The sequence below is a fragment of the Xiphias gladius genome, chromosome 9, assembly GCF_016859285.1.
Source record: "Xiphias gladius isolate SHS-SW01 ecotype Sanya breed wild chromosome 9, ASM1685928v1, whole genome shotgun sequence".
Taxonomy (NCBI): Eukaryota; Metazoa; Chordata; class Actinopteri; order Istiophoriformes; family Xiphiidae; genus Xiphias; species Xiphias gladius.
The window spans coordinates 15,950,204-16,238,561 of NC_053408.1; the positions used below are offsets into that span (position 1 = coordinate 15,950,204).

The 288,358-nt window shown below is 40.6% G+C and overlaps 3 protein-coding genes and 1 non-coding gene across 4 annotated transcripts; 3 read left to right on the forward strand and 1 right to left on the reverse strand.

Annotated features, from left to right (window-relative positions):
- The first annotated feature begins 944 nt into the window (after positions 1 to 944).
- trnai-uau lies at positions 945 to 1,038 on the forward strand. Its single transcript has 2 exons — positions 945 to 982; positions 1,003 to 1,038. It is a non-coding gene; the product is annotated as a tRNA-Ile (tRNA).
- A 33,247-nt stretch (positions 1,039 to 34,285) lies between these two features.
- Positions 34,286 to 36,489, reverse strand: foxj1b (forkhead box J1b). Its single transcript, XM_040135821.1, has 2 exons — positions 35,902 to 36,489; positions 34,286 to 35,192 (listed from the first exon to the last, which is right to left on the reverse strand). Exons 1-2 carry the CDS (start codon positions 36,487 to 36,489, stop codon positions 34,290 to 34,292), a joined length of 1,491 nt encoding a protein of 496 aa, XP_039991755.1. The 3' UTR covers positions 34,286 to 34,289.
- Positions 36,490 to 41,383: 4,894 nt separating this feature from the next.
- ubald1a (UBA-like domain containing 1a) lies at positions 41,384 to 61,366 on the forward strand. Its single transcript, XM_040134359.1, is given in 5 exon segments — positions 41,384 to 41,786; positions 42,458 to 42,517; positions 58,594 to 58,709; positions 58,711 to 58,838; positions 58,841 to 61,366. Coding segments are annotated over 5 exon segments (477 nt in total). The 5' UTR covers positions 41,384 to 41,678; the 3' UTR covers positions 58,906 to 61,366.
- A 26,647-nt stretch (positions 61,367 to 88,013) lies between these two features.
- snx29 (sorting nexin 29) lies at positions 88,014 to 223,362 on the forward strand. The gene is made up of 21 exons (XM_040135301.1): positions 88,014 to 88,425; positions 91,540 to 91,604; positions 92,818 to 92,870; positions 93,659 to 93,783; positions 96,293 to 96,473; positions 96,637 to 96,707; positions 97,946 to 98,206; positions 99,277 to 99,679; positions 100,632 to 100,744; positions 101,697 to 101,793; positions 102,003 to 102,085; positions 108,080 to 108,143; positions 108,851 to 108,979; positions 120,772 to 120,857; positions 158,946 to 159,052; positions 173,736 to 173,852; positions 175,976 to 176,031; positions 176,454 to 176,535; positions 198,730 to 198,870; positions 214,245 to 214,384; positions 222,415 to 223,362. The coding sequence occupies exons 1-21, from the start codon at positions 88,419 to 88,421 to the stop codon at positions 222,539 to 222,541; spliced, it is 2,508 nt and encodes an 835-aa protein (XP_039991235.1). The 5' UTR covers positions 88,014 to 88,418; the 3' UTR covers positions 222,542 to 223,362.
- Positions 223,363 to 288,358: the final 64,996 nt, after the last annotated feature.

Genomic DNA, 288,358 nt, shown 5'->3' on the forward strand with positions numbered 1-288,358 from the left:
AAAGGGTCAGCTACTTAGTGGTTGGCCTTCTGTATTAGTTTCTTGTTCTTCTGTCTTCTTCCATTCCTTGTTGAAAACAATGATGATGTTATTCTGACAGACAGTGTCAGCGACCCTGGTAGTTCTGCCCTGGCCACTGACCGCTGTCATCCGCTACTTCATCCTCTCGGGGGTTAAGAGAATAAATGTTGATGTTGTCTCAATGAAAACGTGTCTTCACTTACTAAAAGCAGGAGGAACAACAGGTTCCAGTTAAGAATTGCGAATAATAACTGTATTCTGTCATTTTCTTCGTGCCTAATTAAAAAATATACCAAAGAGTGACATAGTGTACGCTCTTGGGTAGTTACCCAGGAATATGATGCATTATGTGACCATCCTGCGCTGGTGAGGGGACAGATGATACAACCCCAGGAAATAGTATGTGCCCCTAGGAAATGGGTAAAACAAAACACCAAAAACCTTTTTACAGTTGAAAGCTGGTGACTGGTGATCTCTAGAGGTAGACTACACTAGGGAGTATCCAGAACTGGCACCAGATACTGACCACCACAACTACTTCAATCCTATAACCTCCGTTAGACCAGGTCTGCAGCAGGTTTAAGTTAAACCACAGATACGGTGATCTCTAGTGGCATTAAAGTAATTTCTACAGGACACAGCAGCAGAGTATAGATCGGTGACTTTTAGTTGCCTGATTAGGCCGCTTCTCGGGACTGTGTGGAACTGGATATGGATTCTTGTTTCTATTGTTTTGTTCATTCTGTTAAGGAGGGACAACTTTCAAATCGATTACTCTTTTCTGATTTAGACCTCAGCAACCTCCCAGGATCGCTCCACCCAAATTCAACCTGAGACCAGAGCTGATTGGCCAAAGCAATTAACCTCATTTTCCAGGAATATTTCAATCTCTTCTTCGTTGTTTCAGAGGGGGATTCTGACGGGCTCTAGTGGCGCAATCGGTCAGCGCGCGGTACTTATAAGCCAGTAACCTGCAGAGCGATGCCGAGGTTGTGAGTTCGAGCCTCACCTAGAGCAGATGAATTTTACCATGGTGGTTGAGGAGAAAAAAAGAAATTCTGTGGAAAAACACTCCTAGACTGTGACTGACTCATCACAAGACACAACTCCTCTGAAAGACCTAAGTCCTCTAACAACAACAGAGACTACATGCCTTGGCTTTCCCTCAGCAGCTGCCTTGATTAAAGGAAAGGCGTGTATGTGTGTGCCTTTCAAAAAAGAGAATCTACTGTTGATAGTCACCTTCAAACTATAACAAGATAAATTTTAAACTCTCTATAATCACGTTACGCTGGCACAGTTCACTAACTGCTAAAAGCACTGGTCAGAACTACACACTGTTTGATACTGTTTGTGCACGGATATGCATGATCTATATTTTAAGAGAGAGGCAAGTGGCCGGATTTGTTGACTTTTCCTTTTCTTATAACGTAAGCAAAAAATGGTGGCAAAAATTTTCTGTTTTTGCCAGATAGATTTAGTGAATAAATTACTCATGTTTTGGAGAGAGAAAAAAACTAAAGTTAGCAGCATAAATGTTAAATTTATTTCCTGTAAATTGTCATACCAAATGTATTTATGTGTAAACAAAATGGTAATGTAATATTGTTGGTGTACTCGTTAATACCAGTGATATTTCAGCTCTTCGGTTAATATGTCAACTTCTTGAAGGTTTGGCATGGAAATCTCTCCTAGACCAAGAGACCTTTGTCATGGCAGACATTTTGACTCGTCATAGCAGGAAAAGTTTCAGGATCCTGGCATTGTGCACGCTGGCGCACTGTCATGACTCACTTACTTACATTGTTAATGTTATTAGTTCCACTAGTGCTGTTTCTGCTAGGACAAGTCAAAATGTCTGCTGTGAAAAATTCGTACTGTTTAAGTTAAAGGCAGCTACAAGGTTTTGGTTGCGAGTGCAAACTTACCAAGGCAGAACTGCTGTAGCAGTGGTTGCGAGGCTCTCTGGATAGTGGTACCAGCTAAGTGCCACGATTGAACATACTAATTGTGCCTTACCAAAGCTTACCTCGTACACGTCACAGACTCTAAAATAATAAGGTCTTTCAGGACCTTTTAAAGTGTGCCCACGGGTTCTTGAAGAAGAGGTTCTCATAAACTCTTCCGTTTCTTCCATAACCCTTGACCAGGGTTCTCCAAACAGTCTATTAGTTTTTTTGGTCCTTGTGAATAACCATAAGGTGCTTTCTTGCTCCCCCTAGAATCCCTGACAATCATAGCTGGAGCCAGTCCTACTGTTTATCGATTGTATTACCTGAATAAGACAAGAGCTATGTTGTTTTTTGGTAAATACCCACTAGATGGCAACCCAGGATCTATAACTTGCAGGTTGAACCTGCAACAAGAGCACAACAAGACTGCTGCTCAGGGTATAAAGCTCGAATTACAACAAGATTGTGTTGTTGTTCTTTGGGATTTGAAAGTCGTTAATTCCGGTTTATTAGCGTGCAGAACTCTTATTGAGAGGAATCAGTGGCACACTGATGCTCCCTGTCTGTTGTACTACTGGGTTTGTTCGTTCGGTTGCCCCCCTCGCCTTCTCTTTGAGTGTACACACACACACACACACGTATACACACACACAATGACATCTGTGCGCACACACATGCAGGCACACACACGTGGCCGCTCTGGCATTCATTAAGTCTTGTCTGTAATTGAGTCTAAATAAGTGTGTACTTATGTTAGAGAGGAGCTCTGAGAGGCTGAACAGCACAGACAACACTGATCCGCATACAAAGTACAACAGCAAGACTTACTTGCACTTAATGCTTTATTGAGTTTATTTTGGTTTTGTAATAATCTATTCGATATTCCCCAAAGCTCATACTCCACTTTGACCTCTGTCTCTGATTTTAAAAAAAAAGCAATAAGTTAAAATACGTGTATAAAAATGGTCACTTAATTTATATGAGATTTGTATAGCCTATATAGCTTGAAAGGTTCATTCCACGTTCAGCTTCGACAAGTGGTCTCATATTACAATTTGCTGGTACATCCAAGGAAAAAAGAAATGATGCAATGTTTCCTTTTCTTCCCCAACACACATACACACACAGAAATAGAGAGAGCTATGGCTCATCGGTGTTGTTGATTGTCAAACCGTGTGACATTTTGGGTGCCTGGGTGCCGAATCAAAAACAGATGCAATCTAACATGTTAAATGAATAGTTTGACATTTTTTGAAACACTTATATTCACTTTCTTGTTGAGAGCTGAATGAGACGATTGAAACCACTTCTCATGTCTGTGGTTCACACTAAATACGATGGTACCACCAGCAGCAGGTTTGCTTATCTTAGCACAAGAACATTTTGATTTTTTGTTTGTGTGCAAATTAAAAAAAGGCAATATAATATATGAATTAGTGAGCTCTAGAGATGCTTTTAGATGGATGTTGTTACCTTGGGCAGAGGCAGGCTAGCTGTTTCCCCCAGTTTCTAGTCTTTGTGCTTAGCTAAGCTAATTCGCTGCTAGCTGTAGCTTAATATTTAGCAGACAGACATTAGTTGATATGACAAACTTGTTAGCATGCAGTTTCCTATGTACACATCTAGTAACTATTAGCTTAGCAAAATAGCAATATGAGCATTTATTTGGAGTGTTTCGTGACCTGGCAAATGTAACTTCAATATTAACTATCCTTTTGGCTCTGTTTTTGGTCTTGACCAGCTAAAGGAAATATCTTGCTCTTTAGCTGCTAGATGCTCCACTATGTTCACCAAATACTTGCTAACTTTGTCTGTCTTTAGTTTTGTTTTGTGCAGGTGGTGTACAGCTGCTTGCTGCTGCTGGAAATGATTCTGTGAGAGCTGGGAGACTCAATCACAATTGTTCTGGTTAGCTGGCCAGAAATCCGAAACAATGAGCTGAAAGGCACTAAAAGCCTCTGTAGAATTGTGCGTTGATGACCTTTGAGTAACCCCTTTCACATTGTCACATTGTTTTCAAATTGTCATTTGATAATTTTTTAAAAATATAAAAATATTAATTATAGCAGATTTGTCATAGATAACACATATAACACCGAGTGAGCCAATATTCTCTGTCCCTTGCCTCTGTTTTGTCAGTAATGTCCCTGCCAACATACAGATTCTTAAAAATCATCTCAGGACTTGTCTTATTCCTTCGTTTACTAGCTGCTTGGCGTAATAGAGGCAGCACCCAAAGCCATTAGACCCCTCCCTCCACTCACTGCCACCCCCATCCCCTGCATATTCCTCATAGGAAATTATCTCTCCCCTCTCCTCCACCTTCCACCCCCTCCGCACACTTCTCCCTTCTCCAACCAACTCCATCCCGTCACGTCCTCTTCCTCCTGTCCATTTCATGCCTCCCTATTTCCATCACTCATCCATCATTTGGTTTCCCCCCCCCCCCCGAACACACACACGCAAACTGCACCCCAAACTCTCCATCACGGCTACTATAGAGATGGTAATGTGACATGAAGAGGATGGTATCTATGAGCCATTGATCACGATCAAATGAGACACACTTACATACCCCTTAGATACTACCAGGTCCTCCCCCTCCTCCTCTTTCTTCTCCTCAGCTTATCTCATCTTTTAATGGATGGTTGTTTTTTGGGGGGAAAACTAAACTCGGCGGCATTGACAGGCATTTACAGTGAGCAGATGAGAGAGAGAGAAAAAAAACCACAAAAGGTGGGAAGAAATATCCAATACATACATAGATAGATAAATAGACAGACAGATAGATAGATAGATACATAGATAGATAGATAGATAGATAGACAAACAGATAGATAGATAGATACATAGATAGCTAGATAGATGCAGCTACTGTTGTGTCTGCCTAGAAAGGCGACCCTGAAATGGGACCCTGACAGCTGGCCAACAGGTGGCCATTGACAGACCCTCTCTCTTCATTGTGCCTGGTGCAACCAAGACACACACACACACACAAATGCACACAAACTCCTCAGACTCAGCACCCAGGCCGTCAGGTGAAGGAGGCCAACCGGGGAGGGGGGGGGTATTTGTGTTTATGTGCACGTGTGTGTGAGAGTGAGGGGGGAGGGGGAGGTCAGGCCTAGCACACACCTGTCTGATGATCCCACTTATGGCAGAGTTGATGGAGAGTAATGTTATAGCCCCCTCCCCTCAAAACCACATGGTCCTATACACCACCTGGACTGACACTGGAAAATGTCCTCCTGCCTGTATGTGTGTGTTTTCACTGAAGCGTTTAAGTCTAATGACATCATTTTTATAATGTCATTATTCTAGCTGGAAATAGAGATAAATCATAGCACCAAATTCGTTGTTAACAGCTTAACTTCATACTCCTCTACTCATTTTGAATATTGCTGCTATTTCTCCTCTTTTCAAATTCAGTTTCAGATTTTATTATCTCAAGTCCATGCTTGCATGTAAAAATACAATACAATAATGACAAAACAATGGCACTTGGCAGGAATGAAGTGACTATAAATTTTGGCTTATCCAGCTGTGACAGAGAGCTGATGTCATGATGTTATGTCCGGGCTAGTCTGTGTTCCACTAATTTATTTAACTCAGTGCAATCTCTCATTCAGTATTTCTTCCATTGGTCTTTCTGAAAAAATGAAACATATTTCTGGGGTTTAGTGTCCATATTCTAAAACAAATGAAATAGATGGTTTAAATAGTAGTTTGACAAGTACTTTCTGTTATTACTCACCATTCTTATATTCTATAAATTTGATACACGTCTCCAGACAGCTATCTTTACAAAGGTTGCTGACCCTATGATCTCTATCCAGGCTTTAATATCTTCCACTGACCTTGGGGATTCTGGTGTTGCGAACCCTTAAGTTACACATAGCCTGTTTGTCTTCAGCCTTGAAGTCTTTTCTCTTGTAAAACTGAAACATATTGTTTGAAAACATTTCAGATAAAGGATAAATCTCATCTTTCTGTCTGCTTATTCACAAAGATATAAACTAACACCTACAAGTTAATCTAGTTGTATATATGTATTAATAAGGTTGAATAAAGTTCTGCTCTATGCTTAAGATTCACAGATTAGTTATTGTAAATGGGGTGGAAATTACTAGATAATATAGTATAATAGAGTATAAATAGTGTATATTTTATTTTTGCATGTTTTTTGAGTTTGGATATTATTTTTCTAACCATTTTTCCCCTTCAGAAAAGTAGCAGGTCATCTGCATTTGCTTCCATCCTAAATCCATGTGCTTCCAATTGGACACCATGAAAGGAACTTTTGAATATATCTTCCTCACAACACAAGTGGGTTTTAACTCCGAAGAAGACACCATTTTGGGGAAACCATACATCTTGACTGATGATGCTTCGACTGGATCTGCGGGTTTTGTTTGACATACAGTTAAGTAGGTATTATAGAGATTGTCATATGCAATCCCAACATCACATTTCAGTGAACTCTGGAGATTGTGCGTCATAATGGAGAGGATAGCTGGATCTTAAATTGTACTGTAATATGACTTACTTCCTGAGCTGCCCCCCACCCCTGTCATCTCCAGAGGACAATCCTCCTCTTCCTTACCTTGTGTCCTCCAGCCGGCCTGAAGACCTGCTCTTATCCTCCAGTCATTGGCTCCCAGTCACTAACTACACACACACACACACACACACACACACACACACACACACACACACACACACACACACACACACACAGGTGCACCTACATGTGCACACCTCATTAGTGATCACTCTAACAATACTCTTTCCCTGAATGCCCTCTCAGAATCTCTCTGATGGTTAGTAATTCTCTCTTTCTCTCTCTCACTCTGTGTATGTAAGTGCACGCAACCTGCCCCTCCACTCCCTCTGTGTGGGTTACGTCTCTTTGGATTAATTTACGTGGAACTGTTATCTGATATTCACACAGCACACATGGGACCCAGAGAGGAAGAGAGATGAAGAGAAGAGAATGTCAAAAAAAACAAACCAAAAAAAAGTAAATGAAAAAACAAGGTGAAGAGAGAAAACATAAGATGAAAGAAGTCTGAGGTTCACACTTCAACCTGCCTGAGAGCAGGTGCACCAAGTGTGTTAAAGTTAACGGTGCACTGACAAGTAACATGGAGTGTGCAATGGGTGTACCTCAGGGATTGGTGTTAGGACCCCTAGTATTTAGTTTATATAAATTATCTTCCACAGCAGTATAGTGAGATACAATTACAAATGTATGCTGATGACAAAATCATGTCTTAATTTGAATATTGTCTTAGGTTGAATATTGGCTGTGCATTGATTTCTTCCAAAACCAATGCACAGCCCTCTAATTTTCATTTTCTTGAAGAGTGAAAAGTTTAAAGATTTTGGTATAATAATGGATCCAAATCTTAATTTAAAAAACATATCAAAAAATGTTGAAAAACAATTAGATAAAACTTGGAATTCTGGATGGAAAACCAATTCAATAATATCTTTGTCAGATACTGGAGAAACATAATCTTCTGAGCTCTGAGAATTTTAGATTTTATCTAAATTTGTGTTTTGCGTATACAATTTTACTGACCTAGCCCCTTCTCCATTATGTGACTTTGTTTACTTTGTTTGGAGGATACTATAATATCTTCAAGAATATCCTCCATGAGAGATTGTAATGTACCATTTCATCACACTGCATTTGGGCAGTCAGCCTTCTCCCTAAAAGCCACAATCAGTGGAAAGCCCTACCAGATGACATAAAGCGGTGCAGTTCTATCAGTAGCTTCAAAGCCATATTAAAAAGTCTGGTAAAAGCTATTCAACTCTGCAACAAAAGACTCTGCACTTTATTGGTTTTGTTTTGTATACAAATATTGTTGCTATTAATCATTTTAACATAAAATTGCTGCTGACATTGTGTTTTTGCTGTGTCTTGTTTTTCTATTTTTTTTTATTGTTGTTCTATCACAGTGTATATGTTTTAATTGTGACCTGCCATGGGGCTGCAAATGAAAATTTGTTTTAAGCTAACTGTGGAATAATACATATGTCATATGTCATCCCTCACTGGCTTCCCACCATGTGAACATTGCCAAGGCACAACTGTCGGGCATTGGGCCCAGGGTCGGTGCACTGAAAGGCAAGACTTTTTTTTCCACTATGAATTCAAAAAACCTTCCATACAATCTGCTTCCTCCTAAAATAAGGCACAATCGATTTGTTTCAAGAATTTTTAGAATAAAATGTCACATTTCCCAATACTCAAGGAGCAATCTGACTTATTCTCACTTCTTTAAAAACAAAAGAACCTTCTATTTCTTTAAAATTCTTCTTAAAAACAAGTCAGGTTTTAATAATTTTACTAGCGCTAGTTGATTTTTTCACCAAGACATTTTGAACTCAACAACCTAAAAAATGACTTAAAAGATGTATATTTTTGCAGAGACAGACTAAAGTCAGATAGTTCTAAGTAGTCACTAGATAACACTTTTAAACTCAAAAAAAGTCCGATTACATTTTTAATCAGAATATAAGATGATCCAACCATACATATAGTTTTTACAGTGTGAAGTGAAAGTGAATGATTACAGTCTATCCCATTTCCAATATTATACACAGTCATTACAGTCGTCAGTGGAATGTGGCTCTCCCACATTGCACCTCTCTTATTGTTCCTACTGAGAAGGTCTGGTTTCCCCTCTTCATTTCATTCTGTTCCAAGTTAGCGATGGGTCAATAGGGATGCATATCTGTGAGGAAGGGGCCATTGTGTCCGGTGTAAGACAAGCAGGACTAATCATTGTAAAAGGCATGTTTGGGCCTGTCTGAACTATGGAGTGGCTGCTGGCTGTTACCAGTTAGTCAAGATGGTGTGATATGCCATTATGACTCACTATAGGTGTATGAGAAGGATATGCATGCACAATAAAGGTGAAATCACAATTACTGTGCAGTTGGTTTCCTTTGAAACTAGATTTTGCTTCTGCATTTTTGGTTTGTTTAGGTTAAGTCTGTTCAAAATGTAAGTGCCATGGTAATTTACAGTTTTGTTCACGTGTCATCCCAAGTGACAGTGAGAGGTCACATAACATCCCCTTCCCGGGGTGCACCGGTAGCTCACCTTGTCAAGCTCGTACCATTAAATCCTCACCACAGCGGCCTGGGTTAAAATCCAGCCCAGGCCCTTTCCTACATGTCATCCCATATCTCTCCCCTGTCTCTCTCTCTCCACTATGACTATCCAAAAAAAAACAGAAATGGTAAATGGAAAAAAAAAAACCCCAATCTACTTCTCGTATTGTTTGTCATGGTTTCATTTTTCTGGACAGCTCAAGTTACTACTTACTTTGCTGATTAAGATTTTACATACAAAATACATGATCGGTTTAGAAAATGTTTTGCATTGTTACAGATTAAATTACTCAACTGTATTTAAAATACAGTAATTAAAATGAGCTCCACCTCACCCAACTACAACAATAAATGCAACTTGCAAATTAATGCACAAGTTATAATAATCTAATTATAATATTATACATACAGGGGCATTATGAGTACTTTTTCATTTTGATACCTAAAGTACTTCATGTAAGGGCAGCCATCTTACAGCTGTCCAGACTGCATGCTTGGCTATATTGGCATACAACATAAACAATCGTAGAGAGAGCTGGTGGTGACAGATAGCGTGACGAACGGCTAACTCCAAACTGACTGCTTGCTTGCAACAACAAACACACTCACATTCCTTGATGTCTCTTCTTGGTTACCACCTGAATTTGTTTGGGGGTTAGTTCTCAACATGACCTAATGAAACTCCAGGAGATAATGTTCAAATAAAACTCAATCAGGCCGGTATAAATGCAGCATGAGATACCTTGCACTCTTCAACACATTAACTAACGAAAATATGCAAACACACGCATTCACATAAGTCCTTCCTCCCCAAACTAAATAATATTAACTTCAAGATCTATAAACCTTTACGTCTCACAGCAGGACATGGTGTTCCACTTCCCTGAGCATGGCTGAGGGGAATTTGTGTTGGTCAATCATCAGCGTTTTCTGCACCAAGACAAATGTGAAATAGTTATCCAGTTCTAAGACTTCCAAAAATCAGATACTGTATGGATGCCTCTATTAGATGTATAACAAATTTATGCAAAGAGAGAGCAGTCATCCTGTCTGATCAAAATGCAAATCAACCTCAATTGTTGCAATTCCGGTTCCTCCAAATGTCTTAATATCCCATCCCTCTCTTTCCTAATCTTCCTCCATTATTCCTCCAGAGCAACCAATCAGAGCCTCCCCTGTCTGAGATACAATTTAACAACCAAGATGAGCCCTAGCTAAACACTATCATCAACATCCATACAAGGTACAATTTTCTCCCTGACTTTCTATATCTGAAACTTGCGTGAAAATTCTCATGTGGATGGGCTATAGTATTGATTGGTCTCCTGCCTTTGTGAAAAGTCACTTCACGGGGAGTTTAAAATTGATCGTGAACTTTGGCAATCACCTAATCATCCTCTGATAACTGAGAGGAATCCGTCTCAAGTGACTAACAGTCTATGGAAGAACTTGGTATGAGAGGAGAAGTCTTGTGTTTGCTCTGTGAAACCAGTGGAAAATTCCACAAGTGACCCCGCGTCTCCAACAGATCACCACCTCTGCAACAGCTTCTGTCAAAACGTTTAAAAGGATTAAGGTTAAATCAACAGCAAACTCTTTCCTCTTATTGCCTATCACTAGACATTTGTAAACCCCCCTTTAGTTTGCTGTTTTATCATGTGTCTTTATAGGAGTTCTATTTGTGTGAGGTAGAGAGAACACACACACACACTCTGCTACACACACAACCTGTACTTGTCAGCTGTAATCTTAAACTCTCCAATCTGTTTACTGTGGGTCACCTGTGTCAGTAGTGGATGGATGCAGCTCTTCCTCCAGATCAGCACCTCACTCTTTGTTTCCTCATCTCTCTGTGCAATGGAGCGATAAAGGTGCAGATTTTGTAGCACAGAAAATGCCAATAAGTGTGGCTGTATCATGTATCACAGCTTTTGTGTGACGGTTGGGTGTGTATTTGTTCTAATGCGAATTACTGGTGAATATCCTCCGTTGCTTCTAGGCTCTGCGCTGCCATCATCTTTCATTTCTGACAGGCTTTGTGGCATCGCAGGGGCAAGCTTGGACTTGCGCAGCCAGCCCTCCCAAGGTCTGAGGCATGCACACAAACACACACACACACACACACACACACACACACACACACACACACACACACACACACACACACAACCTCTCCTCCAATCAAATGGAGACCTTGTGAATGCCCCACAGCTAAATTGCTGATTTTGGAGAGAAGGCAGCTCTTCAGATGAGGCCAATCATGTGTGGCTTCTGCTAAAGAGGCTACGGTCGCCTCCTAACCCGTCTGACCTCCAGCCATCGTCAAGGAGAGGGGGCAAAATGTTGTGGCAGCGTTTCAGTTGGGGTTTGATTTTTTATTTTTTTTTACTAATTTGGCAATCACCAGCACAAGACAGAATCACCTCTAGAATCTATGGGAATGACTGATCATTACAGTTAAAATAGTCCATCTCATTTCACTTGAAATTGTAAGTTGAACTGAAATTTGAATTCTTTTCACTACTTGTGTGAGGAAATTCAAATGATGTATAATATTTATGCATTCTATTATGAATAGTTGTCTATTAGTCACAAGGAGATAAAATATTTTTGGATATATTTTTGGAAACAGCGTCTAAGTTTCAGTTCTATGTAGAATAGTTTCGAAGTTGGATGAGAAATAAAATACTAACAGGATATACTGATTTGTAGCACTCAGCCTTTTATTACCATGTCTGGTCTTGAAACAATCTGGTCATAATCAACCATTTTCTTTGTTCTTCCTCTCAATTTAAACACCGAACAATTTGTCTAAACAGTTTTCCTGTCCATTCAAACTGCAGCTTTATCCTACTGGGTACATAAAACCAAACCACTCCTTTTTCACCCCTGACAAAACCTAGTACATAAATCCAACAGCTCTACCATCCTGCCTCCTTCCCCTGGTAGTATACCCTGCAGACACAAGAAGCATGATGTCGGCTGTTTACAGGGGGCCTAGCTGGTCCTGCCAGGCTCTTTATAGTGCGGGTGGGTTGCAGCAGTGAATGGGCCCCTGCCAGTAGCTAGCGGTGATCAGGGCTATACATGGGAGAGTGTCTCAGCAGGCAGCTATTGTCATGGTAAACGGGGGTTTGAATGGAAGAGGATGGGCAGGACACACACATACAACAGAGGAAAACATGAGGAGGGGAGGGAGGGAGAGGAGACAAACACTTGACCACCTCAGAGATGGCACACATGTAAGTTAGCAAAGAGGCCTTGAGCATCTACTTTCATGAGACTTCAATTCAGTCATTTTATACACTATACCATCACCCTATTCTTACCACTGCATAGCTAAAGTTGACTCCTTTTCTGACACTGATACAAACCTCTATGAAGCCAAGGTACAACCATTCATTATTCTTCCAAGGTATAAGGGTCAACAAAAATGGCCCTGACTAAGCTAGTCACTACTAGCTTAATGACTAATAGCAACTAAGGTTAGCATCCGCTGCAATGTTGACTTTGTTGATAAGCAGACGGGGAACTGGGTACAGGTTCCTATTGGGTAACATTACCTTGTAACGCAGGTGGAACAACCTCCACTTAGAAAACAGGGCTATCCGTGTTACATATTCAAATTCAGAATTTTGAGATTAATTTGGAGAGAAATGTGGCTGCTGAAGTACAACAGGTTGACAATGCTGTACTTCAGTAACGCATCCAGTGGATATTCAGTCTGTGATGGAGACGTGATGAAAAAAAACTCATAATGCGACACAGCTGCATCCAGGGGACATGACAGAAGGTGTTTTTTGCTACTGAAGCTGCAGAACTTTATTCCTCGTGCTGCATTATGTCACATGATAGCCTTGTATTTATTTGGTGTAAAAGTAAAAACACTGTTGCATGTTGCACCTTTTTGGATGGAAGCATAAGGGGAGCATTTGTCAGCTGCCGGCTTGGAGCAGGGAGGGCAGGGAAAGGGTTAAAAGGCTCTGGCTGCCTGATAATCCTTCGCCGTTAAAAGCCCTCCAGAAAGACGTGACGTGTATGAGGTAATCAGTAAAAGATTCAAGTGTGCCAGTGAGTGTGTACACACACATGGACACACACACAGAAGCACAAACACCACTGAACGAATAAAAAGGGAGGGAAAAGACGGGCCAGAGGAGGGAAGAAAAAGAGAATAAACACTCCTCCTCTCACTCTTTTTCTTTTCTCTTTTTCATTCAGCCCCTTTCTCCTCCTCTTTGTTCCCTCACTCCCTGCTGTGTCAATACAATGTGACAGAAATGTATTTATTGAGAGTGTTCCCTCTCAATAAAGCAAACACACAAACAGTCAGATCTGAGGATAGCTGATATGACCTTTTTCCTTTCTTCTCAGTCTTGTATTCCTCTGTCTTCTTCTCCTCTCCTTTTCCGCTTGTGTTGTTTGCTGTAGGTCGTCTATACAGGCACTGAGACCACCTTCTGAGATTCAGCTCTCTCTGTGTCTCACTATGGCCACGACCATACTGACAAAATTACCAACTTTTTCTATCCACACACTATGCTGGCACTTTCCATCATTGATAACGTGTCATTTTGAAAAAAATGCTTCTAAAAAGTTGTAGGGTAGACAAAGGAAACAGAGCTTTGAAAGAATGCCTTTGTTTAAATGACAACTTTTGACAACTTAAACATAGCAGCAACTCTACTTCCAGCTCTCTCTTTGTTCAATCAGGCCAATACAACAGATAACGTAATCTTAATTCTTATACTGTCAAAGGAGGGCACACCGAGGAGGTTTATCCTGAATGTAACGAGGCAGATTATCTTTCCATGTGTGTCCCCCTTTCCCTCTATGTCTCTGGTTCTGCAGCAACAGAAGGATGTCGATGTTACAGCCCACATATATTCATTCGGAAAGTGTCATCACCATAATTCTTCCCCTCCCTGGCTCGGATGGACCAATCAGTCTCTGGCTAACGATCTTCAGTTGCCCTCTGTGTCATAGCATCAAGCATTCAAAATTTGACATTTAGATGTTTAATTGACTGTCACTGATAATGGGATTGTGTTCATTCAACCTGGGTGCTACGAGGGGTGGTTCAAAGCCTATGAAACTGACAGAGAGAGGGAGGGAGTGGAGGGTAGAGCGACAGCACTGACCCCTTTTCCTACTACAGTACAGGCTCCATAATTAGTATTTAAGTGGAAAATTTAGATGGTAAGTGAAAATGTTTAGCTAACACCTGTTATATAGTCCAACAGTACTCACATGCCATATGTACTTTGAGAAAGCTAATAGTCGCTGTTATGATTCCTCCTGTCCATACTGGTGAGATTGTGAATAAATAAATCCCTAACACAACAATACAGTAAGAAAATGGAGGGCAAAATCCACAGTCCTTGTTCCGTGCAATAATGCATTCTGAAACTGAGCTAAAGCTAACGTACAACAGCAGAAGTTTTAATTTTCCATGTTGTTAGTGAAACGTTTTCTTTTAAATTGGTTTAATCCATCAACGTTGTGACGTGAGTGCAGCAGGCTTAAGGTGGATGCTAGGTTAGTTGGCAGCAACATACGTAGCAGAAGTAAGCTATTATCAATTTAATTTTAATTAATCATAACCTTTAATCAACACTGTCTGTCTTGTGCTTTCAGACGGAGTGCAAAGCCAGTTTTGAAAGTGGCAAGGTTACACACAAAGTCGGTGGAAAGTAGAAGAAGCAAGTAGGCATGTACAGGAGCACAGCCGCTATGCGCCGCGCGCGCGAATGGCAAACATAAACAGACACAGTCCTCGCACACAATATGTTGCTAGCTAACTACAGCTAACGTCTGTACAGTTATTGACTGTTTGAGGAAAATTGGTTTTCCATAACCAGACCTGTATCTCCACAGCGCTGTGTCAGTGCTGGAGAATGATCCGGCTCCACCCATTATCATTCTGCTATAGGGGAAAAGAAACCTTCTGGCTTGTTTGTATTTTCCTTTAAACCAATCTCAATCGTGATAAGCCCAAGATGCAGCAACGGTGCCCCTGCAAATTAGTGTTGGGGGTGGGCATGTTTTGGTGGAACATTTGCACGTGGGGAGGTGATCACTGTCATTAAAATGGCTAATTCCCCGCAAAGAAAACGCCACAAAATACAGTAAAAAATGTATGACGACTGTGTGATTGCATGATCTAAATCTTCCATCAAAACGTGCCCTTTTGAAGCGTGTAGGTCGCTGTCTCGGATGTTATTGTTTCCCATAGTGAACGGGATTTTGAGGAAGGTAACAGGTTGGAAGCGGAAGGAGAGGAGAATGCTGCGTGATACACGCGGCCAAGTGCAGGCTTATACCTGCCTGGAAGGCAGAAAATCGGGATTACCTTCAGGCTGAACACGTTTTTACTTTTACATGTTAGCATTTCACTGTAACATTTCTGTTCAGTGTTAAAGTTTCTGTATTACTGTATGTCTTTCCATAAACACAAAAGGCAAAAGCATGTGCTGGCCACACACGTATTACACACACACACACAGCTCTGTGCCCACTGCAGTTTGCGGGTCGTTGGCCTCTTCCCTGCAGCCTCCCAGAGGGACATAGATTTTAACTGGCAATGCTGGGGGGGCTGCGCCGAGGCTGGTTTTTAATAGCTCATGATTACTCTGGAGAGGGGAGCCCATAATTACAACCACAAATGATTTCACGCCCCTCACCCCCATGATGTGCTCTGAACCTAATCACAGGGAAGCACAGAAGGGTTGTAGCGGAGGAACTGGAGCTTCAACAAAGGAGGTCTCCCCTTTGTTTGCTGACAGGAAATTGAGAAAATGAAATGTGCTGTGTTTCACCAAGTAAGTGTACTGTACCACTGAATAGAAAGTCTGAGGAGTTTTTCCTTGTCGACTATAGCTCTAACATGCTGATCGTACAAGCACCTTTTCCAGTCGTGAGTAGTGAAAAAAGATATAAACTCATGAAAACATTACATAATTTATATCTAATGTATATGGGATGTTTAAAGTAAAAAACAGTCTTTTACTGCAGTAACTACTTGCTATTTTTTATGCCAATTTAAATATAGGAAGTCCCATTCAAAGAAGCTGTAAATAAACACAATTTAGAGAACACAAGAAAGATTGGTAAGTTTTATTCACATCTGTTTACTTTTATGAGATACGTTTGATGAGATGCATTCCTGTTCCCAAAGCCAGACTAAAGGCCTGCCCTTTCCCAGACATATCACATCACTGTGTCCCTTTCACTTGATGCTTGATGCTCTATCTCTCTTTTACTCAGATGGTTTTTGTCATCAGTTTCTCTCATATAGCCTGCTGACATCCTTTCATCTCTTCCTGAAAAGCTTGAGAAGGTTTATTTGTCATTGCCTCATTTGTGTTTGCCTCTTTTACCCATTAAATGTAGACTAAGGGCTTCCACACAAACCACAGTGAGACAAGCAAAGTGGTGCAACACGGCCAATTGCTGCATTGTAGAAGTTGCAGTGACTTGGTGGACTTCCATGGCAATTGAATGTCATTTTTCTAAGAAAATCGGTAATATCTTGACCTTGGTGTCCTCAAACATGGCAGCAGTCTTGCACACACAGACATACACCTTCACATGCTTTGATCCTACTTAACAATGTGACGGAGTTAGCATTCTGCCCACACATCTCTTTTGCCCAGCCCATGCCAGCCAGCTAGCCAGCCAGACACACAAACACACAATGGCCAGACTACATGTCCTTAATGGAGGTGCTGACAAACAGAGGAATGCTGGGGAGAGGATGGTGCAAACCCTACGTCTGCCCACATCAGCCGGCCCTCAATAGAGATTGGCCAGGAACGCGTAAACTGGCCCTGCAGGAGTAAAACAGTAAAATGGGTTTTCTCTTCTTCTTCTCTTTCATTGTGTGACTGACGTCTGAAAGAGAAAATGCTGGAACGTGAACAAGTGTCTGACACTTACCCAAAGCTTTAACATTTACTTACATTACAGTTACATTGTATAGGCAGTAACCATGCAACTGCAGCTGCAGTTACTTTTCTTGATCAATAGAAGAAAGCAAACAATAGTATGAGCAAGAGAAATGGTTCCCAACCTTTTTTGTCTAATGCACCCCACATCCCTGTCAGATGAACTCAAGAACCTCTTCATCAACGCCACCCATCATGTCCAAATGGATGTTATTTATTGTTTCAATAATTTAGAGCTTTTTCACCAGTTCCAATACTTTTAGCTTTCCATTTCAACTCTTTATCCAGTGGTTTCAGCTTTTTAAATAATTATTTAATAATTTTCCCAGTACTTCGCTTACTTATCATTTTTGAGTTTACTTACGATTTTTCCATTTCATTTGTCCAACTAATTCAACCATTTATTAGCGTTATAGCTGTCAACCACCTATTTTTTTTTAAGCTCGTTTACCCTTTATTCAATACTTCTAACTACTTGTTTCAATTGTTCGTCCATTTGTTTAAGGTGTTTTAACAGCCTGTCCACTACTTTTTAGCTTCCTTCTAATTTTTTTTAAGCTTACTTACCATTTTTCCATTACTTTTGGCCAACTATTTCAGGTGTTTATCCATTATCATTATAGCCATTTCAACCATTTACCTACTAGTTTTATCTTCACAATTTATCCATTACCTTTAGGTATTTCGATTATTTATACACTACTTTTCACTTTTTTCACCATTTAACAAATTGTTTTAGCTATCTATTTTGACGGCTGATCCATAACCTTTAGCCAACAGTTCTAGATCTCACTTAACTCTTACTAACTAGTTTTCACATACTCTCAATCACAATATGTAGTGTGCTGAAGATCCTAAAATACTCCCATAAAATTTGTTCAACAAATGCTTTAGAGATCCGCTGAAATTAAATTAATTTAAAGCGATTCTCCAGGAAGCAACTGTAATCACTGTGATACTATATAAGATATATCAGGTTTTCAAGTACTGGATCTCTATCTAATTTTAGAGCAGTATTAATTGTTTCCTCCAGTAAAATACAAGAAACATCAATTGCACATTTTCCTCATTAATATTTCCCCTAATAATGTTCTAAGTGTTGGAGGTGCCCCAGCTGTCTCCTTCACTAGAAGAGTAAACAAGCTGAGAGCTCTCTGCAGCCCCAGACACAGATCGCTGTGGCCTGTTAGTCTCCCCAGCACTAATTGACCATCGGCCAAAGGACAAACCTCAGCCCTTCTGCTGCTTCCCTCCCCCGCTCCCTCTCGTCCTTTCAGTGTGCATGCCTCCCCTCACTGTCCTCATCACTTGCATATCCATGTCTTTCATCTGCTTTCTTTAAACGTGTCAGTCACTCTGTCTCGATCTTCCCTTCCCTTCATTTCGCTTGCTTTCTTTCATTTCATCCTCTCCTCTCTTCTTTTGCTATACCCCTGTGTCTGCCAGAGCTGTCTGCAGCCTTGCATAATTAGCTGGACAAGCTGCAGTGAGTCTGGTCCAGGTCTGGCTTGGGCTCAACCCAGCTCATTACAGAGAATATGTCTGTCTGTCCTGCCTCCTCCTCCTTCTCCTCCTCTGCCTCTCTTTACCGTCAGGGTCTATACAGGGTGAGTTTGTGGATTCAGATGAAGAGACAGAACCATGTGTCTCTGGGATTAAAGACAGAGACAGAAAGACACTGGCTAACTGGCTATGTTCACTCTGAGCTGATGGTGTCCCTTTTCAGGTTCTGGTCCTGTGTGTGACAGTCTCGTTTTTTGTACTCAGAGAAAAGCACAAATTTTCAATTCTGATTTGACTCACATGGGAAAATATGTGATCCATGGATTGGGAACCTGTAAGCCTCTATGTATGCATGTTACATTAGAAATATGTGGAGAAAACATGGCAGTTGGGCAGCACAGTGGTGCACTGGTTAGCACTGTCGCCTGACAGCAAGAAGGCTCGTCCCCGTGCCTGCGTGGGTTTCCTCCGGCTTCGTCCCAAAGTCCAGAGACATGCAGGTTAGGTTAACTGGTGACTCTACATTGAAACAAGATGGAGAATACTAGCTAGCAAGACAAATGTGACCACAAAAATGGAGCCGATGTCCTCTACTGCACACTAGACTGTGTGGACAATTAACAGTGATTGTCCAATCATAGCTTAGCCAAAAACCAAAAACACAAAAGTGCAAGGAATAGATTAAACATTATGTAACCCGAAAACATTAGCGTATCTGGCTAATTAGCTTAGCAATGCTAATGCATTACTTCTTAAGGTTATTATTAGCTATTATTTTCTGTGGGATTACAGGTTATGTCAGACGGACATTCACTGTGCAATATTTAGAGCTGGTTTATAGTCTCTCAGAACTAGTTATTTGGAAATCACATATGTTTATTGTTGATCCGAACAGTCAACAGATCATTGGTTTCAGAAAGTTACAGAAATGGTCGACACAGACGCGTCCCTAACTGATGTTTAGACAGAGTATAAATCCTGCTTTACATACTTCCCGGGAGCTGGCTCTGCTGCTACTTTATCAGAATTCAGTGCAACGTTAGCAGCACAGTCCTGATTTTGTGACTTGACACTTCAGCGAAAGGTCAATTTCAATGCTTGAATTTTAATCAAACCTAAAAATAAGAAATCTAAATCCCAGCCAATAATAGCCAATTAAAAGCTACTCCACTGGGCTCACTAGCCTGAGCCAGCGCCTCTTTGTTCACTCAGGCCAATACAACAGATAACGTAATCTTAATTCTTATACTGTCAAAGGAGGGCACACCGAGGAGGTTTATCCTGAATGTAACGAGGCAGATTATCTTCCCATGTGTGTGTCCCTTGTCAGTATCAGGCAGCTTATACAGCCCCATGTCAAAAACCTGTTAAATTGAACAAGTGTATTTTTGGAACAAAATGTGGTTGCTTTAATGCATTTGCCCATGCTAGCGAAGTGGCAGTTTACAGTGAAATGTCTCGGCAGCTACTAGATTGCTATGAAATTTGGTGCACACACTCATATTCATCACAGGGTGACTTGTAAAAACTTTAGTGATTCTCCAAACTTTCATCTAGCACCATCATCAGGTACATGACCAAACTGATTTATTACCACATACCTGCGTAACTAATAATGTCCCCATTAGCTTCAGCTGTACTTCGTGTTTATTGCTATTTAGCTGATGTTAAACATTATACCTGTTTAACATCAACATTTTGTCATTGATAGAATGTTAGCCTGCTGATGTTAGCATTTAACTGAAAGTTCCAGTGTGCCTAAGGCTGATGAAGCAGATAATCTGTGTTCAGACAGAACGCAAAGTGAATTATAGATGCAGCACAGTTGCATACAAAGTCTATGGAAAGTAGGGCTGTCAGATTTTTTTTAAAATTCAAACTTTGGATGCAAACATGGGAAAAAAATTAAATATCCGACCTGTAATGACCTGTGCGAATTCAAAATTTACGGTCTATGAGCGAATCAGGCCATTTGAAGTAGTTAGCCTTGTGGTCCAGCAGGGGGCGTTCTGGATACCACTGTATTCTCATATTTCCTGATCGCTAATGAGATAATTGATCATTTTTGAGATCGTGGTGCAGTCCATGCATTTGTCATGCTAACTCATTCTCAATATGGACAAAACTTTGATGAATAATGCAATTCACTGCTGCATGTTCAAGAGCAGAAGAACTGACCCAAGGGTGCACTACAATTGCAGGTCACACCAAGGTTACATTTTTCTTAGGCCACTAATTGGCCATGAAGGGCACACCACTGCACCATTAGGGAAAACATGTTTACTCTCACCTTGTTTTTTGTCTCACGTTATTCTGTCATTACTGATGATAAATGTATGACTGATTATCTTAAATCGGATTATCTTAAATCTGTAATATACATGGTTAAATCCATACGTGTGGAATTATTTGAAAGTATTTGCATGATCTGTGTTGTTTTTACTCTTTTGTATCCTATTGACGGTCATTATAGTTCATCATATTTTTTGTTTAACTTAGCTTACTTGACCCAAAGTAACTTGAAGTTCACATCATCGTGTCCTAAGATGCAGTGTTTTTTCATAGTGTCATCTCCCCACATTACACCACCACCTATACCCCAAATTTCCTTACTCATTCTGGCTCATTTTGCTTCCAGCATCGGTCTCTCCAGTATCGTCCCCTCTCTCAATTACCTCTTGTCTCACTGATTTTTCCCGCTTTTATTTTCTCCAACTCATTTACAACTCTTGCCTCTGATCTTCCTCCTCTCTGTCATGTCCGTGCTGTTCTTTCTTCACCTCTCGCTACATGTCCTCCTCCCTCTCGGTCTCTCTATCTCTTTCTCCCTCTTCTTTCGCTTTTTTCCCCTTCACCTTTTCCCAGCGGAGGCCTTGGATCGCTTTGTTCTCCAGTGGCTAATTTGACTGTTCTACTTGCCAACCTATTAGCGGGAGCTCTGTGAGTTTGTGTGTGTGTGTGTGTATGTGTGTGTGTGCATGCCTGCTGCACTTCTCCCCTGCCAGCTGCTGTTATACAACACAGGTTCTTGCCTTTGCACCCCCCCCCCCCCACACACACACACACACACAAAAACACACACATAAAATCACATCCTTAATGTGGGCCATCATGTTTTTTTTAATCACTGTTTATTTCATGCATTTCACTGGTTACATGGATGTGTCTGGGCTTTGGCTCTATCAGCATTTATGCGAAGTGTGATGAAACTTTAACCGATGATACTTCATTTTACTGTATTTTATGCGGTGTATGTTATCTCAGTGTTTGTAAAGATGATCATTAGATGAGGTTTTAAATTGTATATATGTCTCCTCCTCCAGTGGCTCTCTTCATGACAGACAGGCGGACAGGCGTGAAGTTAAAGCAAAGCAGTGATTGGTTCCAGCGAGTAGAGTCTAATCAGCCATCAAGCGCGAAATCCTTAAGTGGTTCTGGAAAGAAGGGACACACACACACACATACACACAAATGAAATGCACATCTATCTACCCACACAAATCACATGCAAATGCAGAGTTAAATACTGAATTCCACACACAAATGCATATGTATAACCCAACAGACACACTGATAGCTATCATCATGTTCTAATGGGACTGCTTTGAACTCAGAGCAGCAGAGCACATGATGTGCTAACAGACTGATGTGCTAAGCACATATCCGCATAGAGTCGCACACATGCACAAATACACACGCCTCATATGAGCCTGATATCTTACCTGTCAGAGGCAGGTGTGGTCCCGGAGGACCCAATCAGTTTTAATTAACCCCTTGTGGTGGAAGGTGGATGGGGGACTGGTGTGGGAGGGAGACAGGAGAGCAAGAGTTGAGGGAGAGAAAACCAAGTGAAGAGAAATTTGTGCTTGTCATTGCAGTAGAGACGGGAATTAACAGAGAAAAAAAGCCAAAACATCCACATTTCCCAGAAAAATGTCATTGGTAAGATGTCGGTTATTTTACGGGTCCAGTATTTTCCATCCAATTCCTGGAAACTGCTTTCTTAATTTCCTAAAAATTAACTGGTATGTAATTACTAGGATATTTCCAAGAAAGGCCCACGCAATATGGTACCAAATATAAGGAAATCAAGTGTAGTTGCTACAGTTATTAAGTTCCTGCTCCATATATTTGAGCCCTTAAGAAAAAAATCAGGAAATGATGTAAAATGGAAGTAAAAAACAGGTCATCAACAGACATCAGTATCCATCAGAGTTTAAGAATGTGAAGACTAACATTCAAATTCTGGGCCACATTTATGTGTAAAAATTATCCCATTTGCCATCTTTGTACACATCCAGAATAACAAATTGATGCTCATGAATCTTAAATCTGTTGTACTTTTGATTCATAAGACGCGCTTTAAAAATTTTTTTTATGTCATACATACCTGTGTGTTCGAATCTCAAACAAGAATAATGTGAGATATAGGACTGTATAGCGCCATTTTAAAATATAGCGCATTTGACTGCATATCTCATGTAAAATATAAAGTAACTCAGGTTTGGTCATTAATTTCTCAAGCCTTTGACTGATGATATCTGACAATGACGATGTTTATTATGGGAGCGTTCAGCTCACTCGGGCTCAGGGGACACAGAGCTTACAACCAACATAACCACAGAGAGATTCACTCAGTCTAAGAACGTGAAAGTTTTCCTTCCGAGTTCAGGTTTTACCAATAGGGCGACGTCATCAGTGAAATGAGGCAGAGAGGGCAACTACCCAAAATGACTAAGAGCTTATAAGGAAATCAACATGAAAAATTGTTTATGTGCACAAAAACAATTGTTTTTGTGCAGTATTATTGATCAGCGTGGCTGATCAATAATACTCATTAAATCCTGTATTGACACAGTTTTTCAGGAATGAAGCTGTTCTTGGTTACACTGCAGTCATCTCTAATACAGGTTGTGGCATTAATGTAGCACACCTGGCAGATATCCAGTGTCCGGTCTATTTTGAGGAAAGAGTAGGATCTTTATACGTGCGAATGTTACGAATGTAGTAACCTGTGCTCTTGAGTCGCACAACAGCAAACGACATGACAGCATTCGTTTTTTTATGCTTACGTTGTGCTTTTAAGTTTAGCCCCAGCTGTCGGTTGATCGTTTTGAACACGCACAGTTCATTTTCTATCCACCTGCAGAGCTAACTTTGTGTGTAGCCTTGTTTAGCATTATCACTGCGGCTAGCTGCTGTTTCTCACTGGAATATGTATCATGTTAGCTGCCAGAGTTGACAGAAGTCTATCAAAGGTGGCGTGTGGTTGAAAAAAAAAAAAGTATGGAATGTGAGGATGTTTATTGCATACAAATTCACCTGTAAACAGATTTCATGTTTTTCCAGCAGCAGCTTTATTTCTAAACAGTGAAAAATGTCCATATATAAGATAGCATGGTATTGTGGAAATGGGTTTACTAATCCAAAGATGTGCTCTCAGCCTAGATTGTTTGTAAACAGGAAACCCGTCTATACCGACTAGTCATGTTGAAAATATATATTTTTTTGGGCTACAATAAAGGAAAAAACCTGAATAACTGAATGGAGAGACATAACAAATGCAAATGCTTCCACCCATGGCACAAGGGGTCACTAAACGGTTAAATGAGTATTACAGTGGTTAATCTTTACATTAATCTTAACCCAAGTAAACACCTATGGGAGAGCTTGGAGCGGCGTGTTAGTGCTCTCCGCCTCCATCATCAAAACTGTTCCGTCACCATCTGCATCTTGACCCTGATGAATGAAGAGAAGACAAAGGCATGGGGAGTCTGACACTGACACAATGACAGCCAGGGTTTGCGTTGCGTCTTCTGCACACACCTTTCACAGACACGCTTCCTCACCAACAAACTGACCCCGCATCCATTATTGAATGGTCGGCGGTTAGTGCAACTAAGGCCTGGTAGATGGGGTGTTGCTCTGCAGTCATCCTTATGTAATCGGAGGTGATTTCCGGAGAAGGCCGGGATGACGTCATGGTCAGTAAACATACGTCAGTGCATCACTGTTAAAGAAACTGTTTACAGTGAAGGCCATGATCCTCACATGTGGTTGACATACTTGAAGATGAATATATGGCCTTTGTGTTTATTAGAATGCTAAATGCAAACAGACGAGTTGTGATATGTGATACAACCGTATGTAATTGTATGTTTCTGTAAAGAAATCTGTTTATTCCTTCAGTTCACAAATAAAGGAAGGAGACAGGGCTGGGGTCATTCTAAGCAGGAGCTGGATTTTCGAAATGCACTTATATGCGTGTACTCTGCATGTGTCTTTGTGTGTGTTTTGTCCAAGAACTCCTGCAGAAAGTGTGTGTGTGCTGTGTACAGCTCCCCCGGTGAGCCAAATGCTCCACTGCTTCACTAAGCCAATCGCAGCTAATCAAATAAGAGCCCTCAGCAGTGCACAGACATAGGGAGAAGAATGGATGAGTGGAGTGTGAGTGTGTGTGTTTGTGTGTGTGTGTGTGTGTGTGTGTGTGTGTGTGTGTGTGTGTGTGTGTGTGTGTGTGTGTGTGTGTGTGTGTGTGTGTCTGGAGGAGGGGATGGTAGAGGCAGTCTAGTGGCATCAAGAGGTCCCTGATAGTAGGGGGGGGTGGAAGGACACACACCTGCACCACCTTGTGCTGCTGTCAAAGTATGGATGGTTGCACATGTTCATGTATCACACACACTTCAATAGACATAACAGCTGATACATAAATGAAGCACACACATCTGCCATCTTTTGGCTGTTTGATTTTGAGTTTCCCCCCTTTTCAGTACATCTCCTTGACTTTCTCATTCTTTCTGTACCACATGAGGGGCCTTGTGGGAAAAAAATCAAATGCTGATGATGGAATAGTAAAAGATGTTTTACTGAAATGCCAAGGTCCAACTAATGGCTGACTGCAGATGGCATTTTGATTTATTCTAACATTGTGGTTAAAATAAGATATATACCGACATATTTGTGTTTTTGGAGGAAAATACACAGACAAAAGTTATGAATGCAATGTTGAAATAATTAGCTAAAGTTAATGGCTAAACCAGAGAAATAGCTACAATCGGTGGATAAATGGGTGAAATAGTTGGATAGAAATAATTAGCTAAAAGTAACAACAAAATAGCTTCTGCCACTCCAAGCAGGAATGCAAACTTGACCAAACCGACCGAAATATTGTTAGTTCAATTGCATGAAAAATCTGTAAAGATAATGACTTTTATGTAATGTTAACATCCACTTTAAAAACAATAGAAATGACCACATTTGGAACCTGACAGGTGGTGTCAGTGAAGTTTATCTCATAGGGATGTAGGGGCACATTCAACCAAAACAGTTGGGATACACTGATCTACATGACCGACAAGTTCTGGAGCAACTTGTCCATCTCAGAAAAAGACAGCACTAACAAAACATTTCAGCTGCCTCAGGACGAAATAGCGGCGCATCGTAACTTCAACCTGGTGAGATGAATTTTGGAGCTATGATGTTCTCCTACCAGGAGTTTTCTGGCTGAGAACCAGGCAGAGCAGCGGGCCAGATTGAGAGGGTTCGTCCAGACTTGTTTTCTGCTCTGCTCGTTGGCACCAAGATTGACGCTGTGTGAATGGCAGAGCTCCAGCGCTGTCCTGGCTCGCTTTCTGCACTCTTGTCCACGCTCACCCTCCTGACACGCTGCCCTCTGGCTAGCCCTCTGTGTGTGTGGGCATGAGTGTGCGAGGGTGTAGGGATTCATGCAGTTGTATCTGTGAGCCTGACTAATGTGTGACTGCCTTTAGTCTGTGTGCATAATTGTCTCAGTGCTATGCCTGTGTATGTGTTTTGTGTGAGTGTGTTTGTGTGTGTGTGTGTGTGTGTGTGTGTGTGTGTGTGTGTGTGTGTGTGTGTGTGCGTGCGTGTGCGTGTATAGCAGGTGTGTGCCCTCCTCCTGTCTGCCTGTGGGACAATCAAGCCTCTCCCTGCGACCACAGAGACCGAAGGCACGGGGCAAGAATGTCTTTCAGTGACCGAGTGGTGGATGCCAAGATGCACACATACACTCACACGTAAGCCAAAAGAACACACATAGTGTATATGCTGATACACACAGGTAGCTTTATTATTCATGCAATCAAATTTATACAGTTTTATTATGAATATTGTGTCCAAGTTCTTTATTTGAAAAGCTTAATTTTTCTACACAAATGTTATGGAGAGTACATACTCTTACGGCGCGGCCACACCAGCCTTTAAAACACCAAAATGAATTCATTTCACTGGAGCCATCGTGATCAGGGGAGTTAATACATTTCTCTTTGCTGCTTTCTGTTGTGACCGGGTCTTTAGAGCTGCTTAAAAGAACTTAAAGCATCTTTCTTTTACTAAGCATTTTATACAACCTGTGTGACAATGTGTTCTACTGGTGTTGCCACATAGCCAGATGTCAGCGATGAAGTTGGTGAGTAAATTAAATTAAACTGAATTAAATTAATAATAATAAATAGGTAAAAATGGTAGCCAAGGTAAAAAAAAAAATCCCACCTCCATTGTAGATGATCGTCTTACCAAAGGTCTGTCAGTAGCAGAGACCTGCAGGGTTATAGTTTACAGAGATGATACTGATGTGCCCTTACGTTTTGTGTACATGAGACTTTGAAAAAAGGAAGAGCTGGTTGAGTTGACAGATTGCAGTACAAGACAGTATAAAGCTACAGCAGTATATCAAGTGATGATATTATTCAATTAGATTTGATATGACACATGCAGTACAATGTGAAGCGATATGATATGCTGTCATATGATACAACCCCAACAGGATAACATACAATAATATGTTATTAATAAATCTGATGAAATAATAAAGTTGAATGTGATGTGATCTGATGCAACTGAAACACCCAGGTGCAATACAATAGTATATGCGCTGTGCTGAAAACACGATACCATATAATAAAGTAGTATACGTGCATATATCAAATGCTGAGAGCCAATGGGAAACAATAGGACATGTGAAACCCATCGTCAGCCCGGTGGAGATCTAGTTCACAACAACAACGCAAGACAGCAGTAGACAGGAGTGGCCACTGTTCACAGTCAAGTGATCCCTATGACTGTCTGACTGAATAATGCCATCGGAGAAGATGTGCAGTGTACTCTGCAGTGGACAGCATCCTCTGATGAGAAGGTTCTCCCCAGAGTTAACCTCACTCAGCAGCAAACACTGTCACTGAGAGGCAGGCATTGAAGGTCCACTCTGTGGAGTACAAGTTCAGGCAACATCCCTAGAGAGAGTCGTTGCAGAAACAGGCAGAGAGAAACGGCAGGAAAAAGAATGAGCGACACAATGAATGTGACTGATAAGCCCGCGCACTCCTATAAGGGTGAATACAGCATCTTTGGCCTCCACGAACCTCTATATGTAATTGTTATTGCCATCTGTGTGTGTGTGTGTGTGCAGTTGTGTTTGCACTCATTTGCACCCCTGCATTTGTCTGCACTACATGCCCTGAATAAATAAAATTAGCACATCAAAACTGAAACAAAACCTAGAGGGTTTCTGTGTGGGTTCATGGCGCATTGGCAAATTGGATATCCAGTCTTCATTAGTCATCAGCACATTCAGAGGAATAAAGGCTCCTCTGGACAAAAACTCCACCAATAAGGCTTTTGATGAGGAATAATGCCAAGAAACATTCAGTTTTTATAGTAATGATCCTGTTCTTGTTGAATGTAAACATCACCATGTGCACACTTTGACCACTTTTGCAAGTAGGTAGAACCCTAATCTCTGTAAATGAAAGAAAACCGCCTCACCATACTTCACTGCAGTCCTTTTATTCTATTTTACCATTCCGTAGTTCTTTTCAAAATGGAACAGGCGATCTAAATGGAAACCCAATTAGCATTTCATGCATAAACAACAGTCTTTTAGAAAGACTATTTAGGTGTATTTCCTGCCTAAGCCTTCTTCTCCCGTCAGACCAGTCTGGAGAGACATTAATGGATGGTCTGCCTACTCAGTATCATCCCAGTCTTTTTCCCTTATCAATACGTTATGAGGGCTTGGAAACAAGAGATGGATGATGATTTTCCCACCATTTCAGAGAGATGAAGGTGACTCCTACTGAAGGTCCGTTCCTGATATACAGTAGGTGTGTGATTATTTGCTTCCATGCACCAATGAGGAAATTTTCTCTCATCAGTGTGATCTAACACTTAACCTATACATGTAATCACACACACTCAGGGGTTCCCCAGGGGCTATAAAACAAGCTTAGGGCGTTTAGCTGGTGCGACTTTTTACTTTGTGCCACAATGAAGGATCTAATTAGTGAGGGCCCCCCTATCATGTCTCTTCTATCTGCTTTGCCCCATAAAGAATAGCTCTGTGGCTATCCTCAATAAATGGGGAGTTGAACCCTGTGTCTATGTCATGCTGGGAGGGGTGCTTCTTTAGCAAAGCTGGTTGACCCTTTTTATGCCTGACTCTAATCAGGAGCAGTCCAGAGGGTACCATGATGGCAATAAAAGACTGAATACACCCTCTGCTTGTCTCTGTTTTGGCTTTTGCCCTCCTCTGTGTAACCTTCCCAAGCTAACACACACATACAGAAACACAGCGGCTGACGCAGAGCCTCCCAGAGGGGCACCATGGAGGAGGTTATAAAGCATTATTAGCCGGGTTAGCCTACAGTGACAGCCCAGCTTGTTCCTCCTTCTCTGAGCAGGTCCGCGTGCTGGGCAGTCCCAGCCTCTCATCCACCACGCTGAATAGAACCACGGGGCTCTGGCTCCACAGAGATAGTGTTATCTGGGCCGCCACGGGGCCCCAATCACAGTCATGTACACACACCCTCAGAGGGCAGCGCACACATCAGCGTGAGTGTAGACAAAGAAACCTGTGGACCAACACAAACATTATGGGCATATAATGAAACCACACACAAGCAAATGTGCACATTGTCACAGACAAACAGAGACAAATGTGAAAGTTCACACATTACACACAGAGACACACACACACACTCGAGTGTAACAGATGCCTCTTTAACCTTCAACTTGACAGTGATAATGACACTGATGTTTCTTCTTCAACTGCTGCATTTCCTCTGCTAACAGAGGTGACCTCTAGGCCTATAACTGTTATGAAATGGCCTGTAGTTGTCACAGGATCAGCCTCTCTATCAACTGGAGTGATTTTCTCCATGCAGGGTGGTCGGAGGGCGCACACCTCAGCCTCGAATCTGGCTTCAGTCCCTGCTGTTTTAAGGAATCTGAGTTATTCCACCCATTCCTGGAGATCTCCACACATGACCTGTCGGCGCTGGGGGCCACAAGCCAGAGGGACGGGGATAAGCCGCATTTCTCCCCTTTTCCCCCAACAATTTCAATTAAAAAGAGATTTGAAGTGGAAAAGCACATTTTCATACAGGGCATGCAATGAAAATCCTGGAAAAGGTTGAGATGAGATGTGGTGGTAAGTTTTGAGGGCATTTTCTAACAGCCAGAAGACCTGTCCTTTTTTTAGAGATTGCACTGATAGATGCGAGGTCAAGATGGTGAGTGTACCAGCCAGGTGGATTTATGGTCTTAAACTCTTCACATTCTGTACATAGACAATATTAATCCTATATCACACACGCATATTGATTTTAAAAGATGTATATATATATATATATATATATATATATATATATATATATATATATATATATATTGCATGAGTCTTACTGTAATTAGCTCTGCACCAATAAATGTTTTCTGACAGTGAAGTCTGTATTTATTTTCCATGACAGTAAGTGGGAATTGACAAAAGTGTTGATTAGGGAGTTGTTTACCGTAGCCTTCTTGTCTGATCTGATATTTATTTATTTATTCCCTTTCTTTTATCCCTAAACCTTTTTTTGCTTTTATACCTATTTTTTTCATGTATCTCTAGGTTATTTATAGCCACGCTAGCCATGTGGCCCTGGGGATGGCATGGTTGGTCTTTCAGTCAGGCCATGACTTTGGTCTAGACTGAAATATTTTGACGATTGGTGGATGGACTGACATGAAATTTTGTACAGACGCTTCTGGTCCCCAGAGGAAAAATCTCTGGGGACAATCCAACTAACTTTGGATCCCCTGAATTTTCATCTAGTGCCACCAGCAGGTCAAAGTTTTCACTTATCCAGTGAATTATCTATATCTACTGAAACGGCCATTCATGGTCCCCAGGGGATGAATCTAGACGACTTTGGTGATCCCCCTTGTTTTTTTTTCTCAAGCACCACCATGAGGTTCACATTTTTGGTATGGAGTTAAATGTCTTAACAACTAATGGACGGATCGTGATGAAATTTGGATCAAACATTCATGGTCCCCAGGGGAGGAATCCTGGTGACTTGGTGATGAACTGTAATAACTTTGCTGAAACTGTGACTTTTCATCTACAATCATGATCAGGTCAATATTTCAAATTGTTCAGTACTTCAGTTTATGACCCAAAACCTCTAAAACTAATGACATTTCCATCAGCCTCAGCTGTACTTTGTGTTTAGGGCTACTTAGCAATAGTTAGCATGTTAACAAACCAACCTAAGATGGTGAACATTTTAAACATTATACCTGCTAAATATCAGCAAGTTATACTGTCATTGTGAGTATGTTAGCATTTAGCTCAAAGCCGTGCTTTGCCAAAGTAAAGCCTCTCAGAGCTGCTAAAATGGCTGTAGACTTTTAAGCCAGTTTTATACTTCATACTGAACTGCTTGTGAGATGGTCGGATGGCTTTGGAAACCTCCTCCCTCCCACTCCTTTCTGACATCAGATTAGAAGAGTCTGTGTTCGAACTTTCTGAAACCGACGAGCTGACATTCAGGCCCACATTGTGCTGTGATTGGCCAGCTGAGCATAGGTGAGAGAGGAGCTAGGCATTGTACTTCTCTCTCTAGCTCTCTTTTTTTCATTTGTTACAAAACTATTTGTGGCACTGTTAATCTGAAAAAGTTAGCACATCACTATGAATGACTCCCTGGAGAAACTGTCAGGAAATGTGCGATGTTATTCCCATATTTAAATGATCCTATGTCTTCCACTGTCTCTATGACAGCCAGCTTTTCTCTCCGCCTTTAAGGTATAAACACTTTTGATTTCCAACATGGTCTAACAGCACGTCTTATGAACTAGTTCTGAGAAACTATATCATGGCCCTTAGTCTTGTTACTTTTGTATTCTCATACTAACTGTTGCATGTAGCAAATATTTTGATTTTTTGCACAGAAATGTTTAGCGCTAATCGGCAACTGTTAGCATGCCAATATACTAAACTTAGATGCTGATCGTGGTAAACATCATACCCGCTCAACACCGGTATGTTAGCAGTGTCATTGTGAGTATGTTAGTATGCTGATGTTAGCGTTTTGCTCAAAGTATCGCTGTGTTTAAGTACAACCTGACAGGGATGTGAGCATGGCTATGGACTCTTAGTCTCGTGCACTTTTTTGTATTTGTTTGTTAAGCTCTTTGTAGCAAAAGTGAGAAATGCTCCTTGAATTAATACCATTATCTTGATTTTTAAAAAAAATCTCATTTCCAACCTTTTTCTCCTCAAATGTTACCCACTTCACTTGGTCCAAAAACAACTCAGACCTGAGACACTCAAGGGTTTAGTACAGTTGTGAGTATTAGTATTAGTGGTATGAGTGTCTGAATAATTTTCATGGCGTCGAATACGAGCTTCTCTGACAATTATTGCTAAAGGTAGAATTTGCTATTGCCTAAGATACTGTATTACTTTGTATTGTGCAAGTGTATGTGCCATTAATGTCCCCCCCTGTATGTTTTAAATGCCAAGCAAGTTTAGACCTGTCTGTGCTGATTAATGATAAACCCTGATAGACCTTTTATCTCTTGACTGCACACAGAGCTCTAACCCAAACAATAATCCTGCACTATACATGTGCATTCCATCATGTGTATATGTTGTAATCTTTGATATTTCACAATGACAAGTGACGGATACGTGTTTTTGTTACTGTTCTTTCTTTAATTGACACCATTTATTGCATCAAGGCATGATTGCATTTTTAAACAGCTTAAAAAAGTACAAATGAAAATAACACAGTAAGATTAAAGAGTCCTTATCAAACTTGATCAATATGATACAATAAGAAAATCTGGCCTTAAGGAGTTGAATTTATGTAGGCTATCTGCTTTTAATTTGTCACCTCAAACCAGCAGTTATTATTCTCATACATAATTCGAAATTCAGATTTGTGAAAACAAACCATAAAAGTAAAAAAAGACATGCACCACAGTCATCAATAGGGGACAAAAGAAAAATCCATCACCCAGTGACAGAAAACACAACTCTCTTCCTATTAATCAACACAGAAACACCAATGAACTGCATATTCTTTATCAACAAATTTGGCGAAATATAATCAACAAATGCCCACTTTCGTCTATATTTGGAAAGAAAAAACAGAATATTTAAGCAAACAAAACTTATTGCAGTGCTGAGATCATTGTTCAAAAAGAAACTGATATGGACAATTACAGGATATATGTATCATTTTCATTATGGTCAGTAAACTTTAGAAAACACCATTTTAATACCTTAGAAAATAAAACTAAACATCCTGGGAAGAAAAACAAAAAAACAACCGTTGACTTGCTTTCCCAAAACTGCTGCCTATCAAAGTGCATAATGTTCGATTTAATGTCTCAATTTCAGGTCAGCTCCTCTTTTTGCTTTGCAATACATAACTGTAGAGAAATGGGAAATGTTCCTGCCCATCTTAACGCTATATACTTTAGTGAATATATATTAAATCAACTATATAACAAAGTCATAAGTGACTGATTTCTAATCTCAGACTATGAATTTAAAGTTTTCTCGTGTCCATCCTGTCCTGATAGCTTTGTCTTTCATCATCACACAACATTGTAGACAGTTGAGATGAATGGCTGATTTCACTGCATGTTAGTAAAAATGTTAAATGCTAATGTAGCAAAATAGAATCCTGTATGTCTTCTAAGTCCCGCGGTGACATTGCTTGTTTGTGGAGAGTGCTTTGAAGGAGGGTTGTTGGGTTTTCTTCCCTGTTCATCTGTCACTGGGGACAAATAGCTGTAGCTTACAGTTCAGCGCTCATTTGAACACACTCTCTTATTACCACCCCTCCTCCTATTTGAGCTGCTGTAGTTCCAAAAGGATGTCATGTTTCATGCACACAGTTAAGCTTTTCTTTACTTCTCGTCCTCGTCAAGAAGCCATTTGCTGCCATTCATTCTACAGAGTGAGATAATCCTTGGTAGTCTGCACGAAACTTTAATTTGGTTTATCAAAGTTACTCTGTTGTATTGTCATTTCGTCGTGCCTGATATACCAGCTCTGCATCACGTTATGCACTGCTTCCTGCCAATCACTTGACATCCTCAAGAAGAATCGGGAGCCTGGGCCAGAAAATAGTGCCTAATCATGTCACCCAGCAAAATTTATAGTCAGATCAATGTCTTTTATTAAGGGCATCTTTGTTAGCTGGGTTGGCCCTTCAGGTTCAAGATAGGTTTGATATTATCACGATGGTATTTTAACAAAAAAAAAAAAAGTAAATGTTACAAAAAATAAATTACAGACGCAGTGTATTGCAGAATGATTGGAGGAAATGCAGAAGTAACCATGTTGTAGCTCTGTCACCACTGTGTTATCCTTTTAGGGGTTATATGGAGTTGGGCTAGCAATCAGAGATGTTTAGGAGTCAGTGAGGTTTGGGGTCAAAGGTCACAAATAGGCCTCCACCCGCTCCCATGGCTGCATCTCTGTGAAGAAGCCCTCGCACAGGCCGAAGCCCTGATCCAGAGAAAGAGGAATTGCCTGCGCCTCTTCTTTGATTTCCTCCCAGGGCTGTAGCAAGGCCTCCTCAGGCCGCTCGGGGAACAGCGTGGAGGGCTCGTCGAACTGCTGCAGGTGGTGGTGACTCTGGAGCAGCTGATCCTGGTCCAGCTCCTGCGGATGCTGCTGCGGCACATGGAGCTCTCCCATATTGACCGTGCACTCCATTGAAGCAGCGCTCAAGTCCATGTAACCAAAGGACTGATGGTGGCTCAGGTGCTGGCTTTGACCCATGAGGTCCCCTCCCCCACACCATCTCCCCAGCCCAGCCGAGTGCTGCCTCCCCTGCATGGAAACCTCCATCTCGCAGCCCAAGGAGCTCAGCGCCGTGTTGATGTCCAAATCCTCGAAGGTGCTACAGTTCCCGCTGAGAACGTCATCGAACACTGATGCCAGGTCAAAGTCCCCCCTCAGGATGTCTGCTTTGTGGGCTTCTGTCGCTAATAGAGGGGACTCAGTCACTCTCATCGCCTTGTTGCTGGTTTTAGAGGGCAGGTGTTTCCGTCTGCCACCCACCCCTTGGTAAGGGCAGCCATTTTGGGTGCTGTGATAACCCTGAACCAGTTTGCTCTGTTTATGCGTGCTGCCGCCGCCGCTGCTGCTGCTGCTACTGCTGCTGCTGCTGCTGTTGTAGTGGTTAGAAGACATCCTCCTGCGTTTAAAGATGCCATTGACAAACATGTCAGCATACTGGGGATCAATCTGCCAGAAGCCTCCTTTCCCTGGCTCGTCTTTTTGTCTGGGGACCTTCTTAAAACACTTGTTGAGGGACAAGTTGTGACGAATTGAGTTCTGTGACAAAGACAAAAAAAAAGGGATATTTTACATGTTGCAACTGGCTCTGAGCAAATTTGAGTTACTCATGCAAAAACTGAAAATGCCAGTTTGTCTTTTGTAAGGGAGACAGGAAGAGAGAATGAGAGTGTGGGTGTGTGTATGTGTGCGTGTGTGTGGGGAGGGGGAGGGGGGGGGTATTGTTGTTGTTTGTATAGGAAAGCAAATGTACCTAATGAGGCTTTCTAGTAACAGGCAGCTCTGTGCATTTCAAACATGATCAGCTGTGCTTAGCTGCCATCTCTCTCAGGAGCCCTCATTAACACACACACACACACAAGCACAAACACACATTAGAGTGCTTTCTCCACTCCATCATCATTCCCCTCAGGCAAAAAAAACCCGTATACATGAGAAGTCTCTCGGAGGATGGAAATTTCAGACTCTTGCATTAAGAAAAAAACACTTGCCATGGAAAATCATCAAAGGCAGAAATGAGACATTAATCTAGTCCTGGAGAGAGATTTGGAGGTTTCCAAATTCACACTACATCGGATGGTTTTTGTTTTCCCAAACCGATATAGAAAAGGCCTTGACTGATGCCCCGTGGTCTAAAGACTCGGTGTCTGATGGTGACACTGGAGTCAACTGCTCGCCCTTCCCTCCCTCGCCTCGCCATTTATCTGACTCATCAATAATAGAAGGAGCGTTATCCGGTCTCGGTTACCTGCCAGCTGGGCTCCGCGTGTCTGTAGTAGCAGAAATTCTCCGTTATCCAGTTATAGATGGTGGAGAGAGTCACTTTGGGCTGCTTGCTGGCCTGCATGGCCATGCAGATGAGAGAAGCGTAGGAATAGGGCGGTTTAACTTTGGGGTTGGTTTTGTAGTCGACCTCAACCGGCGGGTTGGCCTGAATGGGGATCTGCGGGTAGCCGGATGTGGGATGAGCGCAGCCGGCAAACCGCGGCGCCGCGGTGGAGTCGCTGCCGGAGGTAACGGGGCTCCCGAGGTACAGAGGCATCCCGGTGGCGGCGGTGTCCCCGGCCTGGGGGCTGGACGGAGAGTCGGTGCCTCCTCTGGGGAAGCCGAGCCGCCTGAGAAAGAGGTGCTGCTGGGAGGACGGGCAGCCCGGTCCCGCGCCGCTGGGTCGCTCCGGGTCCGCGCTGAGGATGGAGAAATTCTGGAGCCAGTGGAGGCTGGTGAGACTGTCGTCAAGGGGGGCAGAGTCGGACCCGGTGACCTGATCCTCCGGGTACACCGCCAGCCATTTCTCCTTAAACTTGTTAGCGATTTCGGGGCTTGTCAGGACCGGCATCCTGGCCTTGTGTGCGCGGTGAGGGCTGAAGACGACCAAGGGATCCTCAGATCAGCATTTAAAGTTTGGTTTTATCTTGGGGCCAGAGAAAAAAATCTAGAAAAACAAAAACGCCTTCAATTAAATGAATCTAAATCACCCCTCACCCACAGCTGTCAGATAGATCACCACGGATTGGAGCAGCCTATTGTTTGGTCAAAATATCCAAAACAAACACATATTCGACACATAAATTGCCAAATGAGGCGTAATGTCCCTACCTCCGGCGCAGCCTCTTTCTTTTCTGTTTTTGGAGGAGATGCTGCGTGTGCACCTGTTGCCGTCCGTCCCTGCCTCTCCTCTCCAAGGACTCAGCGGCGCATCCAGTCTCTGCGCAACAAGTGCGGCGGGGGGAGGGCGAGGAGCATCCAGCGGCGGCTCGTACGGAGGAAAAGCGAGAAAAAGGGGGCCACTCCGGACAGATCCGGGTCGACTCAGGCACGCTCGGCCGTCACTCGTGCAGGCGCTCGGCTCCGTCTGAGTGTCTGCGGGAGGTCAAGACGTGAGAATGTGAGGAGGTTGTAAAATAAGTCGCTCTTAAAGCCCGGGAGACTGCCCACCATCCCTTTAAACGCCTGGGGGGATTTCTGATTGGCTGGCTATCTCTGCTTCTCCAGGTTTCACTTTAAGTCCCTCTCTCTCTCCCCTCTCTCTCTCTTTCTCTTTTTCTCTCCCCAGTTCTATCTATCTATCTATCTGTAGAAGGGAGCCTGAATGAATGTCAGACGAGGGGACAAGAATGAGTGCACCACACGTACACTACAATAAGACCAGCCAGTTTCTCGACTCTCTGCCTTTCATCTGCGCCTGGGTCTGAAACGTAACCCCTGTGCCCCCCACCCCCCAGCTGCTGCTGAAAAAGACGCGCCACAGGTCCCGCTCCTTAGCGCACTTTCGCACCTGCAACGACAGCAGCCCACTCTAACTGCTAAGCCTGCACTCGCCACGACTTGACAGTGCGGGGTGTTACAGTTAACGTTTCCTAACGCGAAAAAGGCAAATGCTAATTGAATTGTGGATTTGATCAGTTTCGTTTTACCACGCTGTGCATGCCCCACTGGTCATCTGATGCTCTTTTTCTAGCTCCTAGATTGTCCAGATTGATCCTTCTGAAAATACTCCATCAGACGTCTCAGATGTTTCTCTGACCTTATCACAAGGTCAAGTGCGGGAGAAGTAACTAAATTAACATACTCAGGCGCCGACTGTGTCGTGGTCTACACAGGTTGACATATAACACGTTGTATGCATTATTCTGCGTCTGCAGAAATCCATGGCAGAGCCAATGTGTCTCGTGGGGAAACACTGCCATACAGTGGATTAATACGGCACTGCAGGTGCACCAAGGCGGGATGAACCGCCAGTCGGGGCACTCACCTGCTGGTATAACAGGCAGAACGGAGGCCCTGAAGCTGAGAAAGATGTCCTGCAACCAGAAGAAAGCCCTGCTTGTTTCCTGTAGGGGTGTATGTGAGCAGGCCATAGGATCCCTCAAGGCTGCATGTCAACTCTGAGCCAGTCTTCATTGTACTGGCCTTTTTTTTTTTCACCTGGCTGCTTTTCACACAATGGATGTACCATGCATGTCCCCCGATAGCGCTGTGGGTAATGTACTTTTATGTCATAAATCAGGCAGCTCTACCAAACTCATTAAACTGCAACCACTGCAATCAGCTCTTACTGTAATATTCTGTGTAGCCATGGAGTGTATACTGTATGTGAAGACATAGAGTATTGATGAATATGAAAGAGGAGGGCGTGGGCGTGTAAAGCGTGAAGATTTGTAGTTGAATTAAACTTTTCACAACGATAGAACCATTCATTAGATCTCTTTAATTAGACGCAACTCACGGGCAACACACATGTAGAGAATGTGTTGCATTAAATCTTGTGAAACGTGGTGAGTACAGACGGCACAAGGGTTCAGAAAATCAAACCTCTCCCTTTCATTCCAGATATGTTGCCACTATAATCTGGCTGAAATCACATGTCACAACTTCATGCTGTTTGAGCCCTTTCCCGAGTAACACCTTTTACAATAGGCCCTGGCCCCAGTGCCCCAATCCCCAAAAACAATTGTGTTTATTAAAACTCTTGCACCAAAAGTTTCTACGCATGCTATTGCCCCAGGCATGTGATTGGAAAGATGTGTATTTTAACTTGATAATTATATAATCTTTGCTTGGTATAGTGGTCACTGATGTCTATATGGGACACATAGCTGCCACTTCCTGAACAAATCCAACATCTGGTGTGAGTCAAACATGGCATACTGAAACACTCATGGCCACTGAATGACTTTGGGATGAAAGGAAAAAGCCTCTACTCGAGTAATTTTACAGGAGCTGTGGCTCACATGTGTTAATGATGATTCTTGCTGCAAAAGCCTGAGGATATTTCATACAGTGCGCAGTGCCAGCCATCTCTCTTCCTCTCCAAACAGATTTTATCGACACATCTGCTGAGGTTAAAGATTTGGAGTGCGGAGGCTGACAAGGGCTGGCATTCAGTGTAGGGCACCGGGAAGGATGAGAGGCGAAACCTATTCTGCAACACTTGAAGAACCGAGACATGTCAGGCCAGCTGTTGCATCCCGTCAAGGAGGCTTGATTTTTAAAATGTCTCCAGGTTTGTTCAGGTTCTTGACAAAGGGTTTGCTGGTGAGACGGGTAAATGTTTGAACAGCTGTTCTTATTGTTGCCAGGCTTCACGCTGTCCTTCAGCAGGAACTAAGCACACATACAGTATGGCTACAGTACATCTAATGGTTTTAAAGAGGGTGCTGGGGACTGATACACCGGTTATATATCTCTTTTAATAGCACCGTTAACATTCACAAGGGTTTTAATTCAGAGAGTCCCTAAATTCATGTCCTTTGGCTACAAAACTGCGAAGCTCACAAATACATTTTTGGGGAAAGGTGGAGGCCCAGCTGAAGAACATACAAAGATATTTAGACTTACTAGACAGTGGTCACTAAACTAATCTGTACAAAGGTTAGAGGTCCTGAATACTCCCTTGATGTATTGTAGGTTTAAAATGTTATTTTTACCTCTTTAGTTTGATCTGTGCTTTATCACACAGTGTTAAAAAATTAGCAAGTTAAATTTCGATCCACTACATGAAGGCAAGGAAAACGCTTCATGGTTTTAATTCCAATTACACCTCTAAGGGAATTGTTTTGACATTTTGGTACACCTGCACTGCTTGTCTACGACATTGGGATTTTCATTATGGACATTTCGTCACTTATTTGAGCATCACATTCATGTGACACTCAAAACTGTTTTCTTTTTATAACCACAATCTGTAGTTTGAGCTGGTTAACAATCGAAAAAATACAGCATGCTTTTCTGGAAGTGTAATCTAATTCTAATCAGTTTTTTAATGTTTCCCCCTTTGATTTGATGAAAAGGTCTTGTAGTGTCTTAAGCCATGGTAAGTGCCGACAAATTACACCAATGTGGCTGGAAGTAACATAAAACTAGAGTAGTAGGCAGAGCGTCAAATGTCACGCTTGACTATAAATATGCATTGTGAAACCTCCAAGTTTTAGAATAATGCATAAATATGATTTTATTACCATGGATGTCAATGACCTCAAATTCTTTCAACGTTAAAGTGAATGTTTTTTTTTTTTCAGGTTCTGCCTTTCACCAGCAGGCGTCTCTATTTCCAATCTTTCCTCCATCCTCCTCGAACATGCCATTGATAAAACAATGTTTACAGTTACCCACGGTCCCGAGCTATCTGAGGGCTCATTTTACACACTGCCCCTGCTCCACAACCGTAGCATTAGAAACCTAGATATATATCCTGTACTGACCATCCGCCCACTTGAGTGTTTGTAAAAGGAAAAGCAAGGGATTTATGGTTTTTGACTTTGACGGAAACAAGGTATTCTCACATCTAATAAACCAAGGGGAGTATTTCAAGAATAATAATCTCGTCGTAACTCTTGATTATTCATTGTCTCTCAGGTACCACCTTTGTTTAAGCAACCACAAATGGCTGCATCCTCTTTTTTTTTTTATCATATAGACTACCGAATGGCATTAAAACGAATAAATGGCCCTATTTTGTTTATTCATTCGTTATTATATGCCCGTTACTTTCAGTAGTTTATAGTTCAATCGTTAATATGCGTCCTAATGACCATCTGGATTAAGATGGGGGTTGACGGGCATAATAGCCCGCATTCTCTATTTTAAAACCTTGTGTCACGCGGTATCTAGCCTGCTGTAGTGTCCTTGAGCAAGCTCAAATTGAATTCGCCCTGCGACCCATCGACGAAAGCCTATGCTCAACCTGTTACCACAACAAAGGAGAAATGGGGATGAGAAAAAGGATTGCAGTACCGCCGCAGTCCGCACCGGTGTGTGCAGATAAACAGCAGCACTGATAGGACACACACACACACACACACACACACACACACACACACACACACACACACACACACACACACACACACACACAGTGATAGTTTTATGAGAAGAGGTACACAGACTAGACACGACGCTTCTAAATGTGCACCCATGGCTGTCGGCTGTCCCTAACTTAACTCCGAGCGATGTAATTGGCGATGGTGGATTTGTTTACCATATTTGGCAAGATAGTGACACAGCGCGCCTGGGAATTGGACGAGAGCGGCTGTCATTCACAAAAGTCTGCCTACTGGAGCTTTACAAACAAAGCGCGTTCTCGCGGGAGTTGTAGTCCAAAACAAACCCTTTCTGGGATTCCTTGAGTGGGGATTTAACTCCCTTGTGGCGATTTCAATGCCACACGTGTGCCGTCGTTTTAAAAACACTCGCTGCGATGAAGTATTTTCTATTAATGTATCCTTGAGTATCAAAATTAGCCCTCAACAGACGGCTAAAGACACGCCGATACGAGACTCTCCGCTCGCAGCATACAAATCCCACCGGCGATGCTCCGTCTTGATTGGCTGCGTCTTTCTGTCAATCACGTAATGTTCCTTCCACTACCGCTCCTACAGTAAATATTTGTGTTTGCTCAACCGGCTGTAATGGTGGACGACTGAGGCAGAGGGACGGAATACAACTAGAGTGAAGAAAGAGAGGAAAAACGGTCGAAAGTCTGCTTCAGAGCCAGCCGCCGCGAGTAGGACACGGGCTTCGTCGAAAATGGATGAACTCAAACATCAAGTCATGATTAACCAGTTCGTCCTGACGGCGGGTTGTGCGGCAGACCAGGCGAAGCAGCTTTTGCAAGCGGCACATTGGCAGTTCGAGGTACAAGAAAAAAGAAAATGATAAGGCTTCAGCGTTAGAGTCGGCAGGGTGTCCCCAGCCACACGGCTAATGTTTATGTCTGACCGACCGTTAGTTTTGACTGGGGCTTGCCTGTCCGCCTCTCGCCACTTTTTAAGATGTTGTAATTCAACGCAAAACAAAGCGTTAGTGTTAGCCGTCTGCCCGTTTTATGTGGCCAGGAGTCGGTCCACTTTCAAGCCAGAACTTTTGCTGTATTTAAAGTAGATATATCTGTGCTTTAGCCGGACTAAATTAGTAGGGGACACACAGTCATGCAGTAGGGCGAAGCGCACAGCTAGCATATCCAATTAGACTTTACTCTAGATTAAATACTATAATCCGACACATGACAGCGGTGAACAGGCGAGGCCAGCGAGTGCTATTACGCAATAAAGATGACCGCCGTGTTGTATCGACTAGCCTACAAAACAGTAGTTTGATACACTGTTTAGTCTGCGGTGAGCCGAATATAGATTTAGCTCGTACATTTCATGTGTGTCCGCCGCGAGCTCGTTGTCTTGTTTGGGTTTTGTTTATGTCGACGTTCGGACCAATTCTTTGCCTTTAGCCGTTATTCGATGCTCCTGTCTGACACGTACAAAAATGGCACAAAAAATACAATAAATCTCTGTCTCTGTTTTTTATCGTAGACTGCCCTCAGTGCCTTTTTTCAAGAAACAAATATTCCATATGGCCATCATCATCAAATGGTGAGTGCAAGGAGGAGGGGGTTATGATAACATACTTTTTACACTCTTCATTGTCCTATTTATTAAATGATATCAGAAGTAATTTTAAGATGGTATTTCTTTAAGGTATCTATGTTGTATTGGGTGGGATGGGGGGCGAAAAACAGCCCTTATAGGCCAAGAGGGATGATGTTGTACTAACAATAACAAAGCACATGTCGGCCATGTTGTGAGCTTCCAGAAATAAACACACAGGCAGGCATGCAGCTGCAGCAGCCACGCTGAAAGAGAGAGGGAAAGAGTGTGTGTTTGTGTGTGTTTATGGGTGGGAGAAAGGGAGTGGGAATGATAAATGTAGGTATATGAAATTCCTCATTTGTCATTGTATCAACTAAGGTGCATGAAAGAAGGAAGGGCTCCTCAGTTTATGGGCAAGAGAGGAAAAAAAAGTCTCTTCTCAGGAAGAGGACAGCTACCTCTCACAGATAGACCCTTGTGCTGTTGCAATTGCCTTGGGTAATTTGGATGTTTTGCCCCGATTGGGTTGTTACTGCCCCCGACATGACACACATTGGAGACTTTTAGGTGCAGACAAATCAGAGAGGAGTAAACTGGAAGGCGTTAGGGCGGTGGGAGACTCTCCTCACACACGCACACACACACACAGGGACTGGACATTATGAAACACTAGCAGTATTTGGGCTTTTAGCAGCAGCCCACTTTGGCAGCACACAAGCCTTTGTTTGCAGCTGCATGCATGGCAGCATCCAGCAACAGCTGCCCTCTGGAAGAGCCTGACATGGATGTGAGGGGATTTTGGATGAAATTGTTGATCATTTATTTTAGCTGTCTGTCAAAGCTCACTCTCTGTTTGTGTGTGTTTGGCTGACTGTTTGTGCAGCAAAGGCTGTCATCAAATTACTAAACATTTCAGCCCTGCATTTCTAGAGGAAAGGGAGAGAGATCGGGGGAAAAAGATGACTTGATTCTTATTGCTTTGTGCGTGAGTGTGTGTGCCTTTTATATACTCAGGGTTAGTGCAGTATTGCCAGTCAGCATAGAAATGGCTCATAGTTAGATGAATCACTTTTATCACAGCTGTATTATAAGAAAGAAAGCCAGACCTCCTGTATTTTCAGATCAATAAATAAGAGCATCTCGGTCCGCTATGTAGCTTATGAAATGTGTCTCTTTAATTTAGAGAGTAAGCTGTCTGCCAAAGAGGGCTGAGCTCAATTGCTGCAGACACTGGATAATGAAATTCAGAACACAGAGCACCTATGTGTGTTTATGGTGTTATTGTTATAGGCATGTTCTTGCATAATCACAAATTGACGTTCCCTTTTTTGCACATGCTGGCATGTGCGTGCGTCTCTGTTTTTGCTTGCGTACTTTACATGCTTGCATTTGTATTTTGTGCATGCACAGAGTGGGTGTTTGTATGTGAGTCACAGCAGTACTACAGTAGGGCAGCGTGTCCAACCGTCCTGCAGCTTATCTGGCCACAATGTTCATTGGTATACAAATCTAATCCACTTTGCTCTCGCTATCACTCTTAACTCTCTCTCTCTCTCTCTCTCTCTCTCGCTCTCTCTCGCTCTCTCTCTCTCTCTTTCTCTTTCTTTATGTCTCTCCTATGCTCGTTCTCTCTTAAGGTTAGAGTAAACACAAACAACATTAAATTACAATTCTGTTATACATAACATAGTGTCAGTTTTCTGTGTTACAACAGAAACTGAACTCATCCTTGAGATGCTATTTTGGCTAGAGGCCTCACCCCAACCCCAGTGGCCCCAGCAGATAGCCTGTAGACATGCAGTTCTTGGATGCCAGACAGCTTAGGATGCCATGTAGGCCAGTTAGTTTTTGGATGCTGCTCAATGAGTTGGTTTATGCTATGGTTTCTGAGGACCAAACACAATGTATGAGGCTGAATGTGGGGTACACAAATGACTTTCCCTACTAAGTTTGGCATAATGGGAGAGAAACCATCTTGGATACAGAAGTGCTGTTGTTTGATAAATACATTTTATCTCCAAACAAAGCTTGTCTGGCGAGGATTTGTAGTGGTTAGCATTCAACTTGTAAGATATGTCAAGTCTGATCTTGTTTACGTGTGCTTTTCTAATACATCATTTGTTTATACCCTGTATCAAATATCAGATAGTGAGGTTTGTAGGTCCGCTGACCAGTACAGTCTTGTATAATGCTCTAAATGCTGGTGGATTTAGCTACAGCTCTCATCATTATTATTTTCTTTTACTAACAATCCTTGAACTAGGGGAGTGCCTTCGCTTTTGTACACGATGTAAAAGAGCTACAATCTCTGCACAGGCACACATTTAAGACTGTTTGTTTTTGCTTTCATGCATTTATTTACACTGTATGTGTTTCAGTGAGAGCCATACAGCCACATGTGAATGTTGCCTTGAGAAGATTGTCTGTTTATCTCTGTGTTTTTGAATGAAGTCATCAAAGCTTACATCTGTGTTTCATGATGGACACCCGGGCCCTAAGCTCAGTCCAACCTCTGCTCTGTGTTTTGTGCAACCCCTCCCTGTCTACTCCCAGTTTTCTCCTCCACACACACCCTGCCCACACAAACACTGCAACCACACCACATTCCTACCGGATGCAACGATTGCAACGACCGAAAATGGACCCTTTCACAGCAGAAGGGGGCTGGTATAACTAAAAACACAGCACACTGTCTCTTTTTTTTAACTTTGTACACTGTCACTCCTCTTGCACCACCCCCCTTCGCTACTAGTGGTTGACTGATTAATCAGCCGACTGATTAATCGGGCTAATTATCTGGCATTTTGTGATAATTGTTATCGGTTTAATGAGATAGTAGTGGGTGGGACAGAATCTCAGCTCCATCACATTGTTGCCAATTTCTAGTCACTTGGTAGATGGTGCGAGTGAACAAAGTTGTTATTATTTTTTTAATGTGTTTGATCGTTTTGATTGGCTACACAACAAATATAAACAAACATACAGAAATATGCTTCAGAACAGTTTTAGGAAGGTGGTGAAAAAGTTAGTTTCGAGCCCTGTACTATAACTCTCGTGCACCCTGCTATAAACGTTGGCCTACATTTCCTCAGTGACTGTCGTCTTTTCTAGATGTTAAAACGTTGCTCCCAACCTAAATGACAGCAAATCGAATGTAAAACCATTACTGGCTAGTTCAAATATATACACAATGTTATGTTATAATGAATAGAATAAAGAAATTGAATGACATTGCTGCTGTACTCCGCTCTCCCTTAAATATCAGTCACATTGTGAAATATACACCACACCCTAATGTATTTTTCTATTTCACTGATTAATAAAGATTCCATCTAGAACAACATGTTACTGGCTAAGATAATATGTACATATTAGATTGTAGTGTGCATGGAATAATACATGACTTATTTTTTTAAATTATTATTTTTAAGAAAAACTAATATCTCATTACACAGTTGAAATGCAAGCTGTCAAAATGCTCTTCCATGTTTGCATTGTCACCTCAATGCAGAATAATAATAGACAGAAAATCACTAGTTATTTGTAAGCAAAACTACCTAAAATGGTTTCTTGTATACAAAAGAAAGATTTCCTTGGAACTACATACTTGCTTGTGTGCATGAGCAACTTTGGGAAATTTTTCCACTTATCATGGTTTTTGAGGGATCTAATCTGGACAGTATAACTACTACCTGTCTTCAAATGTCTTTGTGATTTTGGTAGGAAATACACTGACACTTCCCTGTATGCTTTCACCAATATCAGTGTTTCCAGGATCTATATCTCTCCATGTGGGGCAGATACAGCCAGAATAAAGTGAATGAATCCTCATGTGACCACAGAGGAGGAAGTAGCTCAGCTGGATGACTTCCACTGCTGGCTGGGAGCATGTGACCCCCATCATGTGACTAGGCTGGGAAACAAAATAACAGCCACAAAGCCTGGTTTACATTTGCAATTTCTGCCAGAGTTATGGCTAATAAAGAAATTGCAGCGAGGTCGTCATGTGCCAGCCATGCGGTAAAGTCAGGACTGTGGTGTATGCTGTATTTAGTAGGTCGGGGTAAAAAAAATAATCTCCTCAAGAAATATTTCACACTCTCCTTTCCCTATTGAATCATATCTTCACTCTTACTTTATGTCTGCCTCTTGTTCTCGCTCTGATATGAAAAAAAAAAAAGAAACACCCTACCTCTCTTGCAAAACCCAATTATTCTGTAAGGAATATTGTCCTGATTCTGGCCTTTTTCCTTTTTGTATTATTATTTAAATGAGCCCGTTAGCTAAATATAAGCTGTAAGTCACCTTCAACTATATCCATTTAAAGAACTTTTAGTGTTTCCTCCTCCGGCCGAGCTCAACCCAGCCTGGCCCACATTCTGCAACCCACAGAGTCATGATGAAACGGCTTCATGGTTTGAATGATCATTTTTTTTTATTGTGCTGTAAATGCCATTCGTCACTGGCATCACACATAAGGTGAATGAAACTGGGAATTTTATGAAGGGCAATGTTAAGCTCCGACTGCTTTGGTACAGTGACGTAGTAGAATAGTATTGGGCACTGCAGGGCAAGTGATAAAAGTGGGCGTGAGGTTGTTTTAAAGGCTGTTTCCTGGCAATATGAACACCCACCAGGAGAAAGGAGGAGGGTTTGGGGTGTGTGTGTTTCTGGTAACTACAAACATTTGGTTTTGGTGTCTGGGTGTGGCTAAAAAAAGGATTTTTAGAAATCCAAACTTTTCTCATTCATGTAAGATGTCATCTGACTGAGATTTGAAGTGTGTGGTGTGCCCATACAGAAGGGAGAAGGTATAATTACCTTCATAAATCGTGGCGTGACAACACAAATGACTTACTGCTCCAATTTCTCTCTCTGTCTTTACTTCAATCTTCTTCTATCTGTATCAAAACCATATGAGAGACTGAGAAAAGCTAACTAAAGTATATGAAAGACAATTGGATTGTTTCTTAGATGGCAGTAAGGCATTGATGCAAACAAGTGTGGAAGGGTGTTTGGCTAGCACGAATGGTGAAATAGACTAATAAGCAGGGCAATGCCAGGTATTTGACTAGAAGACACAATAACTGAGTTAAGACAGAGTGGCTTTGTGCCTCTGCCACAATACAGACAAGGTGCTCTCTGTCTTGCTGCCGACTTTACTTACAGAAGTCATTAAGTGCAGAATGAGGTGATATCCAGTTTATTTTCTCCCAGTGTTTGGGTATTTGAATCTGATTTCATGAGTATGTGTGTGCAGTTATAATACCCTGGGTGTGCATGCAGCAGTGTGTATCAGATTTCAGAGTTAATCATGTCTAGAATTGTTAATGTTGTTAATGGGTCAGCGTGTGTGTGTGTGTGTGTGTGTGTGTGTGTGTGTGTGTGTGTGTGTGTGTGTGTGTGTGTGTGTGTGTGTGTGTTTCTACCCGTGTGTCGTACAGCCATGCCAAGCAGTTCGCCGCATCTGAAGAGGCTTGGCCTGTGCTCTGCATGTTCCAGCGTGTTGCCCTGCATGTTTCCAGGAGCACAGCTTCCCAGAACCCTAACCACACACACAAAAAGCCATGAGTGCAAACACACACACACAGGAACTTTGGCTCAAGGGACTCAGAGAATGGGAATCCATGTGGGATGGCTGCAAGGACCAGATGTGTTTATGAGTGGTGGAGTTAGATTGGGTTTCACACTGATTCTTGGAGTCACTGAGTACACTCAAAGACACACAAAGGGTTAGGCCTATGGCTCAGGAAACACAAGCAGCACATGGGAACCTTGTCTGTTGCATAAAGACAGCGTTATCACATTATGTCTCCCTGGCCTGTTTTCTCAGGTTAGCTATCGCACTGCAACCCAGCTCACATTGGCTGACTTGAGACCTGGCCCGCCGGTACCTCGTCCTATTATCCCTTTGTCGTCACCCTCCATAGCCTCGTCCATCCCTTCCTGCTTTCCTGGCTCACATTCATGGCCCTTTACTCCTCACCAGTCCCCAACTGATCTTGTTCGCCCTCAAATCTGCTCCTCAGGGCAGTTCACTTGAGAGATCCCTGATCTGACACCTAACACAGGATATAACTTATTTGATTTGATTACAATATAAACTGACATTTTGGATTTGAGAAAGCCACATTTGCCTTTTGAGTTTTGAATTTAGAAATCTCCTACCAGCCAACGATTCGTCTTTTTTTCCATCCTAGCATTTCTTGACTTCGGTGCAAACGCTTCAGTCAGGATTCTGTATGCTTCTGTCTCAAATGAAGAACTGAGTTTGCCTTTTGTGACAGCAACACTGTGAAATTTTGATTTCAGATTTCAAATAAAATCCCTATCAGATAGTGTTCAGTGGTTCAGATTGAAACTGTAAATTGACACAGATTAGAAAACCTAACAAATGTGTTGCATGTGAGGTGAAGAAAAACTAAATATGATCTGAGTGTACGTGTATCCCTAAGAAAGATATCTTTTGGCAAGCTGAGTGTTTGCATCGTAATCGTGTTTTGTTCTCCCTCATGATGACCTTTGACCTAGTAGTTTCTGTTGCCAGCCTGTTACCAGTTGACAGGCCAAACCTCTTTTTCTAGATACGAGTGGGCCACTGAACACCTATTGTTAGCCTGATAGTCATTGTTGTGAGCAGTGCAGTGTGTGCAGTTGGTCAACAGACTACATGCTCCACTCAGTCCCAGTTCTCCTATCTTCTGTCCTAAGCTGCTTTCATTTTCTGTTTCTTTTCTTCTTCAGTCATAGCTTCTGTCTTTTTTGCTGTTCTTACTCATTCATTAATGTACAGTGTCAGAATATACAGGAAAAAAGAGCATAGCCTGGATAATGATCAACTGAGTCCCCCGTGAGCTCAAATTCAGCCATGGCCCTGTGTGTATACAATATTAACTCACACACAGACTTGGGCTCAGCTGCTAGAAGGTGGGTGAGGTCGAAGGAGTGAGGGGTCGGGTGTGGAGGGGAGGGGAGGATACGGTCAGCAGCACACCTGTCAGCCTCCTCCATTTTGTTTGGGAAAGAAACATCTAGTTCTGACATCCAGCCTTTACCATAAAAACCTGACTGTCACCTCCACGTTGGTGAGCTATCTGATGAGATAATAAAACATACACACAGAGAGCTACTTGTCTGGCTTCAGTATGATGTGACTGTGGTGACACTAACCAGTGCCAAACATACAGTACATGTGTAAAGGAATGGCAGATTTCCATGCACAGCTTGGAGAGGATGTTGGTAAACAGACAGGTGGAAGTTCTGTTTTGTTTTTTTTGTTTTTTTGGCTGGATCGCAACGGTGGGGCAACCATTACACCATTCGTCAGCTGGCTGACAGTTGGAGTTTCCCCATTGGCTGTTGCTGTTTTGAAATGAATTGGCGCATACAGTTTCTAATACGTCTTACGGGGGAAGTTTACAGGCAGTGTTGCCAACCTAGCAGCTTTTTCACTAGCTTAACTGACTTTTCAGACCCCTATTGGGACTTTTTTTCACAAAAGCACCTAGTGACAAAACTAGCAACTTTTTGCACAAACCTTATTTACTTTCCATAGAGAAGAGAGTCACCACTTTTGCCACGCGAGTGCGAGGTTGGGCTTTCCCTTCGCAGGCATCTGTGTAGCATTTGCACAAGTATTATTACGATGTATTCCAAATTGGCAAATCTTCTGTTGAAACAGTGAATTTGCAGGTTTTTTTAAAGGTTAAAAAAGGTGATTAAATTATTTGTCAAAGTTTAAGGTCTTAATAATGATTAACATCACTTAGTTATTATAGTTTTAATTTCACCACATAAGAACGGCTTTATTTATAGTTTATGTCCATTAATACAAAATAGTGCATTTCCACTGATACAGTCTAATGCAAAGGAGAAATATGGTGGCTTTATTTGTTTTCTAAAATTTTTTCTTTGTTTTTTGTTTTTCGTCTAATTCAATTTCAGGTAGCAATAAAAGCATCCAAATATTTAATTTTGCCCTGTCAAGCATACAAATACACATGTAACTATCAGTATATCCAGTTATTATTGTTATTAATTACTTAATATCGCTGTTGTGGTTAGCATAGCTTGCATGCTACACTTGTTAGCGGGTCATGGTTGCATTGGGATTCAACTGAAGAATTTCAGCTCGAAAACAAAAAAAGCAGTGCTAGGCTACATACACACCATAAGGGCACTCTCTTTTAAAATATTTAACAGGCAGGCACAATCATGTACAGTTAATGTAGCAATGGTCTATGCAGCCTGCCCTCTCTCTGTTATTCTCTTTCCTAATACTTCTCTTTCCATATTGTATCACTCCTGTTTTACCAAAAGCTCCCCCTTCCCCTGTAAGGCTTCCTTCCGATTTCACCTGTTTCTTTCACTGTTTTCTGCATTCACTCCCTTTCTTTTGTTAACTTTAATCTGCCTTTCTTTTCCATTTAGCCCTCATTTACACAGTCCTTACAGGGTGTCAGTCAGAATCAGCCCTGCATTTACATTAATGACTGTAAGGAAACAGTATTAGACTGCAGTCACATTTACAGTATGTCTTTTGTATGATTCATAAATGGGAGAGTTATATTTTGTGGCATCTTTTTGTGGTTCATCTACCTATACACTGCCAAACTACAAGTAAGTCAGGCCTTGAATGTCAGTAATTGGATATCGAATGGACTCACAAGTACCATGTTTACTGGACATAGTTTTGGTCAAAATATCCAATTCCAATTCCTATAACCTTGGCTAAACACGACAGACCTGTCTCTGCTTTTTGCCGGTAATTTAATATGTTGTGGAGACATAACTTATCATGTTCAGGCCAAGTTTGACATCAGTTTATCTTTATCTTGTTAATCTTTCAATCTACGAGTACTTCATAGCTATCGGAGTTCAGCATTCAGCCCATAAGATATTTTTTGGGGGGTTCACGTCAGCTTTTCAGATCCCATTGTCAGGTCCAAAAAGCTGTACTGCTGTGTTCTTCAAAATGGAAGAAGACCTGCATTGTCGGTGTTGCCAGGTTTGAATGGCATTGTTTTCACATGCCCAAACAAACCAAACGAAAAGAGTGAATGTTTCCAAATGCATTCAGACTGCTCTCAACATGCTTGATGTGAATGCACCCAAGACTAGTTCAGACCTGATCCTAGTGGAACCGAAGCATCCTCCCAGACATCCAGCACTTAACACCAGTAAGCAGAGATATAATTTATAGTTATTCTCGTCTTTATATCTTGAGACTCTTTATTTTTTCCCTCTATTTGTTTTGAGAAGAATGATTACAATTTTACCATTGCACAGCTTTACACCTCTGTTCAGCAGTTTCAGAGGAACAGTTAGATTAAGGTTAAAAGCCTTTTTTTTCCATTAATGTTGCTATAAGATGAGCAGTGAGACCCATCAGCATTGAATAAGAGGCTTCTAGAGTTGATGCCAGTTTAATTTCACAACAGTCAAAAAAGTGGCTGGATATTGTGAAAGCTTAATAAATAAAAAGTAGCAGTAATCGGCAAACATGTGATCCCCCCCTGTTTAAGTGCCTTTGTTCGTGTCTTTATTTCTTTGTATGAAAACATGAAACATAGCCAACATTAGCTGGAACTAGACATAGGTAATGTGCATGTTATTACTTGAATATGACATTTTCTGTCAATAAGGAAGACTATTTATATTTTTCAACTAAATTAATGGAAACAAGCAGATCACATTTCATTTACACCAAAATGTCCTTAAAATTCCTGTGGCAGCTGGATGGTAACATCCAGAAAGTCTGAAATGAGATTAGTGTGTGTGTGTGTGGATGTGGATGTGTGTGTGTGTGTGTGTGTGTGTGGGTGTGGGTGTGTGTGTGTGTGTGGGTGTGGGTGTGGGTGTGTGGGTGCGGTAGGAGTACTGAGGTAAACGTAACATGGAGGAGGTCAGTCAGGGTCAGGAGACTTACCTGGACCCTCTGCACAAAAATGCAAGAGGATAGAAAGCTTCTCTTTTCAGCCTGGCACATATACACACTTAATATTTCTAAGGAATTTGGTCGGTTAGTCTGGAAATAACTCCAGCTCATCTGTGTTTGTGGACAAACACACACACACACACACACACACACACACACACACACACACACACACACGTATGTACACAAACGGAGGAGTGTTTAAGGTTTGTGGAGCCTCACCGCTGGCTCGGGCCAGGCATGTTTAGAGTGGTCGCTGCCAGTCAGCCATGCGTTCCTCGTGCTGGACTCAGCAAACAGACTTGAAGAGAAGGCGGACAGGGCCGGGCTGCTGTGGCCACAGAGCCAGGCCTGACTCAGCCCCGTCCCGTCAACAGGAGATCTGTACTGCTTCCTCATAACAACTGTCCCCATGACAACCTCTCTCTGTTGGCTCTGTTTTGAACACAAACTGCCTCTTGCTGTCTTTTATTACCCATCTCTTCATCTGTAGATCTTGACAAAAATGGCTGCTGTAACACACTTTCTGTTTCATTTGCCTTTACATGCATTTACACACACAATCTGTCATATTGCAGGTTCTCACCTTGATACAACAAGTGCTGTTATCATCTGCTTGTGTTTCTAAACACTGTCTGACCGATATTACTTGAGTGGTTGTTTTTGTGCTGTTCTCACTGGGAATTGATTTTTTTTAAATTATTATTATCATTTTTAGTAACTTTTTTTGCTAAATGATCCTGCAGGCTTGTTGACTAATTAACAAAGTCCACGCATTTGTCTGGGTTTACTGAGCTAGCTCTTCTCAGATTACATTTTATAGTGTTTTGGAGAAGAGGCCAGAAGTAGACAATTTACTGTGTCACAGTAACCTCAATTTGAAAGCAAGTTTACCCCACTAGACCTCTCTCTCTATGTCCGTGAGCATTACTGCACTGATGCATAGTCATACTTGCCTAGTTGCTGTAAATTTAGCTAAAATTTGCACACAGATAGTCCATGACTGATTATCCATGATGGAGCCAGAATTATCATTTTTATAGGTTTTCATTTCTATTTCAGGCCAACAATTTGGGATTACAAGTCCCCCCTTTTTCAAATAAAAACCAACTTGAACCACAATCTCAAATATGTTTTTATATAATATATATATATATATATATATATATATATATATATATATATAATATATATATATTTTTTTTTTTTTTTATGTGGAAAAATCTCAAGAAAATTGGACACTTTATAAGACAGAAAAGAAATGGTAGAAATTTATCCATACAAAGAGCTTTTTTCTCATCTACTGGGCTTTCTCTAAATAACTGGCTAATTTAAATGTTTGATATGTCAACAGCCAACTCAGTTTTTGTGCATTATTCATATTTACAAAATCAGTTTGTGTTTTTATCTTAAAGTCTTGAGTCGTTCCAAGTAAGAAGAGCAGTAGAAAATAATTCAACTTTCTATGTCAATGACATGGAGCAAACAAAAATGTGTACATACTTTTGTGTCTTTTGACTAAGATCGAATAATTTTTCTGTCTTGAATAAACATCTTTCTTCTGAGCATGCTTTCTTCATATCAGTTCCATACCCACGCCACACATATCTTCCAGTGAGACTCACGTGGGTCTCATCTCATATTGCCTTCATGTATATGTGATGCAACCGCAAACCTTCTGAAGACACTCTTTACATCATTGTGCGGCTGTGTGTGCATGTGTACAAAGTTAGCGAAATGAGCTATTAACCCTTTTGTTGTGACTGCAGAAGGCCCACGTGCCCGTCAGTTGTCCAAGAGCCAGTCTCAGCAGCTCTTGGAGTATTTTTCTGTCCTTCCCTCAGTGCAGCAAGAGTTAATCTGCTACTCGGCTGCTTCATATACACAAAGGGGAAACACACAGTAACCTGTGTCCTCAGTGTGCTGCGCCAGAGCAGTGATTTAATCTGTGCGTAGGAAATCCTGGGAAGTTTTTACCTCAGGTCTCTGCTCTGACAACAGACAGGTCATGTGCTCCAATATTGTAGGCTTAAAAGACAACACTTTTAGAAAATACATAAATACATAATATATATAATGGCAGATGTAATATATATCCCATATTTGTGTATAATGTGTTTAGCAGTGGAAGACATGTCGTTTCTTTGTATATATGTGGGTGGGTGTTCCAGTGTAACAATAGTGATGCTGACAGTTCTGGGCTCTGCTGAAGCTGTTATCAGCGACAGTGTCGGATAAGCAGTCAGATCTGAACTCTGACCGCCTGGCAGAGAACACAGCTGCTGTGTCTTTGGACCAGAACCTCCTCCCTGTGGGTCAGTAGTGTCTGGGTCTCTTACTCTGTCCAAGGTACCCTGCACAGACAGACACACGCATGCAGACACATAAGCTGCTTTGACGCAAGCACTGCAATGCTGAACTTTTCTAGGAATTACCTGGAGGAGCTGTATGTGTTAACGCAAATGTCCAAATCAGTTGAACCTGACAGTAAATGGACTTTATCTTGCCAGATCCCAAGTATAAAATCCATTTAATGTCTGATTGAGCCGATGTTGAATAGAGCCGGTAATTGTCTGGAGAATCCACGGTGAGCGAGTCGGCGTGTTGATGACATTTCTATCATGCGTGCTATGTGCTGTAAACAAAAAACTGCGATTTCCACAGCGTACTTTTTGGCCTTGCCCCGTCTGTCCGATCGTCGGGGCCCCATTCACTGGTTGGGAACCATTCCGTGCCTGAGAAAAAAAAAAAACCAAAAGAAGTAGAAGTGTACTTTTTGAATCATTGCCTGCCTCCTACATGCTTTACCCAGGCACCACCTCTCACCTAGGCCAAAGGGAATATTTCCAGTAGGTGAGAACGTGTCTCGCACGGACAGTCTCCGGTTGTGTGCTACTTGTGTGACATGGCAACTCTGGAGCATTCTCCGGACATTGTCTGGAGTTCATATGTGAAAATGACTATAGAGGTGTGGTGTTATTTTATGAATGGAGGAGTGTGAGATGCACACATCGTCAGCCTCCCTTTCTTATTTTGCTTGCTTTGGTCTACTGTTAAATGTGAATCAAAAGCCACAAAATAAATCCGTACAAGTGAAATGTATAGTATTTTAGCTGACTGCAGGTGTGTGTTTATACATGCTGACCTGTGTATGTGTTTATGGATGAGTTAGTTAGATGCAAAGGTCTCAGCGGACAATCTGAAAGGTCACGTGTCAGCATTTTTTGGCTCATTTTCCATTCTTTGGCAGTAAACAAGAAGGCAGGAGGCCTCATCTATTGTTTTCAACCTCAGTATCATTCATACAGACTCTAACTGATCACAAGGTTTAAGAAATCCAACCAGTAACATCCACCACTGCCCGCAAAGAACAGGAAGGATCATAAAGGTCTCTTCAGCATTCCAGGGTGTCTCTTTACCACAGGAAACCGCCTCAGAGACATGAGCCAGTGTTTCCTGTCAGAGTGCACAGTGGACACGATCACCTTTCGTAACAGCGTGCCACTCTGAGAACCCCAGGCTTGGTCTGGCTCAGCTCAGCACGGCCTCAGACTGTGTATTTGCAGGATCAATCTGCAAGCCACAGCACTTTTAGGGGGCAAGGTAGTCAAATTACACCCCCAAGGGAGGAATTGTGTTGCTGTCACTCTGTTGTTTTTATGAAGGCTGCAGGTGCGCTAAGGCTGCGCCCCACAATCTGAGCATCGTGGGTGACGAAGCCAAGGGTAGATTAGATACCACAGGTCAGCCTGAGATCTGGTTGTCAGCAAATGGAATGTTGTTTTCCAGCATTTCTTCCTTTTCATCATGTTAACATTTTTGTGCAGTGTTCATGTGTGACTGCAGCTGCCGTTCCCAGTAGTTGATTCATGGAGCATATACCTCCCAATTACAGAAAATTCCTAAAATACAAAACCTAAAACTGTACAAAATGTTATTTGGAGAATCTTAATTCTTGGAGTTGCCAAGCTGTTTTCATCCACCGCTTATGCCTGGTGATTTAGGATTATTTTGCCATGTAGGTGCCTGCCCTGTTAGCCTCTCAGCCCAGGCTCATATTTGTAGATGGCAAGCCTCGTAGCGCCACTACTGCTTCCCTGTGGAATACAGTAGCTTGTTATTTTCCTGGTCACAAATGGACGAGGACATAGAAGAGGAAGTGGGGCCAGGAGCAGTGGGTGAGAAGCTGTGTTAGTAAGGACGATGATGATGAAGGCGTACTGTATTTGAAGAGACAAACATGTTGTTCACATGGCCTGTTAGCTGCAAGCTGGTAGGTTCAGTATTGTTTTTGGCACATAGGTGTGTTGTGTGTGTGCTCGGGATGGGCCACTAAAGGAACTCCAGGACGCAGAACAATAACAGTGCTGGCACAAAGGAGGGTCGCAGCAGGTCCGAGCATAGAAGAAGGCCAAGGAAACTTGGTGTGTGTTCGTCTTTGTTTTTGCTTGTTTGTGTGTGAACACAAAGCAAAATTAGCTGTTATTTTCAGTCTGACCAAGTTATCTAGTCTGCTAAATCAGATTGTACTTGAAACAGGAAGTGGATGTAAACAAAGGACTTAAATGTCATCATCGGGAGCCTCTGGGGAAGCAAAGAGTGCCTGGGATTCCCCTAAGTTTCCCTTCAGTTATACAAAACAGTTTGCCTCCTTTAAATGGATATGTGCATTTTTAAACACTGTTGAAAACTGCTTGTTGTGATGGATATTTCTGGAATAATGTTGTTTGGTGATGTGTGTTCATTATACATGAAGATTACTGGCCAGTGCACACAGCACAGCAGGATCAAGATTTTTCTAGCGCAGCTGCATTGGAGTCTGATGAACGTAGAACTGACTAACGCCAGATTTTGATGTCATTCAGCTGTTATCAAAGAGCACAAATGTGCATAGGCTCACCATTTTACAGTGACAGTCAATAAGCAGAGTGGAAGAAATCTGTTCTACATGAGGAGGGGATACCAAGTGATTTGTAGTTTCAGTATAACAGAATGTGGTGCAGTCACAAGACACGTTGCATTTTGCTCAGTCAACCTACAAGTTGACATAACGCACAGCTGAAAGCAGCGAGTTCACTTAATGTTGTCCGCTCATTTAACTATTGTTTTCTCTATAGATTTATCTGTTGATTATTGTCACAATTCACTGATTAGTGCTTTCATCTATAATGTTATAAAACAGTAAAAAAAAAAAAAAAAAAAAAAAAGCCCAAGGTGACGTCTTTATGTCGCTTGTTTTTTCTAAACATACAGCAACAACAGTCCAAAACCCAAAGATATTCAGTTTACAATGATATTAACAGAGAGAAGCAGTGAATCTCACACTGGAGAAACTGGAACCAGAGAATGTTTGGCATTTTTGCATTAAAATGACTTAAATGATTGTTAGTAATGAATAGTCTATAAAAAATTTTAATGAAAAATAATACGATATAATTCGCATATTATCTCTGAGCCTTAGTGAAATCTTTTATCTGATGAATAGAGCCAAACCCAAATATAATACATTTGCTGTCATAGAACACAAAGATTTGCCAGTATTTTCATTTCAGAATCTGGAACAGGGTTTTTTTTTTTTTTTTGTTGCATTTTTGCATTTTTGCCTTCAAAGTTACTTAAAAGATCCTTTATCAAAACTGTTGCTAATTAACTTTGTGTTAATTCACAAATCAATTAATTGACAATTCTTTTCAGCTCCTAAAATGTCAAAAAAAGTGAAAAATGTTTGTCAAATTTGTCTAGAGCCCATCTTCACATTGCCAGTTGACAGTCTAAAAACCAGATATATTCAGATTACGATGACAAAAAACAATCATGTTAATGATGGAATATAACAAACTGGATCCAGCAAATGTTTGGCATTTTTCTTTAACAATTGACTTAATTTATTGATTATAAAAAGTATTGCCAATTAAATCTCTATTGATTGACTAGTTTATCACTAAACTCATCTCAGTTGAGAAAATTCTAAGCATATAACAGAGTATACAAGGTGGATTTCTCCTTTACAGTCTGGACCTAATCATAAGAAATGTGAAACTAAGATGTAATATTTATGGCTTCCTAATATCTCACTGAGGCTGTCTTCCAGGGTTTCCTATTCTGGTTATGCATTAATCACTCTTTCCTTCCTCTTTCCCAGATGTGCACCCCAGCCAACACACCAGCGACGCCCCCCAACTTCCCGGACGCGTTGACCATGTTCTCGCGGCTGAAGGCGTCCGAGAGCTTCAACAGCAGCAGTGGTGGCAGCCCCATTCTCACCTCCCCCGCCCCCCCAGGTCGGCGGCTGGGGCGCACAGTCACCAACACCAAATACCTAATGTGCGCAACCTCCACAACTCTGGGGGACTCAGGCAGCCCCCACCAGCCCCTGCCCCCCCCTGCCACGGGAAACCGGGCGCACACAGGCGCCGAGCAGAAGGCTAGTGTAGCAATGGAGGCTGAGAGATGAAGGGCCGCACAGGACTGAAAAGCCCCCCTTCCACCTCGGGGAGGGAAGGAAATGGGCTATGAAAGCGGGGAGGGTGGGAAGGGTGGGAGGTTGATAATGGGTAAAAATGGGTTTTGGTCTTTTTGGACGGGTGGATATGGAAAGAGATGGAAACTACGCAAACCAAGAAAAACTCAACGTGGACAATTTAAGAAGAGGAGAAAACCAATGCAAATATCAATACAAAAATAGAAAAAAAAGATACGCACACACACACACACACACATAGTAATAAGAGAGCAACTGAAATCTTTGTTAGTTTTTTCCTAAGTAAATGCATAGATAAGAGAAATATTATTGAACTAAAAAAAAAAAACAAATTAAAAAAAAATTGTCACGCCCAAGGATTCTATGTGATGTTCAAGGACATTCAAGGCAGCAAACTTAATTGTCTGTTTTTTGTTTAGTTTTTTTTTCTTTCATCTTTTCAGCCAGTGTTTTTTGTCACTGGTGTTCTGTGTTTCTGCATCTGACTGTGCTGCATGAGGAGAGAGGAACTTGCAATGCAGTGTTTAAGATTGACTCAAAAATCATCACGCACGTGTGAGTGTGTACGCATGTGAGCGGGTGGTCAAGTTTGTAATCAAAAATGTATACACGCACACATATATCTGTATATTCACACACACACACACACACACACACACACACACACACACACACACACACACACACACACACACACTAGCATCTAGAGGAAACACCTCCATACTGTCATCCCCATCGTCAAAGGTGGGACTTTTCTTACCTCACCTGGTGGTCACCTGACTTCTTTCAGCCAATCAGGGATTCTTCTTAAACCAACCATTGCCGCCGCCGACACAGGACACGTTTTTAAAGGTTTTTTCTTAAAGGCAGCAGCCACTCTGGTTTATGCTAACTGATCCTTGCTGCAATGGCTTTTTCCTGACACAGTTTTAAACCTGGACTCAGACTACAACTGTCCACTGTATACCTTTTCTCTGGAGATTTGGGTTATTACAAGAAGAAATGAAAAATCATGGTTTAATGTAATATCTTTATAATGCTAATTGTTCTGTATTTGTTGAGAGGTTAAGGGAGGTGGCTTTGAATTTGGGTGGGACTTAAGGCTGATTTTTTTTTTTTTTTTTGGAAAGAGTGAATCAAACACAGCTTAAATCGCTACAGATTTGAAAAAAGAAAACAAAAAAACAAAACATGACTACTCCATCTTTGTAAACAGAATTGCCACTTTGCATGACGTGTTCATAACGTGTAACATCTTTTGTAGCAAACATACATGAGGTTGAGACATGGAAATGGGAGGGGGTGGAGTTAAAGATGAGGGTGGGGTGGTGGGTGTTATTCCCAAAGTTAAAAGAAATGCAATAGTGCAAAGTGTCTTTTTAGATATGAGAAAGAAAAGAAGAAAATGGGTGTGGGGCAGCTTGGGGGAGCCCACCACAGGCTATTTGGGGACACTACAGACTACTTTCAGATTTACAGTATATATATACCCTCAGATACTGTACTACAGAGGGTTTTTTTTACAACTTTTAGGTCTCTAGTTTCGACCAGTCCCTGGTCCATTGATACTGCTGAGGGACAGTTCAGGGATGACCCTGATATATGGCAATATTTAAAATGCAGGGTTTGCCCCTTTTTTAGTTTGTCCTGTTTGGATTATTTTTACATTCGATAAAAGAAGAGAGAATAAAAAGAGATATTTTGAATAGCTGAAGGTCTTTTTTTTTAAAAAGATGATTAGGAAAAAATTATGGCTATAATAATAAATAAATAACCAACTTCCTTTTTATTATTTAGACTAAACTAATGTTTGAGTTCATCCTTTTTCCATGCTTCATACTTTATTTGGTTAAATCAGAGCGTTTCCGGGTGGGCCTGTTCCTAAATGGTTTCTCATGTATGTTTCCCCCCTTGTATGACTGTATGAGACCATTCCCACAATATTTGTGGACTACCTGATAATTAACTTATCATTTTTGTGAACCTAAATAAATATTGTATGTCAACCTAATTGGCATGGTTTGCTGGAGTGTGTGACTATTGGCACCACAGTTTGAACAGATTGAATATGAGGGAAGGGGTCCACATAAATTGTCATATAGTTCCGTGTGTGTGTGTGTGTGTGTGAGAACTAGAGACACCAGAGCAGTGTGTTAAATAATGACACTAGGAAGAGCGATGCATCATAATCCAACGCTTGGCTACCTCTCAGCCAGGCAGATTTAATACTGTCACCCAGCCAGACTACAAAGTCATGTTCTACAAACCTCTCCGTCTTTTTCTGCATCTCTGTCTGTCTGTCTGTTTCTCGCTCTGTGTGTCTGAGAACTAAGCAGTCTGTCTGATGTTCTGCAGCTAAAGATGGAAGGGCCGGAGATGAAAGCCAAAATGGAGGAGAGGAGGGAGAAAAGCTTTTGAAAGAGGGAATTCAGCTCTGCGGCCATCGCTATCTTCGCTTCTCTGAATCCACGGCACTTCAGATATAAACACAAACACAACGGCCGCCCGCACGCACACAATCGTCATAGATAAACACCCACCACACACACACACACACACACACACACACACACACACCCACCCACCCACCCACATGCCGGTGGTGTGGTGGTGGTGGTGGTGGTGGTAAAGGAGGGTCACAGAGTTCTCTATGTCCTCAGCTCACCTCCTGACTGCTTCCTCCTCTGCAGGAAGTAAGAGAGATTCCCCTCTGCTGATTGCTGAATGTGCCAGTTAGCCAGTCTTTGAGCTGCTGTGAGTGTTTCCGAGAGCTCGGGTGAATGCTGACAACTTGGCATCAAGTAGTGCGGTGCATCTGAGCACGTGGGAACAGGAATAGCAATAAACACATTGGGTTTGTCCAAGAGCAGCACAGCAATACCCGGTATTTGAAGGCAGTAAATGGGGACTTCAGACCACCACTGCTTAATAGTAATGATGTGATAAGTTAATGATAGCATTGCATTACATATTCAGACAACACTGTGAGAGGCCACCAGTTATCCTTTGTAAAATAAATTACAGACACTCTCTTTTTAGTTTGGTGATATTTTTAGTTCCCAGAGTTTTCCAAGAAAACAGCCATCGTACTGCTGATGTAAAAAAAAAAAAAAAAAAAATCACAAATAACTTAATATTCTGACATCTACACTTCCCCCGGAAATGGCAACCGGAACAGCAAAAGCCTATATCATCTGTTTATCTGTCTATGGGGAAAAAGCAGCATTCACTCAAAAACATACTGTATATGCAAATGGGGTCTTGTTAGCATAGTGGAGGGATACAGCTCTGTTCAGTTTATCTATCCTTCACACAAAACCAGGACATCGTTTTATGGGTCACTGGATGGTGTGGACACAACACAGTGTCACAGATGGCACATCATCACCACACCTGTCTCGCTTCATGTGTAAACATGACCATATTGGTTAGCTACTGCAGAGCACTTAGAGATTTACCACTGGTAAATTTCCTTGACCTTAATTTTTATATCTTAACTTTAATTTTTGTCATTTTTGTTTTAAGCTACCAGGTTGGATCTCACCAGAAACTGGCTTTACAAGACAAAATGACATTACGAAAAAGAAAAAAAAACAAAAACAAAAACACTTAAAGGTACCCTGTGGAGTTTTTGACCACTAGTGGAGCACTGTCCACGTTCATGTGCACGGCCAAATCCACATCCTGCCACACTATTTCATGCTAGTTTGGTTATTGTCTGGTGGTAGTAATGTGCCAAGGAATGTAGCAACGTGCTAACAAATGCAATAAAGAAGAACACTGCTAACAAGCTAACATGGCTGAAAACAATGCAGAATTTAAACTGTTTTTAAAATCAGCTTTGCAAATGTTTAATGAAGATGTAAACTGCATTCAACATGTTTGTTAAACCACAGGGATGCACCTAATGGGTTTTGGTGAAAAACACACACTTTTTTTTTGTTTAAATGATAAATGGACTGCAATTATATAGCGCCTTCTAGACTTATCAAGCACAAAGTGCTTTACACTACATGGCACATTCGCACACACATCCATACATCAAATTCAAATGTCATGGCTTCAGTATCTCACCCGAAGGGCACTTTGACGTGTGGACTGGAGGAGCCAGGGATCGAACCACTGAGCTTCCGGTTAGTGGACGACCTGCTGTGCCTCCTGAGCCACAGCCACCCTGAGAAACAAAAAAATGCAAGAAACTCCAGAGAGCATATTTAACTTTTGAACATTAGAGTCCAATTTCAGTTTCACATTATTTTATTTTTTGTCTGGACACTATTTGTCTGTTACAATGGGCAAGAACATCAAGATCATTGGCTCTTTTATCGATAGCATATTTAATATACAGGCTACATGTAGTCTGTATTAACTAACCACTAGCTTGAAGCTCAATCAAATGCAAGTAGTATTTAAATGAGGTGAAACACTTTTCATTTTTTACAAACATATCTTCACATTTTAGGGCTCAAGTTAAGCACAAATAGAGCACGGCAGTACTTCAAAAGAGGCTTTGAAATTGCTTGTATGGCTCATCAGCTCAAGTGTGTTGGTGGTGAAGGCTAACAAAATAAACATGACTTTCTCTTTGATAAAATTATAAGGTACTCAAATCTTGCTATCCAGTTACAAAGGAGATATGCACAGAAAATCCTAGTATCATGTTTCAGCTTTTTAGAAAGACGGATGAAAGAGGAAGGGGTTGAGAAATGTTTAGCCAAGGCTAGGGGAAAAGAAGCAAGCTTCAAAAAGTGAACTGTGAACATTTTTGCACAGGAAGAACAGCGCCTCCCCTCCTATTTTGTTTGGAACAGTGTACAAGCCATAAGAGCCTGCCAGTCTAAACGGATGGTCCTGTATGTACCTACCAGTCATTTTCATTGATTAAAAGCTTGCAAGTAGGTATAACTGGCACGAGGCTATCACAAGGCATTATATTTGAAGGTGTTCAAGACCGGCTCTGTAAAAACGGAGTTGGGTAGGGGTACAGAACGGACACAGTGACATTGGTTGCGTATGTAACCTGGCACCTCACCTCCCCCCGTTCTCTTCTACAGGTGGAGGCTCCGGCTCCGCACTGGACAAGCTGCAGCTAGCAGCAGGAAGTGGGAGAAAGGTGACACACTCACACAGACACATACAACGTGTCTGGCAGAGAGACTGAGAATATGAGTCAGACTGAGAAAAAGTTAAGTAAGGAAGGAATCATTGGCAATACATAATGACAGAGTGTGTGGTTAAAAGTCAACCAATCAAATCTTTTGTGTCCCGGAAAAATCCTTTTATCCCAGATTCATCACCGGATTTTTGAAATATGATTTTGTCCCCTAAAAAGTAACACTAGAACAAATGAATATTGAGAGTAAAGAGAAAACAAAACCCAAGTCTTTTACTTGCCAGTTGATGCGCGTGCCCTGGGAGATGAGCGAAAATGAGAACGCCCCAAGATTCACTGAGAGAACGATGTATCATGTCCGGTCAGCACCACGCAAATTTCAGAGCTGGTAGAAATGACTCGGAAAATGAGCAGCTGTGTGTTTGAATGATGCTACATCAATCACTCACTCCCCTTGTCTCAAGCTGTAAGTGCCATGTTCTTGGATTCTCGTTTGTTCCCTGCGAAATAAATCGGAAAATGTCCTTGACTGAGGCATTTCGAGTGTAAAAAGTGACGTCTAAAGCGATATACCATGATACCAGCCATCTTTGTACATATTGGTTCGAGGGGATTCCCCTTCCAGTCATTTGTGTACCTCTGTCAGACTCCAGTGACGAACCTGTGAAAATAAAGCACTTTTCTCGTGTTTTATTTTGGCTCTGACCCTCTATAGTTACAGATACTCATTTAACCTGTGTATGTATGTATGTTATTGTATGTAATGTAATGGAAAGAAAACATTTCATAACCTTGTAGAAAGAGGCTGATGAATTAAATTGCTACTCGTAATATGAAACGTGGTGCTCATAGTAAAAAACCCAAAGAAAATCATCACCCAGCTTTGTAGTTTCCCTCAGCTCTACAGCGTTTTAACATGTTTTACGTCATAATTTGGATTTTACGGCTTGTAGCTTTACTGTTTTGGCTGAGTCTCAACACTCTTGTCAACCTCATTTGATTGAATATTGGACTTAGATTTGCCAGGTGGCCAGAACACAACTTCAAATAGATGCTGATGTCGACTCTATCTATCTGATGTGCAAGTGGGCGAGAGTTTGCTGCTAACAGATTTGCTATATCAACTTTCAGGTGGTGATTCGTCAACATTGGGTTTACAGCTTGTTGCTCGATCTGCCCTCAAGTGGCCAAAAAAAAAAAATGAATGCAACTTAAGAATCAATGGAACTGGAGACACAGCACTCTCTCTTTTTTTTCTTTTTTCTTTTTATCATACAAACCTCCGCATTTCCTGTGAAATCCAACCCAGTGACACACAGTGGGAAAGGAGCCGGTCAATCTGGATGGATGGATGCTCTTGTTTGTTTACAGTGATTATATCAAAATAATATGGCAATGATTCAGTGATTCACAGTGTCAATATTGCATCTTTAATATCTGTGGTTTCAGTGTTGGTGTTACCAGTTCTCTCTCTCTCGCTCTCTCTCTCTCTCTCTGTGTGTGTGTGTGTGTGTGTGTGTGTGTGTGTGTGCGTGCGTGTGCGTGTGTGTGTGTGCGCGTGTGTGTGTATGACCGCAGTGAACCTGTGACAATGGCTGTGTGCCATTTCGGCCACGCTGCGGCCGAGGTCCTGAGTTGGACACAAAGCCGGCTTTATCTCAGCTCTCACTGTTGTATCAGTGCTGCCTGGCTGGACACATAGCACCAGACTTAGCAGCCACACACACACACACACACACACCAGTACTAAAACAATACATTACACTTAGACTGGAAGCAGGGGAAGTTGAGTGTGTTTATGTGCCTATGTGAATGTGTGTGTGACTATAGAGAGACCACTGATCAGGGGGAAGTGACAGAGACAGACACATGCTTTTTCTGTTGCCGTGTCATGTGGTGTTGTTGGGATGAAGGTCATAGAACCATTGTCTTCTCAACATCACCCTCCTTCTCCATCTTTGCAACACACGCTCCTCCGTGCACATGATTGCTTCCTCTCTCTCATTCTCGCTTTCTGTCTGTCTCTTTTACTCCTTCACAGAGGGACGGGGAGACTGGAATGTGGGGAGAGAGATTTTCAAAAAGACGCGGAGGAGAAACGAGCCATAAAAACACGTTTACAGGTGAATTAGCATGTTGTTACACTGCAGGACATCACAGCCATAGACGTGGAGAGTGACTGTGGCTGTTAACCCTTTGTGCCGCAGTCCTGCTTTGTGGCAGCAGTCGCTCTCCCGTTCTGTATTTATGCGCTGTGTAGCCGCACAGTTAATCATCAGCTGTTCTACGGCTTGGTAAATTGACACAACATAATATCCTCACGCTCCTCCCTTGCGCTTTAATTTTTATCTCCCAATATGAGCTAAGCGCTGTCTACTTTACATCAAAAATGATTTTCTGTTACAGTCCTACTCTGCAGCTCAGCACCGTTGTCTCGACTGTGAGGCAGCTCTGTGGTGACAGCAGGGGTTCGATTAGATCAGATGAAACATTAATGATCCCTGTGGGGAATCAGGCCATTGCGGCGAGCAAGCAACAACAGTGTACATCAAAGGAAAAATAGGGTGCAAATAAGAACACGGCGAACGAGGTGTATATACACATGCAGCACTTACATGTACAAACATATGATGCACAATGTGTGAATTAGCAGCGGCAGAATGAGTGCTAAAAATACAGTATATTGATAATAACCATTACTTTAAAAGAATGCCAACATCCTGTATACAAAAGACAACTTGTGAGAAGAAAGTAATATTTTTTCACATCAGTGTTGCCTTTTTAATCCATTAAGTTACCATTAACTTAAGTCATCCTATTCCTTCCTGGCTGACCCAGTATCATACAGTACTCTGTATCAGCTTGTTTCAACTCTTTTTCCGAAGAGATTTTGCATTTATTCAAAGATGCACAGTCACCATTTCATGCATCTTAACCACTTGGCCAACACAAAGCTTGTTTCAACTCTTATGTTTGTATGTTTACACTGTGTGAAATATTCCAACACAAAAATAATGTTTGTGGTTGCACCATTCCAACCAAATGAAATTTTTTAGATCCCTCATGCATCATTTTATGCACAATTACCCCCAAATTCAGCCTGATATAATTGTTTCTTTGGAAACTTTGAGATAACACTAGAATTTTAAATAAAGTTTTATGTGTCTGAACAAAGTTTGAATTTGTTGTTACTGACCATAAAATTTAAAGGATAGGTTCACATTTTTTCAAGTCGACCTCAAAACAATACTCACATGCCAAAGATTATAAGGCTTTAACAGCTTGAGTCAGCAAAATCATATGGGTATCTTCCAGAGTTTTTAAAAAAGACAGAAACTATGTTTTGTGACCCATTTTCAAACATTTAGGCTACATCTTCAGTAGGAACAAATGGGCGTGGGGCTGAGAGATCTGCAGAGTTGTTACAATTCATCCTGAGGAGATTATGAATTTGTGTACCAAACACACTGGAAGAGTCTCCTCAGTCCTCAATCTCGTTTTCTTCACATTCACTGTACATCGCAAAATGAACATGTCAGTGACCCGCACATGTTAAAATTCTCTATGTGTCTTGTTTAACGATGTCTGCACGTCTCGTACATGTGTAGAGAAGTGGCTGCAGATGTGTTGACATGTCAATCCACCTGAGAAAAATGAGTCTGCACCCTGAGGGGAGGCACGCTGTGGTAACACACAAGGAAACTCTTTTGATTTGTCATTGTGATTTATCTCTGTTGTTCAAGGCATAACAATGATGTGCCTTGTGGTTTTAATCTCTGAGTTTTGCTGCTGAACGACGCTGTTTAGAGATTTTCAGGGACGCTCTATTACATAACCCTCTTGTTGCAACAGATGATTTACAGCGGCAATATGTGTGTGAACATAACTCGTGTGCAGATAGGCGTCTGTGGGGAATGTGATGTAGTGTCTCTGATGCAGAACTGGATCCATCTTTGCTCGCCTGTTGATGCAGCTGCAGACATCATTTTTCATATTAGACCTGCATGCTGGCAGCATGCCTGGCAGCCTCACTCCTGTCCTGCTTTCTCTGTCTTCTCCTCCCTCTTTTCTTCATCCTCTCCCCTCTTTTTATGTTTCTCTCCTCTCTCACTAGCTTGTCCCCTTACAAACTTCTCCTCCCTTTCCTTGCCTCTGATCTGCCTGAGTAGTACAGTGATCTTGTCTGTATGGCAAAAAAAAAAAAAAAAAAGGTGGGAGGTGTGGTGGTTGCGGAGAGCTGTTATGACATAATTTCAGCCAAAATGTCGGAGACTGTGACAAAAACCAACCGCTGTGAGCATGTCCTTGTGTGTGTACACATTCAAATCCTCCCCCTATTACTAAGTGTGAGAATCCAGCTGCAAACTGCTGCACAGGAAATGGTTCTAACAATGGTTTTGTTCAGACAAAAGAACAGGAACATCCACACACTACACTGTCATCCCACACTCATGATGACATTCATTCCTGGCACCCTTATCTGTACCTGATACTAATCTTGAGCCTAAAAACACAACCCTAAATTAATGTACTACTGCAACGCATATGATTTGTCCTTGTGAAGATAGTTATCGTGACACAGACAGTAAAACAACTGAGACAATGTTTTTAAAAAAGTACATATTGTACATTGAAAACAGAAAATAAATCTATAAAAAAAATAAGTAACACAACAAGGAAAAAACAAAGATTAGAAGTATGTTTTCAATTGTGGTTTAAAAGACATCCCTGACTAACATGAGTTTTACTTTGGTTCTCATAAGTGCAATAAATACCTGAAAACACTCACCCACACACACATAAACTAACACACATTAATCCGGGGATGACGCGACCCTCTGAGCAACTATATGTCATCATCAGTCAGACGTCTTCTGGGAGGAAGAGCGATCCAGTACAACATGCTACCTAATGGACCCACTGACCAGCAGAATGTGTTAAAATCATCTGTCTCTTCTACTATGCAGCATCAGTACACCTGGTAAACACAGACTGACCTGTATCACAGCACTGAGGTGTTACAGTATTGTCACAGTTAAAGATCAAATTGTTTGATAGGCCACCTCAGCCCACTGTTGTAGCTGGGAATTATAGAGGGCTGTTCCAGCGCGGTGTTTCAGTATGTCTCACATTATCAGTGTGGGGTCATTCACTAAATATAACAATTTCTTTCATTTTCATTTCACTCCCAGTTTTATTCTTTACATGGCAATATAACTGCTGCTGCTGGAAAACATTGACATGCTAGCTCAGAGGCTAACGCTTGCCAGTTAGCCTAGTAGGTGACTGTCATATTCTTATACTCTTTGTCAAAAAGTAGCATTTCTCAGCTCTGACCCATATTTTACACTAACGGGGTTGCTTGTAGTGATGAACCTACAAGGAATTAACATCTGAATCTGTAACTCCCCTCAGTTTTACAGAGCTTTATAGCTTTATATATAAGTTTCAGTTCACTGTATAGCTGTCCGGTCTGTGAAGTTATTGTTAAACTCTCACCACTCTCGTAATGTTGCTTTCAGTCACACAAGGCAGCTGTTCAGCAAAAAAGCTCTAAAAACCCACATTACACTACCCTCTCAGCACATAATGGTGGAGACACAGTTAACGACTAGCTGGTAAACACAGAGGAGCCTTTAGCACCTAAAGTGCCAGATATTTCCCTCAGAAGTTGGTGGAGACCAAAAAACAGAGCTAAAAGGACTTATGACTTATGTTCACCAGGTGGCCAAGACATGACTCCAAATGAATGCTCCGTAACAAAACGATGTTTGTATATGTAACTGTGTGCTAGCACGTTTTTCATATCAACTTAAAAAGTGTAAATATATATCAATGCTGCATTCACAGCTTTTTTCTGCTGCCCCCAAGTGGAAAAAAATAATCAGTTATTGATTAATTAATCATTTTTTTAGCCCCTTGGGGGCAGCACAAGTTTTAAACACCATATTGACATATATCATCTTATCAAGTTGATCTGTCAAACATGTTAGCAAACAGTTGCTATTTTACAAATCCAGCAGATACAGAGCAAAATAAGCATTGATTTGGAGTCGTGTTTCTAGCCACCCGATGAATGTAAGTCGAATATTAACTCTATTTTAGGTTGTTGTAGTAACACATGTTGAAATACAGTACAACATTTGTATAAAAACATAATATATAGCGATATGTTAAAAGTTATCAAAACATTGTGAAAATAACATTTTTTAACATTGAAAAGTGATTGAGAAAAAATGGCAAAAATATGTTTACAGGGGTTTTTCCATCTTAATATGTCCAGAAAACTTTACAAGCAGTTAAATATTAATTTCTAGCTAAATGTTTTACTTAAACATGCAGTAAAGTTGATGTTTTGAACATGTTAGCAAACAGTTGCTTTTATGTACATCCGCCAGATATGGGGTATCATTAGCATTTATTTGGAGTCATGTCTCTGGCCACCTGGTGAATGTAAGTCTAATATTCACTAATTTTTGCTCTGCTTTGGGCTCCACCAACTCCTGAGAAAAATATTTGGCTTTTAAGCAGCTAAATGCTACACTATTTTCACCAGCTAGTTGCTAACTTACTATTTGTTAACGTTTTCCACTGTTTAGTGCTGGGCAGCTAGCGCACAGTGGATTCATCAGAAGTTCAAATGTTCTGTATTTAACCACTTTGTGGGGTTTGTCAATATGAGCGACCACTTTCGTATTACAAGTAGTCATTTAATCCACTGTTAATATAAAAATATTGATTTGAGCAGCTTTAAATGATACAGTCAATTGTTTTTCATATATGTGCCCTCTCCATAAAATGAAAAAAATATTTAAAATATAATAAATTTTACCAAGTTAGTTTGTTTTCCTTCTTTATTCCAACAGTCCTAATTGTTGCCGAATTTTGTACTGCCCAATCACATAAACGTCAAGCTTTTTTGTGATTTAAATGGTGTGTTTTCATATTTTTATTAGCGATTTAACAAACAGAGAAAAAGAAGTAAAATATAAGTGTTTTATCTTGATAGTTACTTACAGCACATATGAAACGGATTTTGGGAGAGGGGACAATAGAAAAAGAAAGTAGTGAGGGACAGGAAAAAAATGTTCAAAGTTAATTTAAAAAACCAATTGGATATTGGGTGAGAAATGTGAGGCCAAGTCCTGCTTTGACCTCCACACTTATTTTGAATTGTTTTGGGTCAAGAGGATAACAATGGTCTTAAAATTTAAACATTTACACTGTTACAGTAACACTATTGTCCAACGATGCGTGAGAACTTTTTGTTGCTGAATAATGACGTTCATTAACCATCAATGACAGTGTATATCCTTCCCTGAGTGACTAATACCCTGACAGCTGGTATACACACAGCCTTTGCTGTTATTTGATCTGTATGCCTCTCACACACACACCGTCAAACAAGCAGCTGAGAAATTAGGTCTGTGAATATAGATTTGCGCGTGTGTGTGCTTCTGTGTGTGTGTGTGTGTGGGTGTAAGAAGTGGATATAGTGTGTGGAGTGAGGTGAATGAGTCTTTAAATTGGAAAGAATGAAAAGAAAGAAAGAAAAAAGGAAGAAAGAAATGACGCTTGTGTAAGCTCCTTACTATTTTGGTTGGTACACAAACTGACAGATGACAGAAAGAATAGATGGATGGAGGAAGGTCTACCACTGCAGGACTGGTGACGTCAGTCCTGTAAACTGAGGACATAATCCTCCTTAGGCCAGACCTGCTCCTCCAATGTACCATCCTGACATCTAGTGGTCAGCCACTAGAACAATGCACTCTATAATTTTGAGGTTTTGTTCCCTTTTTTAGCATTTAAAAAACTGAAAAATGTATAATCCTGATTTCTTATTTACTTCTCTGTATTACATCTGTGTTTTCTCAGGCTGAGCAAGTTGGCCCAGATAACCTCCACAGTGCCATAGAAACGCCAAGAAACCAGGTTGATGAGGACACCTCATCATACTGTAACTTGGTACAAAAAGACACAGAGGAAATTAAAACGAGGTCACAGATAAGGCTCATGAAACACACTCCTTATCTGTATGCACATGAAATTAAAGTCTGTTGGCCTTTATTTTCACTCTGATCAACATACTGTATACGTATGGAGTAATTTTGTGTGTGGAATATAGGTCAGACGTCATCTGCTCTGCTGATGTTATAAACTGGCTCCAGGCTTTATTGATGTTACGGTGGCTGGCTACTGTCACATGGCGCCAACTGCCACATTTCACAGTTGAACAAACCGGTACACCGTGTGCTACCAAACACCACAAGGTTTATGTTATTTTTAGAACGATAATCAACTGAGACGTAAGTGTTAAACAGCATAACACAGTGTCTTTTCAGGCTGTGACCTTTGAACTCAGCTTTATCAGCACAATTTGTATAAAAATCCTTTTCAAGGGCTTCTGGTGGCTAAAGTGAAATGCCCAGATGTTCATAACAGCTGAAGTTCATGTTACCAGATATATATGTTATTATTAACCGTGATCTGTCTGCTCGATGTGTAAATAAGTGCTTGTTTCTCTGCCCCCTAGTGACCAAAAACAAAATCAGTGAATGGTGCTTTAAGTATTTTTATATAACATGAAATATTCATGACTAACCAATCAGAGTTAAAGTAACACTTCAGAATTTAACACCCAAAAAACTCGGCTAATCTGCTTCGCTGAGACTGTGTGGGCTTGATCAGATTTGTTTGACAGTGGCCTGACAACATAAGCAAACAACCACACGACTGTCATTAAATTCTATCGCGGTAGTTGCTTAATCGTTATCGGTGCTCTATGGGGCCTGTAAGAAGCTGTCAGCACCTCTGTATGATCACAGTCTTCATGTTATGCCAGCCACCGTCCATTGTCGTGCAAATCCTCAGGCTGACAACATTTGCATGTTTTACAGTTTCATGGACACTAATTTGTTTGTGCACACCATATTATTTTAAAGGAAGTATCAGCAATATTCACTGACACTTCTGTTAAAGCTACTCCCGGTGTCAGGAGCCAAGACTGGCATGAGCATGAGAACATATACGTATTTCCACACTGGTTCGGATTTGTTTTTTTAGGATTATTTTGGGAGACGACTGATTTTTATGAGGTTTAAACTTGTTGAGAAGGACGTGAGCCTGGATTCAGATTACGGTTTTGAGCTTCTGGTTTACGTCACTTCAGCTTGAGGATTCAGCACTTGATTTAAACTGCTTCAAAAACCCAAGTCTCTGAACCAGGATGGAGAATCCTGACCGGGACATGGTGCTCCCTCAGTCCTCCAGTCGGACACAAAGTGTGACATTGAATACAGGCGTCAGCTCAGAGCCACAACAGGAGCCGCAGGATGTGTTTGAATCCAACCAAGAGACACCAGAGCCAGAGAGAGGTCCCCCACTGCTGGAGTTCATCAAATTACGTATACAGCAGCTTCACAACAGGCGTCTCCTTCTGCTGAACATACAGAACTTCAGGGAGAAGGCAGGGGATAATAGTGGTGGGGCCACAGAGGAGAGTGAGTGAGCTCCTTCATTTGATGATTAAAAAAAACAACACATCAGTCCAGTCAAATAAGCCTGTGACCTGCGACCCGTTGTCACAGGATGCATGTTCAGTATGTGAGCAATGAAGAGAAAAAAAAACCTCAGAAAAATAATTTGTGCGGCACAAGTATTTCTTCTTCTTCTCTATCCTGTTGATCATTGGTGACTGACAGGTGATCAATGTAGCATTGCTTTGCTCTTTTGTGTCAATATTGACCTTTATTTTGTTATAGGTATTGTATTTCAGTTTGCAAATTCATGTTTTTCAAAATAATTTCTTGTAGGAGATCTGTGAAAAATAACTTTTTTCCCTTTACCACCATTGAGTTTATGAAATAAATTAAAGCTTGATTTATTTTACTCTTCTCTTTATCTTTTTCTAGTCCATTCCTTTTATTTTTCAAGTCATAAAGCATTTTAGCCACTAGAGAAGTTAGCAAAGTTGTTAAAAAAAAGATATATTTTTTTCCTTTAGCAGCATTCAGTTGATAAAAACAAGCCTAGCTAACGAAGCTAGGAGTTTTATTATCTTGTGATCATGAAAATAAAATGAAACAAAAGTTGGAGGTAGATAAATAAATCCTAAGTACAAAGCTTTATATGTCTTTTATACACCATTCTTATTATTTAAATAGCAATATAATATGTATTTAGTTATATTTCTGGCTACCGCTGCAATAATTAAAAATGGTTAACAGGTAGAGTAGCGTTGTAATTTTGTGAACTTCCTCTCTCTTCCTGTGTGCGATGAAGTGAATGAGCTGCAGGACATCCAGAAGGAGCTGGAGGAGCTGAGGGTTAAAATGGAGGAGTTGGAGAAACAGGGAGAGAGCTCCAAGCTCACAGCAAATGGAGGTACATTTCCTCTCCAGGCTTTTAGATCATTTTTATTTCACCTAATATAGGAGTTAGAAATTCTCACTTTGCATGACTAGCAAATATACTTGAATACTACTACAACAACTGCTTACAACACTTGGTAACTTTATAGGTTGGTAGCCCTGTTACTTTTGATGGATACAAACAACAGCAAACAAGAAAAAATGTTTGAACTGCTCATTTTTTAATTTAGATCAACAGGATGCATGCCCCAATTTTTATAAAACTGAGCCCCCCTGTGGGGGGATCTACATGTTGCCACCTCCCAAGCTAACACAAGACGACACCACACTGGAGCAGAGAGTAAAAACTAGACCTGCAGCAGAAACACCAACAGGCCTGGTCATTCCGGGTCTGTTACACCAGCTCACTCACTCGCACAGTTCACACATCTATCAAGCATACCCTGCATTTAGATATATCCTACTTTCTATTGGGCCAGTAACAGTGTTCTCTGTCTCTCTCATGGGACAGTGAAAAGCTTGGGTAAGACGTCTGCTGTCACCTCGTGTCCATTCTGTGAAGAGGTCGTCTTCACAGAAACCTCCAGCAGAGTGGGCGAGACGATGTGGCTGCTCTGTTGCTTGTTTTCCATGTTGGGGTAAATCTTCTCTGACCTGATTCTAGAATATTTTACCCTGCTTATCTTAGCATAAAGACCGGAAACAGAGGGAAACAGCTAGCCTGGCTCTGTCCAAAGGTGACAAAATCTGCCAACCAGCACCCCTAAAGCTCACTAACTAACATGTTATATCTTTTTTAATCTGTACAAAATCGGTAAGTGTAAAAACAACTATTTGCCGTTTTAGGGGGATATCTGTTGGACTATTTCTTGGCCCTATGCAGTTTGTACACTCAAGTTTTTGTACAGATTAATAAATGGGAGATAATGTGGCATTTGAGGTATTAGTAGGCAATTTTGTTGCCTTTGCACAGAGCCAGGCTAGCTGTTTCCACCGGCTTCCAGTCCTTATGCTAAACTAAGGTAAACTGACTGTCTCCTGGCTGAAGCTTCATATTTAACTGACAGATATGAGAGCGATATCGATCTTCTCATCCAACTCTTACAGCCAAAGTAGTTAAAGACAAACTGTTGCAGAGAGCTCAGTGACATTGTTGCCAAGATTAACATCTGACCTTGAACATCACACGCCACATCTTTGTTCTCTTCCTAACAGGTGTGTCTCAGGCTGCTGTTTGATCCCTTTCTTCATGGACCGTTTGAGGAACGTCCACCACCAGTGCCCCCAGTGTCAGGCACACATACACACCTACAAGCCATTGTGACATGGAGGTTTCCATACTTTTTATTCCCCAGCACTACATTAAGGAAACTCTACAAGCATTTCTACATTATGCTTTTCACCTGGACAAGGACTTGGTAGTGGTTTCACTTTGTGAGTGTGTGTGTGTGTGTGTGTGTGTGTGTGTGACATCATGGCAAAATGTGGTCCTGGAGACACCTACTGTAGCAGGAACTACCACAGAGGTGGTTTTGAGCCCTTTGGTAGGTGTTTATATGTCTGTCTGTTTGTAGACAGACTTTGTCACCGCAATTCCGTGCAAGATGCAGTCATGTAACTGTATAGGTGTGTCGTCCAGATCAAAATGAAGGTCGAGTTTGAAGATGGGCGTGGTCAGACCCATCAGTATGGAGCACCCATGTAATAATGTAGCAATGACTACCGAGTAGGCCTGCTGATGGGTCGGGACGTCAATATGTTGACGGGCATTGTAGCTGGTGTGATTACATCCCAAAATGGTCTATAGTTTGGTCTCTAGTCTATGTCTAAAAAAAGCACTATTTAACTTAAGGATTTCTTCTCTTATAGCACCACTTCACTTTGTGACCTTTCCATTCAAAATAAAGCAGCACATTGTTAATTCTGTAAATTGTCTATTTATTACCAAAGCATTTATGAGTAATACAGTTAAGGTGGAACTGCAACTAATGATTGTTTTCTTTAGGGATTAAATTTCAGATTATTTCTGTGATTAATCAACAAATTGTATTGCCTATATATTGTCAAAACATTGCAATTTCCTAGACCCCAAGGTGGTGTATTCAAATTCCTTGTTTTAATCTACTAATTTTATAAAAACCTAAAGATATTCAGCTTTCTTCTCATATACGACAAAGTAAAGCAACAAGTCTTCATGTTTATAAAGGTAGAACTGGGCGATTTTTGCATAAAAATCAATTGAAACAATGAATCAATTATCATAATAGGTGCCAGTGGCCTGCTTCCAGGACAAGCAAGGCAGTCAGAGCTTGACCAGCTAAAGCTAAATATTGACATCACTTGGAACGATACAGAAGTGGAAACAGATCGGATCAGAAAAGCGCTCTGTCCCATAAAGGATCTGATATTGCCTGTTTGCATTCTTCTGGTAATTTTTTGCCGTCTTATGGCCACAGTAGGCTCATGCATCTGGAAGCTAGGCTGACCACCAGCCTTTGCTTCTATCATTTCTGTCATTTTTGTGGGTGTGGGTGTGGCCACAGCTAACAAAAGCTGAGGCTTGTCAGGCAGAGATGGGAAAAGCATTTTTTTTGGCATTTGTGCATGTGGATAATCCTGGGAACTTTGACGGGGGACTAGCTATAGCTAGCTACAGACAAGTTTGCTTGTCAAGCTGCCCTTGACACAGTTTCAAACCCTCTTAGATCAGTTATGATTGCACACCTTATACACATGTGCAGATACATGTGGAAACTGTACTTGTGCATTAGAAAAGGACTTCAACAGTCTTTTCCTCCCAAGCATTAAGAGCAGTACCGAAAAATCACAGGGGTAATTTGCTCGTTTCGTTTGCTCTGTAAACCTAATTTGCTCGTTTACAGAGAACCCGGTGCTCTGTGCAAGATCTGCAGTAATTTTGAGAAACTTGAGAATGCATATTGAGGCAGGAAAATACAAGATTGTGCATTGTCACTGGAGTGTGTCGTCAGTTAATGGTAAACATTTTGAAGAATATCATAGAAGTGGTTTTTTATATTTGTCTTCCAAACTGCACATTCGATATGTTTACGGTCAGTATAAAGGAATAATCCTAATGCCCCTTTAACCAGGTAGGAGTGCAGAAAGGTAAAGATGCTATTAGCCCTGTATGATATGTGTTAGTCTGGTCCATTTTTCCCCGTGGTTTACCAAACAGCTGAATCTTACATTGGGATAGTTGTTTGTGGGCGAGATTGTTTTAGCCCTAGCTCCGCATGTTAATTAACATTATTTGTCAGTCTCGTGAATACTATTTATTTCTGTCATTTCACTGTTTGTTTGTTTCATCTTTTGACCACTGCTGATGCAGTTTGTCTGTGTTTGGTCAACATTGGCCTAATCTTGCATGTGCTTCAACATTTAGAGGACTCTTAGATTAGAGGACTCATTGCCAGCGACCCGTACATGGCATATGCTGATGCACATTTATGGTGCGTGTAATGTCTCTTTGCTGCAGGCTTTTCTTATTATTGAGACAGTGACTAGTCCGTGACTCAGACAGTGATGTCTGCTTTGTGTTTTCTCTCTTCACATCAACATGGCTTCTTGTGTCGAGGCCAGAGCACCCTCTTAAACTTTTCTTACACTCGAGGACATGTTTCATTTGAGATGACAGAAGAAATTTCTCAACAACTCCGACAAAAACTTTTGGCTGCTAGGCAGGATACCATTAGCCGCAGCCTACACAGGACACATTTTTGATATATTTCTACTGTATGGATATAACACATTTTTCAAACTACTTTTTTCGAAGGGGTTCACAGTCAAAAATGACCACAGCTGGAGGCATTATATTTTTAGGTTGTCCATCCATCCGTCCGTCCCATATTTGTAAATGAAATATATCAGAAATGCTCAGCCCATTACATCTTGCACAAACGTCCACATGGACTCAAGGATGAACTGATTAGAATTTGGAGGTTGAAGGTTTCATTTTTGCCCATAACTGAAAAATCATACGCCAATTATTATGTTAATTGTATAACATGATGACGTGATGACATTTTATATCCAAACGGTCAAAGGTCAACTTCACTGGGACATCATAATGTTCTGCAAAAACACTTTTCTGCCCATTACTCAACACCATAACTCAGGATGAGAAGCCGGGAATTGTGATCATATTTCCTGCAACTTGAATGGTGGGTGGAGGCATATAACTGTGAGGCAGGAGTTGCTCAGTGACCGCAAGGCACCCATGCTAGTGGGCTATCTGGAGGCGGAGTTTTTTTTCCACTCCAGAATCCCCTGAAGCGGAGAAGGGAGGACCATGGTGGCCGTGTGTTGCTACAGAGGCATCTGCAACCACTGCCGAGCCATATGAGGCGCTGAAGGGAAAGAATGCAGTCTGGTGGGGCTTCTACAGCCGTCCAAAGCTCAAGCACAAGTCACCATAAGCACATCATGCATGTCTGTGGCAGTGTGGTGAAAAACCTGAGGAAAAGCTATAACACTAGGCCCCTGCTGAAGCCTCTGATGTTACTGCAGGATCCAGTGTTGGACACCCACATCGTTTGGTTTATGCAAGACCACATCTAGAACCTCTCTGCAGCATATGCAGGCGAGGAGCTCTCTATTGGTGGACACATGTCTTTAGGCAGAATATGCAGACTCATTTTTTGTTTTTATATGCATAATTTAGCTACATAAAAACTGTGAAATAACAAGCAGCATGGCAAACCATTGGACCCTTCGACAAGTGAAAATCAATCAATAAGTAATCATTTGATTTAGTCAAGTCAAAGTAAACCTGCATCTTAGACATATATATTAGACATGTCACAAGGAATAAACGTGACATACCTGAATTATCCCATCTGAAACCGCGATCTTCAAATATGATTCTTCTTAAATTAGAGCAATAAAGGCCGATAAGTGGTGACCTTGACACACACACATTTTAAATTTAATTTAAATATTTACAGAGGTTATATATAACTCTGCAAATCCTACAAGTGACGAGAGATAAATATGTAGAGAAATATTTGAATTTGGGTATAAATCTAAAGGTTAATGAAAAAATAAATGAATGCATGGGTAAATACTGACTTGGGTCAGAGCGTCAACATGTTGATGGGCATCGCAGCGGGTATGATCCCATCGCAAGGTGGTTTTACTTTTGACTCTCCAACTGATCTTGGAAATGTGCCTGGAGTCGACAGCAACTCTACTACAAACTGCACAAAGGTTAAAATAACTTTAGTCATACATACTTCTATCTGACCGCCTTGGTCTTGTGATGTCGCTCTTTGAACTCTCGTACTGTGAAAGTCGGCCTCAGTTTGTCTACCAGATTATCTGCATGGCACGGAATTAATTCAAGCTGTCAGTGATGCATATGCAAACATGGCCGTTTGAAACAGTTTTAACTTCATTAATGTTGAGCAGGCTAATGAGTCAGAGACCACTGCTGATGTAAGAATACACCGTAATGGTTTATCGTGAATCTAATGGCCTTTGCAACCAGTTTCCTTGGAAATAGGAAAATGTATTTGTGACCATCCATTATCTGAAAGGAAAATGGAAATGTATTGCTGAACATATGCAAACACAGGGATGTAATCCAACGAGTCTAACAAAGAACTGTTTTCATACACTGACAAACACAACACAATTCAAATGTAGTGGCTTCCTTCATTCTTCGGTTTCTATTCTCTCACCAGTTCTTTCAAAGCCATCGGAATTATTGTTCCTAATATGTGATATATAATATATATATAATAATATATAAGTTTGTATTTTTTTAATGTGAATAATTCTGCAATAATTAACTTCTGCAGAGGCATTCACGGTACACCAAATTTTATTGACACATCAAAGCATACAGTACTCACATACATCTTTTTGAGTATTTACAAAATAGAGAGCCCATGGATGTTACACATGTATAAAAATATGCATTACCTCTATATAAATATATACACAATGTGCAAAACATGGTATTACAAACAACAAGAGGCATGGCATGGGTGGTGGAGAAAGAGAAGATTTGGCTACAATGAAGATTGTAAATCAACTGATGAGGGTGGAGAACCTTGGTGCCTCATCTGTGCTTCCACTAATGTGCCCAAAACACATATATTGTAATGAAAAGTCTTGTACAAAGCTTTTCTGAAGTTCAGCTTCTCTACCCAAAAATGATGAAAAACAGCACAGGTGAATGAGGATGAGCAGGAGCAGGAGAGCTGAACTCAATAAGCGGAGGCTTCCACAAACCTCGTACATAAGAGGGTTATTCAAACAAACCCTCATTTAACCGCTCAGATATGAAGTGCTTTTCAACTTAAAAACGAATGTATTCCTCTGTATGCACTAAAGGCTCATACATTAATAAAGTCAAGGCAGGATTTGACATACAGTACAGTATATCAAGGGAGAGCCGCCGTTATTGCTTTTTAGCTGTCCCTGTCTGGCCAGTCAGTAACCACAATGGTCAACGGTAAGTGGTGTCACATCATCAAGTGTAAATCGTGCGTAGATTTACTGCAGCCAAGAGGTTTGTGTATGGCTGATATGCAAAGTAAAATGAAAAGAAAAAGGAAAAAAAAAAAAAAAAAAAAAAAACTCTGCAAACCAAAAACATACACCATTTTACACAAGCATGAAAAAAAGATTAAATGTCTTTTACTTATACTTTTCACCCTAAAAAATGAATAAAACATGATAACATGTTCCACTGCCTTTTTTGCAACAAAATATCAAATTTGATGCCTTAAAGCTAAAAGACTGAAGAAAAACAAAAGACACAATTAACTTGTCATCTCTTCTAGGAAACAAATAAATCAACTAGTGACTCTTAATGTTCATCCTATGTAGGATTTATAACTCGCAGCAATGTGGAAAAAACAGGAATACAAGTAGACCTGCAAGCGGGTACAGTGGGAACATACAACGAAGCCCAGAAGCAGGTCTGTGCAGTATTTGGCCCATATCTTTCAGGAGGTCAAACGTACTGGATTTGGGCTCATCCAAGTGTCGTGACCTGATCTGACGATAAACGTGTAACTGCAGCAGTAGGAGCATCATACTTGATTGACAAGACAGTGTTGGCATAAAGGGCTCTCAGTCATTTTGTTCAGGTCTCCACATTATTGCTGATGTGAACAGCAAATCAAAACAAAAAAGTAATAGGATGTGGCAATAGAAAAGGTTTTGGTGGTAGGAAACTGTAATTATTTCTTAAGCCGCTACCTCTTAAGGCCCCGTATTGTGTGCTTTAAGCCACCGTAGTACAGACCTGAATTTCTATGAAATCTTTTTTCTGATTTTTCTATGATTATTTCTTTGATTTTCTATAGCAGAGAGAGTGACTGAGAGTAATCTGATTTACCCAAGAGTGATTAACTGGCTCAAGTCCAGATTGACGTGGCTGAGTTGGGCCATGGAAACTGCAGTGGCCGCCACATAAAGGGCTGTCCCGTCCATGTTGACATCGGTCCCAATGGGCAGCATAAAGCCAGGGATTCTGCGATCGATCTTGTTTCTCTCCTCCCAGTACTGAAAAGTGAGCAACAGTGTGGCAGAGCTTGGAGATACAACATGGCCTTTCTTAGTGAATATATTACATAAAGAATTAATAAAAGTTGGTCATAATCTGAGAACAAAGCTCTCAAAAAGCATCTTACCTGGATGAAATGAGCAGTGCAGTCAGTGTTGAGTGTTTGGCAACTGATCACGATTGGAAATATATATCTGTTTTATTGCTGCTGCTACCGTCAATGGTGTAAGAAATCGTTAAAAACATATTGTCTAGACTTTGTCCCACCACTAAAAGATATGTCAGTCACTTTGGGATTGTGTTTTGATTTTTGGTGGGTAGTATTTTGCTCCGTTACCAGTGCTCTCTAAAAGGGAATAAGAGTCGGAAGATGTCTGCAGGCGAATTTACTGGCCATAACCCACTGTTATAACCCCCTGACAGTATTTCAAATGTTTGATCACTGTTATCAGGCACATTCATTTGTCCCCAAAATTGCCAGAGTGGCTAGAGTGGGCGACGTCAGAAGCGGAGTGGGAGAAGGTGTTAAAGTCTTCAGAAAACTTTCTGTTTAATTCGTCCTCACAGCCACAAATTCCACTCCTCACACATCCTTTTTTTGCCAGAACGCAGGCAAATTGGTCTTCTTTCACACGATGTAGCTATCTAAGCAAACAGACGAACACATTTCGCTCCACGATCCTCTGAGTGACAGGAGTACCATCCGACCATTGACTCCATTGTTAACTGACACCAGAAAATCAGGAGGAAAACAGAAATATATACTTTGTATCACTTCAGCAGAGTTTCTTCTGTCACACAATATAAAACTTTAGGCGATAGGAATTACAGTCTTTGAGTGATGAGCCAGAGTTTGAGAGGTGTCTCTCAGCCTACTCCCTGTTTGAAACAGCTGTGACTAAGGGGTTACCATCACTGTGGGAACCGTTAGCTGCAGCTGGGCACACAAACCGGATTCGGATCAGCTGATTAGACTGTACAAAAACATAAGCACACAGACGCAGAGATAAAAAGACACATGTGCAGAGATGCACAAAGACACACACTCACGCAAATTTACAGTACAAGCAACTTGGTAGCTCTATCACAACAGCCCAGAGCACGAGTCATCCGTTCTTCACTGCAGTTTAGCTCCAGCTATATATGAAACAATACAGTTTAGCTGCCATGGAAGTGACTAAGAAAGAAACTCTCAAACCCAGTCTTATTCAGCTGCTTTCATTCTTCCATTTCTGTCAGCTCTCAGGTCACAGACGTTAGGATTTCCACACATTAATTCACCCTTCATGCATTTTCTTTAATCTCAGGTCAAGTTTCATGCGCGTTGCAGCCACACATGCCGTTTGGCTTGGGACACACACAAGGCAATGCAGCGTAGTCTTTCTCTGTGTACCTCAACTCACTTACACAATATGACTCCCATTTAAACTTCTCTCACTACTTACACTACACTTTGCATTCTCCACCCTTTCCCCGTTTTTCCAACTCATAGTTCTACTTCAACTGCTTCTTCTTACACATTCAAGCCAGCAACGCAGTTTAGTTTCTGCTTTTCCAGAAGACAGCAATCCCACTGCATCTTCTTCAGAACTTGCATTTTCTAGTATACCTAAATTCATCCTGCCAGCAGAGGACTTTAACTACAAACCCTCTGGTCACAAGCATACATGCTGTTCATTCCTCAATGCAGCAGTGGTTGCAGTGCTGATTTTGGGACTTCTTAGTTTAGTTTAAGCACTTTTTTTTTTTTTTTTCGCCACATGTAGATCTGCTGATCTTTACTCAGTCCCTTTGATAGATATCAAACCCTACACAACTTTTGGGGTCCAGGAATTGGCTGATGAATTAGTTAGTTTTTATCTCCATGTAATGCCAAACTTATGTAACAGCACTATCAATCAGGCATCAAATAAGATATCTTTCAGTAAAAAATCCACAAGACCAAAACAAAAATGACAATCAGAACACTCTATACACAGCTACATAATTTCAGTTACTGTGTTTATATGCAAAACTAAAAGAAAAAAGGCAACCAAATGGCTTATAAAAGGCTTTTCCCCCCTGATTTTCCAGGTTTTCTTCAAGTATCTGGCTAACCTAAATGTCTCCTATTTGAACAGTTCATTTAATTTGTTGTAATTTGTGCATCATCCATATCTAAGAAAGTGAATATCTTACTAAATAATAGGATAATAGAAAACAATAAGAAGCCATTTATCTAAATATTTATCTGTTCATGCATTATGCATAGTTTTGTCATAGTATGTATGCAAGCTGTTTGTTGTGTACTCTTTAGTATGATCCCTCCTGGGCTGATTTTCGGTTGGTTGTTGTCTTGTCTTCTTCTCTCTCCTGTTTAACATGATTTGCACAAGCAAGAGTCACACAATAATTGGTGCGGGTTTGAAAATATATGAATGTGTCTTAATGGTGTTGAAAGTTGCATTTATCTTCTTCTATTTTTTCTTTTTTTTTTGCCACTTGGGGGCCAGAAACTCCACAACAAGCTGACAAACACTCAGCCCTGACATATCGCACTTCAAAAGTAATGTTAGCAGATGTGACTAAACCTTCCAGCAAACATGAGCAACACTAGTATTCATTTTGAGCTCGGTTTCTGGCCATCCAGTGAGTATAATTCTCCTTTTCTTCTTTGGTTTTTGTTCTACACTAACTGCTGAAGAAAATATATGTAAGATAATATAGAAGAAGGAATCAGTGGGGCGTCCAGGTACATTTTGTGGTCACGATGAATTACCATACAGTATAACCGCAACGTCCCCAGTTTGATTTCTTCGGGGACCTGTTGCATGTCACCTCTCTGTTTCCTGTCGGTATCTAAACTTGCAATCTATTAAATGAAGGTGAAAATTAAAAAAACAAATAAAGTGGGACAATGATACAGATTAAAAAGCCTACACCCCTAATGAGTCTAAAAGAAAAAAAAACAAAACTCTCCCAAAGGTAAGAAAGTCTGCATGTTATGCAGAAATTCTAGCTGTGTTTTAAGACGAAATCCTTTCAAAATGGCAAAATGACAAAACCAAGTAAACTTAAAAATGGCAATGAGCACACTATAGCAATGTAGATGTAAAGTATGTAGATAATGTAGCTGAACTGATAAAGTAGACAGCAGTATTTGCTGCTGATGTCTGTTCAAAACAACAAAACACTTTTAACTGTAACGCTGCAGCAATAAAATCCACATAAACACACTACACTGAAAACAAATGAGGAAATGTTGAAGGCTGTAAATAGACGTGTAAGGTTTAACTTTGGATTTGGTCTGGTTCAACATTCAGTGGTAGTTAAGCAGACAATGACAAACTCTACATTTTAATACTGAATATACTCTATACTCTATACTACTATATGTTTATCAAGTATCAGTTGAAGGTGAAAAGAAATGCCACAGCCATCAGTCAGTTTTCCCTCAAGCATATGTCAAAACATCAGGTATGTAGTCATCATCTAGGTTTTTACCTGAATCGTCTGCTTTATAATACTAGATAGACTTGACAGGATCTACACGTGTGAATCTAATGTGTGGGAAGACGAAAACAGACGGGCTCTCTCCACTCTCTCGCTGTACCACAAGGATATCTGAGGTTTCCGCTAAGTACCATTTAAAAAAACAGGAGCCTGGGTTTTATTTCTTATGTGCTACTTCAACATGGTTGGTTTCAATTCTTCTGAGACTATTTTAATTTACAAAACTTTACACAACAGGGATGCTGTTAAGAGAAGAAAATTTTGTCTTCATCTGCTTGTGTTCAGTTCAGTCCAAGCTGGACAAGCAGTAGTGGATGAAGAATCTTTTACTCAAGTAAAAGAAGTAAAATCTCTAGGTTAAAATACTACTCTGCAAATAAAAGTCCTGCATTCAAAATACTACCGCTTACAGTATGTACAACTGCAGAACTATTAGCACAAAAACGTACTTAAAGTATCAAAAATAAAAGTATTCATTGTGTAGCAGATTGACCCGTAAGTGTTACATGACATGACTGGATTATTATAACTGATTCAAGATTCATTTTGAATCATAACAACACATATTGACAAACACATTCATATTCACACTAACAGACAATGTGGTGTTTCCATTTCACCTAATCCCAGTAGTCACAGGTCAAACCGTGTCGGTCCCTTTTAGTCGGTGTCCCGTTCTGGACACGCTGAAAATCAACTCACAGTGTTTGGAACTTTCAACCCTAATTTGCCAACTTTCAGTATTTGGATTAGACAGACTCCTTACACTGTCACTACCCAGAACACCTGGACACATTTGTAAGCAAAAATGAATAAGAATATGTAGCATACTGTACATACAGTATATACACTCGCATGGTTATAGTAATAGTAAGTAGTGGCTAACTGTGTCTGTCTGCTGTTTGGTGCTGAGCTGTTAGTGTACAGTGGGTTTTTAGATCTTTTTCACTGCTGTGGCTGAAAATTACACTATGAAGGCAGTGAGAGTGAGCCAGAACAGTAAAGTTGTGGGTCAAACAATGAGCTGAAACTCACTATTAAACGCCGTACAGCCAAAAAGAAAAAAAGAAAAAAAAAAAAGGAAAATAACAGCAGGAGTTGCATTAAGGGTTGGATGGTGGCATTTGTAATCTAGTTCAAGTTGTTGTAACAACAGCTGCAAGTGTTGCAAAAGCTACTCTTTAAATCTAATGAAACAAATAAATGTAATTCACAACTATTTATTGCTTTGCCTATAAAACATCTTAAATAATCAAATGTATTGATCAAAATGACAGCCCTTCTGTAGCTTTGAGTTGTGGTATATAGATATTTATTTACAATGATATACTGTAAATACATACAGATCTGTGACAACTCTAGGTAACACATATTTAGGGCCCAGGGTCTCCTATAATATCCTAAAAAAGGGAACTGATATGTAACTGTAAATCCAGAGGAAGGTACTTGTAAAAGGTTATGTATTGTAACGTGTTCTTGATTGCAGGAAAAATGCAGACCGTGCCTTTCAGATCCTTAATTCCAGTTGATTGCTAAAGTAACCTAGAGTCTTTTAGTCAACCAAACATGCAGAAATGTAAAATGTATCTACAGGCAAGTATACAATTCAACTATGCGAATCATTGTGACATTTTGAAAGACAAACCTGCTGGAATGAAAAATGTTTTTATGAAAAGAAGCAGGATGAAATCACATAATAATGAACAGAATGTTAAAAATACTGGACTATTTCACAGATTCATGGTTTTATATTTTGTCTGTCTTTATTGATATGCTTGTTTATGTCATAACTTCTTATTTAACCCTGAACTATTTGGGTCCCTGTAATGCACAAAACAAATTCATTAAATGAGTAAAGGTTCCACATCATTTTCATAAACTAAGCTGCTCCAAAGAGCACAGAGTAGTTATCCTGCTTGGCCCACAGCAGCGCTGCAGGAGCTTGGACATATGGAGATTTTGACTAATAAGACTAATAAGCACATGAGAAAGCAGTTTAATATGAAGTTAACAAATCAAATTCATTGATTCTCGTCAACAAAATGAAATAATGTGGTAAATAATAAATCATATTTAAAATATGCATCTGATTGATCTCTATGTTAAGGTGCTTTTTTTGGGGGGCTATCTGTACAACAGTTGTTGAGACATTTAACTCAAGACCACAGATGTCAACCTCCTGGTGGCACTAGAGGTAAAGGCAAGAGGTCGCCAAAGTCATCGGGATCCAAACCTCTGCGGACCGGTATTGTCTGTACAAAGTTTCATCCCGATCTGTCCAGTGCTTGTCGAAATATTTGAGGCCCGACGAAAAAGTGGCGGACCACCCAGCCGAGAGACGTTGCCGTCCCCGGAGACCATGCTGCTAGCAGGGGTAAGAAACATGGTTGAAGTGCCACGTACACCAGCATTTAAGAGTCAAACGGGTTTTTATCCTCCCACACACATCGCCGTTCTGCATTACAATTTTGTAGTTCCACCGCACTTTTACAAAAGACTACAACTCCCACCGGGGCTTTCGTGTCATATGACAGCTGTATGTTTTGTCATGTGACCTCGACACGGCTCCGTCGGCGCTCCGCTTCCCGTTTTTCGCAGTGTCACAGGCTCCAAAAGCGAAAATACTCGAGTTGTCCTCCGAGCGCCCCGCCACACTTCAGCCCGGTGGTTTCCATGGCCCTGAAATCGCCGTCCGGCCCTGGCCGTGCACAGTCCATCCAGCTCTTACATGTCAGAGAGTGGTAGACCCACCGCCCCGGCGGCTCCGCGGCAGGCCCCGCTGTTTCCCCGAGCGAGCTTCAGTCCCCACGCCGCGGTTGGGCGGGTCCAGCGCGGCCACGGAGGCGGCATGGGCCCGCAGCACGGCCGGCCGATGCGCTCTCTGTGAATCAAAGCCACAGAAAGGGATGAACCCTGTCGTTGTGAAACTCTTTAGCTTGGATGTCACTGCTATCGCAGTCGGGCTGTCAGAATGAACGGTGAGTTTTGTGGTTTCGTTGCTTTGTTTCTTTCTTCTTTTTCTTTTTTCGTTTCTATTTCGTTTGTCATCCAGCCATAAAAGCATAACATGTCAAATCATGCATGCGAGAGGAGATTCGGTGCCTTGGTGATAGCTTTTGTGCTCAGACAGTTGTTAGTAGGGGATTTCTGCTGACTTGTTCAAAGCGAGCAGGAACACCGGCTCCCCCATGTTAACATGCAGCCAATTGCATTTCACCGGTGTTTTCAACCTCGGGGAATTCATAGGTTGACGCTCAGCTTCTGCTCCGGGGACAACGAAAGCCTCTCGACACAATTCAAATGCACTTTCCGAGGCTTTAAACTTCAACTTGTTACATCTCCAGACGCTCTCTGTCTACAGTGAGGTCCATAAGTATTTGGACAGAGACGCAACACAGTGGATTTTAAACGAAGCCATCAAGGTGTGATTGAAGTGTAGACTTTCAGCTTTAATTCACGGGGTTTAACAAAAATATTGCATTAACCGTTTAGGAATTACAGCCATTTTTATACATAGTCCAAAAGTAACTGGAAAGTTGATTTCATGGCCCGTTGTGGCCGAATTAAGCAGATAAAAGGTCTGGAGTTGATTCCAAGTGTTGAATTTGCATTCGGTAGCTGTTGGTGGGAACTCTCAATATGCGGTCTAAAGAGGTGTAGATGCAAATTAATGAGGCCATCATTAGGCTGATAAAAACAAAACTAACCTATCAGACAAATGGCAGAAACTTTAACAGTGGCCAAATCAACAATTTGGTACATTCTTAAAACGAAGGAAGGCACTGGCGAGCTCAGCAACACCAAAAGGCCAGGAAGACAACAGAACAAAAACTAAAGTTGATGATTGCAGAGTTCTTTCCTTGGTGAAGAAAAAACTCCTTCACAACGTATAGCCAGGTCAAGAACACTATCGAGGAGGCAGGCGTATCAGTTTCAAAGTCCACAATCAAGAGATGCCTTCATGAATGTAAATACAGAGGGTTTACCACAAGGTGCAAACCACTGGTTACACTCAAAAACAGTAAGGCCACATTAGACTTTGCCAAAAAACATCTAAAAAGTTCTGGGACAAGATTCTTTGGACAGATGAGAAAAAGATGAAAAAAAAGATCATTCTGTTTCAACTTTACTGAGATGATGGGAAGAGAAGATTATGGAGGAGGAGAGGAACGGCTCATGATCCAAAGCAGACCACATCATCTGTCAGACATGGGGGGGGGGGTGTTAGGGCATGGGCGTGTATGGCTGCCAATGGAACTGCGTCACTGGTGTTTATTGATGATGTGACTGCTGCTAAAAGTAGCAGGGTGAATTCTGAAGTGTATAGGGCTATACTATCTGCTCAGATTCAGCCAAAAACTGATAGGACGGTGCTTCACAGCACACATGGATAATGACCCAAAACATACTGCGAAAGCAAACAGAGAGCTTCTCAAGGCAAAGAAATGGAAGATTCTTCAATGGCCGAGTCAGTCACCTGACCTCAACCCAATTGAGCATGCTTTTCACTTCCTGCAGACAAAACTGAGGGCGGAAATTCAGCATTTGGTGATGTCCGTGGGTTCCAGACTTCAGGCAGTCATTGACTGCAAAGGACTTTCATCCAAGTATTAAAAATAATCCTTATAATTATGTTGGTTTGTCCAATTACTTTGGAGCCTGCGAAAATGGAGGGACTATGTATAAGAATGGCTGTATTTTTCTTGAAGCTGAAAGTCTTCACGTCAGTCACATCTTGATGGCTTCGTTTCAAATCCTTTGTGTTGTACGGAGGCAAAATTATGGAAATTGTGTCACCGTCCAAATACTTATGGGCCTCAATGTAAATCTCCCCAGCGCATGTCTAACTGCACCAACACTGACCCACGTAATGTTCAGATCCACTGTGGCGGCCTGCAAAACACTTGAAAGTTTGATGTTGCAGTGGCAAGTGAACATGGAAAGTCCCTTTCCTGAGGCTGTAATTAGTCTCGAGGTTATAGAGGTGTGGTTATGATAAGTTGCTAGCCTGAATCCCATGTAAACGCGTGGGTTAGAGGAAAGTGACTGCTACAGCTTTCATGTCTCTGCCACTGCTGAGGTGCCTCTGAGCAAGCAACTTCACCCAGAGCTGCACCAGTGGACTGGCAGCCTGTAGAAGCCTGTGTAGGATCTGGAAAACTCCTGGTTAATATTTATAACACTGTACAGTATGACGGCATAGATGTGAATCAGAGAAATGCTGGAACAATAAACATTAATGAACCAGGCCGTTACGCGTGTTTACTAATATTTGCACATTTTTGCTAGAGACAAAAGAATCATAATTAGGCCTGCAGCTAACAGTTATATTCATTATTGATTAGTCTGCCAATTTTTTTTTTTTTTTGATATATCAATCATGTGTTCAGTCAAAAAAATGTCAGGCAATCATGAAAAATGTCCATCTCTGTTCCCCCAAAGACTTAAGTCAGGGCTTCAGATGTCCTGTTTTATCTGAGTCACGGTCCAAAACCCAAAGATATTTAATTTACAATAATATCAAACAGAGAAAAGAGCATATCCGGCAATCCTTCATCCTAAACACATCTGATAGACTGGAACTCGAAAAAAGTTTGAATAGAAATAAAATAGGTTTTGCGTCAAAGATTGTAAACTATTTTTCTGGTGATCAACAAATCAATCAATTCAGCTCTAGTTGTAGCAATGTAATAAACACGTTATTGAGGGCTAAAATACAAATACTATAAGAAAAAAAGAGAGCCCCTCGAGCAGTATTGCAGGAATACTAGATACTGTAGCAGCCAAATGTATTGATTTACTTGTTTATGTAACAAATATTATGCACATTGATAAACACAACTCTAAATGCTGTAGAACCTGCCAAAAGGTTATTTTTTTGTTATAAACAAACTGAAACTGTGTTTTTTCACGCAGACTGCGACAGCCCATGACTTTCCTCAGCAGTTAATTTGCTTCCTCTCCTCTTGGACACGCAGATTTAACACAATATCTAGCAATGGCTGAGAAACCGAGTCTATATCACAGACATTTTCCTGTCATCAAACTGTATTTGTTTTTTTTTTTTCCTTTGTTTGTCGTCACTCCTGCAGGCACTCAGCAGAGTGATACCAAGAGACAAAACCTCTTGGAGAGGCTCCTGGATGCTGTCAAACAAGTGAGTCACCAGTTCTCTGGTAGAGTCCCATAAAATTACAAAAATGTCTTGTGGCCAAATTTTGTACGGATGCCTGGTGGAGGGAAGGAAGACGGAAAAGTATTGATTGTATTAGTAAATCAGATCTGTCAATTTCTGGCTTCAGTTCATGTCATTGTTGAGAAAATAAAAATACAGAGATCAAGACTTGCGTAATCTTGAGGTTGCGTTTGCATGGTCAAGAAATCAGTTCAATTTAAAAGTATGAAGTGTGAGTGGTGAAATTTTTTTCCGCTGGAGCAAGGAAATGGACGATGAAGTTTGCGGTATCTGAAAACCTTTTAGTTCCCTTATCTGCTTTACACCAAAACACTGAAGAAGAAGTAAAACTGAGCATAATTTGAAACTTTTCCAACTTCATCTTCTGTTGAATGAAGTGCAAATATATTGGGTACATGACGAAACAAAGAGTGGATTTTGAGTGGTATTAAAGAGTCATATTCTGTGAAATGTGTGTTCTTGCCATTGAGCAGGGAAATATAGCTTTGGCAGGCATGTTTCTTATGTGATGCCCTCTCCCCTGCATAGAGGGAACGAGAAAGTGAGAAGTGCATGTACAGTGTTAGGGTTAGTCTGGATTTTTGATGAAATTTAGGTTTAGGTTTCTGCACATCAGAGAAATTAGGAACCCTGTTCTGTTCCTTGAAGACAAGGGTTTCAAGGAACAGAAACCCTTTCCTTCTCATGATGTCTGTCTCTGCAAACCTCCAACACAGTATTGTGCAAGTAACCACACTGGGGTGTTCATTCCAGTGATGATGCTACTGCTTAGGTTTTACAGGAGGCTTGGGAAGTAGCTTTTAGTTATGTGAGTGTTAACAAATCCACAGCCCTGCATTTTTTGAAGGTGAAACCAGTGCCCCTGTTTTGTCTTTAATCCATTCTCTGCAGTTCACCATATCCGGTCTTAATCGGGACTCCAAACTTTAGCCAAAAGCCAAATGACAGCCTGCTGGGTTTGTGGCGTTATACAGATTAACTGTGTACAGCACTCTTCAGTACAGTTCATCCAAACAAACAAACAAACAAACAAACAAAACAAACAAACAGTGTCTGTTTTGTGGCTGAGTTAGTGATTTAGGCCCCTTGACATGTTAGAAATGTGCTCATTGTGTGCTGGGGTAGGGTTTGAACCTAGCAGGCAGCTCTTATCATTCCCTTCATATCTTTCCAGTGCCAAATTCGCTTTGGAGGAAGAAAAGAGATTGCCACAGACTCAGACAGCAGGTAAGAGACGCTGACTGTTACCAAGAAATTCTGTTGTTATGTCCGTGTCTATTCAGCACCCAAGAGGTTGTTTGGTTTTTGTTTATAGTTCCATCTCACTCAATGCTATAGTTCTCCAGTATGTGCCTAACTTACCTCAAGCCTCTTCTTTGCTGTGATCTGGCAGCAGGTCCAGCTTGTGGATCACTGTATTCACAACATAACTATCTTACAATGAAAAAGGGTTTTATCCGAGATTTATACAATACATTTTATTACATTTAAGCAGTAAGAAAGTTCTGCTTTTTTTTTTTAAGTTTATGAAATTCAAAATGGGAGAAATGGGGTATGTATGAAAAATGATCCGCCAGCTTTGTTTCATCAGACCATAGCGATTCATCGTTCATCATCATCAGTATTTCATGCTTCTAATAGCGTATATTCACGCTGCAACTTTATTTTTTTCAACATTAGTCACCTTTCAAAATTGGAGTGCTTCAACAAAAGTTGATAATGGATCTCTTAGTGGCATTTGAAATGATTGTATGGTGCAGTACATAATCATATGCAGGAGACATGAGCATAGTATGAACTGGTTGTAACTTAGTGGCAATAAAAGCAATAAAAGTTGACATCCTCCTTATTTCACCTGAAAATACTCCTCTAGCATAGTTTCAAATGCCAGGAAGACGCTCGAGAGGTGTACATACTCCTTCATAGCACTGTACATGTAGTGTTCATTATGACCACAGGAGGATAAACCCCCCTCCTCTCCTTCCAGTAACCTGTCTTTGTCTTCATCTCTGCAGAGTGATCTGTCTGTGCGCCCAGTTTGAAGCGGTGCTGCAGCACGGCCTGAGGAAAAGCAGAGGTCTGGCCCTCACTGCCGCTGCTCTCAAGCAGGCTGCGGGTTTCAGCAGCAAGACTGAAGCAGGTGTGATACTTAACTGGCTGTTTGGTTCGCTTGAGGAGGAGGCACTCCTAGAGTTGAGAAGGCTAGAATTGAAAACCAGGGCAGAAGTTTAACATTAGCCTCCAGCCTTTACCTTGGAAAAGGGGAGACCAGAGGAAGTTATAACCTTGCCACGGGGTAGCCGGGCTTGTTATTTTGGAAGTCATGAAGGGTTGGAGGACGCAGATGTGTCAGCGGGAAGATCCGAGCTGCAGGATAACCACACGCACACACGCACACACGCACACACACACACAGACACACAACCTGGCTTTGAGACCAGATGGTTGGAATACAGATAGGACCTATGGTTCAAAGTGTAGGTCCTGTAACGCAGGGAGATCTCTGCTTCAGTGCTTCTCTCTCTCTGTTGTCCTCTCCTATTTGTCTTCAAACCTCTGTCTCTCTGTCTGTGGTGGGCAGCGCACATGCTGTGACTTTGCACTCCCTAAAAAGTACACAAGATGTGCTGAATTTTGCCAGATAGTCTGTCACTATAAATGAATGTCATGTATTCAAGCATTGTTTAAACCCACAAACGTTTACTGTGGATTCCAGGCAAGATCCCAAAGATCCCGAAAAGCCCATGGCATACGACACTGCAGGGAAATGAAATCATAGCTGGTACAAAAATGCAAAAGACATCTGCTTTGTTTTAGTTTGATGTAATGTTGCAGCCCTAAAAATGACTTGGGTTGTTTCATTACAGTATAACTGATATGCAATTTTGTATGTAGTTTGTAAAGAAGTGTAAAATGAAGACAGCATATACGTTGTACAATATACATATATGATATGCGAAAAAAAATCCTAATTTTCCCTATACCTTTTTCTTATTTCTGGGATTCTCCTCTTTTACTCCTTAATGCTCCCTGAGGAGAAGAACTGCATTTTTGTTAAACACAGCAACCATTGGCTTGTTTTGTTAAAACATGAAAGAAAGAAAAAAATCGTTTCAAACCATCTTGATCCCACTCATGTTGTTTTTATCTGTTGCTCCTGAGAATTGTAGCATTTTTACTCTATGGCAGTGGTTCCCAACCTTTTTTTTAAATCCATTCTTCAGCTCTTTCAACCAGTTATCCATTATTTTAAGCTATCTCTTTCAACTGTTAATCCATTAGTATGATCTTTTTTAATCATTTATCCATTAGTTAATCTTTTCCATTGTTTATCCATTACTTTTAGCTAATTAAATTACTTTTAGACATTCATCTTTATCATTTGACCTTTGCTTTTTCTTTTCCAGCCATTCATTCACAACTGACTATCTCTATTTGCTTCTCTGCTTCCTTGGTGACCATTTTTCATACCCCACTAGTCACAACTCGTAGTGTTCAGGTGTTATACTTGACTCAGTATTTGGACATATTTTTTTTAAAATTAAATTATGATCTTTATTTTATCAAATTACTTGAGCTACCCCACATTTCTGTAAAAGTACCTCCTGGTGTACAAGTAGCCCTGACTGGGAATCACTGCTCTATGGTACCTCCATGAGGAAACAAAAAGCTTCAAGGTTAAATTTATTTGCAGCCATTACAACTTCCTAAGAACATTCTCCTGTGTCATATCGGAGAACCTTGTGGCTGTGTGAATTCCGCGTTGGAGGAAAAATGCATTACTTCTTTAATGGCTACCACCCCATAACCATTAGCATGTGACGTTTGCTGTATTTCACACTCAGTTACAAGAAAGGAATGTAGCTGAACTCATGGATTCAGAGCTCATTAACAAAGCCAAGCCCTCAAAACCAGGAAGAGCAGACATCATTTTAACATATTGTTCTGAGTTTATATGCTGATTATTTCCAACAAAGTAGCATAACTCTCATTCCTATGAAGTACCTTACCACACCTTAGAAAACTTTACATGGAAACAGACCAACATCGGTTTTTGTCTTTTATCTTTTTTTCCCTTTGTTATAGAAAATAATAAAATTGTGTGAGTTCTGAGGTCAGTGCAAAATATGGAGAGGCGCCAGGTAGTAGGTCAGGATGGAGCTGTGTGAAATGAGCTGTGGATATTTGTTAATGAGAGAGTGAAGATGTGCTGACTCTCAGGACTCCAGAAGTGTTTTTGCCACTGCTTCACTGACCCTTTGAACCTATCATAACTCAGGAACAGTTGTTTTTCCCAAATGAGAGAGAACCAATTCTCTCTCATTTGTATCTTTTCCTCTTGTCTAACCTAGCTTCACCCTTGCATCTCGTGTTCTTCTTTTCATCCCTCTAACTCTTTATCGTCTCTCCTTCCATCTTCTGTTCCTTGCATTCCCTCCACTTCGTCATATTTTTATCTTCATCCCTTGAAACTTACTGCCTCTCCGTTCCTTTCCTCTACTGCCTCGTGCGCCGGTTCTCCCTAAATCCCTCCCTCATTTTGTCTTCATTCTCATTTTGTCTTCCTGATGCTGGCCCCATCACACCACCTCTCACTCCCTTGTCTCTCCTCTTTTTCACCAACTCTTTCTCTTTTTATCCCCCACCAGAGTTGACTTTCTGGTTTTATGTGAAGGAGCATCTGAACCGCCATGAGCTCCAGCGGTTCTACTCCCTACGCCACATTTCCTCAGAGCTGGGCCGGGGTCGTGCATGGCTGCGTTGCGCCCTCAATGAGCACTCGCTGGAGCGCTACCTGCACACTTTGCTGGCTGACCGCCCACGTCTGGGGTTAGTACAGTGTGTGTGTATTTGCATTTTCATATTATTAGAAAAATGTTTTCAAATTTTTTAATATCAGTGTGATGCTCTTTTCATGCATCACCTCTACAGTTGTGCTCTCTACAGCGTGTATTTCCTCAGATATGCAGGGATTTCTTCTTTTGTCTCCTAGAACTTACTATGAAGACTGGGCTTTTATTCTTGATGAAGAAAGAGCAAGTATGCTCCCCACCATGGCTGCAGGTGAGTTTGTGTTGTAACGCTGGGTAATTGCAGGTAAATGTACTACACAAGAGACTGTATTAGGGTTTATTGCCGTAGTCAACCAAAGAAAATCTTGATTGACTGAAATCGTACCGACTCTTCGTACCGACTGGTCGTAGGGGGAAAAAAAAAATCACAGTGCACTGACTGCACTTCACCTTGTAGCCTTATTAGCCTAAATGAAATATAAATAAACATAAAAGCTAGTGTTTGCAGCATATTAAATCATTTTAACCTAATTGTTTTACACTGAAATGATAACAACAGACTCAGAGCCGACCAGCGGGCACCCGCCAATATTCAGATGATTTCCAAAAATAGAAATTGTTGGTGAACTATTGAGGAATATACGCTCAAGGCCTCAAGTGTTAAATATGAAAGTTGATGGGGCATCCTAGTGCAGACAAGTTAGCCTATGGTTTTTACATGATATGCCATGTCGGTTGTTGAGCCGCTCGATGGGCATCCGTTTTAACCAAAAGAAGCCCCACTGATGACTTCTTTGACATGGTGTCAGTCAGTTTGGAGCTGACTCTGATGAAACATTCAGTAAACGTTCAGTAAGTTAGACCTAGCAGTCCCCATTAGGTTGGGCAAGTGCAAAGTGGTGCAGTTAGTGTGCTATCAAGTTAACATTTAACATGCTAGTATGCTAGCAATAGCGGTAGTAAAAGATACAGGTGAAGAAAAGCGAGCAACAGGCTGGCGGAGTCTGATGACATAGAGCTGGGCCTGACATTCGGATTCTGAGATGTCCTAAAATGGCCCCCATAAACAGGGAATACCCTTTAGTTGTGTTAATGAGCATTATAGCCTCACTTTCAATTTCAACTGAAATTGAAACATGCTTCGCACAAATGGAGCTGCTGTAAAAGCAGTAAATTGACCGACTTTGCACTTTACTTGTTAACTATGGCTGGGTTTACTGAGAATAGAAGCTGTAACCTTATTAATGTTAATGTTTGTGCTCTGTGAGCAGAACTTAGATGACCACAAACTTTAAAATATTAAGAATATGTACCACTGATCTTATGCCAGGTTTTTCCTCTCTCTCCAGACACAGTCAGATAGCCTTAGTTCATCTTAGTTTTCACTGGGTATGCCCAGAACTGCTTACCAAGCACTTTGCAGAAGTTCAAAAGCTTCAGAAGATTTACCAGGCCTGATCTGTAATGAATCATATTTTGCCTCTCTCTCTCTCTCTATGCTGCGCTCAGGCCTGAACTCCATCCTGTTTGCCATCAACATCGACAACAGTGACCTGAACGGCGGGGTGACGCGAGGAGGCGGCCCGTCAGTTTCCCACCTCCTCAAGGAGTCCACGCAGGGCATCGGCAGCCTGTGGAAGGAGTCGACTCAGGGGGTCAGCAGCCTGCTGCGAGAGATCAGCACAGCCACGGCCGTGGTGCCCGGCTTCAGCCCCAGAGGGGACGGAGCCTCAGACCCGCTACCTGTCCTTCCACGCAGCACCTCTGCTGGTAGGAAACAGCAACATTTAATAGGACTTGTTTGTTTTGCTGCAACAGATCGATGTCAACAAAATAATCCACAATACAATACCATAGCCAGGAAAAACAAAACTGGTTGTTCGTTTTGTTAAGACTGTGCTGTTTCAACTTGTGACCTGTGTTTCTCTGGCTAATAGTTTTCCTCAGCATATGTAGTAGCACAATTTTTTAGACTTTATAAGGTAGCAGTTTTGGCATTTTGAGGAAAAATCGGACATTTCTTCGAAATAAACGTCGCAGGCATGGCTATTGTCTTCAGGACTATTTCACTGTATTGTAAGGTGTTGCTGTTAATTCGTCCGCGCCTTGAATGCAGTGAGTTATATGTCATGGTCCTCTGGTTCTGACATGACCCTGAGACATGACGGAGGAAGGACACATGCTGTATTTTATTAATGCAGAATATAGTTATTTACTCTTTTTGAGAATTTGTTTATGTCACAGAGTCATCCCAGAACCAGCACAAATACTAAAACAACATATGGTTCAGTTTGAGCGTGCATAATGAATGCACTGGTATAACAAATCTAGTGGATGCAACACAAGCCATCTGCAGCACAGAGCTGCAGCGGTGATAAAATCCCCCATGAAATGAATAAACTTCCAGAATGTCGGCCTCCTTATTTGACCTCATTTAAGCTGTCTGCCCCGGTCCTTCCCATCAGGGAAAACTCACACCATTTTCTCTCCATGTGTTCTGCTCAGTGAACAGGCTTTTAAATTTTAAATGTGTGTTGCCAAAACTTCCCGATGGAATGAATACAGCTGAAATTCTAAGTTGGTGCACCAGAGCCGCAGGTCGTTCACTGGTAGAGGACTTCCTAATGCGCAGCCAGGCTTTTTGGCTCTGAAAAGGAAGTGCGATGAACCACAGATAGTCAATGAGAAAAATGCACTTTTTGTGGCCTAATTGAAATAAACTTAGGATGCTGATGTCACCAATACTGAATTTTGTATGAACATTTGGAGGGAGTTTCACTTAGTTGAGGGTTGACATTGAGGTTTTTGTTAACCCTTTTTTTCACATTTACCCTGCCCAGAATCGGGGCTGAGGAAAGAGCGCCGTAGGAAAAAGAAGATCACCAACATCATTTCCTTTGATGATGATCTGGACGGTGGGGCAGAGGATGAGGAGGAGGGGGAGGAGGACTCCCAGAAGATGGGCACCATGAGGAAGAGTCACACTGCTCCTGCTCAGAGCAGCGTGGAGGAAGGGATAGACCCTTTGGAGCCAGCCTTCTCCCAGTCGCCGGCGCAGAACGGCCTGGTTGAACCGGGCATAGTCAGCTGGGTGGGGTCCCCCCATCCCTCTCGTACCTCTCCCATGCCTACACCTCCTCTGCCTGACCGGAAGAGTATTGACAACGAGGAGGAGGAGGAAGAGGAGGAAATGTACAAATTCAGAGCCCAAACCCAGGAGGAGGAGAGGATCAGCTCTGATCAGTGAGTCAGATATAAAAAGTATAAAGAGAAATATTCCACATTTTCAATTTTTTTTAAATGACAGAAATTAATGTGGGCTCAGGGCAGAATACCCATGAAGGTTATCCAGAAAATGCTTGTAAAATTAAAAAGGAGATGGTGAAAAATACAGTTATAATTTAGAAGTGCTCATATTTTTGTTTCACCCTGTTTTATGTGTTGAGTTGTTAAATTATAGGCTCTTGTAGTTGATTAATAGGATCTAAGAGCCTGTTTCCTCTGGACAAAATAAAGGTGTCTTTTCTTCAGAAAACGAAAGCATTCAGAGCCTGACCTAGTAGACAATCAATCAACATTATAAAGAAGCAGAATGGTGCCAGAGTTTATTTGCCAAGGCACAATGCAGGTTGCATTATTTTATAGATAAATAAAAATATGATTTCTTACTCTGGTCATGACATTTATTCGTAACACAATACACTTATAGAATGAACCAGAAGTTCTGAAAATTGTGAGATCTACCTCCCTAGGGGGCGTACGGGAGAGTTGAAAGAGGGTAGTGGAGTGAGAGACGTGAGATGAAAGGGACAGGTGCTTGTCTGTGATCCAAAGACAACAGGGAGCATGTTACTATAGGTTAATGGACTAAGCATCTTCTCTGAATCATAACTCAGTCACATCCGAGCACACAGACATAATTCATGTATGTTTAGATTCAGTGTGACTTACGCTTTATAAGGATATCATTGTCTCTGATGTCCATTGTCCATATTAAAGATAATTCTTTTACCTGTAGAACAAGCCTGAGGACCGTTGCATTTTTAAGCTCTCTTCGGTATCAAAGTAATCCAGTAATATAGACTACAGAACGTGTTGTGCAGTTGAGGTTTTAATCGAAAAGAACGGAAATGCAAAGATTGCTCATGAAAAAGCCACAACTAAACTCACTGAGGTTAAAATTCTGTTGGTTTAGGGTGGTGGTGGGAAGTCTGTCCAGTGTGTCCACGTGGAGCCCTCTTCAGGTGATGACAAACCACAGCAGTTCAGACATCCTCATTCCCCTGAACCCCGCAGACCCTCAGCCAGGTACTATACACTAAGGGGTGGCGATCTCCCCAAAAAAACCATATCACAATCTTTTTTGACACATAGTCACGATCCACGATCTGGATTGCGATCTTTCTTCCCAATTCTGAAATGTACTGTTGAGAATGTCCGGACTCAAACCAGCCTATGGACTTATCTCTTTGCACCATTTAAAACACACTATTATATTAAAAACAGTGGCCATTAAAAACTGAAATTAAACTTTATATTTAATATTAAAGAAATTGTAATCGGCAATCAATTAATAACGCAATCAAAAAAATTGTAGTAGTAGTTGCTACTTGCTCTCATTTTTTCGACTGCTTTAATGCGTCGGTTAATGATAACTGTTTATGTTTCGGGATCTCGTGAGCCACAGATGAGCGGGGTGTACCAACCTGAGTGAAACACTTGTGGCGCGTTCCCTCGAATGCTTCCTTTTAAGGTGGTTGAATCATTTGGCTGGGTTGTGAACGTAGCGTGGATCCACGTTATTAGGGTAGACCGAGTATCAGTAGCAGGATATAAAGCATCACAATGTCTACGATTCGCTTGAGATTGTGGACGTCTTCAAGATCAATCACGATATAAAATCATCAGATCGCCCATCCCTACTATACCTGCCAAAACAGAAGCAGCAGACCTTATTCACAGTCCTGCAGCCACAAGGAAGTTAGAAGCATATTAAAAAAACAAGCCCAAAAAAAACAAACTTCCTGATGCACTCTGTGCCAAATCAGTTTTTAATCTTTTCAACGCCTTTAGCCACCACTGCCGCACTGATCCCCATTTCTTACTTGGACTGTAAATATATCACAGTTCACGCTTCTGTTTTTTACTGCTGACAACACCTGTGTATCGCTTCAGTGTGGGGATCAGTTTCCTATCAGATGAAGTTTAGGGACTTTCTCTGTTACTCTGCACCTTCACTTCCACTTCTGTTTTGTTTCAGTGAGCTCTGTGGAGGACACAGCTGCATTTCCTGCTCACTGTGAGTCAACAGGACCAGTGGGAAACTGTGAGAGCAGCAGATTAGAGCCAACATTGAAGTAAGCCTCAGGCGGGAACGATATGTTATCATGAGAATTATTTGCAAAGACAGGGCGATATATTTATCAGGTATGGTCACATGACTAAACAGGCAAGTCTAGTCAGTGTGATTTCGTGCGAGGATTTAGCTTTGTGTATAAAAAAAAAAAAATGATGACCTTATTCAAAGAGATTCAAAGCACCTAATTCCTCTTTTCATGTGTTCCAGTTTGGAGTCCAGTCCACCGACACAGTCTGCTCCACTCTCCAGCATGCTGCCAACATCTGGCCTGCCAGAGTCCATGACAGTGGGTGGGTGTTTCTCCTTTTCCCATCTGTCTGTCCGATAGTGTTTCTCGCTCTGTCTTGCTCTTCTTGCTCGGGTTGTTCTCAAACCTGCTCTGTGGAATGAATCATCGTGGATTTTTTCCCACATGTGAGCCATCATCATGGGGAGGATTTATATCCATCACTCCAACTTCTTAGGAGTGCACTTTGAGATTAGATTGTCTTCTGATACAACCTGGAGTAACTGCTGTCCTGCGCTGCAAAAACTCCCCAAATAGAAAGAACATAAACTCTTCTGTGAAATAGTGAAATTTGCTGATTTTAGGCAAAACAGTCTGCCAGTGGGGAGAGCATAGATCACTTCTGGAGCTTCCTTGAAATTAGCAGAGATAACTACCCACTGCAAAACACAATTTAACCTCCAAATCAGTAAAAAAGACTTTGATTTAAGCCAGTTAAGCTTCACGTAAGCAAAAAACTGTAAGAAAATCAAGTTAAAGGTGGTGAAACTAAATTATTTGCCTCATGACCTGCACTTATTTTGCACTTTTCTGCCCCACTGCCAGTCACATCAGTGCACAGACACTAAATGATTAAGTGTAGGGCCTAGTACAGCACAGGTCTATACAGGCAAAGTAAATATAAATTAAATCAAACATACAAATGATTCACATTAGATATAACAACAAAAATCACAGTAGTTGAATCACCAGTTCCTCTCGAGGTTTTTATCAGAGTATTCCCAAGAAGTTTGTGATGATAATGACATGTCGGGACTTCTAATCCTGACATGTCTTTGTCTGGATTTCAACGCAGCTGTCGTCTTTAGAAAATTAAATCAGACTTGCTGATTAGTGTTTTCAAACCTTGTTGTTTTTCTTTGCAGTTAAAAGTGATCTGATTGCAATGAGTGAGGCCCTGCGCCAAGAGATTGTTGCAAATGATCCACCAGGTGGCACTGTTGCTCCAGAGTATGCACATGTTACTGTCCATACATTCACACTCGTCTGCTCGCCTCAAAGGAATTTGGTTGTGAGGAAGTCAAGACTGTGTGAATTCCTGCAGTTAACATCGGCTACGAGATTTCAGATGTGGCTAAAAATTTGAGATTCCAAAAACACTTGATGAGCATTTCCGGTGTGTGTCTGGTGTTCTGCTCGGTGTTCTGGAGCTAATCAGAGCTTAGACCCTTAGCCGCTCAAACTGATGCTGTTTGATTCCTTGGATTCTGTGTGTGTGTGTGTGTGTGTGTGTGTGTGTGTGTGTGTGTGTGTGAGTGAGTGAGTGAGTGTGTGTGTGTGTGTGTGTGTGTGAGTGAGTGAGTGAGTGAGTGAGTGAGTGAGTGAGTGAGTGAGTGAGTGAGTGAGTGAGTGAGTGAGTGAGTGAGTGAGAGAGAGGGAGGAAGAGACAGAAAGCCAGGGGTGGAAAGGTGAGTGCAGCTGCTTTCAAGTACTGGGATTGAGCTGTCGTCCAATCTGTTAGCCCTCGCTAAGAGGGGGTCACGGGGTCACGGAGAGAGCCGGTGATCTAAAAATTGCCGGTGTAGAAGCAGAGAAAATAGTCTTGAAGGTACAGAGCTACATGAGGCATTAGTCAGATATAAAACAACAGAGCAAGAACGGGGATTTCATTAAAAGACAAATCCAGCCTGAAACACTGTATCATCATTATAACATGTGCTTTTTATGTCAGCCCCTTCAAAATCAAGGAGCAACAAGCTTTTCTCCAGACTCTCTGACATCCGGCAATCACACTGGGAGAAATCCACCGCAACAGAGGCAGATACACCAACGCCTATTATTGGCTCAATAGACCAGAATGCAACTGGAAAAATCTCGCTCTCTTGCTCTCCATATTACTGGTTCCATTGCCTATGCTCTCCCTGCCTACTCGAATAACCCAAAGTAACAAGTGCAGCCGCGTTTCTCCCGGTGCTGTGCAAAGTTGTCCATGGGAAGAATAAGAAACCAATGACGAAGGAGATAAGGCAGGTTGACGGGAAAGTGACTTGAAGATAAATTCTTGCAATGCACCTACCAATATCACGACTTGATGATACATAAGAATATCTCAATGCTGATTTTGACTTAGAGTAAGTAAGACACTGTTGGCAGTGGTCTTATTTGCAACCTAAACAGTCGGCTTGGGCTTGAGACTTAAAATTTTTAAAAGATATCTCACACTTCAACCTGAAAGTGAGGGGTTTGAAAGAATCGGCCATTCATGAGGCATGGAGCATCTAATGAAAGACACTATGGAGCATTCTGGAAAATTTAGGATCCTGTGTTTTTGGGGTCTTGACCCATATTAGGGACTAAAAATCAGGATATCTCAACCTCTACTGCTTCAATTTTGACCATTCTTTTTTTTTTTTAAATCAGTCTCTTGTGAGTTCACTAACTTTATGGAAGCACAACACTAAATCACTAGTCGGGACTCGAAATGACAAGCGAGTAATAAGATGCTCTATGAATAGAGAAGTTTGAAATATGTCATTACAGTGTGTGTATGTTTAGAGCTAAAGAATAGTAAAAAAACAGCTAATGACAGTAATGGCCCTTTTCATGATTAAGGCTTTGTGAAACACTCACACAGATATAAACAAAACGTGGTGGATTTTTCAGGTGTTAAATGGCGTTAGAGAGGAGGAAGCAGAAGTGTGTAGCGCAGGCTCTACCTCAGTGATTTCCATCTGGATCTGACAGTGTGTGGGGCCGAGCAGTCCAGTGATTGGAGAGCATGGAGACTATAATTCACAAGGCACCTTGATTACATGGCCTAGCTCTCTGCTAATGCCTCTATTATTGGAAGAACCGAGAGAGAGCGCGTAGGTTCCGGTGGCGACACACTTTTCACACTTTTCTTGCTCTACGCTCTTATGTGTATGAGACCAAAGTTGCATGCATATGTATTCTACTCTCACACACACGCACACTTGTGCTGTAATTTGTCCATGTCCCCCTGTGAGGACAGAGGGGCGTCTGGTTCTACTGAAGTCCCTAATGGCTCGTCTGTGGCACCCGCTGTGAACGCGTGGTCGGACTAAAGGTCACATTTATTTCTGGCCTGCTTTTGTGGAGAATGGAGCCTTGGAGATAATAGACTTACTCTATTCTTCTCTTGTGTTGTGCTCTTCATCACATTTCTCCTCCTCCTCCTCCCCCAACCAGGCGCTTAGCTCAGGGCTGAAGGAGACCTACTTGTATCTGGGGCTACAATGACACCCTACATTACTTATGAGAATAGAGGTGTGTTCTCTACATGGTTGTGTGTGTGTGTGTGTGTGTGTGTGTGTGTGTGTGTGTGTGTGTGTGTGTGTGTGTAAATGGTGGCATGCGTAGTGCAGGGTAGATTAATTCCTTGTCTCATGGTTGTTATTTTTGGAAAGTTGTGGTAACAGTGTAGTTAGGGGCTTTTGAATCCTTGGTGTGCACCTTCAAGCATTACTAAGAAGATGAGTCACTGTACCACCACATAGCCCGGCACAAATCTGCCCTTTACATCCGAATGGAGATAAACATCAGCCAGCAGCTGACTGCTGGCAGACTTTGCCTGTGGCTGACACAGTTCAACTGACTGATGCTTAAGCCTGAAAAAGATACTGAGAATTTTAGACTGCATCTGATATATTGTAGAAGCCATAGCAAAAAAGAGAAGTTTTTTTTTTTTTTTTTTAACTACCAACTTGTATTTCTGTTACTACGATGGGGGTCCAAAAGTCTGATGGGACGGTATTTCTTTTAATTGATTGATTTTAAGTCCAGAAAACCTCAAAATAGTGAAAAATGCTCATCACAATTTCATAGAGGCCAAGGTGGGACATTGTCAGATTGCTTTTGTTTTATTCAACCAACAGTCCAAAACCCAAAGATAGTCAATTTGTATTCTCAAAAAAGAAAGGAAAGAAGAGAATCCTCACATTTTGGAAGCTGGAACCAGCAAATGTTCAGCATTTTTTCTTATAAAGAATTAATTGAACAAATAATTTGTTATGAAAATGATCCTCGACTGTTTGACTACCCATTTCAGCCCTAGTTGTAAATGATTCTAATGAATGTAATCAAAATGTTGATGATCTCTGGACTCAGATATCCCACAAGAATTTCATTCTACTCATGGACGAAAAAATCTTTTAAAAACCTCATCCAGACATGTTTTAAGATACATAGAAATACTCTATGATTTCCACAAAAAAAAGTTCAATTACCTGGTTCAAAATTCTTAAAATTACATCTACTTGATCTCCCTCATTGAAAAATCCAGAATATTTGAATATGCAAACATTTTTCAAAGTTTAACACCTGGATGCAAGATATCTCCTACCTCACTGATAAGTCCGTTCTCCGTGTATGTGCATTAGAGGCGTCACGTTTTAACAGTTTCGAATTATTAGTTGCACACATTCCATTATTTTAAACAGCATCCGCTCACTACGTCAGTGTGACTCGCAAGATCTCAATATGCATGTACAGCTTTGAAGCAAAATCAAAAACCATTACTTTGCTGGGTGACTTTGCAGCCTCTTTACACGAACAATTTTTTTTTTTTATTCTTCTGTAGTCAGTGAGAAACTTCCATTATATCAGAGATGGATCACAGTGACAGCACACTCTATTTTCTGAGGGGCAAACATCACCTGGATATATCAGTAAAATCAGGAAAAATATGATGGTTTATGCTTTTTCTTTATCAAGGTTTGTAGCTGAGATGTATCAGTCAAAATGACCAGAAAGAGGAAGAAAATAGTTTTCTTTGCACGTTGACAGTAATAATAGTGACAATTTTAACCCTGGCACTAGATTTCTGCTGTACAGAGGGTTTGGAGTGAGCATGAGGGAGGATTCAGCTCCTTGAGATCCTGATCCTGATCAGTTGAGTATCTCAAAATTGGTGAAATTAATACAGCAACAAGTTTTTGAAAAACCCAAATTCAAATGACGGTCAGCATGTGTTAGTTTGGCTGCCTGACATGCTAGTGTGTAGCTGAAACATATGGTAATGGCCAAGGAGAGTTTTCTTTCATACTTCTCGATACATACAGTAGGTGGAAAAAGTATGTGAACCCTTTGGAATTACCTAGTTTTCTCCATTAATTGGTTATAAGATGTGATCTGATCGTCATCTAAGTCGCAATTACACAAACACATAATGTGCTGAAGCTAATAACATACAATCAATTAAAATAAAAACAAGCTCTTCCAGTAGCTGTGGATCAGACCTGCACAACATTCAGGAGGCACCTTGGACCATTCTTCCTCACAGACCTGTTTCAAATCAGCCATATTCTTCGGATGTCTGCTGTGAAGAGCTCTCTTGAGCTCATTCCACAGCATCGCTGGTGGGTTAGGGTCTGGGCTCTGACTGGGCCACTCCAAAAGGCGGATTTTCTTTGTTTGAAGTCATTCAGTAGTAGATTTACTTCAGTGTTCAGGGTCATTGTCCTGCTTTATCACCCAACTCCTGCTGAGCTTCAGCTGGCAGAAAGCCACCCTGACATGATCCTGTAAGATATCTTGATAAACTTGGGAGTTCATTTTCCATTTCCACTGTACTTCACTGTTCAATGATGTTATTGCGTTGGTATGCCGTGCCCATTTTAAACCATATATAGTGCTTTGTTTCCATGCAGCCATGCACCATGATTTGCGTATGGTAGACAGAGATGTTGGCCAGCTCCAGTGATTCCTTTAAGCCCTTTAGTTGTTACTCTTTACCTCACTGAGCATTCTGCGTTGTGCCTTTGGAGTCATTTTCCCTAGGTTTCCACTTCTAGGGAGAGTAGCCACAGAACTAAATGGTTTCCATTCATAGACAGTTTGTAGCAGTTCATCTTAAGGATGGAACCGAAGTGCAGCATTAATCCAGCAAGTGGGGAGTGAAAGTGGGATTTTGTTATTTCTGCATTTTAAAACTGAAGGTTATTTGTTACTGCATGTTGCTCTCTGTAGTCTCTGCATGTTTTATGTATTTGAGGTTGTTTTAGTGCAGAATTCTCACCCTGGTCTCTCTCCTCTGCAGTGGAACTGCGTCAGGCCATTGTAGCCATGATGAACAGAAAGGATGAGCTGGAGGAGCAAAACACGTACGTTGGTATATATCCTTCCTTATCTGCTGCTCGCAAGCCCCCAAACACACACAAACACACTCACACTCGGACTGGAAGAAGATATCGGATGACCTCTCTGTATAAATTGTGTCAGCTTCTTTTCTTTTCATCCCGAGGCCAGAGGCAGTTTTGTGCTGACTTGAGACAGAAAACAGTTTAGTTGTTGTGTTTTTGTTTTCCACATTAAGCCACCAGAGACTGTGATTTACACCCATTTAACAGCTGCTAAGAGGGATCGTTGTGCAAACTGCAAAGCATAGTTTTATAAAATTCTCCTGGAATGACCAGAAAACACAGTATTGTGCCTATACAGCTTTGTGATGAATCATAATTAATGTGACTCTGCTGCCAAGAAGTATTTTGATTTTTATGATAAAATCTGTGATTTGTACTTGTGGCATTAAAATTAACAGTGATGCAGTCACAGATGTGTATTAAGTGTTGGATATCAGAGCTGAATGTGAGCTAGTCAGTTATTACAGCAATAAAGGAAGCTTAATAATGTTGATCTAATCTACTGTTTATGATAACAACAAATCCAAAATGTCAACATTTAGTGTGTCTAAATGTAGAGGATTTGGTCTGTGTAAGACACATTACCTGAATATATTGGGACAGAGAGCTGTGTTAGTTTGTTATGCAATCGTGTTACATGCATGTGGTCTACTTCATGTGTGTGACAGGTCTCTTCGCTGTCTGCTGGACGGGGAGATGGAGCACTCAGCAGGCTTGAGGCAAGAAACTGATTTGCTGAAGAAGAAGCTGGCAGAGCTGGAGGAGAGACACACAGCCAAGGTCCAGGCACTGGCCAGGTAAGAAGCAGCTTGGGTCTCTAACGTACATTAATGCGGTCATTTCTGTTTGTGATCTGGGAGATTAACCACTTCACTAGCTAAACAATCAACCCTACTTGAGCCAGTGTTGTTAAGCCATTTTCACCTAAAGCCGCCAAAAATTCATACTCTCTAGCTTCTCAGATTTTAGCCTCTGCTGCTGTTCTTTGTCCTAAATTTAAGCAAACTAAATAAATCTGGGATTTGGACTGTTTGCCATAAAAAAGCATTAGAAGAGGTCACCTTCAGCATGGGGGAAATTGTAACAGCCTTTTTTCACAATCTTCTGACATTTTATAGCCCAAATGGTTAATTGATTGATTGAGAAAATAATCAGCAGATTAATCAGTAATGGAAAAGATGGTTGATTACTGCTTTTGAAATAACAAATCAAAAGAAATACAAATCTTTTACAGTCCACAGGTCTTGCACAGAAAATTGACCCATTTACGACTGAATACATTGCCAAAGATTTTCCTTCAGAGCTTTAAACTCCAAACAAATTGTCCTCTGTTTCCAACCTGTAGTAGCTAAAACCTGAAGTTTTCTAATGTAGTTGTGTTCAGTATTGCCATTACTGTCTTTTGTCACTATCTGCAACCAAGAAATTATAACATTTTTGTGACAGTTACCTGCCATAATTCAGGTTTTACTGTCATCAAAAAGCAGTACATTTAGAAGTCACTACGAGAAACCTGTCTCGTTTGGGAAGAAGAATCCAGCAGAAACCTGTTCAGTAAATACAGCTCTGAGTTTTTGTCTGAGGACAGAAGTTGTCTGGACGTCTCTTCCTCCATTTTCCGCTGACAAGTAGAAGGGTGGTGCTAGTGGAAGGAAGCGAAAGGAATTATTCCTGTGCAGGGAAACATGTTAAAAAGAAATGTAATCGCTTGACAGTGTAATGGTTGTTTTATTGGTACTGACCAGTAACCTGTCAACCCCCCTGCAGATATATAATGGATGCTTCGTGCTGTGGGACCATACGCTTTTTACATGATGCAGATTTAATTCCACGGCCATCCAACCCGTCTAAATCGACATTTAGACCTGTCATAACAGGAAAAATACAGGTGTTGCTGGCTAAGTGGGATGCAGTGGTTTATTAACATTATTGGGTACACCTGCGTTTGACAACCTGAAATGTTTGTAGTCAAAGAAGACGAACCAGTTTGTGAACTTTTGTTTCCCTCCATTTATTTGTTGTATATAACTACAAATTTAAACAAAGAACTTTTCAGTCGGCACAGCATCAGCAAACATTATGTAAAAGCTGTAATAGCCCAGAGGACCTTCATGTCTGTGATTAAAGCTGCTTTGTAGCTGCTGATTGTGCTGGGCTGTGTCTCGCACCTACAGTAGCTGCATCACTGTTTTACACATAATCACAGTAATTACTGCTACACCCCGACAGGAAAAGGAACTATATTTGTGCATATATCAATGTTAAGTCTCCACATCCAGTTCATTCGGCTCACGTTTAAAAGTATTGAAGGATGAATGTCAAAACAACACTGGAAACCTTTACCCTATGGTATTCATTGTGGAGTGTTACAGTTCCTTCCCTAGGTCAAACATACACACACCTTTGTCCCAACAAGTGACCACCTACTGTTTTGCTGAAAGTGAGGTGCGTCACTTCAGCATCTGCAATTGATTGCCTGTACGCCAGAAGTCTTCCGTTGAGCCCTGAGTCCTTTAAATAGAGGGTTAGCCATCCTTCAGCAGTCTAAACAGAAAGCCCCAGCAAGCCTGTGTTCAGATAGTAGCCTCCTACATTAAGTGAAGCCACCAACTAGGATTGATCAAGTTACTCAAAGTTAAGTGTTTAGGGGCTGCTAAAGCTGATGGGTTTGTAGCCTGGAGAGGACAGTGTGGGAGCTGGTGGGGCTTTTTTAAAAATATGTGATGATTTTCTTGTTCACATGGAGAACTTTAATGGAGTGGAAACGGCAAGAGGGGTAAAGAAAAAGAGTGTACCAGGAAAAAGGGAGGGCCTCACAATTGCCTCTCTTTGCAGGTGACTGTGACATACAGTGTGCGTTTCCACACAACCAAACGCGCACACACAGACACACAAATCCGATCCCATAGTCTGCCGCTAAATCTCAAGTGCTGCCTTCCTTCTTAGTCAAATCTGTCTCGATCAGTAGTGGCTATAAATACCACTGAAGGAGCAGCTAGCCACTGAATGAGGTTTGGAAGCTGTCGGCATCATTCAGTGAAAAAGGTTAAAGGCAACAGTTGCTATGTATCCCACAATACTTTGTGATTCTATTGCACTAAAGGTGAACTGGAGGCCAGAAAGCCTGACATAACATCTGACACTGAACGGTAACATCTAAAAAACTTGAAAGGACTCTTGGCCTCCTTGTTGACCAACAACTACTATAACTCAAGTACTTCATTGCTGTTGAGTTATTTGAGATGCTTTTTGAAACAGGTTGTTTAGTCTGCACTAACTTTGGCAGAAATCATTTTGCTGCTAGCAGAAATGTTCAAGTTAAATGTTTATCTTTAGCACCAGATGGTCTTGCGGTTTGAAGAAGATGCCGCCAGTCATCTGCTTATTTTAGTGCGTCTCCTAGTAATACTACTTTTATAGTAAAGCAGCACTGAAACCCAAAGAAGTGGCGTGTGTGTGTGTGTGTGTGTGTGTGTGTGTGTGTGTGTGTGTGTGTGTGTGTGTGTGTGTGTGTGTGTGTGTGTGTGTGTGTGTGTGTGTGTGTGTGTGTGTGTGTGTGTGTGTGTGTGTGTGTGTCTTGAGCCCGTCTGTATATGGGGGCGGCAGAGGAGAAAGCGAGTCCCCATAGATAGATTTCGGCTGACGCAGACTCCGGCAGAGGGGCGTGATCTAAAACGAGTCCCTGCTCACATACTGAGTTACTCACACACAAAACTCAGTTATACAGCAGGACCCTTACTCACACTTCCATCCAAATATAACATGAAAATGTAAGATCCTTACTCACACAGTGACACATAGCAGCCCACCTCCTTGCTCCCATCTTCTCCCAGACCGTAGAAATCCGAGCCAACATGCAACAGTCCTCTTGTATGTTGGTATATATCTATGAGTATATATGCTCTCAGTAGAGGGTGGACATAAAAAAAAAACAGGATGCCTGTTGGGTTCAGTTACTCGCCTTGGTTACTAATATTTGGGAATCGGGTCTGCACTCTATGTTCCGGTGCTCCCAATGGCCAGTTTAGCTATGAAGGGGTTTTGTTGTACCTGGGTGTAGTACTCCGCCGCACTCCATACAATAGTTTTCGAGCCCTGTAAGCTACTTTAGCTGGTCGAAGGCTTGCTACCATTACAATTCCCAAATTATACAGACAGTAAACATTGTATATGTTATTAGGAGCGGCCTGTTGGATACAATGAGCTTTGAAGGCCAGGAATTTAAGTCTTACCGTTTTCGCTCAGGTAATGTTACATCCACTATTGGCACGTTTCCCACTGTTCCACAGCACCCACTGACATCTGCCTGTTCAAAGTTCAAAGTATCTTTATTGTAGAATGGCAAAATTGACACGAAGGGGAGCACTAACATCGTTATACAGCAGCCACACTGACAAGGCTGCTTGCAGATGTGTCTGCCTGCGGACATTTTTTTGGTAATCGGCTTCGGGAGCGCAGGCATCGGCGAATGCCGATTATCTCATAATGTCATCCTAGTAATTGGCCAACTGATGAATTATGCAACCCCTGATGTAGACCTCCGATGAAATTGTAATTTATACAATATATTCAAAATTTAAAGGCACCAAGTTGAGTTTTTGACGCTAGCACTCAGGCGACGTGATACATAGCACTCTCATGCCAATAGTTGCTATTTCACTGACTGAGAGCTGGTGGTGATGGTGCGAGCGCGAAGTTAAGGAAGAAGACCGTTAGCTAGTAAATATGGATGTTAACATTGCAGGATTTCAAATATTCAAAAAAAATCTGACCTGTCTGAGTTTTATGAGGAAGGAAATTCATACATGCAATATGTTTTTGGTGAGAAACACTGAATGTTAACATCACTTTGTTCATAAGAAAGATTCACAGGGCAGCTTGAAATTGAATTTAATATTTCTCAGAAATATTGCAATTAAATATTTCCCTCTCTAGGATGAAATTTAAACATTTATCATAACCATATCCCACACGATACCTGGCCTCACAAATCAGTATCTTGATCAGACAGAGCCTTTTATTTTAGTTTCTGTCACTGCGAATGATAACATACATTAAAAAACTGTTGCTTTGAATATAGATGTCCAAAACTAAAGCGGTCTTGTTCTGGATGGTTAACCATTAAACTCATTCCCGCAAGGATAGCAGCTGACACACACACACACACACACACACCAAACTCTCTCTTTCCCCACAACCATTTCTTGTCCCCCTTTTTAGACATCAGTTGGCAGAGCAGAAAGCAGGCCTCTCGTAGCAGGAAGACGGGAAGGCAGCCAGTCGAGTGGGCTCAGGCCAGGAAGTGGTACCTCATCACAGGGAGAGGGGGCGGTTGGACAGGCTTACACACACACACACACAGAAACGGGAGAAGATGCCTTTTTCTTAGCTGGCTGCCGTCTTTTCTCTAGGCAGTCTGGTGCGGCTGATCTAAGGAGTGGCAGAGTGCGCGGCTGTGAAGTTTAAATAGTTTATTTGTTGGGTGTGTTGAGGCTCGCTGTTTTCTTTCTTTGGGAAGTCAGTTATGTCACTCTGGCCAGGGGGAACCTTTTGCCTTCAAGACAGAAGTTTTAACAACCCAGCCCTGCACCACAGCCTACCTTTGTTTTGCCTGAGTGTTGATATGTGTATATGTGTGTGTATGAGTTTATACAGCTTTGGGCATTGGGCCTTTGGAAGTGTGATACAAGAGTGTTTGCTTGAAGTGTTTTGTTTTTTTTTTGGTTTGTTTTTTCTGAGATGTTGAGCAGTAAATTGCACTCAGGAGTATTAGCCAGCGACTGAGCTGTCTGTCTCTGAGGGTGTCTTTGTACCTCTCATTTACTACTTCCGAACAAAACCGGACCGTACCTGACAAACAGCAAATTTAGCTTTGTTTATTCACATTAAGACAACTACTGAGCATGGGGATAATAAGGGAAGGGTTTGGGGGAATACAAGAGAGAGAAAAAAAAAAAAAATCACCCCAGGGCTTTATCTCAACTTAGCTAATTCCTGTGTGTAGTTTAAGTATAAGCTTTCCTCTTGGGACACTGATTTTATTCATTCTTCCAGAGAAGACAAGATCCTCACAAACTTTGCAGTTGTTATTGACCTCCCCTCTTTAACACAAAATATTTAAAGTTTCTTTATCTCAACTTATTATCTCTCAAGTGCACAGTTTCCTGTTCATTCCACTGAGCAACCCCTAAAGTGAGCAGCCGAAGGAAGAAGATAGTTAATAGTCTTATTCTCTGAGCAGACATTCACTCTAACAATATTTCTGGGTCAGACTATTGAAAGCAGTTTGTGGCTGGTCCCAGATCAGCTGGGCAAAGGAGGCAGTTGTCACAACAGAGATGTCGACAAAGTACTTTTCTTCCGACACACTCGTTTAAAACTTCACTGTCCCCGAAGGCACAGAAGACACTTAGAGTTTCAGATGAGTTTGAAATACTGCACATTTGCAGCGAATTGCAGTGAATAACGCTTTTCCAATAAAAACTGAGTTTGTAATGATCGACTTGCCAGAAGCGTTTAGAATTGGCTATTAAAGCTAATAGCACACAACTGTGTAAATGTAAGGATGCAATATATATACTGTTAATGCTTGATAATTTGCTCACTTGTATCCAGGTATATAAAGCGGAATTCAGCAGGGCATTGAACAGAAAGTATATAATATTTTCCTTTACTGTGAAGAAATTCAGATGCAACTGCTGCTGAGCCTTTAAATCAGCCAGTCACATGGCAAACAGAAATAATGCCTAAACAATTAGTCAATTAATTGAAGGAGGTCTGAGGTCAGACAATAACTCCTATCCTCCTCCATACTCTTGTCTTGCCATCATTCTGGTACAAGTTATTGCCTTTTTTCATCTGTCCAAAAATCTTGTCCTAGAACTGAGCAGGTTTTTTTTAGATGTTTTCTGTTAAAGTCTAATCTGGGCTTTCTGTTCCTGAGTGTAACCAGTGGTTTGCACCTTGTGGTAAACCCTCTGTATTTATATTCATGAAGGCGTCTCTTGATTGTAGACTTTGACAATGATAAACCTGCCTCCTCGATATTGTTCTTGTCTTGGATAGATGTTGTGAAGGGTTTTTCTTCACCGAGGAAAGAACTCTGCAATCATCAACTTTAGTTTTTGTTCTGTTGTCTTCCTGGCCTTTTGGTGTTGCTGAGCTCGCCAGTGCATTCCTTCTTTTTAAGAATGTACCAAATTGTACATTTGGCCACTCGTAAAGTTTCTGCCATTTGTCTGATAGGTTAGTTTTGTTTTTTCAGCTTAATGATGGCCTCATTAATTTGGATCAACACCTCTTTGGATCACATATTGAGAGTTCCCACGAACAGCTACCACACCTGGCCATGGAACTGTCAGTCAACTGTCCAATTATTTTTGAATCTCTGAAAATGAGCAGAAGCCTTTTTGAAGGAAGAATGGCTGTAAAAAAAATTCCCTCAAACAAGAAGTGAAAGGCTCTTAGCGGGTTACAAAAAGCCTTTACAAGCTGGGATACTTACCAAAGGGGGTGTTACTAGGTACTGACCATGCCTGGTGCCCAAACTTTTGTTTCGGGCCCTTTTCCTTTTTTGTCATTTTTAAACTGTAAAGGATGGAAATAAAAAAGTAATCTTGCTTAAAATATTAAAGAAATGTGTCATCTTTAACTTTATGCCTTTTGGAGATCAGTTCATCTTTTACCTGCTTAGCTATTCACAGAAACAGAAAATTTGACCAGGACTGTCAGAACTTTTTCATGCCACTGTATATACATGGGTTACTTTGTGTCGGTTAAAACTGGCAACACTGGATGCTGGGCACATGGCATGCAGTTGGTTTATCTGAATTCTTTTTGCTGAAAACAGTTGCCTACGGTGGATGGGAATTGGTTTGATGCTTGCAGAGTTTGTGGGCCAGAAAACCAAAACAGTGAGCTAAAAGAAGCTTAAAAGCTCCATAGAGCTCAAGGTAACAGCAGAGTTGGGTGATAACTCTTACAAGCAACCCCTTTCACATTACACGTAGTCATTTGATCTGTGTTTTATGTAAAAAACATTGATTAGTGCATCTTTAATTTCTTTAAAAGAACGGCAAACATCACAAAGTAGTGTGAGTAAAAAGTGAACACATGTAGTAGTATGGACTTGAAGACTGATGTTTCGATTTTGTAAAGATGTGTGGCTGAAAGGAATAAACAAGACATAAGAGCTGAAGTGATTAAATTATTAATAAGTAAAGGACATTTGCTAAAAGAACATTTTACCTGAGCCCCAGGTATCAAGGCCAGTTAGCTCACATTTTGTCAATTGCTGCAATCTACCTGATGGTATATCAGCAGACACAATATATATTCTCAGCAAAATGAGATGGTTCTGAATATCTGTTGACCTCCCCAAGCCCCTACACAAACACACACATGTAGCGAAAGTGTGTGTGTTAGCTATAATTTAATCAGGTTGGAACAGCGTCTGGGCTGCGGGTGGTTCTGATAACAACAATGTGGACGGCTCCTCAGAGAGCTCGTCATGTGGATTCAGGAGGTCTCCCGGCAGGCGCCTCTTTTGTTGGTGGGGAATGAGGACAGATAAGCAGGGCACCAAAAATCACCCATGGAGAATGAGGGGTTGGGGGGTGGCGGCGGAGCAAGACAAAGGCTGTTAAATTTAACTGCCAAGGGCATAAAGCCACACTCCAACTCTGATTGATTTCCTCCCCAAAGTCGATGATGTTCAACCGGTTACGGCTTATAAAGAGACTGCCTCTGTCTCTCACTCTCTCACTCTGTTTCTTTATCACCGTGTCTTTGTGTCTGCATCCCCAACCGCAGTCCAACACACACACACACACACACACACACACACACACACACACACACACACACACACACACACACACACACACACACACACACACACACACACACACACACACACACACACACAGTAGTGTAGCGCTAATGCATAATTGTAGCTTAGCTGGGCTGTAACTTTAACCCCATCCACACCTGGCATTAACCTTCATCTTCTACCCAGACTACTTTCTGATATGGCTGGATTTACATTCTACATGGTCTTGAAATGCCTCTCTGAGATACTGAATACTGACATTTAGTTCAGTTTTGCTCTTGCTTGCTAAACAGAGGTCAGAGTTCACACTGTTGCTTCTTTTAATAGTTACATGGAACAAATTTAGAACAAAACTTTCTGGAATACTGTGCATACATAAAGTTCGTCACAGCCAGAGGATTTTGATATGAGCATTATGCAGTTGATGAAGTTTATTTATGTGCTGTCAGTACTGCACTTTATTGCAGCTCCCCAGATGTTGTGCAATGGTTCCTTCATTTTCATTTCTTCTAATATGAATTTATACTGTTATTTTGATTTCTTGCTGCTTTCAATTTCTACAAACTAACAACAACTGCAGTTGACTTGGATGACAAAACACTAGTATACTCTTGTGACGTGCTTATTTGGCTAGCTTTGCTTTTGTCAAACATTTGCTGTGATGAAAGTCTAGCGAGTGAAATTTTAAATATGGTACAGCGCTTTCCACAGGTTTCCTTTGGTGCCGTAGTGGCTTTGGGGTGGGTGTGGTGGGGTGTTTGAGCATTGTGCGTTGTGAAAATATGCATTTTTAAACTGCAATTTCCTCATCCTCCCATAGCCATCTGACAATGTAACAGCGTTTGGCTGCCTACCAAAATTTTTGTTGGATTACACGTCTGTAGAGAGCTCACTTTCCCAGTTGCCACTAGTCAGCTGACTGCGTTACTATAGCGAGTCGATTTCTGTCTCGCTCTCATTCCTCTCGCATATTTATTTTCTCTGACAGTTAACATTTTTCAGACTTCAGTCTTTTTGAGCTCATTATCTGTGACGGATGTAATTCTTGGCTGTTTGACAGATTTTCTCTTTGTTGTATTTCTGAAGTGAAGACATTGGGAGAGGCTATGAACTCGTTTTCACTTGTCATGAATTTATTTCTTCTATGGCAGCAGAACATGTTACACCAGCCTTCAGAAACTCCAGCAGGTTAAATTGGACTAACGAAACACTTTTAGGGCTGATTAACTTTGAAAGACTCACTATAGATGGACTCTAAAACACTCACTAGCTTAGCAACATTAAGGCTACAAACAACTGTTGAGTCCATCCTTCAAAACATCAGGACTCGCGCATTCGTTTAGTGAAGTATGCAGGATGCAAAAAGTTAAATTCACATCTATTTATTAAAATACAGCAGAGTCTTAAAGATTGAGGTTGCTTACAGAGCTCTGGACCAGACTATGCATCCCTGACGAGCATACAGCATTCACATCAGTTCACCAAGTCTGAGTGACTATTCTCTCTCTGGTCCAGCAGATATTAGGTTTAAACATAGTAAATAACATTGTCGGCGCGGTCATCTTCTTATTGGCTGAGACCCCAGTCACTCCTCAGGTATGTGCCTCCCTCGTACGGACATTTCACTCTGGACATGATTGACTCTCCCTATTTAACGACTTATCTGTAAAAAAAGACAAGACACTACACAGCACCCAAGGACAGTTTCTCAAACTGTCATGCCGCCTCCATATAAGGGGTTGTTTTTCACATATAGACAACCATATATCTTTGGGTTCATTCTTTGCAGAATAACACCTCTGTATAGTACCAGCACCTGAGTTTAATAAGCACCACAAGCCGCTTTCTTTTAGTCTCATAGTAAGATAATATATAAAAACATATAAAAATAACCCTTCACAACCCATAATCCATCACTCTAAAAGACCGTAGTTACACTGGTACCCTTCGCCATTCAAAATAATAAAAAACTATTGTAATGAAGGGACACGTAATTGTCTAGTCCTGAACAAGAAGACGGTGCTCATTTTTAAAACCTAATTTTCAGAAAAAAAAGGTCTTATATTAGGTCCAGTATCCTCTGTCTCCAAAGCAGTAGAGAACTCTGCATAGTTCTTTCCGTTCATTTGGTTTCAGCGCTTCGCAAAAATGCTTAGGTGCTGCGCCTAAGTCTTATAATGGTAAGACTTAGGGAAAACCCTGTGGTATGTGGACACCTGAACATTACACCTATATGTGATTGTTGAACCACTCATACTAAATCCTGGGCATTAATATGCTGTAATAATAGGCTTGGCTGTAAATGGAAGACTTTCCACAACATTTTGGAACCTGGCTCCAGTCGGGGCAGTCACTCCTCTACATTGCATTTTTAATCTTTATAGACAGTGGCATCCCCCGGCAAACCATTTCTGTACGGAATCAACATCATCATGTTGAAACAGAAAAGGGCCTTCCCTAAACTGTTACCATAAAGTTGGAAGTACACTGTTGTTTAAAATATAAATGTATGCACTAAGATTTCACTTAATAAGAACTATGGGGCCTCATTCAAATGAGAGAGAGCAACCCCAACCCAAAAGTATACAAAAGTATGTGTACAGGTCTGTCTGCCATATGGTTTACTTGCATTGGATCTACTTCTTAATATTCGCATGCTTAAGAATCCACAGTTAATACTGTGCCCTGCTTGCTCCCAACCATCAGTATTTTGACAGTCGGATTTGGTCTGAATCTGGAATTACTGTATGCATCCCCAGGCTGCATGTAGGCAAACATGCATGGGGGTCACTGTGAGGTGTTTGCATGGCTGTTTCTTTTATACTTGTATGTACAACTTTACTGTGTGGCTGCATTACTTTACTTTTGTTCCCGATTTTTAAACCTTCCTCCTGGCAGGAGTTGAATCAACCAATCAACTTGTTTGATCCGCAGGTCCACATAATGTGTTAGTGAGATTTGGAAGATGTGCATGTCAGCGACTCTGCGAGCCACTTCGATCAGTGGTTATTTCCTTCAGTGGTTTGTGGAGACGTGTTTCTTCAGACAAGCATGATTCCAGCTTAAATGTTACTACCTAGGCCGCCTGCCGCCTATTTGCTTGCTGTTTGGATTCACATGCAAAAGTTAATTATCTGTTTCTGCAGCTCCTACAGTATATATATATTTTGAATATCCGTGTCCAAATCTGTCTCAGTCCACCTGCACAGCTGCATTTGATGATCTGATCCCCAATGCATATTTAGCGCATTTCCACTTAAAATGTCCCCCTTTTTGTGCAGAAATCTGATTCAGGTCTGATCTTCAAGGATTCATGTTAATATCAAGTGTAAAGACCTAGCTGTAGGTGGGTTGAAATACAAGTCAAGTCATGTCTGTAAATATATCTCCGTCTGACCACCTGGATTCGATTTCGAGTGTTTTTATTTTCAGTGCTCCTCAGGTGACAAGATGTCACAACAAGTTTCACACAGTCTCCCTTCACCACATGCTGTCATAAAACAAAGTAAACAACTTCCTGTCACTGGCTTGTGGCAGCTCTCAGAGTTGTTGGACAGAAAATGTACCCTCTGTCATATTACACACGACTACAGTCGGCAGATGATTATTTTCTTTAAATATGCATATCTCATCCATTCTGATATGTAAGGATAGTTGACATTAAAAAAGTCTACATTGCTTGCATACAATGTTTTGTAGTTATAGCCTCCTTATTTTTATTTGTCCCTGGTTATAAGCTGTGCGTGTGTGTCTATGCAGGGAGAATGAGGTCCTGAAGGTCCAGTTGAAGAAGTATGTGGGGGCGGTGCAGATGCTGAAGAGAGAGGGGAGCCAGGGAAATGATGGTAAACCACACACACTCTTACACACACTCTGCATCATTATGACCTGAAATTAAATTTCATATCTGTGTCCCAGTCCATCTATTTTGCTCACACACAGAAATGCTTCTAGAGAAACATAAGGTAATCACTTTCCTCTACATCCCAGACCAGTTGTGATGCATTTCTCAGGAGTACAGATGACTAACCTTCCTTTTTATGGCGTGAATCCCTGTCAAACAGAGTGAGCCTCCTTCCCCTCTGTCCTTCTCACTCTGACCTATCCTTTTCTTTTAGTTTTTGGGTAGATTTGATAATTTTGACTTTTCATTCCTGTTGCCGTGGGATGTAAGCGGTGCTCTGTTTAAAGACTGGCGAGATAAGCCCTTGTAGTATCAAAGGCAAATAAAATGAACATGGCAGATTATGGAGGGCCACATAATGGCTAATTGCATTTTGGAGGATAGAGGGGAGAGCTGTTATCTATGACACCCCCGAGGGTTTATGTGTTTTTGTGAGGTTTTTGTATATTTTTGTGAGACAGAAGTAAAGAGATACTTACAACTTTCCAATATCAAGTTAATGGTGCCTCAGGTTTTTATAGTGACCATGAGAACAAACAACTATGTTTTGGTGCTATACAATAATCCTTTTAATCAAGCACCACAATGCCAGCTGCCCACTATTTTTCAAAAGAAGCATGGATCTATGTGATTTAGTTATCTTGTATTTAAGTTAAAAGAAAATTCCAATGTGTTATAACTTGGGTGTCATAATTTTTGGCCATCATTACTTCCACCAAGGAGGTTATGTATTCAACTGTGTCTGTTGCTTTGTTTGTTTGTCAGCAGGATTACTCAAAAATTACTGAACTGATTTGCACCAAACTTGGTAGAGGGTTGGGGAATGGGCCAGGGACGAACCCATTGAATTTTGGGACAGATCCAGATCATTTACTATGAATCTGACTTTTTCTCTCTGAAGTTTGGTGTATGTTGTTTGACATTGGCCTTGGCGGAGGTCTGCGCTCTACTGAGCACATTTTTTAGTTTCTATCCGTTATACAAACATAGCAACATCAGTACAACAAAGTCCAACATTGCAGGAAACAAGCAGGCAGACAATCTGACAACAATAAGTATGTTTTGGGTAATAATTTGACCTTTCGCTTTTGTTTTCGCTTGCAAGTAAGCCTGGCAAACTTAGGGATTTGTTTCATTTGATTCAAAAACTTGAATGATATGTTTTATGTAAAAGGTGTAGTTATTCAGAAGTTCAACAGTCAAATGATGTTGTCAGGAACATTCACAACCCCCACTTGTTATCTAAGTTAAGACCTGTGTAACTTTGGTCCACAACGGCATCATGTTATAAAACATCATGTTTAAAATATGATGTTTTATAACATGATGCCGTCTCTGGTTCCTCTGTGGTTCCTGGCAATTACCTTGGTCAGCCTGTCAAACTCGGCCGCCTGGCCTGCTGACACCGGAGAGATCGGCAGGGACGAAGACTGAGGATGGGAGATGATTGGAGGGAGAAATGGCGATTCCCTCCCTCATAAAAACACGCATTTATTATCAGGAAATAGCCATCACCCAGCTCAATTCCATGGCCTTGATAAAACATGTTCTGGTTTGTCATCGGAGCTTTTCTCTTGAATTTGCGGCTTTGTTTTGTTTGTTTTTTGCCCTTCTTTTTTTTCTTCTTTTTACCACCACTCGTAATATTTCTTGCTGATGTTGACTTTTTGTTTTTCCATCATTTGTACACTTTCTCTCGCCCTTTTCACCCCTCTTTCGTTCCTCTTTTCTTTACCTCTACTTCCGTCCCTCTTCCCTCATCCCGACAGGCGTAGTAATTCCTTCTCCACAGCGGCGTCTAAATGATTTCATCCTCCTTCGCCTCTGTCTTCTCCTGCTAATGATGTGCCTCCTTATACTTTGATGTTGAATACCGGAGTCTTCTGGTATACATGTGTGTGTGTGTGTGTTTGTGTTTGTGTGTGTTTGTGTGTTGGGAGAAGAGGAGGGGAATGATGTGCGAGCAGTTTAGGGGGAGCAAAAATCGAGGGGGGAAAAAAGAAAGACTAGGATGAATTGATACACAAGCGCCCCTTTTTCATGTGCTGTCAGCTGGCTTCCTATGATAATGGCGCTGTGTTTCTGAAACCCCTCCTGTGTAATGACAGCGCTGCAGACGTGATATCTCGAACGCTCCTCAGGCGCTGTCAGCCCCACTGACATGCCACAAAAAGATGGTTCTGCTTTCCCTATGCTTCAGAGGAGTGATAATTATTGTTTCCTGTGTGATCCCATCTATCTGTGTTTGTTTCGGGGATTTCCCCTCTCTACTTATACTTGGATATGAGAGAATAGTATGTTTGTGTTACTGTGTGTTTTTTATATGAATGTGGATTACAATTCATGTTACATGCATGATTCCAATTTGAAAATCTGCATATGCCGCAGAAGACAGGATGTACATATACTTTACATGTCACATTTGTGTAGCTCCAATCTGTGTAACATCAAACTCAGTTGAATGTTTAAGGGCTCTAGCTAGGTGTGTGTACCTACTTGTGTGTCTTTGTATTTGGGTATGTCATGAAGAGAAGCCACTAGTCGACCCCCAGAGGACTTTCAGTGTAACAGTGGCAGTCATGTTTACTGTAAGGCAGAGTCAGATGAAGGGAAATCTCCAGGGAGAGACCCAGAGCAGCGCGTGGAATTAACACACACACACTAACCCAGTTTTACACAGTTCCTTTGGGTCTTAAAGATCCTCAAAGGTTTGTGCAAATGTAATAAGTCTGTACAACTTTTTTTCGACATGTTTGGCCTTAAAAGAGCACTAAATGATTTTTTTTAAATTACTATAAACTATGTATATCCTCTTCACTCCTGCTTTTTATATTTGTATGTGATGAAAGAAGGACCTTCTTTCATCACATTTAAGATGTGAACTGAGGTAAGCTCCTTTGTTTACAGTTGCTATTACCACAAATATTGATGTTTAACTGAGCAGCAAGTTTATCACATTCGCTCCTCGGATTGACGTATTTTGGCTCCTTTAACTTGGTCACCACTTCTGTTTTTATGGTTCGTAAGATGTGTGCAACAAGCGTCCTTAAACGACGTGCCAGCACCTTCAGTGGCAGTTCACTCCAGACCAGCCATCCTCAAGTGCAGCAGAGACAAAAAAAGAAGTGGTCGAGGAAAAAGAAATGTTAGGAAAGATTCATAGCTGAGCAGAGACAACAAGCACATAAAATCTTGGTACAAGCCAAAAGACAGAGATATTTATTAGGGCTGCAACTGCACGTCCTATTTTTTTCTGGCTTGTTTTGTCAGTCAGTCCAAAACCAAAAAGATAATTTGATGTACAGTGATATAAAAGAGACCGTTGGGGGGTATGTTCATGTGAATGTGGCAGCTCTCCCAGGCTTTGGATGTAGCAGGTCATTGGGAGAAAGAAAGTGTTTGAGGCGTGGAAATCTGTTTACTTAAGTGAGGTGAGAGTGTGAGAAACAGACAGGGTTAAGAGCAGTGGGACTTGTGATAGAGTGCTATTGTCTGAAGTCAATTGGTGCAATGATAGAGGGTCAGGATTGGAAATAAGGGCATTGACTGGATTAAAAAAAAAAAAAAATCGTTTTCTCAGAGAACCCTGCGCTGTCTCGTCCCTCAGTGGAAGCTCTTTGTCGCTCAGGTGAGTAATGTTTCAAGGCATTTCATTCTCCCGAAAGGAGGTTTAACGGGTGGCTGGTGGACTGGCTGGTGTTTGACTGACTGCTTTGCCTGGGCGATTGATTACCCGGGGTGGGACGGTCACCGAACCCGAGGAAACGGGTTTCACATCTTCCCTCTGAGATGGCTGATTGCTGCATGTGGTCAGCTGAAATTGGCCTGCAGTGCTGTATATAAAAAAAGATTGGCCTGCCATTGGTAGGGTAGGGATCAGGAGTTATTAACCTGTTAAGTGCTGGCTGGGCATGCTGAGGCCATTCGAGGAGATCGATAACAGGTCAGAGGGCAGTAAGTCTGGCGAGATGTAATTCCCTCTCTTCCATTTTTTTGTCAAGAGCTTTGTGAAATTTCTATTTTTTCTCATTTTTAACTGCGCAGTCCATTATTCTGTTACATTAATTCTCTTTTTTTTTTAATTTGACTTTATGCTTTTCTTTAAAAGTCACCTCAGAAGCATACAGATTAAATTCCCCCTGGGGCTGCCCATGGAACAGGTTTGATCTTTTCTTTTGGCATGAAAATAAGTTAAAAAATATGTTGTCTTTCAAATAAATATGTTTTTCTTAGCCCCTTATAGTTTCTGTATTTCTGTTTCTTCAATCTTTTCACCAGTATTTATGATCTATACTTAACCCGCCCCTGTTCGTTTTTTTTTCCCCTCACTTGTTTTCCCTGCTGGCATTAAACACGAACAGTGGCAGACCAGCGCTTTGATTCATTCTGCTTTTTGCCTGTCACTGCATACGTGTTTAATTCGTCCATAAATAAACTCGCCACAGACAGCAGCTTATTCATCTCCAATGAGGAAATGGATTACATGGCCGTTTAAAACCCAATAAGCTCCCCTCACTCTACCTTGGTCTTGCCCGCTTCCTCCGACAGCCAGTGGCCCAATGAGTGAATGAGAGGCATTTGTCACCGCTGCCTGCCCTAATAAGAGTGTGTAACTTATTCATTACACACATAGATCGGCGTTTATTGTCCCTCTGCGCGCTCTGCTTTGCCCTTGTGGGGCCTTGGGGAGGTCAGGCATCCTGCCGCAGTGTGTCAGCTGTGTGTGTGTGTGCGTATGCATCCTGAGTTTTTGTTCAAGCTCACAAGCCTGCCCTGAATATGCGTATGTGTGATGGTGTGTTTGCATGTTATTAAAAACTTGGGATTTGTGTAGTTATATTGTTTTCTGGTGCTGACTTGTTATATATTGTGTATGTGTGTGTACGTGTGTTTTCATTACTTGTTAACTAATGAGTAGCTGAGTGTGGTTGGTGGTTAATGTGAGGAAAGCAGGTCATGGTGGTGAGAGTGGAGTCATTATTAAACAACAGGTATGTGTTTTGTCAGGTCAAATGTGCATATGTGTGCACGTTTATGTAGTGTCTTTGTGTTAATTGTCTTGTTGAGTCCCTGTGAGTGAGTTTAGGTGAGCAATATGTGTTTATGGACCTGTGTGTGTGTGTGTGTGTGTGTGTGTGTGTGTGTGTGACAGGCCTAAATTAAACTGTGCATTAGTGACTGTAGGTGGGTATGAAACTGTTGTAACTGGTGTTTAAGTGGTTTATGTTATAAAGTTATTTACATCCCAGTAGGCCGGCTGTAAAAGAGCAAATGATGAGTCATTCTCTATGTGAATTGAGCTTAATTGTGCCCACACACATTTAGCTGCAGCCTCTGATGATAACAAGAGAAGCCGGCCAGCAGCTCACATTGTTTAGCCTCTCGGGTCTTAATGCAACAGAATGGCCATGTTTACCAGCTCAAAGGTGTGAGGGACTTTCATTTATTCAGCAGAGGGTGGTCTGTTTGTTTGCATATATGGCAATTATTTCAACAGACACTGTTTATTTTCCTGGCACAAGAGAGAGGACATCGCATATTGTTTGTCACAGGTGGGGCCAGGTGGTCAACGCCTACTACGAGGTGTGTGTGTGTGTGTGTGTGTGTGTGTGTGTGTGTGTGTGTGTGTGTGTGTGTGTGTGTGTGTGTGTGTGTGTGTGTGTGCTTGTTTGTGTGTGTGCTTGTTTGTGTGTGCGTGTCTGGGGAATCATATCTCTCAGCCGTTTCCATGTGGGCGCTGCAGGGGTGTGTAACAGATTTCGTCACCTGGACAGATCAGTGTTAATGAACATTTTAATCATCTCACTGAATGCCAGAGCCTGCTCAGTGTCATCACTTCCACCTTTCCCAAAGATAAACATGGAAAATCGCGGCTGAGGAGGGAAAGCACTGCGGCGTAGATTCCCATCTGATGCATATTTTGGCTCTCAGGCCACCAAACTTTAGCGTTTTTTTGAGTTATTGTCATTTAGTTACAATGTTTGATAACCCAAATATATTATGAAAACGGAATTTCACCTTTTTTAACCGACTCAGGTTTGGTCTACTCAAACTGCGTTAAAAGGTGAGATGCATCAGCATCTGTTTGAGCTCAATTTACAGCGACAAATCTTTCCATTGCTCGCTCCGATAGTTTTTCTGCGACTGTTGTGCACCTAGAAAACTAGCCAGGAAGTGTGCTTCATTACTAAGACACCGAGCACGCCAATGCTGCATGCATAACTGTATATTTAAGGTGGTTTTAATGTAATATTATAGAATCCATTTGGACATATAACGTAACATAAAATGTCGTTAATCTGAATTTTGTTTTTTTTTTTTTTAATGTGCTGTTATTGAAATGTGTAATAAATAAATAAAAGTAAACAAATCTTGCAGCTTTGGAAATCACTGCACTAAATGAGGTAACACAACAGAGACAGAATCTCTACTATTACTTAATTACGTTTGTAACAGCAGCAGCTTATTGGAATAAGCTGAATAAATGGGTTGACCGATTATGGCCTTCTGGCTTAACAGTGCCAGAAAAAGATTCTTACCTAAAGAAACTTCATCTACATTAGGTGTAAGAAACCACTCATCAATATCACAGAATTTCAAGATGCCAGAAAAAAACTAAAAGCAAGAACTGTCAGGGGAATCTTTCACTGTCTCAGTTTGCAAGTCTAGGTGCTTTTAATAAACACATTCCATTGAAAAACCTTGAATATAAATATGTTCCCTACAACAGCCTGAATAGATGAATCTAAGTGAAAGCTAAGATCCTTTACGTGTTTCAAATATCAAATCGTTTTGGAAGAGGATCAGTGAACAATTTACAGAAGAGGTATGGAGGGATTTTCAAGCTTTCAGGCCACTGAGGCATTGTGAGCAAAATTTGAGACCAACCCAAATTAAAGAGGATGATTCTGATATCTGTGCTGGTTCAGTCCTCTGGAAGCTTTGTAATGGAGTGAGGCGTCCGTCTCTGAGACTGGATTAAGTAAAAAGAGCGGGTATGAGTCTGAAGAGAGCGGAGACAGAGGGAGTGGGAAGCCTTCAGGTGATGCATCTGTAGATTCACCTCCTCTCTTGCCTCAGGGTGTTTTTGGATTCACACACAGACATGCTCACATGTACATACATTCATACATATAATACAAACAACACATCCCTCCAGGCTGTTACTGTACCTGGTACTCTAAGTCTCCGCAAGCCTCATCTCGCCAACCTGCAACCACACAGGTTTATATGTGTGTGAGACTGGGTGTGTTTGTCTTTTGCGCACCACCTCTAAACTAGCATACTCAAACACACCTACACAATCTCTCTTTTTAACATCTCCCCCTTCTGCCTCCCACCTCTATCCTGGGAAAGATGACTTCTGGTCCCAGCTTGCCTCCCCGCCTGCCAGCCAGTGTAGGAACTGGTGTCGTATTAGCAGAGGCCAGGCTAGCCAGTCATTTACTGCATGACTGCCCGCGCTGATGATAACACAGCACAGACTTACGTTAGCATGCTGCCCAGCAGAGTCAGGGCTTAACAGTCCACGTTGTGGTGAGCAGCTGTCAGGGAAAGAGGGGCGACATGATTGCCCCTTGTTATGCCGGCTGCTGTTTTTGTTTGACAAATGTTTTTTGGTGCGGAAATGCGTGGTGGAGCCGTGAAGTGGCAAGGCAGTTGGGTGTGCACATCACAAAGTACAGAAGGAGAGTTTAAGGTTAAGTGTCTTTGCACTTGTTTAAAGTAGGTGGTCAGATATCTGCAGCAGTCCCACTGATTTCCACACCTCCTCTCACAGTTGTTGCAATGCACTCTGGGTAGGAGATGGAGGCTAACACGCATAATTTGGAAGCAATGATCTCATCGGCTTGGGTCAACCGAGGGGGATATTAATCAGAGCTGATCAGTGCTCTGCGACAGCCAACCTACATGGAGTCCCACACACAGAGGTGATAATGAAATTGTTGGAGCATCTGTCTCTGTTGTCCTCTTCCATCCTAGTGTTGTCTTTTCATGCTAGTAAACATTTTGGTTGCGCACTTAGAGCACAGTTCTTGTTATTTTCCACCTTGGCCTCGTTCTTGTTTTTGCAAACATGTTGATTGACTTCACTGTAGGTCTTCATAGGTTAACTATATAGTTAATAATATATGTGATAATTTAATAAATGATGCTCACATGTTGCTCATTGTTTTCTTCTTTAGTATTCATGTTTGATTTGAAATAGCAGCATCAGAAAATTGTAGATCCTTTGTTGAATTTAAAATGAACCACAAATGAACAGCAGCAGATGTTAACCAATTTTTAACAGTAAAGTCTGAATGAATTAGTTTGAATGTGGAAGGCAATTTTGGTGTTTATCACTTAAGACAGCGGACATCAGTGAAACTGCTGTTATGCCAAATGTTATTTTCTGTTTCATTTCCACAATTTGTGATGCCAGGTGGAAAATATCAAAACCAGTTAAACATCCTCAGATAGATTACTTGTAATGTCTCTATTTTTCCTAAGGTTTTCTGTTTTTCTTGACATTGCGATGAGCTGCTCTGATTAATGACCAAGAAGCAAATGTACAATCTGATCAGTCATTCACTGTCAGTTTGACAGTAACCCGAAACACATCTCATCTCATGATCAACTTAATTCCTTAATGCCTGTCAAAAACAAGATATGTCTTTTGCTGTGTGATATTGTGCATGTACTCCTCTCATTAGATTAATCGTTGTACAAGTCATTTCCTGAATTAACTTTTTCCCACCGTGTAGCTGTCCACTAAAGATGATGTGTTCGTCAGCGCTGTGCGATGGCATCCTGATTGTGCTTACATTCTGTGTGGCTTGAAAAGCTGGCAGGTTGAAATGCCCTGAAGGGCTTCATGCAGCAAAGCAAATTAAATTTAAAAAAAAAATCAAATCAAATCAAACAAATTAAGGGCCCATTGAGCTCTCATCCCAGCTGTGCCGAGATCCATTCTGCTATTGATAAAATCCTAACAATACCCACCCCTACCCTCACGGCTAATGCTAGTTTTCAGCACTTCAGCATGCTCACAATGACAATGCTTACACAGTGATGTTAAGTAGTAATAATGTTTAGTATGTTCATCATCTTAGTTTAGTGTGTTAAACGTGCAAACAATAAGTAATTAGCACTAAATACAAAGTACAGCTGAGGCTGATGGGAATGTCGTTAGTTTTACAGGTATTTGGTCATTTAAAAAAAAGTAAAAGTTAAAAATTTGACCTGAAAGCTCAGGGAATTACCAGATTTATTAGGCATCATCCTTTTGTCACCATGGATATTTGTACTTAAATTCATGGCAATCCATCCAATAGCTGTTGAGATATTTCAGTCTTGACCCAAGGCTGAAATATCTCCAAAGGGGTGGACCAACCCACACTGACTTCCATAGAATCACACGAGCTGCATGGCTTAAAACTGAAGGTTTTGGGTGCTTTTGGGCTCAACTGTTCCCATTTTGCTCTGATAGATATTACTGGAGAGCAGCAGTGCCTGCAAACTCAAAGGGAGATAATTGCACAGTGATGTGAATCATAATTAGAATTGATTGGCATAATGGCAGGAACAAGGAAGATAATGCCAAGTTCGAAAACTAATATCTTAGTAATCCACCTGGTTTTATCCAGAGTAATTTTCAATATACACAGACAGATGAGCTTATGTTCTTTGGTCAGTGTGATTAGAAGCAGACAGTACAAGGACCACAAAGGTCAACACCACAATGACATGACCAATTACTGCAACTAGAGCAGCTTAATGTGGGAGTGCTAAGAGTAGAGTAAGGGCTACAAAAATGGCAGAAAAAAAGAGCCACACAGAGACATCCAATTTCTTTCTGCTCACCAGCATTCCTGGAATAATAATAATAACAATAAATTTAGTTTGGAGTGCCTTTTAAGGAACCCGAGGGTGCTGCACAACACAAAAGAATCATTCTTTTTGTCTTGTTTCAGATTGAGTCTCCAAACACGTGGGAGTAATCTGTTGTGAGTGATATGTCTCGGCTTGATTATGAGTTTTCTTTTTCTTTTTTGGAGCACTGCTGGGATTTGGATATGAATATTTAGAAGCTTACACAGATAACCATCCACGCTCATCTGGAACCTTTTCATTTGAAACCCCATGGAACCTTTTTTAGAAGCTGCCGCAACTCCCTCCTGAATAAGTGCCACCACCAAGCCAGCAAATCCCTATCTTTTTATCGCTACCTCATAGCACATTTCACCCCCTCCCCTCACACTGAATCACTGCTTGTGTTCCTCTTCCTCTAAGACCCCCCTTCATGTAGTTGTATATATATATGTGTGTGTGTGTGTGTGTGTGTGTGTGTGTGTGTGTGTGTGTGTGTGTGTTTGACTAATGTCTAAGTGTATAGCTTGTTAATGTGCAACGTGATAGCAGTTCTGCTCTATAAACAACTTAATCCTGCTTCTTATGTGCCGGGGAGCTCTCTGCTCCTTCAAAGACCTGGAGGCTTAAGAGGAGAGGTGCAGGTGAGTGGGGTTAGGCCTGTGTGGTTGTGTGTGTGTGGTTGTTTGTGTGTGTGAGTGTGTGAGAGTGTGTGAGAGGCTGGTGGATTGGCGAAAGTAGAGGAATTGAAAGCGGGGTGTGTGAAGAAGGCTTTGAGTAGCACAGAGTGGGATGAAAGTAGCTGTGAAGTTCTTGTTAAGGAATTTTAACCTCAGTAGCAACTTGAAAATTTTAAAGCTGACCTGACATTACAATTAATTTATGCTGAGAAATCCGTATACAAAGCCTTGTTTGTTTTTGCTTGTTTAGCTCAAATTGGAACTTTGTAAGAAATTGTAAGTTGTATTATTCTGCCATGTAGCTAACAGCTAAAAGCAGTTTGTACTATGACTTAAGTAACAAAGGCCACACAAGCAGTTAACTAGCTATGGGGCTCATGTTGTTGCCTGTATCTTAGTCCTGTCTGTGATTTAAACACTCCCTACATTACTTCGTACGTTAGTTACTCTGTACATTAGAACATCAGTGGCGCATCTTCTAGAAGTGTTGGCCCTCAGATGTCAGTCGGCTACTGTAAGGCCCACCAAGAGGATGGAAGCTTAGACGCTATTTCCAAAATATGTCTCTCCTCATGTGCGTACAATAGCCATAGTTATAGTTTTTTATTTCTTCACACAAAAAACAATCAGAATTTACATTTCAATTTGACTTTAAAATTCAATGTGACCACCTAAGCAAAAAAAGGCAGTGCGTTACCATCCTTGAGCAATTTTTTTTAACCAATTCATTACTTGGTGGACTGTTTGATGTTGCCATCGTCTCTTGTACTTAAATGTTATTGTGCTACTTTATGCTATTATTCAGTATCAAAAGTATTGTTGATTGGCAGACTTTTTTAAAACAATTTCAATGCATCTTCCATCTAAACTTATTAGCATCTACCCCCTACGATGCTGAAATAGAATTTCAGCTTGCAGAACATGTTTGGTGAGAGAATCAAATGCGTGTCGAAGTTGATATTAAATTCAAAATTTTTGCGGCAGCATTAAACTAGTATTGACATGTTGCTTTTCTTGGCAAGGCAGTAGCAGCACAGGAGGGTGGAGAAGGATAAGCAGAGAGGGAGAGTAGAGCGAGTGAGAAGATCATGAGGGATGCTGCAGAGATTCTTCTCCTAACCACTTCCTGATAACCTGCTCATCTTTACTCCAGATGGCTCTTTTGTATTGGTAAAAAAAATTGTGCAGAGGATGAGAAGAACTCTCCAAAGGCCCTTGCTGTACTTCTTCTCATTTCTTTTTCCTCCTCCTGGGCGGGACACAAGCTTTGCCTGTCTATCCAACCAGTTGTACTACATTAGACTCAGAATACTGATGAAAAAGGTGAAATGGTTTTGTCTGCTGCGCAGCACATTCTGCAGCCACACACAGAGGAGATGAAACATTTGAAAGTAATTTAAGTTTTACTTTGACACTAACCTGCATCATAGGTAGTCAGGGCCCCGGTGCTTCTGGTGGCCAGTCCGACTATGAATGGTTTTGTTGTACCTGGACCGACGTGCATAGTATGCCAGTGGTTGTAGTTAATATCAATAGGTAATTTAAAATCTCTCTAACTTAATGTTTCCTAGTTAAATCTACTTTTCTCTCTCTCCTCTTTCTTTTTCTGTTCTTTTTCTCTCTCCCTCTGGGGTTCCTTACTTTGTAACCACATAAGGTTTTTGACAAACCCTTTAGTTGAAAGCTTCATGATCCCCGATGACGCATCCATTAGTGTCAATTAGTGCCTGATTCAAAGGAAGTAATAGTTTGACATGTTGGGAAATATACTTATTTTCTTTCCTACTGAGAGTTAGATGAGAAAATCAATACCACTCTCAAGGAAGTGATTAGTTTAGCTTAGCATGAAGACTGGAAGTAGGGGAAACAGGTACGTTGGCTCTGTCCAAAGGTAATAATTCGGCCTACCAGCATCTCTGAAGCTCAATAGTTAAAACATTATTCCTTGTTCATAATCGTACTTAATCTGTACCAAAACCGAGGTGTAACATGTTGTGCTTTTTATGGGGCGTTAGATGCTGTGAATATTTCTTGGCTGGGCCAGTGACTTAATGGACTCTAATGGAGTTAGCGAGCTTAAGTTGTGCTGGTAAGCTCATTTATTAATTTATTTGACTGTTTCCAGTCTTTACTGTATGCTAAACTTAACTAATGGGATGCTAGCTCTAGCTTCATTATTAATGTACGGTTGTGACAGTGGTATCAATCTTCTCATCTAACTCTTGGCAAGAAAACAGAGTATTTTTTTTTCCCAAAATCACAACTATTTCTAGCTTTATGCTCTCATTACTGGGCATTGACACAACGGTTCCAATGAGGACTTCAAAGTAACCTACTCAATATACATGCAAAACCCATTGCATGTTTTGTCTTGGAATGACAACAAAAATGCTTCAGATGAAAAGCTAACTTTCTACAACATAATAAAGATAATTCACTTGGTGGGAATCCACTTAGTGGGAAAGTTTTTGTTCTTTTTTTTTTCCTTTCAGAGCATTTTTTGGACATTCTCCCACTGTGCTGCAGCCAACTCAAAGAAATGCTTGTTTTGTAAAAGTCCTTTGGAGTCTGGATCAAAAGCATTTTCATAGCCACTCAATCTGTGATTGAAATATTTAATGCTGGCACCATGACTCATGCAATCACTTTCTCTTGCATGCTGCCGCTTGCTTCACTCGCTCGCATTCCCTTTCCTTTACATTTTGTTCCTCCTATTTTCTCCTTTGCTGTCCTACCATCTCTCATCTTTACTCTCTCACGTTTATTCTCTTCCTTAAAGCCTATCGTGTTGCATTAATAATCCACTCTAATGCAGAGTGGATGTGGAGATATAAATAAGATGCTGTATATATATTTGATCATCTTCCAGACCTTTGACCAGCCAATGAAGGCAACTATAGCAGCTAATATGGGCCTATGTTTGGAGCTGTTGCCGTGACTGAGCAGTCGTCATAGAGAAAATAATGGAGGTAGTCGGAGAAAAAACAGTGTTTTTGCTGCACTTCACATTTCTTTCATCCTTTGCATGTGTGAAGAGCTTCTGAAGTGCTGTTTTTTTTTTTTTCTTCAGCTTTTTCCTAGTTGTGTAAATATGAATATGGAAAGAAGTGACAGGAAGCTTTGGGGGGAGCTGTTGACATCAGAGAAGTTGCAGCCTACTTCCTGGAAATTCACTACTTAATGACTGTAAGTGTGTGTGTAGTTTTGCATATGCCAGGGTCAAGACAGATGATCTAATGTGCTTTTGTGTTGTTGAAATCATCAGCTTAATGTGGATCTCCTCACATAAACACAACAGCAAGTGGTAATTTCACTGTTTTAACAGCTCACAGATTTTGTATCTTCCTCCTGCTTTCCATGGGACTACTCTGCTGTTTAGGCTTGACAAAGAAAAAGCTTGGATGTCTGCAGATAAGTTAGACACGATTAAAGGCCGCCTAATAAAATTTGACAAGTTCTGGTGTCAGAACTTATTAGCTGCAGCGCACTGAGCCCGTTTGTGGTTATGAATGAGCCGGGCGCCTGGCTCCCACACAAGGTGAAGTTGAGGAGTTTACAAAAACAAAATCTAATACGGCACACTTGTTTTCAAGAGCAATGAGTGAGGAGCAGGTGGTGCTGATTGAAACTTGCTGTCACCTCCAGTGATTAGCTATGTCTGAACTTCAGTGTATAATAGCACCCTCATCTCCTGTGTAATTGGCTCTCGTATTGATTAAATAACATATGCAGTTGGTAATGTTTGTTTAGGAACTCAGGAAGTTGAAGTTCTTGAACTTGTGTGGTTGAGTTGTTAAACGTCCTCTTCTACATGGGGGTTCATTGTGAATGGCAGCTGTATGATAAAAGAAAAGATCCAAACATTTACGATGCGCTGTTTTATATCAGTTTGCAATGCTTAATACATTCTGGGAGCTATTTCGTGACAACATGATAATTTAATTTTGTGGCATATTCTTTCATCCCTCCACACGCCTCCATCTATGTGCAGTGAATGAGTAATTTACTAGAACAGCTTTTGTCTTGTAACATGTCTGAACCTGCAGGTTTTGGTCTTCTCAGTCAAGAAGCAAAACTGCTGTGCAGAGTAGATAATTAAAACCGCAGGAATGAACTCGCTAAAGAACTCGTTAAATCCTCATACACCATGATTTGTTGCATTGTATTGCATCATTTAATAAAAATAAGAAACACACAATACTGTGAAAGTTGAATGTCAGTCAGGAAATGTACAAAGTACCAAACTAGCAAGAGATCAACAGGGTTCTGGTTCTCCATCGGCCCCGTGTAGGTCCCAGGTGGTCCTCTGTCACCACAGCCCAGAAACAACATCTAGCTGTCTGTTAAAACTGGACTAAATCTTGTTGAAAAGTTCAAGTTATGTAGATTATGACCTTAATTCTAATTTAGTTTGATGATTTTATTTTCTACATGTAACTGGTTTTAGAGGAGCTTCTGGACACATTTATAGGCAAAATGGCTTCAAAAACAAAATCCTTTGCATACTTTACAGTGTAATATGTAAAATTACAAGGGAGGTGCCACCACAGTAATGGCGGCTTGTCTACTTCTGCCTGTAACACTGATTTGTCTGTGTTATCAAATTCTGTTGTAGCAGGAAATTACAATGTTACCAATGATGCCTGGACCCAGGTGGGTCACAAGCCACACCAAGGTCAACGCAAACACATGAAAAATCTACTACCAGAATAGGCAGGGAAAACAAATTAAACCGGCCACAGTCATAAGGCACTGAACTAACTTATCAACTAAGACACAGCAACCCGAATCTGGAACAACACGGAAAATACAGTGTAATGTGTTTTTCAAGGGAGGCAAATGTAGAAGCGACCAGTCAAGCCAACTATTCACCATCAGTTTATACCAGCAGGATTCCAGCCCATCGGTGCAAATGTCAAGGAATACCCAGCATGGCCCCAGAATCAGCACCATGGACAGCGTCGTGACAACAAATTGCATCACTAGTAACTGAACATGGTTTGGGATTATTGGATGGGTCATTCCTTTAGTTGTGATTTTACTGGAGGTTTTTACTTAAACAGCATTTTATCACTTCAGATTTTGTTCTTTATTTGCAGCAGCACTTGATGTGACATACTTAGTTTTTTCTTCCCTGTTGCAGCCAAAGAAACACTAGTGACAAAACAAGATCCGTTCTCAGTATTGTATACAGACTCTGTTCGTACTGTACACTGAACACATAGACTTTGTACATTTTTTCCAGCATGAATTAGAATAAAAGTGCAGGTAGGACAAGGTGACTTTTTCTGAGAGTAAAATCTGCAACGCTACATTAGTGGGACAATCTCTTTTGTACTCTACACTATCCGCACCAGTCCTGTCCAGGCTTACATCTTTTACCCATAGATGGCAGTGTGTCCATGAGTCTCCAGCTTGGCGTCTTTGTGTCTTTTGGTCACTAAGGGTGTGAGGAGAGGCAGACAGTCACTGACAGACCTCAGTAATGTAGATTTACTGTAATGGCCCGCAAGGAAATGAGATGTACACTGTTAAATAGTTTGGAAAGACATCTTTCTCCACTCTGCTGTGGCCTGACCTCACTCTGTGAGCCAGCGAAACACCAGACCAGATCATTGGTTTGACAAAGGCCTTGACTAATGACACTAATGAAGAAGTGGGAAGAGAGGACAAAGAAAAGAAGCCGTAAAAGTCTGTCTTTCTTTTTATCTCTGCTCTTTTGTCAAGACGTGGGGTGCAGTCATCTGAACCTGTGGATAAGGTCACGGCAGCCGAGGGGTTATCCATTAACGAGTGCCATTGACACATGCTCATGTGCTCCCACTCCATCTGCTCTGGATGTGCCACTTCTATCTTCTCCCGCTGCCTCTTTTGTCCTTTTACATGGGTCCTTCAATTACGGCTACCTTTTGTTCCTGAGGCTCATATGGAACCAGTGGTCTGTGTCATTCTCCTCATCCATTATGGATAAGCAGCAAGAGGAGTAAGACCAGCGTTCTGGGTGTTTTAAAAGAGAGATGACTTAGTTTTGTGTCCTGTGGAGTGTGGAAGCACTGATAGACTTCATAGGCAAAATCTTCCTGTGTCTGGACTAGATGTGACTGGATGATAGTGGTTTTGACGATGAAGTTGATCATGGTAAAGATAATGACAACTTTCAACATACAACAACATGATAGTTTCAAATTTCAATTAAGTTAAGTTGATATTCAAAAGTAAGGACAGAAAACACACATACATGGGATCGTGAATTGATTCTATTTATTTACCTCTCTAGTATTGTCCCAATACCAAAATTATGACTTTGATACGATACCTGCCTAAATATCTTAATGCCGATACTCAAACAATACCACAAGCCTGTTCTCATTAAATGTCATTTTTAAATCTAATTTGACTAAATAGAAAAACTAGAAAATACACTCAGTAGAGCGCAGATCTCCGCCAAGGAGGTGTATTGAGTCATTTAAGTTCAGTCTACTTAAGTGCACTACTGTAGCCTGCAGACTAATAATCCTGGGTTTGAGCTTCATAATCATGAATTGCCAGACTTACAGTTAATGTCATTCATGTCTATTAATTTATGTTTAATATTTCCATGTTCAATAAAATTGTAGTTTATGTGCTGTTAAGTGTGTTTGTTTGTTTTTTTTGACAATCAGTTACTATATGTTTAACATTAATAATTGGATTATTTTAAATAAGTAGATCAGGGTCATAGTGTTATTAAAGCTTTTACATGGCATGCAGTAACCTAATATCCCCTAAACTGGAGTTAATGTGATTTCATTGATAGTTAACTTTATATTTGCAACCAGATATCACTTGTTAAACAGCTTTTAATAAGACTCTGTACACCTCCTTGGTGGAGGTCTGCTCTCGACTGAGTGCATTTTCTAGTAATAGAACTAATTATTGACAAAAATGCAAGTGTTTGATGGTATGGGCACGATGTAATTATGTTATCTATCACCTCGGCTAACCTGTCCCCCTTTGAACTCTTTGAACAGGTTGGCAGGTCTGTCGACGAGATGCTTTGCCAAGTTGGACATGTTGGCTCCTTTGGTCTGTGTAGGTTTAAAACATCTTTTACAGATGGTCTTTGTGGTGTCTGTGGGCTTGGTCTGAGTGTTGGCTGCGTAAGCAAAATGATGCCATATTTTGCTTAGTGCGTCTGCTTTGTCAATAAGACAAAGACTGCACCAACGTTAACCGTATTAATTCCACAGTTGAGAGAGCATCAAAGACTGGGTCAGGATAGTTTCTTTGGGTAAATGAAAACACTGCTGTATATTTCCAACAGGTTACTGTTGCTCTGCAACATTGTTTTTTAACTTAATTAACTTTTTAGACTTAAAATAAGTCAGTCTTCATTTTTGTGAAACTATCCAACTTCCATTAAACTAATCTAAGAGCAAAATAAAGACTGGCTTAACACTACAGACCAGTCTAAAATATCTTTGTGAAACCAGCCCTTGGTCTTTATTGGCTGAAAGGCAGTTTTGTCTTAAGGTCACTGTCTGTTGATGTCTTCAAGTGTTTCCCTGCAGGGGATGCATTTCAGAGTAGGACAGGTAGCTCCCCTTATCCGCGAAACGCCATAAGCCAAGTACCTAAATTGTACAGTCTGAAATTAGTACTTTTTGATGGCTCACGTACAGTGTTTACAGTGACAAATCTTTTATTATATGGGTAATTGAAAAATGTGTGTCAGGAAGTGCATTGCGTTACTTTGACAACTGTGAACCATGAGCTGTCATTGCCAGTCTTATCTGTGACATAAAGTGGCTTCAGAAAGTATTCAGATCCCCTCACTTTTTGCACACCTAAAATAGAAAAATGCCACTGTAAATGCATATTTAACAGGGGATTTCAGAATTTCTTGCTTAGTTCTCCTGTTTTGATAAGGAAAATTGAAAATAGAATACAATTTACAAATGTCTGCAAATGTTTTAGGTAGTAGCCATTTGATACATAGTCCCTCCATTTTAGTAATTGGGCAAAGCAACATAATTATAAATGTAAGAACTATTTTTAATTCTTGGATGAAAATCCTCTGTAGTCAATAACTGCCTGAGGTCTGGAGCCCATGGACATCACCAAATGCTGAGTTTCCTCCCTTGAGATGCTTTGCCAGGTCCTTAGTGCAGCTGCCTTCAGTTGCTGCTTGTGTGTGGATCTCTCTGCCCTCAGTTTTCTTTTTCAGTAAGTGAAAAGCATACTGAGTTGGGTTGAGGTCAGGCGACTGACTTGGCCTTTGAGGAATATTTCATTTCTTTGACTTGAGAAGCTCTCGTATTGCTTTTGCAGTATGTTTTGGGTCATTATCCAAATGACTGTGCTGTGAAGGACCGTCCTATCAGTTGTGCAGCATTTGCCTGAATCTGAGCAGATAGTACAGCCCTATGCACTTAAGAATTCACCCTGCTACTTCTATCAGCAGTCACATCATCAATAACACCAGTGACCCAGTTCCATTGGCAGCCATACACGCCCATACCATAATACTGCCTCCACCATGTCTGACAGATGATGTGGTTGCTTTGTATTATGACCCGTTCCTTTCCTTCTCCACACCCTTCTCATGTTTTCTGGCGAAGTCTAATGTGGCCTTTCTGTTTTTGAGTGTAACCATTGGTTTGCACCTTGTGGTAAACCCTCTGTATTTATATTCATGAAGGCATCTCTTGATTGCAGACTTTGAAACTGTTACGCCTATCTCCTCGATAGTGTTCTTGACCTGGCTATACATTGTGAAGGGGTTTTTTCTTCACCAAGGAAAAAATTCTGTGATCATTGTCATGCTGCAGAAGGAGTTTGGGACCAATCAGACATTTCCCTGATGGTTATGCTTGACGGATAACAAGCTAAACATCTAAAGTGCCTAAAACTTTTGTGCAGTACTTTAAATGTAGTAAATCTTGCCTTGTTTTTTGATGTAGTCAAAAATGAAAAATTTAAAGGAAAAAAAAAAAGAAATCTTGCACGTCTCACTTTGGGAACCACTGTCTTTTTCTTCTTCTTCTTGTTGGCAGCAGTTGTCTTACATTGTGAATAGGTGTTAATATTTAATTTTGTGTAGCACACGTCTTGTGTCTGGCAACCTTTCAGTAGGTCACTGCAGACTGGAGTGGATAATCCCAAGAAATACAGATCAGATACTGCATGTGTGAGCATCTCTCTGTGTGCGGTTTGTACCCTCGACTGGATGTGTTGAATTGTATTTCTAAAGCGAGTGCTACCCTGGCCTTCTCTTTTTTTTCCTGACTCATTGTTCTCGGTGATTTTTTTTTTTTTTTTTCCCCCCTATCAATGTGTGCATATGTGCGACATTTCCACGGCATTGCCTTTCTCCTTTACGCGCATAATAGTCCACTGGTGCCATCAGAATCAAAGACCTCTGCTGATCCTAATAACAACCTCTGTCCTGCGCTCTTTTACTTTCTGCTGCCCCCTATTTCTCATAATTGCTCTCTTTTCATTTAATTCTCTCTGTCATATATTTCTGTTTGTCTCTCTGTCATTTCCCATAACCTCCCTCTGTCACCATCCCTCTAGCTTTCCCTCAGCTCTAAAATAGGAAATGCCTAAATTACACTTGCTAATAGGTTGCAGCAGCCCCCCCCCGCGTCATCTTCATTTTAATTTTGTGTTGGAAGAAGAACGCATTTCATTTTATACTAAATGAAAGGCTTGGTCTTATCAGCTCTTGAGAAAGAAGGAAAAAATGTCTCTCCTTTCCTGTCCTCTCCTCTTCTCTTTCCTCCAGATGGGAACATCAATTCTTAATGCTCATTCTGCCACGCTGCCCCCATTGCCCCTCCTCCTGGCGTACAAAACCAGAGCACAGGGCACCGGCCCAAACATTCAGTATCTTGCTTCACTCGTCTGAAACACCTACAACAAAATCTCATCTTCTCTTTTTTAATAAACACTCCCAAGACACCTGTGCCAAATCCTCATTAAAAGTATTCCATGCAGTGCGTACACATCAACAGATCATTAACAGATCATTAATTTTCAGACATTAGCATAACTACTCTCAACAAATGAGGCAATCACTGAGATGATTGGCAGCCTCCTTTGGCCTCTACAATGTATTTTACATTTTGTGCTGATGTGTCTGACTTTGTGGGAACTTAACTTCATTGCATCTGGGCAGAGAGAGAGATCGTTTTTTGACAAACAGTACACAGCTCTTGATGGCAGACAGTGGCAGGTAAAATTAATTCTAACATCCAAAACCAAAGAAATGAAAATCTTCTCTTTGTACTAGAAATACAGTCTTCATAACCAGATCAGATGAGCTAAATTAAAGCTGCAACAAATAATTATTTTCATTAAAAGGCAACTTAACACAAATGTAAGAAAATCTAAGAAAAAAATGTTGTTTTTGTTGACTTCCAGATCTCAAGTTCTGACATTGCTGCATGGATGTAAAAGTGGCTGGTATAAAGTTATGTCCGAGTGATCTTTGGCTTGTAATTGCTTATCATGTCTTTATAAAGATTAAAAAACAAACACACACACACACACACACACACACACACACACACACACACACACACCAAAAAACCTAAACTAGGGTAATCAGTTCACAGTGATATAGAACAGAAAAGTTCCAAATCCTCACACTTGAGATGCAGTAGATAGTAAATGTTTAGTTTTTTTTTTTTTTTTTTTAGCCATGGTAGGAGCATGGCTTTAGAGATAGAAATGTTGGTGTGTTGGTCAGTTGGTCCGCCACAAAAAATCTCAACAACTACTGGAATGATTACGATGAAATTTTGTACAGATGTTCCCCTATAGGATTGATACTAATGAATTTAGTGATCATCTGACTTTTATTCTAGGGCCACCATATGGTCAGCATTTATCTTTGTCCAGTACATTTTGGCTTATGACCAAATTCGCATCAGCTTCAGCTGTACTTTGTGTTTAGTGCTAATTAGCAAACACTGGCATGCTAAAACGCAAAAATAAGATGCTGAACATGGTCAACAGTATACCTGCTTAACCTGAGTATGTTGGTATTTTTATTGTGACAATGTTAGCTTGCTGTTGTTAGCATTTAGCTTAAGCACAGCCTACTAGAGGTGTTAGCATGGCTCTGGACAGTCTTGTTACTTGGTAGATGACATAAATTATTAATCAGTCATCAAAAAAGTCATTGATTCATTTTCTGTTGATGACTTGATCAAATAATCAACTCAGTTCAACACTAACAGTACATTAGGTTGGTATTCATCATCACTGACATAATGTCATTTGTTTAGCACAGTTAAACCGATGTAACACAGTCTACTAGTCATGTCAGTCTCTTTTGCATTATTCATTATCACTCACCAACATTTCCTGGTCTCACAGGTTTGGTTTCCTTGTATTATCTGTCAAACTGGCAGTGGAGTCAGTTGAATCGCTGTAGATGCTGTTACCTCAATGTATGTTTGGGCAGTGATCCATGGCTGACAGGATGGCTAGACGTGCTCATTTGTTACTATGGCTTCATGTCGCCTTTTATGTACACAAGGAACTCAGCCGTTATACACCTGTAAATGTCAGGGCTAGATGTTTTCTGGTTGCTTAGTTACATTTTTGTCTGCCATGGAGATGTATGGCATATATTTTCACGTTGCATTTAATATCCATTTTCTTCAGTCTACACAGTATTTGCTTTCACTGTAGTTTGGCAGAGAGAGGGTTAGAAACATACACAATGCCAGTGTGAGAGAGAGGGTCAACTGAGCACACAGCTCTTTTTTCATAAGCTTCACAGTAACACGTTCCTGCCCAGTGCAAACAGTGTTTTATTTCATGATGCTTTTGTTTTCTTGCAATAAGGGAAACTTGTCAGTACTTTCTGAGAGCGAGATTGCCCCGTATTACCTTTTCCTACCCAGATTTTTGTCCATTTTATCCTGAATTCAAAACCCTCCAGTCCTAAAATGTCTAAGTCTAAACTAGTAGGCTACTTTATAAGTCTTTAACTTAATAAATCTCAAACTATGTCTGATGCCTGTACCTGCATCTATTTGTGGTTTAGATGTTTTGCCACGCAGGGTTTATGTAATGTGGGTTGTTAAAAAACTGACCTCCTTAACCTTTCTCATTAGTCATCAGTGCTAAATGGTAGTTCTTCGATGGGAAGCCCCAAACGAATGGTCTATGTGATTAAATTGGATAACAGCAGCGCAAGTGCCCTTTAACAGCACAGAGACTATTAACACAACAACAAAAAAGCAATTAGATTGACTCCAAAAAATGGCAAGTCAATTAGCAAAGCTGCTGTGCTGCATGGTTGGAGAGGGGATACTCAGACAAAAGGAAAGTGTTACTGGCTGCCTTTGCTTTAAGTGACGAGAGGAGAACAGATCCTTGGTGGCTGCTGACGTCAGGAAATTAGCTGTTCTGATGTCGGAGGGAGACACTCGTCTTGATTACAGATTGTCATTTGATGCAGTTTAGACTAAGTCATTAATTTTTATATATCATAAGTTCTCCAACAGTGGCTGGGGCTTTTATTTACCTCAGTGGTAAAGAGAACCAGGCCTTTTCTTTGAACAGACTTGTATAAGAGACAGGCTTTTTATTCCTAATTTTCCTTGCTTTCCAGTTAATGCAAACTCAAAACATAATAAAACTTTTCTTGATATATTCAATATAATGTATATTTCGACAACACCAATGCCATCAATATAACAACAGAGTCGCATCATGTTTTATATTTCTTCTCTAACAGAAATACCATTGTCTTTCACCAGTTATTCCCAGTCCATTCAGTTTTCTGCTTTTCCCGATTGATGTTAAGCTACTGTGAATGCAACTCAACACGTCCAGCAGATTTTTCACATTAAAAGCCTACAGCCTACCTATATTGGTATACTTTTAACGTGCAAAAACTGCAGGGAGTGTTGACATACATTGACGGTAGCTTAACATAGATCGGAAAAACAGAACTATGGAACAACTGGAATTAATGGGTGAATAAAACGGTTATTTCTGTTAATAGTAGAAACTCAGAGCAGCAAAGTGGTGACCTACCTGTCATTGTAGCAGCTGGCCTAATGTTTGTGCTAGCCAATTTATGGTACACCAATAAGACCTCTTTCTCTGACTTTTACTACAATAGTTAACGCTTCTGAGTAGATTTGCAAATCTAACCTCAGCCATTTACTGACACTGATAGTCCTGTTTTCATTCTTAAGAAATGTATCATATTAAAACATAGCTTATTCTAGGACTACACTTTCTTTAATCCATGTCTGTCCATTTGCATTGCAAGATTCAAGTCTAGTTCTTTCAGAAGTACACTGAAGAATAAAGGAAAAACCTGCTCAAAGCACTTTTTATAAGATGCTACAGAGACTTTTTTAATCTTACAATCAAACTTCTCCAGACCTGCTCAAAGTTTCTTTGTTTGTGGCTTAGAACAGTTCAAACTTTTGTTCAAAGTTTTGTTGTGCCGTAGTCTGTAATTGTATATTGTCTCCTGTTAGGACAAAGAGAGGGCCAGGTTGAAAAACACGGATTGATTCTTTGAATTCCTTAAAATTTCAATTTCGGACTATATGAATGCTATTTAAGTTTGTTAAGTTGGAAAAGTCAAGTTCGTTACTTGACTTTTACAGTGCTTTGCATACTAGCCGATAATATTTAGACAAAAAACACCTCTGTCTGTCCGTGGAGCCCAATCTGTTTGTTATTCAAGGTAGAGGTACACAGCTTTAAAGAAAATGATGAAAAAACCAATCTTCTCTTCATGCAAATTACAGGTAATTACTCTCTGGCCCTGTTCATACCTGGCATTAACATGCGTCTTGGGTTATCCAATGACAAGTGGGCAGATGTAAGTACGGGAGTTCAGACCTGGCATTGGAATGTGACTCCACATGCGTCTCGACTGACCACTTGTGATTGGATCTCTCCTCCCTGCTCTAAACACGTACATCATTTCCGTTTCCAAAGACCAAATGCATTGTTGTTTTTAACTGGCATGAGGAAGCAATGCACTTCCCGTACCTAGTCTACTGGAAATTAAAAGAAGAACAAGAAATCAACACAATATAGACTGGGTCTATTCCTTGACATGTTACAAGCTTTTTCGAAATTTTCAGACAGTGTGTTTTTTGTGTACTCCATCCATGAGAATCCATTATGCCTTTTGTTGCACTTTAATATGAAGCCGTTGAAGCGCATGAATGAGTACGTACATCCGCCTACGCAGAGGACGTCAGTTGAATAGGCAGTCCTCCGATGTGGCCTAGGGCTCATTTGCAGTCACACTGCTAAATGTGGCCATATGCGGCCCAGACTCACCTCTGAATGTGGTCTGAGCGATCGGATAATGTCCTCAGTGCATCTCTGGAGCATTCACACCTGTACTTAGAGCTGTCCGCTTGTGATAAGATCACCCAAGATGCACGTTAATGCCAGGTGTGAACGGGGCCCCCGAGATGTTTTGGTTGTATCCTGTTTGAAAGTAGAAGCACCCTCCGACTTGGAGAGTGAATGAAGAATAAATGTTGTCAGGACATTGCCAGTTGCGATTGTATGCTTTTGTACATCTAAGAGAGTCTCACAGTGTGCAGTCTGCTACTTATAAGGACAGGAAATAAGAAACTAATGTTGTCATGGGAATAGACAAAATAAAAGGCTGATTGGCCTTTTCCAGCCATCAAAGACTGATACATGTTTTGAAGGTAGGCCATCTTTCTGTTTAAGACACTGTTCATATTAATCACTAACAGACCTCATGGATGATTGGATCATAATAGACTAAATACAGCTGTAAATACTGTAAACCCCAAAGATGTTTGGGGTGCACTGGGATCTAGTCACAAATACCGAATTCAGAGCTAGTCAGGAATATGTCAACATACATTATGTTGGGTCAAAAACAAATCAATTAAAAAGTGGTTTACAAATAGCACTTGCCTCTGTTAAATTATCCAGCTCCAAAAAGAAACTGGCTCCATTGAATCCTCACCGATTCAATGGCAGGTAAAGACCATTAATGAGCTATTTAAATGAAAAATAAAATCTCCAAAGAAACTTGAACTTCACTGCAGGTTTTGCACAATAAAGGCCTGATTTATCGGTCCAGCTTCAACAATGGTTAAAGACCTTAAATTGTATTTGTGGCACAATATTTCAATTCTCAATGCAGTTTTCCCTGTGTAAATAAGCACTACACAATATGGGTCCCAGACTGGAACATGCCAGGAGACAAGACCGTATTTATTTCTTCCACTGTACTCCATATGAATAACAAATGATCTAAAGTACATGTATGTGTAAAAGCTGACTAATACTGCAGTAGTTTTGGTTTTGTACAAGTTGTTTGTTCCTGTGCTGTCTAGACAAAGAACACAAGATGCCATCTACATGTGAAAATGTTATGCTTGTGTATGCGTTTCTATGCAGGCATTTACAGTATTTCACGCACGACGTCGTAAATTCCTGCATGCTGTGTTATGTGAGTGATTTTGTAAGTCACTCAAATTGGTGCATATTATGTGTTTGTGAGCCACTTTGTAAGTAGATGGCTCAACACAGTGTACGTGAGTGTTGTTTTAAGTAAACTGTTTCACAGTTTGCATGCGATTGGTTCTGTAAATGTGCATATTTTGTCATGCATGAGTGTCAGACTCTGTGAGCGCTCTGTGAATGCTTAATAATTCTTTTAATAGGTTGCAGCAGATTGAGCTGTGATGCTTTCCAGCTGAGACATTTTTGGGTCAGAGTGTTTTTTTTTTCCTTCTAATAATTGCTTTGATCAAAGAAATAATTAGGTTTTCTTCTTTCCCCTGCTCAAAAAACACACGCTAGCCGACACAGGCACCTGAACACACAATTCTCTCCTCCAGTGACGTACCTTTAAAATACACTTACAGAAGAGAGAGAGATAATTGTTTTTGGAACAAGCTACAAAACTAGTGAAGCACTGTCAGGTCAAAAATTTAGAGGAAACTCAGTCTTCTTAACGCACGCAGATAATGTGACTTTTAAACAGAAGCGCCAGTTTTAGGAGCCAGGATAAGAAGTGATAGTCACTCTTTTGATGCTGCTGTACTAACCTATTTGTTGAATAGAGCTGGGCATGCTGTGCTCAAGGTGGAGATTTATAAAACCCAAATTCAATTACAACACCCCCCACAGTGTTTCTTTCCTCCTGAGTCTTTTTATCTTAGCAGTACAATCATATTGTGCAACAAAGTTGGCTATGAGTCATGAGTAATCTGGCAAGTTTTTACATTATATTGTTTTTGTTAAAATGGAATCATGATCATTTCCTGGCAGAAAAATGCAACATTTGGGCAACAAAAACTAATACATCTAATTTCCTTTTGCCTGTGTCTAACTTTATTGCCTAGAACTCCGTAATATGCTGAGGTAGAGTAAATCAACAGCAAGTAGACATTTATTTATTCTAAATGTGATTTAAAAAAAAAAAAAAAAAAAAGTTTGGCCCACCATAGCTAAACGGTTTATTTATCTCCTGCAGACAGTTTTAACACAACTGATTTTCCCCTGTGGAAACTTAAGCCATCGAGGTACTAAATATGCACTGAATGAAGAAAGTTCTTCCACAGGTTTAGTTTTGTGGAATGGGATTTTGCACGGTGAGCTGTGCTGTTTTAGATTCCGTATGTGAGAGCGGTTGTGTCTGTTAGCTCATTCTCTTTATGTATCTACAATATGTGCTTGTGATGAGTCCTTGCATTTATGACATGACAGTGACACATACGCACAATAATCCAATTTTTGTTCTCACTCAGATTATGAGCCTTTATGATTTAGCCCTTGACATGCCTTTACATTTCCTATAAATATTTATGAAATCATTCGACTACACATAATCCAAATATTGATCACCCACCCTTCCACTGCATAAGCAATCTTATCATTTTCATTGCACAGTGTTACACGCTGCTTGCATGCAGCTGTACTCTGTAACCTCAGTGAATGTTAATTTAACGCTTAAAGGTGTGAAGGCTAAACAAAGGCTGAGTACTTCAGATTAGAGCAGATGATAAAATGAAACTTTAATAATCGCCTTGGGCAAACTGGTTGATTGCAGAAGTGAAAAATAGAAGACGAGAATAGAGGAAATGGAGACTTGAAGGTAATGCAAGTAATTACAACCAAAGAACATACGGTACTGAGGGTAAAACACAGAATTGGCAGCAGTTCAGAAATATGATGTTCGTTTGGACAGAGTTTAGAAGATATGCTCAAAACATATGTTCAAAGATGTACACCATCCTTGTCATCGCATTTACAGGTTTGTTTAGGTGCATCTAACTGCATGTTCCAATTTGAAGTGTGAACTGTGTAATAAAGCAGAAAAGCCTCACAATAAGCCTGTCAAAAAATGAACAAGTGTTGAATGCACATACCAGGTTGCATCTTGTTCAGGTCACACTCACACGCTTACTAGGATTATGTGCTTTGTCCAAACAATCAGCCTGCTGATTGGATCACTATTGCAGTAGAGGCACAGTTTTATTGCAGGCTGAATCTCACATTATAACCTCAGCGTAACATAATCAGATTTAATCTTTTGATAAGAATGTCGGATGGACTTTATTGACCCAGCTAAATTGGGTTATTACAGTAAAAACTATTAGAGGTGTAGGTTGGAGGACAAAACAAACTAAATTTCTGATTCTTTGTTGATCCCTGAAGGAGAAATTAATGTTTTTGTGTGACCGGTATTTTATTGAAATTGCAGTAGGAGGAGAGTTGTCAGCTCTCCCGATTCCATACTTAATACTAAATCTAGATAGTATGGGTTATGTTATGTTATTCTTAATAGTATACTTACTATATACTTGCAGTTAGTAGCAAGAAATGAGTATATTTTTATGGTTTTGTACATACATGAAATGATAAAAGATGTGCGCGAGCAGACTTACGTCAAATAGTGACATTGTAACAATCCTGCTACTTCGTCATTGACTGTTTATTTCCATTTTTTCCTTGTTTGACAATCGTGCCAGTGAGTAGTGTCTCGTGAGCAATTGAGTTTAGTATGCACACTGACAACTTTATACACTTAAATTTGTAATTTTTTTCAGTGTACTCATTGAATTCTTAAAAATTGGATAAAATAAGTACCTGGGGAAAATTTAATTGGGAAAAACAGGTTGATTTTAAAAAATGAGTATGATCTTGAAAATTACTTTTCAAAGCAAGAGATTTCAGTAATCCACTTACAAATCCCAGAAAATTTAGAGTGACATTAACATTACTTTGGAGATGGGTTTCTGGCCACCTGACAAATGTAGGTCCTGAATTCACTCTCCTTATAGCCCCCTTTTTGCTCTCCATCCACTGCTGGGGGATATATCTGGCCCTTCAGCTGCTAAATGCTCTGTGTTCACCAGCCAGTCGCTAATTTTGTCTCCCTGCCATTTGGTGTTTATCAGGGCTTTTTTTTTTTTTTTTTTTGTAACAGTAAAGTGCACGCTTTGAAACCAAAACAATTTGCTTAAAGACGCTCAAAGGCTCTCTAGAGCTGAGGGGAACTGCATCATCAAGTCATAATCCTCTGTGAGTTCATCATTAAAGCGATCCCTTTCTGATCACACAAAGTAATTTTATACCCTTGTTGTTATAACAATATTGATACATGCAGCTTTAAAGAAGGTTATACAGCACTGTTAGGGGAAATTGCATAGATAAAATATTCAAATAGACAGGAATATCAAATCTTAAGCCACTGCTGAGTCTATTAATGTGTTATTGACTGTGCCCGCATAGTCATCAACAAAATCTGATTACCGGTGTAAAAAACTCACCACGTATACACTCAACATATTGTTGCTGTTTTCTTGCCTTTACTAATGCTCTCCATTAGTCATGGCCATCTTTGGATGCTGTTTTGTGACCAGGCCTGTGACATGATGTCACTATGAATGGCTGTTGAATAGAAAATTTGTTTGTTCGTTAGTATTACTTGCCATCTGCCAATATCAGATTTTTGCATTCACATTTTTTAACTTACGTAATCAGCTGAAGTTTTGCCACTAACAAGACATTGTGTGAAGGCAGCTGGTCAATGTGAAATCAGAAAGTACAATCAAGTGAAATCATGATGTTTTGCACTGTTCCACTTCCAGGCAAAAAAAAAAAAAAAAAAAAAAAAAAAAATGTTTTCAGATTTCTATTCATAGGATTTTGACATAATTGAACCTGGTGTGCAGTGTGAAAGAGGATATTCTGGGGCAGAGGAAAAGTGCTTTCAACCACTTTCCATCTTTTGTGTGATTCTGGGCTGCAAACTGGCTGTGGTTTGGTCGTGATAGATGGTAGATGATAGTGGATTGCTGTGATTGGAGCTATTCTGGACACATCCAAGAACAGAGCAAAAACGAAGCTCAAAGAGAAGTCTTATAATAAAAAGTAGAGCTTTACACACAAACAGCTAAATGGTTTTGAAATGATAGGTTTGAGTGTGTGTGTGTGCTGTATGTCGTAAGTACATTTTAATACATACAGCGTTCTTTCTACTGTGAATATGAATTGATAATCCAGTGAAAACATTAGTTTGGTGTAGGGTATTGTACGGTCAGGGTTGATAATCCAAATCTTGTATATTTAATTTGCCTGATATTTTACTCAGGAGAAAATCTGATGCTCTCAGATTCAGCCCATGTCCTTTGTTCACATTTCTCTGTATTCTTTGTTCAAGTGAAGACCCATAACTAAACTGAACCTAAGAGACACTGTTCTCTTGCTACACATCTTTTCCCACTCGGGCGATATCTTTCATGCCGCCTCAGACAACTCAGGGATGCTTCAGGAATGTGTGCATGAATGTTGTTTTTGTGCATATGTGTTTGATCGGCATGTCTGTGGTTCTCCACCCATGATCAGCGGGCCTCTGAGCAACCCAGCCTGGCACAGACATCCACATTTCCACATCTTCTGTCTCATGCGAGTGAAAATCTTGTCCTGTTTGTCCTGCTCTTTGGAGCAAGCTGGCCTGATCTCCCCCTCTCTTGTCTTCTCAATACGCATACATGGACTGATACACAAAGGCCTTTGTTATCTGAAGGAGGGGAATGCGAGAAATGAACTATGAAAATCATGAAGTGAGAGAAGATTACTTTTGATAAGCACCCGTTAATTAACTTCGCCAGCCGCCTGTCTGCTCCCTGGCCAGCCCATCAACAATGTATGGTCTGACTGCATTATTAGCTCAACTTTGTGTGTGTGTGTGTGGGTGTGTGTATGTGAGAGGGATGCATGCTGTTGTTAGTGTAGTAAGGCACAAAGACATTTTTTCTTCTTCCCATGATTTCTAATCATGTAGTTTTATAATGAAAAACAGATTAACCTAAACCTCAGTTTGCTTTGATGCCTGACTGCCTGTGCAGCGCTCACCTTTGTGTGTTTTTTGTGTGCATGTGTGAAAAATCTTTTTATGCATGTTTTCATTGATGTGCATGGTGTAAAGTGGCTGGCCTTCAAAATATCCGTAATTAGTGTTATGGGACTGCTGTAAGACCACAGCACAAATTAAATTAAATGGCAAAGAATGGTTGATAAGGAGAAAAAAGAAATTAAAGGAGAGAAAGAAAATAAGGAGGAGGATGAATGGGTAAGGAGTGAGGAAGATTTCAAAGGTAAAGTAAGTATGAAGAGAGAGGATGAATGAAGGTTGCAAAAATGAGCAGAAAGTTGGGAGTACAGGAGTTTGGAAGAAAGACGCAACAGAGACAAGACAACAGAAACTAAATCAATACTTCATAGAGAAGACTAAAAACAAAAAAAGGACATGTTTTTAAATGAAAGGAGATGAAAGAAAGTTAGGGGCGCAAAAACAGAAAGAACAAAGGATGGGAAGAAGGAGCTGGGAGGGATGGAACGATTTCATAAGAAGATAAGATATGGAAGACGAGATTCACTAGAGCCCCAATTTCACAGTGGTGTGAGTGCCGCGGGTTTGTGCTGTTATGGCATTACAAGGAGTGCTTCACTTGATTGCGCTTTAGTCCTATTGTGGTGGGAGCCCAGCACATGTTTTATTTAGCAGGCTTGCTTGGACTCGGCTCGAGCAGGATGGACGTGTGTTTGTTCTGCAGCCTGCTGTGTGCTCGGGGTCGTTGATGCAGAGCCACGTCTCTTTACTGCTAATGGATGGAGCAGCATTAGTCAAGTGTGTAAGCCTTTGCCCCGCTTTCTCCACAACTGGCTCCGACGTTATTATCACCTGTCAAAGCGTCTACTTTGGAGAGGATATTTCAGGCTTTTCTTGATTTCACAGAGGGGTTAGGTTGCCCTGTAGGTGAAATTTCTGTATTAATGCCCCTCTGCTTTCCTTGAGCATGATACAGAGTAGGTTGAATCTGAACCCGTTGCTATTGGTAATGCTTATCATGTCAAACTGAATTAAGCTGTCTCCTCTCGTCTCTCACCCGTCCTTCCAGCTGGTAGCAACAGCAGGTCACAAGAGAGGAAATGTCTCAGCTTATCCATGTTTGACCCTGTGCCATCCCCATTCTGGTGTGAATCTTTCTCTTGATCTCTTGACCTGCAGATAGTAGGCAGTTTTCAGCAGCTTGCCCTGGACACCCCAGGCCAGATAAATGAGAAAGAATTTGCTTCAGACAGCAGTTTGTTCTGTAACAAGCTGTGATGTCCATCTGCTCTGTGGTTCAGAATTAGACTCATTTTAATCTGCGAGGGAAAAGAACATGGAAAATGCACTGAATTGAAAATTCAAAATTGAATTTCATACTGACATTTAACATCATGATCACTGGGCACAAATACAAGTGTCATACTGCCTGGCTAGTTGAAACAACGAGGACGTTGAAGACCTTTAATTGATATCGTGCCCTATCTAACGGTAAAGGAAAAAAAAACAACTTGGTATAAGGTAATTCACTGCAAGTACAGATTTGGTATTCTTTGTATTCTCTGTCTTTTTCTCATTTACGAGCTCTTGTGTTCTGAGGCGAATCCACTGTGTGTGTGTGTATGTACAGTAGACCATTATCTACGTATGGTAGTCATCTTGCTGCTGCTCACTCAGCTCTGTTCTCCCGGGAGTCTGCGGAAAAACTCAAGAAAACAAAGAATGGAACTGAAACGACTGGACTTTGGTAATCAGCGATGACCTGAATCTATTACCCATGGAAAGTGTCTTGCTGACGTTTCCATTTTTTTTGTTCTGTACAAATAATAATGTAGCCAAGTGCAAGACAGATGTCCAATTTAAATGTGGGGCTTCTTAAGCCTTAATTACATAGTGATATTTGTCTGGTCGATCTGACTGGATTCTGACCACAATGCGCTCTCTGTGCATATTCACCTTCCATACGATGTGTTTCTCCTAATCCATGAAGGATATCCAGATACAAATTACGCGTGCGTGCCAGGTGTAAATGGGTCCTTGTGGACAATATTACATTAATACTGTGTTTGTGTTAGTTTGTCTCCTCTTCCATGGACAGAAACGCATCAGGGATTAGTAATATTTCGTAGGTGATTATGATTCGTTGACGAAAGGTCTAACCTCATCCTCGTCTTTAAATGGGTCCTCCTGTTGTTTTTCAACAAATTAACAGAAGAAGGGTGACCCCACGGCTTAGAGCTTAACGCCTTGATCATTCTTCCGTATGGGGTCTGCACATGTAGTCACATTCACATTGCATTCAGCTAAACAACATGAAAAAAGTCCAATAATGAAAATGATGTGGGCGACTGCTCAACAGGAATAGGATCAAGGATAGGGAATACTGTGCATATGCACAGTATACGAAACAAGTGTCTAGTTTGCTTGTACACATTATAAAGCACTGAGAGACCCATTTTGATTTTGGCCAGTGAAAAGAAACCTGATTTGAATTACAGACACATTATTCCAGTTATTTAACAAACCTCTTTGCTGTCAGTCCTCAGTGAAAATGGCCGGATGGCTGCTTGTTCCCAGTAAACATGGACTTGCTTTGTATCTAAAAGCAGTTTCACAATGTCAACAAGTGAACTGAAAGCGTAAAACATTACCAATAGCCACTAAAGCAAATGCAGCATTGATCTGAATGCTGCATCTTTGAATGCTCAGTCAGTTTTTTGGGAAACTCTCCTCAGTGTGGAGATGGGGCCTCTGTCCTTTGTGTGTGTGTGTGTGTGTGTGTGTGTGTGTGTGTGTGTGTGTGTGTGTGTGTGTGTGTGTGTGTGTGTGTGTGTGTGTGTGTGTGTGTGTGTGTGTGTGTGTGTGTGTGTGTGTGTGTGTGTGTGTGTGTGTGTGTGTCATCTCTCCACCACTAAACTGCCTCATTATCTCACACACTGTCATCATTAGAGAGATGTCTCCAGAGATGCACACACTCGGGTGAAAAGCCAGAGGATACACACTCCTGGGAAAGGGACAGTGCAGCACAACACAAACACACACACACACTCCAATAAACAGTTTTATAATATGATCTGACACCCGTTCTGCAGCAGTTGCGTGTGTCCTAAAATGTGTCCTAAAATAGCTCAACATTTTAGCTCACATGTAGCTCAACATTGCCACACACACACACACACACACACACACACACACACACACACACACACACACACACACACACACACACACACACACTCACTCACTCACACACACACACACTCACACACACACACACACACTCACACACACACTCACACACACACTCACACACTCACTCACACACACACACACTCACACACACTCACACACAGACTCACACACTCACTCACACACAGACTCACACACAGACTCACAGTCACACACAGCAGCTGGGGAGTGTTGCTCAGTTAGTTTCGTTATTACAGACCGGCTGTCTGCCCAATTTCCTTGAGTCGGGAACATCTGTGTTCCCCCTCCCCTGTTTCGCCCACACACCCCGTGTATCTTTCATTATGAAGAGTCTATCAACGTGACAGGTAACAGAAATCCAACTTAAGGAAAAAAAAACAAACAAACTTGGGGCTGAGGCAAATTGATATCGCAAGAGCAACCATCAGCAGTCCTCTGTGTTTGTGTGTGTGGGCGCGTGTGTGCGTGTTCATGTGTCTGTACAGGCTGCTGACTGAGATGTATAGTACAGTGCTATTGGTGGGCCAAAGATAAGCTTGGGGATTGCTGTGCTGCTGGGGCCTTTGCAGGGGCCATGATAATGCGTTTCTGCCAGCCTCTGTATAAGGCGTGCGTGCGTGCGTGCGTGCGTGTCTGTGTGTCTGTGTGTCTGTGTGTCTGTGTGTCTGTGTGTCTGTGTGTGTGTCTGTGTGTCTGTTTTTTTTTTTTTTTTGTGTGAGTCCATGTGGATATACAACGTTGTGTATGTGTGTGTGTGGGCTGGTTTGTGTGTGTCTGTGCAACTTTCTTGCTGTGCCAGTAATTGTAGGTTGTAGCATGAAAGAACTTTGTCATTTTGGTTTGATGTCTGCATCTCTATGTGTACTCGGTGTGTATCTGTCATCTGTGTTTTTGTTTTGTTTAGGGGTCTAAATTAGCACTGAAACAATTAATCGATAAGCTGATTATTCATAAAAAAAACCAAAATGATAAACAAAGCGCAATTTAAGTAATTAGTTAAATAAAAATGCCAAATGTGATGATTTGCAGCTTTCCTTCATCTCATTCAATCATAAACTGAATCCCTTTGGGCATTTTAATTGATGTTCAGACAAAATAAGCAATTTGAGCACCCTGAAACATGTTTTCATAAAAATGTAAAACTCAAATTGTCAGTTACAAGGCAGCAGCAGGAGATCAAATAAGAAGGTTTGTTCCTGGAGTGTCACTAATTTGAAATTAAGAGCGCCTCTTAAGACCTAGAATGATAAAACTAATTTAAAATGGCACTGATGAAAAATTGTTTTTAAATAAGAATGTTCCTGAGTGTGGTTCCTGTTTTACAGTGGCTTCAGAAAGTATTCAGACACCTTCACTTTTTGCACACCTTATTGTGCTGTAGATTTAATTTTAAATTGGTAAATTCCCATTTTTGCCCATCAATCTACACTCAGTTATCCATAATGGCTAATTTATTAAACTTCAAAAAGTGAAATCTCATTTACAGAAGCATTCAGACTCTGTGCTGTGGCGTTCCAAATTGTGGTCAGGTGCTTCCTCTTTGCTTTAATTATCCTTTAGATGTGTCTAAAAATTGAGTCCACCTGTGGCAAATTAAATTGATTGGACATAGTTTAGAAAGCACACACCTGTGAATGTAAGATCTCACAAAACAAAGCCCTGCAGCCCAAAGAAATCTCTGTAGAACTCTGCGGTAAAATTGTGGCGCGGCATAGATCAGGGAAAGGGTATAAAACCATTTCTGAAGCCCTGAGTTTTCCCAGGAACACAGTGGCCTCAGTAATTGTGAAATGGAAGAAGTTTGGAACCACCAGGACTCTTCCTAGGGTCCTTGGCCATCCGCCCAAACTAAGTAACTGGGCAGGAAGGGCCTTGGTCAGTGAGGTGACCAAGAACCCAATGGTCACTCTAACAGAGCTTCAAAAGTCCTCTGCAGAGATGGGAGAACCTGCCAGAAGGACGACCATCTCAGCAGCAATCCATCAACCAGTCCTTTATAGTAGAGTGGCCAGACAGAAGGCACTGTGAGGCATATGACAGCTTGCTTTGAGTTTGCCAAACAGCATTTAAAGGACTCTAAGAGCATGAGGAAAAAGATTTTCTGGTCTGATGAGACAAAAATTGAACCCTCTGGGCAGAGCTCCAAACACTATATCTGGTGACAACCAGGCACTGCTCATCACCTAGTTAACACATCCCTATGGTGAAGATAGTGATGGCAGCATCAAGCTATGGGGCTGCTTCTCAGTGGCAGTGGCTGGGACAGAGACTGGTCAGAAATTAGGGAATGATGAAAACAGCCAAATACAGAGAGGTCCTTGAAGAAAACCTGCTTGCATGTATGTAATTGGATGTATGCGATTGGCCAATGCAGCACCTTGTCAGGTGATGTCTCGGTGCTCTGCAGCAAAAGTTGAACCAGGTTCAATGAGAGAGACTTCATAGACGCCATATTGACTCCTAAGCCACAGAGAGTATTTTTAGGTTGATGTACAATTCACATATTCAGATTGAGAGCTGAGAATATGGCTCTTTTAGTTTGTCTGTTCCTTACTCTATATGATTTCCCATCAAAATTATTCTCACCCTCCACCATGGTTATTTCTATTCAGCTGACTGAAAAATGGTTTGAAAATGTTCAAGAGCATGACTTTTTTCAGTAATTCAGTGACTCAGTAATTTGATCCAGTACTATCACCCTTTCCCTCAACAAGTAATGCCAGGTTGCCTTTGAGTAAAGCATTCAACTACCTTGGCACCACGCTGGTACCCTCATTCCCCCAGTGCCCTTATTTGTGTACCTCTACCTACCCGTGATTCTCAGCAGCTTTTCCCCAAGGGTCCTGTCTATATGGAACTACAATGAGCTGGCCTCCTTCGTCAATACCTGGCTCACTCTGTCTAGACATTCAGACACTTGCTTGGGGTTCACCCTTTATCTAATCACAGTCCAGCTGTATATTTTCTAAAACTCCTCCCCGAAGAGCCATCACTACAAGTTTATTTGAGCTATGTGCAGCCTTGGACATGCTGAATTTTTATCTCTGTACTTTACTTCCACACTCTCTCTTTGTCTCTGCTCAAATCACTCTCACTGTCTCTCCCACCTCCTATCCTCAGTGTATTTGTCTAGGTGTTTGCTGAATGTGGTGGCAGTAAAATAATGGCGTTAATTTGCTTTTGCTGATGTGAAAAAACAATCCATCTTCCACCTGTCCCTCTGCTTCTACTTCTAAGTTCTGTTGTGCAGAGGGAACCCGATTAGTTGATGTTTATTGGCTCAGAAGTGGCGCTTTAGGCTCCGTCATGATGACTTTAGCTGGCTAGTGAGCTAGAGTAGTGCAAAGAAACAATAAACTCTATCTGAACGGAGTACAACAGGCGATGGTGAGAGAAGGGGAGTTTATCATCTTGACAGAACAGAGAGAAGTTTTCTCAGAAAGAAAAATGTTTGAGTACTACAGCATTTTATTTTGTACGTACAAGCAAATATGAATGCATGAACGAGACGATATGTGTGCTAATGCGTGCCTTTCTGTGGGTGTGTGTTTGTATGCCTTCCCTGCATGGTAATATGTTTTTTTGTGATGTGCATGACTCATATCTGCCTCATTGTGTGACAATAATTAAATAAAATGGGGATTCATGGCTCTTTCCTGGCTGGTAATGTGTATATTATATAGATCTGCTGCTCCCTGTGTTTTGTTCTCTCGCTGCTAAAACAAAAGCATTAAACAGCCACAGGTGTCACAACTCACCACAGAAGATGACACAATGTGCATAATTGGCAGAAACCCACGCTTTATAATTGGTTGTGAGAAGAGTATCTACACGCAGTGTGTGCTGTTGACATGTCATAGTATCTGTACATATGTGTAAACCCACCTGCGTGCTCTCTCTCTCACTCTTTCCGCTGCAGCCCTGTCAGTGTTGCAGTCAAGCGAAGACCAGGCCCCTGTGCCACAGAATAAGTTCATGGGTGACATCGAGGAGCTGGCTGCCAGCTATGAACGCAAACTCATAGAGGTGAGTGTTCTCTCGCTCTGTTTGGTCCTCACTGTGCATAAGTTATTATACTTAAAACTAATTAATTAGCTTTATAAGTGCTGGTATGTGAGTTTTTTGTACTTAGGACAGCGCCAGGCTAGCTGTTTCCCCTTGCTTCCAGTCTTTATACTAAGCTAAGCTAATTGCCTGCTGGCTCTTGCTTCATATTCACAGTACAGTATAGGCATGACAGTGGTATCAATCTTTTCATCTCTCTTGGAAAGCAAATAGGCATATTTTTACTTGTTTCCCTGCCCTCTTTTACACTTCAGTATGTCTCCTTGTTTCAAAGTAGATTCTTCAGTCTAGGGTTCATCTGGTTAGTTTTACTGAAAAAGATAAACAGGATTTTTCCATCACCTGCCATTGCCAGTACCTCAAATATCTTCTCTTTGCTCTAGAAGAAAAAGGCAGTTCACTAGATTTCTCTCCAAGTCTGACCTGCCGCCACACAGTGTAAAAAACAGTGTAGGCGCCAATAATCTTGTTGGTTGACAGTTTTTTTTAAATTTTCATATGATAATTATTTATAAATTTAGATTGGATCTTTGCTTTTAGTAATCTCTGAAGTGGTATGAGAAAGAATGATAAGATTAAGTTTTTCGGCCAGTGAGAGTTGTGCAGGGAATGCAAATTCTCATCAAGCTGCTTTATCTAAATAAAGCAGAGAATTGCACTTTTCAGTTGCATTGATTTAAGTTGCATCTTAACCGCTCCAGGAGCTATTCCCTGAGCAGTTTCTCCTCAAATATACTGATTGTAGTGCATGGTGAAGCTCTAATAATTGGGCATCTAGCATTATGTTGCCATCTGCGTGAGTGATGATAGTTGCGTCCAGTTTCCTGTTAGATTGACCAGCGAGAGTGACCAGGAAAATGAAGGCAACGCCTGAGTATTCTAATGGGTAGTGAGGTGTGGGGCGGCGTCTACATGAGATTTTAATCCATGGTTTTATATTTCTTTAATAAGAAATAATTCCAGCCGTGTTTGGCCAAATTATGTATTCACTTATTTATGCAAATGTATGTGTGTTGCATTTTTAATGGTGTTTAGTTATTTATTTGTTCATTTGTTTGGCTGTCAGTCTTGATCGAGCTTTCACAGAGAGCCTGGAGGATGGTAGTGGGACACAATTGCACTGCAGGCTCTCCTCAGGCCTTGATGGCTTTGTTTAAATAAGCCTCTCATGCAGAGCACTGGTGTTTTCCTTGTCCCTGATGTTACAAGTTGTCAAGCAGAAAGATTGTAAATTGGGAAAGTGGCTGCTGTGGCAAGGCTAGTGCTGGCTCTCCAGCTAGAAAAAGCCACAGTGAAGAGAAACAAAAAAGATATGCAGCAAACAGGAGATGCAGGATGTTCTCATTATGCTTCACCACCAATCTGATTTAATAGGAGTTGCCATAATATTCAGAGGGACAGTGGAATAGTGTTGTAATATTTGTATGAAATAGGGGAAAGACACATCGAGGAATGTAGGAATAAAGAAGTGTGGCTTTATATATAGTTAACACTGTGTTGATGTGTGTACAGTACTGTATGTGGGTGTGTTCATTCCTGGTCCTGATGTGAAGGTTTGGAAATTGTGCGATTTACATGAGTAGCTGTCAGCACTCCCGATTCAGCTGTCTCGCTTCAGCAACTGAGACAAAAACTGACCGACCAAGTTATTGATTTTTGAAAATGTCACATCGAGCCTTGTTGGATACATACAGGCCTGCCAGACGCAAATAAATATTGGACAGGGCTCAGCCTTCATTAACCTGGGAAATAGGCCTGTGTTTGTGACCTACTTCAGTTTTAATTTAATGATGCTAATGCATTGTATTGACTTTGACTTTGTTTATATTTGAGCCAGATCTCAAGTGGCTCGATGCTCTTTTCCTGCTGCATCCTCATATGTTCATGTGTCCTGTCAGGCTCTGCACTATGCATGGGCCCAAGAAAAGTCTCACAACACATTGAGTGAAAGGCATTCAAGGGGAGAGGACAGAATTTTTCTACTGGCCACTGTCACCCCTTCAACTGGTGATAGCCTCAGAATTTGGGTTGGTGGTGGTGGGGTTTTAAACACAACCATGTGATGTCTTGTGAAAAGCCACAGTGCAACTCTGCAGGTGAGTGGTTGTATGCCTTGTTGGACATTGTGCAGGCACAGCCTATCACTGAATGCTTCTTACTCTCTCCCCTCACTCCTGTAGCTCCTCTCCTTCACTTCTCAACTGTGACAGTGTCAAAGTGATCCTAGTGTGTTCACCAACTCAAAGTGTGTTCATGTCTGCGTGCATGCCTTCACCAGGTGTGTCAGATCCTGTCTGGATGAGTGGGATTTCTCACACAAATCTGCATGGATACTTGATCTAAGTGGATTTAAAAGTGGGAGGGCACTTCAACGTTTCCCAATGGACCAGGGCCTGCTAGAAATGAAAGAAAAGACAATGAAATGATAAAATGAGTGAAAGACAGACTGGATGCAGAGAGAGATAAAGTCAAGGAGGCAAGAAAGTGAAACTACAAAAATTCAAGGAGATAGATGCATAAGCATTTTAATTTTTATTGTGTGGTACTTTTCATTGTGTGTGTGTGAGATAAGTGCATCTTATCAGTGTTCACAGGCTGTTTGTGTCAGGCTGAAGGTATAAAGTACACAACCGCCTCTCTGGACTTCTGGGCCTGCAAATCATTCACACTCACCAGCTTTACTAAGAGGGGGCTCAACATTTTTAATTCATTTTGAAACTGAAGGGATAGATATATGGATGTGGCACTTTGTTATTGAATTATTATTGAATATTGTGCTGTTTCTTATTCATATGGTATAGCATGATGTCAGGATGTTGTTGACAACATTGTTATTGTTGATGTCTTTAAGTTGTTTGTAAAATAAATGAATCAACCACTGTTGAGTAAGATGAAAATGATGGAGGAGGGAGTTGTAATCCACTTGTGGCCGGTGTGAAAGAGACGTATGTCAGAAAACCAAATTTGAATCTTTTTTAAGAATTTATTAATCTTACCTACAGGTGGGTTGAATGCTAATTTACAAACCAAAGTGAAATTAATAGAAAAGGTAGCAGCAAGAGACTACTGTCTGCCTGCCTGAATATAACTATGAATATACAACTTCATATACAACAACCTTTTATCAAGTTCCATACATAATTCGGTACTTACGTCACGTGATAACTGAACTACCTCCATGACAACTGAGCAAAGGCTTGTATTGCCGCTATATGCTGATAAAGACTGAGAGTTGGGATTGAAAGTTTAGGAAAAAGCTTGTAAGTGTACCTTGAGTTAAGATTATTTTGTAAAAACTACTGCTCCCACAGTCAAGAATGAAATTTCATGCTCAAATAACTAAAGAACTTTTGACAGAAACTAAAGTAATTCTTCAGAGTTATGAAAATAAATTGGATTAAAAAAATTATGCCATTTACAGGTGTGTGTATCAAACTTAGTGGGGACAACTGGGAGTGCAGATACTGCAAGGTAGATGCTTTTACTTGTAAAAGTTCTTATCCTTAAAACTGAAAACTTATGTTATCAGCTTGAGTTACAGGGTTCCACATAAACAGTTTTGGTAATTTCACATTAGAGTTTTTTGTATTTTTATTTTTTTACCGTGCTCTTCCACTGGTTTGAGGTGGGCAGGGCTCACCTCGAAAAAAAAATGTCATGCTTCTGTGCACCATTCAGCATTCAGCAACATTTGAAATCAAAATCTGATGACAGTTGGTTTAAAGATGCCTGGAGTAATTTGTATGACTTGTATCAATGCCTGTCGATCACCGCAAAATTAGACAGATCAGTAACTATAAAATGTGCTCGGTAGAGTTCAGTCCTCCACCAAGGCCAGTGTCGAACAACATACACCAGACTTCAGAGGAAAGGATTCAAATTCACAGTAAATGATCCGGATCTACCCCAAAATTAAATGGCTTCTTCCCTGGCACATGCCCCATCCCTCCACCAAGTTTCATGCAAATCAGTTCAGTAGTTTTTCTGTAATCCTGCTGACACAGAAACCAACAAACAAATCAACAGAAAGGGGTGAGTACATAACCTCCTTGGCGGAGGTAATAAGATTGCTCTAGCGCAGGCACAATTTGAATAGGGTTAGCCAGCTAGTTAGAGCAGAGATCCAACAGAATTACCTGAAGAGATGACATTACTGGGGAAAATAATACTGTTTTGTATTATGTCCATTTGGCCTGTGTACAAATGTGTTACAATGCTTGAATGTAATACAGGCTGGAAGATGAGATTCTAAGCAGCGGTTACTCAGTTAGATGCAGTATACTCTTACTTAAGGCGCCTGTAAACTTAAATCCTAAGAACCTGCCTCAGTTATTTAGGTATTTCAGATTGAGAAGAGATGCTTTTGTGCTTCAAATTGAGGCCTCATTACATCATACACTAGTGCTGTAAACTAACTTGTCTGTAGCTTAAAGGCTGGATCATCCTAACCCAAATTCTTCAGTAGACGTCTGGCTCACATCCAGTAAACAAACAGACTCTAACTATATTAGGAGTGTTGTGACTATGCATTTTCAGTTACAGCACAAATTTTTCGTTGTTGTTTTGCTTTCCCATGGTGTATATTTTTATTTCTTCTGTGTTGTGTTGATAAGTAAAAGGAGAGTGCTTTTGGAGGATAGAGAAGAGATATGGGTCGAAACTTCCAGTGGGATCAGGGATTCTCCCTTTGATCCACAAGCTCATTAATTAACCATAAAGAACATCATGAACAAGAACAACAATTACAAGCAACCAACTCAGAGTCTCAGTAATAACCAGGAGAATATGAACCGATATGCCTGTGTAACGCCCGTTCTCTTTGCTGTGTGATGCATGTGAATGTGACCCTTGAAAAGGCAAAACACTGGATAATGCGTGCTATTCTTCTCAGAATAATGCAGGTGAATCTTCTTTGAAATGTTTGCACATGCTGTAAGTAAAAAAGCCTCCCTAGGCCTTATTAAATTTTCTTTTACACAAATCATTTTTGTTTTGTAAGTCTCCAGTTAATAATGTCTATGTCCAGGTTGGGATTGTAACACATTCTCTGGCATGCCTTTGGATGCAAAAGCATACTGCAATAGTGATTCCAGTTACAATTTGTGAGCATCTTATTCCTATTTGGATGGAGCTTGCAGCTGTACATATATGTTAAATGATACAGCTCATCTCTGCTACTTTCGATATTGAGCTCAATGGGGAAATGACTGCTGGATTCATGCATCTTGCTATTGAAGTTTTGCGGCAGGAGTGAAATACACCAATGCAGTTAATAGTAGAAAATGCGCTCAGTAGTGCGCAGACCTCCGCCAAGGTCAGTGTCAAACAACAACCACCAGAATTCAGAGAAAAAAATTAAAAATCATAGTAAATTATCCGGGTTTTGCCTGAAAATGTAATGGGTTCTTCCCCGGCCAATGCCCCACCCCTCCACCAAGTTCGGTGGAAATCGACCCAGTACTTCTTTCATAATCCTGCTGAAGAATAAACCAACAAACAAACAGACAAACGGACACGGGTGGATACATAACGTGGACACTACTGTAGTTAGTTAAGGATGTGCTCCTTGGTCTTGGAAGTAGTGCTCGGTTACTACTATAGGTAGTAAAATAGCCAGCCTGACATGCTAACGATTAGAGCTTTCATTAGAGCAAATAAACACACTGTTTAATCCATTCCTTACACGTTTGCAGAGGCTAAAAAAAAGACAGAACCTTCTGAACTCTTTTAATGCAGAGTATCACTCTCACTACAGTCTTCTTCTAGCATCATGGAAACACAAATACTTATATTTTGACTTGAGCAACAATAATCCATAACTAACAACTGTCATTTAATCCCCATAAATCTTCACGCTCGGATAGTCCTGTAAGTGTATATTGAAATTTTAGCTCTTGGTCGTAAAAATGACAACTTTTTGAATGTAAACCTAATCTTAATCTGTCCAAATACTTTTGGCATGCATAGACTGGGAGAACATGCACTAAGAGAGGGTTTTAGTTCTCTGGATGTTCATCCGCATTGTGATGAAGACACCCCAGAATTAAAGCTGACAGACTGTACTTTAACATTGTCATCACCGCAGCATTTCAAAGTAATAATACTACATAACCCAAAAGTGAGTGATCCAAGTGCTCATGGAGCTCACTGTGTGATGCAGCAGTGAGAAAAGAGCTACGTCTGTACCATGGGCCAGATTTAGCCTTGCCTATAAACTCCCATATGTGCCTTTTCTATTGGTCCATCTGCCGCTCTCATGTGCTCACACTTAACTCATCGTTCTCTAGCTCTCTTTGTATCCTTTTTTCCCACCTCAGTTCAGAGTGGACAGCACAGCTTGTAATGTCTCTATTGGTCGTCACTCACACTCTTTTTCTTCCTTTTTTCTCTCAGCCATATCTCTTCCTGTTTAGGAGCAGCTGTGCTGAAGTGAGTCAGACACAGATAGAGAGACAAGCTGCATTTAGATTTACAAAGCAGCCCAGTATTGGCCATATTCTGGTTGAGCTCTCACCCAGTTTAAGATGTTTAAATGAACCTTTGATGCCCTGCGACTGGGCCTTTCTTCTGCCATGAATTAAAAAAAGATGAAAGTATTTTCCTTTCAAGTCGTAGAGGCCTGCCCACTATGAAATGGTCCCAGCTCTAATATGAACACTAAGAATTGCCTGCCATTAGGTTTTATGTAACATCACAGTACATGATAACATATCCTGATGAACATTTAATTTTTTAGGAAATGTTTCTGTTCAATTGGAAAAGAGAAAAGTGCCAAGAATTTCACTTGAGGAGGAATAACATAAAATATTTTCAAAGAAGTATTTGCATCAGAAAGAATTAAATTTGACTTTTGGACTAAATTTGGGGGAGCATGTGAAAAGCTTGAGTTAAAGAATGATATACTGTATAAGCCAGAAAAAATGACGTACACGTTTGACTGTAATTGGGACGTTTTGTGATCCTGCATGAATTTGTGAGGGTCTGTTTGCAAGTATTGTCATTTTGGTGACCTAGTTATCTAAAATGCATTGCAATGACATTGGTACCAGCCAGCATTTCATCCCCTTCTCTTTCAAACATGTTTCCAGTTGTTCTCTACTTTCAGCTTTCAGATAAAAGAAAAAATATCCCAAATATGATTTAAATTAAAAAAAAAAAAGGGTTTGGTTTTTTTAAAAGTTTCTTAATGTTGCACAGGCACCAATTTTTGTCATTAAATACATAAATGCCTGCGTAGATGGGAAGCGGCAATGATGCATCAGAGTTACCGATTAAAAGCTCGAAAATCCACCCAAAACATGGGTGAACATACCTGGATTGCTTGAGTTTTTATATATACTTGAGCCGAAACCCAGTGTTGAGTTTGCAAACTGACTTTACTGTGCGAGTAAATGATGCCACTAAATGTGACCCCGAGTACTGATATATGCTCTCCACTGACCCTGTCTCTGTCCGTTTCTTGCCACTTGTCCATCTGTCTGAGCACCGACGTGGTTTGATATTCTCTCCTTCCTCCTGGCCTCATTTTGCTCCAGCCCACTCATCCTATGTGTCCAGTTTAAATAAGGTTATTCGGTTTTGGGTCGGCTATACCACTGCTTCTGTTGCTCTCCTTTTCTCACTCTGTCTCTCTTTTTTCGGGGGGGGGGGGGGGGCTTCCAGCTCAGCTAGGGCTTTCTTAGCTTCCTTATTCAGGCCAGCTCAGCTTGGTGCGGCTCAGATCAGATCATACACAGGGCGAGAGGAGAGGAAGAGGCACAAAGAGATTCTGCAAAGATTGGAGAGGAGAGCAGAGGAGGATGACAAGGCGTTGTGTGAAGAAGGATATTGTGTGTGTCTTTGTGTTTGCTTTTGAACAGCGTGGTAGAAAGTGTGTATGTGAGGGAGCCTGTGGTCAGTATCACTTGGGTGGCAGTTAGCTGTGATGATTCCAGCAGTGCTGACAGTTGCATCATACTAAACCGACCCTGCAGCAGAGACAAAGTGTCTGATAGCAAACAACAATTTGCATCGCTGCTCTGCTGGTCCCATTTTCAGTCATATGAGGTCATAAAACCTCATCTTACCTAATGTTAGATATATTCACTCAGAATATTTGACATATTCCATTAGGGCAGAAAACATCACTATTATCAAATTTGAGTCAATAAGAGCTGAGCCTAATTCTGACATTTCTCATACATCTTGCCAGTATTTGTTTTTTCAATCCTATATAAACCATGATTCTTTTAAAAGACGGCAATGAAGCTGTTGTTGTGTGGGGGAAATTTAAATTTTTTCCACAATATTTAATTTGTTGTATTGGTCCTGTCCATTGGTCCTGACTGTACTGTTTGTAACACAACAAAAGTATACGGCACTTTTAATTTACTTTTTAAGCTGTACAGTTCCACTTTGCTGCATTGGATGAAATAAATGACACTAATTTGTCTTCATTTCATCATCATTATTAATCCCATTGACAGAGTATGTGTTAATAAACGTGGTCAAATCATAGTTATTTTTTCCTTTCACGGTCCAGTCTCAGCTCTTACTTTGATCTAGTTAAACGTTTAATACTGTGAAGACTACAAATCGTATAAGCCACAGAGTAAGTGCAATGAATAATCACCCCGTTTATTCCTACATAAGAAAAGCTGATTGATGACAAAATAATCAAATTTCTTCAGAATGAGCAAATAAACTTTGCCTCTGGCAAATTAAAGGTACCTTGAGGACTTATATTTACATTCACTGTTTCTCACCAAAACTTATTGCGTGTATCATTGACCCCTCACACACCTGTTAAATGCATCTTCTTGCTCATAAAACATTTGGAGAGGGGATTTTTTTAAAGATATTTTGAGATGTGCAACATCATGTAAGCTAGTCTTTTTCTTTCCTGCCTTCCCTGGCACGTTTTTACATTTCTTTTTAACATCGCCGCCACCAACGGTCGGTCAGTGGAATAGCATCAAACTGGCAGCAGGAATGTGTGTCACATCACCAGCATACTAGTGTGCATGCCTTTGCGTCTTATACATGAGATGCAAACAAAGACAGAAGGGTTCCTTAAATTGTAAAGTTCCTTAAATTGATGGGTTACAGTTACACACTTGAACATGAGAAGCATGCTAAACCCATGAAAAGGACAATGTACTTCCTAAAAGGGATGGAAGTATTTACCTATTCAGTAACTAGTTGTATGGAGCTGTGCATTTACTTCTGTTTCCAAGTACTGAGCTGGGAAAAATACTAAGATTGCAAGGGACTGAAAAAAGACTGTTGTGATTTGATAACAAGTTGCTGAATTTGCTTGTCCCAGCATCTCAGGCAGAACATTGCAGCAAATTCTGGTCACTTTTGTCCTGAGCTTTGATCGTAGTATGGCCTTGGGAGCTCCTTACCTGAGCCACACAGCCATGGCCTCAAGGCTGAAGATAGTCTGTGGCTTAAATCAGACAACAACAGCCTGCCAGGACTCTACTTGGCTGACTTGTTGAGCTGTCAGGTTTGTTGTGATGTTTTTATGGTTTCACAATGAAAGCTTTTCAACTTCAAACTGCACTGGCATGAAGGAAATTGTAAGCCATTCCATCACCGTCAAGACTAACAAGTTACTGTTTGGGTTATGAGTGTCAGGAGAAAACACTTTATGAAAGTGGACACAAATGCTGTATATTCAGGCATGTAACACTCACATGTTGTGCGATGCACTACTTTGCACCTTTGTTAGAATTAATATCATCTCCCTAGCTTGTTCATAAATTTTTGTGTGTATGCCACAATCTTTTCCAATTCATGTCATTGTTTGTCAATTGATCGTTTTGTATTTATTGTCTTTGATGTTTAAATCATTTGTTTAATTAAACTAAAACCAAACTCGTTCTGACGGAGCCCTTTAGCTCTCGAAACCTCTCCGTAACTACTTTGTTCCGGACTAATCTCCATTTTTCTCATTTATTTTGCTATGTGGAAGGGATTCCTGCTGCTACTAATTAGCCCTTGTCCTGCAGATATTTATTGGCTGATGCAAGCCTGAAGCGAGCCTTTGGGTGGCCTTCAGTCGAGAAAGGTGGGTGAGAGTGGCATAATGCAACTGAGCAATGCCCATTGCATGTAAGGACCAGGCATGAGTGAATGCACACTGAAACCTGGTTGTAATAACAGTAGGGAGGATGAACTTGACCATTTAAACAAAGTGGCAACGCTAGCACGTAGACCCACAGCCAGTGCTTAATATAGACCACCACTTTCACACAAAGCAACACACATGTGCACTCACATTCACATACTATACACACATGCACCTCTAGAGAATTCCAAACTGATTAGCTCCCTCTCACTGAGAATTAATTGGGTTTCTTCACGCTTAAAATTAATTCCCTCTTTCATGATGTTCTATTGAAGAGTTGTGGTGGCTAATAAAATGAATGATGAATGGCAGTCAGTATTTTAGGGTGTAACCACTTCCAGGTCCCCGAGTGGAAAATGCCAGGAGGTGATATGTGCCTGCTGGACCTTAACTCGACTTGAAAGAGTGTGTTTGGGTTTCCTTTTCACTTTTTGAAACAAACATCAGGCTTCTTCCAGGATACAGACAGAAAAATTGAGATGTCAGGTCTGGGGATTAATTTTTGAGCTGGAGTCGGTTATGTTTTATGTTCAAAGATTACCATCAGCTGTATTTTATCGCTTTGCAGCCCCGTCCGATCCCGAGATTCCTACTGTCTCTGCTGTTGAGAGTCATGTAGATATTGACTGAGCACACTGATATATCTGTTTTATTCAGTTAAAATAAAAAGTGACAACTGGGGATCAACTGAGCCCAAATGTTTAGATGCAGTTTGATTCCCATGGTCTCAGTTGAACACTACCCTGAGTTCTGAGGCGTAATCGTTGAAGTAAAATAAGTCTGTTATTTTCCATTATTCCACACCCTTAAGTAAAAGATACTTGCGTTTTTTTCAAAAAGTGGGAAAATGACTATTGCCCAAATAAGCTGCAAGGGACTGAAGGCCTTCCAAAACTCCCAGATTTGTTGCATCTAGTTTGTTTTATACTTTTGATGATTTGCTGCGTATAAAGCTCAGGTTGCATTTGACAGTGGAGAGATTTAACAGCCTGCCTGAGGAGACGCACATTGGTATTCACTTCATAACTTCGGAGCTGCACTTAAACAGTAGCATTGAGAAACAAAGCCAGCTCGCTGCGAAACTTCTTCATTGTAGCAGCTGTTGTATTAATGAAAGGAATTGTTAAGAACACTGATAACAGGAGCATCCATTGAATAGTGTTAGTGTATAGACAGAATTGTTACCATTATTTGTGGTAGCATTATTTTTATTTAGTGTGTACTGTAGCTGTGTGTTTCCTCAAATTGGTTGAAGTCTTTATAATGTTACTCAGATTCTGCCTCTTGAACACAATGAATTGTATTTTTTTTTCTTTGTCTTTTTTCTTTATCTCTCAGACCTCTCAGTCTTTCTGGTTTCTGTTAATACAAATCTAACAGACAAAACTCTTTGCCTGTCTAAAACCTCTCTTGCACAGCGCCTTTTACTTTTTTATTAAAAATAGACATTAACAATTTAGGGACAAGTCAGTGTAGCAATATCATCTGAAGAAACCATACAAGCAACATTTTGGCCTCTCCACCCAAGTTAGCAATGTAGTTGGCAAGTGATCTTAGGATTTTTCTGATCACGTTTTCAGCCGAGCACACAGCACACCTCCCGATTAAGAGTGTGATCTGTCCTCCTATGTCCCTCTCTGTGTGATGGTGAATATTGTATTGGAGAATGAAGAATTAATGTAGTATCATCTTTTATATTACTCCTTAAGCCACTCTTGCATACTGTAGACTAGTTTTTTATCTGTCACATTTGTACTTCTTCAAATGTCAAATTTTATCATCAGTTTTTATTTGTGTATCCAAATTATGTTCTCAGATCTCTCAGTCACAATGTTTTTTTTATTTTTTTATTTCACTCTTTGACCCAATTGAATGCATTTAAATCTGAAGTTCCAGAAGGAGAAATATTTGAAACATCATTTGACCCAGAGCACTCGGCTCCAGAGGAGGGAGCACATGTACTGTACTGTAGCCTTGCTTTCTGTTCTTTTTAAATAGGGTTGTCATAGCAACTGAAGGCTTGAAACTACTTTAATACCACTGCCAAAAAACCGACTTCAGTGAATATTATAAAATTTTGAAAAATTCAATAAATGTGTTCTCCTGAGATTCCACAGCAGTATTTTCTCTAGAGGGCAGCAGTGTGTAGCTGGGACATACTAGGATTGATTGACAGAGCTGCATCTGGCTCCTGGTAGTGACTGCACTCCACCTCAAACGATAGGGTCATATTCTTTTTTTCTTTTTTTTTTCGGTCTTACGACAAAATTTTCACGCCCATATATACAATGGGGTCCAAAATTCTGAGACCACTTTCCCAGACTGTGGATGGGGTCTCACACTATAAAATCAGTTTCTGATTGCTGTAATTTTTCCTCCAGTCCATCCTGGCTGCGAAGAGATCCCCTCCTAATATGATTCACAATGTGATCAATGGGGGACAAAATCCACAGTCCTTGTACTGTGCAAAAAATGGTATCTGTTCTAGTTTTAGTATTTTTACTGCAAAATTCCCTCTGTGTGTTAATCCCTCCACTGCAGCACAAAGATACACAGTCCAGGGAAAGAGCTCTTACATTAGAACGGCATTGAGAAGGAGCCGTTACAGTGACCAAAAACTGTTTCAATGTACATATGGGCATTTGAGTGTTGTTTCAAAGGAATAGTTCAAAATTTGAGGGAATACGCTATGATAATCCATACCGCTTTAATCTATATCTGTTGGAAAGTATAAGGTTTCGGACAGCTGCTGGTTAGCTTAGCTTAGCATAAAGCCTGGAAACGGGGAAACAGCCAGCCTGGCTCTTTCCAAAGGTAATAAAAATCCACCTAACAACATCTGTAAACCTCACTTACTAACGCATTTTATCGTTTTTTTTTTTAAATCCGTAAAAATATTACGGTGTAAAAAACGACTTTGTTTGTGGGGCTGTTTTTTGGCTGGGAGCACTCACTAGCTGAAATCTTATGAGGTTGCCTGGTAGTCAGCGGAGACTCCTGGGAGTTACCGCTCCCAGCCAAGAAACAGTAATGAAGATAGACTTGAAAAAATAGTGACCCATCCTTTAACAAGGTAAAGTGGAGTCAGGGGTATAATGACCAGGTCTCCTCGGCAAAAGAGCTTTTCAACCTCATAAGAATACATAAGAATAAATAGAATAAATAAGAATAAATAGAAATATAGAACTGTTGTCCTCACAGAGCCAGCAAAAATAGATGGCCAACCAACATTAAAAGCACCACACAAGTGTTGTTGCAGTGTCAGCCAAATGGTCATCTATAATGTTGGCAGGGGTCCCGCCTTCCCTGTCATTGATTCTTGTTGCTCATCACATGCACATTCATTCTAAAGCTAAAACTGTCTCGTTGCACATAAGTAGTTTCTTTGGTTATAGATACAATGTTAAATTCATTCTGCTTTCGATGTAGCCTTTGTTTGAAATAAACCATGCTTATTCTGTTGTGGTGCTTGACATTTATTTTTTTTCAACTTGGTGACGTGATATTAAATTTTAGATAGAAACTGGTTTCAACCCTACTTAGACACATAACTATTTTGTGAGGTATTCAGTCAACTCTGCTTCAATTGTTTGATTAATCAAGTTTATTGTGATCATTGTCATTGCTGCTGTTGTTACATAAGAGGCCTCTCCTCCTCCTTCATGGGTTCTTAAATGGGATGTGAATAAGTTAATATATGAAGGTCGGTGTTGGAGCAACAGTGGCGCAGTCCCTCGGCTCACCTGTCAGCCGGAGATGGCGCTCTTCTGAAGCGGCTGTGACAGCAGGTGTCCTCCATACAGCACAGTGTGTGTCACAGCTGTCAGTCTCCTGACAAAGACCTGTCCACACTGTCCAGCCTGGTTAGGCAGACAGGCTTGGGAACACACACACACACACACACACACACACACACACACACACACACACACACACACACACACACACACACACACACACACACACACACACACAAACAGAATAGCTTGGCCATTTTGCATGAGCACACACATACACACACCACGTCAAGGTTAGTTAGAGCTGAAGACAGTTGATTAGAAGTCTGTCAGGGGTCTGACTGTTTAGGATATGAACTGGTTTCACCCCCTCGCACACTCTCTGTCTTTCTTTCTCTATGTCTCTCACTCTTCTCTCCCTCTCTTTTTCTCATCTCTGTCAGGATTTTGACTGTTTCCCAGAATCCGTCCTGCTGTCAACATCCATTACGTCTCACCTGGAGTGCTTCTGCCTTTTGTGTGTTAAATGGAAACTGAGAATTGTATTTTTGAATGTGCTAACACTACACATAATGTCTTTACATGATTTTATATTGTCTATTTTTTTATTTAATTGAGTTAAATAATAATGTTCTACAGGATGAGAAATTTAAGTGATTTTATATGTATTGTTTCTCTCTCTCTCTCCGTGTGTGTGTGTGTGTGTGTGTGTGTGTGTGTGTGTGTGTGTGTGTGTGTGTGTGTGTGTGTGTGTGTGTGTGTGTGTGTGTGTGTGTGTGTTTACCCACTGCAGGTGGCCGAGATGCATGGTGAGTTGATAGAGTTTAATGAGCGCCTGTACCGTTCCCTAATGGCCAAAGACCACCTCATTGTCCAGATGAGACAGGAACTCATTGACCTGAGAGGACCGGTGAGTGACTGGACACGCACACATGCAAATAACACACAAACACTGATGTTCCCTCTCATCTGATTTCTCTGCAGATTTTCTCTTTTTTTTTTCCTCCTATTGATTTTTTTTAACTTTCATCTCCGCTTGCCCTGTTTGTTTTTGCAGTGGTGCTCTGCTCATTTTTCTCTACAGTCAATGGCTGTCAATAACAGTTAACTGCATTTTTCTTGTAGTTGTCATCTGTGAAGTAGCTGTTTTCATTTCTCTTTGGCACTTCTACAGTGCACTTCCCAGAGATAATCCTTCAAACAGTGTCCAGTGCTAACATCTTTCTTCATCTCCGTTGATGAAGTTGGGTGATTTTTTTTGTCGATGTTAATGCTAACTACCCATTTCTTCTGCTAAATTTTATTTCAGACAAACTAGTTTTAGTCAGCACTCTCTAAGTTGTCCTCTACAATGACACCAACACAAACAGAATGCCAACATCTGGCCATGCTCAGGAGAGCTTGAAGCAGTCTGGCCACACACATGCACAAACAGACTGTCCAGAGTGTGAGTTGATACAGTGGCAGTGATGGGAGCCCCAGGCTGAAGATAGGACCTCTTATCCCTCAGCTTCAGCCCTGCTTTTCTGGACCGCTCAGTATGTCTGTGTGTGTGCATGTGTGTGTTCCTCTTGCTGCTTGATTCCAGCTTCCAAGAGCTGCTGCAGATGACCAAACCCACGTCACTCTCTCTCCACCTCTGTACCTCACCGTCTCTCTCTTTCCCTCTCCCCTCACTCCTCTATTGCTTTCTGTCTGTGTGTTTGTGTGTCTGTTTGTGTGGGAATCTTGGAGGGTTTGATCAAAGCCTGGAGGCTGGAGCCCCATTGAAGGGGCTTTGGTGACAGTGTTTTAGGCCAGGTTTCTGATAGTCTCTCTGGGAGAACTAAGAGGCTGACAGGCAAGCTCTGGTTGAGAGAGATTGAGGGAAGACAGACAGACACACACACACACACACACACACACACACACACACACACACACACACACACACACACTTTTTTTTTTTTTTTTTTACAAAAAAACACACACACTCATCTAGAAGGCTCACATGTGAGCTTGGTCAAGTGGTTCCTCAAGGGAACCTGGAAGCAAGCAAAGAGTGAAGCGTTTATTGAAATAACAAACTCACAATTGTACAGAGGGTGTCAGATTAAGATAAACCACTGCTACCCGACAGCAGCGGATACACATCAACAATAACAGGGGTCACACACACACACAACACAACGCACATGTGCATTGTCGCGGAATTCCAGATGTGTACTCCAGCTGAGTAAACAGCATTTTGCTCCCAACTTTTTCTGTGCCCCCCACAGCCCTGTCAGCTGATCTCGACTACCCCTTCATTGACACCACCTGTCGTGTTCCAAACGAGTTAATCTCTATTGATTTTAAAGTGCAATTTACTTACACTATAAAAGTCGATATTTTAGGATGTTTTCTCATACAACTGTCAGTATTAAGGTCAGTTTGGTTAAGTTTGCATTTGTACAACCAGGCCTTGGGGTGGCAGAAGCTGGCAGTTCTAATCATTTTTCTGTTTATGACATACTTTTAGGTTACTTTTTCAACTGTTTACAATTTTAACTGTTTATCCAGTATTTAGCTGTTTATAAATTACTTTTATTTAACTGTTTCAACCATTAAACCATAGCTGTCAGCTAAATTCTCCGCTTGCTTGCTCAGTATGGTTTATGCATTCTTAGTTGCATCACATGGTGTTCAGGTATTACCGAGTCAGGTCAGAGTCCAATGTGTAGTCTGCAGTCGGCCTGTCATACTTGGCAGTTTACTTGCAATAGTGACATTAAATCTACTATAGTTTAGCGCCACACCAATTTGTAATCCTATTTGGCTGCATATATTCCTCCTTATAACAAATATGTTTCTTTCCATGTACACCCTGCAAACTTTGAAAGTACCCCCTGGGTTACAAGGACCCCTGGTTGGGAATCAGTGTCATACTGGACTAATGTGTGTATTTGTGTGTGTATGTTACATTTGTGTATGAGTTTGTTCTGCATGTGTAATGAATGTGTATCTTTTGTTTCTTTCTTAATCACTGTCAATCTCCCCACTCTCACTTGCCAGGTTCCAGGTGATTTAAGCCAGACGTCAGACGACCCCAGCTTGTCAGATTTTGAGACGTAAGAATATTTATCTTTTACTTTTCCTCTGTTACTCTCTTACCCTCACTGTCTTTCTGTCACTCTTTCTTCAACCTTCATTCTTTTTATATTAGTTCGCTCTCACCCCTGGAGTTTCGCTTGTTTTGAATCTTCCTCCTATCTAAGTTATTCTTTCTCAAATTTACTGGTGAATAAAGCTCAAACACTGTTTGATTTCATACTATCATTAATTGGTTCGGCTCTCGGTTCATGACCAAATTAGATTTTGAGGTTTCTTACCAGAGTGAGCTGTAATATGCTGTAACTGTCCAAGCGCGGTGCTGACACACTGTTGATGTTGCTGCTGCCCATGATAATGATAATAATGATGATGCCGATGATGATGATGATGATGATGATAACCACGGCAGTGAGGACGGTTTGCTGTTTGTGTCACTCAGGGCTCATCGTGCTCTCATCAACGTGTGGATCCCCTCTGTGTTCCTGCAGGGCAGAGCTGCCAACGCCTACCACGTCTATCAGGTACACTCAGCCACATTCACATTTCTCTGTCTGAGCAGTGCTTTCTGTTTACCAGACAAAACCAGCAAGTACAGTCATTTCATGAGGACATATTGAGTTATTAACATATGGCCATGTTTGACATATGTTATATTCATGGTGGGGAACCATGCCCAGAGGACAAAGACATAATGGTGGAGACTTTTTTTTGGTCATTTTTTTAGTTAAAATATAATCGATACAATAAAGGAAAGGAGTTACAAGCTCATTAAGCCAAGGAGTGAGGGAACAAATGAGCAAGCTCTGAAAAAATTACACATTAGCGAAGTTTGCATTAAAACCTCATGATGAGTGTATATTAGCATTGTTGCACTCAGCTCTGCTCAAGTGGTCCAGCAGAACACTTTGATTCAAATAGACAGGGAGAAAGCTGTCTTGAGCCATCCTGGCAACGGTAATGTTGGTCTGGCGGCCTGTCAGTCAGTCCATCACTGTGGTCCAGCCTCAAATATCTCAACAACTATTTGATGGATTGCCAAGGAATTTTGTGACATTCATGCCCCCTCATCTAGTCCCATCGTTATTCAAACGTTTAATTTGTTCATTTCGTTTCATGACCAAATACCTGCAAAGCTAAAGACATTCCCATCAGCCTCATCTGTACTTTCTGTCTAGTACTAAACAGTAAACATTAGCATGCTAACAAACTAAACTATGATGATGCACATTGTAAACATTATAATTGCTTAGCATCAGCATGTTAGTATTGTCATGATGAGAATTTTAGCATTTGGATGTAAGCATTTGGCTCAGATCAACACTGCATCTAAGTACAGCCTCACAGAGCTGCTAGAATGGCTTGTTTTCCAATCTGGCTCAAAGACATGCCTGTCATGTAAATAAAGTGAACAGCCTAATGCTGTTAGGCTTAGAAAATGGTTGTATAAAATACAATGCCATGTTAGTGCCAAGAAAAGAAAACAATAAAAGCCTCCTTTTCACTGATCTCTTCCACCACAGAAGAAGAGATTTAATGTGACAGTCACTGTTTTGTGTTGTCACCCCTCCAACATAGCTGTTTGTCCCTTGTCATTGGTTGGTGCCTTGCTAAAAGGTTTCTAGACATAAGTCAATCCCAAAATAGTGACCCACTACAATCTGTGCCACTTCTAAGTTTGTAATCAAATCTTATCAGAACCTATTGGATTACACCAATGATAAAAGCACAACTCCTCTTAACTAAAATAGTGGTTCCTGAGCTCTGTGCCAGGTACTTATCTAAGTAAGGTGTGTTGGGAACTGGACTCGAGAGCAGCTTAACAAACAAAACTGCTGCTGCTTCTTGTATCTGTGAAGTTATCGAGCAAAGTGGACAGCGGCGGCTGATTCCCTCTGTGACTGTTTTACAGTGTCTGTGACATTAACAAGGTGTTACACCTCAGCTCTCTCACCGCAGCCATGCCACGTGGCCCCCCCTGTGAGACAGAAAATACACACTCAGACATTCAGTCCCCTGGTTCAGCTTCTTGAGACAGACAGAGACACACACACATACACGCGCACACAGACAAACTGTCACACAGACACACATGGATGGACACACATGTATATTGTGGCACGGACACAAATATGATGGTCACTGCAGGGAATACATACATACAGATACACACTGATACAAGAGAAAACACATACCTGTTCACAGAAACCAATGCAAATGCAGGTTCACACACACATCACATTGACACACACAGATACACATAGAAACAAATGCAAGCGCAGGTACAGCAGACACACTTGTTCAAGCTGTATAGAACCACTTGTCGGACAGAAAAGTACACACACAAACACACTGTGTTTTTATCTGCTCTGTCGCCGGGGGTACAGCTGTAATGTTAGTCAGGGGAAACGATATGGGACGCGAAGAGACAAGTGACACATCCTCAGCTCTAACTGATACTCAGCACTGGCTGGCTCCCAAGCTCAGCCCAGCTCAACTTATACATAATAGATGTAAATTCACAACTCGGGGATCGAGTTGAGAGCTGTCTGACACCTTTTTGTGTGAAATCGTATCTCCATCCTCTCGACAGGACAGAAGCATGGCGATGGCAGACGAGATGCATTGTTTAAATACCTCTTGTTCCTGTGCCGTTCAGCCTCAGAGGTGTTTGCCGTCACATTGTTCTGTTCCTTATTCAAGCATTGACACATTGATAAAAATATCTAGGCATTTATCAACACATCAGATGGAAATGCTTTAGAATTAGCATTTTGTGGCATTGCTGGTGGTAAAATGCTGAGTGGAAAGCAGCTCAAATTCAAATAGCAGCACAGTGTTGGGAAAAATGACTTGTTCCCTGCAATTTGGCAGCTTATTTATGCAGCAGGACTTACAGGTGGGTGCATCATAATGGTGCTATCATAAAAGCACAGTTTTGGAGAATTCATTACAGACCGATGTTGCACTGACACTGTGTATGTCCAACTAGCCCCAGTTTTTGTCTCATGTATTTTCAGGGACAAATTTCATTTTGGACTACCTGGGTCAGGAAATACAGTTACAACTTGAAAAACAGGCTCAAAATCTTTCCTCTGGTACATTAGACAGAACATTTTTACAACCAAATAGTTAGAAGAGTTTTTGAGGATTCTGTGAATACCTTCACAACATGATTCTGGATTCTCAAATATCTCCAGGTATTTACTCTTCAGAAAATCAGATATTAGCTCTGTGACTTAAATGCAATTGTAATACATGAGAGGCACAAATTGGGGCTAATCACCGACTTGAAGGTATTAATTCCTATCTGCAAATGATGAAAAAAATCATAGTCTTCCTGACATTTGATAGACATATTTTTACTTGAGGAAATATCACACTTAATTAAAAATGATAATAGTGTGGTTAAAAGTATGTGAAAAACACTGGAGTATGCAGATATCTGCCATGCTCTGGGCAATAGTCAGTTTCTACCTGCAGTTTCAGATTAGTGGATCGACTCCAGCATTGAACCTGAACATTTTCCATGTGTTGCAATGATTTAGCCTAATTTCTCCTTCTCAATAACGGTCTCAGTGAGACTGCTGTCCAGCCCTGGAGCTGGTATAAAGTGCAGCCCATCTGGTGTATTGGATACTTCCCTTCCCAGAGCTATATTCGTCTAATGGCTCCCTATGGAAAGAGCTTTTGTTCTTAGACAGGCTAATGGATGGTCAAGGTTACTGGAGTCATTGTTTTTTAGGTGAGGTTGTTGTTGTGATTGAACACTAAGCCAGCAGTCTTTAAGACCTGAGAGTATCATGCAGAGAAGTTAGGGGTCTCTTTAAAATACCCTCAAGCGAGTGCATAGACTTTTTTCCTCAGTCTTTTTCTCATTCTCGAACTTGCACACGCATAGATATGCTTGCAAAATTGAAATTGAACCATTGATGAGAGCAATGAGCCATAGCCGAAGCTAGAGAGGGTTCTGGGAGGCTCGGAGAGTGAATGGGATTTTAGAAGCCGGAGCCTAAGTTAGGTCACAGCAACCTTTGTGATTGAAAATAAGCACACTAACAGCTCTCTGCTGCTGCTACACTCAACCAGAGAGGAGGAGAGGCTGATCTAACCACCACCTCTCACATTATGTGTGTTCCTAACTGTCTGCTTCTTCTCTTTCCCTCCTGAGTCATCCCTCTCTCTCTCTCTCTCTCTCTCTCTCTGCCCTTCTTTTCTCTTTTCCAGCCTCCCTATTTCATCTCCCTCCCTCTGCCACATTGCATGGTATTATGGCAGGGGCAAGAATGCTTGTACTCCATTATCTATTTTTGCATTTCTTCTGAGCCACTTTCCTCTCCAAGCTCTCTGAAATGACTTCCATCTAAAGCTCCATAAGGCCTGTGGATGGATGACGAGAGACAGACAGAGATGGAGAGCGAGAAACTGATGGATTTGGTCCATTATCAGTTGGGTTTTGCTTTTTGTGGGACGCTGTGCCTCTGGGCCTTCATCCCTCCGTCCCTCCCTGTGCTTCTTTTCTCCTTCTGAACTCATAATGAGAAAATTATACCAACCGCGGCAAATCATTGTCTCCCTCCCACACAATACCAACGGTAGAGGCTTTTGTGAGAGGAGAGAAGGAAGCATCATTTGCACGCTGTCAACGAACACAAGGAGTCATCTGGCATGTGCAGAAGTGTCTGTGTTTTCATTACCTGTATATTTTATGCTGGCATTGTGGTCTGAAAAGAACATCATTCAGAAGCTGATTACGAACTCTGCTTTTCCCAAGAAATGCGATGCTGGCCAGTTGTATGTTATCAGGATCGGACATGTGGAGTTCAGTGTGTGTGCAATAAGGTAGTTGGCTAAAACGCATATACAGAACTAATAAGGACTTGGGGATTCTTCCTCACAGACCTGTTTCAAATCAGCCATATTCTTCGGATGTCTGCTGTGAACAGCTCTCTTGAGCTCATTCCACCGCATCGCTAGTGGGTTAGGGTCTGGGCTCTGACTGGGCCACTCCAAAAGGCGGATTTTCTTTGTTTGAAGTCACTCAGTAGTAGATTTACTTCAGTGTTCAGGGTCATTGTCCTGCTTTATCACCCAACTCCTACTGAGCTTACGCTGGCAGAAAGCCACCCTGACATTATCCTGTAAGATATCTTGATAAACTTGGGAGTTCATTTTCCACATGACAATTGTGAGCTTTCCAGGCCCAGAGGCAGCAAAGCCACAAATCATGGTGCTCCCTCCACAGTAATTCCCGTTGGTTTTAATGTTGTTGTTAGTTATTTTTACACCATATATAGTGCTGTTTGGTCTTCCTAAAAAGTTAAACCTTAGTTTGATCAGTCCACAGAACATTTTCCCAGTAGCACTGTGGAGTGTCAAGGTTCTTTGGCAAACTTCAGGTGCGCAGTGATTCTTTCTTGGAGAGCAGCGGCTTCCTCCGTGGTATACTGCCATGGACACCATGCTCCATGCAGCCATGCACCATGATTTGCGTTTGGTAGACTCATGAACAGAGATGTTAGCCAGCTCCAATGATTCCCTTAAGCCTTTAGTTACTACTCTGGTTTCTTTTTACATCACTGAGCATTCAACAGTATGTTATTACCTAGGTTTCCACTTCTAGGAAGAGTAGCCACAGAACTAAATGGTTTTGCCTCCTTTTGTAGACAGTTTGTCTGACTGTAGAGTAATGAATTTCTAAACTTTGAGATTACTGTGCAACCCTTTCCAGCTTTATGCTGATCAACCGTTCTTGATTGTAAATACTCTGAGATCTCTTTTTTGCGAGACACTGTTCACATCAGCAGATGCTTCTTGTGAATAGCAAACTCAAAATGGTTGAGTGTTTTTTACAAGTCAACATAGCTCTAACCCACACCTCCATTCTTGAATCTGGACTGGACTCCAGTTTTACTAACTCCTGACTCCAATTAGCTTTTGTTGATGTCTTAGCTCAGGGGTTCACATACCTTTTCCAGCTTACACTGTGAATGTTTGAATGATTTATTCAATATGGACAAGAACAATACAATGACTGTGTTATTAGTTCAAATAGATTGTGTTTGTTCGTAATTGTAAATTAGATGAAGAATTGACTATATTTTAAGTAAGATGTACACATAAATTCAGGTTAATGCAGGTAATTCCAAAGGGTTTACTTATTTTCTCTTGCCAACATATCTGACCACCCGACAAACCTTTTGGATTGAGTGTAAAGCAGGCTTAACATTTTTATTTTGTATTTAAATTTTAAAGACAGACAGATATTATATATTCATGGTGCCCATAGAATGACTCCCTAAAACTTATCTCCTGACTTTTAATCTGGCACCTTCAGCAGGTCAAAGTTTTAAGTTTTCCAGTGGAATCAAGGTCTACAATTCTTTTTGGCTACATCCCCAAATGTCAGTGAATCAGTGAGTGAGACAGTTGAGTTCATGATGATTGGTTGGCCAGTCGAGTGTTAGAGTTTTCCCATTGGCTGTTGCTCTTTCAAAATTAATTGGAGCAAAACATTTTTATTAAGTCATCAGGGGGCGTTTACAGGCAGTTCTGCCAACTTAGCGCCTTTGTCGCTAGATTTATCAACTTTTCAGACCCTTATTGAATGTTTTTCACAGAAGCCCCTAGTGACAAATCTATCAACTTTTTTGACAAACCTAAGCTATTTTCCATAGAAGAAAGTTGCCAGTATTTCCCCGGAGCCTGAGGTCTGGCTTTACCTCCGAGGGTACACTTCTCTATATGTCTCATTCAATTAACTGCATGGCAGCTGACAGAGAGGTGAATGAGCTTATAACTTTTCTCTCTGAGTGATAAACACCCCATGGCAAATTAGTGTATTTCCCGAGATTGTGAACTATTTCTTTAAGCTGTATGATTACAAGGCGTCATACCTGTGGTGTCGCAGCAGCTGGAGGTATATACTCTTTGTATTGCAGACTGCCGACTTATCTGTAGTTGTACACTCTGACTGGGCTTTGCCTATAATGTGAACTCTCTGTTTGCTCTGCTGAATTAGGACATTTCTAACCTTTAAGAGGTAGATTAGTCACTACTCAACCCCTCCAGACACACCTGCCCACACACTGCTAACATGCCAGTGATGTTAGGGCAGCACCAAGTGGAAAAGTTTAATTTTCCACAACTTTTAATAAGTTGTAGAAAACACCCAAACTACTATAGAAACACAGATCACCTTCATCTTCTGCTTATTCTTCTATTTCAGCTGGCAATAGGGCTGAATGCTATTTAAGAGTGTTGGCCCAACAAACACAGTGTGTTTCATGGATTTAGCCGCTCATCATCATCCATCTCTCTACCTCTCCCCCTCCCACTTTACATTGCTATCCTTTACTATCTATCTCTTGTTCTCTTTTTAACAGACACTCCATTCTTTCCCACCCCCCACCCTGCGCGCACACACACACACACACACACACACACACACACACTTTTTTTTTTTTTTTTTTAATTTGGCCTCTCTCCCACTCTTTTGTCAATTTTCTCCCAATAGTTTTCCATTCTTAGACAAGTTGGGGGGGTGGTGTTGCTCCTGACGATGAGTTCCAGGACAAAATGGGTGGGATCCTCCCACCTCCACAGCAGTTTGAAAACAACAGTGAATCATGCATTTAACCTCAGAGTTTCCCAGATGAGAGAAAGACGAACACTTCTTAGATATATTTTATCCATAGCAGAGGAAACAAGGCACTGTTCACTGCAAAAACCTACTTTGTTCAGATCTTCATGTACTTGTGCATTCAGTCATCCATGTATGCACACACAAGCACAAACACTACCTAAATACCAAGCACAAATGCAATGCAGTGTGAATGAAGCGTATGTAAATCGCAGTATATGGAAATAGCAGAATGTCAATGTTGAAAACTAGCACCTCTGATCCACAACTCCCTAGCTGTTTTACATATACATTTATACTGTATGTGCATATATTCCAAATGAGCCATTCCCTTTGATCAGCAGAAATCTGAGGCTATAATTTCCACACAGAGTCAGGGGCTCACTGCAAACTTCTCACTGTTTTAATTATGCTAATGAGACTGAGTAATGTCTACTGTAACTTTTCTCACTCATATTCTGTTACTATTTCTGTTCCTCACACTTTCAGTCTATTTCTATAGAGGTGCATCAGATTTGAAAGATACTGTATGTAAAAAGCACATGTGCAGAGTTCAGAATGTTTTACTGTAGCTGTTTATGTACTCTTGAGAGAAAGAGAGTGATAGAGGGTCCCAATTAATAGCAGTTACATAAACCATCTTTTGCTTCCCTGTGCCTTCCAAAGCCTTTAATATGCACCATATGAAACCCCTTAAATCAGCCACTCAATGAATAATTGAGATGTCCTCTCTGACACTCTTTCAGATGTGTGCACCACTGCCTGCAATGGACTGCCATCCCCCAGAGAAATGCAATGTGGGGACTGTGTTAGCACCTTTCATTTCTATATCAGCAACTGGGTATAGCTGGGTTAACATGTGAGACTTGTAGCTGCCGAGGCGGGAAGCTTTACATCCAGACCTGCTCAGTTTGAGTTGCTCTGATTTAGCCAGAGGCTCAGACTGCACGGTGATGGGCTGCTCTAGCTATGCAGATGAGATAATATATCCATATGTGAATGTGAATGTGAACTTTGCGTGTGTGCGTGTAGCTATGTGCGTCTTCCGGTGTGGCATTCAAAGACAGATGGATGTTCTGTTTTTAAATGCGGGTAATGCTGATGAACTAGTGCGCATTTTCTCGATATGTCTGCTTGTTGCCGTGCACGGTCAGGAATCAGACCGTGTGCAGACGTGAGTGATTATGGTTATGATAATGGCTGGTTGGTGACAGAGGGAGATAACTATTATGTTGATGATGGTAATGATGAATGTTTTACAATGATGATGATGATAATTACAGTCGTTGTCTTGGTCTTACATCCATCAGTCATAGATTAAACACCCTCGGGAAGGCACAGAGGCTGCTTTTACTGCTGCACACTGCTGCACGGGCAGTGCATCAACTCCAGCATCAGCGTAATTTACATTACATTTCCATTTCTGCCAATTAAGTCATTGCTTTTATCCAGAAAGATTCACAATGGGGAGGTTGGGATTCAGTGTCTCAATGGCACTTAAACAAGATGCATAGCTGTTGATGGACATGTGTATTGGCAGTATCAAGGTTTAAAAGTATGACCTTTTGGCTAGAAGCACTACCACTCAAATAGAGCCTATGCCAATAACTATACATGAGAAAACTAAATTGTTCACAGAGCCCCATAACAACAGAATAAGAAAACATTAATGATTAAGATTTTCTGAGTTATAGCAGCATTTCATTTCCTACACATACAGTTTAGTTTTTATTTACATTTAATCTGTACCGGTTACCTTTGTGAATGTGAGCACTGTCTCTCTGGACAGTATGAGTTAGCCTTGTGACACTGGTGACCTTTTCAGGTGTATCTTGCCTGTTGCCCACAGTGAGCTGAGATAGGCTCTAGTCCTCTGCAACCCTGGGCAAAATAAGTGGGTATGAATAAAGGATGGGGAATACTTTGGCCGTGTCTCATCCCAAGCATGAAATAAAACTTGAATCAAACAATATGAACTAGGCATTTGCAATTTTTCCAGCACACGTGGGCTATAATGTCCTCTTTTTTAGGAACTGACTTTTTCTTGTTCCAACAACAAATGGAAACTTCTTGCTGTAACAACAAACTAACTTATCATGTTATAACATGAAAAGGTTGTTTGAATGAAATACATAGATTTTTTTTAAAAATTCTTGTGAAAATGTTCTGATATAACAAGATAAAGTGTTATGTTCTTACAACAAGAAATGTTTATTGTTAAGAACTGAATATCTGCTACGTAGTAACAAGAAAGATTATCATTATAGTCATTACAGAGTGGAACATATATTTTTATAAAGATTCTTCTTAAAAAAGGAAAGGATTCTTCTTATATCATTATAACTAAGGAAAGTACAAGTCTATTTAAATTATTTTGAATATTAACTTAAAGTAATAAAAACATCAAAGTGATGTTTAACCTTGAGAATATAGGAAATTAGAGTAAAAGTGTTGAAAATAAAAAATGTATTGCTGCAAAGTTTCTTTTGCATATCTGCCAACATACATACTGATAAAGGAACAATACGTGCGTGATAACCCAATGTCAGCCTGCCAGACTGTACTGTTGTGTTTTTTTGTTTAGTGAACATTTACACCGAGTCAGAAAGTTACTGATTCAACTCTGTGGTCATTCATTAGACTGCAGTTTGTGGTGCTGTTGCGTTGGACTGGCTTGCCAGGAGATAAACAAATACACACACCTCAATGCAATCCAATACCAAACCACTGAATAGAATCAACATCTCCCAAACACAGTCAAAACAAAATTCAAACATTATAAGTCACACAAAGGTATTTTTAGGAATACGTTCTTGGAAACCATGAAATTTTACTGATGTTGATTTCATTGTGTGCACTCACTATATGCCTATAAAGCCACTGCCAATGGATTGGTATGAAGCCCTGAATGCCTAAAGAGCCTATAATTTGGAGTAATAACGTCTGGTTCAGTACACTTTTCATTTTGCCAAACCATGCCTCTAACCTGTATATTAAGTTGAGGTGTTGATCTGCAGATAAGTGCTGTGTTTTTTTTTTCATTGTGCAGTACTTTTTCCCCCTTGAACAGCTTCTTTGTCTGCACATCATGTGGATTTTAACCTTATTTAACACAGCAAAGGAACACCGAGATGTACGGGGTCTCAAAGGGTGCAGAACAGTCAGAGCTGAGGTGAAGTCCAGCTGTGGCACTTCATCAGCGAGCTGACCTCCAATAAAAACTTCAAAGTTGTGTTGTTAGCCGGTTGAAATGGGATGTGAGAGCTGGGATGAATACTTTGGTCTGCCCTTTCTCCCTGTGGGGATAGGGACAGCGGAATCAGGATTTGGCTGGTGACAGCGTTGTCCCTTAAAGGGAGTGAGATGATCTTTGCTTTAGCCTCCAGACATTGATTAGATCTTGGACTGGGACATAATTTGTCAGTCTGCCTCATCTCCCCTCTCTGCTCTGTTCCCTGTGCTCCTTCTCCCTTGTTACTCAGAATTTATATTCACCCATTTTGTTTGTGTCCCTAATTGTCTGCCTGTCCCTCTCGAATGCTTCATTTTTCCCATCACTCCGCTTTTCCCTCCCATCTTTCTTTCTGCACCACTCAGCTCTACTTTGCTCTACATCCTCCACTCCGCCTTTACCTTCAATCATTTACTCCATGGCTTTCTTAATATTCTCGAAGCCTATTCTCAGGACTTGTCAGTGACTCATTCATTCACATGAAAGAGGTGAGAGAGAAGGAGTCTCCTACTGTTACTGAGTTTTTACTCAAGTTGTTTGAAGAGGGACACACAAAGAGGACAAGTGGAAGGGAGGGAGATGACACAAGAAGGGAGTGGGAGATGAGGAGAACAGAAAAAAAAAAGCAATTGTGATAAAAGACAGACGTAAGATGTGCGGCTTGTCCTGTTGTTCTTCTGCTGTGGCGTCAGTTAGTTTTTCCAAGGTAGCCTCCAACTTAGACATTGAGTGCTCATATCTGGTTACCACCCGCTGGTCTTAAAGAACTTGTGCTGAGTGTTCAAGTGATAAAAAGCTTACAGTGTCTAGTGTATTGATGGCTGTTCTATATGAGGAAAGGGAGGAAGAGGGCCTGGAAGATAGAAAGAGCCTGTTTTTTCCTCTGGGCTTTTAAAGCCTTATGTTACATTGGTGGGATACGATCTTAGTCCAGTATGCCCAATGAGCAGTTAACTTCCTAATGTTTTGTAACTTTTTTGACTCATGTTTTTTTAAAGCTGCTATAATCAAAATGTCAGTATTAACAATGAATCACATGACCACTTGCATGTGAAAGGGGTCCCTTGTAATAATAAACCCACAGAGAATTATTACGCAATGCTGCAGTCCCTCTCAGCTTTTCCGAGCTTTAGAGCAGTTTTCAGCTCATTGTTTCGGTTTTCCAACCCACAGTTTTAAATTTTGGTTCACTCTCATCGCTCTCATCAGTGTCAGAGAAAAACCTCTAAAAAACCAACTGTATGCTAACTGCTCAGCACCAAACAGCTGAAAGACAAAGTGGACAAAGTGGAACATTAAACAGCTAAAATGGCAGTATTTATCTCAGGAGTTGGTTGAGACCAAAACAGACCAAAATGGAGAGTGCTTATTGGACCTGCATTCATCAGATGGTTACAAGCACAAATCCCTCACATAATATTCGTCTTCTTTATACTGTAGTTTAGGTGGTTAAGTCATGTTTGTTTAAAGGAGCAATTTCTATGATTTCCCTATCGCTAAATAGACAAAATTAGCATTAATAGCTTATTACATTTCAGTCTAGAAGAAATGTTGTGAGTTCAGCATCAAAATTCATTCCTTTACGCGGCAAGAGCTGTCTCCAGCAATGTAAAGCAACATCCGTGCTAAATTTGTTTTGCTTCTATTTCTATCATTTCCTTTCTTCTACTAAAGTTAGCATTCTAACCAGCTAGCCCTGGACCGGCTGGCCCATCCCGTCCCTTTCTGATAGCTGGTAACTTTAGCGTCCAAAAGAAGTAGTGCTGCTCATAGGGAATATAACCTCTTGTATTGTAAATGCAATGATGGCTGAAGCTCTTGGCAAGTTGCCATTATCACCACCACCCACTCCTGGCAAGAAACCACATTTGACAGAAAACTTACAAGTAGCACCTTTAATAAGGCACCCAATTAGGTGCTATTATGACTAAGAAATGCTGCAAATTATGCATGCAGTCTAATATGACCTGTGTTTATGGTTAGTGTTTGTAACTGGGATTAAGTTACTTCTGAGTTGACATCTTTTTCCATAAGCATTATTTTGTCTCCTATGCATTTTACATAACCTAAGAATTACATGCATGCAGCTAACCAGCACTATTCTATTCAACAAAACTCACTTTCAACAAATTTCTGGCTTTCAAAAGTACCAATATGCACTAGTAAATAGAAATCTGAATATTTAAGTAATGGGTCCCTTTCACATTTAGGAGTTGTTTTTGACAAGGAATGTAGGAGTGGCTTGGGTAGTCAGTCAATAAAACGAGTGGAAAAATCCTCCCTACCGACCCTCTTTTAGTTTCAGTTATTAGATTTATAATGAGAATGAATCTCCATGAAAGACCAGCTTTTTTCACATTTTACAGAATAACAGAAGCAAAACAAAATGATGTATTGATGTGTGTGCTGCAAGAAATAAAAAGTAGCAGTGCATTAACATTTGAAAAATGGCTCATTTTCATGTATGTTTGTCGCAGGTGTTGTATTTACTTCTTTTAATTTCAGAAATCAACAAAACATTTTATTTTTCGAGGGGCTTAAATCAAATGGCTTAAATCAAGTATAATCAAAATTTGTTTCCCTTTAACCTTTCATTTGTAAAAACATACATGTAACTCCTCATTTGCAGTTATCTCCTGTTATCTTGCTGTAAGAGAAAAAGTCAAGGGTAAGGTAACTGGTGAGGCAGATTTGAGAGAAGGCCTTTTTTTTTCTTCTGTGTTTAAAGACCTCACCTCAACCTCATAAACTTCCCTCAAGCAGAGACAGAGTGTGTAGGACACACAAAAAGGTGAATGCCTTTATTTTATCTGCCAAAATAAATATCTCAGCCTTTATTGGTAGATGGGGAGCAGTTATAAATGCACGACCGAAGACCCAGGAAAACTGGAGTTTGCTTCATCCAATAGAAGGGTATGGTCCGACATATAAAGAGTATTATATTCCAATGGAGTTTGGATTGTTTTGGTTCAAGTGCCACCCGTTGCTTTATCATTCTGTCACAATGATGATAGTCATTGTTTCGGTTGATTTCTTTGTGGACTCCATCATTCAATCAGATGTTAATTTCCCCATTTAATCATTCATTCATTTGTATAATTTTAAAGCAAGCACACTCATCTAAAGAATGCTCAGTTTATTTTCTGTCCTCACGCCTCCACCCTATCCTCCTCCTCACTCTTTCTTTTTTCTAGTTCTTTTTCCTACAGGTTGAACTGTAGTTGCCCCTTCTCTTAATTGCCTTAAGTTCCTCCTCCTTCTCATCCTCTCCACTTTTCCACCATTCTTCCTCCTCCTTGGCTCTTCCTCATCTACATCCACTGTCTCCTCTCCTCACAGTGTAGATTCTGTTCAATGTCAGGAGCAGCAGAGCTCTAAAATAAACACCTTTAATGCAGTCAAGGTAGTAATCACCCTCTCTCTTTCTGTCTTTCTCTTCAGCATTTTACTGTGATTTTATTGTGTTTTTTCAGTCTTTACTGCTTTTTTAAACAGTTATTTCATTGGATTTCAGGAGATTTGGGCATAGTGTCTTGTCAGTTAACTAATAATCCATAATATTCTTGTTTTTGGATAAAGGGGACAACACTGGTGCTTAAGTGTTAGCGTGGTGTCATGGCAACCGCATTTCTCCGGGATCATTTGTAGGTCAAACAGTGGCTCTTCTGTGAGGACATTATTGGTGATGCCCTGACATTTTTGAAAATTTTCAACAACTACTGGACAGATTAACATGAAATTTAGTGTAAACATTCATTACCCTCAGGATAAATTTTAATCACTTTGGTGATGCCTTTAACTTTCAATCTTATGCTATCATCAGGTCAAAAATTTGGTTTATGACCAAAAACCTGCAGAACTAATAACACTCCCATCTTTCTTGCCTGTACGTTGTGTTTATTACTAATTAGCAAATGTGATCATGCTCACATGTTAAACTAACTTGATGAACATTGTAAAAGTATACTCGATAGACATCAGCATGTTAGCATCGTCATTTCGAGCATGTTAGCATACCGACGTTACCATATAGCACTGCTGTGCCCAAGTACAGCCTCGCAGATCTGCTATTATGGCTGTATACTCTAAGTGTTTTTGTCTATTATCTGTGTGTCCATGTGGACAATCGCATTAGTGCTCATATTAAGTATATGCCAAGTTTTTTGTATTTTGCCCCCCCAAATAGCACTTTGCTTGGTTCCTGGAGGGTTTCGGGCACATAACAAGGAGGAACACATACATTCAGATCTTTCCTTTTCTGTGGTCCTTTGCTACTGCCCCCTCTTCAAACCTCCAAATGGATTCTATTTTCTGCCTAATTGGGCAAATGTGTTGGCCTACAATGATCTGTGAAGAGGGAGGGGTGATGACATGAGGCTCTGCTGCCTTTGCTTTGGTTTGACTTGGCTCTCTTCTTCTTTTGCTCACTCATTCTCTCTCTCACTAAAAACACATATACATCCACCTTTAAAGACATCTTGTTACCTCTTTCCAGGGTTTCAAAGCCGTTCTTTCTTCTTTTCTTTTTGCTTCCCTCTTTACTAATTGTTTTCATGGGTTTCAGTCATAGCCTGGCATGAAAACCTGTTCATTTCTTTATGCAATTTTTTGCTATAGTTTTTCTTTTGTTTCTTTCCTGCTTCCTTATGGTCTGATCGACACCTTCAACTGCTGTAAAATTTCAATCAGTCAACCAGAAAATGTTGGAATGGGTCAGAAGCAGATTGAGTTGGATTCATTGTGTAAACGATATCCCTCATTACTACATGTTAATGTAGAAGACACTAGCTACCTATAAACAGGATTTTGATATATCAAACATTGGTCAAAAAAGACGTCAGCCATCTTGTGCTTGTGCCGGGCAGTTGTGTATTCTCCCAACTATGAAGTGAGCAAGAGGTCTCTCTGTATGGCCCTGCTGTGGTGCTGGAAATGTGTTTGCACACAGTTTTTACCACACTCTGAACTCCTACAGTTAGCCTGGCTGTCAGATGGGGAAACAACAGACCAGGGTCTTCTTCAGAGAGAGAGAGCAGGGAGCGAGACATCATTACCATCTGTACTTTATGCATGTACTCAGCTGTGGCTCATGACTACTCAGAGTTCCACCTGCTTGTTGGAATACCCCCAGGCTAAAGATCCAGTTAAATGTCAAGCAAAGAAAAAGCTGCAAGTATCTGTTCACAGGCTTCCTGTTTCAGATCTTTATTTCTGAAGTTATTTCACGGTATGCAAGGATTCTTTTCCTGAGGAGGCTGTCGTGCTGTGTCTGTTACCCTGGATAAGGCCACAGAGACTGGTTTTTGGTTTCCTTTGAATGTGCACTTTGCATGTTCTCCTCAGCTTCATGTGGGTTTCCACCAGGTGCTGGAACTTCCTCCCACATTTCGCACACACAATCAGATGAATCATCCATTAATATGCATGTGTGTATGCAGACCTCAGACCGGTTTGCAGTTGCCGTGGCGTCTGCTAATGGGGAATGTAATGAATAATTGAAAGCACATGCCAGCCCTTCAACATGTAAGCAGGCTGGGAAAACACAGAGCATGGTTTTTATTATAGTGACACCATCCAGGTGTAGTTAACGTCATTTGATAACTGTCATCTGCCATCAATTGTTGTCAGTGGGGACAAAAGACAACACATATACATATCCACACCTTCTCACAAGAAGGGAACTGATTTCTTTTTATTTTTTGTTCCTTTGCTGTCGGTTGGCTATTTTTTTTTCTAAAAGTGAAGGTCCTGTTCTTGCTCACTGACGTTCTGTCTTTAATGTCGCCACTGATCTATAGGAATTAGTCTAGCTCACCGAAATGAGCATCTAAAAAAAGCTCAGTGTTAATCTTTCATGACACAACAGAGAACAACCAACAGTTATTCATAAGAATATTCTATTTTTAAACAACATAAAGATTTCTGATCTTTTTTGAGGGACTAGAAAATGATGATGCTCTACTTCACAAGTATTTGAAACACGCCTAAAAGAATAGTTCAACGTTTGGAAATATACTTAGTGGCTTTCTTGCCACGAGTTAGACAAGAAAATTGATAGTCTCCAGACCCAGTCTCCACTGGTTGCCTGGCAACCTCACGGTGAAAAGTCACTGCTTCCGGCCGAGAAATAGTCTGGCACATAACAATCCATGATATCACAACTTGTTGCTTTTTCACTTTGGATTTTGTGCAGATTACACAAACGAGATATATACGACCTGTTAATTAAAGGCCTAAGAGGTGCTGGTAGGCAGATTTTTTTTTTAACCTTATCTTTAATGGACAAATATGAGAGTAGTATCAATCTTCAAATATAACTCCGTGCAAAAATAAAAAAAATTGAATAAGCCTGTTTCCCAAATGTTGAGCTGTTCTTTCAAATTGCAACATTTTGATTTGTTATTTGAAGTCCACCAGTTTGAGGGGTTTGTAAGAGTCATTTTTTGGCATGAATGTAAAGCATATGATGGGTTACAGCATTGGGTTCAGTCACGTTTTTCGGCCATTCGTCTCATGCCCATCTGATGGAACAGGTCTACACAGGCTGCGTAACAGCTTGCGCTTAGCTCAGATCTGTTTGCTTCAGTTTTACATGCAAAACTATATTGATTATGTGCTGGGTTCTGAGTGCTGCCAAAGAGTGGGTGACCTACACCCTACACAATACTGTGCTGATTGCATCATGTGCAGACAGAAACAGAGGGGCCAAGCTTCTGCTGCTGCTCTAATGATGTGCTGCTCACACTATGCCTCCTGCGTAGACACGGTGATACTGTTAAAGTCTATGCATTTTTTCGGTAATTTTAAACCTTTATTACAGACAGTGGAGGGACCAACATCTATAAACTGACAGTTAAATCTTTTACTTGTGTACCTTGCATTCGGGGGCCAGTTTTGTTTTATTCCAGTGGCAAATGTAGACAACATTCTTTCCTTTTACTCTATTTTTTGTCGACAACAAAGAAATAGAGTTTGATCAGGGAATTTTCATCCAAAGTGTCATCAGTAAACCAACCAGCATAGACAGCTCCTCACACTCAAGACAGCGAGCACTTCTATCTAAATTCCTTTTTCTGCAATGATGTTGTGTATCACAGAGTTGAAATCCATTGTGCAAGAGGCATAGAAACCTCTTACTGTGCCTGCATTAGATTCAATAGACAAAATTACAATGCAGCTATTGTGTAAGACATGTAGGATTATGACTAAGGAGCAGCATATATACTTTTTATTGACCTTTCATTTTGCTATAATATGGCCTGAAGGTGAATGCAGTGAGTTTCCACCTGAAGTAGGTGCATCAATTTTGTGAGAAAAGTGGCTATACCAAAGAAGTAAATCACAGCAGTTCACCACTAAAAGACCTTTCTTAGCATCATAAATTGCTTATACTTAAGCAACCAAAGGTGGATTTTCCCTCTTATGTTGACTCATTGAGGTCATATTTTCATCAAATGTATTATTATGCTTTCTCAGATATTCTTATAAGCCGTTTAAATACTGACAATAGGACTTTGTCCATCACAGTCGATCTTTCAACAACAGCCAAAACCCATCAACCATTTTCCACAAGGTCCCTCTGAACCATGATTAGAGACCCTGTCCCTGTTTGAAGATGGCTTTTATTGGAGATATCTAAACGTCAAACATTGTAGGACGCTGCAGTTTGGATGTTGCCAAGATTTTTGTCAGAGATAATGAAAGAGTATTTGTGATTAGCCATGAAGAGGGAGCTGGTAGCCATGTGCAATGGCTAATGTGTTGCCATAAATAAGTGTGCCAATGAGACGGTGCAAAGTGGATTAAGCTTGCTGTGCTAATACTGCCATATGTATGGAGCCATTTGATGTCTGAGAATTTACAGACACTATGGGACTGATTCTATCGTCACATTTTTGCTAATGCAGCTAATGTGTATTCAGACCCAAGAGACGACATGTGGCTGTATAACATGCAGTAAATAAGGGCATTTTACCATATGCACCCACCATAGTCAGGCTGAAGCGGGCTAGGGTATGTTCATTGTGGATTATGTAGAAATATGATAATAATATTATCTGATTTATTAACTGCTAGTGATTTTTGGCTCAAGATACATTTTTCTCCAGGAGATGTCACACACTCAGTGAAATGTTATTTTTCAGGTTAGTGAGGTGGATTGTATCAGATATTAGATTAGATTGTATTAGATATTGGAAATGAAATTTGATGATTTGTCTGGAAAGGTACCATAGCAAGTTATTTATCATGGTTATCAGCGCTTTACGTTCAGCAGGGTATTTCACCATATGGAATAATTAAAAGTACAGACCTTGCTTTCCCCGCTTGAACAATAATGTATGGAATACATTATGAAATGTCTAGCCTTCAATTTAATGCTACAGTAATTGCTCAGTGTGGCCTTCACTTTGACTTTGACGTGGCTCTTTTTACATTGATGGAGTGATTCAGGCATGTGTACAGATGTGAATGTGTGGATATGCAGCTTTCAGATGTTTTTGTCCTCTTGTGTATGAGATTATGAAGGTGATTGAAATGCCAGACTGCTTATTTTTCAACATGCCCCTGCACATAAATTTAAACAATGTTGACAAGTCCAGACTTAAATTGTGAATTATGAAATATTGATCAAGAGTATGTATGAACAATTCATCTACCTTTAGATGCCAAAGTCATTTGGTGACATTGACTAATTTTCCTTAATTTTTTATGATCTATCAAAAGCTGAAAAGTTCAAGGTGTGAATGCCTTTTTGACTTAGTACTTGAAATATTTTCAAACATGGGACTTTAATTCTTTCTGAAGAAGGAATTGATTATGGCCCAGCTTAGTCTGCTGACTCACCATCCCTCACTTTGATCAAGATGGAAGATGCCATAAGACACACAACCGGATTATGGCATGCCATTACTTCTCTTAATTTCCAGAAAAGAAGCTGGTAAAAACCTAGATGTGTTCTGTAGGTCAGACATAAAGTGCAGCCATGAAAAGTCTCCAGTCCATTATTGGCCTTGTCTGCTCTTATCTTGTCAACCACTACTGTCATTTACCAGATTCTGGTCTTTCCTTTAGTGCAGCTGCTCTTAATACAAGAAATTGCTGTAAAGCAGGGGTTTGAAACTGTGTCTGAAACTGTGGGCCCCTCCTCAGACGAAATCAAGACAACTCCAAAAAAACTTAAGCACTTAAAAGTATGCTGAATTAGCCAATAGCAGTTCCTGTTTGCAGTGTACCCACTGATGTACATGCAGTTATCACTGGATTATGACTTTGAAACTGAATTTAAAACACGCTGTTTCTCAGGCAGGTACTGGAGTTACAATGAACATCTTTTTTTTCCTAAGCAGATTTATGGACGTTTATTCACAATGGGCATCGCAGATAATGATATTCTCATAAAGTGCAAGTCACACTGAATCTAAAAATATGTATATCCTTTGTGTATTCAGATTTGACTGAGTTGTGACTATGAGAAGAAGTATCTTAAGTACCTTAATTACCTCAATGAGCCATGTGTCACAACCACTGCTGCTGCTGCAACTGCTGACCTTGTCGGTACACTGGCCGAATGAGTGGGCCAAACCACAGTAACATCCCTTGTTGTACCTGTACTTTTCACCTCACACACTATCTTTGCCTCATGTCTCTCCCTCCACACTCCTATTGTTTCCATAATGCCTGTAAATTATGCCTCTCTGTTATTGGTTGCTCTTCCAAAGTCAAGGATTAGATTTCTTTGGTCTTTAATCCCACTCTACATAAGAGCGTTAGTTGTAATTAAAGGCATACATGTCTATACCACTGTATAAAAATCTAAAAGCTATTATTCTACTACTCTGTGATTATACTGTAGATAAAGTGAGCGTTAGTTGATAAAGTAGACAGAGAAGCAGACCAAAAAACATTTTGGTATACTTTCTTACCTAGAGGAACTGTCACCTCGAAACAAATAATTCTGTCATTATCTACTTGCTCCTACGATCGTCAAATTATGTTAGAGGTTGAGATGAACACAAAATGTAGTAAGAGTTGCTGTAGCTCTGACAGTTTGTTGTCTGCACTACCGAAAAGGACATTAAATGACTTCAAATGTGTGTGTCTTAAAGTCAAATAATGACAACGCTTATTTTTTTTAACCACACTAGTGGCGTGGATCTAGTGATAATAATGTTGGTCTGTTGGTCAGTCCAACACTTTTGTCCTGACTGAAATATCTCAACTGTCTGATGAATTGGCCATGAAATTTTGTACAGAAATCTGTGGTCCCAAGAGGATGAATCCTGCAACTTTGATTATCCTCTGGCTTTTCCTCTAGCCATCAAGCAGGTCAAACCTTGTACAATTCAGTGAAATATCTCAACATCTACTGGATAGATTGGAAAATGCCTGGCACCACCATGAGGTAGATATTTGTTGTTTTGAGTCAAATGTCTTGACAACTGTTGGATGGATTGCCAATTGCTGAGGTGGGCGTGACTGTCAGATTGTAAATTTTGGAAGATTGTAGGAACCAGCCCCCCCCATTTTTGATGTTGTAAAGGTGCAGGGGAAAGGGAGTTTCAGACGCTGTTGGACCACTTACAGGCGTTTCTGTTGGAGTATACTGGTCCCTAGGAGTCCTCTTTCCTTCAGCAGCTGCTGCTCTGGTGTGCTGGGGCGGCGCACATCAGTCCTGGCTCCAATGCTCCAGTGGAGCAGCTCAGCAGCCGACCAGACTGCAACGGAACTGGGCAGCACTCTTAAAAAAAACAAAACAGCAGGCATGCTCAGTCACCTTCTTGTGACCCTAAAGCTAAGTCAGGGTTTAAAAAAAGTTATGTTAAAGATGGCAATGTGAAGTTGAATGTTTCTGCTCAGGGTTTGTTTTCTGTCTATGAAAGTCCTATTATATTGACAACCATTTAAGCTATAATAAGACTTTTAAAAGGCTGCATTAAATCTATTCTTGTTTCTTTACTTTTTGTTTGTAACTTTTTGCTGATGACTACAGAGCAGCAATGGACATTATGAACACTTTCAGGACTATGTGGGTTTGGAAGGGAACATGCAGTACAACCTAATGCCACAGTTTTGACGTTGTTGTCTTCTGTGTACTTTATTTTTTGATTTCCTTGGCGGAGGGGAGCTATGCCTAGGTACATTTGGTCGATATTTAAATCAATTCCTGCTTTCATGTACCTAAATCAAGTCTATTTTTTTTGTGGTTGGTCATTTTAAAATTGAATTCTCAAAAGCTTTTCTGCTTTCTCTTTTGTCTCTTTGTATTCCCTGTTTTCTTCTATGAAAATGGAACCCAGCTCCTGCTCTTTTTCACTCTCTCTTTCTTCTAATGGGTTAATTTTTTCCTTCTCTCTGTGCTCCCTCTATCTTTTGTGAGTCTGAATAAAGCAGCTAATGGTGCACAGAAATGGTGGCAGCATAGTCAGGTCTATAGACAGACTCTTTCTCTGTTATGTGTTGCAGTATGTAAGAGAAAATAAAAGGATGAGAGGAAGTAATTCTCACACCCATCTCATTCATTTATTGTAAGTGCTTAATGACAAATATGTGAACTGCAAAAAATACTATTACACAACAGTGTGCTATTTGCTAATTTTTCCTTTATTTTTTTTAAATTTTCTTTATAGCATATTTGATAACCGAATTCCGATTTAGTTAGCTTCTCACAGGGCGAAATGCCTGTATGCTGGTCTGCTCGATAACCAGTATGAACTACAGAAAAATGGTATTTGGCTGAACCAGTTTGTCTCCCCAGCAATGATTTTAATTGCCTATTTGAGGACTCCACAGTTTTGTGAGGATTCGATGATGATGGTGATCATGATGTGTCTTACCTCTCCTTAGGTGTACATACGCATCCTGGACAATGAGTGGAATGTGTACAGACGTTACACAGAATTCAGGGAGCTCCACAACCACCTGAGAACCCAGTTTCCACAGGTGGACACCTTCAACTTCCCACCCAAGAAAGCCATAGGGAACAAGGTAACCCTAATATGTCTGTCTGAATGTTCCTTTCTCTGTGCCTCTGTCTCTCTCAGTCAAAGAATAATGTGTGACCACCAGTTGATAAGTATGAAAATAACAATCTATTACAGATTCAATTGACAGTTTGCTAAGCCCTGCACCACTGTGTTACTGTTGCTCTAGCTGTCAGGCTTTCCGCTCTCGCATGGCACACATTCAGTTTACAACCATAATGTGGGGTTCACAAGTTGGTTAAAAGCCCTGTCTTTGACTGACTTTATAATGTTTCCAGCTGACACATTTTAAAATGAGAGTCTTTCACAAGGTGTATGCATCAAATGGCTACATATATACATGACTGTACTAAAAGACTGAAGCTAAAGCAAGCAAAACGTCATCATTACCACCAGACGATGATCCATTTAGAAGACATGGAAATAAAGATACAGAATTGTTCCTGTATTGCAGTGTAGAACTATTTAGTCTTGGTGTTATAAGTATTATAATGGAAAACGTAAGATCAGACTGCTATTTCATTGTAACAAAACACTTTTTTAGCTGCTTAGCATACATACTTGGACAGACTAAGGAATTCTTTATTGTTCCTATTTTCAAACAGCATGTTTCACACATTACAAGAGGAAAGGCTTTTAGGATGAGATGGTTAACTTTATGCGGTTGCAGATAAGAAGGTTTGGCTAGGGTTGTTGGAGTGTAACAACAGAGCAGGACAGAGCATCTACCATTAGCCTACACTCTGATAAAGAAGCATCCAGGACCAGCTATCACACAGTGGGGACAAAAAAAACACACAGTGGATGTGAATGGGGCTGTTTTTCTCTTGCTTTGTTTTGTTGTTTATTAATGTCAACTGTAATCCCACAAAATGATGTAGTTAGCTGCCCTAATGCTTTTTGGCCTGGTTTAGCTTACTACTGTACCTACTGTAGTGGTTTGTAGGGCATGCTAAGAAGAGATGTTTAATACATTCCGACCCCCCCCCCACACACATACACACACACACACACACACACACACAGACACAGACACACACACACACACACACACACACACACACACACACACACACACACACACACACACACACACACACAATAAAAGATACAATCCCAACATGACTTTTACCAGTTATAAAAATTTACATCAGAATGTAAAAATTTATATCAGCTTTTAAAGTTTGTTGAGCAAATAAAGCGGCGATCAGATGGGGTTAACCTGTCAGCAGTTTATCACTCCTTCTCTTTCTTCATCTTTTCTATTTTGCTGACACACTCACAACCTTGCTCTTCCTCTACAGGGGAAAATTGCTACCCCGCATGGCTCCCTGGCCTCTCTAGTAACTAGGAGATCACTTTCACTCCTCTCAACCTTCTCCTCTCTCCCTCCTTTTCATCCTGTTCTGCTCTGTCTCCCTCCAACCTTTGGGAGATAATTTGGTTCTGACCCCGATTCTCTGGCTGGTTGGAATTGATGCTGGCACAGCCAAAAGCTGTCGTCTGACTCCCCACCTTCAAAGACACAGAGCTTTCACGGGTAGAAACCGGACTGAACGCTGAGTTGCAGGGGCTGCATATGTGAGACGAGGTTGAAAGTGTGTGTGTGTGGGGTGTGCATGACCGTGTGGGATCATGTGGAAAAGCAAGTGTCTATTAAAGGCCTAGACAGTTGGTGTCATTGTGCCCTGGAAAGCTCTCTGAAAGCTCATTACACTGCAGGTTTGTGTGAATTATTGGTTTTCACCGTCTCCAGGAAGTCGCCCATCACTGCAGAAAAAGCAGCCCTGACTTTGTTATTCTCTGACCACATTTTCAGGCGGGAACATCACATGCTGCTGAAAATACCAAAACTCACTGAACCCTTGCCTTACACTTCATTTTAAAGTCTAATAATTAAATCGGAACAATTTAACACTAATTCCTGACCTCCAGAGGTTGAAATTTCTCCTTGCTACAGTGATGTAGAGGTGTACTCAGGGTGTGGTCAGTACACTGTGATGTCACAGACTTCAAAGTTTCAACCAGAGGAGTTCAGTGAAACTGATTTTCAGGGCTGAATGTATTTTACAGTGATAATTCAATCATTCTGAATAACAGCTATAAATCCTTTTTCTCGTTATTTTATTTCAGTCTCATTATTTATGTCTCACAATACGTTGCAAGATTTCTTTTTTTGTGTTGTTTTGTTGAGTTTTCATGCCAGTTTCTCTCTGTACCAAAACCACCTTTAGCTCAGTTTTCCTTCATGTTTTTTTGTTTCTTTTCATTTTGGGTGGAGCCATTATTATAACTCTCACCCACAGAGTTTGTTTTTAATCTCTCTTTTAAGAGTTTCTATTACTTTACACCCACAGTGTTTTTGATAGGTTGGAGAGCATATTTCCTGTTAAACCATCTGTCTTCCAGTTTTTATACTAAAACCTAAAATTACCTAGATCCAAATTGGTGCCGCTCATAAACTGCAGATAAATATGCAAGTCTTACAGGGCTGTCAAATGTTCACGCAGGAGTTGCACGTATGGCATTTGTTTTGACTGGTGAAACATGTCAAAATGAAGAGACGAAATTGCCAATAGCAGCTTGCATGCTGAACATTTGGTGAAACTAAGCTGCAAATCTTTGACTTCAAACATATATTAATCTCCTATTTTTCATATAGTAGTATCATATTAACCACATCTTACATCCTCTTTATGTGAGGTGCCTTTTTTTGATGAGCCATGTTTTGTTAGATTGTATTCTAATGCATATACTTCTCCCTTTTGCATCTAACATACATGTCCCAAAACTCTGTCCCTCCATGTTTGATGATTTGGGGCATATTGCAACAGAAATATGAGTCTCCACCTCGCTCATTAAATGAGTCTTCATGCATCTGTTTTTCTGCACATTTTACATTTGCAGACCCTTAAATCTGAAAATACCGGGAATACATCTAAATATCACAAAAAGTTATATTTCAGGTCTAACATTGGTGAATCAGAAGGGAGGTGCTGGGGTGATGGAAACAGATATTTTTATTAGAAAATGTATGATGAACATAGTATCATGCATAATGCAGCAACAGAATGGCATGATTGATCAAGAGTTGCAGAGGAGTTACTGGCACTGTCTTTGATGAAGCTGGGATTTTCTGTCTGTGTTGTGATTAATACTGCCTTTCCGTAGACAAAAATTCACACATTTTTGCAGAGGGGTCTGGTCCACTCACAAACGTATACTCAAATTGGAGGAAAATTCTCGTGAGGATGATGTTTTAGTGACCATATAAAGATCAAAATCTTGAAAATAAATTAAACATGAACCATACATGCTACAGCTTTGCCTCTTTCAACAAAGTATAGCCTCAGTTCAAGAGGTTTTTTTTCATACACCACAAACTAGAGGATATTATGAAGTCCTTTAAGTGGTATAATATGTCAAAATTAGTCATTTGGTCACATTTCGAAAATCAGGTGCTCTAGCAACAGATGTTTTGGAGAAACCTTAAGGCCAGACTGAAATGAAATGAAGGAGCAGGCGGAGAACTTCATAGCTTAAAATTTTTTATATCTACCACACTGGTGAAGTTTAGGTATAGAGTATGTGTGTGTGTAAATCTAATGTCTGTGCATGCATGCATGCTAAATAGGAATATCTGAATGAAAGCTGAAGCTGCAAAAGGCAATTGTTCTCTGTGTGTTCGTGTCCGTGTGTGTGTAAAACACTGCTGTTCTTCCTGAAAAGGTGTGTGTGTGTGTGTGTTTTTCTGTGTATTTGTAAGACTATGTTTTTATGCCCCAGAAGGGAGTCTCTGCAGCATGGAGTGTGTATTTTATATATATATATCTTTATATGCGTATTTGTCTGAGTGTGTGTTTGTGGTTTTCTTGGTAATCAGCAGGCCAGCCATGCTGAGTTTCCCTGTTATTTCAATCCAGTCGTGTTTGCTTCTGGCTCCCTAGGAGTACTTTGTAGTGTTGGCAGCGGGTAAGACCTCCTTCTTCAGGTGAAGTGTACAAAGACAATTTACTCAAACAGAAATACTGACATTTTGAATAAATCTAAGTGGAGCTAAAATGACAAGTATAAAAATGTACAAAAGTGAAAGAAAAGTGAGTTGAAATAATACTCATAGTAAAAATTAAAAATAAAATAAAAATATTCACTGAAGAATAGAGCTTAATTAATGTTTTTCATAGTTTGATAGATTGTTGTTAAAACAAATAAGAACTGTGTTGGACAGTCAAGAACTGGCTACTGTTTGGCCATAAAGAACTCCTTTGCCTTGTCTGTATGATCTGGATCCCTGTCCTGCTGCATTGTCCAAAAATTGGGGGGTCATGTATAAATGGGCTACCGTATACCCCATTAAATTCCCTTAACGCTATAGTCCATCTTTCATTTCAAATCCAGTGCACTGGAGTCAAATGATGTGACAACAGAAAATAGTTGCTGTCCCAAGTCTTCAACCAGCAACCTAGAAATCAACCAGGCCAACACAGACGGAATGGGCGGCGTCTTGGTTAATGCTGGATTCAAAGGTCTCCTGTGAAGTGTGTTGTGAACAGTTGGAGTTGCATTTATATTTATGGTTACTCAGCGGAATATGTCCTTAAGGTGATATTTACTAGTGGAGTAGTGTGAGACCATCGGCAAGACTGTGCGATTCCTTGTATGTGTGCGTGAGATATATACAAAACGGGGACTTACTATGAACAACATTTCTTCACAGTGCTACAAGTAGTCAAAAACTACACTAGGTACCTTTAAGGTTTGTACAAGCTTCTGATGTTTATGGAAATGCTGGACAGTTTGTTCTCTATTTTGAATGAATATCGAATTAAAAAACACAGTTACTGTAGTGTCCTCCAAAAGGTACAAGTGCATATAAAATGCCAAATACGGGATGATATTTTATAATAATGAATTAATTTACTAACAACCTTGGATGATGGCTTTCGAAGACATTTAGTTAGGGACTATGACAACACCTATGTTGGACTACTTTCCCCGTCCATCTTTTTTTTCTTGTATTTCTGCTGTTTTGTCATCTCTGTCTCTATTTTTTTGCTGCTGTCTAACTATTAACCTCTTTCATGCTTTCATCCATTGCAAAGCGACACTTAAACCACAGAGTTTTGCAAATCCAAAGCTGACTTTGAATACATTTGTATACACACACACACACACACACACACACACACACACACACACACACACACACACACACACACACACACACACACGCACAGGGCCTCTCATTATTCTGTGCAGCTAATGACGGAGAAATGCTAGTGTTGGGAATCGGTGACTTGGTGTGATGTGAGAGGGAGAGGCCTTCAAAAGCCTTTTAACTGCACCATGAAGATCTGCTCTGCTGTGGTTTGCTCTGGTAAGGACACACGAGCTGTCAGTGGAGATCAGGTAGCAGGGGAAATACATGCGCACACACCCTTTACTAACTGTATTACATGCCAAGGACTCTCACTTTCATCCTGCCTGTTACCACAAACAGACACACACACTCCTCAAAATGATTGACAACTCAGAGAGAAATACAGCTAAAGTTGTCAAAAAGCCTCTGCTATGCTATGGATTTACATCCCAAGGACACTTATGGAAAAATGTCTTATACATACCTATGGCATGTAACAGCTACCCAGCACACACAGACACCCACATGCACACACTCTTACTTTTGTGAGATTATCTGTTGACTGACTTCTCAGGCATTTTACATGCCAGTGCCCTGCGATTGGACTGTCTAACTAATCTCCTGCCTTGTGTAGTGTCAGGACTCATCACTAGTGCAAAAGAGGAACGCGTAGGGAAGGTAAATCACAGAACTTTTACCTGGATGTGGGCTTAACTCCAGCACTCTCCACATGAATCATGTTACATCTAACAAGACCAGGAGTTTTAACTAATATGAAAAAGATATGCGTGCCAATCTGTGTATTGGTTTTGATTTATTTTAAGGACATAGTTCTCAACTTTTTCAGACAGAGATCTTTTTAAACCTTAATGAATATCATACCTTTTTCTCCAGTCATTTAGTCACCTTTTAGACTGTTTTTAAGGTATTATTTTTTAATGAAAAAACAGAAGAAAAAATTATCAGGACTTATGTTTCTGTACTTTTTCATTTCTGCATGTGGCTTTAGATTTTTCTAAATCCTGCACAAAATATGATGGGTTTTTGCTGAGGCATGCCAAGACTACAGATGATATTGCTTTGATATTTTAGTTACTTGTAGGCAGTAAGCTTCTACTTGCCTACAGTTTCCAGGTCAAGCTGCAGTGACATTTGATACAGGACTAAAGATGTTTAAAAACTACATGCTGATGAAGGGGAAGAAGAAACATTCGCACCAACTTGTCCATGTTTATCCTGCTGCTGTTTGAGTTTACACTGACACCTTGTTTTAGCCAGTTTGGAATCAGCCAATTATCACAAGACACCAAAATATTTTCTTGTATGATATTGGATCCTCTCTTAGCCTACATGTCATTAATTATGTGACCACTGAGGGTTACCTGGAGTGTCAGTGAACCTCTTACCACATGATCATAGGCTGCTTATAAACATCCGTGTAAGTAAGAGTAAGTTGCTTAATAACTGTGTCTTCCTCTCTTTTAATAAATAATCTTTTTTATTTTAAAAGTGGCTCTGTTGAAGCTTTTTAATTTCTTATATAAAGACAGGCTGAGGTTCATACTGTTACCTCATATCTCTGCTTTTATGAGGTCGGAAAGATTACACAGCTTTCAGGATTGATATTGCCTCAAGTTCACCTTGAAAAGTGAGGCAAAATAATGTGGAGATTGATGTGATTACATTTTGGAGCAGAGAGATTTGTTCATTACATTTTTAATACATACAGCTCCAACTCCAGGTCAGATTATTTGGTAAGTGAAATTGTGAAATCGTGTGGATGGCAGTTGAGAGACATGACACTGATTTATCCTCAGGATTAACGCAGGATTGATGCAGGATGAAAGACGTAAAATTGACTGCTCCAGCTGTGTTTACACGGAGCCTGATCATCAGAATAAGAGTTCAATCACAATAAAGCTACAAGTCAATTTTGTTGCTGTCCTGGAGCCTTTGAACACAGGTGGAGTTTGCCCAGTTGTAATGGTATTGTAGATGTTCAGATTTCAGTATTTTCTTAGCAAGGACTTGTCCATCATGTGGTATGATAAACCACCTGAACAGGTACTAAATGGACTTTGGTGTGATGCCACTATGTCAACTGCTGTTTCCAAGGTCAAGACTTGAAGCTCAAAATTTATTTTTTCTGCAACATTCAGCAGATGACAGTTTATTTTGTGAATATTGCTTTTGATCACTTTTTAGAATAATTTTACTCTAGCTGCATTCTCAGCCACATGATGTCTAGTAGTCTCTGAGAGACTGCAGATCATGGTGAGGGCAATGTGAGTATGTAACACAACCCTTCATTAACTTGACTGACTTTGTAGCTCGTAAACAGGACACCTTAAGCTATCACTATATAATTAGAAGTCATTTAAATACTTTTGAGGGAATCAGCTTTTGGATTCATTTCATGCAGAGAAAAAAAGTTGGCTCATGTCACAACAGCCAGTGGCAGAGTTGAGCACTCGTGGTAGCTCTGGCCCTGCGAGGCCTCTTCACCATCAAGTATTTGCCTCTTTGACTCATTTGTGCATCTGTGTCTCACTAGTCCTGTTAATGAGCCAATGAGACTCTCCCTCTGTGCGTCTCCAAGTGCTTTAGGCGAAACTGTCCCGCAGTGTAACCTAACAATACAGATGATGTTACACACACAGCCACAGACACACACACACACACACAGACACACACACAGACAGACACACAGACACAGACAGACAGACAGACACAGTTGCACACAAACTGTCTGTGATAGCTCTTAACCAGCTGATTTGTCAGGGGCCTGGCTAGGCATACAGGCTAAATGTTCCCGAGTCGCGCTTGTCAAATTCCTCCTGATGCTAACGCCGAGACAGAGAGGGGCCAGAATGATGACATCAAAACCATGTTGCTGTCAGACTCCAGAGTCCAGCTGTCAGGTTTCCCCTCTAGTCGCACCTCATCCAGATTTTATGGCTTATGCCCAAAGGCGTTTGCCTTTCTCTTTTATTCTCCTCCCTCAATATCAATTTCTCTCATTTGCCCGCTTGTATCAGTGTCTCCCCTCCTGCTCACTGAAGTCACTAACTCGCCTCAGGCTTTGATAAAAATTGCTTCATTTCTGGTGCTTCTTTTATCTCTCTTTTTTCTTTCAAGGCCACAAATGAAGACGTGTTTTTTTTTTCTCCCAGGAGCAAAAGAGTAAAAAAAAAAAAAAGAAAAAGACAAAGTGTGAAAGAATTTTCTCTCTGACCACTGACAGTCAGCATATCCATGTTAAGTACGCAGTCAGATAACGATGTGTAGACGATATCTTTGTATTTTGTCGAGTCTTGACGTTAACAATTGTTGTTAAATAAAATTTGTCAGCTATTTTAGCATATTATCTTCCCGGAAAATGCAGCCCCCCTAAACCACCAAGTTGGGTCACTGTGGTCATTCTTGGTAGCAGGGCCAGCCAAGGCCAACCTGTGATGGTCTGTGCTAGTGACCAGAGGGAAAGCTCTGTTTTCAAATGTCTATCCGTGTTCAGCTGTCAGTACTTTTATAACTGACTCTCTGTGGTTTGGAGTAAAGTTTCACTTTTGTGTAACTGTACTTCATAAATCTGCCTTATTTTACTGTTACTAATTTAATGTTACTGATCACTTTCAACATATTGGAGCCGGGTTCAGTTACTGCTGAGGCAAACAAAACATTTTCATTATCGCATCCGAGCCCTTCTGGCTACTGAATCTGCCTACGTCATCAAGAGACTCAGCTTTCAGCATTAAAACTGATCTGGGATGCACAGAGGTACCTGCATGTAGCCTGTATGTTGATTGGCATTTTTTAGGTTACGTCACTAAAAACATAGTGCGTGGCTGTGTTATAGTAAAACAGATACACTGCATCACAGAAAATGGACATCTCACAATTTTGCAGATGTCCAGTGCTGTAGCACATTGACTGCAGTAACAAACACACAAAAGGCCCTGACGTACTCCAGTTCGGACATGACAATGGACCAACACTGCTTGTGCTTTGTTAGTCTTGGGTGACACTAATTCTTGGTTTGGGGACCGTCTCTCTCCCTCTCGGGATTGGACTTTTCGTTATCCTATCGCATTGGGCGTAATGCTGTGTGCCATTGCTGACAAAATGTTTTTGTTCTCCCCGTCGATTCTATTAAACACAGAGGGCATGCAGAAGTGATCATTCCCATGAGCCAATCGTGTGCTTCACTCAACAGTAATATGATATTTAAATCTGCAAAGAAACACTTAATTAAAACAGGATGAAATTTACACAATTGAGGAGAGACACGATAGGAACAATGATTAAAATCATTTATTGATGTTTTCTCAAATACAAGATATTTGTTTAAATGGAATTTACAACAATGGCACTGGGACTTTATGGCTTTTATCATGATTTTGATTACAGTAACATTTCATAAGAGCTCTGAAAGGTAATCACACCAGAAAAACGGCACTTACACAACTACCATTTGCCCTCTGCAGTTGCCCTATCCTTACATACAAAGAGAGAGGGAAAGTAGCACCAAGGCTGCCCTGATTAATTAATCAGAAACTACAAAGTGAATTATTAACCAGTCTTGGTATGTTGTGTTCACATATTATGCAATATACATGTTTTACGCTTTTAATTATGACAAGGAGACACTGGGGGGGTTTTGGTTGAGCATTCCTGAATTGCCTGTGATGTTTTATGCATGGCCTGGACCCATGGTTTGCTGTGGGTTTAAACGCAATATTGAGAGAACAGGCTGTTCAGTCCCACTGTGGTCCAGTGTGGGCTGACTTGGTGGAAAGCGTTGACCTTGTTTTCTAGTCAGCATGTACCAACGCTGTCCACTCTCATTCAATTGAAGTGGACTGCAGGTTCACATCAGAATTCAGGTTGATTTTTCTGTTTAAAGTGGTGACCTGGGACATTCTGGGTTCTACTTCGATTGCATATGTGAAGCTGAGAAACTTTTTGTCTCCAGGATATGGCTACCAGACACCAAGAGCCAGATTTACATATTGGAAAGCCTTTTGTTAGAATTTTGCTTGCAGTCAGCTTATAACAACGATCTGAATTACCAAGACAGCAGCTTATTATGCAATCAGAGAGTTTGGCCTGAGACTTCCATCACATGATGTCCTTTCATCCCTCCATCCTCTCTTTCTGCTGTAGAAACATAAACCAAAAAAAGGACTCAACAGGAATCTACTGTATTTCATTGTAAACACACAGGAATTCTATATTTTCAAGCAGGATCAAGGTCTTGGTCAAAAGCATTGATTTTCTGTTGAAGAAAAAAGTGGTTGATACTGGAGGGGATGCTTACTTATCACTTCTGAAAGTGTTCTTTTGTTGCCAGGCAACATTTTAGTTCTTCGGTGTGATATTTGGAGTTTTTTTTTTCCCTCCCCCAGAGTTCAATTGAGTATAGCTGGCAGCAAATTCAGTGAGCAGTTGTGGAGACCCCGACGCATATGTGACTACTTAACGCTTCTCTCTCATTGACAGCTCCCCTCTTCTGCTTATCTGCTCTTTCTGGGAAGTTACATTTAGCTGCGGTGTGTTTGTGTATATGCGTGTCTTGTGCATGTACTTTATATGCACATCCACATCCATGCCATTACATGACCATGTCATGATCCCATATCGTGGTACATTTTGTGCACATAACCGCTAGTAAACATATGCTGCTGATATACATCCATATAGAAATGTCTTGCAGCCAGAATCCATGAAATTTATGACATTTAGAGGTTAGGGGAGCAAGAATGGATGGAAGAAAGTGTCCATAAACCATCTATACTGCCCTACAAAGGCAGAGTATTAACTACAGAAGCAGTGAAGAAAAAAGGGTTTCAAGTTTTGTAATAAAACCTACAAAATGTCTAAAAAATGCAAATATTGTGCTCTGCCCTGGGATAATCTCCACAGAATGTGATGGGCAATGCAATATCTGCCAACACAATGTGTTCTTTCAGCTCTCTTATCCATTTCAACCAGTTTATCTAAAAAAAATAAACTTTATTTTGATTATTTACAGTTTATTGTATTAGAATTAAATATATCTTTGTCTTGCTAGGTGTCTATCTGTCTGCTGTTAATGTTTATATTGAAATCAATATAATTAGTTACTTAATAATTTAACATATCTTATTATGTGATTTTATGATATCTTAACCTCACCATATTAAATAAATTCCACTAGAGTCAAATGCTGAGATAGCAGCTTCTGAGATCTGCTTAGCGAGTTACACGTAGCAGGTTTAGCCGGGGTTTTTTCTCCATTGTGAATGAATTCAGATACATTATTGCTTTGGTTTTATGGAATAACTAACTGAATTAATCCAGATGTCAGCATATCAAAATGCATACTTTTCACTTACAACTAGGGAAAATAAATAAGTAAAGTTAGTGGTTGCTTTAGCTAAAGCAAGCCGTGGCTATCTCGCCGGCTAGCTTTCATTTGATATAGCTCTCTTGCTTATGTAGTTGGCAGAGAGTGTATTTAGTGCAATAATGGACTCTAGTGTTCAGAGATTGCCACACAATGTAGTTACTGAAGTTAAGGTTGGTTTTTAGTTCCATTTTTTAGTTAGAGTAAATTTTGAAACAGAATTAGGTCTTAATTCAGTTTTGACCAAATGTAGTTAAAGCCTTTATAGGGCAGCATATCATCCTGTATCTTTCATTAGTTTAACAGGATGTGTGTAATTTATGTAAATCCTGCAGAAGACGGAAATAGGTCACAAGATGCTCAAACAAAGCCTTGCCCACCTTCATGTTTTGTAGGTGCTGATACATGTGCTTTCCTATACGATAAATAATACTAGACTGATTTAGGCTTCATGTCATATCAGTATAGCAGAGGGGGAGAGAGGGGAGGAAACTAGGAGAGAGCAGTGCTGAGATAGCTGCATGTAAGCAGACAGATGTAAGAGGACAGAATCAGCCTTTTACCTGCATCAGTATGCCACAGTAGTTTCTACTCTGTCCTCTCGTTCCTCTCTGCAAACAACAGACAGCACCTGGCCTCTTCAGCCCTCCTCCCTGTCTCCACAAGAGGATGACTCTGTCATGATGTCCATTAGTGTTATTACGGCTCTGACATCCATGAAAGCCGTCAGGGTGTCCCTCATTCTGTTGACATAGCATGAAACCCACACCGGCATACACAGCCTAAACTGACACATCAGATTTACCCCTTTCTACCGTGTCTATTTTACACTGCATGAATTAGAGTGTAGTTACTAACTGCTACTGGCCTAAATGTACATATTTTTCCACTACTTGGGGTGTCAGTGACCCTCCTATCTACTCCCCTGTTTTAAAAGTTCTTTGTGGCCACTGTACCCACGACATGTGGGTTGCAAGAAAATGCTGATCACCATAGTTAATAGTAAAGTTAGTGTGGTTGACTGCTCACAAAATCTTCTTTTTATAGTCATTGAAAAATATAGAAAAAACTCAGATGAGCTGCTGACTAAGCACCCTTGTCTCCCTAAGTAAGTAAATAAACAAGAAAGGGTTAAAGTACTGAGTATTTGAGTGGAAAGTTGCTCTTTTAATATCAGATTATTTTATGGATTGTAATAGTTAAATGCTAATTAATTTTTTTTTCCTCAATTGAACCAAAACTATTGGGCTCTAAATGTAATGTTGCAGATACTATACTTTCCACAAATCTCAATTTCCAATGACTAATGGTTTTTGTAATTGTTTTTTTTGTTTTTTTTAAAATTATTATTCATGTGTCTTTATTTCATCTCTTTTATAGCTGTTATAAATTGTTTTATCTGCCTTGCTGCAAGGCAATTTTCAAATTAGGGGCAGTGCAGTCTTGAATTTCATCATATTTTATTTCAATAACATTGCTGGTGGCGAATGTCACTGCTCCCAGGAATAGCAGGTGGCTTTTTGAAGACAAATGCAAGAAATTCCCATGGGCTTCAGAAAAGTTACTAAAAATGTATTGAACTGGCTGATCAATGAATGTGAATTTACACCAGCTTTGTCTTATCAGTGCTTTAACCTTGAATTGGTTTTTTACACAGTGGTTACTACATGCAGAGTATTTTTAATAGTGTTCCTTTGTTTTTCACATTTCCCATGGTTGCGTGTTCCTGCAGCCATTCAGCCCTGGTACCACAAAGAGTTCATCGTTCTTGTATAGAAGATACAAACTTATATTTTAAGACGAGACAAATTCACTTGGGTTTTGGATCAAAAGAGAGGCAGTAGTTTCAAAAACAGGAAAATGTTGGCCTCCTATAATAGCTGTTTGTTCCACTACCAAGCACCAGAGAGTAAAACGGAGCATTGCCCAGGCTTTGTTCTGAGCTTTGCTGGACACCGATTAGCTATGCCAACACCAGCCATGTGGCCCTGTGCCTCTGCCTGAAGGAGGTCTGAATGCTCAAATGACTGCCTGGTTTTTCCTCAACATCAGCAACCAAATGGCAAAATAAATACAAATATTGGGGTGTGTTAATCCATGCTTTTTATTAAACGGGAGCATTGCTTGTCATGAGGGAGATGGGATTTGGAGGCCTGGTCATTGGCAGTGTTGTGGATAATTCAGAATGTTGCTGGTTTTAACTGCAACCACACAGTTTTTGTAGTGACAGTAGGAATAATCAGAGGGACAGATCACAGGTGGGTCCAATGCAAGCTTTGATTCTTGCCCAGTAACAAGCCATAATCACTCCAGAGTCAGAATATGCAACTTCTTGCCTCAAGGCAGCATGTGTTTGTCAGACCTACCTTCCTCCCCCTGAGCTGGGTTGCTTAAAACTGGATATATGTTAGTCATCTTGATGAGCTCTCTGACTTAAAACATCATGTGGCCAGAGGCTGAGGAAGCAACTGGTACAGCCAGCAACACTGAGGAAACTGAGCAGGAACACAACCAAACTGTTAAAATAAAGCAATGACGATCATCATTTTTGGAACAGGCCTTGTTTGCTGATTTTTATCTCATTTTGCTGGTCTTGAGTTTTGTCATATTTATTCAACTATATGCTTGATTCTGCATGTTTGCCAGCATCACGTCGATGGCCAAAACCCAGTTAACAGCCATGCTCACAGTAATATTGTACAACCAAAAATGTCTTTAACATTGAAAGAAAAAATAGTATAAGGGTTGCTGAGCATGGATTAGACAATCCAGGTTTATTGAAAAAACATAGGGGAGGTGTAAAATTAATACTCAAAATGCCTGATGTAAACATCCATCATAATTTATAGACCTTCCACATTTATCGTAGTTGTGCCTGTGCAGTTTTCCTTTGCAATTAGGGCTTTTTAACGACATTTCACTTTCAGTTTTACCCCCCAAAAACTGGTTTAAACTAACTGCTGGCTTATTTACAACCCGTCTGCTGGTTTGACTGCTTGTGCTTCTTCTTGCCCTGTTGGATTTCGTTGTTGTAATGTCGTCCTGTTACCATATGAGCTCCTGTTATTATTACCTGTAAAACTAAAACTAAAGCTACAAAAACAAGACTCTAGATGTAATTAACAGGAATCATCCTTAAAACAAATAACTGATTTTTTTTTTTTTTCCCCCCCACTTAGGGACTGCAGAATCTAGCTTTGAACAAAGCACTGACATATTTAAAGTTACCAAACTTTACCTGTTGAGTATTTACACACCCAGCAGATACAGAACAACATTATCATGCAGTGGTGTTTCGATTAGCATTCTGTTCACTTGATGAATATCTAATATTCACTTTTCTTTTAGCTGTAATTTTGGTTTCCACTAAACTCCTGATGATAATATCTGGCCCTTAAGCTGTAAAATGATCCACTGTGTTCACCAGCTTGTCACTAACTTTGTCTGTCTCCTTTTGGTGCTGCGAATGCAGTGTAGAGGCGACTTTAAGAGCTTTTTCGCTGAAAACAGCCGAGGCAAAAAACGGCACGTTGAGAGCAGTGAGAGTGAACCAAAAATAGGTTGCGGGCCAGAAAACAAAAGAAATGAGCTGAAAGACACTTTAAAGCTCCACAAGGCTGAGGGGAACTGCAGAGTTTGGTCATAATTCCCCTTTCACATTTATGTCACATGATCCACTGGTCATATAAAAATAAATAATTATAGCTGCTTTAATATGTTCACTGATTTATTCTTGTTGCAGCTTTAACCTCAGCCTCTGCAAGCATCATATTATCTATAACTAACTGGTTCTTCTTTGTCTCCCCCTGCTCAATTTCTCTCTCTCTCTCTCTCTCTCTCTCTCTGTCTGCAGGATGCCAAGTTTGTGGAGGAGAGAAGGAAGCAGCTGCAGGGCTACCTTCGCATGGTTATGAACAAACTGATCCAGACGCTGCCGGAGTTCACAGCCCGACCCACCAAAGAGACCCTGCTGTCTCTTCTGCCTTTCTGTCTGTAAGTGGACGCACGAAGGCATGTTTAGTACAGGATCTTAGCCGTTATGTGAGCATTTGCAAGTGTGTTGGTGAGAGAGATACGGGAAAAAGATGCCAACATGTGTGCAACTGCATGGCTCCTGTCTCTGAAAGCCTGCTGCAATGTTACAGAAATTTGAATAGTCCAATCCAAACAGGAAGAGTCAGGGATTGTGATAAAAGGAAACAAACTGGGGAACGTAAGTATTTCTGTAACTTTCTTTATATATCCATATAATTAGATGGCAGTTTTTAGTTGTTTATCGTCCACAGCAAACTCGAAGTTGGTGGAATCCACATATTTTACCTCTTTAGAACATGTAGAAAACCCACTGTATGCTCACACAACATCTAACAAGACCAAACTGCCTGTCAGCTTTTGGCAGTAGTTTGTATGTATTATGCCAATTTAATTTACACCATTTCAGAAAGAATTAGCTGCCATGGCTCTTGTGGTAGTAGTTGTTGGAGGATACAAACAGGGAGGATTAATGTCACTGAAAATGCCAAATCCCTTGCAAACAAACTTCAGTGTCTCCCTGCTTTTGACACTCATATTCACACATACAGCGTATACTGTATGTTCTCTCACGCACACGTTCACACACACTCAGACTAGCAGGTGCGAACGTGCATGATGCCTCGGCTTCCCACCTACCTTCCAGGCTACATCTGAAAATGAGGTGTTCCAGTCATTTCCTGTCAATATTCACATCAGTTTCCACGTACTGCAACCAGTCAGCGCACGTGACCCGTCACACCGTCTGACTAGAATGTCATTTCCTCTCTTGAGCCACCTGAGTCATCGGGTTATATCAACTACAACAACATAGTTGACATAGATGTATGTTCTTCACTTTGTGGCTGTGATCAAATTCACTATGTATAGAACTTTCTGTGTAGTTATAGACTCTTTCAAATAATTTTCATGGTATAAGCTTTTAAAAGAAAATCACGGTAAAAGTAAGTGCAGTTTATGTGTTGCTCTCATTCATCTCAGTCGGCATAGATATGTAATTTTATAATGAACTCAAAGGATAAACTACTAAATCTATCTGCTGATCGTGGGAACTGTCTAAAAAGCGGTATCCTAAGTATCTACACGATAATCCAGGATCACTTAGTAACCATGGTAACACATATGCACATCAGCCTGTGATTACAGGGATTTTCCCAGATACATCAGAAGGAAAAGAAGTTAAACAGAAGTACGTTGTTTTTTTTTGTCGTGTCTACTATCTCCCCCCATAATATTATAGTACAAGATGCCTCATCTTCTACCTGTTCTACATTACTTGTGACATATGAAGTCTGGTTGCAGTCTTTGTGAGTTCATGAGAGAAGATAAATCAGTCACATGTCAGTCCATATAATTTTATGTTTACACCTCTTAATTCTTTTGTAACAAGTTAGAGTGAACATGAAAGCAAAACGAAATGGCAGAAATTTAGCTTCTTTTTTTTTTTTTCTTTCTTGGTCTGGACCAACTAACCGAACTACAAATGCGTAAGTGATGTGTTATAACATCATTGGATTTAAGAGGTGTAGTCCACTCAAGGAATGTCTGGGATATAGATAAATTCTTGTGGTAAGTCATATAGTATTAGGGAGAGTATTGGATGTCCTCGACAAGAACAACAGTAGTGGAACCAGAACGGTAAAGACATTGCACACACCCACAGGTTTTTTTTCAATTATTCTGGCTGATTAGACGTCAGCTCAGGTTGAGGCAAGGTGGGGCTATGCTGGCATTTCATTCATTAAATAAGAAATTGAATTTAAAAATCTTTTTTCAATGGGCACCATGCAAAGTTCAATCATTAAAATGAATCAATTTCCTATATTGCACAAGTAGAGATAAATTCAAATTGAGAGGTAAGTCTCCAGAATCAGTAGTCCAGTAGAATAAGACTACCAGACATGTAGGTGTGTATAAACCCCCAAAGCACAGACTGCTCATCATTTAGTCTGTCCTCAGAGGCTTAATAATCATATCTCTCTTTCTAATATCTCTGAGCTGAAATAGAGATCTTTCTACTGCACGTCTTTGAATGGCATGAAATATTACAGTGCCAAGCCAGCAAGGTCTGCTTGAGACTTCACTTTTTGAAATATTGCGTCTTTATTCATTCTATTGAATGAGTGTGCATCTATTCTTACAGAGTTCCTGCATGCGTTGTGAATGCCTGCTTAAGTAACAAATACTAACGATTTGCTTCTTACCATATTCGCACCTCTGAAAAGGTTGACCTTAAAGTTGAGATGTTGCTAATAGAAACAACAACATCAAGATGGCACAGCAACATCTTGAGTATCATGTAACTTGTTGCAGAGAGCCTGCAAACATGTTTGCCTTTGATGAAATTCAGCAGTGGCAGCTGACATAGTTGACGTCTAAGGCGGTGTTGTCCACCTGTTGTAATTGGTAGCGACACTTGAATTTTTACCTCCATGACTCAGTGGAATTGCAGTCGACAGTGGATCAACCCAGATCAGCATACCATAATATTCCTGGCTCGTGTGTGTGTGTGTGTGTGTGTGTGTGTGTGTGTGTGTGTGTGTGTGTGTGTGTGTGTGTGTGTGTGTGTGTGTGTGTGTGTGTGTGTGTGTGTGTGTGTGTGTGTGTGTGTGTGTGTGTGTGTGTGTAAAAGCATACAGTACTCTCGAGTTTCTCGCTAGAGTCCCTTTGTAATAAAGTTGCTCTGATGCCTGCCAAGGTTGTCGTGATGGTTAATGGTTTACCATGATGTTAGTGTCTTATCTGGACTCCATGACTGCCTGTTCGGTTGGCATGTGCTGGTCTAACATCTTCAATGAAGGCTGAAAGCCTGATTAGTCTGGTCATTAACTTATTGAAGGGGGAGGGTGGGGAGGTGTAGAGGGTGCAGACACAAGGAAAATCATACCTTACTCTGACCACAGTGTCCCAATCAGTGCTTAGATGCATTAGTGGGTCAAAAATCTTTTGTCTTTTTTTTTTTTTTTTCGCAATGTTTTTGTTAGAAAAATATTTTGGCATTTCATATTCCAGGTGTCCCTCAAAAATCTTGTCATTGTATTCCTCCCATTCAGTTTTTTTAATTTACCTCATCAATTTTTTATAGAGGTTTTTGTATTTGTATAAATGAGCCAAAAATTACCCATTTGAATTTTCCATGAAAATGTATAAATTCCTTTCCCCCTTCTTAGTTTTTTTGTCAGGTATACAGTAATTATTGTGGACCATATCGTAACTGTCACTTGCATCCCCACTCACCCACATCAGTTTTACGATAACACGTAAAATAAATGTGTGTGTTATCTATATTTTATTTACCTCTGAAAAATTTATATCCCTAAATTGAGAGCTGTTTTACATAACATTTAACCTCTGATTGCAATTATGTGCAAGAGTAACTGCTATTAAAATCAAATTTCCATGTTTTATACCTAGCTAACATCAATTTGCTAGTTGACAGTAATATAGTTGTCGATGAGCTGTTGCCATAACTAAGAAGCTTAGTGGCTTAACTAGTTTAGTAGCTAAGTTGTTTTCACATTTAATTATTTGATGATGCAGAAAATAAACAAACATTACAACATACAATAAACATTAAAGCCTTCGAACAGCGCTGGTGTAGAATTAAAATTATTATTTTGGGCAAAATTATGAATTTAGCATATTTATTATCAACAGAAACCACTGATGATAATATGGGTCATTTTTGACCCACTAATGGAAGTTAGTAGGTTCCAATGACTTATGCATGTTAGGGTTAAGAAAACCTTAAATATGTAATGAATTTGCCAAAACATGTACATAGCTTTACCATTCAGAAGTGTCACATTACAACAAATCTGGATCCTCATGAGAGACATTCAAGGGTCCCCAGACCTAATAACAGAGCTACTCTCTTAGGTTGTTCATGTTTTTGCTGGACAGTACTAAATGAATCCAAGCCTGCCACATTTGCCTGCAATATTTTTTAGAATGTCTCTATTACTTCATGGCTGTTATGTATTCATTATTATCTGTGTACAGCCAATTATCCTCTTGACCTCCATGATGCCACCAGATGTTGTTGCTGTCAGATTTGTGACACAATGGCAAAGCTTATATAAGGGTGGAGAGACTCTGATATGAGATGACAGATGTTTTGATGCATTGAGAAAATTGGAAGCCAGTGAAGAAAGAAATTGACAGTAAGCAGTTTAGTGAGAAAACTGAAGGGAGGAGGACAGTGGAGGATGGAGCGAAAGAAAAGCTGGTCTGAGGAGGAGACAGACGACAGAAAAAAAGACAGAAAGGCAGATTGGGGTTCAGCACTTCAGATCTCCTGCTGAGGTACTTGGTGCTCAAAGGCCGGATGGATCTTAAGACTCCTCAATGATTGTACACTCACCAAAACGTCTAGCAGTGTTAAGAATTATTATGTAATTTTAGGGACAATATTCCTTTTATACAGCCAAAGAGTTACTCCTGTGCTCTGAATATGAGCTTGACGCAGAGTTATTTGAAACTATATTATATGCCAGTCCTCTGGTTGGAATTTGTCATAATTAGCCACTGAGATTGATTTGAGTTGGCAGGAAACTTGCTCAGAAGGGCTCCCGCTGCTTTGATTTAACTTAGCAGTAGTTTGACAAAAGCACTGACACCCTACCTTGCCATTTGATCACAATGATCTCTTATAGATGAGATGTTAGGGTAAAAGTGGATGACATCTTGTGATTTCAGAGGATCGAGTAACTGCTCCCAGGAGAAATAAACTGGGATGTTTAGGAATTCAGTCCTATCTCAAGTCAACATACCAGGTGTACATTCCTTCACTCGCACAACTATACAGTTGACTCAATATTCTATGTTTATATATATATTTCTATGATACAGTATTTAGAATATGAAACTGTAATTATATATTTGTGCTTCAAAGTTCATTTTTTGACTGAAAAAACAGTGTCAATTCAAGGTCCACTTACTAGCTTTTTGCAAGGAATCCAACTGTATAACACAGTCGTCATTAGTGAGATGATGAAGGATTTTCCTCAGATGTCTTGGCGATGGCTGTTATGGTTTCATTGATTTGTTTTTAGGACTTTTTAACTTTTAATCCAAAATGAGCAAGATTTCATTTGGGAACCCTGCAAAAAGATAGTAGGTGGACGCTGAGTTGGGATTGTTTTCTCAAACTATATTGTTGATACTAAGTATTTTGGTAATTGTTAATAACCATGCTAGCAGTGTGGGTCTGGGGATGTCACACTCCAGACTGAAGTAAGTGTGTGTGTGTGTGTGTGTGTGTGTGTGTGTGTGTGTGTGTGTGTGTGTGTGTGTGTGTGTGTGTGTGTGTGTGTGTGTGTGTGTGTGTGTGTGAGAGAGAGAGAGAGAGAGAGAAGGAAATGTAGGGGGAATAGTTTATTTTTCAGATTGTACAATTCATTGCACCCCACTTTTATCTGTTAGACAATCAATTTGATGCATGTTTGTGTACCTGTTTACTCTAATTATGCTCCTCTGCAGTCATATTATTAATATTCCAGCAGTGCTCGGGAAAGTTATTATCCTGCACTATGTCCAAATGGTGGACAAGCACATGCTGAGACCAAGAAAAGAAATCTATAAGCCTAATTACTTTAGCACATTTAGCCTCTTTACCCAGTTTGATATGAATAAATGAGATGTCTTGCAGTTTCAGCTCTGCATGGTGCCTCCAATTTGGTATGATTTTCGCTGATATGACTCCCAGTCACATCACTGTTTGGCCAACCTTGGTCAAATTCAAATTGTGTGACTGCACCTGACTGAACCTGCCTGATGCAGTGGAGATTTAGGAATAAGTAACTCTTGAGCCACTGTATGGGTCAAAAATTACACATATTATCATCAGTGGTTTCTGTTGATAATAAATATGCTAAATTCATAATTTTGCCCAAAATAATAATTTGAATTCAACACCAGCGCTGTTAAAAGGCTATAATGTTTATTGTATGTTGTAATATTTGTTTATTTTCTGCATCATCAAATAATCAAATGTGAACAATAGAATCTATCTAAGTTATCCTACTTAGCTACTAAGCTCGTTAAGCCACTAAGCTTCTTAGTTATGGCAACAGCTCATCCACCACTACATTATTGTAAATAAGCAAATTGATGTTAGCTAGGTATAAAACAAGGAAATTTGATTTTAATAGCAGTTACTCTTGCACATAATTGTAATCAGAGGTTAAATGTTATGTAAAACAGCTCTCAATTTAGGGATATAAATTTTTTTGTACATTTGGTGCCAGAGGAAAAGGCATATTGTTCATCATATTGACAAAGTTCAGGCTGTTCTCTGATTGGCTGGTCAGACCCTCCCACCTGAAGCTGAATTCGATGGTTATGACACAGACACTTTGCAGCCATACTTAAGTCTGAATCTCAACTTGTGCTTACAGAGCCGTGCTGTAACTGTCGCTTCTGTGTTGCAGCCTATTTTCTCATGACAGAGCCTCTCTGTGCTATCGCTGTGCTGCTTTTTTTAGCCCCTGCTGCCTCAAATGAAAGCATGTGGCTGGCAGTGATAATTGTAGCCAAAGCACCTCACCATGAGTGCTTTTATTTTTAGTGCAGGTTGACCCAAGTAGGAATCAAAGTCCTATCACAAGACCACCCAGATGTCCCAGATGCCCTTAATCACAGCTCTAGTAGCTGGGGTGCGTCATTAAAGAGGCCAGTTGGACATCAATGGGGAGATGCCCTCTGCCTCTTCACTGTTTTTAATATTCATATTAATATTTATTTTATATTGATTTTTCAAAGAGGCAGTTGATCTCAACGCTCGTTTCTAAAGAGTGACCACTTGATCACAAGCAGCAGGTGAGAGGTCACTGTCTTGGGAAAGAAATGCTTCAGAAGGAGAACAGGGGAACACAAGGTGCTTCGAACAACAAGAAAGCATTTAACTCCAGCTATTCAATCAGCCTGCTTTTCATTTCCTTCCTTTGACAAGTGCCTCTCATTCATCCTCATCATTATCAGATAAGACTCAGGGATCAGGGTTTTATGTTGTGAAGACGGTCGTCAGGGTAACTAGGGCGGTCATGTCATGAAGTGGCCAGATTATTTCTGCCCAAGTACTGAATAACCTAAAAAAAAAAAATCAAAGTCAAAGTCAAGATCAGGAATGACTATAATTTGATCCCTTGTGTCACAAAAAATGGTTTCCGGTGGCGAGGGCAGGATTAATTAAGTTTTTAAATGTTGAAAAAAATAAAAGGTATTGAAAGGATAAAAACGTACCAAAAAGCTAAGCTAGTAAATTAATTCCATGTGACCATATTAAAGAAAAAATTGTGATGTTTTCAAACTACTGTTTGCTAAACCCTCCCCCAAACAGAAATTGATTAAACATTTTATTTATCTGCTATAACAAAAGCTGCAAACATTAGCATGTCCAGCTAGCTAGCTTACTACCTACAGTAGTAACCGAGTGTTACTTACAAGGCCTAAACACTGATTCTTAACCTCATTAGGGAACTACATTAGTTCATGACTAGTTCTCAACTAGCACATCCACTATGTAGTATTTCCCCTACTGTGTGGAAGCTGTTCCTGGATGCTATCAGAGTTTAGACTAATGTTGCAGTGTACATCTATCTGAAATCAAAGACTCATATTTACAAAAATGACCAAAACTCTTATGTGGTAAATTTGCCACCATTATCATAGTTAACTGCACATTTGCTGTGTGACAACTAAAAAGCTAGACAGATATAAAAAAAATAGTAGTTAAAGGAGTCATTTAGATATATTTCCATTTTGCCACTCTGTTTTAGCAATAATGTAGAATGATTGTGATTCAGCTTATTTGGTTGTTAAAAGATTCTCCATTTGGTGTTTTGACTGATGTTTTCCAGAAAAAATCATCTTGCCGAAGATGCAGTATCAGCGGTTGTTTGAATCATAAACTTGGAAATAAACTTCACCAGATGTTCACTTAAAGTCCATGCCTTTTTTTCTTCTCCTTCCCACCATTCTCTCATATCTAGAGACACACCCCAGGCCAATGACAGTGGAGCCAAGACGCCCCGGTCCAAAACTTCATCCCGTTTCCCCAGACTGGGCCGCAGTCGCAATCAGGAAGCCAGACCAGAGCCTCAGAGTGGAGACCTTTAACCCCAGAGCCTTTGAACTAATAATCTCTCACTGTATAGGCAGAAGACGACAATGTTCCCATGTCTCTGGACTATGACACACTGGTTCACAGTGGGTGAGGACATTAACGATGCCGAACGGACCTTCAGAGCCTTACAGAAAAAAAGATTCAGTCTGGGAAGAGGCAATGGATGCATTCACATCGCAGCCCTCTTTAGGTGAATATGTAAATGCTTCTGTGCTTTGCCTGGCTGAGTAAAGGATAAATGACTCCCTCAAGGCTGCCTATCAATGAACCCAATCATAAAGTACCTCTTACCTCACTGAGAGACTAAAAGACTCTCTGTAAACTGCACATGGACTAGCCTGGACTGCTCTATCTTATCTCAAGCACAATGAGATGATGGGGACGTGTGTTTTTTTTTTTCTTACTCTGCTCAGTTTTGTAGTGAAGTGTATCTTGGTCCCAGTGCCTACAGTGTTTTGTAGCTGCTTTCCCGCTCTGGTTGGGGAGGGAAGGGTATATAAAGAGGTAAAGAGGGGCGAAGTAATCTCTTGTGGAATGAATGTTGTTTTTGAGCTTGTGTGTCAACATTATGTTGCCATTACATTTGAGACAAGGATGATTCACAATCTCTGGCATGGACCACCAAGCAATGGGCATTCCCTTTTCTTACTTCTGTTATATTATTATTACAGTTATTACGGATAATCTGCAGAAAGTGCATATCTTACAACGACATCTCTTAATGTCACCAGGGATGCAGTAAATATCAAATATATATGTTTAATTCCACTTATTGATCATATTAAAGGATTAGGGTTAAACACCACTGATAAAACCAAAATCGCTTAGGGACTGTATAAAAATTATAAGGGTGGAGACGTAGGTTGAATATATTTCACATTCAGAAAAAGCAAGACTCTCTCTGGTGTAATCAATATTTTCTTTGTGCCCTAACTTTGACTTAGAAAAAAATATACTGTATTAGGTTGGTTCATTTCACCATAAATGCCTAATAGGGGCAAAAAGAAAGAACCTTAATATGTTAATGGAATAATACTTTTCAGAATAGTGTAAATTGGAAGTGGAGTTTGAAATTTCCAGATTTATGGCAAACATTACACACAATTATGAATATTCCAGCCACACTCTATTTTTTGAATAAAGAGGTACTCAATAAAAGGCCAAACATAAATCATAATAAAGGACAATTTTATATGACACATTTGACTTTTGTTTAACTGCAGGCTAAAGTACTAAAATGTAAATTAATGGTAAGTAAAAATTATAACATCCTCAGATGCTTTCTCATTAAATTCACACTACATTTCCTTCTGGAAGAAGAAAAAAATACATACCCCCCCTACTTCCACTCCCTCCCTCCCTAATAATTTTTTTCATAGTCCCTTATTGAGAAAGTATATAAAGAAGCATGAATTCTTGCTGTTTCCTCTCAAAAATATCTCTCCTCATATCCAACTGTCTTAGATCAGTTTCAAATACCTGCTGTGATGTATCTGATGAATGTATGTCTTAGAGTTTTTTGATTAGAAAGGAAGAGAAACACCACGTTACCATGAAAATAGATGGGTAAGCAGTGTTTCAGTAGGTTTAACCCTCAATACATCGCATAAAGGTCTTCATCAAAGGTCTAACTAACTGTTTAACTAATGTGTCTTAGCAGGATTTAATGCAGCGCTATGTTGCAAATGAATGTTTTAACGATGACTAAACACTTGAAGAAAAGCTGCTTGTTAGAGTGCAAGGAGGGGGCTGCTGAGCATCAAGTGTGTGTAAAACAGAAGCTCATGCATATGTATGTATTACCCAGGAGTAGACAGAGACTATGTTCAAACGAGGAGTGATTGTGTTAGAAGGTTTCGGAAAACTTGAATCAAAGGGTCGGCTCGCAAAATGGTAAACACTGTTCACTGTCGATGAAGGGAGGTGAACAAACGAGGCTTGTGGGTTTTAATTAAGTTGTTATTCTTACACTGAAATGACCCTCACAAGTATCCAACTCCTGGCAAACACTGTGCAGTGTTGTCAGGAAATTCTCACAAGGAGGCTGTCACATAAATGTTTTTTAGCAGACTTCACTGAGACCTTTAAGAGTGAGATTCTGCCTGTGAGCAGCCAAATTAAACATCAACATCGGCAAGAAAAGAAGATGTAATATCAAATATTTTTAAAGAAATTATTCCACGATAGTGACTCTTTTTTTCTCAGTCTGATAAATGGCACTGGTGGTGTATCCTATCTAAAACATGTAATGTAACTTAAACATGAATTTCTATCATTATTCTTTTTATTAAAGATTATTCTCTGCTGTGATACAGTAACACAGTACAACTGGCTATATTTTAGGCCTAGCACTGCCTTATATGTATTAGAAAAATCAGCCCAGAGCACCGAACTATATTCTGTACCACTGACGAAAATCATTGTCACATAGTCCCCATTATTATAAACTAGAAGCCTTTTCATAGACATTTTGCATCAGTTTGGCATCAGTTTGGCTCTGGTTCCACTTCTCTGCACAAATATCCATATCGTATTTGTGGTAAAGTACAGTAATTATGCACAGGATCATTCACAGAAAGTTGTCTCCACCAATTTAGCATTGCACTCCTATAACGTTGTCGAATTCGTGAGGGGCAGCTTAAAAATGGATCAAAGTCACTGCAGAATCAGAAATATTGTCTTTGTTATTCCACGCATTAATTAATAATGCATACTTGGCTGCAAACGGTTCAGTCAGAGATTTGGGTGTATTATTCTAGTAGCAGCTAATGTAGCGTCAAGCCGCCAGCTAAACCCTGAAGGCGGCTTAAAGGTAATACCTTTGGAGTTGTTGACCACTAGTACTGCTATGGAGAGATGTCTTGTGTGTGTGTGTGTGTGTGTGTGTGTGTGTGTGTGTGTGTGTGTGTCTGTCTGTCTGTCTGTCTGTCTGTCTGTCTGTCTGTCTGTCTGTCTGTCTGTCTGTCACCAATTTGATTGATTGTATACACAGTCCCGTGGCTTGTTTCTTGCTATTCTGCTGATAAATAGCAGCACTAACAAGCCAAGAAGTGTTGCAATGCGTCAACGAAAAAAGAGAAGAGGAAGACTGCTACCTGGCACCCAGAGATGTAAACAATGCTGGATTTAACATATCTAAAACTCAACTAAGCTTTGCAAATGTTTTATTGAGAGAGAAGTGCCCTCAACACATTTGTTAAACCTCAGTGTGTTTTGGTGAGTATTACTGAATTTTAAATGAACTTTTGTTGGTTTACAGGAAAACTCCACAGGGCACTTTTAAACCTTTAACTTGGGGAACATTGTCAGCCAACATTTTAGTTCCACCTGGGACTTTTTAGATTTTTGTGGTTCCAGATAGCTGAGGCAAGTGCAGGTCTTTTCTCTTGGAGATGCTAAGCACGTATTCAAAACTATTTTGCATTGGGATTGTCAAGCCAAAAGTAAACAAGTTTGTTCTACTGCTTGATGCTCTAAAAGCTAAAAGTATCTTGGGTGCTGTTGAGAATGCAATAGTACAAGCTTTTCATTGACAATAGAAAAAAGAGACCAATGCTGTACAAAGAGGTTCCTGGTGGACATGGCAAGTTTTCATGGTATCATCACGAACATAAATATTCTTTTAAATGGCTCCATCTCCTATCCCCACTGTCCTCCAGATGTTGGAGGCTGGTAACCAGAGCGATGATAAGCAAAGGAAGTGGGATCATCTTAATATTAGGATGCAGCCAAAGTGTTTTCTTACAGTATGCAGTTTCTGTTTTCTGTACTTTTCTGCCCTTGCCTGTCAGCAGTCAGGCCTTATCTTTTAGTGTCACAGCAAAGAGGGGTGAACAATAAAGTACAGTGTGTACATACATTACTAATGCCTCTATATCAGTGTCATCATTGTGACCTTTTTGTTTGCATTTATGGATGAAGGCAAAAGGCCATTACGCAGTTCTGCTGCAACAGTGAGCCTTTGTGTGTGAATGCATGTCAGTTTACATGTATGCATTCATGCATGTGTAGGTACATACAGTAGGTGTGTAAAACGTCATTTAAATGCAGACAGTAGGTGTATGCTAAAGCATGTATGTGTTTATATGGCGAGATGAACGTGTCGGCGCTCACATTCTGCATACAAACCGTGTGCATAAATGGATGGGTAGATACTACGAGTTCCATTTTTGGAGCATCTGTGGCCCTCCGTGCATCTGTTTTGCTTGTTATTTAACCTTTACTGCCTCACTAAGCAGTGTCCGAGCTTTTATTCAAACCACCCAGCCATCTTGGGAAAGACTGTAATTTTTTATTTTCTTTTGTGTTTTTTGTCTGTGCTGGGTTTGCTGTACCGGGTCGGTAGAGAGAAGAATGGCAAGGGTGTACTCAGTGCTCGTTGTCCGTTGACCAGAAAATTGGTTACAACCCCGTTTCGGATCAGCGTGGCTGCTTTTGGCAATGTTTGATATTACACACACATGCACGCAACTGGCTGCATGCAAGACAAGTACACTGAGCACTGACTCGAACATCTCCTGCTTTAATAGTGGGAAGTAGAATACCCTGGTCTGGCCTTGACATTCATCAGATAGAAAAATCACTGCATCAAAATACATGTATTAGACGTTCAACCTGGATATAACTTGTAGGATACGTCTTATAATTTGGCAGATTTTGTGGTGTAGCCAGAGATTTGAGGGTCACAAATGATATCACACATTGGGGGGAATAAGTCTGACTCTTAGCTACTAAAGCAGAACACCTGGGGAGGTGCCAGAAAACCAATGGGGCAAGGGTGAAGTGTTTGATTTGATTTTGTACAGGTTAGTCAAATGTGTTCCTGCAAGTCCAGAGAAAGAGAACGCGCACACGAGGGACTGACAGAAGAATCTTGACCTTAAACACCCAGGACTACGCTTGTAGGGTTGCAGACATATTGGCTAAAATAAATTTACTACTACAATAAATTTACTACAAATATCACAGGAAATGTAGAGCAAGTGACTGTAGCACCTGTTGGTTCAGGGAGCTTGTTTGCCCAGAGTTGAGCCTCTAAGGTATTTCTCTTCCCAGACTGTGTTGCCTTAATTAAATACTTAAGCTATTCAGTAAAGGTTAAAGTAGATTCAGTGAACACTCATTCACCCATTCTTATAACAAACTGGATATAAATTTAAAATAAAAATGTAACTAATTATGTAGTATGTACTGTGAGAGACTGTGTGATATCTGGGAAGTGAACTACCATGTAAGGTGTTAGTCTGACCATTAGAGTAATTCAGTGTCTTGTCCGAGCACGCTTGGGGCTAGCAATAGAACCACAAAGCCTGTGATCAGTGGACGACCTGCTCTAACTCCTGAGCCACACGAGAACAAACGAGTATAAAGAGGCATGGGAACAAAATGAATGTTCCTCCGTGAGAGGGAGTTGATCCTGAAACAAGCCTGTGACAAAGTCCACCAGTCAAAGTATGAGTACATTCTCCATGTTTCGCTTCCTCACTCTCCTGCCTCTCTTTGCAACAAACTTCCAGAAGGACAACCATCACTATAGTACTCCACCAGTCTGGGCTTTATGGCAGAGTAGCCAGTTGGAAGCCTCTCCTCAGTGAAACTTAGCAATAAAGCACCCTAAAAAAAAACCTCTCAGACTGTGAGAAACAAGATTCTCTGGTCTGAGGAAACCAAGATTGAAGTGTTTGGCCTCAACTCTAAGCGTCATGTCTGGAGGTAACCAGACATGACGCTTAGAATTGGTTGTTCTTCTGGACGTTTCTCCCATCTCTACACAGGATTTCTGGAGCTCAGCCAGAGTGACCAGCAGGTTGTCGGTCACGTCAGTTACCAAGGCCCTTCTCCACAATTGCTCAGTTTGGCTCTACGAAGAATCCTGGTTGTTCCACACTTCTTCCACTGAAGAATTATGGGAGGCACCTAAGCTAATATTTAAGTGTCATAGCAAAGGGTCAGAATACTTACGTCAATGTGATATTTAAGTTTCTCCTTTTCATTAAATTTGCAAAAAATTCAAGAATACTGTTTTGGCTTTGTCATTATGGGGCATTGAGTGTAGATTGATGAGGGAAAAAATATTTTTTTTGATTTTAACATAAGGCTGCAACATAACAGAATGTGAAAAAAGTGAAAGGGGTCTGAATAGTCTCTGAATGCACTGTACATGTCCACGTTACATTTTAATAACTATTGTAGATTCTCCTGCTTTATTATAGTTGTAGAGCAACTCAAACATACTCTATAATGCTAAAAACTAGAATATGTGCTTTGGCTTTTACTCATGCAGCAGAAGTTGCATCCTTTGCTTGAAGTCACATTTTTAACTTTTTCTTTGTTTCTGGTGTCAGTTTCCAGCAGCACGTGTTTCATCCCTGCTGTTTGTTTTCTTACTTTTTCCAGGTTTTGAATTATTTGTCAGAAAACAAGCCCCACATGTGAGCGTGAGCTACTTTCCGTCGTATTCACAGGCTCCTGTTCTCCAGCTGGCAGAAGTTGAAATGAAGGTTCGCCGTATTCCCGGCAGATGGTTAAATGCACCTCCTCTCCTAATACCTCTAACACCCTAACATGCCTAACTTGCACGTACTGTGCGCGTCTTTACCTGATCTCCTTGCGCTTTGTCTTATTGAAAAGATTTAGTACTTAGTGCCAACTCCAAGGTCCCCTACTGTACTGAAGCTTCGGTGTTGTCCCTATCTTTTAAGTCGTTTTGGATAAAACGTCCGAAAAATAAGTAAATGTAAATGTAAATGCTACTTTCAGCACACAACACTACACCTTCTCCATCTCTCTGTCTTGTGCTAATTCTCCCCCTTGTCCCTTTCAGCCGTCTTTCCCCCTCCCTCTACCACATCCCCTTGCCTTTTTCATCTTCCCCTCTTCTCTGCCATCTCTTGCTGTCTTTTCATCTCTTTCTCTGTTTTCTAACCTTTCCTTGATTTTATTCTTCTGCTCTTACCCCATCCTCCTCTCCTCTACTGGTTACCCCTTTCATCTTGCTCTCATCCCGCCTCTCACTCTCTGTCTCCCCCCTTACCCTGATCTTTTCTCTCCTGCCTTCTTCTCCCAATCATCCATCCACAATTATCGTTCTCACACTGCTTCCTTTCCCTCCCTGTCTTTCCCTCTAGCTCTCTCACACCCTCCTCCAATCACCACCTCATCCTCTGTCTCTCCATCTCTTGAGACTCAGCCTGCTTGGCACATTGTATTTACTCGGCCCGTCACTAGCTACCTCTGTTTATTACCTATTCAGCGATGAAGCAGAAGAGGCAGAGAGAACCAGCCCTTCGGAGGATTGTCCTCCCAATTCTCCCTGCTGCTGTCTGTCGCTGAATCTTAAAACGCTGCGTCGGAAAATTGATTGTTTCAGGGTTTTTTTTCCTTTCATCTTTTTCAATTTATTCTGTATTGAGCGCCGACTCCTGCCTATTACGTCAAACAAAGTTCACATGACCTGTAGTTACAGGGAGTGGGGGGTAGATCATGAAAATGGATCACCTAAGGCTCTGAACAAAGGTTAAATTTCCCTTGTATCTTATCTGAATGAAATCCCCAAGTTAAGCTGTAATGGATTATGTTAATTAATATGCTATCAGTTCTGGGAACATGGGAAATAAACTGTGTGCTTTATCCCTAAGCTGTTTATAAACTTCTTCAGCATTAAGGCAACATGCAACACTGTTAACATCAACTTAATTAGATAACGGTTATGCTGATTCTCACCATGTTTGGGCCCAGATAAGAAGAGAGAAACAAATAAGCATGTGACACACCATGTTTATTTGAGGATAATGTTATATGTAAACAGGTGGGATGGATTGTTTGGAGCTTTCCCATGTTTAAAACATGAAAGCCCCAGCTTAGTCTTCAGCTCCTACAGTAGAAAACAACATTTTCTTGGATCTCACAAGGCTTTCCTTTGCTTTTGTCCTTGACTTTGTTTTTTTACACCTGCAGGCTGCCTCTTGTTCACAAAGCAACTGGGTCCTGAAGTGTACTCTGCCCTCTTCTCAAACCTATCATAGTCTTTCACAATAGCCCCCGGCGCTCCCCGGATAAACCCAGAAGCTCGATCTGAACCCGTCGAAGCGCTGCTTAAAACCACAGCACGAGAGGAAGTGCAAGGTGAGGGGAGGTTAGATGGAGCTGCACTGAGCAAATGACAAGACTGCAAACAACGGTGGGGACTTTTGAAGACGTCTGAGAACTTCTTTTTAGCTCCAACTAAAGAACTGAAAAGTTAATGACTACATTTAAATAGACTGCAGTGTTTCAATATTAAAACAGTTAGCCTGTGGAAGAATGTTACTAAGTCCATTTACTCGAGTACTGTACCTACGTACAATTATTGTATTTACATCTTTGGCTGCGTTATAGTTCTACCTCACTACATTTATTTCTCAGCAATAGTTATTAATTACTGTGCAGATTGAGGTTAATCACACAAAGATACACAGCTATAATGAGTTTTATAAAATGTTTTTTTATTGTGTCCAACACACAATATAGTAGATTAGGTAAAATGACCTCCCATTTGAAAAGCTACAAAATTAAATTGCTGATTTCATGTTAACGCATCAGTAATACAAATGAAATAATATGCCTCTGATAATGATCATTCTGCTGCATATTAAGTATTTTTGATGCTCTAAGTAATATTTTTCTGGTAATACTTCTGTGGTTTTTCTAAAGTAGGGGTTTGAATCCAGAACTTTTATTTGTAATTAAGTGTTTTTATATTGTTGCATTGTTACCTTTACTTAAGAAAAGGACTGGCACACTTCTTCCACTTCCATAATCAGCTGAATAATAAGTTACCATGTAAAAGAATTTTTTGATTACCCGATTTTGTTGAAACTTTATTTTGCTATGTAATAAAATGGAAATAATATTATAGGAAATAAAATGACAGAAAGATAGACCATGAGGTTGAACTGGTTGAACTATGTCAAAACATAGTACTAAAACTAATTACAGCTGCTCCAATCAGTGTGTTTGTATAAACATTTTGGAGAAACTTTACTGTGTGTAATGCGAAAGGTGTTGCTTGTGGCGACAAACCCACAGAAAATTATCGCCCGACTCTGCAGTTCCCCTCCGCTCTAAAGGCATCTTATAAGCCATTGTTTTGGTTTTAGAGCCCACAACTTAACTGTTTTGTTTCACTCTCACCGCTCTCAGCAGAGAATCTTGGGCTTGGTGAGCAGAAACACGACTCTTACTGAATGCTAATGTTCCTCTGTGTGTGCTGGAGGTGTAAACAGGCAACTGCTTCCTAACATGTAAAGGATTAGACTGATAACGTTTTCATGGACATGTACAGGGCAAATTTAAGGAAGATCCCAGAGAAATTTTCTCTGAAGGAGAATTGTATGTACACATGCTGTCAGTTAACTAGCATCGTTTTCACTACAACTGAAAATTGTTGTTATTACTTGGCTGAGTAGAGAGTTTCATGTCGGAAAGACGATGACTGGATCCAGACCCCTGCAATAATCGTGAGTTGGAATGGCTTTTTCTTCCAAAATGGTCATATCTGTCTGAACCAAAACCTAGTCTGCGCGCAGACCACCTGGTACAAGGCACCAGAAACATTTGGTACAGGCTTTAGCAATTTGGTGGGGGGTCAAATTATTTTATTTTATTTCATTATACATCATTTCTAAGGTAACAAATTTGAGTTTTATGACTTTTTCTTGTCAAATACAGAAATTGCTTAAACTGTTCGTCACTTGAAACATGAATGTCTCAGGCATCAAGAGTAGGGCTTCCTTTATTTTAACCCCTTCAGATAGGACTTTTTCTCATACATGTCATAAATGTTTTTCCTTTTTTTTCCTCACCTTTATCCGATGTAGAAATAAGGCCAAATTAAGAACCTTCAGTTCAGTGAATTTTCAGTTATTTGATTTTTCAGCCATTTGATCAATGATGTTCACAAACCTCTGATCATTGACAACATCATCCTCTGATTCTTCAGAAATCTCAGTCCTGCACTAGAGGGATGTAGAAGATCCTGAAGCGTCTGAGTCAAACCTTTATTTGGGATTTTCGCTACCTGCTTAATCCTTTCCAGGGTTACAGGGGCTGGAGCCAATCCCCGCATCCATTGTGTGGGAGCCAGGGAAACATCCTACAAGTGGTGACTCCACTGCAGAGCTACGGAGTGAGGCACACACTTACATTCATACCAATGGGCCATAAAGGCTACATTCACACCACTGAACTTCAAACGCAGCACTGAATAGCTTGCAAGGCTTCTTACATCTGTTTCATGACACAGCCCTCATATTAATACAAACTGGCAGGGATTTCAAAACAGCATGTGTGCTCAGAGTAACAATTAGCAACTCATCACAGCTGGTTTTTGCTTCTCTTGAACACGTTTTCTATTTTGCTTTCTTTTTCACAGCTGTGTCTTGTTGTCTTTCATGCTAATCCAGGCTCAGCTCAAGTGGTGTGGGTGTCCTTAGGTAACAATGAAAGATTTTTTAAATCATAGCAACCACATTGAAATGCAAATTAGTTAAGATGCAAGTCATAAGTCCAGTGAGTTGCATTGTCCTGGTGAGACCAGGTTGCTGCTGTCACTGATAGAAACAAATATGATCTGTGTCAAATCTGGTTGAGAAATCCAAAATTTTGATGCAGTCTTCCATCTCTGTGTAATCAGATTGTTGAAGAAAACCGTCCTGAACATGGGAACATGGCCAAATGAATCCCTCAAAATTAACTGTTACCCCGCTCGCTGTGTTCAGTTTTCCTGTGCTAGAATACTACATGGCCCTGGTTAATTTGATTTCACACAATATAGTTTTTCTTTTCACACAACACACACCTAGAACAAATGCTTTGCTAAACATTTAACATGAGTGTAGGTCAACAGAGGCTGCATGCCCATCCATCAATATCAATGGTCTCTCTTCCTCATTGAAAATCAGTTTTGAAAATTTATCTCAGGTGTCTGGTATCATAAGGAACATTAAAGCAGCGGTCATGGGAAAAAAATCTATGAACTGGCTTAATATTTTACTTTTACTTTTGATATTCAAAAAGAAAATGGCTATGGCTCAGGAGGTAGAGCGTGTCGTCTACTAATCACAAGGGTCCAGTTCGTTCCAGAGGTCAAAATGTCCTTGGGCAAAACACTGAAGCCCAAACTGCTGCTGATATCTGGGCCAGCACCGTACATGTTAGCTCACTGCCATTGATGTCTGGATGAGAAGTATGTTGGATAAAAGGACTACATAAATGCAGCCAGGTACCAAAAATACAAAAAATGAATTTCTGTGTTGGTTTTACCTATTTCTAAGACTTTGCTCGTTTCTAACACTGCATGAAAACAATGGAGAATAAGCAACAGATAAGCAAAACTGAAATAATGAAGGTCTTAAAACTAGATTTTGATGCAGTGAGGCATGTCAAGAAAGGCCCTCGAGATTAGGTAGAGACCCACCTTGAGGCCACTTTCATGTCAGTTATTTGCTCTAGTGGTGCACATTTCCGAACAAAGTTTCAGTTACATGTATACAAGCCCATTGACACACAGTAAACTAGGAGCTTTCAGGTTCCCTGGAGTTCTTGGGCCCTGGGGTAGATTTTCCCTGTTGGTAATCCAGCCTTGCACAGAAAAAACATGCTAATGTGAACAAACCCGAAGGTTTCCTAAGGTTACATGACAGTACTGACCACTGAACAACCTCACTGCTCCCTCAAGGTGAATTTGATTAATTTCAGGGATTACACCAGGTTTTTCCTCCCGTTGGACTCTATCAATAACGGAGGCTGAGACCCATCTAGATAGCGTGACTTGAAAACCCCTTTCATGAAATGACTAAGAGGCAGCACGGGATAGTAATTGGACACTTAATCACGGGCATGTGTTTTTATGGCTGAACTGATGACCCTTTACAGAAGTGAGGGTTGGATGTAAGGCGGAGGAGGAATAATGTCTCTGATGACCCGGATGCAGCGGAACTGACCAGACTTGTTCAAATACTGCTTTCGTAGGACTAAAAAAAATTTTTAATTGCAGCTACATTTGTTGCCCCCATCCCTCCCTCTCTCAAACTCCCAGCCTCTCTCTCACATGTCTCAGCTGTTCAAATTTTCTGTCTACAACATGACATTTTTAGTAGTTAGCTCTGAGGCAGAAATCGCTTACCCTGGACAGTGACCCCTGTCAATACCACTGAGACTATACCTGTTTTCTGTTCTGCCAGAGCACACAGACAGAACGCAAAAGAGGGCAGAGAAAAGTTGGAGGGGCACAGAGAGTCGAGCAGAGAAGGTAGAAAATGTGGAACACAGGAAGAGAGGAAAAGGAGGGAACGGAGAGGAGAAAAGAAAAGATGTGAGGAGGAGAAGGCAATGAGAAAGGGAGAGAATTGAGACCATGAGATTGAGACAAAATATGGACAGAGAGAAACTACCCACCCACCCTCCTCTTCAGAAATGGAAATGGAGCGTACACAGGAGACAAAATTAAAAGCAGCGGCCGAATATGCCACAGCAGATCCTTCTCGTGTGCGTCAAACGAAGGTCGGCCCCATTTGTTCTCCACAGAGACAAGGGGGTCCTTCATGTGACGAAAGAGAGAGATAGGGGCTGCGCAGAAAGGATGAAGGATGACACCGTCGGTGAAGAGGAAACATGAAGGTTGATGCCACCCTGTGTGTTCTTTTCACAAGCAGACACACACACAATTGACAAGAGGGAATACATTTGACTGTCAAACAGGTGTTTCTCATGAATCTGTAATGGTGTTTCCCGTGCGGTGCTGCATATGAATAGAGTATGAAAAGACGGCCTTCATCACTAAAAAATGACATGTGATGGCAGTCGGCAAAGAACTTGCCCAATTTCTTTCTCCCCAGGTCGCTCTTCAAGGCTGGACAAGGCAACTTTTCCATGGCTGGAGCCCAAAGTGACAGTGAGAACTTTTGAATTCTGAATAATTCAAACCCAAAAATGTGTCCAAGGTGAGAAAATGACAAGGGGACAGGGCCTTTGAAGCTTTATAAGTACTTGAGAAACTAGAAATGAGAGAAAAATGGAGTTTCGTTTTTTGCATTTCATTGTGAGCACATTTCATTAGCCGAGGTGTCAAAACTCTTCACCTAATGCAGTTACAGTACTGTCCCTCATCGGTCTATTTGGTTGATTCATTTTTTAGGTCATTGTGAGTAAGAAATATGAACACATTTTTTGATCCTAGTAGGAAGGATCAAAAAATGTGTTAATCCACAAATCACTGCAAAAAAAGTGAAACAACCCTTAGACTTATTTTTCTCATGCTGGATAGTTACTTACCAAACACAGGTGTTGCAGAATATTATACCATAATGCAATGGAAAAACTGCATTATGGAGCTCATAGCTACGAAACATCAAAACAAATTGTACTTAGTGGAGGGAGATTGAGGGAGATCATTAAACAAATAAGCATTAAATCTTGCTATTTTTTAATTTCTCTAATAAGTTTAATTTCATTAACATTTGGTTTCCTAAGTCACTGTGTCCCAATTCCATACGACACACTTATTCTTAACTGGTTTTAAAACATGTAGTGTTTTCACACTGGTGAAGTTACAAAGTAAAGAATTAAACTCAAAAAAAATTTAGCGTGGATACTAAAAAATGTGTAGTTATTATTCCATGCTTTGGATGCACAACATTGTCCCATAATGCAATGCAAAATGAAACTGACGAGCTCATACCTGCGAAACACTGAAACAAGACCAGTTCCAAACCTAGTATGTGTCTGGACGGCCCTTTATCTGTTTGTTTCTCTCCTACTGTCTGTGCTCACATATACAGTATTTTCATACAGCCAATAAAGCTGTTCTCATTTACATGTTTTTCTGTTTCTGTTGTCAGACAACGGAACAAGAAGGAAATAGTGACTGAAACGCGGCCTAGTTAGGCTACATGTTAACCAGCAGTCACTTCCAAGCAGTTTCCAGGCTGCTGCTCTTCACTGCTAAAATCCTGAATTTAGCAGTGATGGTGACGTCAACTGACAAAATCACTATACACATAAGTTAAAGACAACGGCTGGGCTGTGATTTCAGGTATATTTACTTATAAAATGATCACTTAGTGAGAACGTTAGAACCTCATTCATGTCTATGCAGCTGCCATGAGGTCAATTAAATGTATTGTCCCAACCTCGTGGGACAATACTGGCGGCTCTCTTCTATGGAAAGTAGCTAAAGTTTGGTCAAAAAGTTGCAAGATTTGTCGCTAGGTGCTTTTGAGAAGAAAAGTCGGTAAATCTAGGGACAAGGCGCTAAGTTGGCAACACTGCCTGTAAACACCCCCCTGCTGACGCAATACTAACTGTTTGCGCCAATTCATTTTGAAAGAGCAACAACCAATGGGGAAACTCCAAGACCCGACCAATTTTATAACGTCAGCAGTCAATCACGCGGCATTCGGCTGACCAGTGGTGTAACTTTATCACGCAGTCACACACTCAGTCACAGACATTTGTGTTTATAGGGCTAGCCCTGCTGTTGCGGTCCAGCCAACAAATTGCACACGATGGGGAAACAGCTCAAGATGATCTCAGATCACAGTGTGTCCTGTATATTAACTGTCTGAGTACACCGTTTTTGTTGCTAATAGAGAGGAAAATCCACATACCTCACTGTTTTATGCGAAACAGGGATTGACAAAATGCGCGTGCTGATGCATGCAGTTTTATTTTTTTGCTTTCAGAGGTGATCCTGGAGCTGTTTCAGTACAATCCACAATTAGTATTAATTTCTTCCAGTTGTAAGCACATCCCCCATTTTCTTTGTTCAGTTGCACTGTGAGAGAATAGAATTCTTTCACAGCAGGAAAAGCACAGGTGGAAGTAATAACATCAACAATGAGTTCAATCAGTTCCATTAAGTTTCCCAATAAGGCATCCCATTGAGCCTGCATGCACAATACCAGGACCTCCCCTGAGTGGAATGCAGCCATCATTAACGCACTTGTGCTTTTCCTGCTATGACATGTCAAAATGTCTGCTGGGAAAAAGGTAAAAAGCTATAGCAGCGTGTATCAACAGCACACTCAAAATTCAAGGGGTTTTTAATCTGCCTACTTGCTGTTTAGTACTTTTATTTGGGTCACTTTTCCAGTGTGAGCACACTACTTACACTGCTCAAAAACTGCTTACAATTATTATGGAGTATTAGTGTTAGTAGGATTTGGAACTATTTGTCTTATTGGGACACTTGAACAGAACAGAGCCATTGTTAATGTTATCGTTTCCTACTATGACAAGTCAAAATGTTTGCCTTGAAAGAGACCTGTTGAATTGTGCAAATGAAATGAAGGAGCTAGTCGCAGCTGCAAAGCATTGAAACAAATTGTGGGTGTTGGTCAGACAGTTTTCAAAAAAAATAATACCTAGTATAGCTAAGCTAAGCTTTGCTTTGCATTTGTGAAGTTTAACAAGCAGTTGGACTCTATAGTTGCAGTTTGACTGAAGCCTTTAGTTTCGCGTGTTGTAAAATTTTGTAAAACACAAAATATGAGCTGTGGAGGATGTTGCTGAAAATTACATCCTTGCCCAGCTCGGTGTCAGCTTTGATATAAGGATTTACAGGAGAATAAAAAACATGTTTCTTAAATAATCAGATCAATGGTAGAAATGATTGATTTTTGGAATAAAAATCCTCACTTATTTCTGTGTTAAAATGTCTGTAGCTGACATAACTTAAGGAAGCAACGTTGACAGCATCTTGAAAGCAGCCAACATCTCGCTGCATGTTTCACAACTATCACTGAATGTTAAGTGTGTTATTAAAAGGTATGTTTATGCACAGACAGATGGCTTCTTTAATGCAGGTAACTGACAGATTTTTCCTCTGGGAAGAACATTGATGGCAGAAGTTTCCCAAGTACTGAGTCAGAAGTGGAATCCTTGTGATTTAGCCATTAAAAAGGGCCTGCTAAGCTGTTAAATATCACACTCTTAGTACAGTAGATTCCCTCCTCGCCTACACAAGGCTTCCCTCGCATGCTGCAAGCGTTGGTGCTTTGTTGGAAGAAGGTTCATCTGTGCGTGTGCGTGTTTTTGCGTTCACTTTGTGGCTGTTTTTAATTTAATTGTCTGTGCATGGCTGCCTGTGTGAGACTTTCATTGTTTGCTCATGTGCACGAATGGTATTTGTGTGTGTACCATTCTGTTGCTTGTGCTAATTACCTTTATTTCTCAGCAACAGTGGCGACTGCTGCTATTTCAGAGAAGTGCAACATCACACCATCTCAGGTCGGCCAGGCTGTTTGCCTTGTTTTCACAGGTTATCCACACATTTTTTTTTTTTTTTTTTTTTAGTATTTCAATACAGCGTTATCACAGCTGACAATTGACTGTTCAGTTCCATTTTTAACACGTCTGTGAATGTTTCTGTAAAGCAGGGGACATTTTGACAGAGACAACAGTACATTTAGCATCCTTTATTACATCAAAATTGTATCAGTTTATATCCCTGATCACTCATATATTTTAAGAAACCTCTATTTGCAACTCTAACAACATTGATTTTTTTTGGTTTATATTACTTTTTATCCCAAACTGGCATTTCTTGCAACACCAGCTACTCAGCCTCCTTTGTAAAACGGCTAAAAATCCAAATGGAAATCTGGGGGGATTGGGAGAAGCTCAGAAAAGGTTTTATCCAAGAATAGATTATAGACCAGAAAGTTTGAAATCTCAGTACTTAGTGAAGCAATTATTGAGTTATTTGTATTGACAATCAACCCTGTTAAACCCCCAAACCCAGATATTTCTTGAAAGTACAGTAGCTCCAGCTGTTAACAGTAACCTTGAATGTGAGTGTACACATCCCATTGGTGTATTGGAAGTACTTTAGCTCTGTCTAGGAATGTTCGTCTAGCCCTGTTTTGCCAGTCTCTCAGATACATAAAAGTCTCTCCATGAACCACGGTGCTCCATGAAAACTCCAGGACTCCCAAAGGCACTGTTGTTGTTGTTGTGTGGCAATCTGCTTGGTGTGTGTGTGTGTGTGTGTGTGTGTGTGCGCGCGCGCGAGAGAGAGAGAGAGAGAGAGAAAATAGAAGAAGTGAACAACAGAGTATGGGGAAAAGACAGAACTCTGGGACAGACCGTGAGACTGAGAGAGACAGAAAAGAAACGAGAGAAGAGAAAGAGTTTGCCTTTTTTGACCGGTGAGTCTGGCAACCTCCTCTCCCCTGTTGACTCGTGCCTTTTGTTGTGACAGTAATTACATGTGGCCCAGGGCGGAGGGTGTCTCCTCTTTGTCTTTATCTCGAAGACAGCCACTGCTCCACCTACAGCTGGAACAGGACATCTGCACTCGAACATGGTGCTGGGGATTAAACAGAAGATAAAAGGAACAGCCAGCCTAAAACCATTCATACGTGGTAGCTGCAGATTTGTCAGCCGGGATTGAACTATACAGACAGTAGTGACTTGATACTCAGTGGAGATTTTGAGTAACAGTCCAGCGTTTTACTGTAGGATTATGCGTGTGTCTTGTTTGGCTCAGTTCCAATGAGGACGCTACTGAGGTCAAAGCAAACTCATAGAATAGTTTGGCTTATAGATATCTGGAGTCATAAAAAAGGCGTCCTTTTTCTTTGCTAAGTCATGCTTGCTTTATTTTAATGGAAAACATCACAAGGAAAAAAAGAGGATGCAATTATTGCAAGTTACGTTAGAAAAAAAAGCATCTTCCAAATGAATGTAAAGTAATGTTAAAAAAAAAAAAAAAGATGTAAAAGAGAGTTCGTGGAAAGACGAGGATGACAAGGAGAATGCCTATACATTTAATCATGCAACACCAAAATCTCTGCAAGGACTTGGGGGATAGAAATGTCTCCCTTCCCTCATGGATGGTCCAGCGTCTCCTCTGTCGGAATCACTGAATCATCACATATTTCATTAACTTTTCCAGCAGATTAAAAAGAACAAAGCAAAACAAATCTGGGTACACTGAAGTAGCTAATTCAACTACAATAAGACAAACCAATAAACTGAGGAACAATGGGACACAAAGTACAAATAAAAAGCAACCACTTTCCAATATTTATGATTATTAATTTAAAAAAAAAGTTTCCCACACTTTCCCACATTATATGGAGAGCAGTGGCTGTTTCATTTTATACGTCCAGCAGTAATTATCACAAGTCCCACGTTTTGGAGTTCAACTGCTCTATAATAGTACCTGAATTTACCCACTGAATCTAGATCTCTTTCCCAGATGACCCTTTTGTTATCAGCCTGTAACAATCTTCTGTTATTTCAGACACTGCCATGCTTCGCCTACTGATTACCTGACCACGTCACCCGGCTGTACAGCTGCTTCCCATGAGTCATTAGTTGCTCCAGTATATATAGATGACGGTTCACCACTGTTACTTTTCACATGATCTATGTTGCCTTAGAATCCACACTTTGTAGCCGTACTCTTGAGCCTCAGTCCTGTGCTACCCCGGTTCTCTTATCATGACTTAAAGCAAAAAGTTGGGCTGCATCTGCTGGGAACAGTGACACAGACACACCTGGCATGATTTACCTGACTGAGCCCAATTGTTTGAAGCTCCATTACAGGCCCTGCACACCTATACATGTGTTCTGACTTTTCCTGGCTGATTAGACCTCTGCTCTGGTTGAAGTTGTGACATTGTGACACTGACGCTCTCATCAAGTTTTCAGTTTGAAATAGCAAACCTTTTTATCACCACCTGGCAAGTGTAGGTCACGCTGCTTTTAGCTCTCTTTTGGTCTTCACCAGCCCCTGAGGGAAATATCTGGCTTTTCAGCTGCTAATACGCTCCACCATGTTCAACAGCTACTTGCAAACATTGCAAGTAGAATTCCATGGAATATTAGAGCTAAAGTCACAGGTTGGAAAAACTAATGCAATGTAACATGACTACACAACTTTTTGTCTTGAAATTGGGAATCTTGAAATTGTAGTTTGCACACTACATGACCCCCTGATCAGCGACAGGGGGTCACAAATTACAAAAACTTTCACCAGCTGGAATCCCCAACGAGCCTGTTGGACTGCAAACCACATTCTGTCCCTAAAACACATACAAGAGTGTTAATACTATTTTACTGTATACACAAAGTCTGGCCAATACAAGCTGGCAACAAATCACAGACTGAGCACAGATCCATAAAAATAAGAGGAACCAAAAAAAGTAAATAAAATGGTCAAAGGTCTAATCAGAAATCAATATATGTATGTTTTTGTAAATAACCAAGGTTTGTTTGGTTTTTAAACATTTTAGAGACTCCCTAAAATTTGTTAACACATTCATGAAAGCTAAGGACAGTGGTCTGGCATTAATAAAATTACATCTATTGATAAATTGTTCAACTATTATTATCAGGCTGTTTTACATCATCTCCCTTTTCTTCTCCTCTATCGTCATCGCAAATTTAATATCATTATATTCTAATTTGGGTGATTAAAAGTCCTTAGTCAGATATCCAACTTTGAAACAATTCCCAGAAAGATTTTGTGTAATTAGCAGCAAAGAACCAATGTTCTGAAGTTTCAGTATCAGAATCACAAAACATACAAATGTTTTTAACAACGTTGAATCTTTGTCTCAGAAGCTCATTACAGCATAAACATCATTTATCATTGTAAAAGGAGTTTCTTTAGCTTTCGTGAAATATCTGATATCTGGTTTGAATTCTGATTATAATTTCTTTACGATAATCTTTTGTCTCACAGGGAAATACACATTTGGTGATGTTGTACACCTCCTCCCCCAGGTTTTCCCTGGCCCTCACGCCGTGTCTTGCGCTCCGAGCTGAGGGGAAAGGCAGAGCTAGGTGATGTTTCTCTGAATTCTCCGCTTTCACATACAAGTAGTCATGTGATCTATTATTAGCGTAGAGATATTGATTATAGCTATTAAGATATAATTTGTTGCTCTCTAGTGATACAAAGAAATAAATAGGAGTGAGGGCAAAATCAGTCGAGCATGGATTGTAAGTGCTCATACTGTCCTTTGAAAAGGTCTAACCAGGAACAGCAAAAGAAAAACAAACACTGTGCTGTACCAAGGGTATGCACCTGTAGGGCAATTATATCCACTGAGTTAAATAACTTTCTGTGATGTTAAAAGGTTACTAGTACTGCTGAGAATCAACACCCAGCTTCGCAGCTCTCTGTCGCTCTCAGCTGCTTGTTGTCTTGGTTCAACCCTCTCCACAAGTTCAGTTTTTTCTTCAAGATTTTGGCAACGGTGAGTGTGGGACACACAATTTGTCTCCAGAGTGTTGAGTGGCTGCCACCAAGAAGAAACGGTGTGTGTGTGTTTGTGTGTGTGTTTTCGTGTGTTTGTGTTTGTGTTTGTGTGTCACCTGAAATGAAAAAGGAGTAGGGAGGACAATTGACTTGGCCTTCAGGAACTCACTGTGAGCAGTTTGCTCAAGAAGCCACGGTGGGGAAAGTCTATATAGTATAGTTTTTCTTTTCCCCTGAATAGCCAAATGATAAAGATTTTAAAACTCCTCTTTAAAGAGCAGCTCATTCAGTGCTTTGAATCTGTGAGGTTTTCATGAATTTTGCTTTTTGGTTGTTGCTAAAATAAGTCCGCCCTACATAAAGAAAAAGGGAGAAATTTAAATTTAGTCAGTGTTGCATGATAAGATTGAGAATACCTTCTCATAGGGTCAAAATATAGCACATTTGAGTGGGCAATTTAAATAAATTCTTTCTTGCCATCTGTGAAGTCCTTTTATGAAGTAATTTGTTCTTCTACTTTATTAAATAAAGGTTTAAGAGTTGTCAGTTTTATTGAGCAGCTGTGAGCATATTATGTTTTATAGGACAGAGCAGCAGCTCCCCCACATTCTTGACGCCTTTCACCATGACATGCAGCTTTAACCAGAAAAAAAGGTAAAGACAGACATTAAAGCCAATGATGTCGATTTAAATTTGGAAATCTATAAATACATCTGATTTTTTTTTTTTTCCCCCCTGGTGATTGACGTGCCCTTGTGTTTAAGTGTGACTCCCTGTCTCCATCTGTGTGTGTGTGTGTGTGTGTGTGTGTGTGTGCGCGTGTGTATGTGTGTGGCGTGTGTATGTGCGCGCGTGTGTGTGTGTGCGTGTGTGCGTGCGTGCGTGTGTATGTGTGTGTGCGCGAGATCCTCCCTGTTATGTCCCAGGAGACCGCTGAGTGTGTTGACAGTGTATTTAGGGAGCTTTTAACTCAATATACGCTTCAAACCCCATGGCAACTAGGCCTTTTTATTCCTTTTGCACATCACCATGGAAACACTGATGTTCATTAAATTTTACCCTCTCATTGAAGATATTAAGACAAATTGAGAAAAGATTTTGTATTTGAGCAAACCGCTAACTTCCACAGTGTCATCCTGTAAATAAATGTCATGTTTGTGGTTGAACTGTATGAGGGTTCTGCTTTGGGACCCGCAACCCTCCAAGGATGATGATTTGCTTATTACACTGATTCCCGTGGGTCTGCGCTGCTTGCAAACATGTGGACACATGCAGTCTTCCACATTGGGACGTGGAGAGGGAGTTGGTGACAGCTACATACTGTGTGAGAACTTTACATAGATTCCAGTTTCACGTTGCTGCTCTGGCCCCAGCATGGCACACATACACATGAATGAACAGAGTTAGCCGCAGGAACATTATGGTCAAGCAGCTGAAAGGCCGACTGTGACGACCCTTTGGGGAAAATCACTTTCCATACATCTGACGTTTGGTGTGTGTGTGTGTGTGTGTGTTTGTATGTGTGTGTGTTAGTTATACTGTGCAGATGCATCCTTGTGTTTTATTCTTTTCCCCACATTAACCTCTGACAGATGTGGTGATCGCATTGCTGGGAGAAACTGTGTTTAAAGGGCCTCTGGGTGTGTGTGTGTGTGTGTGTGTGTGTGTGTGTGTGTGTGTGTGTGTGTGTGTGTGTGTGTGTGTGTGTGTGTGTGTGTGTGCGCCTGTGTGTGCAGGTTTAAGTCAACAGTGCATTATAGAAGCAATGCATCTGCTTCATATAAATGAGCAGGAGTGGGACTGTCCAAGCAGTGACGCACACTGACACACTTTCACATACTTTACACAGACATTCACTTGCACATAAAAACACACACCAGAGACAGGCAGGGAAACACATACAGTACACACACTCCACTCCTCATGTAGTCCAGCGAGCAGCTGCACCTACACCAGGCTTGAGCCACGCAGCAGCAGGAATGGAGTCTCTCTCTCTCCTGATCTGTCAGTCATCCTCACCTCATTACAGTGCAGCCACAGTACAACTTCAGCTGGGGACCCCGGGAAGCTGTGTTTATCGAAAGAGGATAGAGACAGATTGAATATGTAAAGCCAGCAGATAGTGGAATCCCATCATACTGATTGCTTTAGACCAGCTGAGTGTCTGAGATGGATTGTCTATTGTGCTCTTTTACTGAGGTTTCGTGGGATGGGAGCAGTGCTGGGGTAAACAGCAGGTGACTGTGTGTGCAGGCTGTGGATAAGGTCTGGGGAGAGTGATTGATATGCATTAAACCTACTATATACTCATGGTCACCAAATGTAGAGAGTTACTAGACAGAAAAGCTTATTTGTGGGGTAGGAATTGGTTTACACGTGTATTCCCTGGTAGACTGTATTCAAGGCTTGTTCCATATTAAATCTATGGAGCATTTGTGGGAATATTTGGTAATATGAAAATTTATGAGAATTCAGCCCCTCCACTTGAGGGGTATTCATGTTTATTGTGTTACAACATTGAATCGGAGTAGATTTAATGTGCCTTTTAGAAGCAAGATCAGCAGAAAAAGACCCAACAGTAAACAGATCTTTACTAATTTTCTTACTTTTTTTCTGTGAGATTTTCTTGTACAAGTGTTCTAATATCAGATTCACCAAACTCTCTTAACCGGGCCAGCTAGTGGTAAATTGCTCATTTCAGCCTGATGAATACCACCTGTTCACGAGGAGGTTTGCGCTTGATTTCATCCCTAGCACAATCTGTACCCCTGGACTCGCCATATAATGCTACCTGTTCCGCTCCGTTTGTGGGAAAGTTTCGTCAGCAGAAATGTCATCCAACAGTAAAAGATCTCCTAGCAGCTGTCGGAAATCAGCAGTGTCAGTATAGTGGTATTGGAGTACTTGGAGCATATTATATCATGTTATAGGAGAGAATGTTTTGGGTTACAGCAGGTGGTGTTACACTATTAGGTGCAGCAAAGAAGGATAGTGGACAGCGACCTGCATAAAGACCCCTGAAGCTGTTGTGCTGAACAACCCATAAAATCTAAAATAAAAAACAAAAAAAACCGACCTCCCGGTAAATTGACAAGCCTTGATGTTAATCTTGTGAACCGAATATTATTTTTACATTCAGTGTCTTTTTAGTTATGTGTTATTTTCATTAATTTTGGTGTCATATTTAAACTCAAAATTCATTCAGATTAAAGCATTATGATTCTCAGGTCAATGTGAGATGTCTTTTTTCACCCCTGTGGAAAGAGGCAGACGGTCTGTTCATGACATGTACGACAGCTGTCAACCACTCATAAATTTCATTCATACCTAAGAGAAAATTCCGAATACAATAAAATTGCTGAAGGCCACAAATTTTCTGAAATCACTTGCACATGCCAGCTGGTTCTTGCATGAGGACAGATTCAGGTTTTCTTCCCCAAGTATTTCCCTGTGTGTTGCTGCACCCATTTTGCCCTCTACCCTCACAGGCCTTCAAGGGCCTGCTGCAGAAAAGCCTCCCCACAGCATGATGCCACCACCACCATGCTCCATGCTGGGGATGCTGTGGTTTATGCTGATTTGCAGTGATTGGTTTTCATCAAACATGATCAGTCTGATGGCCGAAAAGCAAAATTTTGGTCTCTTCAGACTATAGAACCTTCTTCCAGATGATCTCAAAGTCTCTGAAGCTTCAGAGCTGTCGCAGGTCTTCTTGGTGGCCACTCGTCTCCATCTTGAACAGCCGCTCAGTTTTTTGAGGACGGCCTGTTTTAGGCAGATTTACAGCAGTGCCATTCTGCTCCATTTTTTTTTTGCAAATTTTTCATAGTTCGACAAAAGTTCACCTGAAAAGGATAAAATTGCTTGAACACTAAAGGAAAGAACACAAGGGAACTTTGAAAAGCCTTCTGAAAAAATAGAAAAAATCATAAAAAAGCATTAAAAAAGCAGAAATTCTTACACATGAGCTCATTTTTTTTTTTTTTTTTTCTGGAAATTCTTTCATTTGGTTATGTGCAAAATTGTAGGAGCAGAGAGAGACTCTGATGCCATAGTTGTTAGCAATCTGAACTTCTGAAGTTGGCTGGAACAGCAACTTTGATCTTTAATTAGCTGCAGAAATCCGGTATTATTGCCCTCTTGTTCTCATTATGACTGGTTGTCCATATACAATGTTTTCAGACACACACATACAGAATCTGCCACACAGCTGTTACTGTACACAGACAGGCAAGCACAGTCCATACAACATGTGCAAGTCTTACTTAAATTCACCAAACTATATCATCCTCAATAACAGCCTTGAGCAGTTTTCCTTTTGATGTAAACACTGAATAACCCCTACGAGAATATACACACATACACTAGGAGAGTTCTGATTATAATAGCCTTTTTTATTTTTTTTTACGAATCCTATTTCCAGAGTGAAGGAGCATGAGAATCCCTTCACCATTCTTTGAGGCCTGGCCTCTGAAGTATAGTCAACAGCAGCATGCGGCGATTAATTAGAGATTTGTCTCGATGAGGGGAGGTTTGGGAGGCAGAAGGATAAAGCAGGCAAATCTGCTGGCCTAATTAGGAGAATTTAATTTCTCAGAGGCTCACATTGACTCAGACCTTGATGAGGCATTTTCGGGAGAAAAGGGGAGTGGAGGGAGGGAGGGAGGGAGGGAGGAGAGAAAGCAGCTTGTCCGCGATGTTACATTCGGTAAGAGATGGGTTAAGGGAGACTGCCAAAGGGAAATGTGAGACACTGTGAAATCACGTAGCACCTTGACAATGGAGCTCATCAAATGTGCTTATGTATTCTCAGTGAGGATGTTTCTCTGCATGTCTGCAGTCTAAGGAGCAAGAAAGTTGAAACGTTTTGTGACCTTTCTCATGAAGCCCCAATTATGTATGGTGTTTTACAAACACTGGGAGCAAATGACTGAATTTGTTTTTTGACATTAAGACTGACAATGCACAGTAGAAAGTCCAGTGACTGCATGGGGCTGAGAGACACGGTTTAATCTCTAACTTGTTTTCTGTTCAATTCAGCAATACTTTTTAGTTACTTTTTAGTTTTGGTCAAAGTCCCACTTAACAGACTGAATGTCCAACTAATGCCCAGTGTCTTCTGTCATTTGTAATGACAAAACCACAGAGAATTATTCTAATTTCCTTCTTAAGCCCTGTTTCCAGCTGCTTCCTTCTTAAGCCCTTCTTCCAGCAGCAGCAGGTAACTGTTTTCAGCAAAAGTGTGACTGTGTGTAAACTACCTGCCCAGCACCAAATGTTATTTTAGAGTGGGTACACTTTTTTTTTCTTCCCACCCAGAATTGATTGACGCAGCTTTAATGTAACTGCCCAGAAATTCTCCAAATTAAACACTAAAATACGATGTTTGCCAATGCCATTGGGCGTCGTGGTCATTCTTCAACATCTTGGCAAAGAGGATCAAGTCAAGGTTTTCACTTGTTCATTCTCGTTCAGCAGCAAAACACTGAATGGCAAAACATCACCCTGTGACCTGAAGTTGCCTTTGGACAAACTGTATGTAAATATTTATTCATTTTCAATAGACACGTTTCCTTGGTCAGGCACGGGGACTTTCTAGAGTCTCTGCTGGTTGCCTGATACTTTGACCACGAGACAGCAGGAAGTTAATGCTCCTGGCCAAGAAAAATGCCGGTACATAAACCCCCTTAATACCACAAATTTTCCTTTTTTAAACTGTGGTTTTTGTAAAAATTAAACCAACAAGATAGATATAATGTGTTTAATAGTGAGCCTTAGAGGTCCTGTTAGGCAGAGTTTGTTACCTTGAGACAAAGCCAGGCTAGCGGTTTCTCTTTTTTTCCTGTCTTTATGCTAAACTAAGCTAACTGGCAGATAGCTAACAGATATGATAGCGGTATCAGTCTTATTGTTTAACTCTTGGCAAGAAACTGATTAAGCACATTTCCCAAAATGTTGAACAATTCCTTTTTTAAAAGCGATTAATCAATGAGTGGAAAAACAGTTCCTAGCCCTTTTCTTCAGTGTCCACGCCTCACCCCAAACTTTAACCAAAGTCTGAGTTGCCTAAATTAAATCTAACCCTGCCTTTTTTGAAGTGAAGCTGATTGAGATAACATTCTGTTATTTTGGAATCAGTGGGAAGTGATGGGTTTTCCTTGAGCTGGCACTCTTTTCATTCCTAATTCAAATTCCAATTTGCCAAGCATATCATCAAGCGTAAATCTAAAGTGAATTAGGTTTTGGGGAAAATTGGACCCCAAAACAGCAGGAGACAATCACTGAAGTCGGACTCTTTTCCATCAGGAAGATAAATTCTGATTAGAACAGGAACAAATGGTTTGTTTATTGAATTAGCTGCTGTGTTGGTGGGAGGAGCAGACAGAGATAAACAGAGGCTGCAGTGTCAGATGGATGTAATAGAGGAGCCTGTTCTTTAGGAGGGAAGCTTGGTTCATCTGTACTGAAATGTCAATGGGGAATGAAGCAGCAGAACAGCAAGGTTCATCTGAGATGACAGGACAGCAGCTGGGCTTGTCAGTCTCCTTTTACTGGACTAAACAGCTCATACTACAACATCTAAATACAGTATTTTGTGCAGGTCCACAAACGGATCCGATCCCTCTTCAGATTCTTTCCCCATCTGTGAAGATGAGTCATGTGAGTGTGTAAAGAAGCATTAAAGTGATGCAGTCAGTCTATACACATTTCACTTGCAGCACCCAGAGGACTGCTAAAGAGAGCCCGACTGTAGAAGGGACTAATATTCTCTTTTAAAAACTGTTGGCCTTTAGTGGCCAATGGAAAGGTGAGCCATCATTGCTTGCACTCTGTCTCTTTCTTTCTGTCACACACTACTGCAGACACACACACACACACACACACACACACACATGCACACACGCACATACACACGTACACAGAGCATGATGTGTTCTCGGCCTAATAGCACTTTCATTAGTGCCAATCCAAAGACAAATGGCTTCAATAAGTAGCCCAAATCTATCTGTCTGTTTGGGTTTAGAAACACCCCTGCTCCCTTACTCCCCGCCTGGCATTTATGTACTCTGAAATGGCTGAAGAGAGGCAAGAGAATAAATGAGAAAGTGGATGAATTAGACAGTGGATTGACAAAATAGGGCATAATGACAAGAAAAAACGGGGGCAAAAAGGGACATGCTAATGTGAACAGGCTGTATGTCAAGATGCTGTTAACAGGATATCGACAAAACCATTACGGAAAGTTAAATGAACACACTTGATGTTGCATTTTCTAGTAAATAGATGAGGATTGTGAACATTGTTTGGGTGGTGTCGAGGATAATTTTGTGAGTGGAATAACAAGGGATTTTGTTGCTTTAGCTTCCCACACAGCTGAGCAGAACATTATAAATATTTCTGTGCTGAGACATTAATGAGACGCTGAGTTTCATTACCTTTTTTGTGCTGCATTTGTGGAAGCTATCAAACCAAAAGAGGGAGTAATTTACACTTTGAATACAAAAGACCAAGTTACATACGTATACTGTAGATTAATTCACCCGTGGGTAAAATGAATCTACTCAGCCTTTTCCATGCCTGTCACTGATGAGCATCAATGGTCTGTGAACTTTTGTTGAACTATGAATGTGTACGGCGCTGGTGGGGCCTCTAATCGAGTCTCAAATTCCAATTTCCCGGCGATGCCCTTTCTTTGAACAGAGGTCAAGTCTCCTCCGCTAATTTGTTTGCCTGCCGGAGCGAGAGGGGGTCCGGTTGGCACAACACCAAGAGGTGGCCCTGGCAAGTGTCAAATAGCATAGTGTGACGGGTGGCTTTAGAGGAACTACAGATCCGTGCGTGCGTGCATGCGTGTGTGTGTGTGCGTGTTTGTGTGTGTGTGTGTGTGTGTGCGCACATGTCAAGATTTCCCCCTATCACTGAAGAGTTTTGTGGATTACTGTTCCTTAAAAAGCTGCTAACTGACAAGAATTTCATTAGTCTGGGTTTCAGTGAAGAGTTTCATGTCTAATGCTGTTTGGGAGGCTTACCCGTTCTGCCAACAGTGACATTTTTAGGAGGATACATCTATGTCTATGTGTGTGCGTGGTGGTGTGGGTAGGATGGTGGGCGGCAGCGTGGGAGGGGGATGATTGGAGTGTGTGTGTGGGTGGGTGTTTCGGCCGGTGGTGGGGGCTCTCTAAATAACAATAGTCTGTCTGAAAGCCTGGAATAAGATACCTCTCTCTCCTCGGGGTGTATGTGTCTGTGTGTGTGTGTTTGCTTGTGAACAAGCCTCACTCTGTGCCTATGATGTGACAGGACACGAACAAAAGGATTTGGTTAGAATTAGTCAAGGATTAGACATCTATTTCAATGTCTTTTGTCGAGTCAAATGTGTTACATGCTGCCCGAATGAACGAAGTGGGCCAAGCCACCGTGCTGCATACCAAGCCATCTTCAGTGTACTTAAAAAGCTGAAAAAGCTTATACATGCTGTTAAATGTCACAAAGCAAACACCCTACCTTACAGATAAATCAAATAAACTTATTCATGACTTGTTGATGGCCTCAAAAAATAAAAAAAAGTGCTTACATTTTTCTCTTCTAATACAGCTATTTTCCCGCAACTCAGAACCTATCAAAGCAAATTTTTTGCATCCTTCAAAACTCTTTGCCCATTTTGAGGGCCCTGTTTCCATAGCAACTAGGCACGGGTGTGTGTGTCTGTGTGTGTGTCTGTCTGTGTGTGTATGTATGTGTTTCCAGCTCGACTTGTTGCATTTTGTGATGCTCACAAGCACCGAGCTGTGCCTCATGCTTCAGAGGACAGCAGCACAGGCTAAAATGCACTGCAGTTGGTTTGTACTTTCTTTTCAGTGTAACTGCATTGTTGGTTTGTATAAAATCAAACACACCTCCACCCATACGTATACACAAAAGTATCTACACACAGACCTTACACGTGATCATCGGATACACGCATACAGACACACACAACGCCTGCAACTGCTGCAAATGGCTGGTCTGACTGGTGAATAAACACGGTTATTCTCGTAGCTTGATGATTTTTTTTTCCTAGTTGATCACTGCAGCAGCAGCTTTGTTCTGTCCAGCGTCATGTTTACATGCCGCAGTCAGTAATTTGGAAGCAGAACAACATCTCTCTCATCCTGCCAGTTATCACAATTTGTCTGTCTTCCCCCTCCTTCTCTCTGTCTGTTCCCTTTCTGACTTAAATCTCTGTTTCTAGTTATCATTCTGTGCATGTGTACAGGTATCCCCCCATGTGTTCAGCCATTTATCCTCCTGTCTACTAACCCGCCTGTCTGTCCCTCCCTCTCCTTGAAACTTCTCACACTTTCTTCCCACATTACCTCAGTTTCTCTCGTCACTTTCCTTCCCTGCCTATACCCTCCATGTGCTGCTCCATCTTAACCTCCCACCCTAATCCATATCCCGTATCCCACACTGTCATTTGTCACCCGTATCTCCCGTTGATGGTAACATCTGTCTGTCTTATGATAAATCAGTCATCTGCCATGGATCAAAGTGCAGAAAAACTCTCAGATACAGGTAGCTATCGTCGACATCTATCCGCCTGTCAAAGCCAGCCCTCCCACCATCTTCTCCACCTCCTCTGCTCTGCTGCCCTTGGTGACAGACATTAAAGTCAGAGAGAGATAGTCAAACACATACAGTAAAATGCAAATACAGTAATTTAATGTCCTCTAATGCAATGGCAGATATTGTAGTATACGAGAACAATGTTTCTACTGGTTATGTTATAATTGCTGGTAACCTTGTCAAAATGCAATAAAATATGTCTCATAAGGGGCTACAAATATAAATGTGTTAACGGAGTAAATGATAACACCGCATTACTGAATATCAGCTATTCTATCATAAATGATGTCACAATTTTTCTTTGTTTCGTCCCACTTCTATCATGTCTCCCCCCGCCCTGATGGGTTTCACCTGTTCTCAATTACCCCTGCCTCCCTTGTGTATTAAAGTCTCAATGTCCCTTCGCTCCTTGTCAGTTTGTTTGTGTATGATCACTGGTGCTCTTCTTGTGCTGTTTAGTTTCCTATTGGTCTTACTGCCAGTGTTGGATTATCTGTTTTATTCCTGGTTAAGTTCCATAGTTTTCTCCGTGTCTGTTTTTCCTGTCAACCATATTTCTGGATTCCTGTCTGCCATCTTGTTCACCCGACTGACTGTAAGCCTATTTCACTTATTATTATAGTATCTTCACTACATCTACCTGCCTTCATGCATGTTTGCGTTTGAGTCCACCATGCCTGTGCCGTGACAAATGAGGTGATATGTAATGATGTAATGGATGGTAGATTACTGCTATGGTCTAATAATGCAATAATGATACAAAATGCAATATGTTGCACCATGAAGAACATAATAGACAAACCTTGTGCTGTAATCAACATACATTTGTGGTCCACTTTCATTTATATCGTAATTATATTTAAAGTGTAGTTTTATTTTGTTGAAATTAATGTTCCCAACTGTAATGTGCAAAAGTACAACTGAAGTAATCTTTTTTTTTTTCGTCTAAAACATTTCTGAATGACCAATGAATATTTTGAGTTTCTAAGGAACAAAAAATGAGTGTTTCGTACTTTAACATTGCATTTTTAAGGATCAGAAATATTATGGGATAGAGAAATCCAAGTTTATCAACTACTAGTTAAGTCGTTTGACATCACCGCTAGCTTGGACAGTATGCACAGTATTTACCAGAGTGGTATCATACAAATACATACCCAGTACATGATGAGGTTGATGTTTGTGGTGAATATTGATAACTACTGGGTGGATTGTCATGAAATTTGGTACAAACATGCAGGTCCTCTCAAAATGAATTCTAATAACTGTGGTGATCCTCTGACTTTTCGTCTACAGCCATCATCAGGTCAAAATTTGAATTTGTCCTACACTTTAGTTCGTGACCAAATACCTGTAAAACTAACATTCCCATCAACCTCAGCTGTAGTTTGTGTTTAGTGATAAATAGCAAGTAAGATGGTGAACGTGGTAAATATAATACTGGCTAAACATCTGCATATTACCATTGTCATTTTGAGCATTTTAGCATCTGGTTCAAACCACCGCTTAGCCTGAGTCGAGCCTAACAGAGCCCCTGGCATGGCTCTAGTGTTGTTCCAGTTCTTTATGTACTGTGATTCAAACTGAAGTGCACCTTATTAACCAGAAAGAAGGAGTTTAACACTGCACACAAGTTATTTGTAAGTCAAATGAAAACAATCAGTCCTAGCTAAAAGTTCTATTAAATGATTTTCAACCAATAGAGACTCCAAAAAGGAGACTCTAAAACAAGCTCACAGCAACAATTCATAATTGGAGAACATGTTTGCATTCAGAGTGCTGTTTCTTGTTACCTGTTGATTGCCACAGTTTTAGTCTCTGACTGACTAGATGAGTCTCATTTCCTCTGACTCCCATTTCATGCTGGTCAGTTTGAGAACAGTCAGCTTGTGTGTAAAACAAACCAATAAGATAAACAGGTAAATTTACAGAAGGTCGCATTAAATCTGTGTGATCTACTTTAGCTGATAATTATCAGTTAATGGAAGAAGAGATATGGGGCTGTTTTATTAGGATAACTTTGATGTATTGGCTGGGCACAGCATTTGGCCAAAGCTAGGTGCAGTGGGGTGTAGCTCTTTTGAATGAGACAATTATTTGGCATTACGGTGGACCAGTCCCACACTTGGCAGTAAGAAAGGGGCCAAGCAGTGTGACAATTGGGCTAATGACAGTTGGGAATGGGCTCAGTGACTGGCGAGATTGTTGTGGGATTGAGGAAGAAGAGACGCAGGATGAGGATTGCAGGGATTTGAAGAAACCTCAGCCCAGTCAGGTGTGCCAAACAGAGCAGAACAGTTGTCTGGGCATGGTAGAGCCAGGAGCCGCAGAGCTTGGTTCAGGACTGATGTGACCTGCTGCCACTTACAAGAGCTAGGGTGGGGAAATGCAATGAGAAAGAAGAGGGAAGATGGCAAGAAGGGATTGGAGAGTGTTTATGGAAGGGATGGCAGCAAACAAGATAGGGATAAGAAACAGAGAGAAGACAGAAGTGGGAGGAATTAGAAGTAACAGGGGAATTGGTGAGGGTAGATGAGAAGTTAAGAAGGAAGATGCAGCGATGCAGGGGAGAAAAAGACAAGTGGATCCAAGTAGAAGTAAGAGGGAAATTAATTGGGTTGTAAACACAGCCAGAGAAGAAACGAGATGCAACAGGAGGAAAAGGAAAAAGTTATGTCACAGGGAAATTTTAAATTTTGTTGAAATTTAACACAATTGAACCCCAACTATAGAAAAAATTAACTAAACTGAACTCTAACAGAGTACAGAATATACATGTATTGTATTGCCTTACTGTAAAGTTTAATCCCCAAGTTACAAAGAAGAAACTGCTTGACTGAGCCAGAAGTTCAGCAAGTTTAAGTTTTTTAGGTTTTATCTTCTTGCAGAGTATCAGATTTAATTTGACATTAAAGCTGAAAAACATCTTCTGTATCTTCCCTCTTTATATATTATCAAAATAAATAGGACTGCAGCGTATCAAACGCTATCATATCACCCCATCAAACAAAAATTCATGAATATGTGGCTATCTCAGTTTTCTTTTTAAGAAGGGTCATGAAATTTTGCACATTCATGTTCCCCTCGGGATGATTTGTAATAAGTGATCCCCTAACTTTCCAAACAGTATCATCAGATCAAGTTTCAATTTGTCCTATACTTGGTTTATGACCAAATACCCACAAAACTAATTACATTCCCTTCAACCTGTATCTTGTATTTAGTGCTAAATTGCAAATGCTAGCATGGTAAAATGTGAAAATGATAAACATCACCATGTTAGCATAGTCATAGTGAAGATGTTAGCAAGGGGACTTTAGCATTTAGCTTGAAGCACCAATGTGCCTAAATACAGCCCCACAGCGCTGTTAGCGTGGCTGTAGACTCTTAGTCTTGTTAAATAAAGGAACAAAAATCACACTCTTTCCCTAATCACAAAGCTGCAATAATCAATATTTGATATTAACTATGGGTCAAATAACTATGTGATATGAAAGGTGATGATGCGGCAGAGAATTATCATATGACTACAATTCCCTTCAGCATCACAAAGCATTTTATCGTCTCTCAGCTCATTTTTTTGGTTTTACTGAACCAAATTCTAGTGTTAAGACTTCCTCACCTCAACAACATGGTTTTCAAGAGGAGGCAGCTTTTATCAGCAAAAAAGTTCTAACAAACCCATTGCATGCTGCCTGTGTCAACATAGAGGAGCATTTAGCAGCTGAGCTAGATATTTATCACTTCTAAACAAGGCAAATATGTTTTGTCGGAGACAGGGTAGAATAGTAATACCACTGCTGTGAGCATCTCTTGCTGATCTAATGAAAATGTCCACCTGAGGGGTTAGAGGTCAAACAGGTGCTTGGGAAGTCAGCTTCTCCTTCATCCTTCCTTTGTTGATTGTGTGCAACCTGCAATGGTAGGAAGAAACATATGAGCCTGTGAAGTGTGATGATTGATAGAATTGATTTAGCTGCGATACACTGACTGGACACAGGAAGGAGATCCCCTACTGGGAATTCTTGATTAGATTGAAGATGTTCTCATCTCATTGAAGGCTGCAACAGGTGGCTGTTCCCAGGTCACCTCTTACAAAGGTCGATAATAGTTCCCATAGCCAGTTTTAACTATGAAATGTTGTTTGAAAAAAGAACAGCTGAGAACTGAGCCAAGAACTTGGAAGCCGTAGTTTTTAACAAACTAAGGTGAGTGGTTTAAGATCAGTCTTAACCTTTCAATTCTGTGCCTCGTAGGCATCTGCAATTGGTTGTTGTAGGTCTAAAATGACACATAACTGAGCAACTTCAAGGTCCATTGCTTCCTAAAATTTATTTTTCCAGTTTAAAAACCTGAAGAGCTACTTAAATCACAGAAGCACAACCACAAGTGCAAAATTGGTTGATCTACGAGGCACAGATTGTATGGGAATCTCCAAGTGCACCTGCTATTTTGCTTCTTGCAGATGCAGTAGAAATATAGACCGGAGGGTGGTGATGATCAATAAAACACTCTCAGCCAGTCATCACTGGTCTCATAGCTCCGAAACAGCCAAACCAGAACCGAGACGGTCCTCCTGTTAAAAATGGTATGCTCCCATGTGTCGTATCCCAGGGTAGGGATAAACGATCTATATGGTCGTTTAGGATGGAGGACTTGTTGGAAGAACCACAAATCTGCAGCCAGAGGCAGACAGTGTGCAGTTTTTATTTATTTTTATTATTTTTTCAGGGTGAAAGAGCTTACATTGTTTTCAATGACCATTTGTCAGGCATGTGTTGTAGTTAAGGGTAGATCTATTCATGGTTTTCATATACGACACCACTAACCAATCCAAATGCCTACTGAGCCAAGACTGACCACAGTGAGCGAAGCAACATTCGTGGGCCGGCTGTGTGAGGTTTGTTCCAGAACAAACAAACACAACCAGTTTTCTAGTGTCACCCTGGTGGCAATTATTTGCAGTGTAGTGGGCTGTCAGTCCACTCTTAATGCTGATACGGCCAGAAACAGCTGTTCAAATTAATGCTGATGGGTGAGGACTTAATATAAACACTGATACTGTTGCTTTCCACAGAGGCAAATGAACACTGTCAGGTTAGCTGCTTAGCATGACCCAGCTATTGGTCATCCTCCGGCGAAAGGTTAACACCAATGCCATTTAATTCTTCTGACAATCACCAATCATGCTAGGGATTTGCTGAAGCTTTGCCCCATCTCCAAGTGTAGGCTCTCAATATGTCATACATTCATTAAAAAGGACACACAACACAAGAAAGAGGAACAAAGTCCATTGTATTTAATGATATGACTATATATTTTTATGAAAATTAACATCTTGTCAACTTGCCAGATGGTGAACTGCCATCCAGACCTCAGTTAGATCTTCTAACAAACATACAGTGAATAAAGACATAACTTTCTTCTAACTTTATTGGCAGAGAAAATAACAGCATCACTTCTAAGCTTGATGGGAATAGGATTCTGCTTAATTAAATCAGATTGAACACATCAGAGGAAATACTCATGAGATACACCGAGTAGGTATATGCAGCCAGAAAAGTGAAGAATCGAGTTGAATCGAATACGCTGAGCTGGTTGGAAGTGAGTTTGAGTTTATAGTAATATCCTCTGAAGAGCGGATTCTCTTCAATAGATCACACAATATCGGATGCTGGCCCGGTCGCTGTAGTAATACCTTCTCAGCTCCAATCACTCTCCTGAGAATCATCTCTGCTCATAGCTGGGCCTGCTTAACGGCTCCCTGCAGGAGACTTTCGAGAGAGAATGTTGCCAGGAGATTCTGTCTCCAAATTTTTTTTTTTTGTCCAGTTCTTGAATTATTTAAAAGGGAAGTTGAGGGCCTGTTTCTACATTCAAACTTTTTCTCCCAGTGCTGGTAGTGGAGGAGAAGGAGGAGGCGGCGACGGAGGAGGTACATGCTGTTTCGGGTGTCTGTGATTACGTGATTTTCTCTCAGCCATGCCACAAGCTGGGTATCTGCACCCAGAGCTTAGCATTAGAATTAAGGTTGCAGATATTAAAATGATTAATTCAGCCTCAGCACGCAGAGCTCCCATTTAGCCCAACTACTTTTATGTAGCTCCCCTCCTCTGCTCATCCTTAAATCGTCCAATTCATGCAAATGTTCCATTACCGGCCTCCTGCACACAGTTATGATCATGGAGGCACAGAGGGTGTGACTGTGTGTTTGAAAATGATAAAGCTTCTGTTAGGAAAAGGAGAATTGGGGGGAAGTAAGAGAGGAAGAGAGAGCATGAGGAGAGTGTGTACACCGAAACAGGGCAATAGCGGTGGCTGTTTGAAGTCAGGACCTCCGACTGTCAACTCAAACACCACTCAGACTTATTCTCTCCTGTGTGAACAATGCACAGCCCAGCATCCCATTTCACATGCACTACAATGCTGCTGTCTCTCTCAGCCGCCCAAATGACCATTCAGCCTTTGCAAGGCAAGTCAAGCTTTTCCTGGTGGTTATATGTAACAAAGGATGGAAAAGGGAAAATGCAAAAACATATGCAATATGGAAGAAGCAGGAGCATGGAAGTTGTTCAGTCAGCACTGATAAAGGAAAGGAAAGAGTTGCCCCTTAAAGTTGCACTAATCACTATTTTTATATTAAAAATGGGGAAAATGACTGTATAATATGAGAGGTGTTGCTCGTAGTTATAAACCAACATATAATTATTACCTGACTTTGACTGTAGGATCTTTCAGCTCTTGTTTTGTTTGTTTATAGCCAGCAATGTTATTGTTTTGGTTGAGTCTCAATGCTTGCAACTACCAGCCAGAAAAAAAAAAACTCTGATAAACCGACTGTACACTACCTGTCCATCACAAAACAACAGTCAGACAAAGTTAGCGACTAACTAGTGAACACAGTTGAGCATTTAGCAGCTAAAGAGGCATTTATTTTTCTCAGGAGTCGGTGCAGAGCAAAAAAAAAGCTAAAAGGGGAATGAATATTCAAGTTACAATAACCAGGGCGCCAGCAACACCACTCCCAATGAATGCTAAAGTTGCTCTGCAGGTTGTAATATGTCAGTGTTGCCTTTACAACGCCTTGTACTACCCCCACGAGAGCCAAAAAATCAATGAATGCTTGTTTTAGGTGTGGCAAGACCAAAATTTATACATTTGCTTCTGCTCTCAAATTGATTTTCACGTCGTTCACTTGAAGCAGAGTCCAGTCCGATTAAAGCTCTTCAATGTCCAGCCAGATTCAAAGAAATGGTGGGCAAGACCTCTTACTCGGGAAATTGATTATTAACTGTGTGGCAAAATATTACAGCAGCAGAGAAGGGGGGGGGGGTGCTTCTTTGCTGCGGTGAGCACAAAGGCAATGTATTAACTTTTAGGTTAATGAGAAAATGGGGAAGAACAGCAACAACACCCGTTATTCCAACTTGGGAGTGTTCACGCATTATTCCAAAGTGGCTAGCCCTAGTGCTAACCTTGTAGTCACAGATAAATAGTCGAAATTAGCTACTTTTGTTGTTTTTATTGTTTGTTGTTTTGTGTTTATATTAGTTTGTCAGTGAAACCAGATACAAACAGTGTATAGCTCCTATAAAATTAGCTGACTTGATTGTATTAGTGTTAATATTGGTTTGTTTTTGATGTAACTGCCAGTGGTGGTGCATTTGCAGCCATATAAGGAAAGAAAGAAAATCTAAGAACTTTAGATGACATGGGAGAAGAGGATTTTATTATCTTACCCTATTCATACTGTACTTGCAGGTATCATGACACAAAGTAGGAAACTCCCCATGTTTTTTTTTTGTTTTGTTTTTTTTTACCAAGGAGAAGAAACAAACTCTGTTAATGAGTGCGGCAGAGAAGTTGCAGCTGATGTTAGAGCAGTGTCTCACAATCAAAGGGGAATGTGTCCACGACCTGTAGCCTTGTCTGACCCACTTCAGCTCGGTGCTGCACACTCACTCTCCTAATTGCCCACCTGTGGGCATCCTAATTGGCTTAGTGCACTGGTTTTAATCAGGGAGAGTACCACGATTAAGACCCCAAGACTGCTTCCACAAAGTTAAAGATACAGCAAGAAAGCAGACTGAGAGAAAGATGGAAAGAGAGAGACAGAGGGGCAGGCAGACTTAGCGCAACAACAGTTAGAAATGACTGTTTAGTAAATGAAAACAAAGTACTTGTGGCATTTTGAGCCACCTCACACATAAGCAAGTACCTAATGATGTGCATTAAAGCAGCAGATTTATTAAGGAATCTGTAGAAGGCCATTAGCTACGCCTTTGATTTATTCATCGGGGACTGAAGCACCACAATAAATATGGAAATAACTCCTGGCCTTTTCAGACCACAGCTCTGGGGAACACCCAGCCAGAATGAGAATTTAGATCCAGAGGATGTCAGTATGTTGTCTGGAGATGGGCTCATGATAGCTAGTTAGAGGTTTATGTCCATGCAGACATAATCAGTGGTGGCAGAGGACTGCAATAAATTCATTTTGCTCAAAACTGCTCTGCACACACACAAAAACCTTGCAAACAGACGCTCTTAAAGCAATTTGAATTAATCATAATGCAATCCATAATGGTAGTTTTTCTCATTCACTATGCACAGTGAGTCAAATACAAGAAATTCATTCAAGTGAGGTAATCAGCTCCAGTGGAAACAAGATGTTCTTGTCCTCCAACCTAGCCAGATATGAGTTGTTTGATTCTCTACTGATTATAAACCCTTGAATAGTGAGGGGGGTTCCACCACAATCTATCTATGTCCATACTGTTGTATATGTATGTATGTATGTGTATATATATAAATCGTCATATATATATATATTATATATATATATATATATATTATATATATATATATATATGACGATGTGATAGATTTCATCACTACTTCATCACTACTTTACCTTTAGAATGTCAGTGTTAAAATGCTTTTACAAATGGGGCTCAGTTGCACAAATAGAAGTCATTTTTAAAACTATTCTCAGTATCCTGGATTTGACCCCGGGGATTTATCATCTAGTAGCTTTTATTGTTTATGAACTGATCAGGTCAGAAGAAATGATTTAGTCTGTGCTTTAACATCTGTGTATGTAATTAACCAAATGTTAATTAAGGGCTAAGAGTTTCTGTCTATGTTAATTTAATTTCTCTAAAATGCGTGGAGCTCCTATGTTTGTACTGTATGTACACTATGCATACACTCTGCAGCTCCTATGCTTTTGTTTATCATCAGTGATGTTCAATTTTTTTCAAAGGTTATTCTCTGATAAAGAGTTATAATTAATTCTTTTGTTTTACCTACTTCGCCTGCTTATTTTATTCTACTCTGGTTACTGATTAACTACATTTCCAAGAATTTCTTTCAACAAAGTCCCAGACAATGAATGTTAGATTCTTGGATGTAGATTAACTGTCCACCCCCTTATTCAATGGGCACGTGTCTTGTGATTGCATTCTTGTCTCTTTAGGCTACAGTGTACAAATCAGTATCTCTGGCTCTTCAAGGTTGGATTTTCCAGCGCATGATTACTGAATTTTAATGCGAAATGTTGAATCCTGACTCAAATGGACTGACACCATATCATGACATTTACAAAAATAGTTTTTTTGTTGTCATAGTCATAAAAGTATTTTATGGTAACCCTACATTTTAAAGCTGAAGCAACTGTTTTTTTTTTAACAAAGGATTAAATGACTTTGTGTAATGTGAACGGGGTTGCTTGTAATGGTAAAACCAACAAGAATTATCACCCAGATCTGCAGTTCCAGTCAGTTTCATGGAGCATTTTATCTTCTTTCAGCTAATTGTTTTGGTTTTAGAGCCAGCAAATTTACTGTTTTCGTTAATTATTCTCATCGATCTTGTTTTCAGCAACAGTTGTTGTTGTTTGTTTTTTTTAGCAAAAAAATCCCACTGTACACTGCCTGCCCAATGCTAAGTCAAGTCAAATATATTTATATAGCCCAATATCACAAATCATAAATTAGCCTCAAATGGCTTAACAGTCTGTAGAGCTTTCAACACCCTGCCCTTAGACCCTTGAATCGGACAAGGAAAAACTCCCTAACAAAACCCTTTAACAGAAAAAAGTGGAAGAAACCTCTGGAAGAGCAACAGAGGAGGGATTCCTCTTGAGACAGACATGCAATGGATGTTGTGCGTACAGAAGAGAACAGTAGTAGTAGTAGATTTACAGTACGGACAATCGGGATCACAATATTATTGATCATAATATTTTCTTCATTATATGTAACATGTAATGAAGAATATGCCACACAACCTCCTCTTCACCAACATCTTCTCTAATTTGATCTTCTTCTTTTCTGTCTTTACTACTTTTTACTTTTTTTTTTTACTACTTTACCTACTTACTTTACTTCACCGTGATGACCTGGAAAGAGGACCGACTACACAAACATACAAGGGGGCAAAACCAACCACATCATTCACACATCTAGGACAAGAAGACGAACACACAGAGGGAGAGAGAAAGACAAGGAGGAGGCTAGGACTCCTGAAGGACGAAGATCCAGATCCAAAACATCTGAAATGAAGCACTGACAGCCAGGAGAGGGAGAGGGGTCCCAGGACGGCCGACGAGCCAGCACAGGGAGCCTGAGAGAGAGAGAGAAAGAGAGAGAGAGAGAGATACAGTGTGCACACAGCCTAGACGCTCACGTGCTTGATGGGATAGGATACACAGAGGGTTAGAGAGATGCAGGGGTTTCCAGAAAGTTTACAGTAATCTTGTCAGCAGGACAACATGGATTCTACTGTACATACCAGGTCCAATAGATTCGCTGAGACTGAGACGGACTCGCTGGCAGGAGAATCTAACAGGTACAAGGCATGAAGTAATCAGAGAATAAGCCACTAACTGAATGTTAAGGCATAAAGATGTGTTTGGATTTAAAGGCCTCGGTGGAGTCAGACAGTCTGATGTCAGTAGGGGGGTTGTACCAAAGGAAGAGGGCGTGATAGGAAAAGGCCCTGCAGCCTGCTGACTTCTTTTAAACTCTGAGGACAAAGTATAAAAAATACTTTGTAGTAGTTGGCAAAAGTAAAAGGCAACAGTACAGAGTCACTGTAATATGAGCAGTCATGCTAATGTAACACGCAGTCGGGTTTTTGAGCCACAGTTATTTAAGCATAAAACGTTGTGCTTACCGCACAATTTAAAATAAACCATTTGGTGTCCATGAACAACTCAAAAGTAATTCCAGAGAACCTTTGGTCTGCTTCAATCATTTAAGGAGCTGCAAGTTCCCAAACAGAAGCTTATCTTTCTGTGTCATCACGAAATATATGTTTTCCAGCATCACCAGTTCATTCTTTATAGACCAATACATCAATGTGACAGATCTCATCACTGAACAGTCGCAGGACAAGTGCTTCCTTTGTTTCCACCAAACTAGATTACTGCCTGCCACTGTTTTGTCAACTGATGCACTTTCGCTCCATCTGCAAAAAAACTTGATAAAATAAAAATGTTTAGAGGTCTGATGATGCACTATAACAACCCGGTTTTACTCCTTATAATCTTGTTGCATGGATTGCGTTCTAGATGAATGATGAATGTGTGAAATGGGAAGTCTTACTCGGGCCACTACTTTACTGTGCACTGTTTGGATTCCACATTTGAACCTAATTTGCTTTTAGGGGTGATCATGTGACCCTTTGTGTTCCAGTAGCTGTGCGTGTCGATAGTAAGAGAAACGGCAGGAACGCAAAGGCCACAAGCACCGTCGCATCAATTAGACGTTACTATGCAACTATCTAATTAGCATCTCAACTAAAGTAACAAGGAAACACTAACACTGTATAAAATGGATTTCTGATTAGGTGCCCATTCCATTTGCAGAATGGACTGAAAGTTAAAGGGGCATTCTACCAATTTTACACATAAAGCTCAGTTTACTAGCATACGAAGAAGAAAAGGAAATTCACATTCATTATGGAAGAAGCAGGAGGATGAGTCCCCCTTATGTATTTAAGTGTTCATTCTAAATTGTTGGAGTATCCCTTTAAGGTAGTATTTGGACCTCTAGGCGCTTCTCTTTTCAATAAAAGTTCAATAAAAGTTAGTGATATGTTTGAGCGTGTGTTTTCAAAGATGTGACCACAGATTCACCCACCATCTACAATATCACAGTGGACTGCAGAGCCAGTAAAGTGTCAAAGATAAATCCAGAAGTCTTGTACTCATCTGATTTCAGCCCAAAAAATGAGCTAGTGTGTGATCATTTCATGGCCTCTTTCAAGTTTTTCTTGGCTGATGAACAAACTCACTGCAGTGTGAAAGTTATCTTTCATGAGGCTCCAAAGAATTGTCTTTTGAATTTTCTTACCCATCATGCTGCACATTGCGTCAGTCTTTCCACGACATATTGCATATTGGTCTGTGTGTGTATGCTTCGATCCCAGAGGACCGAGAAATACTGCATATGCGCATTCCCTGCAGTCATTTGGATTATGTGCATGGGGGCGTGTCTCGTGGTGCCGTAGCATACAAAGGATTGTTTCAGAGTCTGGTGCTTCTACTTCTACACTGCGCATATCTTGCCATATGTCTCTGAATGCATTCAAACACATGCAAGCTGTACATGCACAACAAAACAACTGTAGCTCCCACAAACTCTCTTTCCCCCTTTCCCTTTGCCTCTGAGGAACTCTAAATAATAATTCTATGTGTAATAATGCCAGTTATACCAATCCACAAAAGAGCAAGCACAGAGCGTCCTGCGGGACTGCTCCCTTGCACGCACATCAAAGCCATAATAGTGAAATTGGCATCCAGGCAGGCTGCTGTGTTTGTCTATATGTGTCTATTACATACAGTAATGTGGAACCAGATGCTCCCATGTGAGCATCCTTCAGAGCATAAACCTCACTCTGCAATAATCAGATGAGCCCTGCATTATTAGGGGCTTCTTGTTTTTCTTCAGGATCAAGCCACAAGATACATGTTGTAGTTTGATCAGGATCTTATGGCTCCAGCACATAAGCCTAACATGAATGTCTCTTTTAATGGCTATTAAGCTGAACATGCTGTTTGCCTGTGAAAATGCACACAGGGAAAGAGGCATTATTTTGTACGACATTAAACTGAGTGAAGAACGTATTTTAGAATTCATATTTCTAGGCATGTTCAGTCTGACGTTTAACTCCGACAGACAGAGAGCTTCAAAGCAATACAGTCACAGAGGCAGAAATATCTACAAATATACACCACAGGACCTAAAATGTACAAAACCCGCGTATACACACCACACAGTAACTGATAACTGTCCCGTGGTTCAGATATCATTGTTGAGGCAAATTGCAATATCAAAAACAAACAACAGACCTGCAATTTCAAATAGACTGAGGGAGGGGATGCGAGCATATTTACACAGAGCTCCATGCGTGTTGGCTACATATCTCTAAGCCACTGTTGATGTGGATAGCAGATAGTATTTACCAGCATTGCACTGTGAGTCCATGTTTACATATGTATATGCAAACGCCACATGGCTTTCCAAAGCTACCGCTAGCTCCTGGGATGGGAATGGATCCAGCCGTTGCCCTTGGCTACAGATTAATGTCTGTGTGCATGTGCGAGTGTGTGAAGTGCATAAATGCATTAAAGAGCCATATCTATCTCTCAAACACCTGTGATCCACTCTCCAATACCCCCCACTTCCTTTATGTGCATGGAGGGAGGTTGAAATAAATTCAGAGGAGAATTCATTCCAGTGAAAACTTTGCAATCTTTTCTTTGAGTTTTGCACCTCAGAACTATGACTATCAGACATGAGCATGTGTGAGGCACCACCAGGATGATTTCACAGCATCCAAATGCTCATATTGATTTGTAAAGATGGACAATATGTATAGCATGATCAGTGAGATCAAAGCCAGGTAAGCTCTTGAATATAATGCTGGGGTCATAGCCAGCCATTATTCATCTAAAATGCTTAAAGACACGATTATAGAGGGTTTCTCAGCAATGTTATGGAGCTGGAATAATAACTGCAGGAGGGAAAGTGTTTACAACAGTGCCTTTGAAGAACTAGTGTGAGGTTGATCAGTAAAAGAAATGGCCCATGTCCCAGAAAGGTTTCAAATTCCTCTTAAATTTTGGGGACCTAATGTGCTCATCTCTGATTCAGAATTGAACTTACTTAGTAAATATTACAATTTTACAATTTAATCATTTTCCTCAAGGTTTTAACTTCCTTAAAAGATAAGTGTTTCACTTTGGGTTGAAGGCCTGAATGTCTGTGCAACATTTCATGGCAATGCTTTCAATATGAACCTAGAATGTCACCCTCATGGTGGCACTACACGACAAGTCAGGGAATCGCCAACTTAAGTAGGATTCATCTTCTATGGACCATGAATGTCTGTAGGAAATATTATTGCAATCCATCAATTAGTTTTTGACATATTTCACTCGGGACTGACTGGTGGACTGACTGACCAACACTGCCATCCCTGGAACTGTGTGGGGCTAAAAAACAAACCAGTGTCTGTTTCTCCATTTTGGGATCTAAAGTATTCATTGTCTTTACAATCAGAATCACCATCATGATCATAATCTTGGTCAAACGCTCACATACCCTCTCTTCCTCTTTATCCTCCTCATGAAGTCCATCAGTATCACTATTATCAACAGTAAACTTATCTCCTTCTGAACCTCCATTCGTTCTTCGTACTGATCTCCGTCTACATCATTACATTTTTATGTCATCATCATGTTATCGTGTGATGATTGCGTGCAGATAGTCCCAAAGTTACATTTATCCTGCAGATCAAAGCTGCCGTCAGTGACTGAAGTGGTGAAGTTGATGTTTGTGGCCTTTGCTGAGTTAAAACTCCCTCATTGTGTGGAAGAAGTGGCTGACAGAAATAACACATAGTCCCCTAGTGATTGCGCTGCATTTCATCATACGTGTGCTTTGTTGGTGTCAATTGAACTGCTTTAGACTTGCAGATGGATTTTAACAGTTGAAATGACTGATCATTGAGTGATCGGTTATGGATGTGTTGTTGATTCTTGAGCTGTCAATAAACGGAGCATGGCGGCGGACATCTCCGACGGGTGCCTTGAGCTGGAGATCCTCATCACACTCCATTAATTTACAGCAACTGCGATCCCATTTTAACTGTTACAGTATTTTGCTGCCATAGGAGAGAAGTGTAATTGCACTAGGTTGCACATCGCTCTTCAAAGAGCGTTTCTTTACGTTTTTTGATACTTTAAATCCAGGTGTAAAAGCCCTTATCCCATATGGACCCATATCTATCTCAAAGGAGGAGATGAACTGTAGCTATGAGAGGGATTTTAAAATGTTACACAGCTAAGATTGTGCAATATTGGTTGCAACTTAATATCCTGAAAATCTCCTTGCTATTTTACAGTTGTGTGGAAGTTTATCTTCTTCTGTCCGCATATGCTATTGAGGTACACTGAACATCAAAAAAATGATTTAATATATATGAGACTGGACAACCATGGGAGAAAACACTTTATTTTGTGTTGGACTTTGAAAATAGAAGCCACAATTCAGTAACCCCATAGGCCCAGTCACACTGGCATTTAAAGCAGCATAATGTTAACAATGAAATCATTTTGATGGACAATCAGTGGATTGGCTTGTGGGGGTGAAATAAATCCCATCAAATTTTTCAAACTTTGACATGGCAATTTGCGCTGTTGCCCAATAGCTGAAGCTGAAGCTCTTGGAGCAGAATACCTTTGGGAGCTGAAGTGAAACCGGAACTCTGGTCCAGACCATCACTTATTAAACGTCATGTCTTGATAAAAGAGGCAAATCCATGAGTGAAATGAGGAATTTTCATGGGAGCTGTTGTTTCATATGCTAACATAGTAATCATTGTTGAACCTTGTTAAAACCATAAAGGTTTAAATATCTATTAGCAACTGCTGTAGTGGATGGCGATTTGTCTTAGAAAATGCAAAGTAAATCCCAAGAACATGATTCAGTTTTTCAGAAAGCCCAAAGAAAGGAATGTTTACGACAGATTGTACTGACTTTCAGAAGCCAGTGGAACAGAGGCTAGCCCTGATATAACTTTAGGTCTTTGGCTCTCTATGGCAGGCCGTCTATTGTCGCTTATCAGCTGTGTTCCACAGGGCACATTTATACAACCCCTGTCAGAGATTAAAGGCAGGAGTCGAATCAGTAGAAAAAATAAGCTATGTGAACTTGTCCCGTTAGCAGCAAAGCTAATAAACTAACTTCAAGAGACTTTTTTCCCCCTTCAGTAACGCTTTATTGAATGAATTGATGTACAGTCTTGAGAACAAAATGGCGGAGGGGAGTAAATGGCCCAGCACAGAGAAAATGGAAAGAAGCTCTGCAAGCGCGTAACTAGCACTAGTATGTTCCCAGCTGACCGGTGTGTTAGCTGTGAGCTCGCCAGCTAGTTTGTCAACTAGCCCTGCTAGCAGTCACCACGTTTCTTCAGTCACATATTTTGTGAAAGTCGTGCAGATGAAGTTCGCCGTGCCACTCTCATGTGTGACAGGGTCTTTAAAATATGCTGGATTCCATTTTTAGCACTCTTCTGAAAAAGGAGTGGTCTAGAGTCTTATGTAAGCTCTGATCAAGTGTGATTACACTAATTTTTTTACTCTGCGGATACCCTGCACCACACATAAAAAGTGGAAATACCTTTGCTGAAGAAGAGGAAGCAACTGTATTTAGACTCCGGTCTATGCTAGAATGATTCAGCCGTGCCTCCTGTAGGTGTCAGAGCCAACCTGCTGGTGCCATGTGGGTTACATTTCACAGGTTAACCTGATAACCTGCCAACAACCCTCTCAGGATATGCTGTCACATTCAATTACCCCACCTGAGTGGCTGTGTGTTTGTATGTGAAAGCAAGAGAGAGAGAGAGAGAGAGAGAGAGAGAGAGAGAGAAGGCAAGATGAAGAGAGAGGATACTGGGCTGTAAGGAAAGTGACTGATGGGTGTTTTTTTATTCTTGTGTGTCTGTTTGCTTGTCCGTTGTTTGCTTTCTAGGTGTATGAATGTATCTGCCTGTGCGCGCGTGTGTGCGCACTAATTCATGTGCACCCAGGCCTACGTGAGGCACATCCCAGCGGTGTGTAAAAATGCTGTCAGAAAGTTAATGTGATTTCCAGTGGTGCCTTTGAAGTCGGTCGTGTCATCCTCATCACATCGTGATTCATCAGCCGTGTGTTTGACCTGCGCTGGCTTATGAAAACCAACTTTCTCCTGTCACATCTATCGTATCAAGGAGTTCCGCGAGGAGGACTGATCAGGAGCACTTTTTATAGTCTGTGACAGTCACGGATATCCACTGGTTGGAATAACCATGAGGTTGGTGACAAGGAATCCTTTTCTAACCTTCACCAAGAATCTCTTTAATCTTAGTCATCTGTGTTGTACCTTCTGCCGCACAGGCAAGCTCGCCACTTTTTATATTGGCTAACATAAAAAGACTGAATTCAAAACTGTAATGGACTGTAAAAGTGTGTGCATCCAATGAACACGCAGGCCAGGTTCATGATTAAAAAATAATGAAAAGTGGCTTAAAAAGTAATAACCTGACTGGGGTAGAAATGGTACTGCAAATACAGAAAGCTGTAATCAATTGAAACAGTCTTTCTCAATGAAGAATGTCTCTGGATTACATGTGAACTGTTAAAATGTAGGAAGAATGCTACTGCTTCTAGCATCTTAGGAAGGATTAGGATGTCTTCCCCTCATACGCATTTACTTTATACCATATAATACCCATATCATATAAGGAGACGTACTTTATGTTCCCCATGTTTGGAGCGCTGACCTAATAGCAAACTAGAGTCTGGGCATTTGTACTCGCATTTGCACTCAAAAATCATTTTTTTCCCAGCACAATTCATGTCCCAGGTGTCCTAGCATATGCTCATAATGTTCCCAACACAGAAATGACGGGTGAGTGACTGGTGCGTTTGCTCCAAAACCCAACTGGCACAGTGCGAGTGTTTGGCACGGCTTGTTTGTTTATTGGTTATTTGGACCTCTCTTAGTTCCAAAGAGTTCATCTTAAAATCACAATCACAAGAACATTTTCAAAAGTACTATATTACTAAGGCACACACATGCACATGAATTGAATACACACACACTCAATCGGACTTAATACATAAACAAAATACACACGCTCCTTTTTTACACAAACACATCTGTCTGTATCTAAATTAATGCTCACATGCTGACAGGTACAGACGTGGCCAAAAGTGTCGGTACCACTACACATCATTGAAACAATACTCTGTTCTTCCTGAAAAGAGTTTCAGTTAAAAGCTCTTGTGTTATGCATACCTGCGTGCCTTTGGTTTGCCAAAGAATAAAACAAAGCTTTTTTATCACCCCTCAGAAGTGGTGATAAAAAAGTGAATTATATTGATATTTCAAGCAGATTATTGTACTAAATTACTATCACAGGTGTCCTAAATCTTATAATCAGTCATCAGCCCATTTAAGTGGAGAAAAAGCCCTGATTATGCTGTTTGGTATCATTGTGTGCACCACACAAGGGATGAAATGGTTACCGGTTTCACGCCATACCATGGCAAAATTCCCAACGGTTAGCATTACCGTTTCAAATTTTATTTATTATTAAAACCGTGTTTGATTACCACACTTTGAAAAAGTCAGGGTAAATAATGTCCAGTATCAACCAAAATTAGCAACAGTCTTCCAGACAGAGGTGCGTGGGCAAAGGGTTTGTTTTTCATCAGTGCAAACATGGCAGAAGGCAGTAACAGCGCTCTGGAGATTTCTAAAGGGACTAAGTCTGAAGTGTGGTCATATAATGGTATTTTATAAGGGTACCACACTTTACTACTAAGCGAATGCAAGGTAAGTTAACTTTTTGCTCATTGCATGATGTGGGGGGTTTGGGGTGGGGGAAAATGTCATGGTTTGTCTGTTTAACCTGCTAATAGGTTGTCAATGTACACTGAGGCTGTCAGTGTTGCCCGCTCTTATAAAAACACATTGGATGTCAAGGCCATATTAATACGGTGTCGTGTGACATGGAGCTCCTGTAAAAAAAACTTTTTTATTAAATCATGTCTGCCTGGTGCTGATGAATGCAGAGTAACAAATGAGCTCCGTAAAAAGTTTAGAGATTTAGATTTAATTATCTGGATGAATTATTTTTCTTATTTTACCTTACCTGTTGTGCAAAACAATAAATCAGTGAAGTGGCTCATCTCAAGAGGCTGTACATTTATCTATCATTTATTGAGAGTTACGAGTATTCACTTCAAATCTCTGTAGATTTATTTGGGACTTATTTTTAAATAACTTAGCTGCCTGAACTACTGATTAGCTAAGGGATTTATCAATCTGAGAAGTATTGTCTATTGAAACCAAAACTATTGGTTAAATCTAAGAATCAGTCCACTGCTATAGAATGATGTGAATAATCATCTTGTGTGTGTATGGGTGTGTGTGCGTATATTCAGTTGTGCATGTGTCTGCTAATCTGTATTATTTATCATCTCTGCCAAGTATGCAGATAAGTTTTTTCCACGTTTCAGTTTTATGACTTTGAAACCTCTTCCACAAGCCTTTCGATAGGTGATTTATCACACCTACAAGACAACACGAAACAAGTGTTTTCTCCTCCCCGTTTTCAGAGCCAGAGAATTACAAAATGTACCATGACACTGACATATGGTGCTGTTTTTCACTGGCTGGTAAATGGGGCTGTTATTTTTTCCCATTGATCAAAGCATTATTGTCTCTAATTTGTAAATCTGAATTTTGAAAAAAGATAATCTGTCACTGTAGAACAGATGTAATGCTTTTGAAAACACTGTGTGTGTGTGTGTGTGTGTGTGTGTGTGTGTGTGTGTGTATGTATGTGTGTGTGTGTGTGTGTGTGTGCGTTGCTGGAACATTGCCACTAATTACTCAGAATAAATCCAGTCCTTATTAAGGCATCTGTTTGAAAAAGTGTGGAAAGATGCATTGTAAATTCTGCAGTTGACTTGGTTAATACTGATGACATTCTGTGTCAAATGTTGATTGCTCTGGAGCTGTGCTGATGAGGAGAGTGACACAAATGTAAATGCACAAAGCTTTGTGCCTCTATGTGGCAAATAAGGTGCATACGATTAATATAACATGCATATAAAAGAGTCATTATGCCTGAACAAAAGCTTTACAGGACATTCATGCTGTTCCTGCAAGAATCAGTGTGGAAACGTGAAAAAAATCCACACTCCTCCCACAGTGCAAGCACACGCACCCAGGTGATTCCAGACATTATGCTGCCCCTAAGTGTTAATGTGTTCATTTGTCTATGAGCCTTGTGACAGACTGATTCAAAAGTAGCATTAGCAACAGAGCCATTATGGGGACACATGTTTTTTTTGTATGTGTATGGACCAACAGAATTATTAAAATGAATAGCATAGCACAACAAAAAAGAGCAGAAGGATAACAGATTTGACTGCTTTAAAGCAATGAGATAATGTTTGCTGGTAAAGTCGAGGAGGAGTTCTACTTGTGACTAAGCTTAATATCTTAATACGCGTGTGTTGAAAATGTTTAAATTGCAAGGAAAGGGATAAAAGGCAGTATGTGAGATCCTTTTGTAGCATGCCCGAGAGAATATTTTGGAAGACAGATGAAATCAAATGATGTAGGCCTGGACGACCTCAGTTTTCAATCAGTGCTGAAGCTTTGTGGAGCCATCAGGAGAGCCGAGCGGCAAAAAACCTGCAGTCGGACGAAAGTTCAAAAGAGTAATTTCAGCTTAATTTCCTCCAAAAGTGAAAAGCCAATTTACCTCTCCCACAGCTAGGTCACTCATCACCTCAAAACCCCTAAAAGTGCGTTGAAGGATCAATAAACATTCCAATTTAGGAGGAAGATATGAGAAAGTACCTTTTCAACAGATCTACAAGGTTAATATTAGATTTTCCTCTTAAAAGCCAATCATTTCAAGAGCTTGGGATTAGGAAAAGGGACATTATTAGGAATGAGTGATCTAATTGACGTGTGTTTGTGTTTGTGTGTGTGTGTGTGTGTGTGTGTGTGTGTGTGTGTGTGTGTGTGTGTGTGTGTGTGTGTGTGTGTGTGTGTGTGTGTGTGTGTGTGTGTGTGTGCGCGCGCTGGCCATCTGATGATACTACTATATTACGCCTTTCCAATCTTGGGGGATTTGCCAAGCTGTTGAGCACCTGAAATTATCCAGAAGTGTGTGTTTATGTGTGTGTTGCCATAGTGACAGGTGTGTGTGTTGGAGCAGAAGCGGAAAGGACCCATGCTCTGCTATAATTTGAAGTGGTGAGTTTTTGTATCAGGGCTCTGTTGACAATCGATGAGCTTCTACAATGATAAAAATCCCAAGGGTGAATTTATGTGAAGGTGCCTCACGCTGCAAGAACCAAACATCCTCTAAAGAGAAACAGAGGAAACCAATTCAGCCTCTCAACTAATAATACAAATCAGCAAACATCTCACATAATCTTCCATCCAGCCCGGAAACCTACGCTGAATCAGAGACAGAGAAAAAAAGGACACACTCATGCTGTATTTCTTTTTGAGTGTCTGCCTTAAAGATGCACTGCCACTGCATCTTTTCTGGTTCAGTATTGTGCCGAGTAACTTTATTTTGCACGAGGTTACAGCAAACTGTAAATACACCCACGCAGTCACGCATAATCAAGCATAAACAAGGCAGAGATGGAGGGAATAAAAGACAAGTTGCCAGTCACGTGTCTCAGGAGCCACAAACAGCCCACTTCTCATCTGCAAGAAGGACCGACTAGCACTGATTAGCAGTTGTGCCTGGCAGTCACAGTCATCTCCAACTGCCTTGACTCACTTTTTCACAACGATGTGCGAATGTACAAAAATCCAAAATTTTGTCCACAGAAGCCATGCCGTACAAGGCACAAAATGAAAACAAATGAGTCAAATGAAGCAGTGAATCATGTACCGAGACCATTTGCACTCTGTGCAACGCTGGAATGGAAACTTTGTTGTACTGTAAGAATAAAATGACAACAACAATAGATGTTGTTACCTGTCATAAATATCTTGGCGTTTGACTTGATGCATGTCTTTCTTTTAAGCAATGTGTTGAAAACCTTGTGAAGAAACTCAGACTGAAGTTAGGGTTTTATGTCACTCAGGTTTTTCTTTGGAATCCAGGAGAAGGCTGTTTGCTGCCACCTTCTTACCAGTTCTTGGTCAGTGTTGAGCAAGTTACTTGAAAACTGTAATCAATTACTCGTTACAAACTACTCATTGAAAAAGTATAAATTACATCACATTACTCATTAGCAAAAGTAATGCATTACATTACTCATTACTTTCGTTACTCAGCTGTTGATGGACGCCTTTAAACAACTCCAAATCCTCCACAGCCACACCTTGCATCTTTTGTATTAGACGCATGTAGAAATAGAAAAACAAGACGCTGCAGTTTAACGAGCAGGCAGCCCTTCAATCTGGAGGGATTTACTGACCATAAAGCAGCTAGTTTAGCTGCACACAGCTCTACACCTCTCCAGAAGACCCAGACTCAAAACCGCGGTTACGTACTCTTCGAATCAAAAAAGAAAATTTAAAACAGAAAAAAAAAGAAGAAGTGGCTCCTGAATACATGCGTACCTGGGGCTAACATTTGCCACAACAGCAAGCCAAGAACACAAAAATTGAAATAAGATTACTTTGGAATGATCTGGCGTCGCATTTCTCTTCTTATGGTAGAGACTAGCGCCTACCCCACACCTCAACCATAACCCTGACCAGTCTGCCCAAGACCAGACCAAACCAATATCAACCCTCCATCAAATTCCCAGTGAAACGGAAACAAGGGGGCAACCAAATGTCAAAGTAGCAGAGTGTTACTGGGATTACTAACTGTAATGTCATTGCTGAATTTAAAATTGTAATCCCTTACACTACTTCTTACTGAAAAAAGTAATCACATTACTGTAACGCGTTACTAGGTAATGTATTCCTGCCCAACACTGTTGATTATGGTGACTTGTTCTACATGAATAACCAGCACAATGTCTTCATTTGTTGGACTGTTTATCGTTTTGTGCTGACCATCTTTCTTTAAGCGTCGCTTGACTGATTGGTGTATATTTATTTATAAAGACATTCTAGACAAACTTCGCTCATATATTTGCAAACTTATTTCACAGAGTCCATCCTGCAATCATAATCTTATGATCACAAGACACAAATCTGCTGTCTGTCCTTAGCGTACGGACAGAGATGGGGAGGACAGTTTTTAGTATTGTTTTATTTGAGTGCTGGATGTAGTGTTGTCCTGTCTGAAACTTGTAATGCTGCTATCCTGGCCAGGTCTCCCTTTAAGAAGAAGTTGCTTCCTGGTTAGATAAATGTTAAATAAAAAAAAACACAACAAAAGAAAAAAAAAAGTCCCTGGCCAGAACCAACCCATGGATATTTCATGTGATGTATGGCTTAACCATGAGGCTATTGGGATGCCCCGTGAAAACAGAAAGTTTGCTCCTTTACAAGAAAACTGCAACAGATAACTTTACAAAGACATCAGGAAGGCACATTGTTGCACTGGGTGACATTGTAATGAACATGGCCACTGCAGTTAATTTTGAGCCGATCCCACACACACCGTCCTGCTGCTGTAATGACTCACCAACTCACCAAGTCCCTAACAAATGCAGTTACGGACTAAATGTTAGTCTAACCCCTGTTAGAACATTTACTACTGATTTTGGTCTTTTCATGGGATTTGTTGACAGTAAGAAACAGAATAACACCAGCCTTATCCTTTTGCTGTATGACAGCAAAAGGATAAGGCTTCTCATCATAACAGGTTTCCTCATATTTAACCCGTAGGCAATGGTGGAGCAATTCAGCCAGGTTCAGAATAATTTCCATCCTACAGCTACTATTGCGTCACCAAAACGTTTTGACATTTATTTGGGTTAGAGATTGACCATTTAGGTTTTTGAATATGTTTTCAATTTATTAAAATAATGCCTACTTAAATTTATTTTTAAAAGAAGTAGGATGTTGTTAACTGGCTATCCATCGCCGTCCCTGGTAAGAACAGTCTCATCTCAACAAGCCCTTTAGTATTTTACCAGTGGCGCTGCATGTCTCCATAGCATTTAAAACATAAGGTAATAAATTTTGCAAGATAAATGAAGGTGTCACACTCAGAAACTGTCCAAAAAAAAAAAATGTGTTAATGCAACATTGGTTTGTTTGAAGGTTAAGTTAAGGCTCGTATTTCTTACTAGACAGTCATCTTTGTTTTTGAGCTACCTCTGTGGATTTTTGGCTGTTTTGGCTATACTGTATGTGCAGATAATGCCACACTTCAGTCAAAAAAAAACAAAAACAAACAAAAAAAAAAAACTCTTTTGCATAAGTAGCTCTGTGTACCTGTAGCTCTTTTTGCTCTGAGTCAACAAGTCATTCAGCAAGGCAGATCAGATAGCAGTTAGAGTACTAACTGGCATTCACATTTCACTGGCTGCAGAGGCAGGCACTTCATCTTCCACTAATTCCATCTGTGAGCACTGGCACCTCGCCCAGAGCAGGACGGACGAGCGGTGAGGGGCCCTGAGTGTGTGTGTGCGCATGAGTGTGTAACTGTGTGTGAGATGGAAGGTGAGGGTTAGTGAATGGCTTATAAAATTAGTAAGCAGGTAAGTGAGTTGATTTAATGAGGGCATGTTCACATATTTCAGCATTTGCTTTTCGAACTCAGATTGCACCAAATAACAGCCAGTGCCCTCTTCCACACACACTGTTGCGAGCTGAAAACGTATTTCAAACCATCTCGAGGTAATAAGTGCAAAATGCATGAATTTATGGCTATGAGAGGAGAGAAGTTGTCAAGTGTCTGCCAGCACAGCTTCAAAATTGGAGAGCTGAGTGGAACAAAATAAACTGATGATAAAATACAGTCTGGACTGATGCTTCCTGTATATCCAGCCAATTCCTCATGTATGGTCAACTGTTGTGGTTAAATCTGCTCCATTCTCCTTCATCCACATCTATTTTCTTCATCAAGTATGCATTTTATTCATTAATAACCTATCTGGTCAATGCAGATTTGCCATTCATCACCTGTCCACCAGTCAACGGTGATAGCTTCCCTGCACTTGCCTGTCCAGCAAGTCCCTACCCACTGATACACTGTTGAAAAATAAATAACCAACCTTTTTTATGATGTCACAAAGCTATATTAAAGATTTGTTTAGCCTTAGGCACAGAAACAACTTTGTTAAGTTAAGGGAAAGATCATGGTTTGGGCTAAAATAAGTACTTCATTAAGGTTGGAGGGTGTTGATCATCATGGTTACAATAATAAACAGCTGGTTGAGGTAATAGAACAATTGTGGTCATGGTTAAAAGAAACATTGTTGACTGTCAGTTACAAACAGTAAACGAACAGCAGTGTCCTATGTTTAAGTCCAGGCTTTTGTCGACCCATCAACCCACCCCGACCTCCTACCTACGTGGAGTTTGTAGCTCTATAACAATATCACCTGACTTCCTCCTTTGCTCCCGTCAAAATCACTACAGCCACTAGAGGGTTTTTTCACCGGAGCATAAACATGTCTTTATGGGAGAACAGTCTCTGTCTCAGTCACCTGACCACCTGTTCTCAGATTATATAATGGACAGACACTTACTGATTCCTGACTGACTATGTTGCCAAGTTATCTTACAATTTCACTCCGCCTTCTCTTGTTCTAAGGATCCTTTATTGAACCTGCCTGTTTTAGGCTGTTGTTTTTATTTTTCTCTAAATTTGACAGCCTTCACTATGATGACTCTAGTCCTACCTTTTGACCAACTAGAGACTGCACAATTTGCATTTGTGTGCTGATTCCTAATGAGCATAGTGACACCCGTTAGAGTTAAGATCCTCATTAAAAATACAAGTCGTAATCACAGTGATAGTTTTCCTTACTTGATCAAAATCTCTAATATGGCAGGAAGACAAGTTAATGTCTGTCCAGATGACATGCTATGACATGCTATGTCATATGTCTGATCATTTTTATCAGTTTTGCTCCTTTAATGTGTCACTTTTGTGCCTTTAAAGCTGCACCAATTCATTTTTTTTTAAATTAACAATGGATCAAATGACTGTGTTTAATGTGAAATGTGTTTAACATTTTAGCCTCTTTCAGCTACATGGCTTGGTTTACTGCACTGGTTTTACTGACCATTTCAGCGAGCAGCTGGTGAACATAGTGGAGCATTAGGCAGTTGAAAAGTCAGATATTTTGCCTGAGGGGTTGGTGGAGACCAAAACAGAGCTACAAGAGAGTGAATATTGAACTCACATTACCCAGGTGACCAAAAACACTATTAAAAATGAATGCTAATGTTGCTCCATAACTGCCTGATTCGTAGATAGGCCTCTGTTTACTAACAAATTTGCCAAATTTGCCTTATAAGGTGTTACACTGAACTCACGTGACCATGAAATCAATTTATACAGGTTTTAAGATGTTGTACACTTCTTACTGGATGTTTGAGGGAAAGTCACACGTACTTTTCATGTATATAGTTATACTTCTTCTATTCAAGGTACCAACTGGCTAGGGACTACCAATAAAACCTAGACAGTAAACTGATGTGAATTGTCATGTTGAATAAACCATCAAAGTAACTTTACAGCAAACAACATAGGACAGACATTCTGTACATCTATCATCATATCAGATAAGACAGTAGACTGACGACACAGAAAAATCTCACTTATCAGTCTTTTAATTATTGAGTTAGTGAGAGAAAGTGGATGACAGAGAGTGTCTGAATGACTACTGTATGAGCAATTACTGAACAGGAGCAAACTCGAAATTCTTTGTTCAAAGATAAAAATCAGCCATGATGATGACGGTGATGAAAAAGACGAAGACAGTTTAGCGGAGGAGGGTTGAAACAAAGATATCAAAATGAGCTGCTCTATATAAATACAAAGAAATACCATCTAACCTTGTTGTTATGACTCTCGTTAAAGCATTTTAAATGTCTTTTGCCTCACCAAACTGATGCAAGCCTAGGCCTTTCTTTTAATTCTAATTTCAAGTGAAGCTAACTACCAGGCCCCATGAGGAGGCAGCACGAGAAGCATTATGCTTCACATTATCACAGGATCCAACTGCACTTTTACCCAGGGCTTCTGGCAAAGCTCATTAAAACAGGCCAACAATGGAGTCACATTCTGATTTCCTCACACCAAAATGGACCACGAAAATTTCTCTGTCAGGCTCTGTGTGGAATGTCACTGGCATGTTTTAATTTTTTTTCAGTTTCTTGACTAGGTTGTTGCTGCTGTCACTGCCACTTGGTAACTACTGGCTGTTCCAGTCTTCACACCACTGGTCATCACCTTGCTTGGTCTAGTGTGGTGCTATTTTGCATCCAAATAATTGAAGAGAGATGCTGAGAGACCAATGCACCACCACGTAGCTATGTACTCTTTCAGTCTTTTACTTCTTTACAACCTTATTTTTGGTTTCAGTTTTTACTCAAAAAATTAATTTAACCTTGGGTGTGTGACTATTTTGTATCCATGCAACAGGGTTGTCTTGATCTTGATGAAAAATACAGTGCAATATAATTAGTTATGATAGGATGCATTTAAAAGATCATCAGCACTTTCATTTTAATTCACCCATATTTTTAACCACTGGTTGCAAATAAGAAATATTCAGGGTTTCCTACAGATAAAGCATTCAGGTTGGAGGGTTCACACAAAAACATATATTTTCCCTATCACCTCTTGTGGTTTGTCAAGGTAATGACATTTCTGCCACTACAGTGCACAATGGACGAATTTCACTTATGCCGCTCAAGAGATTAAGATGATACAAACCTAAGAGCATTATCTCTTGCAAAAACAATGTTTCAGTTACTCAGGATAATCCATAGACCTCACTGTCAACAGTTTTCACTGTTTAAAATAAACACTCTTACTAGAGACCAATGTATACCATGTATAATATCCACTCTGCAATACTTGATCCACTCATAGAAACTAAAATAGATGTTTTTTGTTGTTATGTTTCGGTACTCAAGGCACTCAATGAAGGTCAGGGAAAGTTGCAGGTCATCATTTGAAAATGTCAACAGTGAATTGAGGCAAAAAACCCCAAAATGTTTACTTTATTGACATTTAACCCAAACTAAGATCTTTCCCCAACCTAAACTAAAGAGCTTTTGTTGCCTAAACAGGCATCAATTGCATTTGCCCTCAAAATGTAACAGGCAAAACAAATTAGAAGGATAGAAATGTAATTCCTAGGAGACAAGGTTGAAATTTGGGTCATTGCTGACACTACTGGCTGGCTGCAAGTGAAGAGAAGAAGCTTTGACTCTCCATAATGTATCTGTATTCCTACATTTGGATTCTGGATATTTCACTTCAACATATTGGCATCATAGCTGTTTGGTGCATTGAAAATTAAACCTCCAGTGGTTTGCTTTCTTGATCAAAAATCAGACATACTTTGTAGAAAGTGAAGCTTCTTCAAGGTCTTTTCCTTTGTCAGCGGGACACAAGGGTTTGCAAGATGAACAATTACTAGTTAGAAAATACCGCCAGAGATGAGGTCCAGAAATACTGAGTAAACAGCATGATCAGAGACTAAATTAAACAATATATCTGACATATTTGCATTTGCATATGCATTTTTTGCAGCATTTCCTTTTCCTGTGATTTTGCTCTAAACAAACTGTTTCAGTAGATACTGTATAGCATCTAAAACATTTATCTTCCTGTTGATCTTTTGTTGAATTTTGGTGAACCTAAAGAAGAAAAATACTAAATGAGCGCCACTAAAACTAAAATGACTTCATAATCCCCATAACTTTCTTGGGTTTATGCAATTCTCCCCTGGGGCTGATAGAGGCTCTTGTTCCTGCATGTTAAAATATGCAGAAGGGGAAGTGGAAACCACCTACACCACTATACATACATGTAATTGCACCATACTATTTTGTCTCCTGGCCTGTATTTAATAACTATATGCAGAATGGAAATTTGCATGCTTTCATAATAGGAGCCCTCTATACATTCCTTGTGTCATCCTTTCATTTATATACATACATTAACTTTAGTGTGTATACTCGTTTGTGTGTGTTGTTTTGACTTGTTGTTTTGACTTTTGCCTGTAGTCAAGTCTAGGAGGTGGGAAAACAATGTCAGCTGTGAAGTAAACCATTGATTCTTGGAGCAAATTGGTAGTAGGAGTGTGTACAGTGTGTACAGTGTGTGTGTGTGTGTGTGTGTGTGTGTGTGTGTGTGTGTGTGTGTGTGTGTGTGTGTGTGTGTGTGTGTGTGTGTGTGTGTGTGTGTGTGTGTGTGCATGTATGAATGCCTATGCACTTGTGTGTGATTATTTGTGCCTTAATTGTTTTCTCATTTATAATCTGTGGAAAACTATATAAATATTTCAGCTCTTCTCTGGATCCGCTCCATGGCCTCCACAAGAAAATGGGCCTCCAATGGCCACTGTGTGTGTGCGAATGTGACTGTTGATTAAAGCCAGTTTTTGACTCTCAGAGCAACGTAATTTTCATAAAATATAGCTCATTTTTTCAAAATTAGGAGGAGACAACATTTTGATTATTTACTATATGGTTACTGGTATTAGGACAAATGTGAGTACAAGGGAAGGGAACAAGAGTTTAGGGAATAAGGGGGTAACATGTTTGTGTTTAAGTGGGACTTTGAAATAAATTACAATGTGAGTATGTTTTTACTTAGTGAGTACCTCTCACACAGTACATAAACATCATTACTGGGTAACAAGGTAAGAAAAAAGGGATAAAAGTGGTAAATGTGTTGATATAACTGCAATTAGTTATGGTATCATTGAAGTATATTTCCAAAAAATTACTTTAGAAAATTACTAATAATTAATCATTACATACTGGGTAATATGAAAAGTACTCACAGTCTAATTTATTCCTGTACTCCTACCCTTGTAACTGCCAATAGTATTTCATTGGTACTCTGTATGTACAAAATATTGACACTTTAATTTGCAGGCTGTAATATGAAGCATTACTGAAAGAATAAGGTAAAATTCTTACATTTAGAGTTCAGGAGTTACAAGAGCTATAGGTAGAGGTGTACGTACACGGTTAAGTTGTGGCTCATTTATGTACAATGATACCATGGATCTAGTAGGTTGTAATTAGCTTGGCATTAAGCAATGTAGGCGAATGAACACAAGTAGATTGTGTTTTGAAGGATTTCATTCAAAACATCCAGTCTGAGGAGAAGCTGCAGTGCAGGCAGAGGTCAAGGTCATCTAATAGGCTCCGCTATGAAAACTTAGCTAAGCGAGCTTCATTTCCTGCAGGCATTCTGGATGCAGCACAAGCTGTCCAAGTTCAATAGGCCGTCCTCTGTGATGTTTCTTTGGAAATGCATCACAGATACAGAAACCATCAGAAGAGTGGATGATGAAGAAAGGAGGTTTTGCTGCATTTTCATAACCTTAGAAAGGTAGAATAAATAATTCAATTCAATGTGCCACTCAAAGGCTACCAGAAGCTACCGGCAAATTTTAAGGTGGAATGTTTTCTTGTGTGTTACCCAATGCATGAGTTAACATTGTGAATCAACCATTACCTTAAATGTCAATATCAAAACCTTGACCATTCCATTTGTTTTTATCGGCTCTCTTGCATGACATACGCTTTAGTAATGACTGGATCTTAAAGCGCTTAAAAGATGTATATGAATTTCAACCAGATTGTGCAAACTGCAATTATTCTATATCCTCACTTGGAGAAAAAAAATGGCAGAGCGTCGCTCCGGTGCGCTCCAGCAGGACCACACCTGTGATTACATGTAATATGACAAAGTTAGTCGTGTCTGTGTGCGGTTGATAAGAAAGATAGAGAGTCAGATAGACCCGTACATATGAGAGGGAAGAAGAAGAAACTGATGATTTGGTATTAGCTGAGGGTTAATACACACTCCTCTCTGAGTATAAACCCCACCAATATCGATTTGAAACAGTGATCCGTCTTTGGAGTTGAGTCCAAACAGACAGCAGGAGAGACTCGGCTGAGCTAATAGCCTTCACTCATCACCCTGCCTGCAAGCACAAAACATGCAATGAGAACACAGAGATCAAGTGTGTGTGTGCGTCTTTGATTGACAAAGTCAGTGTGTGTGTGTGTGTGTGTGTGTGTGTGTGTGTGTGTTAGTTTTAGTACATGTGCTGCCAGAGTGCAGAAAAGTGTGGGCATGAGGTGGACTGCCTGTGTGGAGTATCTGTGTGTATTTTTGTGATAGTGTATGCATGAGTGCACATGAGCAAATTTGTGTGTTTGCTTGTGAGGAGTTTAAGCAGCGTGATACCTCTGGGCACCCCTCGTTCACCTATCCCCTAATCTCTGCCGACTCCCAAGAGAGATAACGGAGTTTACTGACATTTGAATATTCCGACTCCTCGGCTGGAATATCAATTAAGATCAAGGAGGAGCTTGCAGCTTTCTCCTTCCTCTGCCTTCCTGCTGTGCTCGCTTCCTGTCACTCCAGCAGCCTCATTGTGTCGAGAAAAAGCACAAAACACTTCATGTGCACAAGGTGAAGGCTGGCCAAACTTGCAACCCCATGGGAGGTTTTATCATAAAGTCTGTGCCAAGCTAAATTCCTCCGTTCTCCCTCCACCAAGTGGCTGATCTCTCTCCCCATTGCCTGGAGACAGGCAATAGGGAGAGATGAGATGAGATGAGATGAGATGCAATGCTGGCGTTAGATAACAGATACCTTTCCACGGAGCTCCGTGCAATTTCAGGGGATTTGATTTGATTCAATTTCCCTCTAATCTCCCTCCCTCACACCCATTACAATGTGTGGGGCTGCATCTGAAGTGTAGAATTGGGGGGGAAACTGATGAGAAATTTCCAGTTGCTTTGAGTAACGAGCAGCCTGAAAACGGGAGGGTTGCATAAATCTGCATACATAACCCAAATGTAACCAAGAGCATATTGAAATAAAGTCATTCATCCTCTCTCTATCAAGTTCTTCTGTCGACTTACATTTCTCTGGTCTCGTAAGAAAGTAAAATTATTACATTATTCATTATATTTATTACAGTGTAGATGGAGCTGCGATGGAGCCACTTAGATGAGTGTTTTTTTTTTTTCTCACACACATTCACACTCACATATGCTAAATCCAGAAATGTTGAGAAGAAATACTTCTACAGTGTTAGTCTTCGCTACTAGATTTATGCAATCAATTCAAACACAGTGGGAATTAGTGAAGCCCCAGAGCAAAGCAGTTCAAAAGTTATCAAAATGACTCCAGTAAATGTTCTGAAGTCACAATTCAAAACCTAAAATATCTCTGGATTCAGTTCTCAGCTCTGGAGGAAAAAAAGAGAGACAGAGACAGAAGGGGGAGAGAGAGAAAAAAGAGGAAGGCGCGGAGAAAGAGGGAGAGGAAGAAGAGAAACAGGCACTGAGAGGAAAAGGAGTACTAGAGAGAGGCAGATATAGAAAGGGGAGATTGATGTAGCAGAGCTCACTACACTACCCAGCCTGGAGACATAGAGTGGGTATAGGAACCATAGACTTATTGTGCCCTGTTTGAGCTGCATCCCCAGAGAAGCACCGCTGTATCCATCTGACTCAAAAGAATCTGCTGAGTAACTTTGTTTGGGATGAGGTTACAGCAAACTGCAAATTCTCCCACGCAGTCGAGAATCATCCAGCATAAACAAGGCAGAGATGGAGGGAATAATAAAGCCTTGCCTCAAATCTCTGCGCCTCTAACAACTCATCCCCCTTTCTCCTTCCTTTCACCTCATCCTGTTATTTTTACTCTCCTTCTCGTGCCCAATCTCTTCCTTTCTTTTTTCTCTTCCCCTCGCCAACTCTCTCCTCTTTCCATCCGTCCGTCCTTCCCTCCCTCCCTCCGTCGCCACCTATCCACAGTAGTTGCCTTGGTAACAATACAAAGAGATTTTCTTCATAGCTCTGTCGCCGTGGCAACGCTTGGCTTTACTCCAGGCCATTGTTGGAAGCGCACCGCCCTCCGGTCCACTCCAGCCGGCTTGTACTGACCACCGTCAGGTCGAGGCGATCCATTGGCTGGAAATCGCTCAAGTGCAGATGCCTATATCAGTGAGCTCTGGAGGAGATGCAGATACTCCACAGTGCAGGGTCTGCGGCTGTGAAACTGCTGGAGATTCAGTGTTTTGACTGTGTCTAGCGAAGCACTTGGGATTAATCTCCAGCAGTGATGGTCTGGGCTGTGGAGATTATCAGTGTCTGAACTGGAATGGTTTTACTGTGATTCAGAATTATTTTCTCATTTTGTTTTCTCCCCTGTTTTTGGTTAATTTGCATCAAAAATCACATTCCTTCATAGGGTCATAACTCAGTCATTGAATAAATGGCCAAATGACCTTAGAAATAAAATTAAAAAAATAGGCTCCTTCTAACTTTGGACCTGGCCTCTTAATGATCAGGATTAGAGGTTTTCTTCTGTATCAAAAGTGTACTGGTAATCGTTGCCTGTACGTCCATGGTTACAGTGCAAACAAAAACTGCTAAGAGTCAATTCAGCCTATTTTTAAGGGTGCAAATTTGCCAAAATGCAGGCAAATATAGGCTAAAAAAGTGTAGCAAACAAATAACTCACTAATTCCATCAGAGCAATATGGAGCTGCAAAGTATGGATTAGCTACTTTGGGTGCCCCTTGTTCCAGAAGTAAAAGTCCCGTTTATTTTTCTCATGGACCGACTGAAGCCCTTCTATGGCTTGCATCGGCAGGAAACTCTCCTGGTTGAATCATCAGTACAAAAGATGAACAGTTGAGGGGTGGAAGCTAAAGAGCTTGCTTTTAAATTTTGGGTCAATTTTGGAAGAAGTCAGCAAATAGAGTGTGGCGTTTTCTTAACAAATTCACCAAACTAAGGGTTTTGAATTTACTACCGTTCTGATGCGAGCTTCTGACTTGCTTCTTTCCCATAGCAACAGAGGCCAAGGCTCATGGGTACTCTATTATTTTGAGCCATCCAACGTGCCAAACTAATGAAAAAAACATAGCTGCTCAGAAACTAAGTTGAACCTGGTGGTCATACCATTAACCAATATGGCCTTTACATTGTCCAGGAGAGTCCTGTGTTTCTATGTTCAGTAATATTGAGGATAGGGTTTGAAGAAACATTTGAAACAGGGATACAGAATGGGGACAACCACTTCCAGAACAAGCAGCCCCTTCTACTTTGCAGCTCTATACTTCCACCTTGCATTCCCAAGGCATTATAGGGACTGTAGTTCCAAAACTCAGAACATGATTTTCCCTGAAATAAAAATATGAAAAAAGAATAACACGACTGACAAAATCCATTAATAATAACCTTTTTTGAATTAACACTAGCAATACTTTTTTGGACATTACTAAGGCTGAGAATTTCATATCAACATGGTTCTTATATCCCCGGAATACTGACACTCTCCTCTATCCATTCATATACAAATATTTGCCATGTTTGGACAAACAGGCAAAAAACAATTTTTTCATAAAACTATACTAGAACACGTGTAGCACAACTCACATGCAAAATGATGGCATTTTTGTGTACGCCAACATGTTCTGAAAATAACAATGTATTCAGTAACACGCCTGGCTGAGACATGTAGTGACTCTGTAACTCTTATGTTACAAGCCTGTAAATAAAGAATAAAAACGAAGCAAAAAAGGTCACAGGGTTAAACTTTTATGTTATCTGACACCAACTGAAGTGTTCCTGTTCCTGTGAAGACTTAAAGAAAAGGCAACTTCCTTGACTGATCTGGGGGACCACCCTGTGTGACAGCAATGGGCCCTCATATTTTGGCCCAGACTATTAGTTCTCATAACTTACTGGTGATGTAACTTTTGCTTGACTTGTGGATAAATATTCATGATAATGGCGTTGAGCAGAGAAAAGTGGCAGAGTCACCGTCATCCACATGGGCCCATAATTGCTTGCTACACCCCTGCTGGTGAAACAGAGATATTGCTGCAAACGCTAATGCTGCACAGCTGGTGCTGAAACTGTGCGCCACTTGCGAGGCAGGACAGCCAGTTGGCAACTGAGAGGCTTATTGCAACAGCAACAGGAGACTTGACATTTTGGAAGTATTGTGCCAACGAGTAAAATGCACTTTAGAGATGTCACGCTAATGGGATTGTGTTTTGGCCGGCTGGCTCCGGCAAGGGTTGGGAATTTACACTTTTACCAGTCCAAAAGCTGGCATCAACACCCCGGGAACTGATTACACTTGTGTAAAAGTGTCAGTGTTTTGTTTTCGAGAGTGTTTTGTCGGAGTGTCAATGAGTTTTGTTTTGTTTTGTTTTGTTTTTTTCCACATACAGCAGGACTATCAAGGCCTATTCAGAAGACTTCGCTGGGTATTGTCTTGACTGATGAGTCTCCTCCTTACCCTCATTGTCATGTGGACTGGTGGGACACAGTGATAACAAAACCACTTCAATGCAGGGATGGAATAAAACTGGAGAAAGGAGTCTTATACAGAAGTAAAGGGGCACTTCGCCTATTTTACACAAGTTCAATTTACTTGTCACAAGGAGTACTACTCAGCCTGTGAAAACAGTTGTATGATGTCTCCTGTGGCTCTGGAGCAAATTTTCTCAAGTTAGACTGATGTCATCAGGGTTATCTAGGTTTGATCTTTAGACTTAAAGTTTTTAAAAGCCTGAAACTGTGGGGTTCAAAAGAAGTGAGGTTCAAGAGAAGTGGGCATTTATGAAGAAGGGAGGGTTTAATGAAAAAAAACTATTACATTAAGGGAAATGTAGCATCTGGAATTTTTTCAGCTTGATTTATACAAGAGACTAGAAGTCGAGATACCTCGGCCTCTGCTGCTTCAATTTTAACTTTTTCTTCTACTT

Excerpts from the sequence above, each read along its gene's own strand:
- foxj1b (XM_040135821.1), bottom strand. The coding sequence starts at position 36,489 with ATGCCGGTCCTGACAAGCCCCGAAATCGCTAACAAGTTTAAGGAGAAA. Across the intron at positions 35,193-35,901 it reads ACGCGGAGCCCAGCTGGCAG|AACTCAATTCGTCACAACTT; the intron begins GTAACCGAGACC and ends TCTTTGTCACAG.
- snx29 (XM_040135301.1), top strand. Across the intron at positions 91,605-92,817 it reads TCCTGGATGCTGTCAAACAA|TGCCAAATTCGCTTTGGAGG; the intron begins GTGAGTCACCAG and ends ATATCTTTCCAG. Across the intron at positions 102,086-108,079 it reads GCCAGAGTCCATGACAGTGG|TGGAACTGCGTCAGGCCATT; the intron begins GTGGGTGTTTCT and ends TCTCCTCTGCAG.